This window comes from Amphiura filiformis, chromosome 19 (genome assembly GCF_039555335.1).
Source record: "Amphiura filiformis chromosome 19, Afil_fr2py, whole genome shotgun sequence".
NCBI lineage: Eukaryota > Metazoa > Echinodermata > Ophiuroidea > Amphilepidida > Amphiuridae > Amphiura > Amphiura filiformis.
The window spans coordinates 40,260,173-40,548,530 of record NC_092646.1 but is presented as its reverse complement, the minus strand read 5'-3'; the positions used below and the strand labels follow the sequence as shown (position 1 = coordinate 40,548,530).

The following is a 288,358-nucleotide window of genomic DNA, read 5'->3' as shown; positions in this document are numbered from 1 at the left end:
GATCAGCTGTTCTTGTAATGCAGATATTTGTTTATCTATTCCAATGATAATGCTCTCATAGCGTTCTTGATCATGTTGGCTTAAAGAAAGTGAACGTTTCATTTCTGTTTTTCAACTTCCCATTGCTGATGTCTGGCTTTCATTAACTGTTCTATGTCTGTGCGTAGTTTGTGAAGGCCTACCTTGAAACCAGATGAGGACTCCGAGTCTTGCTTCTTGATTTGGATTTGACATGCAGCCACCTCCTTTGTCAGTTCCTTGTTTTCCTTGGACAAACGAGAACACTCTTGCTTTGACAAATCAAGGTTACCTTGTAATATTTGGACTTAAGTTGTCTCATGTATGCTGATGATCTAATCATTTTATCTGAAAGTGCAAATGGCCTTCAACATGCCCTTGATAAATTGCACAATTATTGCAGAAAGTGGAAACTGTTAGTTAACATTGACAAATCAAATGTCATGATATTCAATAAAGGTGGTCATGTGTTGAAAGGTTGTAAATTTAATTATGGTAATTGTAACATCAACATAACTAATGAATATTGCTATTTGGGTATCATTTTTGTACCATCTGGTTCATTTACAAAAGCAATGATTAGACTTAAAGACAAAGCAATGAAAGCATATTATAAAATTAGGGATAATTTTGTAAGTGACTCCTACAAATGTAGCATGAAATTATTTCAGACCCTCATCCAACCAATCCTTAGCTATGGATGTGAGGTTTGGGCACCATATTTGTTAAACAAACTGAACGACTCAAACTTTCTTACAACATGTGACAAACTTCCAAGTGAATCTATTCACATTAAGGTTTGCAAAATTATACTCGGAGTTCATAAAAAATCCACTAACAATGCAGTAAGAGGCGAATTAGGTAGTTTTCCACTGCTCACAACTATGCTTTCTTTATCTGTAAAATACTGGTGGAAGCTAAACGAAAAATGTATGAATGGTAATGATTCTCTTGTAATTCAAGCACTTGTAGATAACAGAAAGTTAGTGTGTACTAATAATTTCACATGGTAAAAAAAAAAAAAAAATATATTTAGCCTTATCAATAGGATTGACATTTGGGATAAACCAAATACGATCACCGCTTCCAATTTTAATGAAATTATTGTATCTAAACTTCAAATCGTCTATAACAATCTTTGGGTTAATCATATTAATAATTTTAGTCCTAAACTCAGAACATATTGTACATTCAAAAATTCTTTCAGTACAGAAAATTATGTTATTATCGCTAAAAAGATCTTCCAGGGCTGCATTCTGTAAATTAAGAATAAGCGCACATAATCTCATGATCGAAAAGGGCGTCACTTCTCTCCAAAAATTAATCCAGAGAATAGAATTTGTACACTTTGTAATTTAAATAAGGTGGAGGATGAATTTCATTTTGTAATGATATGTCCTTTCTATACCAACCCTCGCCAAGATTTATTATCTACAATACATGAAATGTATGATATAGATGGTATGGTAGACACTGACATTTTCAAACTTATAATGAGTGCAAGTGATTTTGACAGTATTACTCAATAACCAAATTCGTCAAATCAGCTTTTGATTCACGAACGAACATGGACTTATAGATAATAACAAAGTTCCCATTTGGGCTTAGAGCAGCGACCCCTGTCATATTTTCATTCTATAGGCTCAATGTAACATGGACTTGAGCGCCACTATTAATATGGTCTATTATTATTAAGACTAATTTATATTTCTTCTATAATTGTAAATATTTGTACTTGTAACTTTAATATTGCAATTTCAATTGTAAATATTTGTATTTGTAAATATTAACTATACCAGTTTGTTTGGTGAATGTTAATAATAAAATATATATATATATATTGTTCAATTGACTGGAAATTGATCTATAAAAACATCATCTGTCCCAACGATTTTCGCACAAGATTGTCTGAATAGATCAAAAAGATGGCCTATTAAATATCATAAAAATGACCATATCTCCATAACGCGTTGTTCAATTTTCATAATTTTCATAAACAATAAACCATATTATTATGGTAGACCGCGAATTACGTCACTCTTGTTATCCTTCATATAACTGAAATTGCGAATATGCGAATTGTTTTCTGATTCTGAGGTCTTGAGTTCGAGTCGCAGTGTCGAAGATTTGTGTTCCTTTTAAATTCGGCACTTTCCGCCTTTTTTAAAATACTTATAGTTATACATTTCATATGACACCCACGGTAGTGGAGTATAGGGATTTTTATATTTTTTGTCGCAGTTAAGAGCAGCATATATATAATTGGTGATCAGTAAAATGCGTATATTCTGGGGTTTTTGACATTTAAAATATATTTATATTCACAATAAATAACAATTTTGCTAATTAGGTAATGCATAATACCATTTTCTTATCATCACTGAAAAAATCATCGTTCAAGAGTTATGGCGATTTTATTGATATTAATAGATTATTTGTTCGCTTCCTTTAGACAATCCCGCGCGAAATGCTTGGGACAGTTTGTTTATTTCCCGCATCCCCGCTCCCCTTATTCAATGTTGAATGCTGAAAAATAGTAAGAAATGTCTGCTCCAGCATTGTTTCCAGAGGGAGGGGAGGGGAAGTAAGCAAGTACATAACATGAGCTATGAAACGTATCATGTACCATCATTATGCCAACGTTGGGCATGTTGGGCCAACGGACAAACTTGCGTTAGCAAAACGTCCACCTACCAACACTGTGCCAACATCCAGCAATACGTTGCGCCAACGTTGGGCCAAATATGCTTTGCTATCTGGGCAGTCGCCTCTTGATGGGTTTTTTGAGCAATCGTCACCATTGTATGATTGTGTGTTACATGTTCATGTGTAGAATGCGTTAACCTATTACCTGCTTAAGTATTCTTATAGAAGACATGCACTTTATGTTCCAACATTACACTGTACGTGATACAAAGTCAGGGCATTATGGATGTATCAACGGTGAATAATTATTTAATTATTTAACAACGTACAATAAACAAGATAACAAAATGAATGGTGTCAATTAGATTCCAGAATAATTATTTAATAACGTACAATAAACAGATAACACTATAATTAATGATGTCAATTGGATTCTATAGATTCCAGTTCTATATCATATGCTAGATGTGATTATTTTGTACAAACAGAGTCTGAATGTTGAATTTAGTCACTGATTCCCACTTTAGATGGATTCTTTGCACCTTTTTGACTCACCCTATAGATTGTACATAATTCATTTTTATGTACAAAATATCTTTCTGTTAAGTTCCTATTTTACTTCAAATTATGTAAATTTCTACCCAACCGATATATGTAACTATTTCTAACAGTGTAACAAGTACCAAGCATATGCTGCAAATATTGTCTATAGTCATATTATGGTGGAATGAGTTAAGGTTTTTTTGGAATCTGTAGCGTAATGCAGTTTTATTCATTCATTCATTCATTCATTCATCCATTCATTCATTCATTCATTCATTCATTCATTCATTCATTCATTCATTCATCTAGGGAATCCAGCGCCAAATCCCCTTAATTCTTTAAGCAATTCAAAATTATTTTGACCATTCTATAAAAAGAAATATGATATTACTCATTGTGAACAGCCTTGTCCCAGCACATCCCTTTTAAAGGAATTGTTATTGTGTATTCAATAAACACATAAAGCACCTGGTAAACAACACGTGCGTAATCTTTACAACAAGTCCATAGTTCAATTAAATGACCTTTATCTATACTTTCAAGTGTCAAACCAGTGTAAATCACTTTTATCTATTATAGAATATATGATATAAGGGCATGTATAAATACAAGATACTCTTTATAAATACTACGATCGAACTATCAGATCATGATGAACCAGCACAATATGCCTGCAGAGATCTGGTCAGATGAATATTACTGTTTTATGTAATTTACAAAATTCTGTGACACAACACGAACCAGTTGAAAGGTCTGCATTATAATAATTATAATAGGACAGCAAAATCATGTGCAAATGGTATGTATACACTGGATAAACATTTTAGTCGTGTTCACACGGTCGGACTAAAGTCCCTTATTACCGGTAATAAGTCACTAAATACCGGTTATAAGTTGCTTATTACTGTAACTCACTTATGTCCGACCGTGTGAGCATGACTTCTGATTTTTATTTAGTAATTCATCATCTTGTGGCAGTTATTGTGCTATAGTGAGTATTATCGGTAATAAGCGACTTATAACCGGTAATAGTGACTTATTACCAATATTATTAAAGTGACTTAAGTCTGACCATGTGAACACGACTTAAGTCGCTTTGATAACTGCAATTGTAGTTTTGTATAATAATAGCGTATGGTAATGTGAATGACAAATGTTAATCCATAAAGTCATGGATCAATGCTTGCTTGATAATGTAAACGACGACTGTATATCATGAATAGTAGGAAGCGTCATTTTGTCCATATGTGATGTAACAGAGTTCTTGGACTGGATCTATGCATTTTTGAATTTCAAAATGCAAACATAAGAAGACTATTTGAAGGCCCATTGAGTGATTTGCTCATCCAGACGATCGTAAACATGGTAAAAATCATCAAAATTCATATTTTGGTACTTTTGTCATTGTCATAGATGTGCTAACATAACCTGCTAGTGGTTCAGCCGAAATTTAACCGCTAACCGTGTATTTTAGACAAAATAAGGCATTTGACAGGAATCTGTAATTTATACTGACAGTATATAAATTAGCTTTTAGATTGAGCAGAGACGTAGCTTGCGACACCATCTCAGCGTCTTCATTCAGCGTAGTGATGTTGACAATCCTCTAGTCACACATTATAGTCTCGACAAGAACATATGTTCACCAACGAACCTGAACAAGAGGATGACGTTGAGGATGACGGTAGCACCAAAGTCACCAAATACTGCAAACCAACGCACCCCGACCAATACCTGAATTTTGACTCGAACCACCATCTGGAGCACAAAAGGTCAGTGGTTAGAACGCTTATGGACAGAGAGGACGAAGTAGTCACCACAGAAGAGTGCAAACACTAAACGAGCCATGTAAAATCTGCACTCACTCAAGGCAAACGGCTAAAGTCCTTGATATTCAAAACCCCCAACCCAAAGAAAAAAACATCGCACTGGCCAATATGAGAGAAAAATGAATGTCCCGCTGCCATACATCAAAGGACTTTCTCGGGGTCAACGCTTAACACAAACTGGTCAATACCATGAGATCTTTTTAGTACATCCGAAGGGAGAAACCCCCAAACCCAACAAATGTGGTGTAATCTGCAAAATCAGTTACCCCGATTGTGAGAACACTTATATTGGTGAGACAAGTAGATCCCGGGAGTAGATCTCTCGGCACCCGGATCAAAGAACACACTAGAATCCCCCCGAACAGCAGTCATTGACCGACCACAAAGCTGACCATAGACATGGTATCAGTATTGACGATGATTTATCAGTAAAAAGTATCGATTGACAGTATCGAATGCTTTCTTAAGATCTAAGAAAATTGCTTCAGTCACTTTACGAGTAGTTATCGGAAGAGAAGACCATATTTGGAACAGAAAGATCAGGGAAGCCGTAGAGATAAAGACGCAAAAACCCACGCTCAACAGGGACCGCGAATACGACCTGCTCGTAATCTAATGATCTGCTGACATTTGACCACCCATTGGGAGGTCATGTGACCCTGAATATAGACGCCGTGATGGTGTGCGCAAGCTACGTCGCTGCTTAATCAAGACTCTGAAACTTTTTAAGCTAATTATTTTGTTTTTTGGCAATGCATAACTGATCAGGTGGACCTGATCCGATTAACTGTTCAAGACATTATATAAAGTGGAAGTAAACAAAGTAAACATAATCAATAATATAAATTCTAATTATCTTACAGGTTTGCTCCACAATATCAGCACTATGGGATGTGTAACCATGTTAACCATTCAGTAAGATGAGGTACTACCAATAAGCTGGGCACCATGGGATGTGTAAGCAGTCAGCAGGATGACGTACCACCAATAAGCCTACTAAATCAAGATGTCTTGTTGTATATTTTCTCATATCTCAATGTCAGGGATAGGTGCAGATTAGCACGGTAAATATTAAGCACATAAAGACACCCCTTCCAAATAAAGACACACCCCACCCACCCCATCGTGTGCCCACACCCCCATGACATGACTCGGTCTGATTTTATGACTCGTTGCAATGGGATTTAAAAAAGAAGTTTGTGGAAATTAATAATTAGCCTACCTATTTTGGTTTCATTTTATACTCTCACGAAATACGCATCGCGCAATAATATCCGAATGCGATGTAAGGATGATAGGAATACTCGTTAAGTGACTTGTAAAGTGACTGAAGCAATTTTCTTAGATCTGAAGAAAGCATTCGATACTGTCAATCACAAACTTTTTCGCCTTCTTTATATATAATTTTTGTTAACTCATTGCCATAATTGGTTAAATGTGAGTGTGTATTAAATGTATGTTGATGATGCAAGCTCTTCAGACCCGGTGACTTTACAGGCTGAACTGAAAAGAAACCGGGATATGATTGCTGATTGGTTAAACTCTATCCAACTAACTTTGAGATTAAGAAGACTAATCTAATGCTTATGGGTATTATGCAACAGTTAATTTAAGAACATTTCTCTCACTAATAGAAATGATAACATAGAAATTGTTGACTTGATTCAAATTTAGGCGTTGTTTTTTGCCGAGTTTTTTTGGCTCAAACTTGGTGTGAACATGATAGATTATATATCATCTAGTGTATCAAAACGCTTTGGTTAGTGTTCACAGTAAATGTGTTTGCAAAAGCACTAGTCTTTTCTCATTTTGACTATTGCAGTCCTGTTTGGTCTAATTTCACTGATAATAACCATCACAAAATGTTCAGATTCTGCAAAATGAATTTGCTCGTGTACTCCTCCATGCTGACATGACATCAGAAACACAACAGATGTGTTGAAAATGCCTACACCAAAGACTCCATCGCAGAGCGATGACCGATTGGTATTTAACCAATAAGGTAGAGCGCTTTTCTTAATGCCGCAAAATGCGCTCTACCTCATTGGGTAAAAACCAATCGCTATTGTTCAGCGATGCAGTATTAATTCAGCTTTAAATTAACCTTTTTCACAAACTATTTATGTTCCTTTTGCAGCGTTTGTCGCAGATGGCAGCGACTGACGGCGGAATGCAGCACCATTTGGGCGACTCTTGACATCCTTCCGTACGAGGTTAATCTGGCTAAAAACTGGGCTGTGATACATCCTAGATTTACATCAGCTCTGAAATCCCTCCGTCTCGGGGCAAACCAGTACAAAACTATCAACTGTGGTATTACCAAAGATGTTATGCTGCATATAAGAAGAACGTGTCCTAAGCTTGAAGAACTTGAAATCCACGGAGCACTACTGGATAGTATCGATGCATCGGACTTGCCATTAAGCTTAAAAAGACTTGTAATATTCAAATGTAGTATAAGAAACGAGCTATGGTTTTCAGAAGCAATACACTCTGGTGGATTACTAAAATTGGAACATGTTGATTTTGATTTTAGCTTGTACCGTCCAAAAGAAAACTCCAATCAAATTGCTCGGGAATTGGTGATGTGTGCTACAAATGTCAAATCACTGTCTTTGAGAAATCTTGCCATCGGTGACTTACAGTTATGCGAATTACCGATGACATTACATGAGCTTTCACTCGTGCAATGTACTGTACCTCGCCGTTGGTTCGATAGTAGTGTTGCTAATTCTAAACACATTCCTCCATTGAATAAACTTACCGTAGATATCATGAGACACAACTCATGGACGACACTATGCAGTATTGGCTGTATCTCAGGTTTGGTCGAGTTACAAATATTTGGAGCTGATTTGCGAGCGCTCGACTCGGCTAATCTACCACCCTGCTTGCAGAAGCTGATATTACGCCAAGTTTGGTTGCCGCGAAGGTGGTTCCACGCTTCTGCTATCGCTGGGAATCTTCACCAACTGAAATATCTTGAGCTTACAAAATTACGATCGTTCTCGCAAAAGTGCGCTACAGATTTTCGCGCCTTTCCTAATTTGAAACAGTTACACGTGTGCAAATCCTACATAGATGATACTGGTATGGCGTATGCTGTTGGACACATGGTTTGTCTTGAGAAACTTACCATAATAAACAGCTGCATCACGGATGTTTCTTTAGCGCTATTTGGTCAATATTTATCCCAGTTGAAGCATCTTAGACTGCGCCAATGTGGACTCATTACCGATATTGGTGTGCAATGTGTGGAAGACTTGAAAGATACCATGAAGTTGTTGGAGATCTATGAATGCCAGCAAATCACAGCGGAAGGAGTCATTAAGTTGGCGTCTAATCTTAAGGGGTCGCTTCAATATATGAATGTTACTGCTGATATATTAGGTATTGAGTATTGTGATTCGTTATGGACAAATTATAAGATTCATTTGCACGTTACGAATCCTTCGAAACCTTCAAGATAAAGAGGGAATACCGTAAACGTTCGCCTAATGGCGCACCTGGGCTCATTTGCCTTGGGGTAAATTTCATGTGCAAATATAGAGCCCCCTCCTCCGAAATCCCAACAAGAATTAAGGTTCTGTGCCCTTATTTGCTGGTGGGAATTTTACGTGTGGGCACTTTTAGGTTGTGCCTAAAATTCCACTTGTGTCAAGGGAGCACATTGCGCCATTAGGCGAACGTTTACGGTATAACATCTACGTAATAAGAGGGGCATTTCGCGATGTCAATGCAGAAAGCAGAATGTACAGAGGCAACTACATATGAAAAGGTTCATCAATGAAGAAATGTTTAGTATTTCGCTTTAAGGGGGTACTACACCCCTGGCCAATTTTGTGCCTAGTTTTGCATTTTTCTCAAAAATTATAGTGCTTTGGTGACAAGTAAGATATGTATAAATATAGGGCAAGGACTACAACTACTGCACTGAAAATTCAGCAACTCAAGGCAAGTAGTTATTGATTTATTGATCAAATACTGGTTTTCCCTCATTTTTGACTGTAACTGCACAACTGTTGTCTATGCTGAAATAAAATTTCCAGTGCAGTAGTTGTAGTCCTTGCCCCTATAATATACATATCTTACTTATCACAAATGCGCTATAGTTTTTGAGAAAAATGCAAAACTAGGCACAAAATTGGCCAGGGGTGTAGTACGAAATACTAAACATATTACCTTCTGTCATTCAAATTGGTATGTTCCACAAAGTCCTAATATCAAATTGCCCAGAGCAAATATCGCCGTCGTGATAACACATTTTTTCAATGACTTTAACAAGTAAGTTAAAATCTGTGAAAGTACCAACACCATTACACTAATGTTTCCGAGTGATTTGGTGTTTATATGCGTTGGTGTTATAAGTCGGCGGTGTATTTACCAAACTTTAATCACATTCATGTAAGACTATTTAATATAATATGTTTGTGTGCAATAAACTAAACATTGCAATTCATTTGGTAGTTTCTTATGATTCTTTATTCATGTTATTGGTTCATTGCATAAAGTTCTGATAAAAAAATGTTAAAACACATAGCATGTAATACACCATTACGATATTATAGATAAATACGAGTTACATGGGCCACTGTGTCATGGGTAACTCATCTACATCTTCAATACGAAAGGTCAACATTTTCATATGATGGCTTTTCATCCCAACTACATAAAATACATATCATTAGATTGATAAAGTTTACTTCGAGGACTGTTAAATGTCCAAAATATCAATTTTTAATAATTTGCCATGGAATTTGTATTATGTCTCGAATTTCCAAAAATCCGAATTATTTGATACTGGAATTATTTGATACCGGCATTATTTGATACCGGGATTATTTGATACCGGAATTATTTGATACCGGAATTATTTGATACCGGAATTATTTGATATCGGAATTATTTGATACTGGAATGCAATTTATTTGGTGCGTCTCATGTGATCCACAAAAAATACTAGCAAAGCTGGGTGACCAAGACCTTAATACATTTGTACAATATTTTCCTACCGATTTTATTATATATAATAACGTTACTTATTAATTGCACTAATTTATCCAGATTAAAGATATATAACCCTCTGACAAAGTTACAAATCCTGAAGGATAAATACCACTAATTATCTACTACACGGTTTTCAATGGGGAAATGGCTAATATGGGGCGGACATTTCTCATATTCAGAACTCTCACAGTTAAACGCCACCAATAGCCAATAGCAGGTGAAACTAGTGTATCCACTTCGCACTCGTAAATTGTTGGAATTAAGATATATATCTTTTGGATTAAACCACACATAAATTGGATTTTAAAATACCCGTTTCATCACATTGTGACCTGTTGTATTTTTTTCTGAATACAAAATCTAACAAGTATATAAACAATAAAATATAAATATATAAATATACAAATAATGGAAAGACATTATAATAAAATTCCTTAGATGATAAAAAATACGACTCAATGCGCGGATTTAGGGTTTCTCTATCGGAAGTCAATTTGTGCCAAAATTCCTTCCCACAATACAATATGCGTATTGCATGCCATCAAACAACCGTACAAGAGTTACACTGCTGCCCAGCTACTTCAGTGGTGCTCTAGAGTACCTATGTGGGTACTCTAGAATACATATATCGGAATCACATTATACAGTATACTCACTGGTATACACTGGATTGGTACTGCTCTGGTATTCTAGAGTAGCCACAAAGCCCAGGGGCACTCCAACTTTGGAGGTGACGCGTATGTAGGGCTGTTAAGACCCCCCCTTTTCAGCATCGCTGTCACCCAAAGACCCCGTATTTTTTTACGAACACATATGCTCTGTCACCCGAAGACCCCCTATTTTCCATTTGATCTGTCACCCAAAGACCCTTTCAAGTTCAATTTGAACGATTTCGAGGTTTCTGTGGCGCTGTTTCGGTTCTCACCCAAAGATTCCATTTAAAAAAAAGGTCATGTTCTCACCCAATGACCCCATATTTTTTACATTTTGCTCTCACCGAATGCCAAAAATCAGGCTCTCACCCAATGACCCCATATTTTTTACATTTTGCTCTCACCGAATGCCCCTTAGTGCGAAAGTGCCAGCCCTACACCTATATCCGTTTCAAATTGAAGTGCCCCCGGGCCACAAAGTAGCTGGGCAGCAGTGTAACTCTAAGGTTGGCAGCAATAGGAATGTGGTATATGGTGTTTTACAAAGCTCTCAGTTTGAAGACGGCCACCACACACCATAAGGAATAAGAAGACCATCTGATCATTAAAAGAAGGCTATATTTGAACACCGTTTGAAATGGTCTGCATGTCGTCATATATAGAGTTGATATTTATGAAACTCAATAATTTAGAGCACCGTTATATTAAACGCACCGCATGGTACCGTTGCAACATCTTCAGAAGCGTAAAATTGTTTTTTATTTTTACAACATGTATACTTTTTGGATTCTCTCCAAGAAACTCAATATTGCACTTTAAGCTCCACTTCCTGATGTACAATAGGTATTCCGTGTTAGAAGTTCCAAACTGCTTTCTCAATGTGTGGTGGTTTAATCTGGGCCTATCCAATAAAGCCCCGGGAATAATCTGCAGAATATTATCAACTTCATTATTCCATCAGTTACCGATTATTCCAGGTGTACATCTATACATCGGAAATAATGCAAAGCACACTTTATGAAGGGTTAACTTTATATGAAACAAAATGTATATTCTGCATAGATACCACATTCAGAATATTCCGTACATTTACAGGATGGTTAGATAACCCCATATTCGGCTGAGTCCTGGAATGCCGCCAGCTCACTTAGTTTTCTTTTGAGTGTCGATGGGTCATGTCCCCACATTTCACTAATCTGAAACAAGATATGATAAACAAGAAATATAAGGGATGAAATCAAAACTCGACCGCCTGGTTCCGCCCGGTTTATATTGTTCAGAGAACCAGACGGAACCAGCGGTCAACCGCCGGTCGAGTTTTGATTTCGTACCTAAGGTAAGGCATAACATCTATTTTGGTCCTATAGCGCTATTGGTGCCCGAAGAGGTATCGATGGCACTTATTATCGTACCCTGAACATTTGTACAATGCATTCGTTTTATATTTAAATGAAACACAATAACACTATGCAACTGTTAATTATTATGCTTGTTACAATTCATTACATCTCCAGGGAGTGACGTTTTTAAGAGTCATCGGTACCTAACCGGGTACCGATAGTTCTATAGGACCAAATTGATGTGGTGCCTAATAAAATACACAAGTTGATTACTTTTGAAAGAGTAGTAAACGATTGTGATTTCACATGGTTCGCTGTCCATGCAGGCTTTCGTTGCGTCGGGATTAGTTCTGACTTGTTCAGGATAAAACATGTTGAGAGTTCTTCAAGTAAACTGTTCATATCTAAAGAGTATCATAGTGGTCTCCCAATGCTCTATTTTATACAAGTAGATTGATTTTCGGCTAAAAATTCTACATTTTCACCGAATTATCTCCTCAATAAAGAAAAGACTATTTCAACCTAACTAACAAGTAAAAGGTCAGTAGCCCTTGGAATAATTTAACAAGAGCGAAATGAAGATCCTTGATTTTACTGTACAAACCCATGGTGTGCCTCACCAACCCCCTCTATATGGTCATCTTTGACCCCAGGTAAGGTGCTGGGGTAAAAATTACTAAAATGAGCGCAAAGGATGGATCTACGATTAGCTTAGGTCGTTTGGGCGCAAACGTGTGCGGATTTTTATGACGGATAAAAAATCTTAGCCCCCCTTCGTAGTTCTTGGGTTAAAGTAAACATACCTTTTTACCGCTTCTGTAAAAATGCCACGAAGGTATACCATACAAACCGGCCTGGTCAGCCAATGGCTACAAAGATTAAATTAAAAAGCATTTTATGACTTATCGTCGTGGCACTTCTTTAATTGTACTTTTTCAGAGCCAAATGAATATTTAGGATCCCTGCGCTGCAACTAATAATAATCTATGAAAAGTTCGTTCACTATGATTATTTGAAATGCCTAATGTGCGTATAAATACACACTGTATCAAAATGGTTGGAACTGACGACCTTGTTTAGGCTAAATATTTTGAAATATTTGAAATGATAGTAGCTTTATCTTCTCTAAGAATTTAAGCTCATGAAGATATCACATTCCGTTCAAAAGTTACATGCTTTTAAAGGAAGTGAGATATTGATTGAGAGCACCGATGTAATAAATATTTTGAGCAGTGAACCTGTTCAGCTCAACGGACTGCAACATCTATTCATCTGTTGTGTCCGATTTGAGCGCTGACATAACATCTGTTTGACCTCGCAAGAAAACCTCATTGAACCCACCTCGATCTCAGTCAGTGTTGCCGATGCCTTCTAAGCAATGAAAGCACAAATGTGTGGCGAATCAACAATCGACCTCCCAATCCGCGCCAAATGTTTTCTAGTTTAAAAAATATTACGTTTAGCAAACGGAGGAACACTTTAATGATAACCCATCCAATACCGGGATGTATGTTGCTTCATCAACTCGTAAAGAAAACATGCTTTCAAACTATGTCCAAAACCGGGATCTAAAGTTTAAAAGTCACGTGAAGCCGTGGTAAACGATCGTATGCTATAACTAACACAATTCAACGGCTTATTAAGGTGGTACTACAAATTTATCAAGGACTGTAGAATCACCTTAACCAAAGTGTTGGCAATACTGTACCCTATTGTCAATGATTCGTATAGCTTCTGTTCGTGACCGATCAGGATCACAGTTGTTAAAATATCTAACACTCCAATACATTAACACGTTAGTTTTTAGAAAGACGAACAGAGATTGAATAATGAATACGTCTTCATCAGGCAGATAAAATGATAGAATAAATAATAACCCCGGGGGTCACTCCCATTTTGGCCTGTACACCATCCGCGATAATCAACTTTTGAAAAGCATCATAAACAAGGATTTAACCCTTGGCTAAAACGACACCCTAAACAGGGATTTCATTCCTAACATCAAATTTCATACCCTAAATTTCATTTCCGCGTATTTAGAAATTGCAATTTTGCTACCCTTTTTTCCAATTTTTCATGTTTTTGACACCCTAAACGCGATACGCGCGTATCGTGCCTACCCACGAAAAACGACCCTTTTTACGCGTTTTCATTATCGCGGATGGTGTACAGGCCACAATGGGAGTGACCCCCCCCCCCGGGATAATAACCCATACCAACCTCTACATTAAAGTCTAAACTGTAGCTTAGCCTGAATTCGATTACATTTCAAGTCCCATTACGTGGAAAATGCACCGTTTTGGCATGTTCTGTCTCGAAACTGACGCCAAGATTTTAAAATTGCACCTCTAAAATCATAACTATCCCAAGAATGTTTTTAAATAAAAATAAATAAATAAATAAATAAATAAATAAATAAATAAATAAATAAATAAATAAATAAATAAATAAATAAATAAATAAATAAATTAATTAATATAATAAATAAATAAATAAATAAATAAATAGATAAATAAATAAATAAATAAATAAATAAATAAATTAATTAATTAATATAATAAATAAATAAATAAATAAATAAATAAATAAATAAATAAATAAATAAATAAATAAATAAATAAATAAATTAAAAAGAATCGGTTAATACTTACCGGTGAATCCGTCACATCCACTTTAAGGAACGTTAACGCTGCGTAAATACTTCTTGATGTGTGGCTCTGTAAAAAGCATTTGATTTCATCGATTAGGTTGAAAATTGACTGGCAACAAATTACGTCGTACTTAATTTATCGTTTGATAGGTGAAGTACTTCTAGTGCCTATTTCTATTTATCGTTATGTATTCTCCTCCCGTGCGTTATATTCGTGAACTACACTTCATAGCCCAAATTATATAAACCTGCACGCTACACTATGCATTATCTGGCACCTGCACGCTAAACAATACATTTCGGATAATGGGGGAATCGGTGGGAGTAGTAAGTATATACTCAAATACTAGAAATACTACTTTCACATAACTAATAATTTGTGACCGTTCACGGCGAATGAGCCGTAAATTCCTCCCCCGGTCAATTTTGTTTTATTTCGTGTTTAAAAAATAAACATCATAAACTTTAAAATGGTATATCATTTGACTTCAAACGATATCCAGAAGCGGGGTTATGGTTTGTTAAACTTTGCTTTTTACGTTTTAACATGTGTCTCTTTTTCCACATTGCTGGCAATAAATATCAAACAGTCATAATTGGCGGTCATTTCAAATCATCCCCAAGTCAACGAGGTATAAGAAAGTTCTCTCATTGTTAATTGTTGGTTATGCATACCTGTACAAAATACAATGCCTGGTAACCCACCACTTGAACAGGATTTAGCAAAAGCAAACAAAGACCAGAGCTATTAAAAGTTCTATAGCCATCTAAGGTAGAAGCTTATTATCCACTTCCAACAATAGGATTATTGATTAGTTTTTGAATATCAAAATGAGACAGATGTCGGGCCAGCTTAAGTTACCGATGAATACGACCTTGGTACACATTTTACACCGTAACTCAGAATACAATTTAGGGAATTTACGGCTCATTTGTGCTGCCGGGTCACATTTCTCTGTTCGATATACTTTTTTGATGGTATATATATTATATACCATCAAAAAAGTACGAATATATATTCTGTGGTGTTAATAGTTTTAATATACTATAGTATATGACGCATAATGTACTCGTGCAAATGCATTCGTCAAGATAATCGCACTTGCCATGGAGTTATTACATTTAACTCCATGGCGCGTGCGACTATCTTGACTAATGCATAGCACTCGGTTCATTATCCTTATCATAACCTCATTTTAGAATTTTTATTTATTTCTTAATTATCATCATCTTACCACGTATGCAAGTAAACCAACCACGCATTTTAAACACCATCTAGCACCATACATAACTACTACTAATTCATTATCAGCAATGTAGGAATCCAAATCAGCCTGCAAAATGTAGAGAATGAACAATAATGAGAAAAAAGACTTGGTTGAAGGTTAAAAAAAATTATGAAGGTAACAAGAAAGAAGAAGAAGAAGAAAGAAAAAAGAAAGAAAATGTAAGAAGGACTGGAATTTTAAAGAAAAAAAAGACCGAAAGGAACAATGACATATAGAATTGAATATAGATTTGTAGATAAATTTTATTCATTAATGAATTAATAAATAAATTGCTTAAAAAAGTAAATTGTATTCTAAGTTAACCTATATTTTTCCTCATGCATGTAAAAGAATAAAGGCATAAAGGAATTTGGAAAATTAAAATATGAGAGCAGAAAGCTGCATTTCAGGATTTATTGCTGTAAATTAAATTTCCTTAACGATAATGGCAATTTCCTTAGGTGAATATTGACACTGAAAATTGACATTGTATCAATTTATAATATTGACAAGTATTAAGATCCTCTGCGCAAAATACTCTTATCCAAACACTTTGATGTGTTGATGTGATTGAATGCCTTGTTTTATAACATTAAATAAATAAATAAATAAATAAATAAATAAATAAATAATAAATAAATAAATAAATAAATAAATAAATAAATAAATAAATAAATAAATAAATAAATAAATAAATAAATAAATAAATAAATACCAGTAGCACTTGTGGAACGAAAGTTGTAACTCTTGAGTTTCATGCTAATGCAATCATCAGACAACTCCAGATGATTGTCTGATTATCGCATTGTCTGATTATCGCATTTAGCGTGAAACTCAGAGTAACAAACTCAGTTCCACAAGTTCTATTCATAGTGTTCTTAGCTCTGCTGTAATGCATCGTTCACTCTACACGTATATTGTCATCTTTCTCCAAGTAACTAAAAAAAAAAAAAAAAAAAATAAATAAATAAATAAATAAATAAATAATCAAAAATATTAAAAAATACATAAATTCATAATGCGTGCGACATATACGACCAGGGATGCAAATTGTGCGGGAGCGGGGAGCACCGCTCCTAGGAAATGAGTGTCAAAATTGAGGAAATAATACCATGGGAAGAACAAAGAAAGAGAGGAAAAAGGAGGGAGAGAAGAAAATAAAAGAGGAGAGGAAGGGGGAAAAGAGGAAAGAAAAAAAGAAGAGGAGTGCGGTACAAGATAATACAGGAGGGTTGTGAGGCAGTGAAGCTACTGAATGGAAGAGAGAAAATCTTGAAAGACACTGGTTGCGCAAACTTTGCAGGAATTCACATTATTGTTCAAAAAATAAGAGCAAAAGAGAGGAAGGTGTTGGTGTTAGAATATGGAAATGGGATATGCGGCAATTTACAATTCATCACCATAAAAGGTATGATGTAATTTAACAGGAAATAAAAGAAGTTGGTTGAAGGCAGGTGGAAACAGGGCACATATCTGAGGAAATTTACAGAGAGGCGGCGATCATATCGGAGGAAATTTATAGAGTGGCAGCAATGAGGATTTTATGGGAAGTGGAACAAAAGTCATGAAGGAATTCAGTGTATAAATACTAATGCCACTGAGAAGAGGACAAATTGGAAAATATTGACGAAATTTAAAAAGAAGAACCATAAAGCACTGAACAAGTTGTGCTCCCTCTGGCAAAAAATGAAAGAGGAAATGGGAGTAAAGGAAAATAAAAGGAGAAAGGAGCCTTTGTCCCACCAAAATTGACCCCAAACTAGTGTTAAATACCATATTTTTGCGCGCTAGCTTGCACATTGTCCTCGTAAAGCCATTTTTGGAAACTCGAAGACTTACCATAGAGCTATTTTATGCATGGTATGATTGAGGAAATCTTGAGCTTAAAAACCTTGCTCCTGAGGAAGAAATCACAATTTGCTACCCTGTATACGACAGTGAGCCCCTAATAAAACACCTGCTAATTAGTACAGTATTCTAATCGGTAGAGTTCAATGCGTTTATTAAAATGTAAATATACTATGTGGCTTTATGTATATAAAAATGTTTCAATTTAAAGCAAAATAATTGCATGACTAATGCATCCAGGTCAGCAACGCATACACTAATAATAAAATTAATAGTAACAAATAATAATAATAATAATAATAATAATAATAATAATAATAATAATAATACTAATAATAATACTAATACTAATACTAATAATAATAATAATAATAATAATAATAATAATAATAATAATAATAATAAATACTACTAGTAGTAGAAGTACTAGTAATAGTATTCCCACATGCATTGCTGTAAGTTCTTATGGCTATGCACCATGTATACTGCAATTTTGAATGCAACCATAAAATCGTATTGGTATTTAAAAATATTTCCATTTTGCTTACCTTACTGTATACCTGTATCACACCAGTTCCGTCGTCTAATGCAGTCGCCATTCCATTTATTAAATGGTTGAAATTCAGGTTTTTTGCGTATTGGCCATGATCATAATATTCTGTCACTGACATTTTTACTAGATCGGTCAACTACATGTTATTTTATTACAGCAAATATATACATGACATTGTATTAAAGCAGTGTGGCTGTGTTTACGTTTTACGGATAATAGTCAGTGACTGTCTTTTACGCTTCATCATTGACACGGAACGAATTAGCCCTTTATCTGCGTTTGTTTTGAAACAAGAAATGTTTCTTTGTAATATCGTTCAAGTTCAAGTTCAAGGTCAATTTTTTTTCTGAATCACAACAATATAATAATATAAATTACAGATATGCTTGCAGAAATTAACAGATTAATAATATATCAATAATAAATAATAAAATATATTGCTAATACCGCAGGGTGATACCAGAAATAACAGTAATTAAAGAGCAGTGATCTTGTTGAAGGGTTTAAGCAGAGCATAGCTTTTTATTACCTAATATTACCTAATAACATAATTATTATATGTTAGTAAATTAATAATCAAGCACGAATCACGTGGTTTTGTTTAAAACAAACTCAATGACGTAATGGTTATTTGTGCTCAATTGTCGTCAGCCTTCATTGTATTACTGGGACGTCATTGCACTCGACAATTTCGGCGCCCGGGAATTTTGAATATCGCGTGTTGAGAGCCGGCTGTGTTTATTCGTTTTTATGGCCAATATGAGTTTGTTTCAAATACAACCACATGATTCGTGCTTGATAATTGTTTTTCTAACATATAAGGCATAATGTTGTGATTGCCGGAGTCATCCTTAAAATGCTAGAATGATATGCATTCATTTACTTTAAAAGATTGACATTTTTAAGGGTTCTAACTTGTCCATTTTTAACTACATCTATTTAGAATTCGAGATGATCAAGAAATTCATCTAATTAATTACCGTCTTGCAGCCTCACAACATACACTTCCAGTTAATGTACACCACTGGAATGGAAAAATGACGCTACGTGAAGACTTATTCGGTACGTCCCTGGAAATTTAACAAATTGCAAGCCTCGCGTTTAAAATCACTCACTACACTGTTATAAATAATTTTAAAAAGTTTAAATAACGCTGTTTAAGGGGCGAACTATACAACAGTTTTTTAAGCACAATATTCTCCGTCGCAGTGTGACGTCAAAATCAATCGCTGCCAGGAAAACCAAACTGGTTAATGACATCTGTGTTCGGAACCACAATCAAAATGATCACAATGACGGATGACCCAGTGACCCAGTAACTATGACGGATTTACTGCAACATAACACACTTATAGAATCACATAATTTCAACATAAAAGAAATGCTAGAGGATCTAATGAAATTTATTTAAGATTGACACATTTTCAACGATGCAATAAACCCAGCAAACACATAAATGTTCTTAAAACGTTTAATCAAAATGTTTTAATTATAGGTTAAAGACAAGTATTACTTGTTGGGAGAGAAATTGGACAAAATAATGCACGCGCGCTGATGTTGATGCGTCTAATGCACGAGCCCCGGGAGTGCATTAGACGCATCAACATCAGCGCAAGTGCATTATTTTGTCTAATTTCTCGAGCAACAAGTAATACGCGTTTATTAACCTATTTCATACACGAGAAGAAAGAAAAATGCGCGATTTTTCTGTTTTTATAACGAATTATTACTAAATATGTTGGAAAATAGAAAGAAATATAAATGCATCAACCCGCCCGAAAAATGAATCAATCCTACGCGATGAACGCGCGCGAAACACTGCGCGTAGTACGCGGAGTGCACAATATACACAATCAATGCATGTTTTGTATTTTTCTAACGCTTGCTCTGATTGGTTCTCGCTATCAAAGAGTGTATGAATAACAGTTAAATGTCGGGTTATTTATAAAGATCATGAATACGTTTTTAAAACGTTATTGTAAAATATTTTTAGGGGCAAACATGTTTGCATAATATTTTGTCATTTATAACATTCCGTTAAAATCTTTAGTATCACGTTTTCAAAAATGTTTTATGAATGTTATTAAAACGTCCTTATACCCTTTATATAACCCGACATTTAAACCTTTTCTGTAAAACCTTTGCTAGGGAAACACTGTAGTTGTCAATGCCCGTGAAGCATCAATTTCAAGTAAACAATCAGGGCATGGTTTGGTGATGAAGTCCGAATGGAGTCCGTCTTGCTGGCTTGGTAACAAATCTCCACCGGCCCTGCGGGGCTGGCGACAACTCTCTTATAGTCCGAAGGTTCCCCAGTCCGACGGTAATTTACCATTCGCTAGTCCGAATTCTGAAAAGGGTTCGCTAGTCCGAATATCGGGTCTCTAGTCCGAGGGTTCGCTATTCCGAATAACAAATAAGGTTCTCTAGTCCGAATATAGAATAAGGCTCGCTAACCCCAACCCTAACCCTAACCCTTACTCTATATTCGGACTAGAGAACCTTCGGATTAGCGAAGTTATTTTGGTTTTTAGACCTTCGGACTATCGACCCTTCGGACTAGAGAGAACTTGAAGTCTTCGGTTGCACTCTTGTTGAAGTGAAATTTGTAGTTGTTAAAGTGAAGTGAAATTATTCTATATCAGTGTCAATGGGATTGTTGTTAAAAAAGTTTACTGAATCTGTGCGTAATAAGGGGCAACTTACTGGATTTTGTCCTGTGCCACGGTGCTTTGAATATTTCCTACAGTCCAGATATCAAAAGCTTTATTTTGTACTCCAAACTTAGAAATATGTCTTGGTGTATCAAACTTAGTGAAATAAAAACAACTGATGTTGAAAACCTGCCGAAAAGCCTTTCTGTAGCGAGTGCTTGCGATAACGTATATCACTGAATTTGTGGCAGAATTAATGTACATCAGAACACGACTAATTTGAATCAGCCCAGGTATTGTGTCGCTATTATACGCAAAACCGTCCACGTATCCAGACAACATTTGCAGGACGGACAACGTCTCAAAAGGAGCGAGACAAAGAAAGAAAACAATTCCCGTGATCACCAACATGATAGCCACTTGATTGCGAATGTTCTTTCGAAATATCGCACTTGTTTGAACAGGGTTTCGTTTTGGATTGAGTTCTCTAACTATTCGAATGTAAAGTATGGTGTTTATTAGTAAAGATATGAAGAAAGGTAGAGTTTGAATGCCATTAACGATATTCGCAGCTGCACTTGAAGTAGCAGTACATAAGCCGACCTCCTTAGGGAACTTGCAATACGTTTCATTTTCAGGCCATAACACACAGACTGTGACATATTTGCTTCTTCCTGGAATCGTGATACAAGAACAGATGACTCCAGCCATCCACGCTATTATGACATTGCGAATGGGTCTGCTCTTGTGTCTCAATGCTATCCTGTACTTAATTGGATAGCATACTGCAAGATATCGTTCATATGAGACGAAGGTCACGAGAAAGATGCATGAAAAATAAGTAACGTCAATGATGAAATATACAAGCACGCATCCTGTAGATGATCCAAGGATTGTTTGATCTCGTACAACTGGAGAAACGCGGTAACGAAGCACCTTTTCTCCGACTCCTACAAGAAGGAAAACAATATCAGCCACAGCAATGGAGGCAAGGTAGGTATTTGTTATAGTTCTCATCCAAGGAACACGGATTATGACGAACAAGAAGGCAACGTTGCTGATGATGCCAAACAATAGAATAAAAGGAAGAAGGACTGTGATTACTGTTTGGTCAATCATGTTGTACTCCATTGAAGATACGTGTGCATCAGTGCTGACATTGATAGTAAATGTTTCATCACACTCTCTGTATTCCATTTTGAGAAGTTGACGATACTAAAATAGACTCACAATATACCTTTAGTTAGGTGTGGTACGCTTAAATCTGTACTCGTTCTAGACACATCGTCGAAGTTGTTTCTTGAAACTTTTGTATCTTAATGATCATAGTTTATAGCTTATTTATAGCGTCTTAAACGGAGAAGGAAAATGATTCAACCATATCTATTCAACATGTGCAAAGAAGTCGAGAAAGTTACATGTAATGATTATAACCGAACCCAATGTTAAATATTCATATCACCATCTGGTATTAAATGAGTTCAGATAATTACCGTTTGCTTTTACGGATTGCCAGTCACGTGGTTATGACGTGCTTTGGTCATGCAGTTAGTGTTGCGAAATAAATGATAGATGATCAGTTTTAGATGAGCGAAATATTCTCATTAATTTGGACTTCACTGCCAGAGTTTCATTGAACATGTTGATCAGCGAATAGCGTAATACGTGATGTTCGGTGATTAATTGGGTTAATATGAGATGGCAAACATGAAGCAACAGTACTGTTTAAGATCTGATCATTGTTTGAGTACGTAATGACGTAATGAGGATGACTTATTAAAATAGGACGATTTTCTAAAGTAAATCGTATGATGTTCCCCTCAATAAATAGAGAGTGTTGTTTTGTGGCTGGACACGTCCTACCGTGCTTGCCTTGTGGCTGCATCCATCTGACGATTGGTGAGTAATTCTGTACTAATTATGGCATTCCGACATTATTTTTATGTTTAATAGTTCGATTTGCAGTTCCATCCTGAGTTGTTGAGCCAAGATATTTGAAGCTCCCCACGTGTTCTATATTCTTCATCGATTAAGAATGTTATGTTCTTCAGCTTGATCCCTCCAACTACTTTTTGACATTCAGTTGAAGATTCACATTCTAGCCTGTATCACTTTGTTGGTGCGTGGTCGTAAGTTATTCCAGTTGAAATCCATACACACCCTATTGAAGACACGATCTTAATCTCCCACACCGTCACAGCGAGTGTGAATTTCAAATGGGGTTACCAAAATGGTTGACTCCATTTGAAATTCACACTCCATGTGTGGAATATTAAGAGCTATTAAGGTTATGCCCTATTATGGATATAGTGGGTGTATGAATAGCAACAGGAATAGCCCAATGGTCTCATGATTCAGTCGTCTACATACTATAGGTAACTAAAAGGTAAGGTGATAACAATGCACGTCCTGTCTTGCTGCTTTTCCAATACCAAACCCATCAGATTCCAGCGTACTGTAGCTACTGTCAGTACAATCAGATGCTTAGCATGCGTAGGGAATCCCATTTACAAGAAAGTGGAAACGAGCTATATATCTGGCAACAGAGTCAAAGGCTTTCCAGTAGTCGATAAACAGTATGAAGGCGTGTTGGTCTATAGCTTTAACTTTCGCAAGAAGTATTTGGGTGCACACAAGCATGTCTCTTGGATCTCCTGCGTTTTGTTAGTTTGTATGCTGCTTGGTCCTCTGCATGGTTAGGGATGAAATTAAAACTTGACTGGCGGTTGACCGCCGGTTCTGTCCGGTTGCTATTGTTCTAAACAAAGGCAACCGGACGGAACCACCGGTCGAGTTTTGATTTCATCCCTTACTGTTCTTCATCCTGACAACTAATACCATCTGGTGTGACTAGTCAGTACTATTATAATTCTGTAATTAGAGCATTACTTGCGATCGTCAAACTTGAAAAACACTACAAAGCTGGATTTTCCATTCATCCGACCAGTGACAGCTTTCATCAGACACACGCAGATCTGTGTATGATAACATGATGTTGTGCCATCTATCCCCGTGATTCCCCTTCACTTTACTTTTTTAAAACGTTTTCAATTTCAGAAAGTCGAGTACCGTACGTAATCATGGTGATGTACTTGGATGTAGTTTTCGTAGATCATATTCAATCAAACAGGTTAACTAAATTGCCAACCCGGACTTCGTGATCCTTTGACATTCCTCTTCTATAAAACCAGACTGTCTTCATGGTCTTGTCTTTCCCGTTGTTTCCTTTGGTTATTTTTTACTTGACCTTTTCTCAGTTTGCTTTTCTCTTTTCCTCAGTTTCAACACCTCCCTACTTATATATGTTTTAAAAATGTTTCTGACAAGGGATATTTTGGCATTAACAGCATGAAACTGTCATCTTGTGGTGATTGGTGACATATTTGCACACAGTCATAGCCAGTGGCGTAGCGTGGGGCATCATATGGGCTTGGGGGTTGGCACACTCTGTTTTTCGGCAATGGGATTTTCTAAATTTTGTAATTGATTGGGGGGAACATGTCCCCATGACACTACGCCTATAGCTGTTTACTGGGCCATGGTCTGGTAATAGGGATATGCGCAGGCCAGGGCGCAGCAGAGCATTACACTTGGAGCTGTGGACCTTTTTCGGACCTCACTTAAAGACCCCCTTTTTCGGTGTCACTGAAAGACCCTTAGATTCGAACTGCTATCCGCACATCCCTGTCACTTCCAAAGTCGAGTGCCCCCCCCCCCACCCCCCGTAGATGACCAAACACAAATACTGACATCTGAATTGTATGTTAAAATATGTATAATTTATTTTGATATTGACCATCAATAATACAATGTATAATGTAGCAGCAGTATTTACATTCATGTAATATTGACAGGCTCTTACTCGTGTGCACACAATAATGTGCGATTTCTATATAATAGATTTTTACTTGTTTTCCACATGTTTAGTTTTCTCTATCGAATATATGAAGAGCTTTGTTACAAAACCCCTTACATCCACTTGCCCAATTTTGAGAACACGTCAAAAAATCATCACAAAAATCACTGATATAAGGGGTTTTCAACAAAAGCTGTATTTGGCTGGATGCTCATCATACCCAAGCATCTCGCCAAAAACTGCTTTTGTTGTAAAACCCCATTATATATCAGTGATTTTTTTGGTATTTGATGTGTTCTAAAAAATTGGGCAAGGGGACTATAAGGGTTTTGCAACTTCATATCCCCTTTCAATTCCAGCTGAACAAATGAGGTAAAACAAAGAAATTTACTTTTTCATTCCATACCCCATAATTATCATCAAATGTGTGTATCAGCCCACCGATCGTCATTAAGTGGAGCTTCACCCAGGCATAAATAAGACATAACTAAAGATGAATAGTGATATACGCCAGAGTTCATAATTTTATCATTGATTCATACAAGAATGAGACCACTAATATTTTGATCGGTGAACCATGTACATGGGTAATAAAAACCTTAGTACTTCAGGTTTAGTCTTACAGGTAAATTATGTAATACTTGCTTGGCTAAGCTCGAACACTCGGAACGCTATTGGCTCTGCAATGCGATAAACACACACAAACATAGTGCAGTACAGAAGAAAGCATGCACACAGCTTACTTTACGTTCACGCTTAGTACGCTACATAGACGCAACAGGTATGTTTGAGTTTGGCCAAGAATTACTTAATATACCTGTAGTACACCATTGGGCATTACAATATTGCAAAAAGGGGAGGCAATCCCACGAGCAAATCACATATTATTGCTTTAAATACTCCTGGTGACAGACTACACCCAGTTCCTAATTAATAATCATACATTCTGCTTTGGCAGAAGAAACCAATCTCAATCATATTTCAAAATTTTGTTAATATTTGGGGAAACTCAGAAAAGTCATAAAATTCTGAGGTGCCATCCTTTTTGGGCTTTTCAAGGTCACATCCCGTATGGAAGATTTGACCGTAATCAGAGATACTATAATAATGAGATAAGACACTCTCTACAAACTGCCTATACCATGCTATACCGCAGCTGAAGACAGGCAATTCGCATAGCGTAAATCGCATGCCAAGTCTTACTACTGAGCGTGTAATGAGAAGATACCATAGAGTCCTACATAGAGGTCTGGGGAAGAGGCGGTCCGAATTGACCTACCTTGACCTATAATTAATTAGAGAATCACATTTTTTGTACCGCTCACAAAACAAAGAGTATAAGTCCGCCCACCGCTGTCAATCATTCTGATGAACAAATAAACAAGCTCTGGCAATGACGTAATCCTAATTATAAATGAGAGAATCACATTGTACATGTACTGTCTGCTGTACTAGATGTCTTCCAACAAGTGCCGGAGTGTCGCGGTCCTCCCTTCATCTGTCACACAAGGAGTGTGAATTTCAAATGGGGTTACATGTCTGCCATATGGGGGTGTGTGAATTTCAAATGGAATAACCCAATGGTGGACAAAATCTCAATACCCAAATTAAAGTGGACATACATTAAGCCATTTCTAATTTCTCGAAGCTTGGCTCGTGGTCAGGATTCCTAAGCCAGCAGGCTAGCGCTACCAATGTGGATCAATTTTATTGATTTATCTTTCTAGGTGATGTACGATGCAAAGTTATATGGACTGGCATATAGGACTAATTTGGCTTAAGCCTTATGGCCTATAAGCCTGATCACTATAATATTTTTCACCCTGATGTGGCACTGATGTCAATGACGTGTTGAGGCAGCTGTTTAGCTTGCGAGTCTATGCGTCGTCAGCACTTTGAGTGTCTGCTAGCTAAATGAAGCTGCATCTAATGAAATGCGCACTGAAGTCACTGCCACAACAGGGTAAAAATGGTATAGCCATGCTTCCAAGAAACTGGCCCTAAGTGACTTACAACAGCATACCTGCCAACAAGTCTTAAAACTATTAATTGGGAGTGCTTGCTGAAGAAACTTAGGATGGCTCCAACACGCACCCACCCATCGACCAACAACCAGGGCACAATCAGCGGTTTAACAATGTTCTATTGTTTCAAACAATAGAACACTATTAGAAACTGTAGAAATGTTGCCAGTTCTGCCAGCCCTACCAACGCACAAGGTTGTAGCCACGTTGTGATGTGTTGTGTTACTATAGGGAAAAAATATATATAATTCTCGATCATGAGAGCCAATTAGAGTATGCACAGATATTTGAGTCGAGCGTACAATGCAAAGACCACACGCTTACGGTGCAGACACAGCTTTTGAAAATTGACCAATCAGGTCAAGGTTCGGTCATGTAGGTCGTGCGATCGTGTTATTCCAAACAGTATGCTAACGCAAAAGGTACATACTCTCATGATCAAGAACTAAATATTTTGCCTAAAAGGAAGGGTGCCAGGTGTAGACCAGCAGTTGGGTTTTGAAGCCACACCTTATTATTTGATTGACATTTTTATGTCCTTGCATATTTCCAGCATTCTGGAGAGTCACTGTGTTATACGAAACCAGAAAACAGCTCAGTCCTGGTTTTTCTGGATGATTAGCAGGTATGAGATGCTACGGAATTGGACATAATTATTGTATCTTTAAAACATGCATCTCATTTCGCAATAATGCAACTTGCACTAAGAGTGTGATTTCGCATAAATCACCATACGATTGAAATCCACACTACCCCTGTGGAAGATTTTGGAATTATATTCCAAAGGAGGAGTATGTTTTTCAAATGTAATTGGGCAGTGTTATTCATTTTGAAACCCATACTCCCCCTGTATTATGTCTTTACATATCTTCCACAACTGGAGTGAGTATTTCAAATCGAAGTTACTCAAATGTCTATTCTATTCATTAAACTCATACTCCCTCTGTGGAAGACTTTAGCTAAATTTTCCACAGGGGTAGTGTGGATTTTAAATGGAATAGCCTATTGCCAGTTGCAAGCAAGTATGCCCGGGATACAAGGATTTCAGCAATAACACACTTGATTACAGTGATCACAGGATAACAATAATTTAAAACTTTGTCACCTTTTGTCCAATGGATCAGAGACTGGCGCATTTCTACTCTCAGATGATAGAAGATTCAATTGAAAGTGACATGTATTTGAAACTAAATGAAATATGGAAACATTTGAGTACACTTAAGAGCAGGAAGTCCCATCCACAAAGGGGCTATTCCAATTGAAATCCACACTACCCCTGTGGAAGATTTTTGAAATATCTTCCACAAGGGGAGTATGTTTTACAAAAGAGTTAATCATTTTGAAACCCATATTCCCTCTGTATTATGGCTTTACCTATCTTCCACAACTGGAGTATTTCAAATTGAAGTTACCCAAATGTCTATTCTATTCAAAACTTATACTACCACTGAGGAAGACTTTAGCTAAAATGGAATGGCCCAATGCCACTGAAAAATCGGAACACCACAGATGCCATATCACAAATGAAGTATTTCAATATGGTGAGCCTGACAGAAGGTTGCAATAATGTCCTAGTTTAATACATCCTGATCACTACTCACTTACAAACTATTGATCCACTGCCATCTTGCTCCCAAAACAAGGTTCTCCATGCAAACCCATGTGCAAAAGTACATTTTTGTGTGTCATGCTTTTCTCGAAAAGTTTTGCGCACAACATCAATTGATTTTATAAAGCGTACGCCGTACACGCTCATGGAAGTGTGCGTATGAAACAAAACATTTATAAAATAAAACCTTGTTTTCAGGTGACAATTCAAGGAGTCAATTTACAAATCAACGATGCAGCAGTTTTTTCATGTGCATCCTGATGAGAGCCTTGTGATCTTGGTATCGGATGAAAGTCTTTGTCTGTTATCATTCAAAAGTTCCTGTAATTAGGAAAGAAAACACATTAAGGTAAGGTAGGTTGTATGATATCAAAGCTCACAAGTAAAAGTAGTGCCATCGTCGACATGCCTTATGTTGACATAATGTTGACATTGGCATGTATCCCACATGTCGACAGCAAAAAAAAATTCTAATAAAAAAAAAAAAATTCTTTTCTTTTTGTAAAAAAAAAATTGGCTTTTTTTTTTTTTTTTTTTGAGTAACAGTATTTCTCTGGTTTCCAACCTTGAATAACAAGTCATTTTGGGCCTATAACTTGCTTTTCTGGCCAAAAATATTTTTTGAAAATTAAAAAAAAAAATGTTTATGTCGACACATGCACTGTCGACGTCGGTATACGAATTGTATCGACATTAAAAAACGGTGCCGACGACAGCACTAAGTAAAAGTGACATCTATTTTTCTTCGCGTTTAGGCTAGATTCCTCTGTATACCTCTGCAATCGGTCTGTATTATTTTGTCAACAGAGGGAGACGTTACTGATTCTTTATCAGTCAAAAGTTTACACTTGGATTCAGAGTTAGATGCAAGACATTTTTTACGCGTAGCATTATCAGCTTGCACTACTTGATAATTGATTACATTTGCACACTTCACTGTATAAGTCTATGGCATAAAATTGCTACACATTTCCAAAATTGTGCAGCAAAGTGATCAAAATTGAGTAGCATTTTGCTCTGCAATACCGGCTATATGGCCAACGCTGCTTGGATTCTAGTCACAAGTTCAGGGGCAAAAGCTGATACATGCCATTGCTGTCTTGTATTATTTGCCTCAATCAAAAAAATCTTCAATGGGTACCAAAATCAAAGACATCAGACATTTTTTAGTGAAAATCCAGAGGAATGGTTGCAACTACCGTACCCTCCTTTGTTAGATTATGTTAAAATAAAATGTCTCAGTTGGACAAGTGTTAAAGCACATGATGACCAGCAGTTGGTAGGTCATCAAAAGTCACCTCATAGGTCAGTTTTAGCCTCTAGCAATATCATTACAGCTATTCCATTTGAAATCCATACACCCCTATGACAGACTTGCCCTTATGCTGGTTTCATACTTTCCTGCCGCTTGCACTTTCCCTGTAAATTGCCACTCTGAAGATGATTTTACTTCACTGCGCAGTCCCACCAGAAATGCTAGCGGTGACCAGCGGCAAGCCGATATATTGATCACTCCACCACTTTGCCGCCGTGGCAGCCCCGCTGGGAGTTGAACTCAAGTAAACTTGGAGCAGTGCCCCTCTCACGTTTGAGAACAAAATACCATTTTGGAGCAGTGCTTTCAGAGGATTTCAGAGTCATGTCGCTGTCGCTCAGCGGTGTGCTGCTCCATTTGTAGACAAGTGCAACTTGTGGCATGATGAAGCGTCACACCGCTCAGCTGCAAGCGGCAGAAAGTATAAAACCAGTATTAATCTTTCACACATGGAGTAGTATGTATTTCAAATTGAATTACCTGAATGGGTGACTCCCATTTCAAGTCTCCACCCAGAATGTGGTCATGTCTTCAATAGACTGTGGTTTCAAATGGAATAGGCCAATGTATGTGCCCTCAACTGACTATGTCCATGTCAGGTATCCTAAACCACTCCAAAAATGGTGGCAGATGCTGAAGATTATTTTATAGTTTAAAAAAATAAAACCATATGATATTATCATACCTTCTAAAAATGCATAGGCATCCATTGCATCTACTGAGGAATCTGAAAAGAAGAAAAGAGATAAGAGAGGAAATTATGTATCTATTTCAGATCAATTGAAGCCATTGTGATTTGATCCACACCCTTATTTGATTTAAATCGGATTTTTTGATTTGAATCAATTTTTTTGATTTTTTTTATCCCAAGAACTGCTATACCCCATGATAAAGTCTAAAGAGATCAGTGGAATGCTAGACATATGGTCGAATCCAACCAAAAGTGTCCACGGGCCAAAAATAAAAGTCCGAAATAAAAATGTCTCCACAATTTTTTCCTTTTGCCCATTGATTGATGACATATTGGCCTTATAGGAACCAAAAGTGCCATTACTAATCTTGAAAAATAAATCCAGGGCGTGTGATAGTAAATGTGATATCAAAACCCAATGTTACCTACGAATACCACTAGGATGCTTTCACTATCGCAATACTACAGAACTTAAAACAAATGGAATATTCACATTAACGCCTTTTTCGTGTAATGTAGACCACAGGGTGTCAGGAAAATGCTAGCTCAGCCAGAAAATATTTGTTTTTATTTTTTATAATGCGATCAATATGATCTTAGTCAATTTATGCTAGTTTATTTTTGAAAATGAAGTTTAGGTCAGTTTCTGTATTTTATTTATCAAATGAGTATGAATCAATTTACACATTGTATAAGAACGAGTAGGATATATGTTTCAAGAATATTAGGAATTATACGCATACACCTAACACTTTATACAATGAAAAGGTGAAGAAACCCGGGTATTCGTAGGTAACATGAGCGATTTAACAATATCTATATTGAGTTTAGAGGTTTAAATTTTGCTATTATGGTAATGAATTAATAAAATGGTAGTTTTAGATCTCTTTCAGATGGTGCGTCCAAATGAATAAATGCTATTACCTTAGATCAAAATTTTTTGATGCTTTTAGCAAGATTTTGACCACTTCATTTTGATATACAAGTAGTTAATCAGCAATTTTACATAATAAATAATTGTTGAATGAATCCATATATGGGTAATAATAGTGTCCTGGGGTACCGCTTAAAGTTTTTGACAATTAATTTCCATTGGTAGGGACACTTCATTACACATGTCATGTATTATGCTGTATTCGTAAGTAACATTTCAGTATTTGTAGGTAAGAATTAGACTTTTGGTGGATATCGCAATCAAAACTTCATTTTATAAAGCACTTTGGATGTATTATTTTTCTTTATAATGCGTTTATTGATACTTTAGACCCTATCATGTATTAATAATGTCGGTTCACAGCGGTTGAAAGAGGATTGAAGTAAGAAACAAAGGCACTAAAGTGACTTTAATTTGTAATTGCACACAAATCGCTTAAAACCGTTATTGCAGACTTGTGAAGTCTATCTTGGAGTCAGTTACGTCTTGTGGCCTTTCGTTTGAGGGCAACTACAATTAGCTTTATACCAGGGTCCATCACTGTGTTGTCTAGATCATGAAACAATGAGAACAGTCGTTTTTTCCATGGTATTCGTAGGTAACCTTAGCGAAAACGTCAAAAGTTACCTTCGAATAAATCAATTTGTACACAAATTACTCAGAAACCAGAAGGTCGGTAAACATTTAAAATGAAGCACACATGACAGTTGACAAATCCAAGTATTTATCCCTTCTAATCTTCTTTGAATCTGATTTTTCTTTCAAATGAGCAGACCGTCGTCTATTTCAGTACATATTTTTCAACAATTAAGCCGTATTCACTTTTGCATGGTGGGCATGTATGTGAATTCGCAACTTTCATTGACATATGATTTGATAGCAAACACACAGGCCTTCGTTATGTACCAATATGGGCATTGGCATGAATGGCGGTGTTTTACAATACTGTCATGATGTCAAATTGTATTCGTAGGTAACATTCGGTTACCGAAATTTACCTACGAATACTTGCTTTTATTGTTGACATCTCAGAAATATTTAAGCGCAGGCTATTGAAACTTGGTAGAAATAAAGAGTATATTACCCTGCTCCTGTTGCTTAACTATTGTTTACTATTCTCTCACTTTGTGGAAATGACACAGCTTTTAACATGTATTCGGAGGTAATGCATATTTTTACCAAACCTACCTTTGTGCCATTTAGAATTTCTGGCAGCTAAACACAATAATAAAGATGTCCGAATGCAATGCATTTCAGTATTGGACATATCAAAGCTTGTATTAATTGCGCATTTATTAGTGATTTCCATTTTTAAAGATATATCTAGTGCTATGAAAAATTGTATTCGTAGGTAATGTAAAAAATACCACTCAAAAAATTATCACAAAAAATTCATAATTATGTACAAATATGTGAAAAATTGAACAGGCAATCTTTGAATACACACCTTTCAGAAAATCAATTTAGATTCAATCCAATGACTTCTTTTCGTAACTGATTTAGATGTTTTTAAAAATACTTTAAGAAATATTTTGAAAAAATGGGTAAAAATAGCATGTTTTGGGGTCTCTGTGTCTAAGTTTTTCACAGAAGGGGTCTTATTATATATGGGTGAGCGTATGATCAAGCGAATAAACACAATACAAAAGCGAATGCCAATTGATTAATACTGTTAAGTTATGGCCCTGAACATGCCGTGTACACTTTTCGTTGGATTCGACCATATGCACAATCCTATCAGGTATTTACAAAAAATCAAAACATGTTTCCAGATGTGAAAATTTCAAGGAAAAAATTTGGTAAAATCATGGGATAAAACCTGTTGAATTCTGCACCTTGAAAATGATTTTTTAGCAATAGATAAAATGACATCATAGAGGTATTTAATTGTATCCAAAAGGTGTAGAAACATTACAAATGAAGTAAAACAGGCAATTCAAGATAGAAATTAACTTAAATTGATCAAAAAGCGGTAAAAACTGAAAAAGTTGATTTAAATCAGTGATTTTTTTAAAAAGATCATTTGATTTAAATCGTGCCAACCCTGCCATGGAAGGAGTGGTTAGAAGTTAATCTGCAGATATATATGGTGAATCCAACGAAAAGTGTACACGGCATGTTCAGGGCCATAACTTAAAAGTATTAATCAATTGGCATTCATTTTTGTATTGTGTTTATTCGCCTTGATCATACGCTTGGCGCCATATATAATAAGACCCCTTCTGTGAAAAACTTAGACACAGAGACCCCAAAACATGCTATTTTTACCTATTTTTTCAAAATATTTCTTAAAGTATTTTTTAAAAGCGTCTAAATCAGTTATGAAAAGAAGTCATTGGATTGAATCTAAATTGATTTCCTGAAAGGCGTGTATTCAAAGATTGCCTGTTCAATTTTTCACACATTTGTACATAATTATGAATTTTTTGTGATCATTTTTTGAGTGGTATTTTTTTACATTACCTACGAATACAATTTTTCATAGCACTATATATATCTTTAAAAAATGGAAATAACTAATAAATGCGCAATTGATACAAGCTTTGATATGTCCAATACTGAAATGCATTGCATTCGGGCATCTTTATTATTGTGTTTAGCTGCCAGAAATTCTAAATGGCACAAAGGTAGGTTTGGTAAAAAATATGCATTACCTCCGAATACATGTTAAAAGCTGTGTCATTTCCACAAAGTGAGAGAATAGTAAACAATAGTTAAGCAATAGGTGCAGGGTAATACACTCTTTATTTCTACCAAGTTTCAATAGCCTGCGTTTAAATATTTCTGAGATGTCAACAATAAAAGCAAGTATTCAGTAGGTAAATTTCGGTAACCGAATGTTACCTATTTGAATACAATTTGACATCATGACAGTATTGTGAAACACCGCCATTCACGCCAATGCCCATATTGGTACATAACGAAGGCCTGTATGTTTGCTATCAAATCATATGTCAATGAAAGTTGCGAATTCACATACATGCCCACCATGCAAAACTGACTACGGCTTAATTGTTGAAAAATATGTACTGAAATAGGCGACGGTCTGCTCATTTGAAAGAAAAATCAGATTCAAAGAAGATTAGAAGGGATAAATACTTGGATTTGTCAACTGTCATGTGTGCTTCATTTTAAATGTTTACCGACCTTCTGGTGTCTGAGTAATTTGTGTCCAAATTGATTTATTCGAAGGTAACTTTTGACGTTTTCGCTAAGGTTACCTACGAATACCATGGAAAAAACGACTGTTCTCATTGTCTCATGATCTAGACAACATAATGATGGACCCTGGTATAAAGCTAATTGTAGTTGCCCTCAAACGAAAGGCCACAAGACGTAACTGACTCCAAGATGGACTTCACAAGTCTGCAATAACGGTTTTAAGCGAGTTGTGTGCAATTAAGCAAATTAAAGTCACTTTAGTGCCTTTGTTTCTTACTTCAATACTCTTTCAACCGCTGTGAACCGACATTATTAATACATGATAGGGTCTAAAGTATCAATAAGCGCACATAGAGAAAATGATACATTCAAAGTGCTTTATAAAATGAAGTTTTGATTGGGATATCCACCAAAAGTCTAATTCTTACCTACAAATACTGAAATGTTACTTACGAATACAGCATAATACATGACATGTGTAATGAAGTGTCGCTACCAAGGGAAATTAATTGTCAAAAACTTTAAGCGGTACCCCAGGACACTATTATTACCCATATACGGATTCATTCAACAATTATTTATTATGTAAAATTGCTGATTAACTACTTGTATATCAAAATGAAGTGGTCAAAATCTTGCTAAAAGCATCAAAAATTTTGATCTAAGGTAATACCATTTATTCATTTGGACGTACCATCTGAAAGAGATCTAAAACTACCATTTTATTAATTCATTACCATAATAGCAAACTTTAAACCTCTAAACTCAATATAGAAATTGTTAAATCGCTCATGTTACCTACGAATACCCGGATTTGTTCAAATTATCATAGTATAAAGCGTTAGGTGTATGCTTATAATTCCTAATATTCTTGAAAACATATATCCTACTCGTTCTTATACAATGTGTAAATTGATTCATACTCATTTGATAAATAAAATACAGAAACTGCCCTAAACTTCATTTTCAAAAATAAACTAGCATAAATTGACTAAGATCATATTGATCGCGTTATAAAAACAAAAACAAATATTTTCTGGTTGAGCTAGCATTTTTCTGACACCCTGTGGTCTACATTACACGAAAAAAAGCGTTAATGGGAATATTCCATTTGTTTTAGGTTGATTAGTATTGCGATAGTGAAAGCATCCTAGTGGTATTCGTAGGTAACATTGGGTTTTGATGTCACATTTACTATCACACGTCCTGGATTTATTTTTCAAGATTAGTAATGGCACTTTTGGTTCCTATAAGGCCAATATGTCATCAATCAATGGGCAAAAGGAAAAAATTGTGGAGACATTTTTATTTCTGACTTTTATTTTTGGCCCGTGGACACTTTTGGTTGGATTCGACCATATGCTGCCTATTAAATACTTTTTGGGGATGTACATCACATTGTGTACCCAGGTAATTCACAGGCAGGTACAATGTATCTCGGGCGGGATCCCGGGTATCTGTGGTTATGGATCAAATTAAAGTTGAGTGGTTTTGTATATTGACCCTAAATTATAATTGTGAGTAGCAATGGTATTTTTAATAGTGAAAATATAAAATGTTTTATGTAAATAATAGCTTGTAAAGATATTGTTTAACATTGTTTGATCTTTTCAGTTATCCCAGGAAATGAACTCTGGCCTCTTGGAAATGGATTTTCTGGCTATAGGGACCACCTCATTGGTGCCATTGAAATTTTCACACAAACTTACAGAACTAAAGCAAGGCTTGTAAACATATTTTTAAAATATTAATGACCCTCAGGTTAAGTGAATTCAGGCTAGTGCTGTCATTGAAATGGGTTTTTTCTGGTCGACATGTTGGTAAAATTTCTACATGTCAACATGAAAGTACGCCCATGACTTGGTGAAGAATGTCAATGAAATTGAATATAATAAATTGCATATATACCACAAAAAATACCACAGTAAATGCATATTCTAAGCATTACCTTTAATGCATGACATAAGCTTAAGTACAATACAAGCTCGTGAAGCTACTTAATGTAAGTCATCATGGATATTTTAAAGATTTGTAGTTAATTTTAACACTCATAAACAATATCGATAAATGTTGTAATCCAAATGTTACGTTGACATCAGCAACTTTTTCTGATGTCGACAACATAATTGCATGTCAATGACAGCACTACTTAATACTTTTGCAGATCAGTACCCCAACATGAACCGGGGACCTCATAAACCAGAAGTGATCTAACCACCGAGCCAAACTTACCAACATCCTGTCTCTTGATTGTTTTCCTTTTATTTCTAGAAGTGTAAGCATAGGCTGACTTGGCAAAGTGTTCTAAGAATAATTCCTGTCAACAAAACACAAAGATACACAACATAATTAAAATCATGGTAGTGGGTGCACAACCCCTGTTCCTTTCTTATTCGGGCGAGGATGACAATTTTTTCATCCTTGTCTGTCAGACTTGTAGTACCCGTACCCGTACTCGTACCCGTACTCAAGTCCCAATTTCCGTACCCATACCCATGGCTCCGTACCCGTACTCACACCTTATTTTGGCTTCAGACCCGTACCCGTGGCTTCGGACCCGTACCCGTACTCATGGACTGGGACCCGTACCCATACTCATGGCCCGGGACCGTACCCGTACGGGTACCATACAGTACATGGCTAAATGCATGCAGGAAAGTGATATTCACAAGCTAGATCCACTCTCACTTCCCACTCCTTAATCCCACTGCACTGTGAGTCCTACATGTATGATCATAATCAAAACAAATCTAGGTTACTTGGGATGTGAGCCAGTGCCCTAAATTTTAGCCTAAAAGGTAAATATGGCCCTGGCTACACAAAATGTGTATGCTACATACAGTGTAGATACCTACATTGTGACAGCCTCCAGCCTGATGTGCACACTTTATGCCACCCATATACATAAGAATTACATGTCGCATTCACACTCTGACTGATACAGAAAAAAAGCAGCAAACTGGAAAAACATTTCAAGAAATTGCTTTTTGTGGTGAATTTCAAGTTATCGTGTTCATAGCTTTTATTCATGATTTTAATATTCCCCATCCAAATACACTCCCCTACATGAACACAACATGAAGAACTACATGATAATGTGACTGGTGTGAGTAGTGAACACTTTCTGCCATGTACTTGGGATCACAGATTCTGTGTTGGAATAGTGCATCTGAGCGGGCATCTGAGTCACATGAATATAGAGAGTTCCTTTACCTGTAAACACTGAGAAATTTATGATTTATAGGAGCTTTATAGGCAAAGTATTAATAAATCTTGGATATAATTATCCTGATGTACATAATTAATGATAATGATTATATAAAAGCTAATTGGATAATCTGGTATGTGTCAGGGATGTGTACATGTGTATGAAAGGCTCCACTTATTTGGAAAATTGACAATTAATTAAAAGTCTACCAATTTTGGATCAAATTTGAGATGCAATTGATGTTTTGAAATAAATAATAACTTGAATGCTATATCACTGCTAAATGTATGTTGAAATTAGTATTGCGCAGTGTGTGTGTCCATACAAAGACATAGTTTTTTCATTTGCATGAAATTTGCATCCCAAAATATGCCACCTTTAAGCTAGATTCACTAAGACCATCAATATTAGATCTCTTTTTGTAGTTGATTAATTCCGAAAAGTCAGTTCTGCAACTTTCTGTAAATAAGAATACTTCTTAGCAAATAAAAATGTCTCAGCGACTCAAGGCACACATATCAACTTAAAATGTATGTTGTATGATTATGACGTAATAAATTTCTCTTATAGTTTTGCTGCGGAATGTAGTTTTATTCATTTGTTGTGGCATAAATGACATCAAAGGGTGTATTTACAGCAAGGTATTGCTAACAAATTAATGTTTACACCAATAACAATTTGCTTTGTTTTATACCCATACCCATAATAGGACCGTACAAGTACCCGTACCCATGGCCCATACCCGTACCCATACTGGGTCTCGTACCTGTTCTCGAGTCCCAATTTCCGTACCCGTAACTGCATATTTGCTGTGTGGGACCAGACCGTCGTCAGAGTGCAACACTATCGTAAGTGCAGTAGAATGTAATAGCTGCCTTTTGTAAAACACCTATTGTTTGCAGCACAATCCCCTCATCATGTTCATTGTAAAGTGTGGCTGTTCTGTATATTTTCCTGATGGCCACAAAGCTAACCCCAAGATATCACCTTAACATATAGTTGGGTGTTTTTTCTACTGTTATTGGTTGAAAAGTAAGTTATTTTATTGAAATGTTGCAAATGGCAGCTATTGCATTCTACTGCACTTACGATAGTGTTGCACTCTGCCGACGAACATAAGGTCAATAAATAGACTGTATAATATGGTGTAGCTGCAAACAGTTTAGGGTATGGTACAGTGTACCAGCTTATTTGATGCAGCTTGTTGTTCTGAGTAATTTGACACCAATTTCATTGAAATCGGCCAGAAATTGAGACAGTGCCGGCCAAATAACAACACACAAGGGGGAGGGGCAGATTTGTACTTTATTTTCTAGTTTTAAGGGAATTTTATCACATTATAATGCATTTTTGGTATCTGGTCGTGCATCATGAAGTGGGGTATAGGAAAAGGTGGAGGATCTCAAGATAGGCATGATCACATTTTTAACATGTGAGGGCAGGCTTCATTAAGCTTCTTGTGATCCAAGATCATGTCTTAACTGTGTAATCCAATATTTTAGGAAAATGAAGAAAATTTGGATTTTGACCCTCAAAACTCCAATCTGCATGAATTTGAGAAAAACTGCATTTGAATAATATTTGATACTATCAAGTACATGTAGTGAAAGCCACATTTCATGAAACATTAGCGCATTTTTGTAAAATGGCCCTCTTTCAAAAATTTAGCCATAAAATACATACAGTAGGCCTACACACATGGTAAGACATATAGGAAGCCATTAATAATGCTGGACACAAAATTTGGGACATTCAGGCGAGCATACTTTTCCTCATAACATACTTTTTGTAGCCAATTGTAGGCCTACATATACATGATTGACCCCTCATTTTTTAAGTTAAATGATTCTCTTTTTAATGAAAGCAATTTTAGGCCATTTTAGGCGGTATTTTCAATTCGCTTAAGGGTACCATTAATGTTGAAGTGACAGAAAGGCGTTGATACAGTGAAATACATTGTAGCTGGAAGACTACAAGTCCTGTGTAAACTTGAACGTCTCAGGACCCTTTTACATGTATAACATACGTAAATTCATCTCTAATAAATGCCCCTTACGAAAAAATTAGGTAAACCAGGTGAAAAATAAGCGCCCACCCAAAATGACTTTGTTAAGGGTTGTTTTACAATCAGGGTACATTTGGGCTGAGCACCATATTGTGCCCTGTTTCAAATATTAGATTAACTTATGATTAAAAGTTGCCATGCCTAATTATTGGCCCCTATTAGTTCCACCTACAGCCACAAAGAAACTGTTTGAAATGCTTAGCAAATGATGAAAATATACATTTCTGTATGATTTTGGGACAAAATAGCCGTCTCATTTGACCTTTGTGAACTTTGCAAATGATATATCACTGCCAGCAATAACATAAAAACATATTTTGACAGTTCAGAAGTAATGTTTGAAACATGATTGTTCAAAATTGAGAACCATGTAAGATTGCGACTGTTTCATTAATTATACCATTTCTTCAAATTTATGTTGAAAATTCGTCAAAAAATGTCCTCTCCGAATACAAGCTCGTTATCCATAGTTAAAATTGACCCAAGACTAAAATTATATTTTCTTGAAAAACACTTATATATATCCTACAAACTCATAATAAACACTTAGTCCACTTACAATTAGTTTCCATGTATCACATGTTTGAAAGTAGGACGTCAGGTATCCGACAAAATGTGTCCTCTCCGAAAAATTGGGTATAAATAAAAAAAAAAAAAAAAAACATGTTTCTGGCATAACTTGAAACTCTGAACACTTGACGCCTAAAATTTTTACAGATTTCCTATTTGACCCATCCACAACACAAAAACAAATAAATTGAGGAAAAACTAGACACTTCATTTTTCACCCCCAGTGAGACAATCTGTGTACCCTGATTGTAAAACAACCCTTAAGCGCCCTGGGCGCTTATTGGAATGAATACGGTAATTCTTAGTTTACTGTTAATCGCCCGCGTCCAAAATTGAAAATTGCAAAATATTTAATTATTTTATTTTAATTTTTAATTTTCTCCTTTAAAATAACTTTTAATTACTTTTACTTGCTACTTTCTATGAATCATATAAAAATGATGAATACACAAACAGCATAACTGCGCCTTATACTACAATGTATGTGTCAAAGTAAGCATTGATAAAATTAATTAAATGCCGACTCCCATCAAAACGGGTTGGTAATTGGTTGTGATAACTATTATACTAAATAGATAATTAATAATTAAAAGTCACCTCGTCCTATTTTTAAAATCTTGAACAGTAAACTGTTCATGTTTTTTTTTTTTTTTTTTAAGGAGGAGAGAAGGTGAAGAAAAAGTCACTTGGTACCCCGGGATTCGAACCGGGACCCCTCGCATGCAACGCACACGATCACCGACATGTAGCTGCCGAGGTTTGGCTGCCCCGGGCAGCAATTCCCTGGGTATTTTATGACTTTGGCTGATTGCGTCATCAAGTCACATGGAATGCATGCACGCAGAGTGGTTTTAATAGTGAGCTTTAGTGAGACCTAGCTGGGTTAGGGTTAAATTTCAAAATTTTATGAACATACTCAAGAGGGGTACTGAGCTAGTTTTGGTCTCATTTTGTTGCTATCTACATGTAGCTCAAATTGTGGAAAGAAAGAACTTCACACTTTATTTACTTCTTGAGATATTGCAATTCAAACAACGTGAAGTCAGGGGTGGAGGATCCTACGGTTGAGGATCCTACAGTTGAGGCATGTGTTAAAGTATAGGAAATGTTGATCTTCAGCACGTCACAAATATACATTTTTACTGTAACTTCATATTAATCCCAGCAATTGAGTAGTCCGAATAATCAGACCCAGAACAAAATATGAATTTCTGACATGATCGTGTTCTGGGTCTGAACTGTTTCCATTCAAAATCTTGATGCCAAATTGGACAAAAGAAGCACATGGTCCTACTTCACAGTTTTAATCCCCTATTCATGTTGCGCGAATCACTCTATTGTGGACCATCCTTTTGATACTTGAGTATTTGGACAAGCGGAACAGTTTTGACAGGCCTTTTGTCTACCTCTCTGTTTGTAAACAAACGAGGAGGTCGAAATTGTCCTCCGCTGCGAATACGAAAGCAGCGTAAAGCTGCGTAATAGTACCGCGGTACGGCAGTAGTATTGAGATGGATGTACCATGGCATGTGTGAATGTAGTCTGGAGCTTATTTGTTTTTTTAAGAACATCAAGAATCCATAAAATAAACAGGCACAGAGCTACAATTCAAAACACAAACAAACTTGTCCCATTGGCACACTGTACAACTCTAAGAATAAAGGAGCTGTGGTAGCTGATGTGAATTATATTATGCCAAACAACCACAGAAGCTAGCCAGATCAAGCAGCTTAAATAGCGCCCCTCATTAAAATGACATCACATCATCACATGACATTCCATGCACCTCTGCATTGGCTCAATGCATACAAAATTTTCAAAACTGAAGACATGCAAGTTTCATTCTTCTAGAACTCGAGTTTAAAAAAAATTAAACTGGGGGTCCACGTATTTTGAATCTAGTAGATGAAAGTTTATTGTAAATGCCTGTGTGGGAATTTGTGCTGCCTAGTCCCAGGGTTGCCAAAAGATTTCAGCCTGAATCGCGGGTCAAATAATCGAAAAGACGCCCAATTTTTCTCTTTACCATTGGTTTCTATGGGACATGAAACTATCGGAAGTCGCTGGAGCCAATGTTGAAAAATCGCCCAATTTTTTTTCTTTTTTTTTGGTTTCTATCAGAGAAGATGTAATAAAGAGGAGGGTCAACGGAATTATATCCTTGAGATAATCCCGTAGGTAATCCTGTCGCATCTATTCATAGTCCTTTATTCTCAAGTAGTTAGACATCCACTTGAAATATCCTATGATGTTATGTGTGTGACCTCCCATGGTTGACCAATTTTCACTTCAGAATTGAAAATATTTCCCATGTTTCTATAAAGAATTTGTTAAAAAGTATGAAACGTGTGTGTTAAGGACCTGCTGCTTGGATGGGATACCACATGTGGGTAATACAAGAAAGAAATCGAGTGCTGTAAAATTTCCCCCAAATCCACGTTTTTTTGTAAATAAATTTCTAAAGAAGAAATTTTTAGGATTTTTTAGAGAGGTGATGATTGTTGATCATTTCTATTTTATTATTTTATATATTTTCCTGTCATTTCCTGCCAACCTAATAAAGTTATTCTGATAATTGATAACATTCTTTATCTTAAATAATAGAGTCTGAAAGTGGTAACAAGTAGCAAAAATTATAATTTGCCATAGAACTTCAGTCATATTTTATCTGAAATATGACTAGATGACAGGGTCTGCATGCATGCTGTGTATAGCATGATGACATGCACACACTGACCTATCCCTAAAAGCAGTTAGGTGCAACTTGTGTATCACACCCATCCTGGGTTCAAACCCTATTGTGGTATTCTATTGTTAAAAGCAGCTAAATAGGGTGATTCATCATTTACTTTGAGTGTAACGGTCTCACACATATTTTGTTTGAGGATAGCTTTCAACCTCCTCTTTATTACATCTTCTCTGGTTTCTATGGGACAGGAAATTGTCAAAAGTCGCAGGAAAAATCTTCAAAAGTCGCCCAATTGGGCTACCAAATCGCGGGTTTGGCAACCCTGCCTAGTCCCATATGCATCTTCATGTTGCCCGGAAGCAATATGCGCAAGGATTTTCCCCCTAAATTTTCAGATCCCATGCATGTGATTGGTCAGTTCTGTGCATGTGATGGGTGCATGCATTCAGTGCCAAACTAATTTGCATACCTTATAGTTGTGTTAGTAGTTTGTATATGTGCAAAAGGTCCCGCCAAAAAGGGAATTTTGGCTCTGGCCCCACATGGCCTAGTTTCGAGATACTCTAGCTAAAATACAGGTTTACATTTACTATCTTACATTATCTTGCTGTATTTCAGCTAGAGCTCCAAACGACAAGCTTCCGGGTTTTTTGGAGAACAATACTGTTACGTAAGATGAAGAAGAAACCCGCCTCGAGCCCGCCCTACTCATTATTTCATTGTACTTATTGCAATTTGCCTCCACACATTACGTAATCAACACAAAGCTTAAGTTTTGTGAGGATTAGTGAGTGGATAAGAAATTGACAGCGGAGGATACGAAGGACACGCCGATTGCTACTTGTCAATCATGAATTGCCGCAACGTTTTAATATTTTACTGCATGGCATTCCGCAAGCATCAAGACAAATTATGCCGTATTTTTCCCAAGATCATCTCATATGAAGTAAGCTGAATGCGATCTGTACTTTTGTAACATTCCGATTGCTTTTGATCACCTATTATCGGCGAATTTGCTTGAAAACACGTGAGTTCATGTTGTGTAAACATAATTAGCATAGATACAAATGAAATTACGATGCAATACAATGCAATCTGTAGGTATCCTAGGTGAATTCAAATTTGCCATCAAATTGCATCGTTTTATATATCAAATTAAAGCCCTTGAGTAAACTAAGCCAAAACTGAAAACCTTTTTTTCATAGTACTTTCCGTAGCAAAGTTACATCTTGTCAAAGATTGACTTTCATCAAAAAGATTCAGCTAGCAAAATTCCCCAAAACGGCATTTCGGGGGTGTTTCTAGATCTTAGTCTCATGGCGATGGCAGCTTTTTTAATGGAACTGCTATCAAAATCCTCTAAAATTCCATGTGCGACTTGATTATCACCATAAAAATCATATATTTGGGTCAAGTGAAGTATAGAAAACATATTTATGTAGGTTTCCTTCACCCACCTATTCTCGAAAAAATTCAAATTTCTATGTAAATATGCATTGTGTTGGGGCCCGGTCTCGCGTAATTAAGCTGACTAGTAAATGTGTTAACTAAGGTTTGCCTAGGTTACCTACAATCTGAATGCGCAGCAGATCTATAGAAATAACGTTGCCCGGTTTTATGCAGAATTTAGACACTGTCTGACATGGCCCATCGCTATATCTGGTTCCATACAGCAATACGCAGTATTGCTGTCTGGTAAGCAGGTACGAATTGAGACGTTGTGAATTGAGACGTCGGAGCCGGTCAAACACAGAGGACTAGCCTACATCCCGTATCCTACTATCACTCAAACAAGCAAATCTCTTCACGAATTCACTCACCTTGCGATCCTACATCATCAGTTGAAACAAACATCTAAGTTTCCAAAAACAACTTTGTCATTCCTCAAAACTACAAGTAACTTCATTAATAAAAATTGAAATCATACTATTACCCGTTATTGAAAATTTTGTTCGATTTATGTGAACCAAAAGAACGCATACGAGTCGAGTTCAGTTTACCAAAATGGTAGCTCCTGCCTCCTGGTCACCTCAGATATGACGTCAGTATCAAGCTGCTTATTAAGCGGTGGATCGGATTGGTTGAAATCAACGCCACGCTTTTTGACCTTACAGGGTCAGAGATATGCATGTATGAAAACAGCGATGCGGATATAGTATCATCACCGAGAACTGAGAATTGCGACATTTTCGATGTTTGTACCGGGGAATTTCAGACACGGAGACTCCGCGGAGATTTCGAAAAATTCGCCCAAAGGTAACCAAAGGGTTGGGGATCGCATTTTTAACTATCACTAAATGTTTCGGAATTGAGGTCGGCTAAAAAGTAGACAGTTTCGGGGACTGTAATTGGTGTAGATGTCACATTTTGAACAGTGAGCGATAAGTGACCAATTTCATGCTCAGCACAAGTGACTATCTTTACACAGGGTAGCCCATCGCCCAGTGATATTTTGTTTTAAAATTCGATACTGTGTCTGTGTGTACCCTGGACCAGATAGGCTCAGGAGCCTCAGACCTTCGTACGGAGAAGGTCAGTGGAAATCGTAGTGACGGAGGTGTGAGTACCTCGCCGGCTAGTGTTATAAAACAATGTTATTTTTTTAGGCTTAAATTTTAAGCTTACCGTTGCTCTTGAGATTAAAACTACGGACTCTTGGCTTGCTAATGTCACATCAGGGTCTGTCTTCATGATTGTCTTTATTCTAGTCATTGGAAACTTTGTTATACGGTTTGGTTTATCGCCAGATCCTGCTTCATTTGTCCCATTCTGGGTCATTTCTTGTTCTGTTTCAATCTCGCGCGGTTCTGTGTTGTTTTCAGCCATTTTGTTTTCCTTTTTTCTGAGCATTGTCCCGTGTATAATTTTGGCTCTTTTAGTTTTCCACAGAATATGAGGATTGTCGGTAACCAGCCAAATCTTAATTGATTGAAAGTGAAATTAGCAGAGCTGCATATGTAATCGATACTAGTAATAGACAGCACAATTGGGTGTTATTGGGTGTATTATTTAAGGGCGCACACCACCAATTAAGCGTCCCATTGAAACACATTATTTTTCTTAACCGCGATTTAAGGGGCCCGGGGTAAGGGGCTGTGCAATAATGAGCCCTGGGTCCTGGGGAGGGTAAAATTGTGTGTGGGGGTGTGTGAGGGTGTGTGGGGGGGGGGGGGGGAAATTTTGACGAGCCAAATGGCCGGGGGGGCAAGCATTTTTGGTAAGCCGAGAGGGGGCAACTCAGGCAAGCGATTTTTGGCACACATTCATCTGCGCCTTTTAAATAAAACGCTCTAAAAGGCTTATGAAAACAGTACGGAAACGCTTAAATATGCAGATTTTCCTGCTCGCTGCGCTCGCAACATGTAGGCCTACCTAGACCATTTGTAATTGTCCATGCCAGAGAGATCCAGGCAATATGACAAAATCTGGGAACGTAACATGAAGGTTGGCCAAATCGGTTCATACTTTGTAAGATTGATGTACTGGATGACATATTTTCACATGCCAGACTAGACCCACCTGACCCCCCTGGGTAGGGAGATATGGGTACCCCCTAATTTGGGGCTTTTGACACAGGTAAATTGCTGTGAAAACAGTTGAAAAATGGCAAAGTTTATGAAATTATTTTTCTATCAGCAACTTCTCGATTGGATTTTATTTTGAAATATTTGTCAAGAGTAGGCCTATAGTTGTTTTTTTGTAATACTAGCGGTCACCCGTCTTTCGCGGTTCGTAAATAAATGTAATTTCACAAATGCATCACCACCCTCCGAGTTATTATTGCGAACAAATTGACCAACTCCCTAATTTATTACCGATTGATCACTTGTTCCATTTAATTCATTTTAATCCGCACTTCTTCTTTGTTGCCCCCCCGTGTCCTCCCGTTCTTTCCACTGTTCTCCTTTAGCTCACATCCCTCTTCTCACTCTTATCCGCTCTGCCTCTTATATGTCCCGAGTCATGGTTTTAGTACTTCTTCCTAGTCAACTGCTAAAAAATTAGTGAAACATATAATGTACAATTTTTAAGTCAGTATAAGTAGGCCTACAAGTAGGTCCTCTGCGGTTATTAGTTTTTATTTTTGCCATATTCGCAAAGTTTGATTGCCACCCGTGCATCGCGGATTGTTTACCCAATGTCGCCAACCCATGGCACCCATGCACTCTCATCACTCATTTTGACTTTCCCGTGTTTATTAATCCCACTTGCTTTAGAAGCAGCGTGCTGATACGCGATGTCGCAAGATGACGCGAACTAAATGATACGCGTTTTTCTTGTTTGACGCGGCGTGTTGATACGCGAAGACGCAAGATTTTTTTGTTTGACGCGATGTAGTTGTTAGGCGGACATAGTAACTGATGCTCACTATTTTGAGGTCCCTGGATATTTTTAAAGGTATTTTTGCTCATTTTTAGACTTTAATCACTAAGGTTTTTAAAAATGAGGTGAATATGCAGCGTAACTCGGTGAATGATTAGGTTTGCAAAAGTGAAATTTGCAGTTGCATCGGCTCAGATGTCGGCTGCTCATTGGGTATATGTTCTGCCGACGAGGTCGGCCCGACTTCGATTCGACCACCGGCCGACGTAAGGCCGTGTAAATTAATATTTTGGTTCTCGTCCCTCCCTCCTCAATTTCTGGGATTTGTCAGATTTTTTTTTTTTTATAGATTTATTTTTTAAGACTTTGGAATGATTTATGAAATCTTCATACATATAAATAAGTTTATTAGAGAACAAGCATCACTTCCAAGTCTTTTTGTGGTACTCTAGGGGGGGTATCCCTCAGAATCTCAAATTTAAAAAAAAAAAAGGGCCTCATCGTTTCCTCGAGCACTGTTGGAGAAGACCGAAAACTACTGACAATGCTAATTTTACATTGGAAAAAAAACACAAAAAAAAACACACCTCCCTCCCTCATCAATTCATGAAAATCCTCTGGACGAGAACCAAAACATTAATTTTATACGGCCTAATGCCGACTGCTTAAAAGCCGGTGCCGACCCTAACCCGATGAGATGAAAAATCATGAAAAAAAAATCAAAAATATTATTTAGTAGCGTATACGCTGCTTACACCGAGTCTTGCACTTAACTACTCTATTTTACAACGAACACAAATTTCCTAGCTTAATTCAGTTAGCAGCCTGGACAACCGATTCTTTAGAAATGCTTAGTCGCGCTGAAAGTCGATCGATACATGTTAAAATCAGCACAATTCAGAGATACACCTTTTTGCTATGAAATTAATTTTCTCGGTCAAATATAAAGCAATTTTTTTTTCTTCAGTAATGTCAGTTAAAAACTTGGTGCTTGGATATACATTTTTTTACAAATCCTGGTGTTAAAATTAAGCATCAAATTGTGTCTTTTAGTGTGATATTTTTGATTTTTATAGGCCTTCAGTTCGCCCGCGAGCTTTTTACGGAATTCATTTTTTAGCGTCTCAAACTAATATAATTTGCTAAAGAAAGATATTTCCCACCTCTGTAAAGCACATCGTGTGGGTCTATATATTATAGTTTTGTTAGAATTTCCGTTTTTATTTTACCCTTTTTCCCTTCATACTTCGAAAATGTCTAACTCAGTACTTTTATCTCGAGAGCAACCAGCACAAATAGTCGATATTTCCTTTGTTGTTTATCCAGGTCAATTTTCCATTGAAAGCAAATTGCCCGACCAGCGATTTGGTAGCCCAAATCCCCAATTGAGTGTTCTGGTTAAACATGATCAGTAGGAGCGCTATAGGCCTGGGAATTTCTTTGCTATATTGAAGTTCTAGCAACACTGTAGCCATGCCGGTATTCCTATTAAACCCAGGGATATCGATCCACAATGCTAGTATTAGCCTTAGATTTCACTCGTTGATTTTGAAAAATGGTCAGCCGGCAGTTAAAATGGTGAAATGAAAACGCAAATTCTGACAAAACTATGATATATCGCTCACGGTGATGTGCGTTAGAAAGTTGGGGAAAATCCTTCATTAGCGAACTATCTTACTTTGAAAAGCTAAAAGGTTGATCCAAAAAAGGCTCGCGGACAGAGTTTAAGCCTATCAAAATCGAAAATCTTACACTAAATGACTAAATTTCACGCCTAAGTTTAACACTAGAATTTGAAAAAAATACAGTATCAAGCACTACAATTTTTCCTGACATTTACTGAAAAAATGAAAATGATTGCTTTTCATTTGGCCGAGAAAATTAATTTTACATCGAAAAGGTATAACTAAAAATTTAACTCATTTCAACACCAAATTCGATCGTTTGTATTGCCTCATTAAATGACTGAGTGAGCCTTGCCAAACAAAAGAATCGGTTGTCCAGGCTGCTAACTGAATTTACACAAGTCACTTGCCTTAATGGACCTACCGGGACTCGAACCAGGGACCTTCGGTTTATAAACCTGGCGCTCTACCGACTGAGCTACCGGGTTTTCTATATTTGATGAAGTGTTTTAAGTTAATATCTATATAAATAAAAGGAAGTCGCTAAATCTTGTCCAGAAGCAGGCTCCGAGATGCTCATGATGCAGTCATGTCTACAGTAGAATTCATCTCGACCTTTGCAGGACTTAACCCCATTAAAAGCTATTAAACCAAGATAACACTCATTGAAACAGCTCAACTGATTAAATCGGATCTTCTCTGGTTGTGCACAAGTGACTGTTTTCATGTGCGATATCGCAATAAAGCTTCAGTTGGGTAACCGATTATAAAGGAAACGAAAGGAAACAATGTTATGTGTGGCTTTGTTCACGAAATCAGACAATGGCGTGCTTTTTGTAAACCAGCATTCTGGAAAATGAGCAACATAATGATTTTTGACTTAACACGGTTTGGAAATAATTTCTTCATATTTTTGGTGTTATCTGTCGTTTACATGTCCTTCCTAAAACACAAAAGTACGACCCTCTCCAAACACCTAAATTAGCTAAAAATTTAGGACATGTTACAAAACTATACTGTCTAGAATTTTAGAAGAGTACTTTTAATATTGGCCGGTTATTTTTCACACAGCGACGTTAACTAGGCAATGTACTATTGCCTATAACATTAACTAAAACACCAAAGTACGAATATTTTTAAACATCTAAATTAGCTAAAATTTAGGACATGTTAAAAACTATATTTTCTAGAACTTTAGAAGAGTACTTTTAATATTGGCCGGTTATTTTCACACAGCGACGTTAACTAGTCATATCCCCATACTGTTAACGTAGGGCTATTTGTAAAGGTCACGCGTCATGGGAAAGAGCACTGTGTATTGTGTATAGGAAAACGGACAGTAACTGCAGTATGTTTCATTTTCAGCTTTGATTTATTCGTACATTGATCGGGTACATATTGCCATTAAACCATCTGAAGTTCATTTTTGCAAAACTATTCAATCACTATGGAAATAACAAAAAAAATGGTCGGTTGCTAGGCCGTTGAGGTCAATAACCTTACGGGTCAGGTCATGGCAAAAACGCGTCAATTACAAGCGTTGTCCAACACGCGCGCTTAGTAGCGAGTCACATGTCGGTTTCTAGACACTTGAGGTCAATAACCTTACGGGTCAGGTCATGACAACGCGTCAAATCAGTGCAGCGGTTAGTGGCGAGTCACGCAACTGGACATGCACTGCGTCTACCACATCGCGTTTACATCACTCAAATGCTGCGCGCGGTGTCTTATTAACTTAAACTATAGGGCACTTTAATGAATTGAGAATAAAAATTTGTTAGAATTTAGGTATTTTTGGAATAAATTAGTGTCAACAGCAAGCGGTGTTATTTGTATACGGAACCATGATTTCACGGAACCATGATGTTGGCTTACCGCGTGTAGGCCTATACGCGTGACTACTAGGACCTACTCTGAGACAGTGGTGAATGCAGGAATTTGGGAAAAGGAGGGGGGAACTAAGTACCATTCACCGATCACTAGGCCTACTATAACATCAGCATCATTGTGTTGTGCGCCGCATGGGGTTGCCTGAGGGAGGTGTGTCCCCTCAGAATTAGTTTTTAAACTTGGTCAAAGTAAAGGAATAAATTTGAGCAATTTCGTGGACCATTTTTACACAGTTATTACGCGATGTGAATGTACAGTGCCCGTCGCATTTTTTAACATGAAAGGGGCGAGGGCTTGGTGTGCCCCTGCCTGCATCCGCCACATACATGATGGGAGATCGTTGATCATGATCAAAATGCGATATAGTGTAGGCCTATTTCTTCCATAAGCATGTAAAAATGAAAAGCAAATCAAAGGGGTTTTATTTTTTCAAACAAAAATAGGAACCTCGAAAGGGGGCACAGGTGCCCATGGCCATGCTTGGAGTTTCCAAATATTATTGTGTTGCAAATGCCATATTTTGTCAAAAACACCAACAACCGTATTTTCAAAATATTTTAGTAAACAAGCTGTATTTATGCCTACAGGGGTCAGATGCCCCCCTCATCAACAAATAAGGACAACGTTTCAGGGGAAATGGTAAAATGTATAGTCAACATGTTAAAATGTAGCGCTCTATTAAATTTGTCTTGAACTGTTTCAAAAGAAACAGAGTAAAACCGTGACAGGTCTGGATATTCAGAACTTTAATAATTCTGACAGAAGCTAACATGATGAATAATGATCCACAGCAAGATATTGGGGCCTAACATGTCTATAATCTCCTCCGTTTACCACGTTTACTAATCACTCCCGTTTAGTTACCGCTCCCGATTACTAACCGCTCCCGTTTACTCAACTAGCGGGGACCCGCGCGAAGCGCGGGTCTCCCGCTAGTAAGCAATATTTTGATGGCTAAACCTGCTAAAGTGTATTATTTAAAGGATATTGATCAAATTTACTGTAAATATTGATAACATTTACTAAATTTGTTGATTTGTTTTCTTTATAAAGTAATATACATGTAAAAATAAAAAATTGGTCAATGGATGGATTAACACATGGCCCAACATCAAAGATTTGATGAATTTCACCGACCTCAACCCGACGTCGCCCCAAAGTCAGCGGGCCGACATTCACTTAGTGACGTAGGGCCGCAACCCGACGTCGCAGGCCGACGTTCACTTAGTGACGTAGGGCCGATGTCCGCCCGACTACTTCAGCAGGACCCCGACCCCTTGCCGACTTCGCCAACCCCCGGCGCCAACCAGCCGCCTACGTCGGGCCGACGGCGTCGTGTTTACAGGGCATTTTCTGTACATCTGTAAGGGGTACGGGACTCAAACTCTGTGACAATAAACTTGATGACTAGGGGAATATTTTGGAACATTTTGCAGGGGTCAGGTCAAAGGTTATCTGGGGTCAAATCTTATCATTTCTTTTTCTGGACATCTGTAAGGGGTGTGGGGCTGAAACTCAGTGACAACAAACATTTTGCACAGGTCAGGTCAAAGGTCATACAGAGATCAAATTTTTGAAATGTATTTTTTGGACATCTGTCTGGAATGTAATTGATAGGCCTACATTTACATGCGAGATATACCCGGGAGATATACAGGTTGTATTAAAACGATTGGTACCAATCCGTATTTTGTTTATTAAAAAGCAAACTTCTTTGAACATCATGATATCAGACATGTTATGTTATTTGTTCCTGAGAATAAAATAACCTAGATAACTTGCACAGTCATAAAATGACCATTGAATGCTTCCGCATGCATCTTTGAACTGGAAATCCCGGGGGAGGCACTCCCTATCTGAAATGGCAGGGATGTGCCTCGGCCATATTAAAAGTATATAGGGGGCATTCAGGTCAAATGTACAACTTACAAAAATATGGGGTCATTCAGTACACAACCTGAATAAAAATGGGGTCATTCGGTATGAAGCTTTGAAAAAAAGGATGGTCATTGGGGTAAAAAAAAGTAAAATGGGAGTCATTGAGTACAGGATTGCCAAAAGAGTATCATTAAATACACATAAATAAGTGCCAAACTGCGTAACAACTTGGCCACCTTGGAAATGTGAAAAATCTCATTATTTCTGGAGGAGAACACAAATACCACCTAAATTTGGGAATTAAAAGGAGGGTCATTGGGTATAGCAGGAAATAGGAAAAGGGGGTCATTGAGTACATGATTTTTTTTAAAGGGGGTCATTGGGTAATAGGTAGGACCATAACACAAAAAGGGGGTCATTGGGTACAAGCCGGTTTGAAAAAGGGGGTCGATAGGCACATGATGCATATCTGTCATGGAAGTGCCCCCGGGCTGGAAATAATATGCAATAAACTGCAAGACATCATAAATACTTGAGAAGTAAAACATGTTTGATGTATATGATTTAATCAAAGTATCTATTCTGGCTGGAATACTTAGATTGTGCTTGAAATATTTGAGGTATAAAACTGTATACTTTTCAATAAAATATATTGGGTAAGTTGGGATGAGTTGTTCTATATAATTATTATCATGACTATCAGGATCAGAAATATCAATGGACGATTGAGAGTAAAATCCAAGAATCTTGTCTTTTTTGCAATGTCCAACAAAAAGTAACAGATTTCCATTTGAGATACCCAAAATTAATATTGCGAGTATCCTGCTTTGTTTTTTTCTTTAGTGGTTACTTTAAAACTTGTTTTAAAATAGCAACAATGCCACGATAATTGTCTTTCAAACACCAGTATGAGGTAACATTTTGTTTTCTTACATCATATTATATATATAGGCTGATTGTGAAATTTGTAAACAAAGCAAATAAGTGCACAGCCAATATATGTTGTGACAATTTGTAGATGGCTTAGGGGATCTAAAATGAGCGTTTATTGTGTTTCGACAGTATTTTTTGTGGGACATGAGAGCACCTCAGACCTATCGAATTACATTCTGAATACGAAGCATGTCTTTCTGATATCAAATAATTTTCATTTTTGAAATTCACGATATAATACAAATTTTATGACAAATTATTAAAATTTGATATTTTTCAAATTTTGATATATAACAGTCCTCGAAGTAAATTATATAAATCTAATGACATATTCTTAAAGTGTATGTAGCAGGGAGGAAAAGCCGACGGTCAATTGAAAATTTTGACCTTTCATATTGAAGATATGGATTTTTTTCCCAAAAAGACCTAATTTTTTTTTTTGTGTTTTGGGGAAAAAATCCATATCTTCAATACGAAAGGTCAAAATTTTCAATTGATCGTCGGCTTTTCATCCCACCTACATACACTTTAAGTATAAATCATCAGATTTATAAAGTTTACTTCAAGTACTGTTAAATATCAAAAATATCAATTTTAATGATTTGCCATAAAATGTGTATTAAATTGCGAATTTCAAAAAATCAAAATTATTTGATATCAGAATGACATTCTTCGTATTCAGAATGCAATTCGATATGTCTGATGTGCTCTAATGTCCCACAATAAATACTGTCCAAACGTTCATACCCCAGCCCTTAAAGGAATGTAACTTAATTGCACTTTCAGCTCCAAACAAGATCTTTAGATGTCAAGTCAACTCGAAAATAATGTTGACACTTGTTGCTGAAGCAAATGAACCTCAAGATCTACATAAGAATATTCATTCTTATGATACTATTCTTGCATAAGATTCTGGCATACATCATGTTCATTCGATTTTAGTATACGTGCAACATGGCATAATGCATGGAAGACATACGCTACCTTTCAGCTTCATGATTATTTAATCAAATGAGATATAAAATCTACACCCTTAAAAATGGATGAATTTTTCCTGAATTTAAGCCAATTTTGTATTCTCATTTTTCAAGTGGTTGAAGTTATTTAAGGGATCTAAAATGAGCGTTTATTGCGTTTCGACAGTATTTTTTGTGGCACATGAGAGCACCTCAGACCTATCGAATTGTATTCTGAATACGAAGCATGTCTTTCTGATATCAAATAATTTTCATTTTTGAAAATCACAATATAATACAAATTTTATGACAAATTATAAAAATTTGATATTTTTCGAATTTTTGATATATAACAGTCCTCGAAGTAAATTATATAAATCTAATGATATATTCTTAAAGTGTATGTAGCAGGGAGGAAAAGCCGACGGTCAATTGAAAATTTTGACCTTTCATATTGAAGATATGGATTTTTTCCTAAAAAGACCTAATTTTTTGGGTGTTTTGGGAAAAAAAATCCATATCTTCAATACGAAAGGTCAAAATTTTCAATTGATCGTCGGCTTTTCAACCCACCTACATACACTTTAAGTATAAATCATCAGATTTATAAAGTTTACTTCAAGTACTGTTAAATATCAAAAATATCAATTTTAATGATTTGCCATAAAATGTGTATTAAATTGCGAATTTCAAAATTCAAAATTATTTGATATCAGAATGACATTCTTCGTATTCAGAATGCAATTCGATATGTCTGATGTGCTCTGATGTCCCAAAATAAATACTGTCCAAACGTTCATACCCCAGCCCTTAAGTAAATTAAGTATTTGTAGAAAACATCTACCCCGGGCATTACAGGGAACAATTGACATACAACCAACCCCTATCATTTGGCTCTAGGGGGTGTCTAAACATACCCCCCTCAAAATGTCTTTAAAAATTGAATTTTTAGTTGATGAATTCAAATGCAAATACCGTAATGATAAACCCGTCTAGAAGCATATATCAAAGAAACGCCCTCAATAAAATTAGTTGCTTTTTGCATTTGGAGTTTGAGCAACTACAATTATACTGGCACCACCGTGTACTGGCAATATCGCCTAAATAAATGTGGGTGGTAAATAATGTTCTTCAACGGGAAAGTGTGATTTTGTGTGCTGGCGAACACTCAGTCACACCCTTGGGTTGTATGAAGACAATAGGTGCCTCTCACTCAAGTGGGCGCTTTCACATGACATTCATTTGATCACTTATTGACAGTAGCCTGCCTGGTAAAGCGTTAATACGCTGTCAGGTATAGTTACCAATTTAATGGCGGAACTTTTTTGTCTTGAACAAAAGACACCTCTCGATGAATAGCTTGGCGGTAAATCAAATCGGCCGGCATTGAAGAGTCTCAAAACATAAAGCATAATACATTCGTCTAGAGGCGCGAGATATCATTGAACTGACTTGAGTAGTCCAACTAAGATCGCTTTCTAAGGTGATACCAAGAAGTTTCATATTCTGAGTGACATCTAAAACAGATCCATTGAGAGTCAAAGGATTGAAGGAATTGCTCTCTTTTCAAAAAAACTGACGTGCATAATATGACTTTTGGAAGGTTTTGGTAGCATGTCATTTTGGTAGAAACACTGACCTAACCCATCAAGATCTCTTTGCTGTTGTGAACAAACACCTGTCAGCATTTACAACTTCACCAAACGTCAGGTCGTTAACATATTTCCATTTCAGAGGGGCTTCGGATGCAGCATCATTGACCATGGCGGAAAAAAAAATTGGACCAAATTTAGTGCCCTGAGGCACTCCCCCCGAAATAGATTGACATGCTGATGACATGCGTTTGATTTTAACAGTCTGGGTGCGATTACACAAAAAGCTACTAAATGACAGGAATAATACTTGGGCGAATACCTATAATTATATCAATTAGCTTCTGAACAGCAATGATGCAGTCATGTCTACAGTAGAATTCACCGCGACCTTTGCAGGACTTAAACCCCATTAAAAGCTATTAAACCAAGATAACACTCATTGAAAACAGCTCAACTGATTAAATCAGATCTTCTGTGGTTATGCACATGTGTCTGTTTTATATGTGCGGTATCGCAATGAGCTGGTATTTATAGCTTCAGTTGGGTAACCGATTATAAAGGAAACGCAAGGAAACAATGGTATGCGGACCTTTGTTCACGAAATGAGACAATGGCAAAAAACACCAAAGTACGAATGTTTCCAAACATCTAAATTAGCTAAAAATTTAGGACATGTTACAAAACTATATTTTCTAGAATTTTAGAAGAGTACTTTTAATATTGGCCGGTTATTTTTCACACAGCGACGTTAACTAGGCAATGAACTATTACCTATAACATACACTAAAACACCAAAGTACGCATATTTCCAAACATCTAAATTAGCTAAAAATTTAGGACACGTTACAAAACTATATTTTCTAGAATTTTAGAAGAGATCTTTTAATATCGGCCAGTTATTTTTCACTCAGCGACGTTAACTAGGCAAATCCCCATACTTCTAACGTACGCTATATTGTAGAGGTCACGCGTCAATGGTAAGAGCACTGTGTATTGTGTATAGGAAAACGGACAGTAACTGCAGTATGAAAGGCTTTAGTACACTCATAAATCTATTTCGTCATTCGTCCCGTTGCCATATGGGGGACTGCTCTATAATCCGAAGGTTCTATAATCCGAAGGTTCGCTAGTCCGAAGGTTCGCTAGTCCGAACACGTGTTCATAGCATTCGTTAGTCCGAATTTTAAAAGAGGTTCTCTAGTCCGAAAAAAAATTGAAAAGAGGTTCTTTATTCCGACGGTTCTTTATTTCGAAGGTTCTATAGTCCGAATTTAAAAACGGTTCTCTAGTCCGAATATGAAAATAGTCTCTATAGTCCGAATTTAAAAAGGGTTCTATAGTCCGAATATAGAAATAGGCTCTATAGTCCGAATTCTAAAAGGGTTTTTAGTCCGAATATAGAAATAGGCTCTATAATCCGAATTCAAAAAAGGGTTCTCTAGTCCGAAATTGTAAAACGGTTCTATAGTCCGAAACGAATACCGTGTTCTTTAGTCCGAATCAGTAAAAAGGTTCTATAGTCCGAATTTTTAAAACTGCGCCCTTTAGCTAGATAATACTAAAGCAGAGTCTATGGCAAACGGGATGACGCTACTGCTGTTAAAAGGGCGCACACCACCAAATCACGATGTAATGTAGATGGATTCCGGTAAAAACAAAAATCTTTTTAGAGATATTTTGGCCTTTCTGTGGAAAAAAGAGAGGCATGTTATAGCTTAAAAAAATTTGTAAGACCTACACATGAACTTGAATCGCCAAAAAGTTGCATAACACAATTTTTGAATAAAGTAGGCCCTCGGATTGAAAAATGGCCAGAAGCGGGTTTTCAGGGTAGAGAACGGGTCGAAAATGATGATCATTTAATCACAAGACTACCAGTACATTGAAACATTTTATACCCCGGGCACGCCCCCCCCCCCCACAATCGCAAGATAAAACTATACTTTAACTATTCTGTAAACTAATTTGTTTAAATGACTAAAATTTGTTTAAATGAAACAGCCGCAGCATTTTACATGGCGGGATGGCGCTATGAAAATTTGAACTCGACAATGCCCGAATACATCGTAGAGTATTGCTAGTATATAATATTATAATGGAATGAAAAACGGATAAAAATGAAGAAAATATCACCACAATAAAGGTGAACGTCAATGTATGCTACGAAAAATATCCAGAGAAACCAACCATGTTGAACTTCAGCGGATTGGTATTTAACAATTGATGATTTGACACTGAAACAAATGATTGAAATAAAATTCGGACTATAGAACCCGTTTACCAATTCGGACTAAAGAACACGGTATCCGTTTCGGACTATAGAACCGTTTTGCAATTTCGGACTAGAGAGCCTTTTTTCAAATTCGGATTAGAGAACCTATTTCTATATTCGGACTAGAGAACCTTTTTTAAATTCGGACTATAGAGCCTATTTTCATATTCGGACTAGAGAACCGTTTTAAAATTCGGATTAAAGAACCTCTTTTAATATTCGGATTAGGGAACCATTTTTAAAATTCGGACTATAGAACCTTCGAAATAAAGAACCGTCGGAATAAAGAACCTTCGTAATAAAGAACCGTCGGATTAAAGAACCTTCGGACTAAAGAACCGTCGGAATAAAGAACCGTCGGACTATAGAGCTTCCACCGCCATATGAAGCCGACGATGTCGCAGATATTATCGGGCAACACTGACGAAACCTCGGTACTAGATTCAGAGAATGTGCATGCATACGAGGGGAGGTCAAAAAGTTCGTAGAACTCGGTATGCTACTTTGTCACACGGTATTGAATTTGGTCTCATTAGAAGGCATGTTCCTTCAAAACATTACTGCGAAGATATTATATTTTTTCATCACTGTATGTGGGCAGGACACTCTTCAGAGGAAGCCTACTTCCATGAATTCACAGGTACTACCAGAAGAGAAGTATGGAAATTTCTCCGGACGGCGGTGAAAACTCAAATAAAATTTAACAATGTACAGTTACTGTAAATGGTAATGAAGTCAAGAATGGAATGAGCGTCATTGAAGATCATCCACGGTCCACTTGCTGACGTCACCACTAATGATATACGTGCTGGTACAGATAACGAATAAAAAGCCAAATAAGAAAGATGCGATAGCCACATAATATGACAACTCTGATGAATGTGTTGACATATTTCTTTTTGTACAAATCCAATAAAAATGAAGATGTTAAACTCACATTTTAGTGACGTTTCACCACTACACTAGTGGTTTCATCAGACTGGCAACTCATCACATCTGACTGCTTCCTTTTATAGGCAACAGGAACCGCTATAGAGGGCGTGATGAGTTTGTCAAAGATGTTGTTGAGTGAGTAGGCCCCCTCGTCCTTGTTTAGAGTGTCTTTTCCTTTTCGGCGAATCCAGATGGCTTCTTTCAGCCATCTGGTGGTCTTAATCAGCTTCTCTATCGATGACTTTTGAGTCCTCCCAATTGATGGTATGGTTTGTTGAGGCAACGTGATCGGTGATAGCTGACTTGTGAATGTCTGTAATTGATGACTTGCGGCTGGCTCGTGTGTAGGGCTTAGTTTCAAATTTCTCCACCTCTTTTTGGTGTTCTTTGAGGCGAACACCGAAAGGACGGCCGGTTTCTCCGATGTAAGTGCCAGCACAGTCCCCGCAGGGATTTCATAGATCGCCTCTGCTTTTTGTTGGGGAGGAGTTTGTCCTTCGGGTGAACAAGCATACTGCGGATGGTACGGTGGGGTTTCATAGCAGTAGAAAAACCATGTTTTTTGAAAACTCTAGAAACTCGCTCAGATAGTCCCTCTATATAGGGAACTACCACCATGCCTTTCGACTTTTCACTGTCATCGTTATTCTTTGAGTTAGACTTTGTTTTTGGAGTGGCTCTATTTTGTTTGACTTTTTTAATTGACCAATCTGGGTAACCGCAGCCAGATAACGCTTCGCGGATATTGGACTCCTCTATCTGTCTGTCCACTTTCTCAGTGACTAACGCCTCACTCCTGTCAAGTAGGGTTCTGACGACACCTAATTTTTGATGGAGGGGGTGGTGGGAGGAGAACTGAAGGTACTGATCAGTGTGCGTTTTCTTCCTGTATATACTGAGTTTCACTGACCCGTCAGGTTTTCTTGTGATCAGAGTGTCAAGGAAGGAATAGAACCATCTTGCTCTTGCTCATAAGTAAATTTGACGCTGCCGGTAGGATCAATGGTGTTTAAATGATCAGTTAGATTGTCAACTTGTCCTTTGCGTATGATCTCTAACACGTCATCGACGTATCTCTTCCAGAGACGTGGGCGACAGCTTTCCGGGGCTGTAGAGATAGCTTTCTGCTCAAGCCACTCCATGAAGATATTGCAAGCAAGGGGGCTGAGGGGGCTACCCATGGCCATGCCGAAACATTGTCGATAAATTTGACCTGAATAGCTGAAGTACGCAACCGTAGCGAGACAAAATTTAGTAAGTTCTATTATGTCATCAGTAGTGAGGAGAGTTCTATTTTGAGATCTTTGTCCTCGTTAAGTCTTTCTTTGAGTATGTGAAGGGTGAGATCAATGGGGGTACTGGTAAAAAGCGCCACCACATCATGTGAATTAAGGATCTCATCATCCTCCAGGGGGCCTACTCACTCAACAACATCTTTGACCAACTCATCACGCCCTCTATAGCGGTTCCTGTTGCCTATAAAAGGAAGCAGTCAGATGTGATGAGTTGCCAGTCTGATGAAACCACTAGTGTAGTGGTGAAACGTCACTAAAATGTGAGTTTAACATCTTCATTTTTATTGGATTTGTACAAAAAGAAATATGTCAACAGTGAAATCTAACAATCCAAATGAACTTGTTCAAAGATCTGATGAATGTGTTTTCAACATTAATCCATTAACATTGGGCATTCTTGGGTTGGGTGTCTTCTAGATGGGGTCCCAGAATCTTAAATTGACACCAATTGACATATTCAGGTCCACACCTTCTATACACTTAGTTTAATCTATATGTGGCTAAAGGTGATAAGACATAAATTAATCACTGGAATTACGATTGCATTTAGTGGAAGCACCTGGATCTCCCACCCCTAAGCAGGTCATCACTCGGTCACCATAGTGCAAGGTCTTCATCGCCGTTTCCGAGATGACTTGCCAAATGACAGTACAATCATAGGCATATATCATATGCAATTTTGATAGCAAAATTGAGGCAAGCCATCATTTGAAGAATGTTGATGGTAGGAATGTGACTGTTCTTGGAATGTGTCCTGTACGCTATTCTTAGTTTGTCAAGCTGCCATTCACGGCAGACGGGTCAGTTAATTAAAGTAACCATGTTGTGGTTCAGGCATGGCCTCCAGTTAGTGAAACCTATATTATTTTAAGTCCTACCTTCATAATCATCAGGTTTGCTGTGATCAATTATGACGGTGAGCCTACTGAAGAGTGGCTTAAGGAGCTATCGGAAGACTTCCATTTTGTTGACATAGAAGGTTTCAAGAAAAATTGCGACGGGTGCCTTAAGGTTTGTAGTGTCCATGCTCAATGAGAATTTGGCTAATACTCTTTCAAGTACCTTGTCCTACTTATTGACCGCCCCTAGTACCGTAGTTTACATAAAATGAGGATACACTGGGAAATGTAATGCTTTTAAATATACATGTGTTCAACTTCGTCTATTTATACATCTCCTGGTTAAGTTTAATTATTATTTGGTGCTTCTTTTGGAACCGTGTTTTATTTCATAGTGGCCCGTTCAGAGTTTGATTTATAACGAACCGACAACAAGCACTATATGAGCAGATGACTCATCTGTTCGGCGAGGAGGGCACTAAATTGTTGTTTACATCGTTGGGCGCAGACGATGGTGGACTACATTATTCACTGTGGCAACAGCCAATATCGTAAACAAAACAGACAATATGACGGCAACACTGCCTGGACATTGGACGCCCCGTGCTGAGTTGTGTTTTTAGCTCTATTGGCCCCGTTACAGAAAAAAAATGCACAAAATATATTTCTCAGTGAATGTATAAATTTTCACATAAAATTAATATTTTGGATTCAAAATAAATGTGAAGAAAAAAAAAAATTATAGCCGGGAGTGAGCGGGACTCGATCTCGGGACCCTATGCACCGCAGGCGAGACCCGTTACCATTAGACCAAGCGAACCGTAATACACAATGGGGGAAGTTTTAGGTATATATCATAAACATACCGTGCGTTATTCATACAAAACATTCAAAAACAGTACTTACAATGAGGTTCACTGGCGAACCTCAACGGATTTAGACTGATAAAATAGTGCTTAATAACATACGTACAGTTTTGGAATAATTTGAGACATTTTTGTGTTTACGTGTAAAACCAATGACAACGTCAAAATTCAGCCAATCTTGGCCGGCCCCCCCTGGTTGGGCGAAGCGGAAAACTGGAAACGTGGCAAAATATTTTTTTCACTGTGTTCGAAGTTGATTGGCTAGGTAACTGTGGCGATTATCTCGCCGAGACTTGGTGGTACCCGGGGGGGGGGGGCACTTCAATATGAAATGGATATAGGTGTAGGGCTGGCACTTTCGCAGTAAGGGGCATTAGTGAGAGCACTGTAAAAAATATGGGGTCATTGGGTGAGAGCATGATTTTTGGCATTCGGTTAGACCAAAATGTAAAAAAAAAATATGGGGGCATTGGGTGAGAACATGACTTTTGGAATCTTTGGGTGAGAGCCGAAACAGCGTCAAAAAACCTCGAAAATCGAAATTTTATTTCAAAAAGGCTTCAATTTTACCAAAAACGGTAACAAAATTAATGATTAATGAAAGTTGCTGTTCAAATTGAAAAATAAGGGTCTTTGGGTGACAGATCAAATGGAAAAATAAGGGGTCTTCGGGTGACAGAACATGTGTTCGTAAAAAATATGGGGTCTTTGGGTGAGAGCGACGCTGAAAAAGGGGGTCTTAACAGTTCTACATACGCGTCACCTCCAAAGTGGGAGTGCCCCTCGGGGGTGGTACATATTAACAAATGCAGTACAAGTAGGCCCTACAATAGGCGCAAGTTACGTTTATGATAATCTGCATAGCCTATAATTAATTAGGACTCATTTACTTGAATTAAAACAAGCTCAATAATATCTATGGGCTTAAAACGAACAATGTTTTAAGGTTAAATCCCGGGTTAAATACCACTAATTAATATGTATTACACGGGTTTCAATGGGATATGGCTAATTTCGGGTGGATTTTCTCATATTCAGAACTCTCACAGTTAAATGCCACTAATATCAGATGAAACTATTTGATTTAGATGCCATATGATCAAAAACTCAACATTGACCTGAGACTTTTCTTGTTTTAATGCACTAAACCGTATAGACACCTTAAAATGGCATTGCGCCCTCGAAGTTGCTTACAATACCGTATGGTAGGGCGAATATCAAAACTGAAGCCGTGCGTATGAATTTAGATACATAACAAAAAAAATGTCATATAATGAGAGAAAATGTACCATTTTGAAGATTCAAAAGTCTAAAAAGTACTTTTGGCTGTACAACTTGATCAATTTCAGCGATTTTAATGCAGTCTTTTCAGATGCCATATGCAAACAAATAGTTACTCGTCGTATTTCCATGTATCGCCCAGGCCTATTAGTGGTATGTAACCTTAAATGTGTTATCAGTATAACCCAGAGGGCTGTAAATGCTTTTCTACTGAGAAACGAGGGCCAATACGTGTGCCAAATGTGAGCCCTTAAAGTTGTCAATCAGTTAGCATTGTAGCTCTTGTGTTCCAGTTATTTTAACATTTGAGGCCATTTAAGTTTTGTGTCATGTCATTTATGTATGATTGATTAACGACATTATTTGCATATTTTACCTGTCACTCTGCAGCTTAATGCTTTAAGCGTAACAACCGATCAAATTCGAACTTGCTTTGGTGATAGGGTATGATGGCCTCATGTGCTATGTAGTTTATATGTCAGGTTTTTACACATTAATGAATATTAGGGACATTATTTTCATATTTACCTAAAATGCCATTACTTCACATGCACTCTGAAGCTTATGATACATGTAGGCCCCCTAGTATGCAGTTACCAATGAACATCTCACTTAGTTGTATAATACTTTGTTTCGTGTTATTTTACGAATATTAATGATTTAATTAGCATATTATTTGCATTTACAAACCTTTGTTATTTACAAACCTCGGGGTGCCACGTCACCTTTAATAAAAACCGCGTAATTCATATTACGGACTATGGGGCCCTTGTAGTTCTGGCGCTACATGTAGCGTTGTATTATGTGTGAGGAAGAAAAATAATTATAAACTAGGCGGAAGCCCGTATTTGGCTGTTCTCGGCTGGGTGCGATTACCTGGCTGATGGTGACTGTTACCCACCAAGTATCATGTTACCCATCCGACAGTTTGTACTAATTTGACCTCAGATGACCCCTGGTGACCCCTAAATGACCTTCCCAAAAATCTGGCTCTAAATGGTGAATGTACCCACTAAGTTTCATGCCCATCCAACGGTTTTTACTAATATGACCTCATATGACCCCTGGTGACCCCAAAATGACCTTCCAAAAATGTGGCTCTAAATGTTTACTGTACGCACCAAGTTTCATGTCCATACGACAGTTTTTACTAATTTGACCTCAGCTGACCCCTGTATGACCTTGGACAACCCCAAAATGACCTAAAAATTGGCTTTAAATGTTGATCGTACCCACCAAGTATCATGTTCACGCAACAGTTTTAGTATTTTGACCTCAGATGACCCCTGGGTAACCTTGGATGACCCCAAAATTACCTTTCAAAAATTTGAATCTAAACGTTTAATTAACCCACCAAGTTTCATGCTCATACGACATTTTTTAGTAATTTGACCTCATATGACCCCTGGGTGACCCCGACTGACCCCAAAATGACATTCCAAAATTTTGTTCTAAATGTTCACTGTATCCACCAAGTTTCATGTCTATACAACAATTGTTACTAATTTGACCTCAGGTGACCCCGGATGACCTTCCAAAATTTGACTCTAAATCTTGACTGTACCCACCAAGTTTCATGCCCATATGACAGTTTTTGCTAATTTGACCTCAGATGACCCTGGATGACCTCGGATGACCTTGACCCACTAACCAAAACAAACTTGTTCTGTCTGGGGTCAAGATGCATCCACCCACCAAGTTTCAGGAAACAGAGTCACAGACAGAGGCACAGAGTCACAGATGCACAGAGTCACAGACTACCAGTAGGCCTATTATTATATAGGTAATAATAAATAATAATATGATCCCTCAAGAGAATAACAATATACACTACATTTTCAATGCGTGTATGATAATGAAAATAAATAAATAAATAAATAAATAAATAAATAAATAAATAAATAAATAAATAAATAAATAAATAAATAATAAATAATAAATCGCTATACTACATGGAGGCCTACATGGTTTTAGTGAAATTCCTCTCAGCCAACGCTTACATGCTATCGCTAAAAAAGACCACACGTTTAAATCGTCCCATTTGTTTTAACGATCGTTATTAGGGACCGTTCACAAACACTTGTAAGGGGGGAGGGGGGCTGATGCAAAAAAAAAAAAAATTATCGCGAAAATTTTTCGGGGCCCCCTTTACAGACCTCGAAAATTTCAGGGCCCCCTTTTTTGACATGAAAATTATGGGTCAACCCCATAGAAAAGCATATAAACTCAATTTTTCCATTTTTTCAGCCCCCCCTAGGAGGGTCAAAAATTTCCAGCCCCCCCTTTTGCATCAGCCCCCTTACAAGTGTTTGTGAACGGTCCCTTATCTTGTTGTTTAGTTGTATCGACAGTAATTTAATGAATATTGTATGAAATCTGGTACTGTCGTGTAACGGTTACAATCTTGGTTAAAACAGATTTAATTATTTCTATCTTGAATAATTTAGTATAATAAATCAATTATAGTAATTTGGTGAAGTGAATATCGTTATATTGTTTTAACTACTGGTATACGTATAAACACAAAATATAAACAGAAAGTAAAGAAAACATAAAATTCAAGCCCATTTAAAATCTCTATATTTTAGATCCATACGGCCAATTCTACGAAGTGGCTTTAATAGTTTTTTAACTATTCTTTGGTGCATGATTTGTTTATTACACTATTATTACTTCTGTATGCATGCAATTAAAATTCAAAGAGATATCGTGGTTTTACTTTATGCTTTTACATGTAGCTCAAATCCTTAAAATCGCGTTTCCAACCCAATCAATATAATTTTTCTAGACCCTCATTTTCAATTCTCATAATTGTCCTCATAATACAATGAAAAACAAAAGAACTATATTTACATATCCTAATAAAACAAAGTCAAACATAACGATGACTTTTTTAGATGCTTATTTTCAATTCTAATAATTTTCCTCATAATACAATTAAAAACAAAAGAAATATATTTACAGATCCTAATAAACAAAACCTTTTTCTAGATGCTTATTTTCAATTCTCATAATTTTTCTCATAATACAATGAAAAACAAAAGAAATATTTTTTATTCTTTTTTAATTATTCTTATGTTTGACTTTGCTTTATTAGGATATGTAAATATATTTCTTTTGTTTTTCATTGTATTATTAGGAAAATTGTGAGAATTAAAAATAATCATCTAGAAAGAAGTTATTCGTATGTTTGACTTTGTTTTATAAGGGGTTTGTAAATCTAAAGTCTCATAATTTTCCTCATAATACAATGAACAACAAAAGAAATATATTTACAGATCCTAATAAAACAAAGTCAAACATAAGAATGATTTTTTTCTAGATGCTTATTTTCCATTCTCATAATTTTCCTCATAATACAATAAAAAAAGAAAAGAAATATATTTACAGATCCTAATAAAACAAAGTCAAACATAAGAATGACTTTTTTTTCTAGATACTTACTTTCAATTCTCATAATTTTCCTCATAATACAATGAAAAACAAAAGAAATGGATTTTTACAGATCCTAATAAAACAAAGTCAAACATAAGAATGATTTTTTTCTAGATGCTTATTTTCAATTCTCATAATTTTCCTCATAATATAATGAAAAACAAAAGAAATTTATTTACAGATCCTAATAAAACAAAGTCAAACATAAGAATGATTTTTTTCTAGATGCTTATTTTCAATTCTCATAATTTTCCTCATAATACAATGAAAAACAAAAGAAATATATTTACAGATCCTAATAAAACAAAGTCAAACATAAGAATGACTTTTTTCTAGATGCTTATTTTCAATTCTCATAATTTTCCTCATAATATAATGAAAAACAAAAGAAATATATTTACAGATCCTAATAAAACAAAGTCAAACATAAGAATGACTTTTTTCTAGATGCTTATTTTCAATTCTCATAATTTTCCTCATAATACAATGAAAAACAAAAGAAATATATTTACAGATCCTAATAAAACAAAGTCAAACATAAGAATGATTTTTTTCTAGATGCTTATTTTCCATTCTCATAATTTTCCTCATAATACAATAAAAAAACAAAAGAGATGGATTTACAGATCCTAATAAAACAAAGTCAAACATAAGAATGACTGTTTTCTAGATGCTTATTTTCAATTCTCATAATTTTCCTCATAATACAATAAAAAACAAAAGAAATGGATTTACAGATCCTAATAAAACAAGTCAAACATAAGAATGATTTTTTTCTAGATGCTTATTTTCCATTCTCATAATTTTCCTCATAATACAATAAAAAAGAAAAAGAAATATATTTACAGATCCTATAAAACAAAGTCAAATATAAGAATGATTTTTTCTAGATGCTTACTTTCAATTCTCATAATTTTCCTCATAATAAAATGAAAAACAAAAGAAATATATTTACATATTCTAATAAAACAAAGTCAAACGTAAGAATGATTTTTTTCTAGATGCTTATTTTCCATTCTCATAATTTTCCTCATAATATAATAAAAAAAGAAAAGAAATATATTTACAGATCCTAATAAAACAAAGTCAAACATAAGAATGATTTTTTCTAGATGCTTATTTTCCATTCTCATAATTTTCCTCATAATACAATAAAAAAACAAAAGAGATGGATTTACAGATCCTAATAAAACAAAGTCAAACATAAGAATGACTGTTTTCTAGATGCTTATTTTCAATTCTCATAATTTTCCTCATAATACAATAAAAAACAAAAGAAATGGATTTACAGATCCTAATAAAACAAAGTCAAACATAAGAATGATTTTTTTCTAGATGCTTATTTTCCATTCTCATAATTTTCCTCATAATACAATAAAAAAAGAAAAGAAATATATTTACAGATCCTATAAAACAAAGTCAAATATAAGAATGATTTTTTCTAGATGCTTACTTTCAATTCTCATAATTTTCCTCATAATAAAATGAAAAACAAAAGAAATATATTTACATATTCTAATAAAACAAAGTCAAACATAAGAATGATTTTTTCTAGATGCTTATTTTCAATTCTCATAATTTTCCTCATAATACAATAAAAAAAGAAAAGAAATATATTTACAGATCCTAATAAAACAAAGTCAAACATAAGAATGATTTTTTCTAGATGCTTATTTTCCATTCTCATAATTTTCCTCATAATACAATAAAAAAAGAAAAGAAATATATTTACAGATCCTAATAAAACAAAGTCAAACATAAGAATAATTTTTTCTAGATGCTTATTTTCCATTCTCATAATTTTCCTCATAATACAATAAAAAACAAAAGAAATGGATTTACAGATCCTAATAAAACAACGTCAAACATAAGAATGACTTTTTTCTAGATGCTTATTTTCAATTCTCATAATTTTCCTCATAATACAATAAAAAAAGAAAAGAAATATATTTACAGATCCTAATAAAACAACGTCAAACATAAGAATGACTTTTTTCTAGATGCTTATTTTCAATTCTCATAATTTTACTTAACAGGCTACTTTTGTGGATAAGCAGTTTACAACAGCTCACTTTTTAACGCTATAATATTTCTGTGTTGCAGTATCCCCATGTGGTGATCCTCTTTATCCATATTGTATATTGTCCATTTGTTAATGTTATCTGTGTTAACCATTTTGCATGTTTTATTTTTACAGCTTTTTTGCCATAATTATTATTTACACTGTATACTATATTCACCATGTCTAACCCAACATCTTTATTTCAGCAACTCAGGAAGACCAAACAGAAAGCCATGCGTTATTCTTTTCATCAAGATAACTACAGATTTTATTCCCACTCTCGCATTATTCCTGCAGGCCTACACCAGCACTGTGCACTCTCTCTGGTCTTCTACAGCAGAAGTGGAATCAACTGCTATATGGTACATCTATCTGTCTCATCAATATCCTAACTGAACATTGTGCTGCTTCGCTTGGCAGTTTCTCTGATGAAATCACCGAACTCGAAGATGACCTGCGATAATGTTGTACAGAGGCCCAATGGGAACAGTATAATAATGAGATACATTCATGTTTGTCCACACAGAAAGCCGAACGTCTTGATCGCAGAAACAGGAAGATCCGTGGCAGCTTGGAGAAACGTCAACAGCACAACAGAAGACGGCTTAGGCGTCCTGCAAGTACTAACCATGATAACGAAACCTTCCCTCACAGTCGTTAATTTATCATCATCCTCTCTTTCCTCCGCTGAATTGGATCTTCTCTCCAAGGGCCTCAAGTTCTGTCCCACCCCTCCAGAGGTCAACCAGGTAGAACTCAGTCAGGATCTCACTCAATACTATCGTCGCATACGTCTACGGGAGTTTTTCCTTGATGAGCCAGCATCTGAACCTGAGCCTTTTAGCAAGAAAAGCAGTTGGGTCCCTCCAAAGAACAGGGTTCCAGCCATGGAGACATACGTGCAGGTTGTTAGTTCCCAAGTTAATACTTCTGCTAATTCTCCCCACAGGACACATGACAACTTACCCCGTGAGGAACGCCAGGCTCTCAAGTCTCTTAGAACCAGGACTGACATCATCATCAAGCCTGCTGATAAAGGATCTGCTGTGGTCGTCATGGATCGCCAAAAGTATATCGATGAGACCATGAATCAATCGTACTAACTATGCTCTTGTTAATTCTGATCCTACTGACTCTTTCTCTCAACAGATAAAGACCACCCTGGATGACATGCATGCTCGTGATGAATTACCTGACAAAGCCCATGCATTTCTTTCTCCTATAGATTCTAAAGCTGCTCGATTTTATCTCCTCCCAAGATCCACAAGCCTGTGAATCCTGGTCGACCCATTGTATCCGGTAATGGTTCCCCACTGAGAACATATCCCTCTATGTTGATCACTTCATTAAACCCCTTGTTTCTCAGGCTCCGTCATACACGACACCCCGGACTTTCTCAGGAAGCTTGAAGCTATCAAGGACCAGATCCCCAGCACTGCCATCATTGGCACTTGTGATGTGTCATCCTTGTATACTAACATCCCACTCAGTGAAGCAATTTCAGCTACCTGTGAAGTGCTGTCTAGAAGTAGCCACACCAGTCCCCCCATAGATGATCTGAAGACTCTCATGAATCATGTACTAACTAAGAACAATTTCACCTTTATGGGAGATCACTATTTACAGGTATTTGGGACATCAATGGGGACCCGCATGGCTCCGTCGTTCGCCTGCCTCTTCATGTCTAGGCTTGAAGAGCAGATGTTCGATGCTGCCCCTTGTCGCCCATGTATTTGGTGGAGGTACATTGATGATGTGTTTTTCATCTGGACCAGGGAAGAAGACAGCCTTCACACCTTCCTTGACCATGTCAATTCTTTCCACAGAACAATTAAATTCACGTCTGAACTTTCTCACCACCAGGTCAACTTCTTGGATGTCACCATCAGAAAGGAGAATGACTCCTTGTCACAGATCTATACACCAAGCCCACAGACAGTCACCAGTATCTACACTCTTCCAGTTGCCATCCCCAACATTGTAAAAGTGGTATAACATACAGTCAAGCTCTCCGCCTACGCCGCATTTGTACTAATCATTCTGACTTCTCACAGCATGCCAGGGGCTTCAATAAGAACCTTACATCTAGGGGACACAGCGCACTCAAAGTGTAGCAGGTCATCAACAAGGCTAAACCTCTTCCCAGGTCAGATGTACTGAAGTATAAGCCCAGAAGCCAGGACACCAATACCAGAGTCCCTCTTGTGGTCACTTTTCATCCTAACCTCCCTCCTCTCCGCAGCATCACTAATGACAATCACCATATACTTCAAACCTCAGATCGGCTACAACAAGCAGTTCCCGATAGCCCCATCCTGGCCTACAGACGTCCTCGCAATCTTAGAGATCTTCTTGTGAGAGCTGAAGTCCACCCTCTTTCTGATACTATTCCTTCCACACAACAGGGTACTTTCACATGTGATTCCAACAGGTGTGTTGTCTGCAAGGACCATATCCAAGAAGGGGATTCTGTCGCCAGTAATTCCAACAATTCCTCCCACAGGATCAGGGGCAACATCACCTGCACCACATCTAATGTAGTATATATCATTTCTTGCAGAGTTTGTGGTATACAGTATGTGGGAGAAACTAAGACTGCACTTAAGACGCGGTTTTATGGACACAGGTCCACGGTCAACACCAAGAAGCTTGACACCCTTGTTGGTAATCACTTCCCCAACCACTCCATCTCCGACATGATCCTACAGGGCATTGAGTCTTTAGGTAACCGCCCGGACACCGTCCGTGCCAGCAGGGAGAAATTCTCATCCAGCCACACGGTCTCAACATCTCAGAGGACTAACTAATTCATCATCATAATATTTTGCCCCCCCATTTTTTCCCAATTATTTTTAATATATTTTGCCTCCACTTTATTATTTTAGTTTTTATTTCCTATTTACATCTATCATTTTGTAATATGTTCATGTAGCTGCCATTCATTTTCACATTTCTATTCAGCCCATTGTCTTCATTCATTTCCTTATCCCTCTTACTTCCATTCATGACATCCTACTTCCTGCCCCAATTGATATTTCCCAATAAACACTTATGTCTTCTATTGTCTTGCTAATTTCCTTTTCCTTTATGTCCATGTCCCTATATAAACATGCATGTTTGTGTGTTGTCTTGTCACTCTGCCTTTGATAAAGATCCTGCTCGGATCGAAAGCTCAGGCCCCTAAAACTTTTAAATTTTACTTAACAGGCTATTTTTGCGGATAAGCAGTTTACAACAGCTCACTTTTTAACGCTATTTATGAGCTACTTAGAATATGCAGAATAAATGCACAGATTTGGTCAATCGAGTTCAGTGAAGAGTCCGTGGGGCAAAAGACGACTCTTTCCAAGAATATTTGAAGAAAAATAAATATTAAACATTAAGCATGTTAACTATTATTAAATAGAGAAGAATTATCTCTATTATTGAATAGATTTGCACGTGAATTAGTACAAAATGACTGATGCAGTTTGCAAAAAAATGCACAAGTTTAAAAAATGCTTCTTCATTGCATATATCAAATCAAATGTTGTTGATTTCTTAAAATTTCGTATGAGAGAGAATTCCATCTTTAATTCAGCATCGAAGTGGTTACGTAATTCTCTTGGTTACCGGATCACGCTACTTTGGTATGCCTTCGAGTGCCATATACTTTATGTGGTGATCATTTCGATCGTGGTTCATTACTCTAGCGCGTGATCCCGTTGACATAGTAACATTACGTAACTTCGATATTGAATTGCAGTATATAAAATAAGAAAGCAGCATGCTAGCCCGGCCCCCTAACTCAACACAAAAGTTGACAACCATGAGAGTTTATCCCAAATTGCGCGGAAAAGGGGTAATTTTTTACCAGTAGTAAGGACCGCGAAATTAGGGGTATTTAATTTGCACTGTCCGTGAAATTTGACAGTGAAATCAGCAAAATAGGGGTATTTAATTTGCACTGTCCGCGAAATTTGGATAAAAGGGGTACTTGAGAAAATCCAGAACTTTTATGTCAATATTTAGTGTAATTGATAAGGGGTGTTTGAAATTCTAATTATTAAAAAGGGGTGTTTGAAATTCTAGCATACTGCAGTTACTGTCCGTTTTCCTATACACAATACACAGTGCTCTCACCATTGACGCGTGACCTCTACAAACAGTGCATGTTATAGGTATATGGGCATTGCCTAGTTAACATCACTGTGTGAAAAATTAACCGGCCAATATTTAAAGTATTCTCCAAACTTCTAGCAAATATATTTCTCTAACATGACCTAAAATTACAGCTAGGTTAGATGTTCAGAAGGGTCGCACTTTCGTAGAATATGAGTGAGGGCAAAGCATAGCTAGCTCATAGCTATAGCCAACTCCCGTGTTAATTAAATGGAGATTTGACCGAAAATATTGAGCTATATTGGTAACGGACCGCTCCGTTCTGAAGGATGAAACAAAAAAAACGGTACAAGCTACATTTAAAGTATTCTATGAAATTCTAGAAAATATAATTTTGTAACATGTCCTAAATTTTAGCTAATTTAGGTGTTTGGAGAGGGTCGCACTTTTGTGTTTTAGGAAGGATATGTAAACGACAGATAACACCAAAAATATGAAGAAATTATTTCCAAACCGTGTTAAGTCAACAATCATTATGTTGCTCATTTTCAAGAATGCTGGTTAACAAAAAGCAGGCCATTGTCTCATTTCGTGAACAAAGGACCACATACCATTGTTTCCTTTCGTTTCCTTTATAATCGGTTACCCAACTGAAGCTATATAATACCAGCTTTATTGCGATATCGCACATGTAATACAGACACATGTGCACAACCAGAGAAGATCCGATTTAATCAGTTGAGCTGTTTCAATGAGTGTTATCTTGGTTTAATAGCTTTTAATGGGGTTTAAGTCCTGCAAAGGTCGAGATGAATTCTACTGTAGACATGACCGCATCATGGTCATTGAAAACCACAAAAAGGGGTTGTTTTTGGCCAATTTTGTCCTCGATTTTGCATGAAAAGGGGGTAAATTTGATGAAAATCATTGCAAAGGGGCCATTCAAAGATTTGGTAACTCTCATGGTTGTCAACTTTTGTGTTGAGTTGGGGGGCGTCTCGCACCGTACCGATGAACCTCCGAAACGCTTTAAACTTGTCCATGCAGTATGTATTTTAAGTAGCTTTAAATGAATCGTTGGAATTATAGGAGCCTGGCATAAACGGTGAATGTTGAAATTAATTTCCAAATTTAACGACGTGTAATGAAAACAATAAGATACAAAGCAATCGTACCCTTCTTTTATCCAAATCTCATTATCATTACCATTTTAGTTTCTCATAAACAAGACGAGAATATTTTATCAACTAATTAAGTAAATTTGTTTTTGCAATCGTTAGTATCAACAAAGCCAATACAAAACGTGATTAAGCCTTAATGAGGAATATATGCATACAACTATTAATGAAATTTTACTAAAAGAGTGGTACAATACGGTATTGTTCTTGTATTGTGTTTAGTAAACGTTAAAATAATAATTTGTGGGAACCATATGCCCAAATTCTGTATAATTTTATCATTATCGTGAATATAGTATAACCATGATAACTGGTATATTTTGCTTGATAATATGTGATGCGATCAAGCAAAATCAGTCGGAACTCGGAAATATTAAATTTTCAGTTTCTTATAGGTTAGTAAAAGGCATTTTACAAAGCTGCATTATGCAGAAAACCCCATTGAAATTGAACAACCAGTTCCAAAGATATGAGCAATTAGATAGTTTCCAAAACAAAAGGAAACAAAGCGAAATATTTTCTTTGTATGGCTATATCTCGAAATCAATATTTCTGAGTTCTGACTGAATTTGCTTGATCGCATCACATATAGCAAAACACAACTTGCAAGATAGAAAACAATTCAGGAGTCCAAAGGTATCCTTAAATATTTTCGATATTTTATGATTACCTATTTAGTACTCTGTGTGTTGCTTTTATGCAGAAACAAACATCACCAAAGGCAATTTTGATGAAAAATGCACAAAATGTATACTTTTAACAAGGAACATGTCACGAGTGAAGAAAATATTGCCAAATAGAAATCAGTATCACAGCACTTCTATAGTTGCCCGGGATAGTTGCATGATGTTAAGTATGTATGAAACAACTATTGAGTGACTATTTATGTTATTTTCAAATTTAAATATTTTAATATGGAAAAACAGTGTCATGATCGACGGAATTTTATAAATACACACGAAGACGAACCCGGTGAAAAACAAAATTGTTTAACCTTTAAATATTACATTCAGAGACCACGTTATGCGTCGTTTATTTACATCAAAAATATACGCAGCATCAGAATATTGCGATTGTAATGGAAAGATAATATGAGTGCATCACTTGCGAACGAAAATAGAAAACTGATGCAGTAATTTCAGGATGAACAATGGCGATGTTAAGGCTTGTGTAAAGCTACTACAAGTGGGTATACAGGGTTAAAAAAACCCAGATTTTTGCTATTTTGATCAAAACACATGTGTATTAATGATTTGCCAAACAGAAACTAACAGAATAATACCTAAAAGTCCCGGGGGGTTCACTCCCATTGTTGCCTGTACACCATCCGCGATAATGAAAACGCGTAAAAAGGGTCGTTTTTCGTGGGTAGGCACGATACGCGCGTATCGCGTTTAGGGTGTCAAAAACATGAAAAATTGGAAAAAAGGTAGCAAAATTGCAATTGCTAAATACGCGGAAATGAAATTTAGGGTATGAAATTTGATGTTAGGAATGAAATCCCTGTTTAGGGTGTCGTTTTAGCCAATGGTTAAATCCTTGTTTAGGGTGCTTTTCGAAAGTTGATTATCGCGGATGGTGTACAGGCCACAATGGGAGTGACCCCCCCCCCCCCGGGCTAAAAGTATAATTTTTTAATCATTTGTCACAAACACGATTTTCCTCAAGTTACAATGTTTGTACTGGGGAGTGCCTGTTGTCAAGTCGATGACAGACACGCCGAACAACCTTGAATACAGAATTGTGATGATACATTCCGTCGGGCATTCCGTACAGAGGGCATTCAATACGGGGATGGATAAACGGCGAGTTATGAGGCGGAGAGTTATGGGGGAGTTACAGTAAGGCCAGGTGGCGAGTTACAGTAAGACCAGGTGACGAGTTACAGTAAGGCCAGGTGGCGAGTTACAGTAAGATTCCAGCACCCTCTTTTTATGGCCTTACTGTATAAACCCTCCCATAACTCGCCGCCTCATAAGTCACCGACTTACCGCATACCCTTCAATACGACGTGACGTCTCTCGTGACAGAGCCATCATCATTCAAATAAAAGTCTGGCCTCCATAAGGGACGCACCATTAGACTTCAAGGGTGAGGGTTTGAAGTTTATAAAAAACACCTTTCCCCACCTAACTGTTTATATAAATGCATGAAATTTAAAAATACTTGCCCTGACCCCAACTTCTTACCCCCAGGCCAATGGTGCGTCCCTAAGGTAACAATAAAACAGATAATAGGCATGAAGCTATCATATTCGCGAAGGCGCAATAGATTACGTAACGCATTGTTCCTTTGTGCCGATTTGATTTTCCGACAAGCTATTCATCGAGAGGGGTGAAAAGAGGAGAAGGGGGAGGGGAGGAAGACAAAAAGAAAAAGAAAGAAAATACACATTATAATGTTTTTAAGGTTTAAAATATGGCACGTTTTTCTGTCATTATATTGTTACTTCTATACCCAATATGTTGAAGTTATGTACATAGATTCATATTTCAAAATTGCTACCTAACAATCGGTGGCCGAGCGGTCTGCCGCATCGAACCATACACTGATGTTTATTTCAATAGCCATGCTAGTGGCGTGGTTCGAGCCTCACCTCTGCCAAGTGTAATTTTTGAAAATTGCATTTTAGGGAAATGGGGCTAGGCGAATTTATGTATGGCGTAGTGAAGAGTGACCGTCATTCAATGATGCCAAAACTTTTGTGCGTTGCGTAATTAAAACACCAAGTCAGATGTATTTCACACCTGCCAAACAAAGTCACCCAATCTCGATAACTGGACGTTGAGTACAGTCTCATGAATATTGATTGGCAACATTTTCCAATATGTCAGCGCTCAAATTGGACACAATAGACAATAAACCCTACAGTGCTTTGGTGATAGGTATGAATGGTCGTGGAATCGATCTAGAGACCTGTCTCTCTGTCATCTTAAGCTACAGGGTGTCCCAGAATGATCCATGCCGGGAAAGTTGATTTTTTTGGGTGTGAATAGCATTGTTATTGTTTTGAATTCTAAATAATACATACTCGTATATTTAGCTTTCTTAGGAATTTAAGATTTTAAAAATCAAATGATATTGCGTAAAAATAAAAAGTTTTTACAAAATAACCTATTTTGAAAATATGTAAAATTGATAACCGTTCAGCACAAAGTTATTTGGACAAAGTTTGCAGCTATTTTTATTATCTATCGATTACTTATGATGTTACGAATCAATCCTTTCATGCATGCTGTCGTTTTATCTTTTCTGTTTCGGGAGCTCTATTGTTCAGAAACGAAAACGCAGTTAAGGGATTAAGTGAGATGGTGTGTAAGTTGACTTCATTGTTGCGTTTGGGGCATCATGCTTCTCATTTCAAGATGTAATAATAGGTGCTGTCAATCACACTTATGTTTGTCAATAAAGGTGGGATAAGTCAATTATATGCAACACTGGCGCTTCAAGTGGGCAATCTTACTTATGTCTCTCATTTAACTAGGCAGGATAGGCCTATATCAGGTCCAAACGCAAATTTGATGTCATTATGGTCTATTACTGTGACATTTAAAAAAGGACATCTGCCTCTTCTCCTCTCGCTTTCTTCTCTTTCTAGTCTGTCTGTCTCTCCCCTCCAACTCTCACATGTGCCATCTTTTGAATTATGTGGATATCTGAATTATATTGGATGTTGTATTTTCTTTACCCTTCTCCCCCTCGTACTGTTTTAGCAGTAGGCCTATGATCAACGTGGAAAAATTAAAATAAACGGAATAAACTTCTCCCTGCTCTACTCGCCCTCCTCTCTTCTCTCGATCTCCTCCTCCCTCTCTCTCTCCTCTCCTCTCCTCTCTCCTCTCCTCTCTCTCTCTCCTCTCCTCTCCTCTCCTCTCCTCTCCTCTCCTCTCCTCTCTCTCTCTCTCTCCTCCACCCGATCATCTCTCTCCTCTCCTCTACCCGATCATCTCCTCGTCTCATCATCCCCACTCTCTCAAACAATATACATAAAGGTTATTAATTATTTTTAACTGTTGTGATTTGGTAGTTCACAGCATCTTACGAATGGTAGTGAGATTTGGCAAAAACTGCGTTGCTCAATTCATAGCGAGCGTGTAGAAGAATTAAAATATCACATATATACTTTTATAGGTGCTGCGGTTCTTGAGTTACGTTGCAAAGAGGTCTGAAACAACAACACTTTTGTAAAACGTACATAACTCATTAACAACAATAAATTAAGCAAGTTTGCAAAGTATACGATTTGTAAAATGAACTTTTGCAAAGTATCAAGGTGCTAATTTTCAATAATATATTGATCTAGATAATAAAAATCGATTTTACGTTGCTTCGACCAACAATACCTCGTCTACCCTTAAAATAGATTTAAGTCTGAAGCAATTAACAGATCACCAATTCCAATGAAAGAAATCCTGTTTCACTTCAACGCACTTCTCTTGTGTTCCATATTACCAAAATTTAAGGTGTATTTGGGATGAAAATAATTCCCCGTTTCATCTCCTCATAATCATAATGACCGATTTTTGCGCGATTGCACCGACAAGTTTTTGGCAACGTAATTCTTGGCAACACTGATCATTATTGATTAATGTATATATATATTAATGTATATTTCTACGCTGGGCTATTTTCGCGAGCAACTCCCGCCTAGGCCGAATTACCTATACACCCAACGCAAGTCAATTGAAGCCGTACAATTTATCGCGAATTTACGACCGTAAAATTTAGACACTTTTTTTGTCTAGATTAGCATCAACCCTCTCATCTCACGTTTTCATGTCAGAAACCGAAACCGAAACAGAAGTTATCTTCGTTTAACTTTTCTGTAGTCAACAAAAGACTAGAATAAAAGGATTGTTCACACGTACCATGCTAAGACTTCAAAATAACAATGAGATCCGAAACCGAAACCTGAAACCGAAACCGAAACAGAAAAGATAAAACGACGGTTATTGTAAAAAGTTTGTCCAATGCATATGCTGTGCGTATTGTTCCCGGGTATTGTCAATGCAGTCAAGCAAACAGGTATTATATTTTAAAAAGGCCGCTATAGTATATTCACAGGGATGTCTTGAATGGCCAATCATATGGGACATAATCAAATTGCAGTGACTGCTTCCTTTGTTACCACATGTCAGTCATCTTGTGATTATTGGACCATGTAAACCTGCAAAAAACGAGACAAACTGAAAGCCCTATGCATGGTCAAATATGAGGTTGATTTCGACAGAAACCCTACCCATACACAGGCGTCAACATGGGGGGGGTGATTGTATGGACCATCCCCCCTTGCAAAATATTGGGGATTTATCCCCCGGATCTATACGCCTATGCACTTTAGGGACCTGTCACTCCATCGCTCTCCTTCTCCCTCCCTCTCCCCTTTCCCCTCTTCCTTTATTCTTCTTTTTTTTTTCCTCTTTTCCCTATAATCTCGATCGCCCACCCGCTTCTCTTCTTTTCACCCCTCGACCCGCCTTCACTACCTCAATTGTCCCTACTGGCTTTTAAAATGGATATTAGTGATATTAAGGGATCTAAAATGAGCGTTTATTGCGTTTCGACAGTATTTTTTGTGGGACATGAGACCACCTCAGACCTATCGAATTGCATTCTGAATACGAAGCATGTCTTTCTGATATCAAATAATTTTCATTTTTGAAAATCACAATATAATACAAATTTTATGACAAATTATAAAAATTTGATATTTTTCAAATTTTGATATACAGGGTGTCCCAGAAAAATTACCGGGCAAATGAATTTGGACGTAAGTCGAAAAATAGACATCAAAATCCAAAAATCTAAACATCAGCGTGTAGCCAATCTTATTCTGCATCTTATACGCCAATTTGACTGGAATCGGTTGACTGATCGCGAAGAAATGAGCGATTACATAACGCATGTATCAATTCACTTCATTCCAAGTTTGAAAGAAAGATCATTCAACACAATGCGTGCGCACTAGTGGTTAAACTATCAATGGGCTTCATATTTTGTTCTATGAAATCCTTTTCGTTCTTTTTAAACAACCTGTTTCTTGCAAAACATTTAATTAGGTTTTGTTCAAATTTGAAAACCTGCACGGTTATGAAAATGAAAGCTTGCATGTAAGATGATGCTCAGTATTTGTAAATATCTTTTTTCGTTAATGTTGATAAAAATATTGCATAAAGAATTACTACATAAAGAATTCCAGCTGGCTTAAAAATTTCTCACACACATTAATGTTTTCGGAATATTTCCAAGGAATTGTAATGCAAAGTTTAAATCTTTTAAAACTTTAACATTAATGTTGCGTGGTATCAAAATCACACGTAAAGCTGTTAGCACTTGATCATGGTCAGTTTTGGCTCAAATGTTCTTTGTAAAGTATATTTGCATAACCTGCAGAATTAAAGTTGGAGAGCTTCCAATTGCAGAAATCACAGTTTTCTCGGACAAACTGTTATTCATCTTCAGTGAAAGTATGAATGACATGACACCGAGGGGTTTTAATAGATAATGTGGACTAAATTTAATAAGATACACAAACTTTAGGAAGTGGTGAGCGAGTATAAAAATAGCGCCTGTTTATCAAACTTGGAATGAACTGCATTGATGCACGCTTTATGCAATCGTTCATTTCTTCGGAACCTGTCAACCGAATCAAATAAAATTTTCGTATGTGATGTACAACAAAATAGGCTATGCGCTACATTTTAAATTTTTTGATTCTGATGTCTATTTCTCGACTTACGTTCAATTTTATTCACTCGGTAATTTTTTCTGGGACACCCTGTATAACAGTCCTCGAAGTAAATTATATAAATCTAATGACATATTCTTAAAGTGTATGTAGCAGGGAGGAAAAGCCGACGGTCAATTGAAAATTGTGACCTTTCATATTGAAGATATGGATTTTTTCCCAAAAGACCTATTTTTTTTGGTGTTTTGGGAAAAAAATCCATATCTTCAATACGAAAGGTCAAAATTTTCAATTGATCGTCGGCTTTTCATCCCACCTACATACACTTTAAGTATAAATCATCAGATTTATAAAGTTTACTTCAAGTACTGTTAAATATCAAAATATCAATTTTTAATGATTTGCCATAAAATGTGTATTAAATTGCGAATTTCAAAAATCAAAATTATTTGATATCAGAATGACATTCTTCGTATTCAGAATGCTGATTTACTCTAATGTCCCACAATAAATACTGTCCAAACGTTCATACCCCAGCCCTTAAGAAACCCATTTGACTTTTTTGAACAGGCTTATAACCATGATAACAGCCTACGCCTACTGCGAAGGAGTTTTTATGGAAAGTGACACAGATAGACCTATATACATGTACATAGCAGCCATGGCACGGTGTTACGGGTAATCGATCAGCAACTCTATTGAATTGATTTAAATGAGGCGCCTAAAAGGTGGGTGGTAAATAATTGTACTTCGACGGTAAAGTGTGATTTTGTGTGCTGGGGAACACTGTTGAATGAACACAATAGGTACCTCTCACTCAAGTGGGCGCTTTCACATGACATACTTTTGATCACTTATTGACAGTAGCCTTCCTGATAAAGCAATAATACGCTGTCAGGTTAGTTACCGATTTAATGGCGGAATTCTGTTGTCCTGAACAAAAGGTACCTTTCGATGAATAGCTTGGCGGAAATTGAAATCGGCACAAAGTTACAATGCGAATACCGTATGTAATCTATTGCGGCTCCGCGAATATGATAGCTCCGTGGGTAAGGCAACTCCCTCATCGTGCTTACGATATGACAGAAGAACACAGATACGAAAAAAGGAAAAGAAAGAAATTTAAACAAAAAAGAAAAGAAAATTGATCTGAATAAAATAATTCTGCTCCAACAATCCCCAACATGATATACCATTTCCTAACAAAACTAACCGAAACGGTAACCTGAGCTTTATTCCCTTTTATTTGAAACGAATCCTCTTAAATCCCATGCAGTACGATTTTACACATCCCCCACGGCAATAAATATACTTTACATTTTCCAATCTTTCTTTGCTTACTATGCTATAAATGTTACATTGTTGTTTTTAAGAATGAGAAATTATCTAAACTGTTACATTTCAGCACATCACATCAAAGATCCCATTGGGCGCCCCATTCCTTTTTAAAGGAATTTTTATTTATTTAAAATCACTGATGTGCCTGTAATTAATTTAGTTGGGCGTGGAAAATTGGTATAGCGACGAATCCTGGGCTCTGGTACGTAAGTGGACTCTGAACACTCCAAAGGCTTATAGTATAACTAATAGAGTTATTTCCTCGGAGTGTTACAAATTCTGACACCGCCCTGCAAACAACACGTTACCAAGCAGCACATCTGAAGTATTCGCCTGCTGAACGGCAAATCGGATCTTTTTCGCATTCCTGTCGACGTTGAAGTGAAAGCGTATTATTAGCATGGTAAGTGATACAAGATAACTGATTTTTTAAGCAAGGCGATCTTTTTTATTCCCTGTGTTTGGAACTGGTGGAGGGAGAAAAAACATACACAAAGAACCACCAGTTCCCAACGATCATGAACAATTACATTTATATATATTTACAATCACGTTAATTTTTATACTTTTAATATTATAATCAATACTTATTAAAGCAACAGTTACAGAGTGAGACAACATAGACAAAGACTTAAGACGGTCTGTATGAATTCAATGTTATGCCATTTGGCATCCATAATGCTCCGGCAATCTTCCAGCGAGCGATGCAAGAAGTATTGCGTGGGTTAAATTGGAAATTTGTATTCTGTTACTTAGACGATGTGATTATCTTTAGTAGAAGTTTTGAAGACCATTCAGGTTGAATACATGTACTACTATCTGTATAAATGGGCATAAATGGGGACATAAACATGGAACATGCTGGTGATAATACAGTCAACATTATGCTGGCTGATTACATGAATATGTGTAGCATGAAAAATAAATGGGAGTAGTAAATTCAGGAAAAACAAAAGTAAAAAAGCAAAATGAATAATACTAAAGTGATATTCACTCTCCTGAGATATCAAATGAAAATTTTTCAAAGTGTATTCCCAATTTACCATCTTTTTCCTGCATAACTGATTTCTTTGTTCTACATTGTATGATTGCAATTTGAGTTGAAATAAATTCTTTATCGCCTATCGATGGCCTGATATGAATTTCTTCAGCATTTTAATAGGCTGATTATTCATACCATTTTTTTTTCAATTTTGTATCAATTCCAACCATTTTGGTCATATTTTCAATTCCTCATCGATGACAAATCGTAAGAGAATAGTGTTTGATCGCCGCAACCACCTTTCAATTACTTTTCTAGAAAAAACATACAAATATTTGTCCTCGAACCGACTGCATTTTTTAAACGTAACAGGATTTTGCATGCAGGTCCATTTCTTGGCATTTTTTGTATTATGTGTACTTTTTTGAGGGTCCATTCCAAATTGTGTGTAGGCCTATATATTGTTTGGCATTTAGAGCACAGCTGAAATATTGATTCCTTCAGAACAGTTATATTTTTTTAAAAAAAGAAGAAAAAAGAACAAAACCGACCGGACAAAACTAATTTTGTTGACATGTTACGCCCAGCAAACGGTTGTTATGACTATATGGTAATATTTTCTACAAAAATTATGTAAAATAATCAGTTTGTAAGAGTACTATATCATCACCATTTCCAACCTTAAACTTGGGAGCTCCACCAGTAACAACGATTCAACGAAAGAGCACTAGCAATTCCATTATTTGGGCAAAAAAAGAGTTTATGATTAAAGTTTCAGATGCTTATGCCGTGAATTCACTTTGATCTCTCGTGCCTTTACCGGAAAAAAAAAATCTGTTGCTACCACTTTATTCCGTTTATAACCCTTGAACACCTTGTTTGTTTGTGTGAATACTTTTCTTACCTACTTTCTTACTTATTAATTTATAGATGGGCGTTTTTAAAACGCGTAATGCTGTATTGCTTTGCATTGCGTTTGCTTTGACAAACGGACAAAATAACCGTGGAAATAGCGGAAGTAACAGCGGAAGTAGCAGCGGAAGTAGCAGCGGAAATAGCGGGGGAAATAGCGGTCACGGTAAGAATAAGCTACGGGCTTTCTTAGTGTATTTTTGCGTCATTTCACCAAAACTCAAATGTTGAGATAAAAACGGGTTGAATTTTTTTTTCAGATTCAAATGATTAATTCAATTACGAATTGTGCTTCTAGGTGCTTAAGGGATGGGGTATGAACGTTTGGACGGTATTTATTGTGGGACATTAGAGCACATCAGACATATCGAATTGCATTCTAAATACGAAGAATGTCTTTCTGATATCAAATAATTTTGATTTTTTTTAAAATTCGCAATGTAATACACATTTTATGGCAAAGGATTAAAAATTGATATTTTTTATATTTAACAGTACTCGAAGTAAACTTTATAAATCTGATGATTTATACTTCAAGTGTATGTAGGTGGGATGAAAAGCCGACGATCAATTGAAACTTTTTACCTTTCGTATTGAAGATATGGATTTTTTTCCCAAAACACCCCAAAAAATTAGGTCGTTTTGGGAAAAAAATCCATATCTTCAATATGAAAGGTCAAAATTTTCAATTGATCGTCGGCTTTTCCTCCCAGCTACAAACACTTTAAGAATATATCATTAGTATTTTATGAAATTTACTTCGAGGACTGTTATATATCAAAAATGTGAAAAATATCAAATTTTGATAATTTGTCATAAAATTTGTATTATATCGTGAATTTCAAAAAAAGAAAATTATTTGATATCAGAAAGACATTCTTCGTACTATTCAGAATGCAATTCGATATGTCTGATGTGCTCTCATGTAAATGTCCCACAAAAAATGTTGCTCAGAACGCTCATTCCAGATCCCTTAACAAATGTAAATAATTTTCACTGTGTAATACTACTATACTATCTACATTGGAGGCACACATGCGCACAATGTAATTGTATCATTGTACGTTTATCAATTAATGTAAGTTGTTGTTTCAGCCTTCTCTACAACATAACTCAAGAACCACAGGACATACACAAGTATATCTGTGATAGTTCTATTTTTCTACACACTCGCTATGAAATGAAATGATCAATGCATTGTTTTGCCAAAGCTCACTACCATTCGCAAGGTGCTGTGAACTACCGAACCGCAACAGTTTAAAATATTTGCTAACTTTAATTGTACGTTTATCAATTATAATTGATTTCCAGATATCCAGGTCCCGACTGAAGGGCCCGCTGATGGCATGGATGGGGTGAGTAATGTATTGCAAATATCACTAAATACCACGGGAAATCTTGTTGTACTTTGGAAATATGAGCTCCGCTAAAAATAGTAATGAATAAAAATAAAAAGGAACTTTAAAACACACACACACACACACACCCCCCCCCACCCCCCCCCACACAAAACGGGTTGAAAAATGATTTTCAGATTTAAATCTGCACTATGTTTTAAGCATGTTAAGTGATATGACTTCAAGTGATTTCACTTGAGGTGGTCGCATATTATAGCCAAAATAAATGTTGTTTCATGACTTCCATGTTGTTTTAGACGTGCAGGCTAGCTTATTGACGTATTTATGTCGTACACATGTACATCTACCAACCTTAAAAATGTTTATGTTACGCCAATCAAACAATTTTTTGTACGGCCTTATGGCAAGCCGTGTGTAAAGGGGATCCCTTCATAAAAAAAACCCCAATATAATTCCTCTTGTGTTTGTTTGTTTGTTTGTGTGTGTGTGTGTTTATTTAAACGGTCGCTCCGTGTGGAGACACGCTTGGGTCATGATGGGACCAGGTTGTCAGCTTTATTTGTCCCAATATTTGTGAATGCCGTTGTCACGCTCCGCTAAGATATAAGATATGTTTAAGCATGTTAAGTATCTCCCCTATAATATAAGATTTTTACATAATGTCTACTCCTCTACCAACATTATAATTATAGCTTTATTATACTAGAGCAGTTTGTTTATGCAGGAATGCAGACTATAGTTTGTTATTTTCCAAACAAGATATCTTGTTCCTTTACCAGTCTTATTTTGGACTTCTTTCAGCCGTCCGCCTTGTTGGTGGTAGCAGTTCAAATGAAGGCAGAGTTGAAGTATACCACAATGGACAGTGGGGCACAGTATGTGATGACAAGTTGGGCTATGATTTTTATGATTATTATGAAGAATATCATGTATTTGATCAACGTGGTGATTTTCAATTTGAGACTGAGGGTGTCAATTTCGCAACGGTAGTTTGCCGTCAACTTGGATTTCAAAGTGGTGGTGTTGTCAAGATACGGTCTCACTTTGGACATGGAAATGACCCCATATGGTTAGACCAGGTACTCTGTTCAGGATTGGAAGAGAGATTAGATGAATGCAGCCATAACGGATGGGGAGTACCATATGATTGTAATTATCATTACGAAGATGCAGGGGTGATTTGCAACATATAGGTAAGTAGGGCCAGTGGCGTAACTAGGGTTGGTAGCGCCCGGGGCAAGAAACAAAATTGGCGCCCCTACCCCCCCGAGAATATCTTAGACCCGGATCTTAGACGCGGGCAATGGCGTAGCTAGGGGCTAAGGACACATAATACCCCCACCCCTCATTTTGAAACAAATGCAAGATCACCGTCAGCTATCGCATGGCACTTGAGCCCACTGAGAGATCAGTGCTTGAGCCCCCTGGTCCTACGTCTTGGTCCTAACAGCAGCACGATCACGATTTACGAAAAGTCCGGTCTCCACTTCGTGTATACAATGGTATATGGGCAATACATCCGCGGGTACTCATGTACGTCGACAAGCTTTAAAACACCCCTTTTGCATCTCATTTCGCGAAGGAAAAGCACCCTTTGTTAGCCGATTTCGCCGGTTGTTTGCCTTTCAACAATGTCCCTTTTTAGGTTATAACACGAACGAACGATATAAATTCAAAGATACCCTTTTAGGCCCTTCACAATTGACTCTTAATTTCCTGTTTCATGGTTGAAAACAAGGGATGAGGCGACTTTTAATTATTAATTATCTATTATTTTCTTTATTTTAAAACAAGTGGTTGCATCCTACACCAACCTATTTTGACTAGGAACATGCATTTAATTATTTCCACAGTGACATGTGGTTATTGTTTTGTTCTATCCATCCAATATAATAATGTTTTGATTGATATTGGGGAGTATTTTTGGTTTGTCTCCATTGTTTTTTGTGTTAGAGGGCCATTGGCATATTTTTAATGTGGATATCGATCGGCGCTTTATTAGTTTTAAATATAACATAATAGTATTGTTATATATTTAAATTTCAGGGGAAGAGTGACGTGTCACGGTAGAACCACCAACTAGTCCGACCTATTTTTTCTTAGTTACTAGTCTATACTCAGATTATCTCCAATGGCGCAAGAAACACGAATCGCGTAAATCTATTGACCGCGCCGCCTTTCGGGCGGCGTGGTTCTCGAGAAATCGGAGTCTGAGTACATAATCTGGTTTAAACTAAGAAAAAACAGGTCCTCCTATCCTCGAGACTACTCGTCGGACTACCACGGACATCTTACGCTGAAGCTACAGCGCACTTGAAGTTTTATCATTAAAGCCATATTATAACATTTTCAAACAAAATAGATTAGCATTTCTTTGCCATAAAATGTTAGCTTTTACTATCAGATATATCCCCTTTTATTTTTGAGCCGAACAACTACAGCAAAGCAAAGAAAATTGGAATTTACTACCAGCGCACATGTCCCCAATACGTACCACTCCTTCGGTCATGTTGTGGTACGACCCTTTGTTGTGTATATCACCGTCCCGCACGCCGTGTACGTACTGTGTGTTATGAACATCGTGTATGCGTTCGACTAATAATTCCATCGTAATAAAAGCGCCGGTTCCGGCGTTTTATTTAAAATGTCGGATTTTGACAAAACTATAGCACCTAGAGTCTTGATTTTTGCAGGGTATATTGGTTTAATAAAGTACAATTTAATCGTGTAAAATGAGCAATTTTAAAAATTCAGTGAGAGCGTCTTCCTCAGCAAATGTTATAATATGGCTTTAAGTCTTGAAGTAAAATAAATAATTATTAAAGTCTTCTACACTGACCGTAAGTATTGAAACATCCTCAAAATAGAGGTTTTCGGTTAAAAATGGGAAGTGGTGGCCGAAAGAAAACTACAGGGGAAGGACTGCAGAACTGCAAAATACTATATACGAGACTGAAAGTCTAAAAATGCAATGATAAGGTCATAATATGATTCTCGCGAAAAGAATGTCTTTAATCACGTCAGGAACAATAAGAGCATGTACATGACGTCATTAATATAAATTGATACTTTTTTTGGCGTTTGAAGGGGAGTTCACAAAGCACTAATAGTCTATAGATTTGGTTTTTTTGTTGCAGCCTATTTTTAGCTATTTTTTGTTGTAGTCAGGTTTCCTATAAGCTCCTATAATAGCAGAAGACGATCTTCAATCTTTGTCAGTCTCGTAATCTTTGTGTTAGACTCATACCCCTGCTCATGCCTTCTTTCCTTATAGTTTTCTTCGGATAACAACTTCTGTGTGACTTTCTGCCGTCACCCAAAACTACATACCATATTAACAAGGGAAACCTTTGAGTGTTTTCCTCCTCCGAAGGAAACTCATACGCCTGTGGGGGTATGACGCCCTTTATTTGTAGGCTATATATTGTCTCCATATTGAGTGCAAACACCGCAAGGTGATGCTCCGCTCCGACACGCCCCAACAGAAAACTTCTATTTTGGTGACGTTAATACGGCCAGAGTGTTTATTAAAGGTAAAAAGTTTATTAATAGTAAAAAGGATACGAGTGTTTAAGAAGTAAAAAGCTTGTTATTAGTAAAAAGCATTTAATATACAGGGCGTATCTCAAAAAATGTTATAATTCCAGCTGAACGCAATGAACTGCCTATGGCTCAACGTATGAAAATTGTACCAGGGAAAATTGGGCATGTCCCAGCAAATTTGCTTTGACTCAAATATTTTTTGAGATACACCCTGTAATAATAATAACTGGATATGGTAAAGGTTATATAAGGGGCTGTGCAATAATTATGAGCCATGGACGGAGGGTAAAATGGGGGGGGACATTTTTGGCGAGCTGAAGGGGAGGGGGCAAGCGATTTTTGGCGAGCCGTTCGGAATTTTATATGAAGATATATGGGGTTCATAAATATTGCACAGCCCCTAAATTTGCCATTTTTGTCACTTACGATGCGGGGAGCAATCAGTACTACGATGTATTTATGACTGTGTCACTCTCAGGGCGTTTAGTCCTGTCATGTCACCCTATCAGGCCCCGTATGTTAAAGTCGGTGCGCTATATAATATTGTGCGATCAGATCAATCACCACTGTTTTGTATTATTTTTTAATTCCCATTATAGCATTAGCATGTTTTTTCTATTGTCATCAGCACGTGTTGTCATTGGCTAAATAGACGAGATTCGGACAAGCCGTCTTTTCTCAATAGCAAATTACAATTTACTTGCTTTACTGATAGACCTATTTGGAAGGTAGGCCTACCGTAGGTTACAACCCGTGCATATGAAGATATATGACACATAATGTTCACTTTCAATGTATTACTGACTGCTCCCCGGTACATGTTATTGGTGAAGGGTATATCTAGTCCAGTTACAAAGTGTAAGGGTTTTATGTTTATGTCGTGTGGTTTTTTTTTGTGATTAAGGCTTGGAACTAAGTTATAACTCTGCGGAACACCCGGCGGAAGAAATTGAAACACCAAAAAGAACAACAACAACAAAAACCTTGGTGGCAAAATGACCGTGCTCCGAAAAGAGTTATGTCTTTCATGTTGTTCAAGACCACACCAAATTATTTCTCCGGTCAAAGCGATTCAGAAAAAGCATAGTTAACCATATTAACGAGGGAAACCTTTGAGTGTTTTCCTCCTCCGAAGGAAACTCATACCCCTGTGGGGTATGACGCCCTTTATCTGTAGGCTATAATATTGTCTCAATATTGAGTGCAAACACCGCAAGGTCATGCTCCGCTCCGACACGCCCCAACAGAAAACTTCTATTTTGGTGACGTTAATACGGCCAGAGTGTTTATTAAAGGTAAAAAGTTCATTAATACTAAAAAGGATATGAGTGTTTAAGAAGTAAAAAGCTTATTATTAGTAAAAAGTATTTAATATACAGGGCGTATCTCAAAAAATGTTATAATTCCAACTGAACGCAATGAACTGCCTATGGCTCAACGTATGAAAATTGTACCAGGGAAAATTGGGCATATCCCAGCAAATTTGCTTTGACTCAAATTTTTTTGAGATACACCCTGTAATAATAATAACTGGATATGGGTAAAAGGTTATTATAAGGGGCTGTGCAATAATTATGAGCCCTGGACGGAGGGTAAAATGGGGGGGCATTTTTGGCGAGCCGAAAGGGGGGGGGGGCAAGCGATTTTTGGCGAGCCGTTCGTAATTTTATATGAAGATATAATTATGGGGCTCATAAATATTGCACAGTCCCTAAATTTGCAATTTTTGTCACTTACGATGCGGGGAGCAATCAGTACTACGATGTATTTATGACTGTGTCACTCTCAGGGCGTTTAGTCCTGTCATGTCACCCTATCAGACCCCGTATGTTTACTGTTAAAGTCGGTGCGCTATATAATATTGTGCGATCAGATCAATCACCACTGTTTTTTTATTAATTTTTAACTCCCATTATAGCATTAGCATGTTTGTTCTATTGTCATATCAGCACGTGTTGTCATTGGCTAAATAGACGAGATTCGGACAAGCCGTCTTTTCGCAATAGCAAATTACAATTTACTTGCTTTAAGGTAGGAAGGCCTACCGTAGGTTACAACCCGTGCATATGAAGATATATGACACATAATGTTCACTTTCAATGTATTACTGACTGCTCCCCGGTACATGTTATTGGTGAAGGGTATATCTAGTCCAGTTACAAAGTGTAAGGGTTTTATGTTTATGTCGTGTTTTTTTTGTGATTAAGGCTTGGAACCAAGTTATAACTCTGCGGAAGACCCGGCGGAAGACACCAAACACCAAAAAGAACCATATTTTTTCTGATCAAATCATATTTTTTCTGATCATAGAAATTACAATGGTATTGTAATCCCAGCAAGCACAAAAACGTTTTAAAAAGTTTTAAATAAGTTATATTTTGGCTTTTGGTTTAGGTAAAAACGTTTTAATAACATTAAAATGTCGGGTTATATAAAGGTCATGATAACGTTTTAAAACGTTTTGTATGAAAACACACTACAACAATATTTTTAAATGTTTTCAAAAATGTTATTGTAAACTATTTTTACAAACATTTTTGCCAAATATTGTGTCAATACTTAAATAACATTATGTTAAAATGTTTGAACCCAGCAATCACAGAAATGTTCTTAAAATGTTTTTTTCAAAACCTTTTAATAACATTTAAATGTTTTGTACCAAGTTTTCAAGAATGTTTTTGGAATGTTATTAAAACGTTTTTATACCCTTTATATAACCCGACATTTAAACGTTTTCTGTAAAACATTTTTGTTTGATGAGCAGTAGATTATCAAAAATGTTTTTAAGGTTATGAAAACGTTTTATACTCTTAATATACCCTTTATATAACCCGACATTTAAACGTTTTCTGACAACCTTTTATAACCTTTTGCGAATGATGTCGAAAACGTTTTGTGTTTGCTGGGAATATATATAACAAGGTGGATTTGTACCACCAAGTTTAACTGGACCTTAATCACAAAAACCTCACGGGATTCTCCGTGTTTCTTGATAATAATACCATCATGTTCAATGCCACAAAACTTTCCGTATAATGACAATGAATATGAATAGATTTTCGTCCGTATGTAAATGAGGTGACACGTGACGCATAGGCCTTAAGTATACACGTGTCGTCTACCAAACAGTCGGTACACAGCCAGGGTACACAACTGTCGTTCCATGGCTGCTGTATGCGCGCGCATCCTGTTTTGTTGAGGACAAGTGCATTTCATACTGCAGTTACTGTCCGTTTTCCTATACATAATACACAGTGCTCTTTCCCATTGACGCGTGACCTCTACAAATAGCCTACGTTAAAAGAATGGGGATATGCCTAGTTAACGTCGCTGTGTGAAAAATAACCGGCCAATATTAAAAGTACTCTTCTAAAGTTCTAGAAAATATAGTTTTGTAACATGTCCTAAATTTTTAGCTAATTTAGATGTTTGGAAATATTCGTACTTTGGTGTTTTAGTTAATGTTATAGGTAATAGTACATTGCCTAGTTAACGTCGCTGTGTGAAAAATAACCGGCCAATATTAAAAGTACTCTTCTAAAATTCTAGACAATATAGTTTTGTAACATGTCCTAGATTTTTAGCTAATTTAGATGTTTGGAAATATTCGTACTTTGGTGTTTTAGGAATGATATGTAAACGACAGATAACACCAAAAAATATGAAGAAATTATTTCCAAACCGTGTTAAGTCTGCAAACCACCATGTTTCTCATTTTCAAGAACGCTGGTTAACAATAAGCAGAGTTTTGTGTTATTTCGTAAACAAAAGCCCACACAGAATTGTTCTCTAGCGCTCGCTTTATAATCGTTCACCCAACTGAAACTATAATCCCAGCCATTGCTCCATTGTACGTGTAAAAGCAGAAACATAATGATGTGTGTATTTAACCAGAGAAGATATGATTTAATCAGTTGAGCTGCTTTCAATGAGTGTTATCTTGGTTTAATAGCTTTTAATGGGGTTTAAGTCCTGCAAAGGTCGAATTGAATTCTACTGTAGACATGACTGCATCATGTAAACTCGCGCCGAATCAGACAATAATAAGGGCTCTTGAACATGAAGTGATCACCAGCCTGCCATGCAGGTTCGTAAGGTCCGGTTCATAATAAGCAATACACGGATTTAAGGTTTCTCTACCGGAAGTCAATTTGTACCGAAATTCCTTCCCACAATGCAATAAGCGTTTTGCATAACAATAGATACAGTTCGGAGGTTAATCAATATTCTTTGTTATGCAATACGCATATTGCATTGTGGGAAGGAATTTCGCACAAATTGACTTCCAGTAGAGAAACCCTAAATCCGCGTATTTGATCCTTAGTTGCTCAATTGTTTTTGTGCCTGGCACAAACATAGGCCGATTGCAGAAACATTTGTTGGGACTCCTTACGGAATTTGTGTAAGCATATGGTACTCATCACTGCAATAATCTCAGGGGTGCCCGGCCCGTGCAGTTTCCGAAGTTAGGAAATCCCAATATTCACGCAATGGTCATATCTGATCTGTTCTTGAGGCCTAGTTGAGACCCTCGATCCGTTCTTTAGACTCTCTCAGAGCCGTTCTTCCGTTCTTTAAACCATCTGTTCGAAAATCGACTCGCACATCTCTCCCTATTTTTAAACACAGTACTCTCGGGGGATAGACCATACTTTTGTTTATAAATATTGCTGGCATCTCAACTATATACATGCCTCGCGTATGCGTGCGATTCCTGTAGTCTATGTGACCATTCAGAGCCACGTAAACCGGTGCGTACAGACGAAAATCTAATCATTTTAAACCCCAATTTAATTGACCTTTTCGGTAAATCCCATAAGCCTTTGCGAGTCCACCTGAGAACTCGTCATTTTGCGTCACGCCGCTCTGCGCCGATGCGCACATCGTTTATCGAACATCGTTACTGCGCATAGCAAGTCGGCGTGACGTAAAATGACGAGTTCTCAGGTGTACTCGCAAAGGGTTATGGGATTTACCGAAAAGGTCAATTGTTCGTCACGCATTATGAATAATAGACGAAGCTTCCACTCTGCTTCAGTCTTCATTGGTAAGAATGAGAGGTTCTTGTAGAATTAAAACTGTGAACATGAAACCATCATGCGTCCGGAGCCTGTTTATTTATATTGTGTGCAGTTTATTACAGCTCTTAGAGAAAAGACCCGGGAAAAAAGACAAAACGATACCCACTTCTGCGTAACATTAGACACAGATGTTGTTTTTCCATATTGGGTGCCCAATTATGAGTAACATCAGTTACCAATTTGATTCTCCAATATCTGAGTGCCGCGTGCCCAGTTCTCTTTAAAATCAGGGCCAGATGTTGTAAGGATCATTCCTGTTGAAATTGAGCTCGATTAGACCAATTTTGAAATTTACCTTTGACCCGTAAACTTTAACCTTTGGGTTATAAATAGTTTAAACATGCTTAGGATGTCGTAAGGATCATTCCTGTTGAATTTGAGCTCGATTGGACCAATTTTAAAATTTGACCTTTGACCCTTAACTTTGACCGTTGGGTCATTAATGTTTTTAGCATGTTTAGAATCCCCCGTAAGGATCATTCCTGTTGAATTTGTACTCGATGGACTAATTTTGAATTTGACCTTTGACCCCTAAACTTTGACCTTTGGGGTCATTAATGTTTGTAACATATTTAGAATGTCGTAAGGATCATTCCTGCTGAATTTGAGCTCGATTTGACCAATTTTAAAATTTGACCTTTGACCGCTAAACTTTGACCTGTACATCATTTGATGTGGAAATAAAGACTTATCACACTGCACACAGGTAATCGTGGAAGTAACACATATTTTTGATGAGTGATAACTAGAGATAATGCTTGTACCGGAGCTGTGATACAGTTATTTAAGGCGACTCCGGATTTCTAACTTTCATGTCATAGAGGTTACTTAGAGGTTAATAACTACGCATCGGTTATTTGGAGGGCATTGTGAAAAATCTAAACATTTAGCCTTTGGAACCGAGGGATATTCCGAGGTCCAAAGCAAAATGTTTAGATTTTTCACAATGCCCGACATATAACCGATGCAAAGTTATTAACCTCATTCATAACCGTCACTTTGATCTTTTATCTTTACAAAATAACACAAAATTTTCCTCAAAGGTTTGTAAAAATAAACAATTTTTACATCTTCCCTTTCCCAAAATCGATTAGGCTAAAACAAAACGACCAATAACAAAAGTGCGTATCAGAATCTGTGCAAATATGGTAGCGCGCAATCCAAATATGGCAGCCAGCTCGCGCGCAGTTCGTTGGACGCATAATACGGCGCACGCAGAAGTCAATTGTGTGCGACATTGGAACAATTACGCATTTTGCGGTCAATTGTGAGATATTAATGACCTCGATTTGCGTTCGCCATTTCACAAATAATAAAATATGATTGGATCGCACGCATCGCGTTTATTAATGAGGTTATGAATAGCATATAATATACATGCTGTGAAGTTATTTAGAACTGATTTGTTTAACATTCAATATCACAAAGCATGACAACAAGTAATTTAAAGATGATGATAATATGTTTTGGATATGCCAAATTACTTGTTGGAGATATTTTGGAAGATTCAAATAATTCTCCCAAATTTTCATATGCATGTTGAAGATTTTCTTTTATATAAAAATGATTGTTTTAAGGAAACATCATTTACTCCGGATTTTGGACCCGGCGGAGCACCGATTGAATCTGGGAGCAATGTGTATGGGCACCGGTGAGGGTAATGCACGATCATGGCTGATCTCGTTCCATGTTCGTATCCTCCCGCATGCTCTTGCATGTCGTTGTCTGGCCCTTTTGGTGATCCCCGGTCCGAGTAGGCGTAACCCAGCAAACACAAAAACGTTTTAAAAACGTTTTAAGTAAGTTATATTTTGGCCTTTGGTTTAGATAAAACGTTTTAATAACATTAAAATGTCGGGTTATATAAAGGTCATGATAACGTTTTAAAACGTTTTGTATGAAAACACACTACAACAATATTTTTAAATGTTTTCAAAACCTGTTATTGTAAACTATTTTTGCAAACATTTTTGCCAAATATTTTGTCAATACTTAAATAACTAAATAACAGTATGTTAAAATATTTAAATCCAGCAAACACAGAAATGTTCTTAAAATGTTTTTTTCAAAACATTTTAATAACGTTTAAATGTCGGGTTATATAAAGGTCATGAAAACGTTTTTAAAACGTTATTGCAAATATTTTGGGCAAACATTTTTCGCAAAATATTTTTGCAACCCCAAAATAACATTCTGTTTAGAATGTTTTGTATCAAGTGTTCAAGAATGTTTTTGGAATGATATTAAAACGTTTTTATACCCTCTATATAACCCGACATTTAAACGTTTTCTGTAAAAGATGTTTGTTTGCTGAGCAGTAGGTTATCAAAAAATGCTTTTTCAGGTTATGAAAACGTTTTATACTCTTAATATACCCTTTGTATAACCCGACATTTAAACGTTTTTTTGACAACCTTTTATAACCTTTTGCGAATGATGTCGAAAACGTTTTGTGTTTGCTGGGAAGTGATCGATCCTTCCTGAGTCAGAACGATTCAGTTGCGTGTGATTTGATCATTTCGGGTCACGTGATATCAGGGTATATAAACTGGTGCGCCGATCATTCTTGGCTCTTCCGTACCCTGCGACTGTCGAGGCAGGTTGGTCAAGACATACCTCTCTCTCTCTCTCTCTCTCTCTCTCTCTCTCTCTCTGCATCAATAACCACTACTACCGCTCCCAGCCGATCACTTGGATCAGCCCAGAACCCTAATAAATGATGAGAAAAATTACATATATCCGAGTCCTTCGTCTGACTCATCAGTGTGACTAGTGTTCATAAGACTGTGCGGATTGGCCGCACGCCCACGCCATATCACCAAGTTGCCTTAGACGCTCGCTACCAGATAGATTCCGCCACATTGGTGCCAGCTGCGGGATTGATCTGTCATGATGAACTCGGAAGCTCCGGAAATCCGGCGCACAGTAACCGGTTCCGCCACAATAATTTTGTCCACTAATTTAAATATGATTCAGGCTATATTGTAGCTTCGACTTTAAAGTTTTTCTCAGATAGATTCATTTTATCTCAGATAAACTATGTTTACCAAGTGCAAAACTTAGTTTAGCTAAGATATTAGGGGCTGTGCAATAATTATGAGCCCTGGGGGAGGGTAAAATGGGGGGGGGGGGAAGACATTTTTGCGAGCCGAAGGGGGGGGGGGCGGGCAAGCCAAGAGGGGGGCAAGCGATTTTTGGCACACATTCATGGGGCACCTTTTAAATAAAACCCTCTAAAAAGGCTTAGGAAACAGTACGGAAACGCTTAAATATGCAAATTTTTCTGCTCGCTGCGCTCGCAACATGTATCTAGACCATTTAAGGTTTGTAAATTGGGATCCCAAAAATTTGGCATGCACCAGGGGGCAAAGATTTTTTGGCAGGCCGAGAGGGGGGGGGGCAAGCGAATTTTGGCGGGCCGAGAGGGGTGGGGCGATTTTTGGCGAACCGTTTTCAGGGGGGCTCATAATTATTGCACAGCCCCTTACTGAGTTTAGTCTAATAACGCTACATCATACACACACCATTGGAAGGCAGCTGGACAAGCTCAGAAACCTAATGTGGTGAGACGTCGTGGATATCTTCGGAATTGAGCAACAGACACTAGTATAGGGATTTTGACTTTGACTCTTTTTCTAGCCCCCTTCCCTGTAGGCTATTAAGATCTGTTCGCGGCTTCGAACTAGATAAACGACAGTAGCAAATCAATTTCATTGCTTACAACAACATGGTCAGGGTGAATGTGAAACCCCGTATAATGACCAATAGTCATACCCCAAACATCTATTATGGTAATCCCTGGAATATGTCCTAGCATCTTTCTCATTAGCTGGTCGCATTCCCAAGCATACCAATTGCTCAGTGAGGCTATTCTTTTGGATCTAGTATTAGCCGATTTGATGAATATCCTCGTCCCAGGATATCTTTTTTGTAAACGAATGATTGCATTTTTGATGCTTAACAAACGATCTTGATAAAATTCCAGTGTGGTTGTTGTAAAATGCGCCCAAATGGTAAGCACAATGATCACACCAGGTCCTCCAGTTTTCAAAGCGTCAAGTCTGTTTGCTATGTAGTCAAAATCTGATGCCTTAGTAGGCTTACCACGAACAGGAAAACCATGGAATGTAAAGGCTAATGATATGTTGTATTCTGCCGAGTATCCAATCTTAGTACCACCGAGTTGCGTAATACAGGACCCATTCCACAGACTATCCGTTATAAACTCAAACCATTGTCGGACTGTTGAATCACCGAAGAAAAGTATAGTTTTGTTTTGTAAAATTTGAATTATTTTGTTCTTTTCAAATTTTGATTTTTTACACTGCAAAGATACCCATATATTTTTGTAATATAATCCCGATGTGGGGTTTGGCGAGAACATATCCCCACGCTCAGAGTTACACATTAGCAGATTCTTGGTGAACTCACAAGTTGAAAATGGTCCGGAAAGAGAGCTGTTTTGGTCGATATTAACAACATTTATAACGCGAGGTTTGATGTTTTTTATATAGTTAAACCCTTTGGATGCACTGAAATACAACTTTGAATCATCGTACAATTTTTCTCTTTCTGTGTCTCCTCGATGGTAATCATACGCAGAACATGGCATATTTGGTGGTTTAATGCAATACCATGGCGCACCGGTGAAAGGGTCTGTGAAGTTGCACAAATGGCGCGTTTTACCAAGTTTGATATTTGTGTTAGTAAGATTCATCCAAGGAGTTATGTGACATGGTACTGTTGTAGTGACATTGCGGAGTTCGAATGTTCCATTATAGCAAAATCTAGCAGGAACTTTCTGTCTCCATTGCCTCAAATAATTGATTTCTTGTCGAGTTCTAATAACAGCTACAACGGGGGTCACCTCCCCAATCCATCTGAGGGTAAATCGAGCAATGTAGGTCCCATTACCCACATCAGTAATGTTACCTTCTTGAGTTTGACTTGCATTCAAGGAATCTGTTTTTATCCACGTCCACAAGTAATCACCTCCAGAGTTTAATGTCCTGTTCTTGCAATCTCTTGCCGTAATTATCAACTCTATTGTATCGCATAGCAGATAAACTGGTTTAGGATCTTTGATAAATGCATCGAAATACTTTGGACAGGCTGGTACTAAGTTGTTCATTTCAATGTATTGAGAAGAAGGATGTTTGGACTCTTCGAGTTCAACGGAACGACCATTTAATAACCAACTTGGCCAGGATATATTTGAACTCGTAAGTCCTTCAATCATTGGCAGTTGATCGACACTAGTGCACTCCGTAGTTGGTGTTCTCATAGTGTTGGATGGTGGCAGTTTGGGCTCAACGGCTCGATCCTTTGATAAACTTGGCAAGGATTTACCGCTTGTATTCATACTCCTAAGTCCGTATTGATCGACATAAGTTCTCTTCGTGGTTGATCCATTAATATTTTTTGATGGTGTATGCTTGGAATCCTTAAGATCAACGGCACGGCTATTGGATACCAAACGAGACAAAGATTTATTTATACTCGTAATTCCGTCACTCATTGCTAGTGTATGGGCATTAGTGCACTTTATACATGTTGTATATGCTGACGTCGTTGATCCTCTGATATTCTTGGGTGGTGGATAAGATAATTTTATAGTAATTGTTTTTGCTCTGAATACACACATTGGTATAGAGATGATGATACCACATATCAATAACAATTTCCGACGAGAAATTCTTCGAACTGCTGATTCTTCTTTTGTTTTCATATTGGCCTGAAAGATATAACGTGATATGAGGTTCAAGTAATTGACCTTTTCGGTAAATCCCATAAGCCTTTGCGAGTACACCTAAGAACTCGTCATTTGACGTCACGCCGATCTGTGCCAATGCGCACATCGTTTATCGAACATCGTCACTGCGCATTTCAAGTCGGCGTGACGTCAAATGACGAGTTCGAAAAGGTCAATAACAACAACGGTCATGACAACCAACTTTTAGCATTTCACCACTGACCCAGCAAACATAAAATGTTTTCGACATCATTCGCAAAAGGTTATAAAAGGTTGTCAGAAACTGTTTAAATGTCGGGTTATATAAAGGGTATATAAAGGGTATAAAACTTTTCATAACATTAAAAAACATTTTTTTAATAACCTACTGCAAATATTTTAACATAATGTCATTTAAGTGTTGACAAAATATTTGGCAAAAAATAGCTTACAATAACGTTTTGAAAACATTTCAAACAAACGTTTTCATGACCTTTATATAACCCGACATTTAATGTTATTAAAACGTTTTACCTAAACCAAAACCCAAAATATAACTTTTAAAACGTTTTTAAAACGTTTTTGTGTTTGCTGGGGAATTATAGCCATTTCACGTTTTTAACGTTAATATTACGTTTCACGTTTGTTTAAAAAACGTTTCACTATTTCGTTTAAAAAACGTAAAAGTGTGGAGTTTTGATTACGTTTAAATAACGTTCGCATGAAACGTTTCAAAAACGTAATATCATAACGTTTTTCTTACCTTCATAAACCGTGACACTTTTGGTTTAGAAAACGTTTCAAAATAACGTTTTCATAACGTAAAAGTGTGGAGTTTTTGAACCATTTAAATAACGATTCCACAGAATCATACGACTGTAAAACTTCTCGATCTCTTGTTTAGTGTAAGGCATGAAACCGTTAAGAAATGCATTCACCATGATGAATTCAAGATTCACATCATGAGATCAGCATATCCCAAAGGCTCCGTGCTCTTTATATACTTCTCACTGCTGCGTCGGTTCTTCTTGCCGGCAGGAATGATTCGGATAACCAAAATATGAAAGTTATAGCTTTATAGCCGTTGTTTAGTTTCTTCTAACTGGCTGCAGTATCAAACATCCTGGTTTGATATTTATATAGTGCGACCGCGTATATTAATAAACTATATATATATAATCTAATCCTGCACATTATGGCACCCCATTGAATCTAATGTTACCTGAAGAAATACAGTTATAAGCAATTGATTAGACGAAGGTCCAGTTTAAAAAAGTAACAAACTATCCTATAGACGAATCCAACGAGTTAAATCATGGTCAGGATTTGGTCGGCCATTTTCGGGTACCCGCTAGCACCAACCTGGTGTTTTGAGCGCCCCATTGTGCAAATAAAAGCCGCCTAATACCTAGAGAAGATACAAGGACGAGGAGGGTTAATAGAATAATATATACAATAGAGATAATTCCGCAGGTAATCCCGACGCATCTATTCATACATAGTCCCTTTGTTCGCAAGTACATCCATTTAGCGTTTTGTATGGTGTATGAGACCATGCTAGGTGTTAGGTGGCTTTTATTTGCACAATGGGGCGCTCAAAACACCAGGTTGGTGCTAGCAGGGACCCGAAAATGGCCGACCAAATCCTGACCCTGACTTGGCTCGTTGGATTCGTCTATACAAGGCGAAAAGATTCCAACAAGCGCAACAAAGAGACAGACAACACAGTTTCAAGTTTTTATTTCAGTTTTTTTCTTCTCTGTACTTTTCATAACTCTCAAATTATATGTCAGTTCTTTTCTTTCAGTTTTCTTTTGTTCCTATTGTTTTAAATTAAAGGCGCGCATAAATTAACCATTCACCACTCTCAAACTAGATGTCTAGTCAGTGGATTTTTGAATAGGTCATTTTGTCACTTTTAAAACGGGACATTCGTCTAATCAAATACTTGTAACTTTGCTTCTTGAAGTCACATTGGTTTCAATTGGGTTTCATAATGTGCGGGATTAGATAGTGCATGTATTAAACAAATACATTTACCTCAATATGATTTAGTTTTAAAATAGGGATTTTCCCAAGTGTTAGACTTTTTTGGCGTAGTATATTATGTCCGTCTGGCGTGCTATATGGTACACTACACCAGGTACAAAAAGAAACTCGTCAGTTATATTCATCCTTGCTGTTCAATAACTTGATAATTTTAAATTATTCTGAAACATACATTTTGTTAATTGGACTTTGCTTTCTCATTTGACACCCTGCTCGTGAAAAACGAACAAGAGTTGACCAAGATGTGCGTCTCCAAAGCCTCAAACGCCAAAATCAAAAGTTGCATTTTCAACGATTATCAATGGGATCCGGAACGTATCGTTGTATTGCACACAAGAGCTCACAAGCACCACGGGCCAATCAATAAAGCACACAGTGTAACAGGCACAATTAAATCGTTAAAATTGCAACTTTTCATTTTGGGGTTTGAGAGTTTGGAGGAGCATATATTGGTCAATTCTTGCTCAATAGCTCTCAATGTTCACGAACAGTGTGTCAAATGAGAAAGAAAAGTCCAATTAACAAAATGTATATTTCAGAATAATCCAAAATTATCAAGTTATTGAACAGCAAGGACGTGTTTCTTTTTGTGCCTGGTGTATATTTTACCACATGCTGGCTTTGATACAACTTCTCATCTCAAACCTTTATGTACTCTGCTGTATTGTAGTCAAGACAAGTTGTGCTTTAGCAAACACGTTTTATTCAAGACAGCAAACAACCAAATCAATACAAAAGAGTTCAAACTGCAGTACATGTACTTACATAGGAAGAAGGTAAAAGCACTTGTTTTGGCAATGTTAAGGTACGAAATACCGTATTTCACTAGTAGCCGGCTGAAATAATGAAAGTTTGAAAATAATGAATAATGAAAAAGTCACCTATAATATCTTGAAAAATAAATGTAACGGGAAACTTGGAATTTACATGCAGTGGCCTTTAATACTAGAACATGAATAGGGGATTAAAATACTGTGAAGTAGGACCATGTGCTTCTTTTGTCCAATTGCCATAAGATTTCGAATGGAAACAGTTCAGACCCAGAACACGATCATGTCAGAAATTAATATTTTGTTCTGGGTCTGATTATTCGGACTAATAGACGAGTAGGAAAATGGCGTGCGCGTACCATATGCTTATAGTCCTGGTCTGGATGTTATAGAGTGTTGTGCTTTGACGCAGTTGCTTTGATACTGCTGTTTTGAATTGGATGGGGTCTACCGGGGGTCTGTGAACGGGGTTTGTGATACTTGATACGTCCGGTGGAAGATTTTTCTTTAACAGTTCTCGGTACGGATGCAAATTTGAATGAATCAATGCGGGTCACGTTCAAGATATTCAATGAATAATGATGATGAGCTTGCTCCTCTTGTAGTCGTCTGGGTCGGATGCGTTAGTTTTGGACTGGCAGCGCCATATGCCACCCATGACTTTTGAAGAATGCATTAAGGTTCTCAGAAAACAATACTAAAAATGATTATTATTAATTTGATTAATGCAAACATACCTGTGGTAGTAGAAAAAAGGTGTAAATATGTTAGTTGAATGATGTCTTACACTTACCTAGTAATAAACAAAGCTTAGGGTAAAATGTTGGAGACCACTCAGACACGACGGGGTCAAATGAACGTATACCAGCTAGCTTCAAGGCAAAATTCCCGGGCGAAATTATGGAGACAACGCAGACACGACGCGATAAAATTAACGTATACTAGCAAGCTTCAACATGTTCAAGGCGAAATTCCCGGGGCGAAATTATTTAGAGAACGCAGACACGACGCAATAAAATGAACGTATACTACAAATACTACAAAGCTTTAAGGCAAAATTCACGGGGCGAAATTATGGAGACAACTCAGAGGCGACAAGATAATACTCACAAGCTTCAAGGCAAACTAGACACTTTAAGTCCGATCCGGTCCGACTGCCTGATCAGGAAGTACTGCCGAATCAGGCAGTATGTTGCCGAGTCAGGCAGTATGGTATCCACAATGCAATGCTCTATTTCAAATAGAGCATATTTTAATATACCGTTATTTCTTGGTTTAGAGTAAAGAAGTAGGTAAAATATATAAAATTATCAATGAATGTACAATTAGTGGTAATTTTTCATCAATTTTAGTTAAAATAAAGTTAATTTGCATATTTAAATCAATTTTTTTTTAAAACCGTTAGAAATTGTTTTGTTATTTAAATTATTTTTCTCCCGGTGGAATTTTTTTTCGCCCGGTGAAAAATTTTCAATTTACATGTAGCTCATGTGTGTCAAAGTAAAATTTCCCCCGATCTTTTATAAAATCACCATGAACAATTTAGTCCTTAGTCTGTCGAATTCGGAAGGGTTACCAAAGCCTGTGTTGCATAACTCGGCAACATGCTGCCTGATTCGGCAATACTTCCTGATCAGGCAGTCGGACCGGAGAGAAGAACACTTCACCAGTCCTGTACAATGATTTTATATAGTCGATTATATATTATCGAGTAGCGCTCATGGAGGCAGCCATTAGCAGACCACCTATTGTCAGATGACTGGATGATTTTCAGCTGCACACACAAATGAATAGGAGAATTTTGAAAATGAATCAACACTTTTTGATAAACCACTTACGGCAAAAATTCTGAGCACTGGGTGATTCTAAGTTTCACTTACAATGCACAAACTAATATTTGTAAAATATTTGTCGAGAGATCGAAAGAATTTTCTGTAATATTGTTTTTAATTAGCACAAAATACAATTTTCTAAGCAGCAAAATGGCCACAGTTCCTATCTTGCCATTGAAAACTACAGGAAGACCACCCGCAGAGCTTCAAGCCACATGCCAGACAACCTGGCTCCAACTGCAAATGGCTGCGCATCATTGTACAGGACTGTTCACTGAGATCTTTGCATGGATGAAAAGTTTTGCAAAAGTTTGAGAGTCCCCTGAATTGACAAATTTGTCCCAAGTCCCCCCCCCCCCCAAATTTCAGGACCACTCTGCTATATTATTTATCTAACTGACCAGACAAAATCTTACAAAAAGACTCAGTAGTTTTATTTATTTTATCAATTTAAGGAGGGGGGGGGGATTTCAATTAATCGAGGCCTATTTTTACTAGTAGTTTAGTAGTACAGGGTGTATCAGAATGATTGGTACCCATCAATATCTAGTGAGTATGGACAAGACTGCCCCATCAAAATGCAGTATAACATCCACCTTATTTGTAGTTTTATGTAATAAAAGGTCATAAAACTTATTGGTAGTCATTTCAAGAGGATACGACAAAGCTGATGGGTACCAATCATTTTGATACACCCTGTATGGTAATTTATTTGACTTTTTCTCAAAGTGGTCACAGGGTCGTCGCTAGAGGGGGGTATGGGGGTGTGACCCCCCCCCCCCCTACACAATTTTGTCGGCAAAATTTGACTGCTGTAGGCAAAACCATGTGACTGTCGGCAAATGTAGTCAAAGGTATGTGTGATTGTCGGCAAATTGTGAGAGCCATGTAAAAGATTAATGTGTTACGAAATTGTGTTGTTGTAACGTAATAGACCTACTGTGAATGGTATAGTAGTTACTAGTTTAAAAATTATTTGAAATTTTTTTTTGATAACGCTGACGAAACTTCGGCCAGGTACAAGTAACTTGGTGAAGTGGTCGCCATAGATAGCTGGTCGGGGAATGTTTTACAGGACAGGCAAGTGTAGCCAACAATCGGAACTGACTGTAACGAGGACTTTTATCATGGGTTATCTGCCCCACCATTACCAGATGAGCCACGGGGAGAGCGGAATTGAGCGCAATGAGTTTGAAGCCCTAAGTTGTGTTGTAAGTCTTGACACATTGCCAAAATTCATTAATATTAACGAACTAATTATGCAAATGAGATTCAAAACATAACAAAAAATTATACTTGACATGCTTAATTGATAGAAAAAGATATAAAGAACATATCCTAAAAAGTAGAAGTGAATACAATGAGTAGTTTTTAAATTTAAATTGAGAGTTACCACCTCTATAGTGTGGACGTACAGGCCGTCATCCACGTCACGACCAATACCATTCTATCAATACACACTGAATCGAAATGCGTGACCTAAAACTATGAAAATTGATGATACATTCAAACCCATTGTGATGCTGATAACAATACGCTACTTCTGTTGAAAGTTTCATGGTGATAGAATTGCACCACCCAAATCATCATTATGTTCTTCTGCCAAATCGTCACCCTGCTACGATAATAAGCCCAATCGCCATTCTAACTTCCGGTTTTTGAGAGCAGTTTTGGGACACTTTGACCTCTGACATATCGGGAAAATTGACGTAATTATTATTAATTTTCTTATTATTGTCATAATTTTGATCATTAAAAGTACCAAATAATTAATTTATAAAATACTTATATTTTTCATATTTGTTTTAAATATTGTAAAACATTTTAGATTATATTTTGTACGTACAAAAAACCCAATATTTCTGAATGTTCTGAAAGGTCAAAGGACAAAGTGTCCTAAAACTGCAAAAACTGTCCTACAATGCATTGCAAACGTCCAATGCCGATTGGGCTTATTGCCTAATTAATTTTTTGTATTTTGAGAACAAGTAAAAAAATGGTTCAAGCATTATTTAAACATATTTATTCACAAATCTTTGCACAAGAATAAATGATAATGATACAAATTAAAAGGAATAATCAGTAATGAATAGAGTGATTACGTAACTGATACACACCATATTTTCTACTTGTTCTCAAAAAATGACTTATCGTAGCAGGGTGACTAAATTCTTTCAAAAGCAATGAGAATTGGACAAAACTATGAGAATTGAAAAGTTCTCATTTCTATGAAACTTTCAACCCTGTGGGCATGCTTCTCATCCAAATGAATGAGAAATACTAATTAACGTGTAAACCACCTGTCACATTGTTTTAAACGAGAACAATGTAACACGATAATTAGTATAGCATGTCCCGATGAGTTCTATTGTATGTGTTCTTCACCGAATAAGTTATTAGGAATAAAACACTTGGCCTAACCATGCTTTTATATTCCCAACAAAAGAATCAAGCCCCCATCAAGTAATGTATAATCCAAAAACCATCGAACAAATTCTTTGTTTTACAGTGTAATGTTTTATTTATATCTAGAATTATATTTATAAGGGATAAATTTACTTCTTAAAATAAAATCACGTTATTAGTCCATTAGTGTTCCTACACCAGAGTGATTACTATTCCACGTTTACGCGTTTTCTTTTCGCTGAAAGAATTGACAAAATACTAGAAACTATTATCATTATTATTTTATGCATTTGTTTACAATTTTATTATTAGAATATATACAGGGTGGGCCATTAAAAAGTTCACACTTTTTCGATGGCTTATTTCTCAGAAATGAAAACACATATTGAAATAAGTTGAACATATTTGTAAACCTCTATGTCTGGACTGTCATTGCTGAAAAGGGCATTAACATCCATGGTCTAATTACAAAATGGCGACCATTTAAAGCAGAGAAGTCAAAAACCACTTTGCACACACGTAAGACTATAGACAATGATCATGCATACATGTATTAAGTTTTTAGGCTTAAGCAAGTGCGTGTATGAGTTGTTTACTGTTTGAAAATCATTCACCTGTGAAATTGACAAAGTGGTCACAGGGTCGTCGCTAGAGGGGGGTATGGGGGTGTGACCCCCCCTACACAATTTTGTCGGCAAAATTTGACTGCTGTCGGCAAAACCATGTGACTGTCGGCAAATGTAGTCAAAGGTATGTGTGATTGTCGGCAAATTGTGAGAGCCATGTAAAAGATTAATGTGTTACGAAATTGTGTTGTTGTAACGTAATAGACCTACTGTGAATGGTATAGTAGTTACTAGTTAAAAAAAAATTTATTTGAAAATTTTTTTTGATAACGCTGACGAAACTTCGGCCAGGTACAAGTAACTTGGTGAAGTGGTCGCCATAGATAGCTGGTCGGGGAATGTTTTACAGGACAGGCAAGTGTAGCCAACAATCGGAACTGACTGTAACGAGGACTTTTATCATGGGTTATCTGCCCCACCATTACCAGATGAGCCACGGGGAGAGCGGAATTGAGCGCAATGAGTTTGAAGCCCTAAGTTGTGTTGTAAGTCTTGACACATTGCCAAAATTCATTAATATTAACGAACTAATTATGCAAATGAGATTCAAAACATAACAAAAAATTATACTTGACATGCTTAATTGATAGAAAAAGATATAAAGAACATATCCTAAAAAGTAGAAGTGAATACAATGAGTAGTTTTTAAATTTAAATTGAGAGTTACCACCTCTATAGTGTGGACGTACAGGTCACGACCAATACCATTCTATTGACACAAAAGGCTGATTGGACATGCTCATTTACATAACAAATACGCTAGTTTTGGAGGGAACTTCAAATTTAAAATGCCTTGCGTGCGTTCTTGTCATTCATGTTAGAGATACCTGTGTAAGTACTTTGAGGTGATTCTTGCTGTTCAAAATGCGGCAGTTTACAAAGGAGGAACGAATTTTCATAGAGGAAATTTCAAGAACCGGAAAGAGAAGGAGAGACATTCCTGACACCTATTTATAAATTTATCTTGTTATATCTCTATATAAGATTTATGTTATAGTGCAATAACCATCATGGAGACTCGGGTATAAAATTATGCACAACATCTAGAATGCGACTGCAAACAAACGTTAACTGCGCAGATTATTTAAAGCTACTGTTACATATTCTGTTCAACTGGAAGGCTACATATTCTGTTTGAAAAAGAAATATTTATTTAAATATGGTTAATTTACAAGAGAAATATTGACAGAACTTTCATGCGTACTGTTATTTTTCTTCCTTTGTTCCTAATCCATTGTGGTGTGAACCAGCGACCACCATATATCGCGTGTCTCATCCGCTCCATTTGACTTACGTGTGTGCAAAGTGGTTTTTGACCCCCTTGTTTCAAATGGCCGCCATTTTGTAATTAGACCATGGATGTTAATGCCCTTTTCAGCAATGACAGTCCAGACATAGAGGTTTACAAATATGTTCAACTTATTTCAATATGTGTCTGCACTTTTGAGAAATAAGCCATCAAAAAAAGTGTGAACTTTTTAATGGCCCACCCTGTATAACAAGACATCAACGCGCTCAACAGGATCGTTTGTTTGTTTATTCTTTAATTGGCAAAAATAGACAGTACAAAAAAATCAACAATAATGATAATAAATACATGTAATAATTGTAATAATAATTCCTCAGCTACATAGCAAAATATTTATGTCTTCGATGGGAGTACCGATATCAGCTTTTGCTTACGAATGTAATGTATATATTTCAAGGATACAAATTTGGACATGCAGGGCGTGAACACATATTCTCAAGTAGCTAAATTGGGCAACATGACAGCAAAAGGTTGTAAGAAAACGTTTAAAATAAATGTCGGGTTATATAAAGGGTACATTAATGGTATAAAACGTTTTCATAACATTAAACAACATGTGTTGGTAATTTACTGCACAGCAAACACAAATGTTTTACAGAAAACATTTAAATGTCGGGTTATATAAAGGGTACTAAAATGTTTTAATAACATTCCAAAAACTTTTTTGAAAACTTGGTACAAATCATTCTGAACAGAATTCAGAATGTTATTTCGGGGTTGAAAAAATATTTTGCAAACAATGTTTGCCCAAAATATGTACAATAACGTTTTTAAAATGTTTTCACGACCTTTTAAACCCGACATTTAAATGTTATTAAAAGGTTTGGTAAAAAACATTTTAAGAACATTTCTGTGTTTGCTGGGTGCAAATATTTTAACATAATGTTATAAGTGTTGACAAAATATTTGGCCAAAAATGTTTGCAAAAATAGTTTACATTGACATTTCGAAAACATTTTAAAAATATTGTTGTAGTGTGTTTTCATACAAAACGTTTTAAAACGATTTTATGACCTTTATATAACCCGACATTTTAATGTTATTAAAACGTTTTTACCTAAACCAAAACCCAAAATATAACTTATTTAAAATGTTTTAAAACGTTTTTGTGTTTGCTGGGTTGTTTAGGATTTTCAAAAGAAGTGCCTGCATGTGCAATCATGACTCTTTCAAAATAGCCCGCCAAAGTCATGCAAGGTACTGAGGTCGTGCATTGAATTGGTTTGAATGAGGAATACTACGGGAACCAGCGCCTTTTGTTAGAAGTCACACATGAGTAACGTGGATAACCTCTATTGCTTTTTAATAAATCGCTTGAATTCACAGTATTATACATACCTTTATGACACATTATGTCACGAATTTCAACATTGCCAATATCTGTGCATTTACTGTATCCTTCGAATAAATAGATAAGTAACTTTTGATTATCTGTGTCGTATTCATCAAAAAGAAGCAGACGCGAGCTGTCATAAACTATCTCTTCACCGACGCCATCAGCATCTTCATTTAATGAAACCAAAGGAGTAAGAGCTTCACAAAGAAGATCCACGGCCTCTTTCAAAGACGCCGATATACAGGTTTTAATCCACTTCGAACCATTGAGTAAAATTTCTGGCTTTCCTGAAAATACATGACCCCTCCAGTCTAAATGAGCGTGTGGGTTATAATTAAATCTTACGCGTTGTATGCTACTTTGGTTTATAAGCCGGGCATCTGAAAAATCATGACACAAAATGGCAATAGTTAACATTACGTTAAACTTCCGTTAAAATTTTGGGCCCAGATCACAATAGTTGCTGTTTTATCATGGATTGAGAGCTTCTAGCTGCTTCTTGCGTCATATGAGACAAGGGGTCGTCATATAAATGACGTGTGTATAAGGAAAAGAATTACTAGCCAGCTAGCTGAGTTACTTAAGCAACTTTCTACCAAAGTGGTTTTGTCAGCTTCTCTGTCGATAACTTCTGATACAGATGATTCGCGGCTAGCGCTTGTGTTACTACGGCAATGGTTTTGTTTTAAATTTCTCCACCTCTTTTTGGTGTTCTTTGAGACGAACGCCGAAGGGACGTCCGGTTTACCCAATGTAGGCACCGGAAATAGTGATGGACTAATGACTTTACAGTCTTGTCCTTAAATAATAATATAATCCGTCCGTATTAAGGAAAGATGTGTCTATAGCATTAAAGTTGTACGTGCCTTAATCCTAGCAAACACAAAACGTTACAGAAAAGGGTATTAATAACGGTATCAAACGCTTTAGTAACATATAAAAACATTTTTGAAAACTTGGTGAAAAACATTCAAACAAAGTTATGCGTCAACAAAATATTTTGCATAAATGTTTATATGCCAAAAATTTATAATAGCATTTAAATAATAACTTATTAATTATTGTTGTTGTAGGGTTTTTTTTTATAAGAATCGTTTAAAAAAATGTTAAGGAAAATTAAGTTCAGTAGTTTCTAAAATGAACTTACCGCCATCGCTTTCCCCCTGCTTCCAGCAGCAGCTAATAATGATCAGAACACATACGCGGTTTAGAAAATACATCATTCAAGAGAACGAAATTTCATAGGTTACCTCAATGCTTACTTGCACCAAATTGTGAAATGAAGTTGCTGACGCGACTAATGATGGTAATATAGAAGATAAAGCGATACTCCGGCAGAGATATTTTGGGAAACTAATAGTTGTTTGTTTAAAAGAACAATAATTATTTCATTTCGAGCGTGAAGATCAACCTTTTTACAGATTAGTGCAAATGGCTTATTCTGCAATGCCCGGCATAGTATTGTGAAATTATTTTCACTCGATTAATTTTACTATTAATACCTATCTATATAAGTTGTTAGTATCTTGTTAGTATCATCCAAGAGTATTAAAAACCGTGGTTTTTAAACTTTTAAAAAATGAACATTTAAGGACATTTAATAAAGGAAATAAAGATGATGAACATGCAATTTAAGCAATTTGAGTAATATTGCAACAGTCAGGGGTTAGCACCCTACTCTTTTCGAAACTGGCTGCGAGAAACATGTACAGGTGTAGCTCTCTGCTCTGTACATGGGACCGACGGCTTAACGTCCCCTCTGAAGGACGGAGTACTTTCATGATTCATTTACCCAATTCTAAATAAACCATGGGGAAGGCAAAAGTCTCGAATTTAATCTACAGAGGTCAATTAATTTCTGACATTTTCCCCCCAAGTCATTATCATAGCAAATCCCTTCCGCCGGGAATTGAACCCGGGACCTCTTGCACTAAAGCCAAGTACCCTAACCATTAGACCACGCTCTCTCTAAACAATCAGGTCGGTCATTACTTTAAAGGAAACAAACAGCTAGGTATACTTTACGCCGAAACATTAAAAAAAAAAATCATGACAATATCCGATTTTGTTTATCTTTTCCCTACAGATAGCAGCATAATAGGCTTACCTGGGCACTTGGCTATGTGGCGGGATTTACAAATGTTGTGGCGATATGGTGGATATTTATCATCATCAATTCTGCGCAAGGGCTCTTCATTTTCTTGTTGTTTGGAATGAATAGTCGTATTTAATAGATCATTGCTTCTCAAGTGGAAAATGTTAGACAAAAATAGCAATACTAGGCGCGTTCAGACCTGAATTACTCGAGTTAATTTTTTTACAACCCGTGATAAACTACCACAAATATTTTCGACTCGACTGATTGTTCATACGTAGGTTACCCCGACCTTTTAGCACGACACGCCGACGTGAATTTACCTCGACCATTTTGTACCCAGGGATAATATCCGGAAGTTACGTTGAACCTGCTGGGCTAAACCGAGCGGGTTCTAAAAAATCAATCCGCTGCATATTATACTCGTCGCTCGCCAGACATAGTGGTGTAGCAGCCATTTTTGACAAAACGAGATAAGATCAGTTTCGTAATCTATATATGTATAAAGCTCTACATTCCGACAAATGTTCAAGACATACATGTCATTAATTAATTAAGTATTATCACTAATTAGGTTTGGCGTATGTCACTCAATGGAATTATTGTGTACAACATTCCCCTTGTTTTGGACGACATAGTGGCGTATCAGTGACATACACCACTATGTCGCAAATAAGTGACATACACCACTATTTTGGTATATCGCGGCTGTGTGGCCAATATGGATAGAAATTTAACTATTATTCGTATCACGTGTCGTATGTCAATTTTGAATGGTGAATAATTTTTAAAAAAATTTGACATACTGGCGTATAAGTTTAATGACTAAGTACAATTAATTGGTGAATGACAGCAATGTATTTTATACATTAAATGTAACTTAAATATTATATTTTCATATCCATTCAAGAAAAGGGGACATTTTAATCGAGGCAATGTATGACAAACAGTTAAAAGTTGCAAAAACTTCAGATGTAACTCAAAATGGCCATTTTCGTGATACGCCACTATGTCTTGTGAGCGAGGTACTAATTAGCTGCCGGAATTAGCTCATGATATGCACCGTACCACTTTGTAGAGCTCTAAATGATTTGACGCCGGTTTGCTATCTCTAAGGACCAATATCTCTAAGGTTCGCTATCTCTAAGGTTCGCTATCTCTAAGGTTCGCTATCTCTAAGGTTCGCTATCACTAATTACAAAAAAGGTCCACTAGACCTAAGGTTCGATATCACTAATTTGAAATAAGGTTCAGTATTTCTAAGGTTCGATATCACTAATTTTAAATAAGGTTCGCTATCACTAATTTTAAATAAGGCCCGCTATCACTAATTTATTGAAGGTTCGCTATATATAAGGTTCGCTATCACTAATTTAAAATAAGATCCGCTATTTCTAATTTGAACAAGCCCGGTATTCCTAAGGTTCGTTATCTCTAATTTGAAATAAGCCCCCCCTATCTCTAAGGTTCGCTATCTCAGAGTCTAAGATTCGTTATCTCTAGGTTCGATATCACTAATTTTAAATAAGGTTCGCTATCGCGAGCCTTATTTAAAATTAGTGATATCGAACCTTCTAGCGAACCTTATTCTGAATTACTGATATCGAACCTTAGAAGTAGCGGACCTTTTTAGGTATAGCGAATCCTTTTCTCTATAGCGGGATTCTCATCTCCATAGACTTTACACATTAGTGATCATGGTGATAGCGAACCTTAGAGATGGCGAACCTTAGAGATAGCGGTCTTTAGAGATAGAGGGATGTTGCGAATGATTTTATGCTTTACAAACTTTAAAATAAACATTCCAAACATGTTTTTATAACTTTGATATTCCAAAATGTGAATGCGATCGGATAAACATTTGGATCAATATGCAATCTTAAAATTCACAAAATATGAACGGTAAAATGGGTTTGTACATAAATACCACGAAAAGTTATACGGATGGATGTAAAACAAACCAGGGGTATATACTTGGGAGTATTGTGTTCACACCCTATATCCATACATATATCCTTAAAATATGTACATTTTAATACATTCATAACCAAAAGCTGACATCCAAGACATAAATATTTTGCTCTATAGCTGAGGAATTATTATTACAATTATTATATACTAGTATTTATTATCAATATTGTCGATTTTTGTTTTGTCGATTTTGCCAAATAAAGATTGCGCACGTAGATGTTTTGTTATATAAATTCTAAAAATAAAATGGTAACAAATGCATAAAACATTACAACGAAGATAGTTTACATGTTTTTTTGTTTTGTTTTTTTTTTTGTCAAATCTTTTAACGAAAAGTAAACATTGGATAACAACCACTCTGGTGTAGGCACACTAATGGACTAATAACGTGATTTTATTTTAAGAAGTAAATTTATCCCTTATAATTCTATATATAAATAAAACAATACGCTATAAAACAAAGAAATTGTTCGATGGTTTTTGGATTATACGGTACACGATAGGGTGTGGGGGCGGGGATAAATTGCAAATCATAGAAATCAGCAGTAACACGCAAGTTATGATTATAATCATTTGATTTTGCAGCATCCTGTTGTTAAAACCATACGAGACTATCAGATCTTCCCGTATTTTCATCTGAATAATGGTTAATAAGACACACCTTATAAACCAGAGAAATAGACAAAATGTGACGTGTCATGTCAAAAGGAGACACTTTTGGGCAGGATAGTAAATGGAGAAATAACCAAAAATCTGCCTGGGGTGATTTTTTCACAGTTTGGGTTTGTTGCGAATTTGTGATGTTATTAATGTTAAAAATATTGTCTGATAGTTTCAGACCGGAATATAACTGGCATTTTGTATTTTTTGAGACATTTTTCAAGGTAATTCCTACTCTCAACATTGTCAATTATATTTTAAAGGCCGATATCTCAATTCCCATTTTCATAATACCATAACTTACAAACTCAATATCTTCGCTTAGGAATGTCCGATTTCATTGGGAAAAATGGCATTGTGGAGCAAAATATCTCTAAGCCTATATTAAAGATATGTAAAAACCTCAAAATCGATAACCTGCCCAAAAGTGTCTCCTTTTGACATGACACGTCACAAATAAGCAGGATCTGAGGGTAGCTATATGCCCAGACCATTCCTAGAATAGGCACATTCCTGCCGTTGATGAGTGAACATCGATACAAAATTAGAAAAAAAAGCGAGGAGAACAAGAAGGGTATCACGTGATTATAAAAAACGAAAGGCGTGATATCCATCACTCCATCCAGCAGGAAAGTGCCAAGTATAGCAATGGTCTATAGACAGTATTCAGTACCGAGAGAAATTATAGTTGCTCTATTCCCCCTCCAACATGTATGTACTATTTGTATATTATAAAGCAAATCATGGCACATCATTCAAATAATCATTCGATTTTATTATTATTGTTGTTTATTTTTTTGTATTGTCGATTTTACCAACTTAGAATAAACATACAAACAAACGAGTCCGTCAGGGTCTCTATTGCGTTTTGCATACAGGGTGTCTCTGAAAGAACTATACCGTCAGAAAACTTATTTTTTGAATATTTGAATGCTACAACGTAAGAGAACGGAATGACAAATATTTTGAATTTCAATAAATTGACAAACGCGTTCTTGAATTATACCAATAATTGAAGCCACACCTTATTTTGAATCAATTCAGTGCTTGATACCTCAGGTGCAGATCAGTGACTGCTGTATTTTATCCGTTGTGACGGAAATAAAATGACATATCGTCGTAAAAGTCATATATTTCAAGATGAAGCAGTAAATTTTCAAAATTCAAAAAATATATCCGAAATTTGTCTTAATCTTTCTATAAAATTGCATAAATTATTCAATCTTGTTTGGTTCAGGAATCAAAATATAAAAAAAATTACAATATCCGGCAGTATAATTCTTTCTGAGTCATCCTGTACAGTACGGCAATTTTTACTAATAGACTTACACCGTGAATCTATTCTACCAAGCAATTTATCCCTGAACAGTTACAGATATAAATAAAACAATACATTATAAAAGAAAGAAAGGGTTTTCCGTTTTTACCATGAAAGTATAAGCCCAATCGCCATTCTAACTTCCGGTTTTTGAGAGCAGTTTTGGGACACTTTGACCTCTGACATATCGGGAAAATTTACGTAATTATTATTAATTTTCTTATTATTGTCACAATTTTGATCATTAAAAATACCAAATAATTATTTTATAAAACACTAATATTTTTTATATTTATTTTAAATATTGTAAAACATTTTAGATTATATTTTGTACAAAAACCCAATATTTCTGAATTTTCTGAAAGGTCAAAGGACAAAGTGTCCCAAAACTGCAAAAACTGCATTGCAAACTTCCAATGCCGATTGGGCTTATTCCAAGACTTTTTCCATAATGTAGACGCGCCCCCTGACCAGCATTCCATGTTTATTGTAAATGAGATGCAACGTACAGACCGCAATGGAATTGTGGTACCAGTTATGTTCCTATTTATGTATCTTAAACAAAGATAAACATGTAAAAATTAAAACCAGCAATACCCTTTAGCTCTAATTTAAGACCTCATTTGTTGAAATCGGTTGATTAATAAAGACACGGTGATCAAAAACCCAAGGAAAGAACGAAATCAAAGGTGCTTTAATTTTCTAATCAATGAAAAACACGACGCTAGTTCTCTTGTTCGAGTCACCGTGTCTTTGGGTCACCGTGTCTTATTTGTTTCAACGAAATGAGGTTTTAAATCCAAGCGAAAAGATTCAACTATTCACTGGTACATGGTTCTAATCATTATCTGTCTTTGTTTAGGATATACAAGTGTGAAAATAACTAGCTATAACTGGTACCTTAAAAGCTCTATAGCTTATTGGCTATAGCTTTACTGAAATAAATCTTTTATAAAGGCATTAATGTACAAATCTGAATTCTTACGCTCGAGATGGCTCATCAACACAACTAGCTATTACTTTAGTATTAGTCCCCAAAATAGCTCATTTGTGCCAGCAGTTTCAATTCACAATTTGGTGTAACTAGGCATAGAATTATAAAATGTCGTTCTCTTAAACCATCATGTATTTATTGAAGCTTCTGTGGATTTTAATCATTATTAGCTATTGCTGGAAACAGGGGGAATGCTTTGCACCAAACGATGGGGGTAAGTTCACTTACTTGGTATATGGTATACTTGGTTGGTTTTGGTTCTCGATGGGATGACTTGCACTTTATTGCTTAAAGGATATCATTACATTATCAGAAACGAAGCTATCTGGCAATCCAACTTTTATCCACTCTGTAATGTTGGGATCCACGCTGAAGATGTGTATTCCATGGCGGAGTTGGTGAGAGGCTTATATTTAATACACTAGAGGAAGTTTTGAATGAGAAAACGGACATTTTGGTGAAAAACGGCCAAAATGGAAAGAATTTAAATTTCTAATTCTTTTGGATGAGAAACTTCGTGGTGTGTATGTGAATCATTATTGTCTTATTAAAACTGGTGAGAATTAGTAATCCCCGGGAGTAATCCCCGCTGAGCTCAAAACAAACATTATTATTTTCTCATCGAAAAGAATGAGAAAATTTAAATTCTTTCCATTTTGGTCGTTTCTCACCAAAATGTCCGCTTTATCATCCAAAACCTCGTCTAGTGTAAGCACAGATTACTACCATTCGCAATCAGTCAAAGCCCCCCGTGTTTTGTATGCTGTGAATTCTTGCATATTCATGAGGGCCGATTGTTCGATCGTGCGTGTCTAACAATCACGCCAGCGTTGCGTGTCTTTGCGTTTACGCGAGACCGTAAAAATACGGGATACGTGTTTCGCCTGTCGCATTGGGCTATTCCCGAAAATAATTGCACACCCCCTATTCAACCTGTCTTAAAAAATTGTGCGAGTGAAAAGCCATGGTTTCTGCAGCAAAATCAAAAGAGAGATTGCGATTTCCAAACGTAGGTATCGGACGGACGTAGATCTATTCAAAAGCACTCTCCTGTATCGAAGCGAGTTTTGAAAAAATTCCACGTGCAAAATCAACGTAGATACATTGTTGAAAATGCACAAAATTTGTCCATTTCACAATATATTAAAGACAGTCAATGATAATGAATATACGAAGAAAAGTCTAATTATTGTTATGATCCTTTTGTTTGTAACAAACTGCATTATAATAAAGGTACAGGGTAGGGCCCTAGGTGTGTACATACCGGGTCTGATAATCTTTTTATATATATTTAGTTTTTGGGCTGCTAGTCTTTGCACTCATTATGGAAGGAGGAGAAGGAAAAGCAACCTACGAATCGCAAATGCAGGCATAAATAATATTGAATGGCCTCTTGCACGCACGGGCATAACCTTTTCATTATTATTTTACCCACCGCATCTTTGAACCTTGCAAAAATTAAATTAAAGCAAAAAAAACACCCAAAAAAACTAACAAAAAAACCCCCAAAATAGCAGGGGGCCTTGACAGCTTAAATCCGCCTCTGGTATTAACGTACGTAAAAACGTATGATCTACATCTACGTTTGGAAAATCGCAATCTCTCTAATGATTATCAATTCGCTCTTGTAAAATTATTCCAAGAGCTACTGACTTTTTACTTGTTAATTTGATTCAAATAGTCATTTGCTTTTATATTTAGAAGCAAATTTGTTGAAAGTCGCAATTTTCGTAGAGTTTTGTAGAAAATTTATTTTGCCTATTCTTTTGTACATAACCCAAAATACCCAAATTTGCATGGGCGACCTCACATTATGACGTTATAGCTACATTATGCGAGGAATGTTTGTACTTATTTTAATATCACTGGATAGAAGAGACCCATAGCTATACTTGGTACCGAATATAAGGATATATAATTATGATGTTTATAAAAAAAAAACCCTTTCCTTCGTAGTCTTTGTTACAAAATATGGCTCAGTAGTTCTAGGGTTAAATCTGATAAATACTTTTTCACAGTATCTTCGATGTGTTCTGTCGGGGGCAAGTGCGTTACCGTACTGTAACGCTATGTAACACCGATGTCTTTTTTCGGCTAAAACTTCCTCCTGCAAGTAGACTCCATTCAAAGAGCAGCGGTACCTCCATGATAATCTGATGCGGCGCACAAAGCTGCACAAAATATTTCTCTGCATTGAATTCAAGCAACCACACTTTTGACCATGCACAGGTGAATTCGCCCGTTACAGGGTGCCAATAGAATAAAGTCTCATGATATACTTAAGTGTCATATACGAGACTGCGAACATCTTGGCAGCAGTAGACTGTATGTAGTTTACATAAAATGAGAATAGCGCCGGTCCTATGATGGAGCCTTGAGGAACTCAGCTAGTAACTCTCTTCCATGTCGACACACCATTTATAGGACGACTTTGTCTCCTATGACTCAAGAAGCTCTCGATCCATGATAAAACATTGCCACTATTTGGCTCTGGAGAAAGTGGTTCAACTTATTAATTGAAGTAATGTTAACAAATGCCTACTTTGTATCATGTATTTTTCAGATGCCCGGCTTATCAATCAAACCAGCATACGACGCGTAAGATTTACCCCACCAGCTCATTTAGCACGGAGGGGTCATGTCTTTTCAGGAAGCCCAGAAGTTTTACTCAATGGTTCGAAGTGGATTAAAACCTGTATATCGGCGTCTTTGAAAGAGACTCTGGATATTCTTTGTGAAGCTCTTACTCCTTTGGTTGCATTAAATGAAGATGCTGATGGCGTTAGTGAAGAAATAGTTTACGAAAGCTCACGTTTGCTTCTTCTAGATGAATACGTCATAGATAATGAACAGTTACTTAGTTATTTATTCGAAGGATATAGTGAATGCAAAGATATTGAAAATGCTGAAAGTCTTGACATAATTTGTCATAAAGGTAATCTACCAAAAAACGTAAGAAGGGTACGTACTCACAGTAGCAATCCAGATGAATAATTACTGTTACATTAATATTATATCACAGCAAACTGCAGCAACATGGAACATTTTGTAATTATATCTAAAACCAAAGGCGTAATGTTGATGATGCTAGTTTTGACGACTTCAAGGTTCGGTAACACTAGAGGAAGTTTTTAATGAGAAAACGGACATTTTGGTGAGAAACGGCCAAAATGGAAAGAACTTAAATTTTCTCGTTCTTTTGCGATTTCAAGCGTTTAATTAAGGCGAATTTTGAGATTATTTGCTATAACAGAAATGGTCATTAATATATTTTCATACACTCTTACTTAGATAGCGATAACCAATCAGAGCAAGCGTTAGAAAAATGGAAGCCATGCATTTATTGTGTCTAAATGCACGGGCGCGCACTTCGCGTACTACGCGCAGTACTTTCGGGCGCATTTTCGTTATAAAAAGCTTAAATATAGCAACAATTATGGATTTTTTTCTCGTGTATGAAATAGGTTAAAGCAATATTATAACATTATCATACAAAATAGATTCGCATTTCTTTGACATAAAATGTTAGTTTTTATTGTCAGATATATCCCCTTTTATTTTTGAGCCGAACAACTACGGCAAAGCAAAGAAAATTTGAATTTACTACCAGCGCGTATGTCGCCAATACGTACCACTCCTTCGGTCATGTTGTGGTACGACCCTTTGTTGTGTAGATCACCGTGCCCCCCGCCGCGTAACGTACTGTCATGACTGTGTGTTATAAATACCGTGTATGCGTTCGACTAATAATTCCATCGTAATAATAAGACGCCGGTTCCGGCGCTTTATTCAAAATCTCGGATTTTCACAAAACTACAGCACCTAGAGTCTTGATTTTGCAGGGTATATTGGTTTAATAAAGTACAATATAATCGTGTAAAAAATGAATTTAAAAAAATCAGTGAGGGCGTCCTCAATAGCAAATGTTATAATATGGCTTTAATAAATGCGTATCACTTCTTTATCGAGAAATTGTTACAAATTAATGCACTTGAACTGAGATGTTGATGCGTCTAATGCACTCCTCCCTTCGGGGCTCGTGCATTAACATCTCAGTACGCTTGCATTATTTTGTACATTTTAACTCCCAACAAGAAAAACGCATTCATTAACCAATAAATAACGAGTAAAATAATTTCTTGATGGCGATGGGGCTGTATGAGCCGATTGGGGAGGGAAGCAAGTTTTGGCAAGCCGAGAAGGGGAGGCGAATTTTAGTACACATTCATGGGGCGCCGTTTAAATAAAACGTTCTAAAAGGCTTATTACAGAAACGCTGTGCAAATTTTTATACTCGCTGCGCTCGCAATATATATCTTGACCATTTAAGGTTTGCCCAAAATGCGCCATGCGCAAGGAAGAGATGGGGCAAATATTTCTTTGCAGGCCGAGAGGGGGATGGCAAGCGATTTTTAGCAGACCGAGAGGGGGGCAAACATTTTTGGCACGCCGTTTTGAAATTACCACCTGGGGGCTCATAATTATTTTGGGTTTTGGTTTAGGTAAAAACTTTTTAATAACATTAAAATGTCGGATTATATAAAGGTCATAATTATTTATTATTATTATTGTTATTGTCATTGTTGTTGTTGTTCCATGCAGAATCTTTGGTGACAGGCGGAATAAATGTTCGTTTGTTAGAAGTCGAGCACAGTTGCAGTGGTCATTGTGATGAAGGACCCCACAACTATAAATTTAGCACTCCGTCATACCGATGTTATTGCGATCCTATGTGTACATTATATTGGGACTGCTGTTTTGACTATGAAACTGTTTGCTCTCCAAATCAATCTTTGACGATAGGTGATACTATCATTCAACAGGAAGTTAGAGATTTTCATTTATCGTCATGTTCCAAACTTTTTAGGTTAGATCGATCTATTGTCATGGTAACTAAATGTTCCCCATCTTGGAAAAATAAAGTTGTCAAAGAAAAATGTGAATTAATCGATAATGAGACCTTGTCATCAAGTTGGCCAATGATTGACGTAATGAGTAGCCTATTGTTTCAGAATATTTATTGCGCTGTTTGCAATATGGTTGATCTCTCTGAAATTGTGCTTGTGCGCATGAATGAAACAAGAATAGAAAAAGAAGAGTTGCCAATCACCGGGCCAATCACAAGACGCTTGCTATCATCAGGCAATGTTGGAGGCAATGTTATTGTTACTGTTACCGTACACGTAAATCACGAATTAAGGTTTTGTAATTCCTTAGCCCAGGCCCGTACGCAGGGGGGGTGCGGGGGGTGCGACCGCACCTCCCCAAATTGGCAAAAGTACACAAAAAGTCCCAAAATTTCATAATTTGCGAGCGTAGCGAGCCAAAAAATCAGGTTTTTTTACAGTTTTTTAGTCAAAAAAGGTCCAAATTTGGGGAAGAAAGTCCACTTTTCACAAAATCGCCCCCCCCCCTTTGAAAAAAAGTCCACTTTTTCAAAATCAGCACCCCCCCAAAAAGAATCCTGCGTACGGGCCTGCCTTAGCCCGTAGTCAATGTCCTCAGGATTATCAGAACATGTCGATAAAATCAGCATGTAATAGCTACCAGGCTTACCTTTTTTGTACAAATGACAAGAACCGACTCTACACCGATGATGTGTTCCGAAGTAAAGATTTGTTATCACCGGAAAATGTGCTCTATCACAATCCGCATTGTGCAATATGTAATAAGAAAATTAACGGCGTACCATTTTGTGAAAATGACCGTCACCTCGATCGGAAACCTAATAGTCTCAATACCCCGTCATATGAAACTATCTGGAATTTCAGGCCCTTAATTGCAATTCTGGGTAAAAACCACATGTGCCTGCTAACGGTCAAAATTTTTTTATTGCATGAGGTGAAAGGGGTTTGGTAGTTGGTTACAAAAAGTCACATCAAAAATTCCTCCGGAGCTTGTTGCCATAGCAACGGCATATTTTATGATTTTGGCGATTTTTGCTTATTTTGGGGTGAAAATAAAGGAAAATATGTACTTTTCTGAATTGCTCCTGACTTTAAATTTGAGGTCACGTTAAAAAAACAACCTTACCACCATAAAGTACTATCTTTGTGCTTTCCCCAGATACAAAAAATATTTCAATAATATTTCCCTATGTGCAATTTTAGGGCTGGGCAACATTGCCAATTTAGCACTTTTGAAAAAATGTAATTTTTACCCTATCTTTGAAGTCTAAAAACTAATTTTGCTTGAGCACCGAGAATTATTTCCTCTTTGTTGGTACTTGGGCAGACATTGCCCCTTCCAAATTTGGTAAAAAATCTCTGGGGCTATTTGACCTGTAAAGCCAGTGTTGCCAGAAAGTTTGATAATTTTCAAAAAATGCATTTGTCAAAATAATGCATTTTCTACATATTTACTCATGTAACCTTTAATACCACAAACTTAATTGAAATATTTGCACACTTTGCACACATGATTAGACACACACTGCAACGTAAGCAACACTTTGAGGCTGGGGACAAGTCCTGTCCTGCAAAAACCGGTATTGCCAGAAAATCTTCCTTTATTAATCCAAATTTCCAATTTGTGCGTTTTACAAGTATTTATTCGGTTAATTTTATACTATCAATATTAGTTGAATAGAATGTGCATTCAAACATCATCTGATACAATACAGGTTCAGACACATGGGGGAGCTTTTCGACAGGTGGCATAGTAAGCTTTAGGCTTAGGGGACCTTGAGGATACTCAGCCTAGTTTTGACCAAAAATAGTCATTTTTGCATGGAAATTTTTTTAAATGACATAATTATATGCATCTTGAAAAGTGTATCAGCTTACTAAGATGGATGTTCGGATCAAAAAGTAAATCACAACATTTTTCTGTGACCTGTGTTTTTTGACCTTGACCTCTTGGAATTCATAAGTAGGCCTAAAATGTAGGATTTTAATGATTTTGGTCATTTTGGGCAAAAATGGGACCTTTTTTTTACCACCATCTCAAACAGGTTTTGAAACTTAGGCAATGATGGTGTTACCAGATTATATGACAATTAATTTACCCATACCGTAACTTTTGAGTTCGTCAAAATATGCGTGCATTTGTTTAGAAATATCTCTCTCTCTGGGTTAGATGGTGCAGGATTGCGCTGCTGTGGTCTTCACAAGAGTACGCCATCCACTTCTATCAAAAGCCAAACGTGTTGCACCATACATTCCGTGTGATGAAACGTTCTTCACATCATTTTGTCCCGGGGGGGGGGGGGTTCTTCGAAATAAATTTTACGGGGATGTGCCACCCAGACTTTCGGATGCTGACTTTCTCTATACCTACTATTTGCTGTTTTTGCCACCCATCTGTATACCAATTTGTTGCCAAAAACACCCAAAAAGCACCCAAATGTGCCCTAATTGGGCGCTTTTAGGGGCACTTTTTCACAAATGCGCCCAATTGGGTGCATTGGTATCCACTGAAAACCCACCCATCGATATACAAAATTGCTGAAAAGGTACCCCAGAACCGTGGCACATCCCCGTATACCTTCAACCAGGGGGAGAACCCCTCCGGGCATTTTGTCCAAGATGTTGATGGACGTCCCCTTCCACGATGGCCTTCCACAGCTCCCTGAAGAATATGCTTCTCAACTCCACCATCCTTTCTTGCAATGTGGCCAAAGTAGCGCAATTTCCTCTCAATGATGTACTTTCTGATGTTTAAGTCTGTGCCAATCTTATTCAGGACCCAGAGATTTGTCTTCTTGTCTTTCCAAGATACTCCCAACAGCCTCCTATAGCACCACATCTCAAATGCATCTATCTTCTTCCTGTCATTCTTTGTCATTGCCCAGGATTCGCACCCGTATGTAGCAATTGAGAAGACTGTTGCACGGAGTACCCGTATCTTGAGGTTGATTGATAAACCACGACTCTTCCAGATCTTTGACATACTCTGAGTTGTTGTCCTTGCCATAGCTAATCTTCTTTTGATCTCAGATGTGCTATCACCTTTGTTGTCTATCATTGAACCCAGGTATTCAAATTGTTTAACCTCCTCAATCTTTTGACCATCTATCACAAAGTCCTCTCCAGTTCCATTTCTATCAATAACCATTACTTTAGTCTTCTTGGCATTTAGCAGAAGGCCTTTCTCCTCACTGACTTCCTTGGTACATTTCAAAAGGGCCAGCAGTTCCTCTCTACTGCTGCATATTAGGGTGGTATCATCAGCATAGCGTAGATTTGTGATACTGCTACCGCCAAATTTGACTCCACCATTAAACCCGTCCAAAGCTTCTCTCATGATAGAAATATAGCCTGGTAAAATGAATGATACGAACAATAATATAAACTTCAAACTCCCATGCGGGCAATTGGCATCAATATTGACGTTTGCATTATTTGACACCCTCATTGAAATTCTCCCCTAAATTAAGACATCCTTTTATTGTTCCAATGCCATCAATTTCTACTTCTACGTTTATACTGGAACAGGACCTGTTGACGGGATACTTGTCCAGGGTGGAAAGGTAACATCACTGTCTTCACATGGAAGCAACCAGTTTACAATGCAAGTAAAAATCCAACTGGTGATGAAGCTAGTGGGTCATGATGTGCTGTTGCAATTAAACCACTCCCTATTTTCAACCCTAGTTTCTAACACAATCCTCAAGATAATTTTCTATCCGTTTGTGTATCAACCCCTCCTTCCAAAAAAAAAAAAAAAAAGAGGAAAGGAGAGAAGAGAAGAGAAAGGGGGAAGGGGAAAAAGAGAAAAGAAAAGGGAGGACAAGCGATTAATTTTACAGACATTTCTGACAGTGAAGTTAACATCCAGTAAAAATTCTTCTGAAAAATTGTAAAATTACGTAACAAATACAATAAAGCCCGGGCAATAAAGTATATTTTCTTATACACTTGTGTATTTCTTTAGAAAATTTCACCGGAAAAATAGAGGCAATGTTGCTGCCGGAAATGACCGTAAAATTACTGCATGTATTTTTTACAATGGATGTTTTTGTGATAATTTCTTCAGATTTGTTCAGTAAATTTTGTAAGTTTGTGAGTATTGATAGGCATGTTGTTAGTATAAAGCAGTGGTTTAAATCAGAGAATACACTTGAAACTGTTATTCGTTGATACGAGTTCACTCGGCCATGCCTTTTCGATTCGTAATCAAGAATCAGCAGTTTCGAGTATACCCATTAACAGGATTATCATCAAGCCAAAAAAATTGTTTTATTGGCATAACATTTTAAGCTATTAGGAGAATTCAAAGAGAAGACAGTTTCCATGGAAACGGCCATTTACATCCATTTTTTTAAACTAATTTTACTGGGAAATTAGCTCTATTTTATAGATATTTGCTTTAAAATGAGCATTAATAGCTGTTGCCATGGAAACTGCATACTCGTTGAATTCTCTCAATAGCCTAAACAGAAGCCCTATTTATCAATAAACTTAAGTGTAATTTAAACTTTTGTAACGCAAAAAATTGCTAAAATGATTTTAAAAGGGTCAATTTTGGCCCAAAATGACCAAAATCATTAAAACCTGCATTTTGGGCCTACTTATAATTCCAAGAGGTCATAGGTCAAAAACCATAGGCCACAGAAAAATGTTGTGATTTACTTTTTTGATCCAAACATATATCTTAGTAAGATGATACACTTTCCAAGATTATGTCGTTTTTCAAAAAATTTCCCATGTACAAATTACTATTTTTGGTAAAAACTAGGCTTAGTATCCTCAAGGTCGCCTAAGCCTAAGGTGTACTAAGGCACCTGTCGAGAAACTTGCCCATGTGTCTGAACCTGTATTGTACCAGATGATGTTTAAATGCACATTCTATTCAACTAACATTGATAGTATAAAATTAACCGAATAAATAATTGTAAAACGCACAAATTGGAAATTTGGATAAATAAAGTAAGATTTTCTGGCAATACCGGTTTTTGCAAGACAGGACTTGTCCTCAGCATCAAAGTGTTGCTTACGTTGCAGTGTGTGTCTAATCATGTGTGCAAAGTGTGCAAATATTTCAATTAAGTTGGTGGTATTAAAGGTTATAAACATGAGTAAATATGTAGAAAATGCATTATTTCGAAAAATGCATTTTTTGAAAATTATCAAACTTTCTGGCAACACTGGCTTTACAGGTCAAATAGCCCCAGAAATGTTTTACCAAATTTAGAAGGGGCAATGTCTGCCCAAGTACCAACAAAGAGGAAATAATTCTCGGTGCTCAAGCAAAATTAGTTTTTAGACTTCAAAGATAGGGTAAAAATTGCATTTTTTCAAAAGTGCTAAATTGGCAATGTTGCCCAACCCTAAAATTGCATATAGGGAAATATTATTGAAATATTTTTTGCATCTGGGGAAAGCACAAAGATAGTACTTTATGGTGGTAAGGTTGTTTTTTAATGTGACCTCAAATTTAAAGTCAGGAGCAATTCAGAAAAGTACATATTTTCCTATATTTTCACCCCAAAATAAGCAAAAATCGCCAAAATCATAAAATCTGCCGTTGCTATGGCAACAAGCTCCGGAGGAATTTTTGATGTGACTTTTTGTAACCTACTACCAAACCCCTTTCACCTCATGCAATAAAAAAATTTTGACCGTTAGCAGGCACATGTGGTTTTTACCCAGAATTGCAATTAAGCAAGAATGTATTTAATCAAGTAAAATATATGGGTACTGAAAGGGAAATATATGATTCTGTGAGCAAAACTTGCCGTTCTATAACTTGTTTAGAAGGCTTTACCAGGGATGGAGAGAAATGTGTTCCGAAGTTTGAAATGCCTTGGCTTCTACAGGGAGGATTCTTTGATCATACCTTCACTGAGATTCTACACGAAGCAACAGAAACAGATCAAAAATGCTTTCTAGATCGTCTTCTTGAAAACCGGTCAAATGCTTCCCATCAGGGATCTGAATCAACTTCTCCTGGTTTCAATTTTGGATTTAATTTTGTGCATACGGGTAGTACTGAACAATGATGGCAGAAATTATGGAATCGCTTTAGTTCCAGATTTGGAGAATAATTCTTATTTGTCAAAGGTGATCGAAGTTGTTGATGAAATGTTGCTATCATCGCACAACCAAATATGCAATCTGCAAAAAGTAGATATCGTATCTCTCCTTGAAAATAAAGGTGATCAAAGCAGGCGCAATTGTTCTGAATGGTATCAAACGAGTCCGGGCAACGTTACTCTCGTTAACACAACAATCAAAGAAACAGCATATCGCGTAGATGGTGAACTTGTCATTCCTTACTTTGTCATATATTCATCTGCATACACATTTGAAACAGACACACGCCGATTTATTAAAGAAAGTGTATTATTATTTTGTGGGGCGCCAATTTCTATTCTGAGTTGTGCACTATTTACTTTAAACGCAGGTGACTTCAAGATACTCCGTAAAAGTAATAACAAAACAATGTTGTTTTATGGAGATAAATCGTATCATTCTGATGATTTTGTTTTACTGAAAGATGGTAGAGCTCAAATTTACAATCAGAAAAATAACACCTCGTCAGATAGCTCAAACGACAACGAAGAACAGGGATTTCAGTCACTGTTAGAATTTGTTAAAGATGTTGCTAATACAATTGGGTCTGCTTTGTCATCCCTAGGATTTTTCTTGACATTTGCTGTCCATTGCATATTATCTGAATTGAGAAATGCTCATGGTCGTGGAATCATGTCGCTCTCTATATCGATGTTTCTGGCTCAAATTATGTCCGAGTTATCCGCTAGGTTAGATATTCCGCGACACGTATGCATATCTTTAGCTGTGTTTACTCATTATTTTTGGTTGTCTGCATTCATCTGGATGTCCATAATTGCAGGTAATTTGTTCAATATTTTTGTTATCGATCCATTAAGCAAAGTAGGAGACAACTTCAACTTGTTGAATGTTGTTGGTCATTCACTGTTTGGTTGGGGTATACCACTTGTCATTGTTTCCATCACTATGATATGTCATTTCACAAGTGTACCATTAGCATATGCTGCTGACAACACCTGTTGGATATCTGGTGGACAAGGATTGGCTAACCTGTTTGCATTTGGAATACCTGTTTCAATTTGTCTGATCATTAATGTTGTTTTCTTTGTGATCACCGTGGTGTCTTTGTACAAGGCAAGACTGAAATCAAGAGAGCTTCAAAGCAATGTTTCAGCTGATGACTGGGAGCAGGTGACTATTTGTGCTAAGGTTAGTTTTCTGTTATAATTTCCAGATAAGATCCAGATTTAAATGTTGAAACCGGGGCTTGGAAGCCTTAGTCAATGTATCTTAGGCACCACAACATATTTCGTCCTGTAGCACTATCGTTTAGGAGCTGTACAATAACTATGAGCCCCGGGGAGGGTGAAATTGGGGTCAAGATTTTTTGGCAGGCCGAGAGGGGGCAAGAGCCATATTTTTCGCAGTTCGAGAGGGACCGGGGGTAAGCAAATATTGTTGGCACACATTTACGGGGCACCTTTTAAATAACACACTCAAAAATGCTTAGGAAAACACTGCATAAACCGTCGGCTGTATTCCATAGTGGCGTATAGTGGGGCGCGCGCCGCGAATAAACAACTTTTCGAGAAAATCGGGTTTGAAGAAATGTCAATTTAAAATCGAGTTGTGTAAATCAGACATTCATTATATTTTGTAAATGATGTGAAATTTCTGTAGTAAACTAAATAGATTTTATATTTATATATTTTTCAAAAGAAATAAATACATAATATTGCTGGCAAACTGAAAACAAAAAGCACAATACTATACGTCACTATGGAAAACACGCAAAACGCAATACCCTGACCTAACGTTAACCTTACGCCACCTCGGTCGCCGTGTAATCCCTATGGCGTTACTTTTCGTCGACTTGTATTCCATAGTGGCGTATAGGTACGATACGTCACTATGACATGTAGAGAGGTGTACGCCACTATGACATACAATGTTTTTCATTTTTGCCGATATTTCATAATTATAAAATGTGTATAAAAAGTGGCGTATGGTCGATACGCCACTATGGAATACACAAAATTTCACTTTGTAACTATACGCCACATTTAATTAATTAATTACTAATTAATTAGCTAATTTTGACTAATGAGACTTAGAAAAATGAAAGAGAACATCATTAAAAACATATGTGCCAATTTTCGAAAAAAATGACCAAAAATCACTATACGCCACTATGGAATACAGCCGACGTTAACGTCAAATGTGCAAAAGTTCCTGCCTAGCTACGCTCGCATCATATATCTAGACCATTTAAAAAAAAAAAAATTTAAAGTTTGCAAATTGGGAACCCAAAAATTTGGCATGTGGAAAGGGGGAAAAGAATCTTAGACAGGCCTAGAGGGGCGGGGGAAGCAATTTTTGGCAAGCGTAGGGAGGAAGCAATTTTTCCCACCCGGGCTCATAATTATTGCACAGCCCCTTAGGTACCGATGATTCTTTCTATCGTATCCTGTCGATGTAATAATTGTATCAAGCTTGTTAACATAGTGTTATTTTTTTTTTTCATTTAAATGAAAAACGAAAGCACTGAGCAAATGTTCAGGGTACGATATATAGAAAGAGCCATTGGTACGTACTATCGGTGTGGTGACATCCCGCTATCTCTAAGGTCCGCTATCTCTAAGGTTCGCTATCTCTAAGGTTCGCTATCACTAACGTGTAAAGTCTATGGAGACAGAATCCCGCTATCTCTAATAGAGAAAAAGGTTCGCTATACCTAAAAAAGGTCCGCTACTTCTAAGGTTCGATATCACTAATTTAAAATAAGGTTCGCTAGTTCTAAGGTTCGATATCACTAATTTTAAATAAGGTTCGCTATCACTAATTTAAAATAAGGTTCGCTATCACTAATTTTGAATAAGGTCCGCTATCACTAATTTATTGAAGGTTCGCTATCTCTAAGGTTCGTTATCACTAATTCCAATAAAGGTTCGCTATACCTAAGGTTCGCTATCACTAATTTTAAATAAGGTTCGCTATCCCTAATTAATTAAGGTTCGCTATCTCTAAGGTTCGTTATCACTAATTTCGATTAGGGTTCGCTATACCTAAGGTTCGTTATCACTAATTTTAAATAAGGTCCGCTATCTCTAATTTTAAAAAGGTCCGCTATCTCTAATGTTAAAAAGGTCCGCTATCTCTAATTTAAAAAAGGTCCGCTATCTCTAATTTCAAATAAGGTCCGCTATCTCTAATTTTAAATAAGGTCCGCTATCTCTAATTTCAAATAAGGTCCGCTATCTCTAATTTCAAATAAGGTCCGCTATCTCTAATTTTAAATAGCGCCCGCTATTCCTAATTTTATATAAAGCCCACTATACATCTCTAATTTTCAATAAAGTTCGCTCTTTCGAATTTAAATTAGCCCACTATCTCTGACTTAAAAGTTATTTTAAATAAAGCGGGAATAGCGCCCTCGAGTTGAATAGTTTATACGGGTGAAAATATACACATAAAGTACACGAACTCTTTAAAAAAAAAAGCCGTTTCTTAAACACACTAAAACTAAATTACAAGATAAAGTAGTCAATAGATAGAGAATTTTGTCATGCATATTTTCATGGCCTGCTACTATAAACTTGATGTGGGAGTTACCACCTGTTGATGGAAGCAGGAGGCTGCGGTCTTCGGATGGCTAGTAAAGCTGCCAATCTGAAGCCTGATGTGTTATTGATGTAACTGCTTTATGGTAGGATGTTCCAAATGACACTGACCCCAAAGTGACCCCTTTTGTTGGGAAAAAATCCTTGTTTTCCTTTCCATCACATGTTGTTTGGAAGATATAGACCCCCTGTTCTGATTTTGATGATATCAATGATATATTTAAAGATGGAAGTAACTCGACGTATGGCCTAAAAATGCGACGACCCTATTTAGCACCTAAAGTCTGTGGAAAGTGTTTTTGGGTGGTATGTACCATTTAAGGAGCATTTCCATGCGTTTTCGTGTCTTTATCTATTTAAAATGCACGTGAAAAATGAGGACATCCACAAGCGCGTGCATGGACGCCACCAGGTTTTTCGCTGTACGTGCGTTTGCCGGGAATAGGCCTACATTCATTTCCAATTTAATAACAGCTCCGATTTTGGAAGGAGCTAGAAACCTTTTAATATGAGTAAATAAGGGTTTAAAAATATAGAAAACAATGTTTATTGGTGTTTAAATTACAATGAGACTTTTCAATGTTATTGTTAGCTGTTTTAACTATTTTTTTTTGTAATTTAAACTCAAGTTTTGGCCTTCAATTTTGATTAAATTGCATAAAAATTAAGTTTTTTTAAATAATTCATATAGGTTTCTAGTTTGCTCTATCTATACCAATGTTTAGTGTGTTCCAAATTATTACTAATAATCAAAGTTGAATTTATATTAAAAATGTAATTTCAAATAGTCAATCATCACATTTGCTTATTGGACAAAACGGGTTAAATCCGATGCTGGATGGGTGGGATAGGCCTGTTTGTGTTTCAATTTTTGATGATAGTACTTTTATTCCTAACATCTATTGATATCTTCATGAAAATTGCAAATCAGCAACTATAATGCATTGAATTCGCCAGCGTGTCTAAAGTATATATAAAAGAAAAATAGAAAATAACCCAAAAATTAATGATTGTGAAGCAGTTTCCGGCAAAAGTTTATCACGCCTATAGTCCCAACTTTGCATAAAATCGTGTTTAACAGCTCTTGTGAATGTGATCTCTATAAATTTGAAAATAAAATGCGAAAATTTGAGCAATGTTTACGATTATGTGCGCATGAACATACGAGTTCAAAACGTGGTTAGCAGTCAGATGTAGGGTCTAAATACGGGAAAATCTGTCGCTAATTTTCTTAAAAAGTAGGCCTAAACCTAAAAATGTGGTGTCATTTTCAGATATGCGGAATTTTGTTCTGATTTATGATATCAACAATATTATTATAAAGTTGGAGGTAACTCGACTAATGTCCTAAAACGCGACCCCTATTTAGCACGCAGATTTAGGGAAAAAGTCTGAAATTAATTGGCAACTTCTGTAGATTAAATTCAGACTTCCGCTCTCCCCGTGGTTCATTTAGAATTGGGTAAATGAATCATGAAAGTACTCCGTCCTTCGGAGGGGACGTTAAGCCGTCAGTCCCGTGTGCAGAGAGCCATACCTGTATATGTATTTCGCAACCAGTTTTGAAAAGAGTAGGTGTTAACCCCTGACTGTTCCCAACCCGTCCTGGTGTTCAAATGGAACCCAATGGAAATAAGCTTCAATTCGCTACTTGCACGGTTCCGCCATTATGCACTATGTGCGGGGAGAGCCTCGAACTGGCAGCATACATGAAAGGAAGAATTATGTAACCTTACACAGAACGTTATGACTAGTTCAATTCCCATTCATGTATGCTGCCAGTTCGAGGCTCTCCCCGCACATAGTGCATAATGGCGGAACCGTGCAAGTAGCGAATAGAGGCTTTCTTGGGTTATCCAGGGTCCGGGTCCAGGGTTGTCAAAAACCCGAACAAATCAAATAAAAAAATTAGCATATATTATCGTAGAGGGCAGTACACAGCCCACTGTTTTTTGCCAGGCTTATTGACAATAATCGTATGGTATTGCATATCGTATGGATTTCCCATCTCTTTTCCCTCCTCTCCCTATCTCCCCTCTCTTTTCCCCATCTCTTTTTTCTCTCTCTCTCTCTCTCCTTTTTCCCTTCGCTAGGGGGCGGGGGCCCAAATAGCGCTAGGGGCGCAGGGTCTGAGGGGGCGGGGGCCCAAATAGGCAATTTTTGTCAGGGGGGGCAATTACCTGCATAGACAATAGTGGATAAACAAGTCGCCGATCTCGTTTTTGTCACCCGGTACTTTATGTTTAACACAATTATTTTATAGGCCTACAATTAGCCTATAACAGAAAAAACTTGTGCCAAAATGGTCCACCAAATGACTTTAATTAGGTCTTCATTTTGGAAAGGTTTCTCACTTCTTAGGGGGACACAACATACATGTATATCCCCAACACCTGAGCGCAACGCGATGGGCTATCAATTGTAGGCCTATACGGTGAACTGATTCAAATCTCAAGTTCTGGGTTGTTCGGACCGGACCAGTATAGGCCTACGTACTAGCGATCTTGCAAACTTTATCATCTTTATTAAAATAAAATTACGGATCATAGCGAACCTTACAGTAAATTAGAAATAACGGGTCCTATTTTAAATTAGATGGGCCTTATAGCGGGCCTTATTTTTAATTAGAGATAGCGGGCTTTATTTTAAAATAGCGAATTTTATTTTCAATTACAGATATGAAGCGGGCTTTATACAAAATTAGAGTTAGCGAACCCTATTTGGAATTAGAGACAACGAACCTTATTTGAAATTAGTGATAGCGAACCTTATTTAAATTTAGAGATAGCGAACCTTATTTAAAATTAGAGATAGCGAACCTTATTTAAAATTAGATATAGCGAACCTTATTTAAAATTAGAGATAGCGAACCTTATTATAAATTAGAGATAGCGAACCTTGTTTGAAATTAGAGATAGCGAACCTTAGAGATAGCGAACCTTAGAGATAGCGAACCTTAGAGATAGCGGACCTTATTTGAAATTAGAGATAGCGAACCTTAGGGATACCGGGATTGTTAAAATTAGAGATAGCGGACCTTATTTTAAATTAGTGATAGCGAACCTTAGAGATAGCGAACCTTCAATAAATTAGTGATAGCGGACCTTTTTCAAAATTAGAGATAGCGAACCTTATTTAAAATTAGTGATAACGAACCTTAGGTATAGCGAACCCTAATCGAAATTAGTGATAACGAACCTTAGAGATAGCGGACCTTTTTCGTAATTAGTGATAACGAACCTTAGAGATAGCGAACCTTAGAGATAGCGAACCTTAGAGATAGCGAACCGTATGCTAGAGGACGAAATGGATGTTGTGCGTTACATGTACACGGGCGATAAACGTATAATAGAGGAGAACGTAAAAAAATGAAGCTGTATCTCGAGAGTTATAATAAAAGACAGAGATAAAAAGACTGGTTCACAACCGTGATTGGTTTCAGACCTGCGCAGTAGGCTACGGCATTTCTGTCTAGAATTTCAGACGCGAACTAGTCTTTTTATCTCTATCTTTTTTCATAGACTAATTCTTGAGTTATGTAAATTGTTCACTCCGACGACGTATCTATGGCATCGGCAAAATTGTGCCGAGAACACATTTAAGGACATCCCATATGTTTATTCATTTTTTAAAGAGAGCCTTTACATATTAAGTAAAGTAACTATCAGGCCAGTCATTTGTTAGAAAAGGACAAACAGCCAGGCCAATTTCGCCAAAATATTTTTAAAATCGTGAGAGTAACAGATTTTGTTTATTTTTTCCCCGCAGATCAGCAGCGTAATAGGCTTTACTTGGGCACTAGGCTACGTGGCGGGATTTACGAATGTTGAGGCGATATGGTGGATATTTATCATCATCAATTCTGCACAAGGGGTCTTCATTTTCTTGGCGTTTGGAATGAATAGTCGTGTTAGATCTTTGCTTCTGGAAATATTCGGGGGGAAATGACAGTATCACTCGTATATATAATCACAACACACAAAAAGGTCCCCGCAACCCGTCATAAATCTGAAGCTGCTTTTGTTTTGAAGATTTGATTGATACAATTATCGTTTGCAGTATCTTGTTAGTTCTAAGTTGATACCACGTTTGCTACCAAAAGCTCTACTGTGAATTGACGAAGATTGATACCAGTTTTTGAAATTTGGTGCATTTGTAAAGTTGCAAATTAAAAGGGGCACGCACAGCTGTAGGAGTGAATTGCAGATCGTGACCGTGACATAGCCCTAAACGACCGCTAGGTAAAATATATCGCATCATCCCCGCATCTTTTAACAATCCATGCGAGCTCATGCGTTTCAAATTAACAATTGAATAAACCGGGCACTTGAGCTTGTCGCGGGCAAGAGAGCTTGGTCATGCCTAGAATTCCAACTGCGCGATCGTTTTGAGTTGCAACTTTTGAAAATGTACCAAACGATCTTTGCCAAATTTAAAGCTTTTGGTAGCAAACGCGGTATCAAATAATTCAAACTGTCAAGATGCTGCGCACGACCGTGTCCATTAAATTGTCATAACATGAGCAGGTTATTATTATGTTTTGGTGAATCCAAGTGTGTGAAAATATTGGATCCAACTCATAACAATGATAAAATCGGATTGCTTACGCCCAATTATTGGTCTCGCTATGAGTTTTAAAATATTGGACTCGACTATGTCTCGTCGAATATTTTAAAACTCATAGCTCGACCAATAAAGGGCTCAATCAATCCAATTTTTAATCAATGTCGGGTTATGTAAGAGGTTACTTTTTGTGTTGTGTATATTATACATCGGTAGACAATAATATTTAACATTTATTTCACGAAGAGCAGAATTAAAAGATCTTCAGACATAGTAAACGCGAGTAAGGTTGATCTCAAGAAGATGCTAATGTAAAACCGTCGACATTGAAAATATAACTGTAACACGTCACTGAACAAGAAATGAAAAACTTACGACATACATACAGACTGTAACAATGAAAATTATACAATTGCAATTTCGCTTTTTATAAAAACAAAAGATATCATGGCAACAGCGTTATGCAGTAGAATCAGTAACATCTTGGCTAACAGAAAAACTTACTCAGTTGGTTTCTTTACCAGTTAAGGCTCAAACGCTCAATTAACTAAATGTTTTTTCTTACGGAGCTACAGCTGTTGAACAAAGGTTGTTCAGCGATTGTACAACAATATCGCATTGATTGATTGGTTATTCAGGCGTTTCATTGAAGGATGAATTTCACTTCACGCTTGCGTATTCAGCCTGGACAGACCTGTAAATTTTCAAGATCTCAACAGAAAGAGGTTATGCTTTTTTTTTAAGAATGTTTTTTCCCAATTTGGAGTTTGTTGGGTAAGTTAATCTAAATTTTCTCTTGGTCTGATAAGTAGGCTTAAGGGTAGGTCTTTAGCCTGTAATTAGTACAGACAGGACAGACCGGTACGGTACATTTTCTAGATCTCAACAGAAGAGGTTTTCAGTGGTTTTCGTCTTTTAAGAACGCTTTTTCTCAATTTCGAGTTTGTCGGGTAAGCTAATCTAACCTTCCCCTCGGTCCGGTACGTAGGCCTAAGGATAGGCTTTTAGCACGTATCACGTAAGTCAGCACAACACTGTCCGGAGCTGCTGCGGCAAGGCGTCATACCCCATATGAATGTTGTTTTGTGTGTATTCATTATGTTTAGGGAAACAGCGGCAGCGCGTATGAAAATATTTTATTCGCGTTTAAGCGCAGCGAATTTAGCGAATAAATCGTCCAGAAAACCAGTTGGGCCACTTGACAATTGACATGTTGTATTAATATTTCTTTGTTACAACCTATTTATAATTCTATTAAAAAAAAGTAGGTAATGGTGAATCCAACGGACGAGGACACAACACACATCAAGGATCAATAAATGATACAAGAGGATACCTTGAATAAGAACAACAGGAAAGAAAAAAAGCAAGGTACACCAACTTGATGTGGGGAAACAAGTAAAATGCAGACATTTTTCTATAGTTAAAAAAATACACAACACACATTTGTGTATGTTATTTGTTTGTCTTTAATGCACCATTGGTGATAATTTTAAATTGCATAATCTATAACGCAAAATCCCTATTGTGGTACATGTACAAAAATACCTCTGAATGCTTAAAACGAAAGTTGTTAATAACCGTAATCTGTATGCCTTCCAGGAGTCAGTAATTTGGATACCGTTTTTTTTATTGCATCTCTAAACGTAATGATGAAAAGTATATAAAAGAATACATTTTGAGAAAGCAAATGACCCAAAGGAATCCCAACTATTGTAACAGAGTGCTGCAAAAAAAAGCAGTTTGATTTTACTTTACTACCTCGAGGAAGGCATACATACTATATTTCTACAAGTAGTCTGTATTCAAAAATGGATACACAAAATATATGACCGAACTTACTGAATCAGAAAATGGTGTCACTAAAAGTCTGTATTCTGTGACTGATAAAATAATACAGTGGAAACCCGTTAATTATACAAGCTCTGATAATACAAAAAACCTGATAAGACAAGCTTGATTTTCAGGTCCCTGGCACTGAATCCCTATATATGTGATGGATAAGACAAAATCCTGATAAGACAAACTAAATTTTGTGGCCCCACAAACTGTAGCAATGTGTTAAGTATAGTGTAACAAAACTCATGTACAATTCAAATTCTATTGCATTTAAATATAAAAAGGCCTACAGGCATTTGCACTGCAGCATGTCCCTTATAATGCATCTTTGAAAATAAAAGTCTGGATACAGGCTATATGAAAATGATAAGAACCACATCACTGCCATATCAAAATGCAACATAAGATCCACCAAATTTGTAAATAGTTGTTATAAAACTATAATATGTTCAATTCATGAAGATCCAATGTTGCACTTGAAAGAACATCAAAACTTTGATTCAAGAATTAGATAAATGCATCAGTTATTTTTGTAAAACATAAATACTTTGCTTAATTTTGCAAGTTAATGTTTTCAATTTTAAATTTGTACAAATATCATTCTGGAGGGGATGCCAAACCTGATAGCTCATGATAGAGTAGGCTGCATTTTCAATAACATATTCTCACATTAAGGAGGCCAAATGAAGGGGGAAGGGAGGAGGCAGACTTCCACCTCTTCCCCACACTGCTAAATTACTGCGCCTGGAATGTTTTGATATACATACATGTATGGAATGGATAGTGTAAATGGTTCTTGTTATGTCAAACTGTGACTTAGGTTTTATTGTGACCTAACATGACCTACAACTTGAAACACTATTGTAAGTCACCACAGTGTACTAATATTTAATATTGAAACAAAATTTGATCCAAATGGTTTAAAGTTTTAACCATTACCTATAAAATGAAAGACATCAACATACCTTAGCATGATTCGCAAGACATTCGGTGGTACAAAAATTCAACATTATTCCGATTGTCACAACGTATCTACTGTTACAATCATACACTTCATTATTAATAAAGTTTTTCACAATACATTCTGTGGTTCACCTCAAGTTCGGTAGTGACATCAATTCTTTTTCGAGGTTGCGCTGCCGGCAAGCCGTCATTGTACATGTGCGTATATGGTATGTGCGATTTACTTTATTCAATACTGCGACCAGCGAAATACACTACATCAATATAGAACTTGAGGTGAACCAATGTATACATGTAGTTGAATATAGGTACACTATTGTGTGGCTTTTTATATTTAGAGTGTCATTATTCATCTAAATTTATTTCGAACATAATAATAGTTCTTGATACCTTTTCCCCAGACATTACCAATCCTGCCGCTTGCTGCTGACGCTTCATCATGCCGCTTGCACTTGTCTGCAAGCGGAGTGGCACACCTCTGCGGGCAGCGGCATGACTCTGAAAGCCACTATAGCCGCTCAGCACCGCTCCAAAATCATATTTTGTTCTCCAACGTCAGAGCGGGACCGCTGACTTGAATTCAACTCCCAGCGATGCTGCCGCTTGGGCAAAGCGGTGGAGTGATCGATATATCGGCTTGCCGCTGGTCACCGCTAGCATTTCTGGTGCGACTGCACAGTGAAGCAAAATCACCTTCAGAGCGGTAAAGCGGCAAACGGCAGGAAAGTATGAAACCAGCTAAAGAGTCCTTCATGCACAAAAGCAAAATACTCACTAGGATCCACACCAAGCTCATCCATCAGTGCACAGTTCTTTAACCCCAATACATTTGCACATTCATTGAATGACCTTTGACAATTTGAGTACAAAAACTCGTACTCTGCAACTTGAGGTCAAATTTTGCAATTGGGATGAGGCCATCTTGGTCCGTGTGACCATGTTAAATTCATAAAGACACAATGGTACTGTCATTTTGGCCAATCAAGCCACTTACGAATGTTTCTCATACATTACATACATATATCCTTAAAATATTATATACATTACATTTATAACCAAAAGGTCAAATCAGTACCCCCATCCAAAGCATAGAAATGTCAACCTTGTGGCAAAGAAATAATGCTGCCTCATGATTACATTATTATAACCGATATTATTGCTGCCTTATGTCACTATTGATAATTACCTATTCGTTGATTGCATTATGATGTCGCCATTATTTGTTCAAACTTTTAATAATATTAGATTTCAAACAATATACCCATGGCCATTACCTATATGTTCAAAATGACCACCTGCTCTCCAGATACAAATATGAATGATGTTCCTTAGTGGGCACAAAATTTGCCATCAAAGACTAAATAAATAATATGTTTAAAGAATTGATGGCATTTTTGGAATAAATTGTACGAACAGACCTTCCAACATTTCTATGGCCACACGTTACCCACAATGCAGAGGGTTGACGAGATTCGCACACGGGTGGGATTGAACATTTACTAACTGGAACCCAAAATGGACTATTCCGGTTGAAAATCACAGACCCTCCTTTGGATGACATGACCTTAGTCTTCCACAAAGGGGGTGTGAATTTCAAATGGAGTCACCCATTCAACTAACCACATTTGAAATTCACACTCCCTCTTTGGATTCATACCAAATATACCAGCAAGTTCAGACTAATTTCAATGCAGCATAATTACAATGTGCTTCATATTCTCTTTAATTAAAAGCCCCCTCTAATTAATGCCCCGCCAATTTTTTAAACCAAACTTTTCCATAAATTCTGTCAAAATACCAAGCAGTACCCGTAATTTTCGAAGATGCCATCTTCGATTTCATGATATCCATGTGTGTGGCCATTGTTTACATTATTTGTAGAAATTCCTTATTGTCTGTAGACCACTGCAGCATCGCCAGATGCTACTAGCGATGTTTTCAAAGGGAATTTCCGCTGTAAAAAAGACCTCTAGTTAATGTTTCCCCCTTTTGGAAAATGCAACGCCTGGGGGGCTTTATTTAGGGAGAATAAGGTATAGCTATCTGTGATTAATTGTTAATAGTCTTTGATAATTATTTTCACACTTTACACATAATTTTATAAAAAAAGGCACTTTATAAAAGAAGTCATAGTCATATCTGTATAAAGAGACCTTGCACCACCCATATTCCACTTTGTATCACAGAAGAAGAGGATACGACCCAAGGCTTGCATATTTATCTCAAATTTGACATCAATTGCTTGCTAATTCCGTTATAAGTTCCTTCAGTTTTTTCGCATCTGCACCTGAGAATGTTTTTATCTGCAATGACAAATTGACATAGGAGTAGAAACAGTTACAATTAAAGAAACTATACATGTCTAAAAAGCGCACAATTTGGGCAAATTTTGGTGTTTTCTTTTCTTTAAGGGGGTACTACACCCCTGTGGTAAATTTGTGACTATTTTTGCATTTTTCTCAAAAAATAATAATACACTGGTAATAAAAAAGTATGTATATTATTGGGGCAAGGAATCCACTGAAATTTCAGTGACTCAAGACAAGCGGTTCAGTATATCTGAGGGGGTATCAAAAGTTTTAGAAATGCCCAGAAGTGAAAGAGCTATATCAATGAAATTTTGTCAGTGCAATCACTTATGTACATTATGGTCCAAAAATGGTCTCATAGCTATGTTTACTTTTTTTACAGGTGGCACTAGATGCCAATAACCCGCTGCCCCAGTTACTGCGCATAAACTGCAAGATTGGGAAAATTGAGGCAAGCAGCATTATTAAGATCCTGCTTTTAAAGGGTTGCAGTGCCTAGAAAATTGATGATGAAATGAAAGTTATCTTCGTGGTGATTGTGATATGTCTCTGTCACTCTTTGGAAAAGGAATTTTATTTCATCACAGATTTTCTGGGCACTGTAACCCTTAAAATGGAACTTAATCATACTACATGCCTCAATTTTCTCCATTTTGCTGGTTATGCGGTAACATAGGCAGGTAGTGACATCTAGCTCCTGTAAAAAAAAGTAAACATACTTATGAGACCATTTTTGCACCATAGTGTACATAAGGACCAGTGATTGCACTGACAAAATTTCATTGATATAGCTCTTTTACTTCTGTGCGATTTCTAAAACTTGTTGATACCCCCTCGTATGATAGGAAACGAGGTACATGCTAGCGGTACCTTATTTTTTTATCATAAATAACAAACCACTTGTCTTGGGTCACTGAAATTCCAGTGTAGTAATTGGATTCCTTGCCCCTATAATATACATAACTTTTGTTACCACCGTGTTATTAGTTTTTGAGAAAAATGCAAAAATAGACACAAATTTATCGAGGGTTGTAGTATCCCCTTAAAAAGAATGTTATACTATGGGTTGCAAAAACAACTCAAACAACAAAATGTATGTGGGAAGTCAACATTGGAATGTGTGCGTGGCTTATCCTGTACAAAAATTTTGAAGAGCCCCCTGGGTCTCCCCCCTCCTGCTTGAAATCTTGGTTCCGCCTCTGGAGGAGCCCCATGAAACTTTGCTGACAGGGCTCTTTACATTAAAGGAACACTCCGGCAATCACAACATTATGATTTATTTAGAAAAACAATTATCAAGCAAAAATCACATGGTTTTATTTCAAACAAACTCATATCAATGACCATAAAAACTAATAAAAACAGCCGGCTCTCAACATGTGATATTCAAAGATCCTGCGCCAAAATTGTCTAAGGCAATGACGTCATGGTTATTTGTGCTTAATTGTCATGAGCCTTCATTGTGTTACTGGAACACAGGCAGTTTCGGTGCCTGGGAAATTTGAATATTGTGTGGTGAGAGATGGTTGTTTTTATTTGTTTTTAAGGTCAATATGAGTTTGTTTTGAATAAAACCACACAATTCGTGCTTGATAATTATTTTTCTAACATATAAGGTATAATGTTGTGATTGCCGGAGACTTCATTTGAATCCACCTAATCTTTGTACAAGAACAAATGATGAGACAAATTAAAAGGAATAATCAGAAATGAATGATTAGGCTACAAAAATGTTGTCTCAAAAGCCGCTGCACGTTTTTCATAGCGTGTCCATGTCAGTTGAAACAGCATTTTTGTCCATAAAATCATGAAATTCTGAGACAAATTTGAAAGAAAAGTTACTTGATTCGATACTCGCATTGTTTAGCTATAAAACAATTGATATTTGCACTTCAATTGTGCACGGTGGCCTAGCGTAACGGGCACTGACTCATAATCAAAAGGTTGCGGGTTCGAGCCCCGGTGATGCCATTGTGTTGAGCCCTTATCCCGTTTACTCCTCTCCACCCAGGTGTTTAAATGGGTACCGGCATTCTTAAATGCTGGGAAGGTAACAGACTCGCTGTAGAGGAGGTATAGCGATCCCCCTATAGCAACATTACATGGAGGAGTCTGGCCCAATTGCCAATGAAAGAGAGATGGGCACTCTGATCAGTTCATACAGGATCGTCTCCTTTACCTTTACTTTATTGTGTAAATCAATCACAATTTTATTCTGTGTAGGCCCTACTTTTGAACACTCAAAAATTGACATCTTTTATAAAAAAATCTTTAAAAAAATAACAATCTTAAAAAAAACACCTCATTCCGCATTTGTTTTTGAAACTGCCATGGGCTTTGAGACTAACAATTTTTTAGCCTTAGGGGATTACATAATCGATGTATGCTTGAATAAAAAGAGCTTTGGCTAACTCTTTCCATTACCATCAAGCTATATGGAACGATCTTCCTCCATCCCTCCATTGCAGCTCTGTCAGTAGAAGCATTTTGCCACAGACTTGCTAGCATCCAGCTTGCCAATGCTATTTTTACTCACACAAAGCACTGTACAATAAAACTTTCTTCACATTTCATCACTAACACTTTTGTTCACCTCGCCATGTTAATATTCAAGGTGCAGCAATACTCAACTGTCAGGGATGCACTGTATTTTAATGAAAATGAAGTTTCTTGAAATTTCCCTTCAGGACCGAGGAGCTAACAGCTGACTGGGTCAAAAGTTTGGAAAGTTTTTTCAAGCATCTGTATCTCAAATTATTTGTGACATATTCCTATCGTTTTGCGTATCAATGGACAATACTCCCCTTTATAATGACACTCCATTTGAAACAATAACATTTTCACGGCTGAGTACACGCCTTGTGAATGTAGTGGGGTCTCAAAAAGAATTTGCCAAATTGACCATTATTCTGTGCAGCAAGCTGCATCTATAACTTCACAATCTGGGACCTAATGCAATCGTCCAAGATGACACCGCTCGCCCCACATAGCCACGGTAGTCAACGACTACCTCCAGAATATGAGAGTAGAGCCAAAATTGCCTGCCATCAAGCCAGACCCGGGGGCCAGACCTCAACCCGATTGAACACTTGTGGGACCAGCTTGATCGTGCTGTGCGTGCCAGAGAAGCCCATATGCAACCACATTGAATGACCTACGACGAATCCTTGTTGAAGAATGGAATTCCATCACACAGTAACGTGTAACCAGGTCGGTGGGCAGCATGAGGAGAAGGTGCCTGACTATTGTGGCTGACTGTGGGTTTTCCATTCGCTAAGTGAGGTTAGCGTTGTTTAAGCACAGAGACATGGTCAATTTGGCAAATTCTGTTTGAGACCCCACTACATTCATAAGGCGTGTATTCAGCCATGAAAAATGTTATTGTTTCAAATGGGATGTCATTGTAAAGGGGAGTATTGTAGCTATCCAGTGATATGCAACACGATATGAACATGTCACAAATAATTGGAGATACAGATGCTTGAAAAAACTTTCCAAACTTTTGTTGAGGAGTTTAGTTGTGGTTTATCACTACATGTAGGTTGGCCAGGGTACTGCTCCTATACAATGTCCCTGAATGATGCTTCAGTCAAAATCTTGGAAAGTGTCTTTTAAATTTCACTTACCTTTTCACCTTTCCTGAAGAAATTAAACGTAGGCATGCAGCTGATATTGTTTTCCTCAGCAATTTCCTACAAAGGAAAGAAAGCAGATTGTTAAGTGCAAATTATCAGTAAGTGTTGAGTGATGTGAGTTTTGCTCAAAAACGTAGTACACCTCTTCAAATTAGCTTCTTCTGGACTGAATAGGCTAAAATGTGTTTGGACTTATATGGATCTTTCTGGACTAAAATTGGCCAAAAGTTTCTGGACTTTAGGTAATTTTAAAATAACTACCCTAACTTATGGTAGAAGATGTGTTTTTAAGGACGACCCTTGCTTTGGGCCTAAGCAAGGATCGTCCTTAAAAAACACATCTTCTAGTACATGAAATGAGTGTTTGAGACCCTAATCACAAATCCATGGTTGGCTTTTCAAAACCACCACAAATCTGTGTTTTTTTTTCATGCAGATACAACTTGTATACACACGTGCCCCCCCCCCATTTTGATGAACATTAAGGCCTTTTCAATTCACACTGAGAAAAACAAGTTCGCAAACAAACAAACCACTGAAAATGGTAAAATGATTCAACAGAAAAAAAAGTTTGTTGAACTTGCTCTTTATCTATCGTGTTTTGACAATTGACATACAATACAAATATGTATGGTAATAAATGCCTAAAGCAAACATTCTTAACAAAACATGTGCAACCATGCTTGAAAAATTGAAGATGTCATGGTTTATATTTGTGACAAGGAATTATGAAATACTTTTAATCACATGAGAACTACCTGCCGATTGGCCAAAAAGAACTTTTCATTATCAATTGGACCAATCAGCAACATAGTTAGAATAATTTCACCATGCAAAAAAATTGGGGTGAATTATTTGCAAAGCTCCATTCTGATTGGTGATTAAAGTGAAGATTATCATGTAATTGACCAATCAGAGGCAATGTTAGATCGGCAGGTAGTGCTCAGGGGGTTAATATGCTCACAAATATTTTTCTCTGCATGAATACACTTACATGAAAATGTAGGTCATCCTTATGCAAACATGTCATGCCACAAATTAAAATTTGGGTTCTCTCTCAACTGTGAACATTTTTGCCACAAAAATATTGCAATAATAGTCTTGGATGGCAATTAATGGCCCATGTCAGCATGATTCAGCCAAATCTGTTGCATTTTTATCTCTGTTGAAATCACTCTGGCCTATCTTTGAATATACAATTCAGGGTTTCTGGATTTAAATTGTCATTACATATTCTGTAGGCACTACATGTATGACAGTCGTGTTCACTAACTGGCTTCAACATACAATGTACTTAAGAATAAATTAAGAAATGCAAGTTACAAAACACGGAATTGTCAAATGACAGTGTGGGCCACTCAAGTTTCATGCGTGACCAGAAAATCATGAAAAAGGGTTTCTTTTCAGAGAATGGACATGAATCGTGTTTAGGGGATCAAAATCTCAGGCCTGTTTTTCTAGGAAAAAGGATTGTTTTTCAACTTCTATAGTTGATGCCTTCAGAGGTCATTTAAAGCCATATTATAACATTTGCCGAGGAGAACGCCCTCAACAAAATTTTACATTCAGGTTTTTACACGATTGTAATGTACTTTAGTAAACAAAGACTTTAGGTGCTGTAGTTTTGTCAAAATCTGAGATTTTGAATAAACAGCTGGAACCGTCATTTTATTATTACGATAGAAATATTAGTCGAACGCGTATGCGATGTTCATAACACATACCACGTACACGGCGTGCGGGACACACACACACATACGTCACCGGATCGTACCGTATTACAACCGCCGGAGTAACACATAATAGCGCTAGTAGTAAATTCCAATTTTCTTTGCTTTACCTCACTTGTTCGGCTCAAAATTAAAAGGGGATATATCTGACAGTAAAAGCTAACATTTTATGGAAAATAAATACAAATCTATTTTTAAAGAAATGTTATAATATGGCTTTAAGTGATCATGCTAATCACAAAGCGTGTTTCCTCTACTCTAACAGGATTTCCTTACATCGGAACCATTACACAAACATTATAAATATTAACAGAAAATGATCAAATGAAAGTAGTTACAATTTGGCAGATTCCCAAAATAAACAGGAGGAATGTCAAGTATTTGTCTGCGACATCACAATTCCTGCTACCTACATCCATGGTTAAATCACAATACAACTTTATGATTAGGATTGAAATTTACTGACGTACGTAGAAATCAAACAAGTCATAAGTAAACAAATGCTAGATCACTATAGCTGCCATGGCTGCCATTTCAATTGTTATACCGTTCCGCTTGGTTTATTGCATCTCTATATAGCAGATTTCCAAATAATATTATATTTTCTGGACAAATGTTTTTAATTATATTTTCAGTAGCCTATATGGCCGTTCACAAATACTTGTATCGGGGGAGCTGCTGCTGCAAAAATAAAAATTCACACATTTTTTTCAGCCTCCCCCTTTCGGATCTAAAATTATTTTCAGCTCCCCACCCCCCCCACCCCCTTTGGCCATGAAGAATGTAAGTCAAGTCATGGACTGTAAAAATAAAACCCATAGAAAATAGTATACACTCATAATTATTCTACAAGAAAAATTGAGGTGATTTTTAAAGGCCCCTGCAGAGGGATACAAATTTTCAGGGAGCCCTTCCCCCTTTTTTTTTTTTGCATCAGGTTACCCTTTAAAGTGACTGTGAATGATCTCATATTAAAGTGAGGGTTTTGAACAAAACTACTCTTGACAGTCTTAAAACCTGTTAAGTGCCTATTTTGTAAAATTCTATTTCTTCTGGAAATGATACAATATGGGGGGGGGGAGGGCAATGTCACTTACCTCAAACTCATCTACATTTACTTTAACAAATATGCAGTTAGGAAATTCTGTAGCCATTTCCTGAAATGAGAAAAAAATATACAAATGTAAGAAATTAATAGCCTGTGGTTTAGCTGTAAACTGAAATTATCGGCTAGCCCGGCCCCCCAACTCAACACAAAAGTTGACAACCATGAGAGTTATGCAGTTACCAAATCTTTCAAAGACCCCCTTTGCAATGATTTTTCATCAAATTTACCCCACTTTTTCATGCAAAATCAAGGACAAAATTTGGCCAAAAACAACACCTTTTTTGTACTTTTAATTTAATGGCCAGAATTTCAAACACCCCTTTTCAATGATTAGAATTTCAAACACCCCTTATCAATTTTCTCAAGTACCCCTTTTATCCAAATTTTGCGGACAGTGCAAATTAAATACCCCTATTTTGCTGATTTCAGTGTCAAATTTCATTGGCAGTTCTAATTAAATACCCCTATTTTGCCAATTTTGTGGTCCGGGGGGTCGGCTAGTCACTCAAATTCATATTGTACACATGTGGTGACCAGAAAAACACAAAATAAGGGTTATTTTCAGAGAATGAATATGAATCGGATTCGCGTTTCTCTTTATTATGAAAAATAAATTTTTCTAATGGAGTAAAGCTATCATTACCAAAAAGATTGCATTTAAAAAAAAAGATTTGATTGAATCACCAGGGTTTGACCGTACCCATGGATGAGATTAGAGTTTAAATGATTCAGATCTTCAATCATTTCTGAAATGTGCAATTTTGAATTGATCATCTTACACAGGCATAAGAAATTAACTTACTTTTATCAAAAATGGTATAAACTTAAAAATTTGATAATTGATTTCAATTGTGCAACCCTACCAGGTGGGGGTAATAACACTGACCCTCTATGCATTCATCATATAAACTGTTTTCACTGTCAACTGAGGGATAGGAGCAAGGGAGGAAAGGGACGGACAGGGAAAAAGTTCCAATCAAGGGAAGGCTCTTGCTGCCATTTCTTACCAGAAATTTTGGTCCAATCATTTTGCATGGTCCACACCACTCAGCATAGAAGTCTACTATAATCAATTTATCGCTGCTTTTGATCATGTCCCTGTATTTATCCTGGCGAAAGAAAAAATTATAAAAACATAAAAAATACTGTGTGCATGCCACCTTGTTTTGATCAGATCAAACATGCAAAGTCGGCAATGATGAAAATGAAATTCAGCCATGCGTGGCAGTGGCTGTTGAAATTTGAAGTACAGTTTTTGTCAGAGAAGAATGACAGTCAAGAATGGCAGTTGTTTACATTTTGAGAGCGTGCAGAGTATAAACATGGAAGTGGAGTCAGGTGGATGTCAGTTCATAAGAGCAATGTCGGGGATTATAGATCACAATTTTTCAATCGATGGGGAGAGATGAGGTCCCACCAGGTCCGACCGAGTCTCCTACACAGGTTACGCTCCCTGTGGAGGGGCGGAACCAAACTGGCTGATGTGGAGACTAAGCCAGTTTATGCGTCGGTCTGATACTCGTCTATCCTCGTCTTTGACCATGCGCAGGTCTGGCTGGTCAGGAAGATATTTAATATCCTGAATTTATAATATGCCTACCAGTTCCACCGTATAACCGATTTGCTAGAGAACATTTGTTACCATGTTTAATAAATTCGTATAATAAAATGTGGCCAAATGTATATTTGTGTACATAGTGTGTGGATCCACTCCACTCTTATACGGACTTGGCTACTAAGCCTGTCGGGAAGGATATGGCGGTATGCTGACCTGGGTCAATATGTTCTGGGCAGATGAGGTCCCACCAATTGCCTACGACCTTGTGTGCGATCATGTGTGACAGGCAATTCCCGATAATAATAGAGGTTCCCTGGTGGAGTTCTGATTGGCTGAATTAATCGTCTCACAACCCGATTATTATGTGTCCAAATGTTGGACGATGCGCCCTTGAAGGACACACAAAGAGCCGCGTATGTCGCTCATTAACAGGGCCGACGCTCTCGTCATTCTTCCCCGAGTGTAGTGGATGTGGATTCGCCAGGGCTACTATCATGGCAATAATGACACGAAGATGGGATGATGAGCTCATGAGCTAGACTGCAGAACTCAGTCCTCATACTATAGTCAGTCATTTATCTTCTGGTCGTTATATGACTATCATTTGAGGACTGAGTTCTTACATCTTCTGAGGAGCAATTTCAGACAATAGCTTGGGATTAGTAGGGCAGAGGTTATCTATTGGATCCTTTCATGACCACTGAAGCATAGTCAAGTCTGCCAAGGACACTCAGTATGAATTGAAAGACCATGTCACAGGGTTCGATTTAACTGGTGTCGTGGAGCAAAATCAGACCTTCGTTTTTGAGGAGTTCAATTGCACCAGAGCTCCTACAGCTCTCCTTTTAATCCCTACATGTTTTAATACAGATATTTAATAAAGATTGAGCTCCTTGTTGAGCACCTTTTAATAGTAAACCCAGGAGAGTGATTAACAGAGCTCCCGCAACTTTCAAAAATGAAGGCCTGCAAAATGCTCCCCCATTTTGGACAACTTTTGGACAAAATTTCAGCTTGTACAATGTAGCAATTATTTAGGCCTACAATTGATGTAAACATAGATATATACATGTATGTTTTATTTTAAGAACATCGCCTATAAGGTTTTTGCTAAAAATTGCTACGTAAATCGAACCCTGCATGTCACTCTCGACAAAAGAATGCATATGCATGTCAAAGGTCATACGACACCAATTTGGTGTTTGTTATGTCTGCTCATGAGCTGGGAAAATATCCCCAAATCACATGCTGGTTTAGAAATGTTCTCTGTATTCCTAAACCATGACTTTGGGATGATTTGAGGTGACCTGCACTTGAGGTGAGTCTGGTATTATAAAAAAGAGACACATACATGTAGCAGTTGACAAGTGCATCCTTTTGATATGGATGTATACGTGCATACCTCAAATTGAGTATTGTCGCACTGGCTTAACGTGCACAGTTTTTTTTTTTTACCTGTGCACGATTCTGGAACCTAGGATTGATTGCAGATGTCAGAACCAGGGATGGTCCCCATTCTCTTTTCGAATAGCTTGGACACTTAACGTGCACAGGGTTTGACTCTTCCTGTACACGGGACCAATGGCTTTACGTGACTTCCGAATCACGGACGAAGCACATACACTACATGTACCTATATCTGCATGTGCCAAGCAGTGTATGGGGGCGAGAGGAAATTCTTCAATTAAATTCTGAAATTAAATAACTGAACGATTCCCGACCATAGGAAGCCCAAGGCTCGAACCCTTGTTGATCATATGTGACACGATCAAGGGAAATGAGTCGGATGTCGCTAATATTGATTTTGAGATATTGGCAAAGGAAGTATTAAAATTCTTTTGTTTTATATTGTTTTCAGCGATTGATAAATTGACGTAACTTCACAAAGAAAAGTCATATCAACATGGGGTTTTTCAGTTTCTGAAAGCTCTAAATGTCCTCTTTAGAAACACATATAAAGCTCATTTTCGACCAGGGCCGACATGTGACTCATTCCCCTTGATCATGTCACATATCTCCCGGCAGCGCAACGCCTTAACCACTCGGCCATCTCGCCCACCTGCGTAAATTGTTAAGTGTATATTTCCCATTGACATCCAAAATGGCGTAAGCTAGTCCTAGTATAGACTCATAGACTAGTATGGCATATAGGACTGGCAAGCGAGTCTAATCGCCCCCCCCCTTAAAAGTCCACTTTTTCAAAATCAGCACCCCCCAAATGAAATCCTGCGTACAGGCCTGTCAGTGTCATGACTCATGAGTATTGAAACATCATTAACATGGTTCATACAGGTTCAAAACCAGGGGCCTATTTCACTAACGTCTTGCGATCATCGCTAAGACCCAAATTGATCGCTAAACCACAAATCCGTCGCAATTTAGCGAGCGATTTTACAAATTGGTTTCACTAACACTTTGCGATGATATTTTGTCCTCGCAAAGTTTGAAATAGCGATGGATTGTTTGTGATGACTACTTTGTAGTCGTTGGGTAATCGCAAAGGTAGGTAAATTGATCGCTAAGTGTATCACATGTTAAATTTCGCGCCATTTTATTTTTTAGCTTTTGTTTACAATCCGTTATCTTGCTCTAAGTCGGAGGATTTTTTCGTTTTAATGGCGGCTCATCTACTTTATATTAACAATGCAAGGGCTTTACGGAGGGAGAAGGTTTTCAGGGACAGAACGAATCCATTGGATAGTTATCATGACAAGAAAATGCACAAATATTATCGATTTACACGACGGGGTGTTATGCATGTCATCGATTTGCTAGAGCCACAGCTTCGACCCGCAACATCCAGGAGTCACTCCATTGATGCAACAACGCAGATCTTCGCCCTGAGGTTTTATGCCACAGGGTGCTTCTACACCACCACATCTGAACATCATGGAGTGTCCGAGGCGAAAGTGCTTGCAGGATTGTTCATCGGGTTACCAACGCGTAATCATCAACATCAAAGATGAACATGTCCAGTGGCCGACAACAGCAGCAGAAATAGGGCAGAAACAGTGGGACTTCTACACCCTTTGCGGTTTCCCAGGCGTCATCGGAGCAGTTGACGGCACTCATGTCTCTCTCGACAGTTGCCCGTATGGACCAAACGAACATGTATATGTAAACCGGCATGGCGCCCACAGCATCAATGTTCAGTTGGTTTGTGATGCTAACTACAAGATCCTGAATGTAATCTCCAGATGGCCGGGATCCACCCACGATTCCCGCAGCCTGCAGAATAGCGCCATTTGGGAGATGATGGAGAGAGGTCGTCTAGAAGGGTGTCTCCTGGGAGACTCTGGGTATCCACAACGCAGGTGGTTGATGACACCAGTGAGGACTCCAATCAACGATGGCCAGCGAGCATATAATGAGTAAGAACAATTTTAATGCTTTGAATATAAATAGGGCCTACTAATTAGGCTATCATGGCTATAGGCCTACCGTAGGCCTACCCAGCAAACATTAAACTGATTTCAACATCATTCGCAAAAGGTTAGAAAAGGTTGCCGGAAACTGTTTAAATGTCGGGTTATAGGCCTATGCCTATAAAAAGTATATATAAAACGCTTACATAACATTAAAAACATTTTGATTAACTTAATAAAACATTCAAACAGAGGCCTAATGTTATATTAATATGATGACAAAATATTTGGTAAAAATGTTTGCAAAAATACTTACAATAATATTTTTGAAATCATCTTCATATTGTTGCAGTGAGGTTTCGTACAAAACGTTTTATAACGTTTTCATGACCTTTATAATAACCCGACATTTAATGTTATTAAAATGCTTTTACCAAAATCAAAACCCAAAAGGTAACCTGTTTAAAATGTTTTAAAAACGTTTTGTGTTTGCTGGGTAGTCCTACTAATTAATAAATAGCTTATTCAAATAATAGTTTCGACAATTTATGCGTGCAGGACTTACGTCATTTGGTAGGCCTATAATTATAGTAGGCCTAATAGGACCCATAGGTATTATCCCGGGTATTTATATTAAACATGTTGCAGGAAAACGATCACCAAATTATGATAATCACGGTTCACTGCAGCATCATGGCATGCAGGCCTAAAATATTCGCAGTGAAATCAATAGGTCTATATAAAACCATATAGGCCTACTGTTAGTTCATCTTTGTACGTTCACGTAGGGCCTACCTAGGGGCACCCCACCCAATAGTAATAACTTTATGTTATGTTAAGTATTTGTCATACTGACTGGCATCTAGATTCCATAAAGAAATCCGCTCCCTGTCATTCTGATCGTGGCCTCGTGTCGCCCCTCGCTCCAGTATTCCAACATCGCCGACGCCCTCTTGAGACTTTTCCACAATCTCAAAACTTTCATCCAATGAACGAGATTGAAGCAAAGTCTAATTAAAATAACTTTTGGCTTTACACTTGACACAAGAGGGCATAATACGCGATTCTGGAAATAATGCCCCGCTATTTCTGTTCAAGTTTTTATATAATAATTAGTGATTATTATTATTATTTTTATAATTATTATTATTATTATTATTAGTGTTATTATTATTATTATTATTATGATTATAAGTATGATTATTATTATTATTATGATTTTAAGTATGATTATTATTATTATTATGATTATTAATGATGATGATGATGATTATAATTATTATTATGATTATCATTATTATTATGATTATGATTATTAGTGATCATTATTATTATTAGTGATTATTATTATTAGTGATCATTATTATCATGTTGATGATGATTAGACCACATAAAATTAAAAATTCGCTTCACGCCCCCACGCTTTTTGAAAATTGAGGGAGTGGGTTTTTGTTGTTGCCAATTGGCATTGATATGAAACATTTAAGTAAAGATTGACATTGTTATATCCTGAGTATCAAAGTATTAAGGGATCTAAAATGAGCGTTTATCGGGTTTCGACAGTATTTTTTGTGGGACATGAGAGCACCTCAGACCTATCGAATTGCATTCTGAATACGAAGCATGTCTTTCTGATATCAAATAATTTTCATTTTTGAAAATCACAATATAATACAAATTTTATGACAAATTATAAAAATTTGATATTTTTCAAATTTTGATATATAACAGTCCTCAAGTAAATTATATAAATCTAATGATATATTCTTAAAGTGTATGTAGCAGGAAAGCCGACGGTCAATTGAAAATTTTGACCTTTCATATTGAAGATATGGATTTTTTCCCAAAAGACCAATTTTTTTTTGGTGTTTTGGGAAAAAAAATCCATATCTTCAATACAAAAGGTCAAAATTTTCAATTGATCGTCGGCTTTTCATCCCACCTACATACACTTTAAGTATAAATCATCAGATTTACAAAGTTTACTTCAAGTACTGTTAAATATCAAAAATATCAATTTTTAATGATTTGCCATAAATGTGTATTAAATTGCTAATTTCAAAAATCAAAATATTTGATATCAGAATGACATTCTTCAGATTCAGAATGCAATTCGATATGTCTGATGTGCTCTAATGTCCCAAAATAAATACTGTCCAAACGCTCATACCCCAGTTGTGATTTAAAGTGAGGAGAGTTGAGGACATGGAAGTATGGAATTAAATTTTTTGTATATATGGCTAAGCAGTATAATAATGATAATAATAATTTTGGTGGACCCTCAAGTACCCTAGTTCCCCAAGTACTCTAGGATCCCCAAATTTTTCGGGTAAAATTCTTAATTTTCCTTTAAAATTCACAATTTTCAGTAAAATCATTATTTTCAGGTAAAATTTATGATTTTCAAGTAAAATTCATAATTTTCATGTAGAATTAATGATTTTCAGGTAAAATACATAATTTTCAGGTAAAATTCATAATTTTCAGGTAAAATTCATAATTTTCAGGTAAAATTCATAATTTTCAGGTAAAATTCATAACTTTCAGGTAAAATTCATAACTTCCAGGTAAAATTAAAAATTTCAGGTAAAAATATGAATTTTTGGGGAAAATTAGGCCTATAAATTTTCAGGTAATTTTAATTAATAATTTTGATGGACCCCAAGTACCCTAGTGACCCAAGTACTCTAGGATCCCCAAAATTTGCAGGTAAAATTCATAATTTTCATTTAAAATTCAACATTTTCAGCAAAATTCAAAATTTTCAGCAAAATTCACAATTTTCAGGTAAAATTCATAATTTTCAAGTCAAATTCATAATTTTCAGTTACAATGATATATATTTTCAGGTAAAATTATGCATTTTTGGGAAAAAATTATGAATTTTCCAGTAAATTCAAATTCAAAGGGGATGGAGCACTCATTAACAATCCTTGTCCCTTCACTAGTCCAAATTTCATGGCAATTTCAAATGCAAACTCTGCCATTAGCAGTTGTGGGAGCCAAGGGGGTACCCTAATATGCCTTTTTGCCAAAATTGCCTGAACAATAATAGTACCAAGGAGGAAGGTACCTTTGCAAGGACTAGGTTATGGGGTATTTATAAAAATGGTACTATGGTACTATTTCGGTCCCCGAATTACTATGTCGGGGCCCCGAGTTACTAAGTCAGACCCTGAGGTAGTTTTTTTCTTCCATGTCACTTTGGGGCTCTGTAAATCTCTCACCCAAAGATCTAATTTTAAACATTTTTCTCTCATCAAATGCCCTTAAGTTTAAGCTTGTCACCTATATAAGTGCTTCCCTGCCATGTAGCCTATGGGATAAAAATCCAATTTATGAATGGTAAACAAAGCGGTGTGTATTGGCTTATCAATATTCAAAAGTAAGATCATCTGTAATAACCATTCCATTGAAATGCAACACAAAATTAAAGCTCAATTAACTACAGCAACATGTTATTTACTATTATTTATTGCACTAACTGACATTCAAAATGAAAAGTAATATTTCAGTCAATTGTCAATATTATTATGATTATCATAATATCATTAAAATCATTCCCTATTCATACATATATGGCACTTGAGTAACTTGAATGTACTTTCAATTTACAATGTTAAAACATTTCAAATTTATTGAAATAAATAAACATATCACCATAAAAACATACTGATATATATGGCACTTGAGTAACTTGGAATGTATTTACAATTTACAATTTCAAATTTATTGGAATAAATAAACATAGCACCATTAAAAGTTTTAATAAAACATTGATATATAAGGCACTTGAGTAACATGTATTTTCAATTTACAATGTTAAAACATTTCAAATTTATTGGAATAGATGAACATATTGATATAGATAAAGATATTGATATATAATTATCATGGCACTTGAGTAACTTGAATGTATTTTTAATTTACAATGTTAAAACACTTTAAATATATTGGAATAAGACCATTAAAATATAATATCAAAGACACACCTATATATAATTTTACAATATGCTCTGCAAATTTCCATTCAAAGTGTGTGGGCACTTGTTAGCATTCTGCAGTGAGGCTTTGAAATTACAATTTTAAAATCTTGGCAATGTTGCGGCTCAAAGAAGTCAATTGACATTTGATTTCATCGGAATGCAGTGTGATAAATGCAATAGATGCTCTATATTTGTGCTCATTTGTAAATATCAATATGATCACAGATTTATGTATCATTCTATATGTGACATGATCTGGTCCATGGGGCCCAAAGGCAACAAATTTGAAATTGAGATAAAGGCAAAAATATGGAGTAAAAAACAATAAAATACATAAGAAAATAAACATTACAAAACTTTGTAACTTTAAAATAAAGTATGTTAGACCTTTGGTGTTTTCAGAATATGATAGCGACTCAATTTTCAAAATTGCTTCCTTTGGCCCCCATGGAGCAGATCATGTCACATATGGCCTATTCAGAGTCCTGACTCTTAGGGCAGATTTCTCGAAACATGGCTATTCTATTGGTCAGGCTTCCTAAGCCAACAGGCTTAAGCCCAATTAGGCCTTTATTCCAGTGCTTGGAATTTCACATTATACATCACCAAGAAAGATAAATCGGTGGAATGGATCCACAGTAGTAGAGCTAGCTTGCTGGCTTAGGAAGCGTGAATGTTACCCAACTAGCAAAGAGATGATGCATTAAAAGCCCCAATATATACTGTCTATTTTTTCTGTCTGTTCGTTAAAGCCATGATTTCTCTGTGATACGGAAAAACTCACGGAATTCGGGGTTTGCTCACGGAAATTTGAAAATGCCACAAAATAGTGAAAAACTGTGTAAAATGTCTAACTTTTGTGTTGATTTGCAAAAGAAAACAAAGAAAAGTGATAATTTAGCAGTATTCAACCATTAAACAATCCATTCTAGCATTAATTCTAGGCCTACGATGCAAGATTCTGACCGATACAGCTCTTATAATTGAATTAACAACATTTTTAATTATATAAGACAAATTACACTTTTAAAACATGCTTGTATTCACTTTTCAGTGCTTTATAATGTAACACGGAAAATCACAGAATCGTCCGATTTGTAACACAGAATTTAAATTTTGTAACACAGAAAAATCATGGCTTTAGTGTTCGTGTTTTGTGTTCATGTTTTGCCTACTTGCAAAAAAAAACACCCGAAGCTTTCACTTTTATTACATGTGTACAGTATATTCTAGAGTGCCTCACCCCTTAGGGGACGTGTCTTGTCTACAATGGAAATCATAGAAAGCAAAATAATACTTACTCAATTTGGTACACTCACCGGAGCGCTTTCACTGAGTCAACCGGCATCTTCAGAGGATGTTATTTATCTTATAAGATTGTTGTTGATAGTGATGCAGTACTAGGACACCTCCGATGACGCCACAGATGTTGTACCAAATTGAGTAGCGTAGAAACTGTATTATTTTGCTTTCAATTTATGTTTACCGCTACGTATGAATATGCATCGTTAATGAAAATCATAGTTTTTTTTTTGGATGTGCTTTCAAATGTAGACAAAATACCTTGTATTAACTAAAATTGTTTTCTACATTTTTGTGCACAGTGCCCATCGCCATGGACGAGTTGTCATAGAGCAGACCAATGGACAACTGAAGATGAAGTTTCCATGCCTGAGAAAGGGTTGCGCATTGCGCCAGAACGTGCATGTAATGTTATTGTAGCCTGTGTGGTGCTATTTAATATCTCGAAGACAATCAGCGACCCATACCTTGGGAGACAGCACCAATTGTGGAAGTTGAAATTCGGAGTATGAGGGTCCAGCCAACATCCCAGGAAACATTGCCAGGCAACGTGTTACGGATCTTATCCACCCACAATGAATAGGAACAATAATAAAATCTCAATGTCCAAGTTTGGTACATCTTATTCTCCATAGATTCATACATAAAGGTATATGAAATTTCCAAATTCTTAGTCAAAGAGAAAAAAGTACATAGCCTCTTTTTGAATCATTGCGCATAGCACTGCTTTGTTTGCCTCTATATTACATCTGATATTCAACAACTCTTCCTATACTTTTGTATACGAGCCAACCATTGTTAATTCGTGATGAATCCACACTTTTACAGTAAGCGTAATGATGATGATGATGATGATAGGAATCTGTGTGCGTATCATGCTTACAAGTTGAATTAAGTATTTTGGAAGTATCGGATAAAGATTGCCGTTTTATTCAGTTTTATTGCTGATATCAACAGAAATAACCAATCTTTTTGTAAGGCTGACTGTAAATGATTAACTGACATTCCTCATGATTATCATGTGAATTATACGATCTTTAGCTTGTTTTCGTTGTTGAAAGGGATTCAATCATGTTTTACCATTGTTCATCACCGATTAACAGCTCGCGTCTGGCGCATCTGCATTGTTTATTTTGCTTGGGCGGACACGCACGCATCGTTGTTAATCGGTGATGAACAACGGTGAAACATGATTGAATCTCTAAATTTACTTGGATTCAAAGATTACTTTGATTGGTATATCCATAATGTCAGCAAGCCATTATGAATATGAAAAAGTATAATTTACATACAAAACAATGTCAGAATGCTGTAAATCAGAGAAGTAGAGTAAGATATATTGATATCAAGGAATCAAAGAGATAATATTCTAAGAGTACTGATAAGCTTGAATGTTACAAAGGTTTGCAAAACACATGTTTTTGGCACAACATGTTATATGCAGATTTTAAGCTGTGCTCATAGCGCAAGAATGTGGAGGTACACTCTTTTACTCCATGAGTGATACGCAAACACATCAGACTATGTCACAGAATTAGAGAAGGACTCCCTATACTGCCACGCATAATCGCCTCTGTCAGCTATGGGGCTAAAATTGGGGGTATTCTGGTCTTTGCCAAACGGTGCGCGGAGACAAACAAAATCAATTCTGCGCCTCATCCATCCTTAGCGCCTTGGAATCGCGTGCAGGTCGCATCAAGTGCGTCTCTCAATTTCGCCCATGATCCATGTCGCTCTTGCATGACAATGATTACCTCGAGCATTCCGAGGGAAAACGAATACCCCAATTCTTGCTCCATTACCTGTATCAAGATGGTGGTGGTCGAGTCCCTGTTCTAGACTCCTTCTCTAATTCTGTGGACTACAGTTTGTCCTCATAGAAGTACAAACCAAATCTGTGGCATCAGGGGTCAATGCTTCGCGTCACACGCACTACATGTTAAAAACGCACAGCGAAAAGAGCATGGTGCGGTCGGCAAGTACAAATCTTGCAGGAGTTAGCGTTAGCCAAAGAAGCATTTACACACACATTACACTGAAATAATTAGAGAATAAAGGTATTGTTTTTACGCATGTTATATGAGACGATAGATGCACGACAGCGGCTAAAAACAATACCTATATTCTCATTCTTAAACACTTCAATTCAAATAAATATATTAATCAGAAGTATACCAAATTATAATCAAATTAAATCCTATATTTCACAAGGAATTACCTAGATTGCAAGAATATTCAAGTGTTTAAGTATAAAATTTATTTTGTACAGGAAGCCTGTTGAGCATGATGCAACCCTGAAAAGCTTATGCCATAACAATCAGCTATTTATTTTCAATCAACTACAGACTGCTCTTAAGGGCCTGGGTCTACTGCTCAGTCTGCATTTGATTGAAAAGATCAATGGCTGTTTCTTGCGGCAACAGCTTCTTCAGGGTGGCATCAATGCTCAGCAAAGCCCCAGGATACCCTCCTGAACCTCTAGCTTCCTCTTCTCAACTTCTTGAATTTCCCTGTTCATCTCTAATAAGGTGACCCCTCGTCTTTCTTCTTTGAAATGTTCTTCTGCTTCTTCTTCTTCTTCTTTTTTCTTCTCCACTTCTAGATACTGTGATGACTGTGACTGCAAGTAAGAAAAGTATATTGCATGGTATGATTATATCAGTGCTGTTGTCAACATCTGTATTTTAATTTAATTATTCTAAATGAAAAATCATCTTGACAACAGCACAAATTATTACACATACGTGATATGATCAAGGTGAATGAGTCACATGTCGGCAGTTTTCAGTTTTTACATCATGTTCAGGCAGTTTATAAATGCAACATTTTGATGCAAGCCCCATCAAAATTGGACATCTGGTTACCAAGTTATGAGCAATTTACCAATGGCTGAAAACAATATAAAACAAAAGAATTTGAACACTGTTTTTGCTAATATCTCAAAAACAATATTAGCGACATCCGACTCATTCCTCTTGATCATGTCATATATAATCAGTAATCACAACATCATCTTTTATAGGAGTGTAAACAGAGTGTGCATAAGTTGTGTATGGCTTTTTCCTGTGGTTCTTCATTATATGAGTAAACAATTTCAATGTATTTACCATGTAAACTGTAAAATAATGGTATTAAAGGTTTTGATCACTAAAATGATCAGTTATATGAAGAAATTGGTTAGCCTATTAATAACTTTTAATTGTCCATGTGCTTTACCTTTGTCACAAACTTGAATTTATAGAATAGAATATCAAAGGAACATATTGCTGTATTAAATAAGGGAGCATGTTACATAATCAAAAATTGTGACACATGGCAAAAAATGACTAGTAACCACAGGATTTAAACCAGAGGACTCCCAATTTGCCGATTGCACGGTCACCTTCAAACAAGGCTCTACCTGCAAAGTGTGTGTTGCGTGTACCCATGCCTCATGGGAAAACAGTGGCATGATCGAAGGGAATTTTATTGTGCCTATGCCTGTCAAACACCCATTTTAATTTCAACATACCCTTTGCAAAAAGTGTTTGGGCACATTGCTAAAAAAGTGAGAGAAACTAAAATGCACTTTATGCGCATGCGTTTGCAGGGAAAACCTTGTTTTGGAAGCCAGATGGTGGATGATCCGCGCAAAGGGCAAATACCGCCACATAAAATAGAGCGGTCAATTATGGGGAAAAATTGAGAGTAGGCTTATTTGCGTCCTTGCTGACCATATGCGTAAACAAACAAAATGCGCCGTGCAATGAAGCGTATAACTAGTATTGCACACAAGCACCGATTGATTTCGGATGAATTTCGAGCAAAACACAAACCAAATTTGCCCCATGCATGTATCAAGATGGCAGTTGAGTCCTGGTTCTATGGATTTAATTCTGTGCTAGAAACTCACCTCAACTTCTGTCGAATCATACTTCACTACTCTTACTCTCTTCCGACTAGTTGTTGGGCCTGGTTTATCCACATGTAGCTCATGTACCTGTGAAGTGCATAGTATGTTTATTTATTAGTATGTTTTTTCTCTACAGTATTTCTCTGCCAGTCGTGCATACAAAAAAAATCCAAATAATGAGATCAAAGTTGCCCATTCACAGTCTTCAACATTTCCTTCCTATTTTTTCGTTTAGATAAATTTTCAAATATCCAATGCATCAAAATTAACTGCTAAGTGCTAACCAATTTCAATTCCAATTCACAGCATTTAAATTCAATTCATATATAATTACCAACACTGATACATTTTATCGGGCATTTGACAAAAAGCAGTTCAGGGAGAATGTTTATGTAACTGACAAGTGAAATGGCATAATTGATTATGTTGTATGTGTATGCATTTTCGATTCAATCACATTGAATTGAAATGAATGGATAAAACAATTTGATTCAATGCACTGAGTTGAAAAACATTTCAATTTAATTAATTGAATTCAAATGAAAAATGGCCAAAATCAAATTTAATTCAATTCCTATTCTAATGCATTAAAATAACACTACTGAAGGGTCGGTGTTTCAAAACTGCATCCAAGAAATAAAGTTTTATCCTTCTTTCCTTCCCACTTGCCAAAAAAGTAACTGGGGCCTTTGGGATGATTGTTTAAGGATCCATTTAGAGCAAGGATTAAGCCTCATCTAGTTCTCATATGTCAGTTCTCATATGTCAGAACGGCACCGCTCCCGAGTTGACTTGAATTCAACTCCCAGCGATGCTGCCGCTTGAGCAAAGTGGTCGAGTGATCAATATATAGGCTTGCCGCTGGTCACAGCTAGCGTTTCTGGTGCGACTACGCAGTGAAGCAAAATCATCTTCAAAGTGGCCAAAGCGGCAGGAATGAATGACATCAGCATAAGACAAACAGCTCTGGACTGAGGATTTGATATATCTTCCATATGGGACTATATTCATTTATTTGCCAATCATCTGAAAACCACAAATAAACCAAGTCCATGAAACTAATTAAAGCTATTAAAAAGACAAACAGGGAAGTGCATGTTAAACTTACATTGTCAATGTCTTGATCTTCAGGCAGAGTCTGATGGTAAAATAAATAAAGAGGATTGGTAAAGATGCATAGATAAATAAATAATATGATAACTTTTTTACTTTCAGTTGGCTCAATCGGTAAGGTGCTACTAGACTATGTGGTGAGTGTTTTATAGAGGGTTTGAGCCTCTGCAGTGTCTATTTCTGTACTCATGGAGAATTGAGTGGGTATAGGGTGTTGGTCTGACATGCCGCTAGTCTGACATGCTGCTAGTCCAAATTTGAAACCAAATGCGCTAGTCCGCAACTAAAAATCCCTGCACTAGTCCGAATCTGTAAAACAAACCTTTAGTCCGACCCCGGTCCCCGCACTCCGTGCATCTGCGGGTATTCATGCTCGTCGAAAAATTCGCGAAATAAGGGGTGTTTTCAGATGAAGAAACGCGATTCATGAAACACAAGAAAAAGGGTGTTTTTTCAAACTATGTTCGCGAAAAAAAAAAAAAAAAGGGTAGGCCTATTTTCATCAAAATGTCGCATTTAGCCATAGGCGGTATTAATAGCCTTCAAAAACATATTTTGAAGGCCTATGATTTAGCCATGGGCCTGTGAGCAAACCCTACGTGTTTCTGCCAGAAAAGGGTATATTAGAAATATCGTTCGCGTTTGAGCGAAAATAGGGGTATTGTTGAAGGGCAAATAATTCGCGATATCACTAAAAAAAGGGGTGTATTTCCCCTGAAAACTTCGCGAAATGATATGCAAAAGGGGGTGTTTTTAAAGTTCACCGACAAGCATGAATACCGCGGATGCACTGATTATGGGACCGGGTCCGACCGAGCTAGTCCGAATCAAAAACACTGCGCTGGTCCGAAACTGAAAACCGTTGCTCCAGTCCGAATCTAAAAAATACCGCACTAGTCCGAATCTGATAAACACTGCACTAGTACTAATTTAGCAAACACTGCGCAGTGTTTTTCAAATTCAGACAAACGTAATGATTTTTAAATTTAGACTACCGCAGAATTTTTCAGATCTGAGCTGTGGTTTTCAGATTCAAACAAACTGTGTGTCGGACTGTTGCAGTGGTTTTCATTTTCGAATTAGCGCATGCTTTTTTTTAGACTAGGGCAGTGTTTTTCATTTTCAGACTGACGCACCCCTAAGTATAGGGGACTTTGTGAAAATCGGACTAGCGGCGTGTTACTGCAGATTTTCACAGATTACCTGTACAAATCTCAGGGTGGGATCTGATCCTGGCTGCGATGTTTATTATCAAAATACTGTTGAGCTTCTGTGCCCAACCCCTATTACTTTTGATGACCAACTTGGATCACTGTTGACTCAACTGGTCTAACCGTAACAACACATGCTCTGAACTGATTAAACCATTACTGCATAACACAACTGAATGTCTCCTGTGTATTATTTCAAGCCTATAGCCTTCACAATACACATATTGGCTGAAAAGGGTACTCCCCAGAATAATATTAAATAAATTATAAGGTGTGTCTTAACTCAACTGTCTTTGCTGTATGGAAAATGTGAATTAATTTGTAAATTGTTAACCTCATATGAAGGTCAATTGTTTTCGACTTCATATAAATAATTTACCTGTATTTGTGGTATGGTTTCACATGTGCCTGCGGGTACAACACCCTCTGTCACCTCATCAGGCAAAGCGTTTAATACTGCCTCCAGTCCCTTATGCTCCGTCGGCTGCTTCCCCCCTCCTAAAATAAAAAAAACCATTTATTGAATAAATGACTAGCTTATATGGAGACAAGAGATTCATAATTGACCGTTAAATATACGATTGAACATATTCAAAATGATAGGAGTAATGGAAACTATTTTGTTTGTGGTTTTACAATGTAAACAAGTGTTGAAGTGGATATTCTGAATCTCATCGTGATCTAATGTTGTAAATGTTCCAAAACATTGATGGCTGTCATTTGTCTTTTGGAAGCAGAGAACCCAAATATATAAGTGAATAGAGTAACCTCTCTGATGACCAAACAATTTCATGATCCCTATTCCACATACACATTCCACATACACATGTATTTCTACTGGCCCTTTGATACTAAAAAACAGAATCTATCAAACCGTTCCATCACATCTGTTTCTTCGTAATTACCATGGCAACACACTACCCCTATATTTTATTTTGATCGAAGTCTACGGTAGTGCCCTAGACTGTTATTTCTTTTTAACAAGTAGAAATATCGTAAATACAATCAGCTAAATTGAAATGGATTAAAATGTTTTTCAAATTTCCAAGTATTTTTGGCTTTGGCCTTATACTAATACTATACACTGTTTTTTGTTTAATTTTTTTTTTTTTTTTTTTTTTACATTTGCTTCTAATCTGTTTCTTTTTTATTTCTTCGCTTTATACTCCACATCTGCCCACTTCTTTCTCACCACCTCCCACGTCCTGCTGTACCCTGCTGACCCTAACACCTCTGATATCGCCTTCCAAGCTTTCCTCTTCTTCACTTCCCCCCCCGCACCCCCTGCACTCCCAAATAACTCCCCCGTCTTGTCCTTCACACACGCCGCCAATATCAGCACCTCCTCCTCTTCCCATTTTGGCTGTGTCTCTGGAAAAAAAAAAATTTGGTTGGATATGTGAGTGATACATGGTATAGTTTGGAATCTAATATTTTTAACAACACTGAGTGTACCCGGAACATAATAGAAGAGTACTCACAACTGTGCCGGGTCGTATGCGGGGGAAACACTCGTCTGTTCTAGCGATTTACCCGGGGAATACACGTTTCTCGATAATTTAGTTTTGGGCTCGTGAAATACAGGTGATCGCCATTTGGTTCATTTCCTATCAAAATAGGAGCACCGATTCACATGGTTTTATTTTTCAGACAGTGGCAGACAAGCAGACAACACAGCCAGGGTTGCCATAGTAGGCCTACGATTTTTCTGTATTTCGTACGGAAATGGTCAAGAATACGGGAGTACGGATAATGAATTTTTGTCCTAAAGTATGTTTTTCAAAAAGTTCGATACGCATTAAAAATATTAAAGGCTCTTCAGAGATTTTTACTGCTCGTATTTGGCGAAATACAGACCTACAATGTACAGACAATTTAAGTACCGTAGTGTTAAAAATATTTTCATCATCAACGATAGACGCAATGCGGTGCGAAGAACTATGGCGATCGGCAAGTTGATGATGTTCTTGCTCGACGCAATCAGGAGATTGATAGCCTGTCCCGGCCCCTTAGGGCCAGGGAGTATGTGGGGACTTCGAACATGGTGCCCGGGGCTAGGGGTGGGGACTTGGCCAGGATGTACCCGGGATGTACACAGAAATAGTGCCCCGCCCTGCGGGGACTAAGCCGGGACTGTAACATGATTGTAACAGTTTCCAAAATTACATCCCCGGGTAGGTCCCCACCCCTGGGGACAGGGACTGCAATTGATTTGTGCATAAGTATAAGTATACAGTGTTATTTACATGTTTATTTATAGTCCGAATAATCAGACCCAGAACAAAATTATAATTTCTGACATGATCCTGTACTGGGTCTGAACTGTTTCCATATGAAATCTTGATGGCAAATTGGACAATAGAAGCACATGGTTCTACGTGACAGCTTTTTAATCCCTATTCATGTTACGTGAATCACGCTATTGTGGACCATCCTTCTGATACTTGAGTGTTTGGACAAGCGGAACGGTCTTTTATCTACCTCTCTGTTTGTAAACAAACCAGGAGGTCGAAATCGTCCTCCTCGCCGAATACGGAAGTCAGCGTAATAGTACGGCACTGGTTTATTTACAGACTACATTCTGATACGAAAGGACACTAGCTACAAATGCGAGGGCATCAGTGAGCAAATTCATAGCTATTGTTTCTCGAGCAAGTCCTATCCTTTAACATAATACTGACATTTATACTGGGGCCCAAATACATGCATCATGCTGCGCTAAATATTTAGGTCTGTTTTGCAAAAGAAGTTTCTCCCTTCTTCATCGGCCCATAAAATATGTCATATAAACTCAACACCTACATCATGTCTAATATGTAGCTTTAAACTTTAAGCTTTCCATACGCTGTTGTAGAAACTTCACTGCATTTTTTGTTTTCTTGTAAAAGCAATTATTTCAGGAGCACTTTTTTTTTTCGTTATATTTCAAGTAGAAAGTTGTCGAGAGAAGGGAGGTCAGAGCCTTCAAGTCAAAGGTCAAATTAGTCAACACATGGTGGCGTGTTCACAAATTTACACCTTGGGATGTGCCAGAGCAGCATCGACATGATTTTGATTTTGATAATGTCATAATGCATGAATGTAATCAAGATTACTGAGTTACAGTTACTGGAACTAATTCATGCATTGGATTGCGTGTAAAACTGTATTGACACGATGATTGCCACTTGGACATACATGAATTAAGCTCACACTACAAGAAACTACTTAATTTAACCTTTGCAAACGAATTCCCTAGTTCCACCCCTTTCGTGCCTGCTTTTTACAATAAAAACAAATACTTTAAAGCTTCATTTCCTACCTTGTTTTGCTTTATTTCGCTGCCGGTTACCGCAATAACCTCCGGTTGACTGTCCGCCATCTTGGTTTGTTGTTAGCGATAGGCTCGTTCATCAAAATTTTTTGTCATCGCAATCGCAAAACTTCGCGATGACTTTTGTGAAAGGTAAAATTCATCGCTATCGCCGCCGCGATGGATATTTAGCGATGAACGGCTTTAGCGATGATCGCCAAATTTTACGTTAGTGAAATAGGCCCCAGACATAGACCTTAAGGTACTAATTTCGAGGAGCATAAGTAAAACAAACACCAAATTGGTGTCATATGACCTTTGACATGCATGCAGTCTTTTGTCGAGAGTTGACATGGTCTTTCAATTTGTGCCGAGTGTCCTTGGCAGACTTGACTATGCTTCAGTGGTCATGAAAGGATTCAATAGATAACCTCTGCCCCACTAATCCCCAGCTATTGTCTGAAATTGCTCCTCGGAAGATATATCATAACAACTCAGTCCTCAAATGATAGTCATATAACGACCAAAAGATAAATGACTGACTATCATTGAGGACTGAGTTTCGCAGTCTAGTTCAAAACACTTGCATGCCATGATGACAGCCGCGGATCCAGAGCTAGAAAAAAATACGGGGCGCAAAATACATGAGATTTCTAGAGGGGACGTACCATATAGCCGCGAAGCGGGCATCGCGTCGCGCTTGCGCGACGCAGGGGGGGTGTCGGCACCAGAACGAAATTCAAATTTGGCGATATTTTTTTTTTTTTTTTTAATCTGCAAGAAATATTTGGTACATAAACATTATGTAGCCAGAGGTATCCAGTGGTGTAAAAATCTCAACTTTTTTGGGAAAAGTGGGGGGATGAGGCTGTGGATCATGAAATGCCCCTTTAAAACAATATAGTTATAGGCCTAAAGTGTAAAAGCAAAAATGGCCAGTTGTTTACGCATACGTAGGGGTATCTGAGGGGGAAATTTTGCAAAATGAATACTCAATTAGGCGCAATTTAACCATTCTCTTCTCTTTTTCACACCTTTCTCTTCTCTTTTTCTCCTTAATTCTCTCCTTTCCCCTTTTCTCGTTTTTACGGGGGGCCCCAAGCCCCATCTTTCCTACTTTTGCTATTTTTACGGGGGGCGCGCGCCCCCTCCGCCCCCCCTCCCTCTGGATCCGCACCTGAACATATCAATGATATCATGAACAAACTTCAATTATTTTTTACTTTTAGATTAGTCATGTGCCATGTGGTTGATTGAATTCACTAGTCATGCTAGCTAGTCATGGCTCAGAGTCACTCATGCTAGTTGAAATTGAATTGATGATAATTTCTTTATTTTACAACACGCTATTCCAAAACTTACACTAGCACCATCATCGTCTTCTTTTAGATGGTAGATGTTTTTACTCTCGCCTTCTGCTTGGAATTTAGCCATTCTGTATTTTTGGTGGTGTTTTCTTCCGTATTTGCTGAATACCACCTGCTACCACTGGACGCCGCTGTTCTGTTATGTAAGCTTAGCTTGAGTATTGAAGCAGGATTGCCACTAAATTTCCGGGCAAATTTCAGCCACAATCGCGAGTCAAATCGTCAAAAAGTCGCCCAATTTTTCATTTCACCAATTTAATTCCTGTGGAACAGGTAAATATAAGAAGTTACGGAAGCTGTTGTCCACAAAGTTGCTAAATGTTTTCCTTATTATTGGATATTATAGGACAGGAAGTCCTCAGGAAAAAGTCAAAAGTCTCCGAAAATATTAAAAGTCGCCCAATTGGGCTAACTACTCTCAAGAATAGCAACCCTCCCAAACCGAATGGAATGCAAACAATTCAATCAATATTATTGGTAATTTTGGGCGTAAAATTGGGTGGAAGGGGCGGCGTTTTCAGGTGGTGTTTAAGGGCGTAAACCACCAAATAACTTCTCCATTGAAAAGCACGTAAAAATCAACTTTTTTAAGCAGCGTTTTCTACCAGGCGTGACAATATTTTTCACTTGTTAACGTCATCCCTGTATTAATTAAGGACTGAAATTTCATTTAAGCTTCTATTATGGGGAACTTTACAGATTCAGTTTTTTATTCAGTTATATCTGTTTTTATTTGAAGTGTTGAAGCGACGCCAAAACCAGGCGGCGAGTGGCATGATCGCCCGCATGATCGAGCCGGCAACTTGTGAAACCGCCCGGCCGTATGGCATTTTCCATATACTGGTTAGTTTTGTGGGGTTCATTATCGAACCCCAACGGTTTTAGCTTGTATTTATATTATTTATTAACATAGACCTATTTGTTTGTGATATTTCAAGCGTTTTGAAATTTCAAAATAATCACATTCAATTACACGGTTGACGATGGAAATTTACTGAATTTAGAGAATGCACAGCGACCACCACCTGGTCAAAACTAGCATAGCCTAAAACCTTTTCCGATAGCAATGCAATACTTCATCACTAGTACACATAGGCCTACCGGTATCTGCAGTAGGCGCGTAAGAAATGCATAGGCCCTACACATATATGGTCGAATCCAACGAAAAGTGTACACGGCATGTTCAGGGCTATAACTTAAAAGTATTAATCAATTGGCATTCGTTTTTGTATTGTGTTTATTCGCTTTGATCATACGCTTCAAGCGCCATATATAATAAGACCCCTTCTGTGAAAAACTTAGACACAGAGACCCCAAAACATGCTATTTTTACCCATTTTTTCAAAATATTTCTTAAGGTATTTTTAAAAACATGTAAATCAGTTATGAAAAGAAGTCATTGGATTGAATCTAAATTGATTTCCTGAAAGGTGTGTATTCAAAGATTGCCTGTTCAATGTTTCACATATTTGTACATAATTATGAATTTTTTGTGATAATTTTTTGAGTGGTATTTTTTTACATTACCTACGAATACAATTTTTCATAGCACTAGATATATCTTTAAAAAATGGAAATCACTAATAAATGCTAATTGATACAAGCTTTGATATGTCCAATACTGAAATGCATTGCATTCGGACATCTTTATTATTGTGTTTAGCTGCCAGAAATTCTAAATGGCACAAAGGTAGGTTTGGTAAAAATATGCATTACCTCCGAATACATGTTAAAAGCTGGGTCATTTCCACAAATTGAGAGAATAGTAAACAATAGTTAAGCAATAGGTGCAGGGTAATACACTCTTTATTTCTACCAAGTTTCAATAGCCCGCGTTTAAACATTTCTGAGATGTCAACAATAAAAGCAAGTATTCAGAGGTAAATTTCGTAACCGAATGTTACCTACGAATACAATTTGACATCATGACAGTATTGTGAAACACCGCCATTCATGCCAATGCCCATATTGGTACATAACGAAGGCCTGTATGTTTGCTATCAAATCATATGTCAATGAAAGTTGCGAATTCACATACATGCCCACAATGCAAAACTGAATACGGCTTAATTGTTGAAAAATATGTACTGAAATAGACGACGGTCTGCTCATTTGAAAGAAAAATCAGATTCAAAGAAGATTAGAAGGGATATATACTTGGATTTGTCAACTGTCATGTGTGCTTCATTTTGAATGTTTACCGACCTTCTGGTTTCTGAGTAATTTGTGTCCAAATTGATTTATTTGAAGGTAACTTTTGACGTTTTCGCTAAGGTTACCTACGAATACCATGGAAAAACGACTGTTCTCATTGTCTCATGATCTAGACAACACAGTGATGGACCCTGGTATAAAGCTAATTGTAGTTGCCCTCAAACGAAAGGCCACAAGAGGCGTGACTGACTCCAAGATGGACTTCACAAGTCTGCAATAACGGTTTTAAGCGATTTGTGTGCAATTAACAAATTAAAGTCACTTTAGTGCCTTTGTTTCTTACTTCAATCCTCTTTCAACCGCTGTGAACCGACATTATTAATACATGATAGGGTCTAAAGTATCAATAAACGCACATAAAGAAAATAATACATTCAAAGTGCTTTGCGATATCCACCAAAAGTCTAATTCTTACCTACAAATACTGAAATGTTACTTACGAATACAGCATAATACATGACATGTGTAATGAAGTGTCCCTACCAATGGAAATTGATTGTCAAAAACTTTAAGCGGTACCCCAGGACACTATTATTACCCATATACGGATTCATTCAACAATTATTTATTATGTAAAATTGCTGATTAACTACTTGTATATCAAAATGAAGTGGTCAAAATCTTGCTAAAAGCATCAAAAATGTTTTGATCTAAGGTAATAGCATTTATTCATTTGGATGTACCATCTGAAAGAGATCTAAAAACTACCATTTTATTAATTCATTACCATAATAGCAAAATTTAAACCTCTAAACTCAATATAGATATTGTTAAATCGCTCATGTTACCTACGAATACCCGGGGTTATTCACCTTTTCATTGTATAAAGCGTTAGGTGTATGCGTATAATTCCTAATATTCTTGAAAACATATATCCTACTCGTTCTTATACAATGTGTAAATTGATCCATACTCATTTGATAAATAAAATACAGAAACTGACCTAAACTTCATTTTCAAAAATAAACTAGCATAAATTGACTAAGATCATATTGATCGCGTTATAAAAATAAAAACAAATATTTTCTGGTTGAGCTAGCATTTTCCTGACACCCTGTGGTCTACATTACACCTAAAAAGCGTTAATGGGAATATTCCATTTGTTTTAGGTTGATTAGTATTGCGATAGTGAAAGCATCCTAGTGGAATTCGTAGGTATCATTGGGTTTTGATATCACATTTACTATCACACGTCCTGGATTTATTTTTCAAGATTAGTAATGGCACTTTTGGTTCCTTTAAGGCCAATATGTCATCAATCAATGGGCAAAAGGAAAAAATTGTGGAGACATTTTTATTTCGGACTTTTATTTTTGGCCCGTGGACACTTTTGGTTGGATTCGACCATATACAGGGTTCAAAAGAAATAACTCCCCCCCCCTAAAATTACAAAACATCAGTCTTTGCATAACTTGACATTTATTTTGTTGATTTGAAAAATTCAAAAAGCTGTGAATAGAGGAATCGTTTTGCAACCCTCCCAAAGTTGTTTCATTTGCAAAAACAATACTTTTGGTCAAAAATAATCACATTTTCTAAAAATGATGCTTTCAAAAAAAGTTGCACTTTACCACATTATGTACAAAACGTTCTCAATATTAATGTTAAGGTTGATTCAATTCTTGTTTTTTATTCCTTCACCTTTCTGTCTCTGATCCTTCGAGGCTCAGGCACCCATGCAACCATCATTCAGTGCAGATTTGTTGAGCTTAATTTTGGCGTAAAATGAGATTTTCTTTGATGTTTTTAATCAGAAGTTGTTTCAAAATGATAAAATCACTAAGAAGGAGAAATGAGCTCTCCACGCATAAAGTTGACCAAAAGGGTGAACATTTTACCTGTATTGGGTCAGTTGATCGCATCTTGCATTTTGATTTAAAATGATGGCTTTCTTGGATAAAGGTGTAAGTGCAGGCCTAGACTATAGTATTATACCAGTATTATTCCGAAAATTTAATAAATGATCACAAGTCACAACAAACAACCGTTAGCTATAAGCTGCTATATAGCTTCATCAATAGGCCTACACAGATCTGCAGTACATGTAGGCCCTATAAGCGATGCGCTGCTTCATCAATATCTGTAAGCAATGCACTACTATGATACATAAACCTAGCTAGAGTTGATAGCAATGCAATACTTTATCAATACACATCTGCATTGCAGTGAGTAGATGTAAGCAAGTGCACTACTTCATCGATACATAGGTCTACAGTATAGTAGATAGCAATGCAATGATACTTATAAATCACAGGCCTATCTGAGCCTTATCTGCAGTAGACGTAACAAATGCACTAGGCTATATACCCATCTGCAGTAGACGTAATCAATGCACATGCACTTCAACATCAATAGGCCTACACATATCTTCACTGAGTAAAGCAACGCACAACTCCATCAATACACATATCTCCAGTAGACATAATGCACTACTTCATCAATACACATCTACAGTAGCTACAGTCTGTCCACTCAGAAGTACAAAGTAAATGAAAAGGGGTATAATCCTTCTTGTCTTCCATGAGCAACCGCGTCATATCGGGTATAATCTTCCTTCCAGGAGCAACCACTGTGTATGATTGACGGCTATTCCATTGCTCGTAATAGGGTAGTGTATTTAGCGGGGCAGTGCTGGGTGCACGCGCGGTTGCACGATGTACTTGGCATGTGGTTGTTGGTGTAGGGGTGTGGGGGTGTGTGTGTTGGGGAGGGGGGTGTTGTCTGAGATGTTAGGGATTATTTAATAATAGTTTTTAATATTGGAAGAACGTTTTAAACTTTAATTTAAGGCATCATATAGGGGCCTACAATGTTATACTATTCTAGATTTTCAATTAGTAACAAAATAATAAAATAGCATTTAAAATTATATTAATAGGCCTATTTAAACTATACAGGAGAGGGTTGTGTTTGGTGGCCATGGGAGTTCAAATATGTTATTTAGGTGGTCACTTTTAGTGTCTAATCTGTAAAATTTTTGAGATTTTGTTCATTTGAGGGCTGAAAAAAATAACCAAATTTTCATGAAATTGAGGGCCATCAAGAAACCAAAATGCACCCCGATTCTGTCGCACATCCCCGTAGTAGGCATTGTAGGGGCAAACTTGCTTTGCTCCCCTGGTTAGCAGAAGCTTGGTACTAAATAATACAATCTTCGATGACTCGGAACCAACAACAAAAAGTGACACAAATCATCACAAATCCAAGGATACACTTTAGCTGAAACGTATCTTGATGATGTTTATTATCTTCACTTGCTATTCTTCTTCTTGTTCTTGTCACAAATACTAATTATGTTGGTTTAGGTAAAGATTAATTGTGTCTTTACCGAGAGCTTCTACACTACAATACATCAAAACCAAGATGACAGCCTCCAGTGCCAAATTCGGCACCAATTTACATGTGATTGATGGGCTGCAGGCTATGTTTAGCTTATACTTCAAGGGCGCCATCACATAAACAAACATGCCATAGGAATGCAATGATTAAGGATGCACAACACTTAAACAAACTTTGATTTTGGTAAATGGCATCAACATTCGGCGCCTAATTGTCTGCTACCAGCAACAATTACTTCTTAAAACATAGTGTTGGTGTGCCATTTACTGACAAAACTGAACCTTTTACAAGAGGTGCCTTTGTGACCCCTTAAACTTCAAAACATCAAACTTGACTGATTTTGAAACATGAATAAAGTTTATGAAATCAAAAACCTTTATCTGATTCACTTGTGTGATAAAAAACTTGTATCAATGCTATGATTCAAAACAAAAAAACATTTCAAAAATTTCAAGTGATTTGATCCAAAAGAAAAAATAAACTGAGTTTTGGACATTTCAAAGTGATTTTAACTTCACATGAAAGAATTATTTAGCTTCATTTTACAAGATAGATGATGCTGCACTCAAGAGATAACTGCCCATGCCAACCAAAATTACTTGAAACAAAACCAAACAAAAGCCCACACAACAGGCAAATGTTGGTGAGATTGGAAAAGCCAACTGAACACATGGGAGATACTATTCAAGTGCAACATGATCACAACATATCAACATGAACACAATAATGTTTAGTTTGTAACTAAAAATGCAGTCTGTTGCTGTCCTTTAGATGAGAGTACATAACTCCTTGCATGCGAATATCTTGTTTGGTACACCTTGTAAATGAGAATACAACTTGATATAATATGACTGCCTGTGCACAACCATAGCAGCCATGAGAAAACACAACTTGATATAATATGACTGCCTGTGCACAACCATAGCAGCCATGGCCCAAATTTGCAAATTCAGTCAATCCAGGTTATAGTCAAAACACCAGATGCTGATAGGATGCATTTACTTGCAAAGTACATGTAGATAGGAATACACAATTACAAACTTGAGTGAAATTATTTCAGACCTCGATCATGCATACCCTTTGATAAATAGCAGAGCAATAATTTCAAGAGAAACCAAATTTGAGCATTATCGAGATTCCAAAATACACGCAGAGAACATTACTTTCAAATGTGTATCCCAAATATGGATTACATGTAGATCACTGTACACAACCAACAAATTGTGCACACATTTGAAGCAGTAGAATACGATGTAGAATCTTGCAAATTAAAACTCCATGGGCCTGTGGTGTACCAAACTTTAAACAAACTTGCTAATGATGCACACTGGTTCCATCGGTACAAATTGCATGCATAGGATTCTTCTTTACAAAATCAAATTCACAGATGTGGTGATGTAGGTGTCAAACATGTTCATTCTTGATCTTGACGATGAGTTGTATACTGAATCTGGCAACTTCACACTAAACGCAGACACGCCGCTGTAGAGATTTAATCACCAGTCTTCACATCTGTAGTACAGATAGGTTCATCCGTCATCACATCTGGTAGATCTCATGATGAATTTGACAGTTTGCATCAGTTGTTCCAAAGTGAAAGCAAGGTGTCAGCTTGCCTTTCATGGCAATTTAACGTAAACTGATGTTTAGTCTTATTTTATATATCAGCTGATCCGTAGCTTAGCCTCCAGACTAAGTGGCAATTTAGCTTAGCTGATACCTTTTGGTTATAACGGTTTCAGTGACTTGTTGTTATAACACTATTAATTCTTTAGTTCTTTACAAGTCCAGGCGTTTCACTGGTTTCAATGTTCGTCGTGGTCTTGCTTCTGGAGTACCTGACACTGATACAGTTTCATTGTTGGTAGCACTGGACGTAGTTTTAGGCTTGGTACTTGGGTTACCCAGTGCTGGTACTGGTGGATGAGCTGAAGTAGAATCTTTCTTCACTCCTATATCTTGATCTGGGACTTCTGATTCCAACAGCAAACACAGTTTATCAATGGGTCTGGTGAGAATGCTTGTCCTAGTTTTCACTCGCACACGTCGAACCAGTCCATCACTTGCTGGGAGAGTTTCAATCACCCTTCCTAGCGGCCAGACGTTTCTGGGTGTAGATTCATTTACAACCATGACGACATCTCCCACCTTGGCATTTCGCTGTGGGTGAATCCACTTTTGTCTTTGTTGTAACTGAGGAAGGTATTCTTTGATCCATCTGCGCCAAAACAGGTCTGCCAGATACTGGACTTGCCTCCACCGACGCTTGGCATACTGACTCAGCTTTCCTGCAGTGGCTGGTGGTAAGATCATGTCACTCTTTAGTTGAAGAAGGTGATTTGGTGTAAGTGGCTCTAAATCAGATACTTCTCCAGGAACATTGGTGAGTGGTCGGCTGTTAACTATGGCTTCTATCTCACACAGTAATGTATGAAGAGAGTCATCTGTTAGTATTTGTTCCTTTATAACAGAGCACATCACTTTCCTGATTGTTCGATTTGACGCTCCCAGATGCCTCCATGGTGACTTCCTGCTGGTGGATTAAAGGTCCACTCAATCTCTCTTTGCAGAAGGTAGTCATGGATTCTGTCTTGATTCCAAGCGGCAATTTCTCGGCGTAACTCTCTTTCTGCCCCTATCAAATTGGTGCCATTGTCAGAGCGGATCTGTTTCACTTGGCCTCTTCTGGACACTAATCGTCAGATGACATTTACGCAGGCATCGGTATCCAAAGACGCTGCCATTTCAATGTGTATGGCTTTGGATGCAAGGCAGACGAACACTACACCATATCGCTTGACTTGACTACGGCCTTGTTTAACTTCTAGTGGACCGAAATAGTCCATTCCAACTCTTGAAAATGGTGGCTCTCCTGGAGTGACTCTGTCTTTGGGAAGATCACTCATCATCTGCTGTTGTACTTTTGCATTCCTCTTTCTGCAGGTGATGCAACTGTTGATAACCTTTCTAGCTGCTGCATTAGCATTTGGTATCCAGTACTTCTTATGCAGGTGAGCCAACATGTGGTTTCTGCCCCCATGTCCAGTTGCTTCATGAACGTCATGTAAAATCAACTTTGCAATGTGGGACTTCTTTGGTATGATTGATGGAAATTTTGTCTTTTCAGGTAGAGCTGACTTAGCCAGTCGACCACCTACTCTGATTACTCCATCTTCTATAAATGGATTAAGTCTGTAGAGAGGACTTGCTTTCTTAATCTTGCTAACTTGTCGCAAGTCGCCTTCTGGCTGACTGTCATTATTTCTCAATTGCAGCTCTTTTAGTGTCTTAATTTCTTCTGGATATTCCTTGGTTTGGACATATACTATTACAGCTCTTTCTGCTTCTTGCATGTCAGCAACATTAAGCAAATCTGTAATGTTGCCATGCTCTTCATTCTCATCATTCTTTTTACCATCATCATCTCCATTATCAACTCTATCATCAACTCTATCATCATCTCTATCATGACAGATCTTACGGAGATATTTCTTGACTCTGAGGATCCATGCAACACAACGACAAAGTTGATACCATGAGGAGAATCGTAAGTAGTTTCTCCATTGTATCTGTTGCTTCTTCTGTCAACGCTGTGTTGACTACTAATTTCTTTTTAACCTCTGGATCATCAGCTAGCTCTTCAGCGCTGTTTCCAATGGTAGTCTTTGGCCACTGGTTTTCTGCTTTGTGTAAGAAGTCTGGACCATCAGTCCACCTTCTATTCTTGAGGAAGCAATCAACGGCTAAGCCCCTTGAGCAGTCGTCTGCAGGGTTTGAGCTGGTTCCTACATACTTCCATTGGTGTGGCTGGGAGCCATCTCTAATCAGTGCGACTCGATTAGCCACAAAGGTGTGGAATCTGGCGGTGTCATTGTTAATATACTTGATCACGGTCTGACTATCAGTCCAGAAGTATGTGCTTTCGACCTTCAACTGTAGTTCCTTTTGCAACATGTTGTTGACCTTTACTGCCATTGCAGCTGCAGTTAACTCTAGGCGAGGTATAGTTATGATCTTCAAAGGAGCAACTCTTGCCTTGGCTGTCAGGAGAGTAAGATGCACTTGACCACTCTCATTAACAGAATCGTAAGTAACTCACTGAACCATACCCTTCTGACTTGCATCACAGAAGTGGTGCATCTGGACTTCACTTTCTTCAAAGTCCTTGGGCTTGAAACATCTTTCGATGGTGAAATCTGACAGTTTCGGTACTTCATCAAGCCATCTTTCCCAACGGGTCAGTAGCTCGCTAGGAATAGACTCATCCCAACCAAGCTGCAGCTTGCTTAAGTTCTGCAATATTTGTTTTGCTGGCAGGATTGCTGGAGCAACAAATCCTAGCGGGTCATAGATGGAGCCTACAGTTGCTCGGATGCCTCTTCTGGTAGGAGGTCTTTCTTTTACTATAATATGGAAGCCGAACCTGTCGGTTTGTGGTGACCATAGCAACCCCAGCACCTTTTCTGATGGTAACTCTTCATTCTTCAAATCTAGTGTCTTTGTAGTCTCAGCTCTATCGTCTTCAGGAACTGACTGCAACACTTCTCTTGAGTTACTCAACCACTTGGTCAACTTGAAACCACCATCCTTACACAAATTGGTGAGATCACTGACGAGTTGAATAGCTTTGCTTTCACTTTCGATAGATTTGAGGTAGTCATCGACATAGAAGTTGGACAGCACCGTGTTGCATACTTCTTCGCTGTATTTCTCCTTACCATCATCAGCGGTCTTTCTCAGTGCGAAATTCAAGCACATGAAGGTGACGGTTGCGCGCCGAACAAGTGCACATTCATCCTATATTCCTTCAGAGGCAGACTCAGGTCACCGTGAGGGCCACCATAGAAATCTTACTAAGTCTCTGTCTGATTCTGGTACACACACTTGATGGTACATTGCTTTTATATCTGCTACAACTCCAACAGGGTGCTCTCTAAACCTCGTCAACACACCTACCAAGTTGCTTGTCAAGTCGGGTCCTTTTAGTAATTGTGAGTTTAAAGACTGGCCCATGTACTTCGCCGCACAATCAAATACAACTCGTAGCTTGCCCTTGGTGGGGTGAAACACCCCATGGTGGGGGACGTACCACACCTTGCCATCCTTTCTATTGCATGCATCTTTGGGCACTTCTTCTGCATAATCATTTTTTAAACATATCATTCATGAATGCAGTGTATTGGTCGTTGAAAACCGAGTCCCTTTCTAACTTCCTCTTCAGATGGCATGCTCGCAATTCGGCTTGATGTATATTGTTCGGCAATTTCATGTCATCATCTTTGAGCGGAAACCTACTTGGTAGTGCCCATCTACATACTTGATTGATGCTTCTACTTTGTTTAGGAATTGTCCTTCACTCACGCTTCTCTCTGGTTTATCGTCAATGATTCGCTCATTGAACTCAGCATTGTAGAGTTTCTCTAATTGCTGGTCAATAGTGTCATGTGCCTTAATTCTGTGGATGACTGATGTCCTTTTGTGTTCTTTATTTTGACACCATACACTGTCCATCCGAGTCTAGTTTGGCAGGCTTAAAGGTCCTTCACCTTGGCTATTTACTACATGTATTGGCTCAAATGCTTTAGGTACATTATTTCCTATGAGGAGACCAATATGGCATTGAGATTCATCATTTAATCTTCCTAGCTTAACTTCTTCCATATAAGGAATTGCATCAATATCATCCTGGTTGATGATGTCAGCCAAGTCACCAGGGATCTTATCTTGTGTGTATGCCTTTGGAAGAGAGATGATATTATTTCTGTTCATGTCAGAAACTTCTAAATCTTGGATGATTTCACTGTCCACTATGATATCATCTGTTATGGTTTCAATTTCCAACTTGGTTTTCTTGCCCTTAACATGTAGTTCCCTTTGCAGCCTTTCAGAAAAGAATACAGCATCACTGCCGTTGTCAAGGTAGGCGTAAGTTTCTACAGACATTCTGGAAACTCTTGAGTAGACTATGACTGGTATTATTGTGGGATATGATTCACTTGATTTAACTCCGGCGCCTGTAAGCCCACATGTCTGATTAGCAACTTCATCAGACTTCTGTGTCTCTTCCTGTTTCACATGTAGCACTGTTGGATGGCGCTTTTTACATGTCTTGCAGGTAAGCTTGTATTTGCAGATTTTACTGTAATGTGTTGCTTTCTTTAGGCAGCCAAAACAAACTCCCAACTCTCTTAGATACTGCAACCGGTCATTTATAGGCTTTTCCTTCAATTTGTTACACATTTCCAAAGTGTGATCTTTACCCTTGCAATATGTACACGGCTTGTCGGCTCCTGGGCTACTTGACGCACACATTTGGCCTGGCTCCTGGACTATATGACATTACATTTGGTCTGGCTCCTGGACTATTTGATGTCACACTTGCCGACACAGCTTCTGTGTTTGTTGCTAGATTTCTTCTAGCTTTATAAGTCTGATAGTTTGGGTTTTTTACCCTTTCTTCCTTCTTAGTACTATCTTCCTTCTCCGTCACACTTCTACCGTAGGCAGCATTAGTTGCGATTCTAGCCTGTTTTTCTAAGAAGGAGGTGAAGTCTTCAAATGTTACCACTTTGTTTCTTTCTTCTTCTACATAATCTACTTGTCTCCTCCATCTGTCTCTCATACTATATGGTAACTTCATCATCAACATTCTAATGTTTGCTGTACTTTGCAACTCATTAGTATAGCCCAGGCTGGTCATGGTATTTTTGCATTCTAACAAAAATAATGACAAATCTTGTAGCCCTGAACTATCACCTTTCACATTCGGCCACTGCCTCATCTTTGCTAAGTAAGCCTCTGCAATCTTGTGCTTATTACCATATTTCCTTTCCAGCAACCTTTTGCTTCCAGGTAACCAACCTCATCATCCATGTGAATACAACTTTTCACCAAACTGTTGGCTTCACCTCTTGTGTACTGTTCAAGATAGTACAGACGGTCTCTATTGCTTTTGCTCTTATTTTCGATTATGAATTCAAGGCTCTTATAAAAGTAATATACAGAAGCGGGTCTCCGTAAATGCCTGAAGGTGCGTTTTGGTAGACTTGCTTGTTTATGTTGCTCTACCAGCAGCCTTGTCAAGTTGTCTTGGTTATGTGCCAAATTTTCTATGTTACTGGTCATGCCGGTATCTTCTTCTTTAACTTCTGTTGGCTCGCTTGTTACATGTTGCCGTGGCAACATGACTTGTTTTTTCTTCACATCAGGCTCTGGTGACAAAGTTACTCTATGACCGTACATTACTGATGAAGGCCCTTCATGTTCATACTGTTCACTGTACTGTTCTTGACCATACTGTTCATCAATATTTTCATATTTAGTGGCAGACAAATAATGTGGGGGTATTCTGTCCCCTGTACTCTCTGATTCCTCAGGTGCTGCTGCAGGAAACAAGACTTCACTTGGTGGTGGAAAGTTGACTTGCATAACTTGACTGGTTGTTAACCTGCTTCTTGGTTGAACTTGTTGACCTAAATCAGTATGTACTTTACCATCAGTAGTCATGCCCACTGCTGGCTGCTCTTTTGCAGGTCCCAACTCCACATGTGTGTATTTTGGTCTTGCCCTGGATTTAGACCTACAGCACCAATTGTATCATGTTTAGCTAGGAACTTGCCATCAATTTCTTGACCTTCTCTAGTGTTGTGGTTCAACCACTGCCTCACTGATGTGTTTGTATCTGGTTGAGCTTCTGTGAGGTCATCAAGCACCGATTTTGGTCTACTTCTTAAGCTCTGGGATTTATGTTCATAATCCTCCAATACATCTATTTTGGCTTGCTCTATGTTTATTTCAGTCTTCATTTCCAACCACTCTCTTTGTTGTTGCAAGTCCCTTGCCCTGGCTTGGATATTAAATTCCTCACTTTCTAGAGCTTGTTTTTCCTTCAATGCTTTGGCACGACATTCTAGCTCTACCTTTCGAGTTGCAGCTTGCAATAAAGCATATTCTGTACTTTTAGATAATGCATCACTTTTATAAGATCTTCTGCTTCTTAATTCGAACCGCTTTTATGACTCGACATGATGTTTTCGATAGTACCGAAACGAATTAATTAATCTAAACGACGCCGATGCAAGCAACGAAGCGCAAATATTTTTCTAAAGTGAACAACGGTTCACTAATTTATGTGAGAAACTATACGTAGGACCTGTGTAAAGTGTGCTTTGTGAGGCTACATGTGTCAAAACCTAAAATAAATACGAATGTCAGTATACACGAAACTTCGCTTGAATGCAGGCCCTACGTTGCTTACCGACGGTGGGAGAAAGCTCGATCCACTCGTTTATCGTGCACCGACAGGCGGGAGTAAGCTCTTTGCGCCCGCTTATTGATAACAAAATACCACAAAACTCTTTTTAGGTAGAAGTCCTGAGTCAGTGTTGTATGATTCTATGAGTTATTCCTGCATGCACTAGCTGTGCAACTGCAAGATTACTAATGTCAGTATTAGAGGCGCATATGCAGGCACTTTACTACCAAACTTTATTTGAATTGTCGTAGTTTACTCGCTGGAGTAAACTTGTTACCCCTTAATTAGATATTTATTAAAATACCACAAAGCTATTTTTCAGTAGTAGTCCCGTGTCAGTTTGTGCTTTTGTTGTCGTAGTTTACTCGTGGGAGTGTTAGAAATGTACATACAGGCAGCTACTACTGATATCTTTATTTTGATTTCTACGATTCGGATTCATAGGCCTCAATAACTTCTTTGAAGTTCTAATCCTTAAGCTTCTACCAAATGTGCATTTATCTACATGCACACCCATTAATATTTGCTATATTCAGTGACGTCTGACATGACTGGAGGCTGTGGTGACTGTCTGTGCCAATGCAATGTTTATGTTTACACTGCTGACACGACCTTAAGCTTTTAGCTATTTTTAGGTAAGCTTACAAACAGACGCTCAACTGAACCTTTATTTGGTAACTATTTACCAACTATAGCATCTTCATACAGATAATTAATCTTTACAAATGTAGGGGCAAACTTGCTTTGCTCCCCTGGTTAGCAGAAGCTTGGTACTAAATAATACAATCTTCGATGACTCGGAACCAACAACAAAAAGTGACACAAATCATCACAAATCCAAGGATACACTTTAGCTGAAACGTATCTTGATGATGTTTATTATCTTCACTTGCTATTCTTCTTCTTGTTCTTGTCACAAATACTAATTATGTTGGTTTAGGTAAAGATTAATTGTGTCTTTACCGAGAGCTTCTACACTACAATACATCAAAAACCAAGATGACAGCCTCCAGTGCCAAATTCGGCACCAATTTACATGTGATTGATGGGCTGCAGGCTATGTTTAGCTTATACTTCAAGGGCGCTCATCACATAAACAAACATGCCATAGGAATGCAATGATTAAGGATGCACAACACTTAAACAAACTTTGATTTTGGTAAATGGCATCAACAGGCATACCCTCCTTTCCACCCCCCCCCCCTCCGTTGCCCTAAACTATACGTGTATAATGTAACCGCCACGAGTATTTACCTGTAGGCAAGCTCACCCCTACAGTCGAAATAGTTCTAGCCCAGATAGCTTTTAACTCACGCCTATTAGGCCGTGTAAAATTAATATTTTGGTTCTCGTCCCCTCCCTCCTCAATTTCTGGGGTTTGTCAGATTTTTTTTTTTTTTAGATTTTTCAATTTTTTAGACTTTGGAATGATTTATGAAATCTTCATACATATAAATAAGTTTATTAGAGAACAAGCATCACTTCCAAGTCTTTTGTGGTACTCTAGGGGTTTATCCTCAGAATCTCACATTTGAAAAAAAAAAAGGGCCTCATCTTTTCCTCGAGCACTGTTGGAGAAGACCGAAAACTACTGACAATGCTAATTTTACATTGAAAAAAAAAAAAAAAAAAACACCTGCTCCCTCATCAATTCATGAAAATCCTCTGGACGAGAACCAAAACATTAATTTTATACGGCCTTAATAACGTACTTTCATCAAGCGATGGCGCTATAAGGTTTACCACGGAAGCTGTTTGGTTTACCCAGGCTAGCGACACTCCGGCACTTATTGGAAGACACGAAGTACAGCAGACAGGTACATGTACAATGTGATTTTCTCATTTATAATTAGGATTACGTCATTGCCAGAATGCCAGAGCTTGTTTCATTTGTTCATTAGAATGATTGACAGCGGTGGGCGGACTTATACTCTAAAAATGTGATTCTCTAATAAATTATAGGTCACTAGGTCAATTCGGACCGTCTCTTCCTCAGATCTCTATGTAGGACTCTATGGTATCTTCTCATTACACGTTCGTAGTAAGACTTGGTCGGCGACGACGCCTGTCTTCAACCGCTGTATAGCACGGTATAGGCAGTTTGCAGAGAGTGTCGCTTCTCTATCTTTATTTTCTCTGGTTTACCGTGGAAGAAGATTATACCCTATATGAAGTAAAATAGACCTCGGAAACGGGAGGTATGAGAATAATTATTTCAGCGCAATGCTTCTTAAGTTGGCGCGCCAACTGCTGCGCGATTTGTACTTGCCGAGCGCATCACGCTTTTTACGTGTTGCGTCGCGTTCGCGTGTGACGCAAAGCATCGTCTCCCGATGCCACAAATTTGGTTTGTACTTCTATGTGGACAGACTATAGCAACCACTTCATCAATAGGCCTACACGAATCCACAGTGTGGGACACCCCGGGGGGACACCTTAAACTTGTTGGCACGATTTGATAAACCGTCACACACACACACCTACCGTGACAATTTCCAGGTGTAATAGCGCCATCTATCCCATTCTCTATCCCACCCAATTCTACGGTAATTTACGCCCAAAATGTCGATTATGTTTGGTTTGGCGATTCGGTTTTGTTGATGTTGACATTCAGCATCTCGCGACTCGCATCTGTCATGCTGATGCTGTGATCGAGTGAGGAGCAAAACTGTCGAAAACCTCAGGAAAGAAAATGGGTAAACTCAAAGCAGAAGGCGACAACAAAAACATCTACACTCTTGTAGAAGGGGATGATGTAAGTATGATTATTATGCTCTCTCTTTTGTAAGAAAATTCGACAATACTCGGTCGCGGGCCGGGGTCAAAACAGAAACTGGCCGAGATTTTTTCAGTTTTATACATTACTTACATTCATGCATTGCATGTATCCAGATTCTCATTCACGGATACCATCGCGGCAGATTACCTTAGCGGCTACACCTGGTGTAACCCTGAAGCTACAAAAGGAGTACACCCATCGAATGTGTGTCATCAGCCATCAGATCAACAAACCATCCCTTGGCCCATTCGGGCATATGGACATGGTGTACTACTTCAGAAATTCAAATGCACTTCGCCTACACGCAATTTCGCCTACACGCCATTTCGCCTACTACGTGCCATCTCGCTCCCTAGCTATTGCGGCAATGCAACGCAATGCCAATGGCATTGTGGATGTACCGGGTATACGATCGATGCACACAGGATGTGTGTGTGTATTCAGACCGTACATGTACTATCAATGATGTATTCTTTAAATCGCCCCCATTGAATGGACCAGAATATAGTAACCACGTCCTGTTGTAGTCTTGAGAAGGAATGCTGGACGGTTCGCACCCTTTCAATTTCGGACCCGTGCACTTTCGCCCTTCTTTCTATTTTTCGCACCTGCACTTTCGCCTCCCTTTTATACCGCTGGTATTGTGCTGCTGTCAAGCTGTTGATTGATGCACGATCGATTGCTTGAACTCCGGCGATGCGGCGTAGTATGTTTATAGTACTGGGCGTCGGGCATGCACTTATTAAGTCATGATAAACCGGGAAGGATGGAAAGAAAGGATATTTTAAAACAAAATAGAGGAACGATTTTTTTCTCAGAATATATTACAGGCCAGATATTTTAGCAGCAGGCTTACCCAAAATAATGAAATAATTAGAATTCAGTGATAAAAATAGTAATAATAATAAAAAGGAATAATAATAAATTTATATTTAATTATTAATTATAATATGTATCAAAACAGGGAAAATGTGTTCCAACTGACGACCAAAGGATGGATCCAAAAGGATACAAGTGTCAACAAGCAATGGATAAAATTTAAAAACAATGAAAGTATGACACAACATCCAATGGGGAGTAACACAAAACATAATGAGTATAAACAAAGTTAATTTAATAATATAATATGATGATAATTAATAATATGATAATAATAATAATAATAACAACAATGATAAGGCCAAGTAAAAATAAAACATGTTTCACGTCCGGTTTTCGAAAAAAGGAGGAAGAGGGGCTTTTTATTTTCTATTTTTATCGCAAAATTGGTGTAAATACCCATACTTAGAGCTGTTTTAGCGCATAATCCGTGTATACAATAATGCCTGGAAAAAGGAGGAGGCCCTTTTTATTTGTTGTTCTGAGAGTTACACCCCTCTAATGATCACAAACCCTTCCTAAAATGTTTCTTGTATCTTAACAAGGCTATAGAAAGCATCCCAACTTCTTAGATATATTTTTTGAAAAGTTATAACTGAATTTCAAAAAATAAAAATTTATTTGAGAAAACCTCAAAAAAGGAAGCGGGAGGGGACGTGAAACATGTTTATTTTTTTATTTGGCCTAATAATATAAACAAAGTTAATTTAAAAATATAATATGATGATAATAATAATATGATAATAATAATAATATTAATAATAACAATGATAATAAGGGGCTGTGCAATAATTATTTCCCGATTTCTGAACGGCCCGCCAAAAATCGCTCGCCCCCCCCCCCCCCGGCCTGCCAAAAATCGCTTGCCCTCCCCTCGGCCCGCCAAAAAATCTCCCCCCCCCTTACACATGCCAAATTTTTGGGATCCCAATTTTCAATTTGCATATTAAAGCGTTTCCGTACTGTTTTCCTAAGCATTTTTAGAGCGTTTTATTTAAAAGGCGCCACATGAATGTGTGCCAAAAATCACTTGGCCCCCCCTTCTCGGCTGGCCAAAAATTGCTTGCCTCCCCTTTCGCTCACAACAATTTCTTGCCCCCAATTTTACCCTCCCCAGAGCTCAAAATTATTGCACAGCCCTTATAATAACAATGATGATAATAATAATAACAGTAATAATAACAATAATAGTTATAATAATAAATTGAATATAGCGTTGCTGTGTTTAGTTGCAATTCATAATATTTGTAGCTAAGTTCCAAAATAATTACTTTAATGTGTAAGTGTAAGAAAGAAAAAAAAACTAAATACAAAGAAATTAAGATGAACTGAACAAACTTTTAATTGATAGAAATAAATTATTATGTGCAGCAACATCCAAAAACAAGACATGTTTCAAAAGACAAAGCAGCTTTCTTGATAAAAAGAAAAAAAAAAAAAGGCACTATGAAAAAAGAAAGTCTTCCCCTTTACACGATCTTCTTTATTAATATCTAAGAAATAGATGCTATTACATTATTGACATCTTCGAGTTCAAACATCCTGCCTTAAAATTGTCGGCATAAAGTATTTAGCGGATTAAGATACCACGTAAGATATGCAATGGTGTTAATAAAGCATCGTCATAATGAGTCTGTGATTGACAGGCCGGTAAACAAAATGAACCATGAACATATAAATGTCAATCAGTTACAATGCAGAATTGATAGCATTTTTCCACAAAAATTGTTTATTTACTTATGTTATTTATTAAAACCATATTTATACAGGGTTACCCTTCATTACAGGGGCCCTGTGTCATGAAAACAATATAGGCCGACATAACAATTTGTAGAATTATACATGGGCCCTATATATGTAAGAATTTTTTAAAAACATAAACATCAAAAAATCATACATCAAATATATCAAAATTCATTAAAAGTATTTACATTTCTTTGTTTTATACAATTTACGTAACACTTGTAGAAATATATATTAAATTAATTAAGAACACAGACAAAATACATCATTCATTAAAAGACATAAAAGTTAAAACATTTGGTTCATTATTTACATTTCTCATTAAAACGAACAGAAAACTTTCCTGATTAATAATAATTTATATTTGGCAAAGAATATGGATGCAATTGTAATATTTCTCAATGTGCAATCGTAACATATTGTTCGTAAATAAATATCTTTCTATGCATGTATTTCTTGACAAGTTTATACCGGCACGCGGCCGCGGCGCCCGGGGGCTTGTCAAGCAATCGATCGTACGTCACTTAGGTCACTAGGCATATGGCACTTTTGCGTGTCTGTTTACGGTACCATTGATTGAACCTACACCATACCCGGCGCTTTCCCGTAAGTCATTATTTACATAATGGGTTGAAGAAGTCACACCTCATGTACACAGTCACGCGGCAGTGTACGGTGGCCCGGAGACTTGTCAAGCAATCGATCCGGTACGGGTATGTTCTGGGACGAATATACATTGTATGCGTGCTACTGCCTAGTCACCGTAGGCTAGTACCATTGCATTGATTGAACCCATGTCACGCCCGGCGCTTTCGCGTACTAGTGGCAGCTAATACTCGCGGTGAAGAAAGGTGGCGAAAGTCAGCACAGCATTATCGCAAAGCTGCTGTCAGGCGTTTGTTTTGCTTGTGCGCATTTGTCTTTGAGAAATTTGCTAAATATTTTTTTCCCATTAGTTTCATGTCAAATAAAAGAAGATCAATTCGGCAACATAAAGATGGGATAAAATTATGAATTATAAGCCATCACATTTTTGGCCATATCAATATTAGGCCCTATATAAATTTTATAGGCTTTAAATAATTTAACACTAAAATATATAGCTATTAATAAAGTACTAATAAGGTAACATAATAATAATAATAATAATAATAATAAATAGGCCTAAAATAAAATAAAATAAAATAGAAATAAAATAAAATAGGCCTAAGTAAAATAAAATAATAAATCAAAAACATAATGAATACCAATCTTCAGTGTTGTAATAATATAAGCCTATTAAATTCAATCGAACCGGAGAGTCCATCAACATCCCGGGTAAACATACTATTTGCTTTAACACGCTGGACTCAGTACCGGTACTGCAAACACAGACAATCAACACTAAACAGTCAACCAATACTATACACATACAACACCCCACTGTACCGCCGGGAGTTGAAGCGATCGATCGTGCATCATCAATCAACAGCAGCATCAGCAGCACATTACCCGCGGTTTAAAAAGGGGGCGAAAGTGCACGGGTGCGAAATTGAAAGGGGGCGAAAGTGCACGGGTCCGAAATTGAAAGGGTGCGAACCGTCCTGTTTCCTTGAGAATAACCTGGTGTCGATAGGTGATGATTGTTTTTAATGATGGTGCTGTGGTGATTTGAAGTTGAGAAGTATAGTTGTATTTCCCCCTCACCTAATTTAGCTATAGCGGCAATTAGAATAGTAGCTCAGTATTGTGTGTCCGAAATAAAGGAAAGTATAGTGCATCAAAATTAGGCCTACGTTTACGGTACCGTTTTTTAATAGTCTTTTGGACTTTTGCATGTTTTGGGTAATTTGTAATATTCGTCTTTATTTCGTAATGTTTTTTTAGTGTTTGGCTTTGTTGTTGTTCTTGGTTCTTGCTATAATTTGTTATGTTGTTTCATGTTTATTTGTTTTTCTTCGTTTGGATTTATTAGAGCTTTTTCTGAGTGGGTTTTTGGTTATATTTTCAATTTAGTTTTTTCCTTTAATTAGTGTATTGTTGTTTCAATGCTTTTCTTTGTTTGGTGAATAATTTCTTTGTTTGGGGTAGGCCTATGGCTTTTTGCTTGTTTTTGTTACGTTTCTAGTTCTATTTTGGCTCGGTTTGGTTTGGTTATCCTTTTCTTTATTTCGTAATGTTTTGTAGCCTACTATATGGTCATTTTCACGGTAAAGGGTGTAACTTTGGATTTTTAACATTTTAATCCGTAGTGTTCTAATAAAGCCACAGAATTCCATGATTTTTGGCCACATAAATCATCTAGTTAGCAGCTACCTTGGGTAGCATAATCAGCTTTGGGAGTTACTGCGTTCAGTTTTAGCAGGCTTAAATGTACTTAATATTGCCATTTTGAAAAACTATAAAAAACAGTAACATTTTTGTAAAACCCTGTGTTTTCTTCAGTTAGTTCATGGATAATTTTTCTTATCCTGAAAGTACAGTCATATGTTCAGTAAACACTGACACATTAGATTTAATTGTGAACAGCCCTGTATTTTTGAGAACCGGACTTCGATATTTGTCGCTTCGAGGCTTCATTTTCCGTTAACAATTGTTAACAAACTTTGTGGGTGTAGCTTTGGTTCATAATTCTTGGTTATTTCTTCACTTCTTCTTGATTCATAACAGTTGTTATCTTAACTTGAAATGGGTAACAAAATTAGTCGATTTGCAAGCTTTTAAAATTTTTATAAAATCTTGACTTCAAAGAGCCGTTTTTCCGTTAACTTTTTGAAGCCTCCAAACAAACTGTTCAGCAAGCTTGTGCAAATATAAATAAAAGAGCTCATCCAATCTATTTATCAAAATGTAGCAAAGTAGATCCTCAAGTCACATGTTTTTAAATCGTGGAGATATATATCACCGTTTGAAAATGGGACCCAATACAAACTTTCCGTTAACAGGGCTATTTCATTATAAATGACACGTTCACAAAAATGGCTTTTATCATATCTGGTTGATATAATTAGGGTGATAATGCAGTGTTATTAACTTAATTCTAAGTATGCCACAAACTACAAGCTACATGAGCATTTTACAGAATTCTGTCTATTTTTGTATAAAAAATTGCCAAAAGGTACATTTTAACCCAATTTTGGAGTCCCATTTCATTTTGCCCATGTATTCTGAATAAATTCTTTGAAAAATTAGGTACATTCTATGGCAATGTGCTTGTTGCAATGAAAATATGATATGTGTGGAACATCATGCAAGTTGAATGGTGAAAATTGGTGCAAAAATGTTAAAATTCAGAGATTCTTGCAAAATTGGCATTTTATGTTAAATAAAAAATGAGTGTCCTCTCCAATTCATGCCTCCATTTTTGTTAACATTAAAGAGGAAATATAAACCCTTACCCTACCTGTATAATCTGTGTTATATTACCAATTGATGGGACAGGGCACTGATTGAGGAATTCATTTATTTTACATACAGTAGACCACTTGTTCTTGATACCACAGTTCCGCGTTAAAAATTTGTCCTCTCCAGAACTGAAGTTAATTACTAATTGTTGAAATAAGAAGGATTATATCATAGAATGTGAAATTTGTAGAGGAAGAGTGGTCTTCCTTCTACCAAGGTGGCACATGATTTGGTATTTGTTGCATTTTTGCAAGCCTGTATCCACGATTCTGTTTGCAATTTAACAAATGTCCTCTCCAGCACAATTATGTCATTTCCATGAATTGGTAAACAAACTAAAAAATAAAAATTTCAAAGAGCCAAACCCACAAGAAATTTTTGCATTTTATTGCAAATTATGCTTACAAACCACTTTAGTGTTCAAATTATTGTCCAGTTGTTGAGAACACATATGATATTATTCTGCATTGAACTTCGGTTAGCTAAAAATTGCAATATTCCTAATTTAACCAGAATATTAACCCTGTTTGTAGTGGATTTTAAATGCTGGGGATCTTTTATGCAATAATATTGATGCAATAATATTGATGCAGCTATTTCTAAAGTTAAAGTATGCTTTATTATGTGTTAAAAAATGTGTCCTATCCAGAACAAATGACACAGGAGGGTCTTTTATTTTAGGTTTTCCATGACTAGTACAACAGATTGACTTAGAATACTCACTTATGCATCAGTGTAGCTATTGGGCAGGACAAAATGACTATTTCATGAATTTTTCATGTGAAGATAAAGTTTATCCTTAAAATATGTAGTAATTTTGCACCATTTATCTGGATTAGTATCAATTTACTAATTGTTTTATATTGAAACTGGCATATTTAAGACACTGAAGTGTAAAGGAACATACAACAATTATTACAGACTAAATATGAATAAGTATGAACCCAATGTTGGTTACATATACTCTTTCAAAGTTGTGTATTAAATTGTTTAAAAAATGTCCCCTCCAGACGGCAGCTATGTTTTACACAGCAAAAATTCAATTTAATTTTTTAATGGTTCCTGAGGGTTTGACGCTCTAATATTTTGAGAATTATTGACACACCATCTGAACTTTGAAATGATAATGAATTTGCATGAAATAAATGAGTTTGAATTTTGACCCCTTTTGGGACTCAATGTTGTCATTTATAATGAAATAGCCCAACAATTGAAGCCTCCGAAACAAATGAAGCCTCCGAAACAACAATAAGATTAATTATCATCTATGCATATCTAAATTAGTGTGTTTCATACTGATATCTGCATTGTAATTATTACTTGATATGTGCAGAATGTCATAAATTAAAAAAAAATTTGACATTATGGTCTCCCTTATTATGTACATGAATAAGGGGGGTTGTGATACAAAAAAAAATAGAATTGTCTCTAAAAAATAATTTTGGTACATATTAGCACCAACAACTCACATGTAAAATATGAGCGTGCACAGCGCCCTCGTTCAGCTTTAAAAAATTCTTGAAATTTCAGCCTCTCTGAGCCTTACTTGCAAATGGTAATCTTTGGAGGTGCATAACATAAATGCGCCATCATCATCCCAACCTGCATTTTGCGTTTTTTTAAAGTACCAAATGGTTACATTACAAAAACCAAGAAAAAAAATTGGGATCTTGATGGCGCATAAAATCAGCAAATCCAATGATTTGATGAAAAGCGCCCTCATGCAAACTTTAAAGCATCATAACGGGCTGCGCCATCAAGATCCCAAGTCGGAACAAGTTTGAAATTAAAGACCTCCATGGCAAGTTTCATTTTTCAGCAAAAAATTTTTGGGATTTCATTGGCGCACCGAGTTAACAGAGGTCAAAGGTCAAAATTTCCTATTTTCGCACATATTTGCAAGCCTATATTATTGCGCGCCAACATCACCTGACTCTCTGAATAGCATTTCATCAAAGAAGAGGTAATTCTCTACAAGAACTGAAAAAATTAGCTTGGGATCTCTTGATCTTCATATTTTTCTGATTTTTTGAAAATTTTGACCTCTTTTTCCCACTCGCTGCACAATGTGGGCTTTTTACTGCATCACAAAAAGATGCGCCACCAAGATCCCAATTTTATTTTTCATCGTCTAGCTTCTTTGGCGACCAGTAGACAAAAAACAAGCAACAGCTAATTGGGATCATGTGGGCGCACTAATATAAAAGAGGTCAAAGGTCAAGCTTTGTGCCAAAGTGATGCATATTTGCCTATGTGCAGCACAAAAGTGGAACTTTGACCATAATAAAATGTGCGCCAACAAGATCCCATCTTACTTTTTGGATGATTGGATAAAGGGGCTTATGTATAACTAATAACAAGTAAAAAAAGTGGGATCATGTGGGCGCACTAATTCAATAGAGGTCAAAGTTCATACTTTGTGCCGAATTGGCATTATTTTGCCTATGTGCAGCACAAAAATGGAACTTTGACCCGCAATAAAAATGTGCGCCAACAAGATCCCATCTTACTTTTTGGATGATTGGATAAAGGGGCTTATGTATAACTAATAACAAGTAAAAAAAAGTGGGATCATGTGGGCGCACTAATTCAATAGAGGTCAAAGTTCATATTTTGTGCCGAATTTTTTTTCAATGGGGATCACCAGACATGTCTCATAGAAACTTGTGTGAGTGCATTTCAGATGATGCTGATTCCATCATGGTAGTTGTTGAGAGTAAAAAAAAATTTTGTCAAAATACTTTTGTGCTGCACATAGGCAAAGTAATGCCAATTCGGCACAAAGTATGAACTTTGACCTCTATTGAATTAGTGTGCCCACATGATCCCACTTTTTTTTACTTGTTATCAGTTATACATAAGCCCCTTTATCCAATCACCCAAAAAGTAAGATGGGATCTTGTTGGCACACATTTTTATATCGGGCCAAAGTTCCCCTTTCGTGCTGCACATAGGCAGATATGCATCACTTTGGCACAAAGCTTGACCTTTGACCTCTTTTATATTAGTGCGCCCACATGATCCCAATTAGCTGTTGCTTGTTTTTTGTCTACTGGTCGCCAAAGAAGCTAGACGATGAAAAATAAAATTGGGATCTTGTTGGCGCATCTTTTTGTGATGCAGTAAAAAGCCCACGTTGTGTAGCGAGTGGAAAAAGAGGTCAAATTGACCTCCAAAATGAGGCTAAGTCCATTTTCAAAAAATCAGAAAAATATGAAGATCAAGAGATCCCAAGCTAATTTTTTCAGTTCTTGCAGAGAATTAACTCTTCTTTGATGAAATGCTATTCGGAGAGTCAGGTGACGTTGGCGCGCAATAATACAGGCGTGCAAATATGTGCGAAAATATGAAATTTTGACCTTTGACCTCTGTTAACTCGGTGCGCCAATGAAATCCCAAAAAAATTTTGCTGAAAAATGAAACTTGCCATGGAGGTCTTTAATTTCAAACTTGTTCGGACTTGGGATCTTGATGGCGCAGCCCGTTATGATGCTTTGAAGTTTGCATGAGGCGCTTTTTCATCAAATCATTGATTTGCTGATTTTGTGCGCCATCAAGATCCCAATTTTTTTTCTTGGTTTTTGTAATGTAACCATTTGGTACTTTAAAAAAATGCAAAATGCAGGTTGGGATGATGATGGCGCACAATATTATGCACCTCCAAAGTTTACCATTTGCAAGTAAGGCTCAGAGAGGCCGAAATTTCAAGAATTTTTTCAAGCTGAACGAGGGTGCTGTGCACGCTCATATTTTACATGTGAGTTGTTGGTGCTAATAATTACCAAAATTATTTTTAGAGACAATTCTATTTTTTTTTGTATCGCAAATCCGTACATAATAAGGGAGACTGCCTGATACCCATAAAAGCCTGTTTCGGAGGCTTCACATGCAAAAAACACCATACTTAACAAATGGGTGAAAAAATTAACATGGGATAAATCTACAATATCTGCCACATAGAATCATTGATTCAATACACACAAGAAAATAACAGCTTAGATGATCCCAACACTGTTGTTTTCAAAAAACTACTTCTGCAATGTTTAACAATTGTTAACATGAAGCCTCGAAACAAAAAAAATGACTTGCTGTGATAATTTAATTTTTGTCACAACTGAAATTCAATACTTAGAAGCAAAGCATGAAAATTGGTAATTGTGATATTTCTTACCTATTTTTGTATGTCAACTTGTAGTAGTTAGCCAAATATTTTACTTTTATGATCACCTGTGTTGTTAACTGAAGCCTCCGAAACACAAATTGCTTGAATTGCCAATTCTAAAAATAACTCCAATTTCTGTGAAACTTGGCTGGGAGGTTCCTTTCATCAAGTAGTATTTGTACATGAAGTAAGACATTCAAATTATTTTAGGAACCCAATTAAAACTTAAAAATATGTTTAAGGTTTGGAAATTTCCATTGTAAATGACACTTGATGTTAAAAATTTTCAAAACTGCAATTACAAACATAGCAAAACATGGTATAAAATTTAACTTTAACTATTAAAAGGAGGGATTTACACTATACATGATGGCGGCGCCATGGAAAATGATATTTTCGTGGGAAATACAACAAAATTAAGGTTCGTTCATACTACCACCGCATATTAGCGATGCGTTGCTTTGCGATGCCGATATATCGATTACTTTTGCCGCAACTCAACGCAACTCGTCGCATTTCCAGGTTAAAATGTATTTAACTTTATTGCAATATCGCAATGCAGTAGATGCGGTGTGACAAGCACCGCATCGCAAAGCAACGCATCGCAAATGCGGTGGTAGTATAAACGGACCTTTACACCTGTAAGTGCATGAATTAGTGAAATTCTACCATAATTAGGCAATGAAATGGATGGGAGTTGAGTCATAATAGGTTTTGTCCATTCAATTTAGCGATTGTGACTGATGACTGATGCAAGTTTTAAGCTAAAATCGCCAAAGATCACTACAAAATCTGGCAGATAAGCTTAAAATCTTGAAAATGGTGGAAAAAGAAAATAGATTCTGCAAATAGAGGATAGATTCTGCAAATAATGTTGCGATTTACCGCGTTTTCCGAAGTGACCAGTGTTGGAGGACTCGGGACTCGGACTCGGACTCGAGTCCGGACTCGAGTCCTTTTTCAAGGACTCGGACTTGGACTCGAAAGCCAAGGACTCGGACTCGGACTCGGACTCGGACCCCAAGGACTCGGGGACTCGGCTTCGAGTCCTACTCCAGTCCGGCAAAATAGGGTCTTTTTAGGTCTTTTATTTTCGTTCATTGTAAACGTCTTCTTATGCTTGATCAATGATCACATCACATGATTAATTTAAGCAATTTTGCATGCAAATAAATTCAGTTTGTAAATAAAAGTACAACCAAAAAGCAAGATTGCTTTCAGTTATATCTTTAATTGGTTAAATGGATTTTAATCATATTCGTTTGTTTTGACATGACTGCTTTATTAGTGCAAGTCTAGAATGTACATGAATAATAAATACCCTGGGGCACTCAAGTTAAATTTTGGGTTTGCTGCGCCGAACTTTGGGAACTAAGAACTGATTTGGGGGCAAAATAGGGGCTTGATGAACTGAAATTTCAACATTTTGTGGAGGTCTGTGAACTAAAATTGGGCCAAATTATATAGCCTTTAAGCTAACAAATTCAAAATGTTTCCAATTTGATCTAAAGAGCTATATACAATTTTCAGGCTCAATAAACTGGAGCATGATGCAAATGCGGGTCTAAGGAACTGCCGGAGAACCTGCAAAAGGGACCCTTGACCGCCGCACATACCCGTACCACCTTTACATGTGAGTGACCCCCCACCGTCCCCGGTGGGCATAGGCCTACAGCCAGATCCAACACCCCTTCGTTTAACACCTGTTTGGTAGTGACGTCATATTTTGATTGTTATATTGCATCTTTTGCCTCTTTAAAACACAAGCCTAAAAAGTTACTGTGAGTCTGTGATTATACTCTGTTTCCAAGGTATGCTACCTAAGGGGCTGAGCAAAAATTATGAGCATTCCATTGGGGGGAGGTAAAATTGAGGGTACAAATTTTTTGGCCGATAGAAAGGGACGGTGGAAGCAATTTTTGGCTAATCGAGAGGGGGGAACAAGCTATTTTGGGCACATATGGGGCACCTTTCAAATAAAACGCTCTAAAAGGTTTAGATAACAGTACGAAAACGCTTACATATGCAATTTTCCCTGCTCGCTCCGCTCACAACATATATCTAAACCATTTAACAGGCATAAGAATGATCATCCATGAAAAAACCTGAAATGTTTAAAAAAAACTGAAAAAGCGCGTGAAATGAGGCTAAAAAGGCAAAAAACGGGCTAAAATTAAAGAAAAGTGTGGAAATTGGGACCACAAAAATGCTGGAATTCTCATGCCTTATCAAGGTTTATAAATTGGGATCCCCCCAAAAATGGCATGTGCAAAGGGAGTGCAAAGATTTTTGGCAGGCCGGGAGGGGGGGAGCAAGTGATTTTTGGCAGGCCGAGAGGGATAAACATTTTTTGCAATTTCACCCCTCCCTGGGCTCCGCATAATTATTGCACAGCCCCAAAACAATACCTGACTAGCACAAATGTATTTACATGAATATAATATAGAACTAAAATTCTGGTTAAGTATAGGCCTACGTTGATAAAGTATTGGTGAAAACCCCGGGCTTGAATTTGATACATAAGGACTCGGACTCGGACTCGGACTCGAACATTGAGGACTCGGACTCGGACTCGGACATCAGAAATTGACAGGGACTCGGACTCGGACTTGGACTCGGACACCAAGGACTCGGACTCGGACTCGGACTCGGATGATGAGGACTCGACTACAACACTGGAAGTGACATGGGGGCTTTTATAGTTTGAACCATGTGATTACCGACGAAGTACAAAACAAGCATAATTGGACGGGAAAGAGAAAAAATGATTATAATGGGTGTACTGAAATGACATGTGAAAGACTAAGCTAAAACTAAAAGACCTACACATTTACAGCTGCAAGTTTTACGTTTCTCTACGCAACATGTATATAGATGGTCGTCTCATGATGGAAGGGTCTTTTGATGACCAATGCTCAAAGTCTATTCGGGCCTTCCCGGAGTCCTTCTTTCTTAAATTTATTTTCCCCAGATTTGGAAGATGTAGGTTGTTTGGCTTTATATACGGGTATGATTCATGATTTCTGTAATGAGGTGCAGTGTTTACTCAGAGGCCGTATGTCTCAATTTTGGCCCAGTCAAAATTATTTTTGGCGCACACAAATTTGCAATGCTGTATTACAATTACTCAATTTGAGGAATTACTAAGCCAAAATTGGGCCAATTTGGGAAGAAAATGTTTCATTTGGCGCACCCAATTTCCAGAGAGAGTAAACACTGATGAGGTGTCACCAGGTTTGCAAGAGATAATAATACCAAATATAAAGACCATGAAATTCACCACATCACGACCAAGCTCACATTGGGTGCCCATTCCTTTTTTAAAGGAATTTTTATTAACTCATTGCTAGCTTTTGTCAGGGTCAGGGTGTCAGGGATATTTGTCTTTGTCAATATTATACAGGTTTATACACATGGGTTATTAGTACAAGAGCCAATAAACATTCAATTAACTATAGATAATGGACTTAGTTTTGTGCAATGTAGTTATATCAGGCCACGACAAATTTTTTTTTAGCTTGCCCGATCGGGCAGGCAATATCCAAAAATTGGTTGCCCGAAATTGCCCGAAATTAACCCATATTCCCGGCAACAATTGTCGACAAAGTCACATACCGTACTCAACTACTCATCATGCAGTGCAGTGCATAGTACCGTAAGTGTGCCGAATTTGGCAGTTTCATTCTTACGGAAATCCAATACTTTTCTCAGTTAAGTTGATAAATAAATGAGTATTCATGAAATGCATAAAAATGAACATTTCATTCAATTATTTCACTGTTTGTTTCTTACATGTGGAAAATAATGTGTATTTTATGTGAAATTTTGTCAGTAAAGTCCCCGGGGGCACTTCCATGACAGATATGCATCATGTGCCTCGGGGAAAAAGCGTCTTGACATCGAAAGTGTTCGGACACGATTCGGACACTTTTGATGTCAAACAATATTCGGGAAAAGCGTCTTGACATCAAAAGTGTTAGGAAACCGATTTGGACACTTTTGATGTCCAAACATTTTCCGGAAAAAGCGTCTTGACATCAAAAGTGTTCGAAGCCGATTTGGACACATTTGATGTCCAAACGATTTTCAGGAAAAAAAGCGTCTTGACATCAAAAGTGTTCGGACACCGATTCCGGACACTTATGATGTCCAAACGATTTTCGGGAAAAAAGCGTCTTCACATCAAAAGTGTTCGAAACCGATTTGGACACTTTTGATGTCCAAACGATTTTCGGGAAAAAAGCGTCTTGACATCAAAAGTGTTCGGAAATTTATGATTGGAATCAGTGGCAATGGAAGCATTGAAATTTAGGGGTTGGGGGACTAGTATATTTTGTTCTGGTTTTACCAGAACTTGGGGGGCAAAATAAAATTTCGTGGGCACAGTTGACAAAAAAATTGCACTTGCAAAACATATAGGCCTACCGGTTTTGTTTTTTACATGTAGAAGTCTTTAAAAGAGACTATATTTGAGCATTTCATGTATTTGAGCTTCCAAAAAAAGGCATTATTGGTATGATGTGTGCGCGTAGCGTGCACAAATTTTGATGCCCATGATGGGGATGAAAATGCCTTTATTGTGACAATGTGCACACAGCGCATAAGCGTTTTGTATTTTAAACTATTTTGGCCCATGATCGGGGTGATTTTTGGTGGAAAAGAGGCTCCTTGCCCCTTTTCTTTTCCTTTGCCCTCCAGATTTTATCTTTCATTTTTTGTCAGGGGAACATTTTCTTTCATCTTTGTCACTCATGGGGGTACTTTCCCCCCTGGCTATACGCTACTGCCGAAATGGTGTGTTTTGCTATTTGATGGGCTAGTTCGCGAGATCGCGCAGCGCAAAATTGTGCAATTTTACCCTATTTGGGCCCAAAACACAGTGCTTTTCGATGTGCTAAAAAAGTTGCATAGGGCAATTTTTTTTTTCTCCTAGGATTTTGAGGGGGATGTCCCCCATGGAAAAATTAGGGGGTGGAAACGTGTACCCCGGTTCTCCAAGCTTCCTCCACCTATGATTGTAATGCAACATGCTTTAGTTGTATATTTTAGTGATAATAAATTAATAATCTGTACTGCACGAAACATTACTGTAAAAATTGTTAACACTAAAGAAGAGTAAAGATATTGCAGCTTTTTAGTGATTTAAAGAGCAGACCAGAAGGAACTGACACAAGCCTCAAAATTAAGTTATTGACACTTCATACTTATATATCTTTGACTATTGAATGACTTGTCAAAATACATAAAAATACCCTTATCTGGAATGAATTTTTGTACTGGTATTACTTGAACATTTGCGCGCATAGCGCGCGAAAATTTTCAGGCTATTTTATATTTTAACTATTGTTGCTAAAGTTTTACACCCCCTCTCCGTGCCCAAAAACTTTTTAACCCCCCTGTTCATACACCCAAAACTTTTTTAACCCCCCCTATTCAGAACTCCTAAAATGTTATGACCCCCTACATATTTTCCAGCCCCCCCAACCAAAGTATTTATGAACACTCCCTTAGTAGAGTTACAGTTTGTTTACTACTGAACACCACTTTTTCTGTTCTTTGACCTTGGCGCATGAAATTTTAAAATGAGGCGTGAAAATGGCTCAAAATTAGAAAATTCGACCTTTGACCTCAATTTTCTTCTTGTGCCAACAAGCACCCATCAATTTTGCATTTGCATTTGATTCTAAATAATTAGTTTAACGATTTCAGCTTATTTTTTACATGGGTGCTTGGCGCAATGAAAAGCCACAGAAAACAGCACAAAGGCGCTTTTCACTAACATTTTAAACTTGATTATTACAACGCGCCAATCAATGGTAACCTAACCATTTTTTGTGTCAATGTAATGATACCCATAGAAGCATTCAAAAACTTTTCTTTTCACTGGGCCAACGTTGGCGCACAATTTTCTAGTGGCTGCTAATTGATAAACCATTTAAGGATGTTTATGGGGCCAAAATTTCAATATTGTTTTTCGGACAAACAAAATGAGTGAGGAAACTAAAATTTTGGGGGTAGTTTCTGGGACTGATGTTGCATCATCCTATTTTTTAAAAGAAAATCCATGATGCACTTGAATCACAAAGTCCCAATTCGGTCCCATTCTTACTGACAATGGCTGTTAAATAAATGACCAGGAATCGGCCCGGGATCATTAAAATGTCAACAGATTTCAAAATACAGATGACAGTAAACTTACACTAGGACCGTCCTCTTCTTCTTTAAAATGATAGATGTTTTTACTCTCGCCTTCTGCTTGGAATTTAGCCATTTTGTATTTATTGGTGGGGTTGTCAATGTCTTCCGTATTTGCTGAGTACCAGTGAACGCCAGATGATGATGAAAGCTTACCTTGAGAAAACTATTAAAGCAGGATTGCCACCAAATTTGTGGGCAAATTTCGTCCACAATCGTGAGTCAAATCGCCGAAAAGTCTTTCCTGTGGAACAGGAAAATTCCGGAAGTTGCAGAAGCTTTTATTATTATTAAACACATTTATAAAGCGCATAAACGTAAAAAACATCTCAATGCGCTAAGCAAAATGACAAAATCAACAAACAAAGAGTACTCATTACATTGCAAAATAAATAATGTGGGAAAAACATGACATAAGTTAAACAAGGAAAGCAATTCTGTACAGGTGGGTTTTTAGCTGTGATTTGAATTGAGCAAGAGTGGGTGATTTGCGGATCTGTTCCGGGAGGGCGTTCCACAGTATTGGGGCGGCAACAGCAAAAGCCCGTTCGCCATAGGTCTTTGTTCGGGAACGGACAATTTGCAGATGGTCATTGATCCGAGAAATTCGGAAAGCAAAAGTTTCTCACAACATCAACAAGATCAGAAAGTTACAAAAACTTGAACCAGGTAAATGGCACAGGAGATTCAGTAACCTTGCCAACATGAATAAGGTCGAGAACACTATTCATGTCCCCAACATTGATCCTACAAATTATGTAGCGGTTGCCAATGAAATTAATATCCACTTAGCCAGTTTCTCTCAGTCTCAAACACCACTCAAGCTGGATGATCTTCCTGCATACTTGCCCAGTAAAGATCCACCCCCTATCATTCAACCCTGGGATATTTATGGTGATCTTAAGAAATTATCAGCTTCAAAAGCAGGAGGTCCGGATAATGTTCCACCAAGAGTTCTGAAAGAATTTGCCTATGAACTCAGTAGGCCTGTTGCAGATATTATCAATTCTTCTCTCAGGCAAGGTAAAGTACCCTCTCAGTGGAAGGAAGCTAATGTAGTGCCTATTCCAAAGCAACCCCCCCTTCCATTGACAAACTTAGGCCAATTTCTCTTACAGCTGGTCTTGCCAAGGGAATGTCAACCACCCACTGCCTCATTGATGTTTACCATCATATGGTTTCTGGAGCTGAAAAGGCTGGTAATGTTAGCACTCTTGTCCTTACGGACTATACCAAAGCCTTCGACATGATAGACCACAGAATTGCTGTCATCAATTTGTTGAAGATGGGCGTCTCCCCTGCAATTGTGGAGTGGGTGATTGACTTCCTTTCCTCCCGTAAACAAAGGGTTAAGTACAAGCAAACCTTTTCTGAATGGGTTACTCTCTCTGGAGGTGTTCCACAAGGTACCAACATGGGACCTATTACCTTTCTTGCCATGATCAACTATGCATTGAATGATGTCCAGCATACAAACAGAGTCTGGAAATACGTTGATGACCTGACAATAGGTGAAAATCGGGCATATATAGTGATGATAGAGCAATCCAAGAGAATCTTGATGCCCTGAATGAGTGGTCTAAGAGCAATAAATTGAAGTTGAACCCTTCAAAATGTCAGGCCATGCAAGTTTATTTTGGTAAGAAGGCTACCCCACATGTTGATCTGTCCATTGATGATCATAAATTAGCTGTTGTTGAGAAGGTTAAACTCCTGGGTGTTATGATCCAAAACAATTTATGTTGGGATGAACAAGTTGATTCAATGTATGCGAAGGCCAATCGTAAACTCTTCATGCTCCGTAAACTGAAGGAAGCATCTCTCTCACCCGAGGAGTTGTTATTGGTGTACAAGGGGTACATCCGCCCTGTTTTAGAGTATGCCGCTCCACTTTGGCATTCTGGTCTTACTCATAATCAGGTGGCCCAGCTTGAGAAAATTCAGAGACGTGTTTGCAAATACATCCTTGGTAGAAAGTATACTACCTATGCAGATTCCTTAGCTACCCTTGAACTTCATTCGTTGTCTGAGAGGAGACAAAACATCTGCAAGGAATTTGCCCTGAAAGCAAGCACGTCTGTGAGGTTCTCACACTGGTTTCCACCTAGTAAGTATCACTCCCACATGACTCTTAGAAGACAACCAAAATTTGACTCTTTTAGATGTAGGACCAACAGATTTCAAAATAGTCCCCTACCATTTCTCACCAACATCCTAAAAGCAATGTAATTTGCTTTTATTGCCAGTCATTTTTTTGATATTGTTCCAAATCCAGTCAAGTGCAATTATAATGTGTTCTTATTTATTTGTACGTTTTTTAATGTTTGAGTGTTTTAAATATAAATGTATGTATTTTTCATAATGCTATTTTTAATGTAAATGTCATGCAATTCAGCCGTTGGCTGCTATGTGATTTATAATAAAATATACAATAATATAATTGGGGCACACATTACCTGATCTAAGGCCACGAGGTGGAATATAAAGACTGATCAATTCAGACAAGTATGGAGGGGCAATACCGTGGAACGCCTTGTATGTGAGGAGGAGGATTTTGAATTGGATTCTTTCCTCAATTGGGAGCCAGTGAAGTTGGTCGCGGAGAATGGGGGTTATGTGATCCCGCTTTTTGGTAAGAGAAATTAGGCGAGCGGCCATGTTTTGGATTCTTTGAAGTTTGTTTATGTCTTTCTGTGGGAGACCATGGAGGAGAGAATTGCAATGATCTAGCCTGCTGATGACAAAAGCCTGGATGAGTTTGTGAGTGGAGTCCGGGTCAAGGTATTTGCGCAGCTTCCCAATCTTGCTCAATGCAAATGTTCTCTTTTGTCCACAAAGTTGCCATTGTTCCTGCGTTCGGGACTATTTCGGCAATAACATACTATGATATAGGTGACCAAAATAGCCCCGATAATAATATACAAATAGTGACTGCTACAATAATGTATGAGGGGCATGGTTAAAATTATAGGCCCAAGGTGATCTCAAACCATGCTATGGCCCGAGATGCAAATAGCATGGATTTTAAGATCACCGCGGGCCTATAATTTTAACCATGTCTCGAATAAAGCAGTCAATATTTGTTTTATACAAATGGATGTACGTGGATGTTTATGATTGCACAGTTTGATTGTGATGCATGTGACTGGTCAATAGTTAATTTCCATTACCGGTCAATAGTTAATTTCCATGACCGGTCAATACAAAAATGTAGTTCATTTTGATGAAATTCTCTCAAATACAGGGCATAGTTAAAACAATGCCCCCACTTTTAACCAATCAGATGGCAGGAATCTATATGAGGTATATATATAAATAAAAGTCACAGTTGGTAAATTCCCATGTCTTTGTGGTTTATCCACAGAATTACTTACTCTGTGGGTTTATCAAACTAGAAACTCAGAAAAAGTGTTCCCAAAGATTTCCAATGACATGTAAATCCATGTATAAATGTTTAAAATAGCCCCTCAAATATCAGTATTTTTCAGGTGGCCGAAATATTAGCCCCATTTTTGGCTTCCTTAAATGGAAATCAGTGAACTACATTGTAAGACCTTAAAAGGTGAATGTTGATCAAATCATTTTAGTTTTATGCTATACAGCAAATTACGTCTGGTCTGTCTGATTATCGCGTAAACCCGGGGGGGGGGGGGGACTCAAGGTTGGTTTTGGTAGGGACGTGCCACTGAGATTTTAGAAGTAGACCCATAAATATACCAATTTTTCAAGAAATTTGGACCCATTGATATACCAAAAGTCAAAATTTTCGGCCGAATTTACCCAAAATTGTCTTAGTTTTTACAAATTTTCCCAAAATCTTTGAAAATTTTGGCTAGATTAAGGAAAAATTGGGCTGTTTTCCGAAAAAATTGAGAAAATTTTGAGAAAAGGACCCATTCATATACCAAAATAGGCTTTGAAAAAGGGGTCATTGATATACCACAGGCTGAAAATGCTACCCATGTTTGCGGCACGTCCCCGTATGGTCATTTGTACTGAGTACCCCCCTGGGGCGTAAACACACATTGCTATGCTGGCCAGCGAATGAGTTGCCGATGTGATGATGACGTGATTCAATTAGCCAATCGGATCCCCACTTCCGTATACGCCATAAACTGCGCCAAATTGGCAGACCGCTGAAGTTACTGCAGGTGCTGATAACTATAGTAACCCGGTATAGTAGTTAGGGGAAAAAGTTCACTTTGGTGACCACTCTCTGGCTAGTAAGGTTTGACGATTGATTCGACTTCTATGGACCATTTAGAAAAAAAATAGCCACAATGTCCCTCGCGAAAATCCCGGCATTTTTCGCTAGAGGCCAAAATCCAAAATGGCCGCCACCACCATTTTGAAAATTTAAGTTTTGAACCAGAGCACCTATAATCATGCACAAAGACACTTTTTCGGATATGTCAGTACAAGGATTCCGATTCTGACATTAGTTTGACATTACGGCATCATTTTCACCCAGAAATCCAAGATGGTGGCTGGCACCATCTTGAAAAATTTAGTTTAGAACAAGAGGACCTTAAATCGTGTACAAAGACACTTTTTTGGATAAGTCGACCACAAGGATTTCAAATTTGACATTACTTTGACATTCACGAACTCATATTTACCCAGAAATCCAAGATGGTGGCGCATGGCGCCGCCATCTTGAAAAAAATAAGTTTTGAACCAAATTACCTAAAATCGTGTACAAACAAACTTGCTCCGGTAAGGCGACCCCAAGAAATCCGAATCTGACATTAATTTGACGTTACAAAATAATTTTTGCCCAGAAATCCAAGATGGGCCCCATTTGGTAGAGCGTAAGTGTGATTTTTGAATGAAAGCAGAAGCATAAATGTGTCATTTCCGCCTTATCTGGGGTTCATGTCCCTTATATGGGGTTTAAACTGCCTTATCTTGGGTTTACATCCCTTATCTAGGGATAAGGCGACTTACCTGTGGTTTAGACGGCCTTATCCTGGGTTTACGTTCCTTACCTGTGGCTAAGATGCCTTAACCTTAGCACATCGCAGTCTAAACCCAGATAAGGCATCTGAACCCCAGATAATCGCCGTAACCCCAGATAAGGGCGTGAACCGCCGATAAAGCAGTCCAACCCCCAAACAAGGCGCTTTAACCCTAAATGAGGAACATAAACCTAAGATAAGGCATCTAAACCCCACAAAAGGTGCCCAAACTCTAGATAATGGTCGTTAACCCCAGATAAGGTCGTTAACCTCAGATAAGACATCTAAACCCAAGATAAGGCGCCTTCACCCCAGATCAGAGCCGTAAACTCAGATATGACAGTTTAAACCCCCGATAAGGCGCCGTAACCCCAGATAAGGGACGTACACCTCAGATAAACCAGTCCCAACCCCAAATAAGGCGCCTTAACCATAAATAAGGAACATAAACCTAATATAAGAGAAGTAAAACCCAGGCGGCGCCTTATCTGGGGTTTAAACTGCCATATCTGAGTTCGTCTCTTATCTGGGGTTAGGCGCCTTATCTTGGGCTTAGATGCCTTATCTGGGGCTAACAACCCTTATCTAGAGTTAAGGCACCTTATGTGGGGTTTAAATGTCTTTTCTGGGATTTAAGTTCCTTATCTAGGGAGCCTTATTTAAGGCTACGCTTATCTGGGGTTGTGATTATCTGGGGTTTAATGCCTTTTCTGGGATTTAGACTGCGATTCCTTATTTAGCCACAGGTAAGAACGTAAACCCATTAAGGCCGCCTAAACCATTTGGGGTTTCCAAGATAAGGGATATCCAAGATAAGGGTTGTCATATAAGATCATGAACCCCAGATAAGGCGGAAATGACACACTTATGCTTCTGCTCTCATTCAAAATCACATTTACGCTTCTACCAAATGGGGGCCATCTTGGGTTTGGGCAAAAATTATTTTGTAACGTCAAATTAATGTCAGATTCGGATCTCTTGGGGCATCTTGTCTTTGTACACGATTTTAGGTAATCTGGTTCAAAACTTATTTTTTTCAAGACATACGGCATAGGCCACCATCTTGGATTTCTGGTAAAAGCCAGAATGTCAAAGTAATGTCAAATTTGAAATCCTTGTGGTCGACTTATCCAAAAAAAGTGTCTTTGTAAACAAGGTCCTCTTGTTCAAAATAAATTTTTCAAGATGGTGCCGCCACCATCTTGGATTTCTGGGTGAAAATGATGCCAGAATGTCAAAACTAATCAGAATCGAAATCCCCATATCCGAAAAAGTGTCTTTGTGCACGATTATAGGTGCTCTGGCTCCAAACTTAAATTTTCAAAATGGTGGTGGCGGCCATTTTGGATTTTGGCCTCTAGCTTAAAAATGCCGGGATTTTCGAGGGACATGGTGGCTATTTTTTTCTAAATGGTCCATAGAAGTCGAATCAATCGTCAAACCTTACTAGCCAGAGAGTGGTCACCAAAGTGAACTTTTTCCCCTAACTATAGTAACAGATAAATAAGGTATGCTACCATGGCATTCAGACTTAATAGTCTATACTTATGTCTATACTACATGGTGGGCAAAATAAAATACATGTTCCAAAAATCACCGGTCACCAGACTGTGTAGCTAGCATTGTTTGTAAAGTAATTGGGCCAAACTTTGAAAAAATAAAACTTGCATGATATCCAAATCGTTTTCTTTTCAGAGCAGGTTGAAAAGAGAAATCTTGTCTCATCAGGAGTGTTACATCTGAATTCAACTTGATTTTTTTTCATGCACCAAGGTGGCAATATTCATATGGTACTTTTTATTTTATTAGTGTAGGAACTCAAAAACAATAAAAATATTTGCCATTGCTTGAACATGTTTGCTACAGCTATCTAAATAGTCAATATCAGGATACACAGAAATAAAATTGACATTAGTTCAAAATTCTGAAGAAATAGTCTGTAGGTGTTCTTTTAGCTCTGAAAATATATTCCTGAAGCCAAACTGTTGCAATCGTGATTTAAAAACCAGACTTTGGTGGCCGACATTTTAATGCGGCAACAGCCAATATCGTAAACAAAACAAACAATATGACGGCAACACTGCCTGGACGTGGGACGCAATTATTTTTCCCCGATCCGAGGTGTGTTTTTAGCTCTATTGGCCCTGTTACAGAAAAAAAGTGCACAAAATATATTTCCTAGTGCAATTTATACATTTTCACATGAAAATAAATGATTTTGGATTCAAAATGAATGTGAAGAAAAAATATTACCTGCGCTGGGGTGGGAATTGAACTCTGTGTGGGTGGCAGGAAAGCCTGCAGACCACTACACCACGTAAAGCTGTTGCATACATATGGGTGAATTTTTAAGTATTGTATCATAACATAGTGCGCGTTATTCATACAAAAAATTCAAAAAACAGTACTTGCAATGAGGTTCACTGTCGAACCTCAACGGATTTAGACTGATAAAATATTGCTTGATAACATGCATACACTTTTGGAATTATTTGAGACATTTTTGTGTTTACGTGTATGACGACGTCAAAATTCAGTCAATCTTGGCTGGCCCCTCCTGGTAAAAACCTTCATATTCAAGAAATATGTACATAAAAACAAGGTTTTGAAGATTTTCACAAAATGTTACCCTCCTGACAATTAATTGTAAGTAATTTTAGGCTCAACAATAAAATTGAACTACGGTAATGTAATTCAATTTTTTGCCCCTTTTTGAGATGGCCATAGATAGTGTCACCAAAAAATTACAAATTACTACTTTAGAAAATGTGATTTGCAAATATTTGAGGCTATACAGGAGTGTAAATATACATGTACAAAAAAAAAGTTGGGCGCAAAAAATAAATTTGAATGTAAGTCACCTAAATTCAAAAAAAATTTCAAAGACTGTTTTAGAAAATGGAGTTTATAAATATTTGAGGTGATACAGGTACTATACAGTGTCAGCTATATGTAGGTCAGGTGTTTTACACAATAGCACTACTTTGATGGCTCTTTACATCAATTGGAAAAACTGTGTGATGCTAAAAACTTCAACACAGTTTTTGTGCATCATATTGCAAATACAAACTTAAAAAGAAAATAAATTAAGACGTTTCTTTTGACAAATAAAAACTTTTGTTCCCGATTTTCACACATTTTTAGGTGTTTTAATGAATTTTTTTTCCCCAAAATTTTGTTTCCCCAAAATTTTGTTTCCATGTGAAAACTTGTGCATGACTAATTTTAGTTCAGTGTCTAATTAATACTAAAAACTCAAATAATTACATATTTGCATAATTTTGTCAAAACAACAAAGAATGACATGGAACTTAAAATTGTGTTATATTTCTGAAGATTTTAGACTATTTTGGTCAATAAACCAGTTGAAAAAATATTTAGTAACATTAGGCGACGAAAAAAATAAATCCTGTTCTATGGGCGGTCGGGCCTTTTTTTTTGTTTGTTTTTGGAAATGACCCAAAAAATAACCAAAATCTGTAAACAATTTGCAATTTGAGAAAATACAAAAAAAAAAAATTGTTCCCGAAATTTGGTCGGCATTCATTTGTACAGGAATTTTTTTTCCCAATTTGTTCAAAATCTGGGTCGGTTGGGCCCGTAGAACAGGGTTTTCTTTTTTCGTCGCCTGACTGATGTAATTTTTTTATGTTTTCTTGAATTTAGATATCTTGTGCTTACAATAAGACAATTACTTCTTTGAACACTGTTTGTAATTTTGACCCTTTTGTCACACTTTTCCATTATTTCTGATTATACCCATGCAATTTGATCTGATGTGCTCTGAAGTCCCACAAAAAATACTGTGCAAACATTGCTATCCAATTCCTTTCAGTAGTAGAAATTAGCTACATGAATTTTAATGGGGCTTCAGCTTTGTCAATACTGCTGTTTTCTAAATTTGTTTTTTGCCAGATTTTTCATGACAATTGGCATGACTTATTCTTCACTTTTAGGCAATTTATTTAAAAACAATTTTAATTTGGTGACACTTATGCTGGAATCCATTGCAACCTGTGACGTTGTCAACAAAAAATATTCCCTTCCATGCTCATTATCATTCTATTTTTTTATTTTGCTGAAAATCAGACATCCTGTGCCTTTTTAAATTATACTACATTACGTACATTGTAAGATGACATGAATTGCAAATACTTGTACAAAACAATGCATTTATTCATTGAAACTTGATTTTTGTTTTTTGACTCATTTGGCAAATTATACAGTAAATAACACAAACCCCATGTGGACAAGAAAACAAGATAAAAACGAGATCCGCTGAGCTCTGGGGAAAATAAGGCAAAAAAGAGCACTGTCACGAAAATGTCTCAAGCTTCAGGAAAGCTCAGTCATCATGTTTTAAATAGTCCTCCTTACGCAGGTTTCACTATCATGTTCAAGTACGTCGGTATACTCAGTGCTAGAACAATGATACAGCAAAATTGACCATACTTGACGATGTAACGATGATGGTAATTTGCATAATGGTTTATTTGTTGTTGCATGAATTCCAATCAATCATGCTCAATTTGCAGTCACTGTTGAATAAGGGATTCAGAGCAGTGTTGCCAGATAGAAGGCACCATATCCTCCTTTATTGGGCTACTTATGAGCCCTGAATGGGGGGGGGGGGGGTTTTTTGGCCAACCAAAAGAGAAGGGGGCAAGCAGTTTTTGGCAAGCAGAGAGGGGGAGAAGCGATTTTTGATTTAAAATTGATATTTTTGATATTTTTAACAGTACTCGAAGTAAACTTTATAAATCTGATGATTTATACTTAAAGTGTATGTAGGTGGGATGAAAAGCCGACGAACAATTGAAAATTTTGACCTTTCGTATTGAAGATATGGATTTTTTTCCCCAAAAGACCTAATTTTTTTTGGTGTTCAATCTTCAATACGAAAGGTCAAAATTTTCAATTGATCATCGGCTTTTCATCCCACCTACATACACTTTAAGTATAAATCATCAGATTTATAAAGTTTACTTTGAGTACTATTAAAAATATCAATTTTAAATCATTTGCCATAAAATGTGTATTACATTGCAAATTAAAAAAAAAAAAATCAAAATTATTTGATATCAGAAGGACATTCTTCGTATTCAGAATGCAATTCGATATGTCTGATGTGCTCTAATGTCCCACAATAAATACTGTCCAAGCGTTTGTACCTCATCCCTTAATGAAGCAATTTATTTGTCAATTTCAGGCATTGAGTTTTGCAATGTGACAGGTGTGCTGTAAATCGCACGCCTGGATAACCCGAGGTGTGCTTTTAGGTGTGCTGCAAATCGCACACCTAAATAAACCAAGGTGTGCTTTTTTCAACACTGGTGTATGACTTTGATTTCATTTTCAGCTAAAACTTAGCAATTGTGACAACATACATGTACTTTTTAAATGGCCATGGTAAAAGCTCTGGGGTAATGAATGGTGTATACTGCATAGATGTCCCTGGACTTTGGACTTATTGCTAGTGTCATTTGTAATTTTTTTTTTTTTAATTATTTTTTTTTTTTGGATTTAGAATGTCCTTAGAATGTCCCTGGAACTTAAGAATGTCCCTGAAATTTTTAAAATTAATTAAAAAAAAAAATTACAAAAAGATTTAAAAATTATAAATTCTTGTTTAAAATAGGCAAATTTGTAAATTATGTTCACATAATAATCTATGAATGATTTTAAAATGCATTTGTTTTGCATGCTTCTTTACTTCATAAATAGGTTGTAATGTGAACATCAATTATAAATTTGCCTATTTTGAACATGAATTTATAATTTTTTAAATCTTTGTAATTTTTTTTCAAGTTTTAAAAAAAATTAAAAATATTTCAGGGACATTTTTAAGTTCCAGGGATATTCTAAATAAAAATAAAAAACTTTATTTTTTATTTTTTTTAGGTGTGCTAAAAATCGCACCTCGGCGTATTTTCAGGCGTGCGGGCGTGTCACTCGCACGCCTTTTAAAACTCAATCCCTGCAATTTCATTGGTACAGTATTTAAAAATTCATTACTGGTACAATTTTTACAAACAAATTTAAATGATGTCTTCAGATTGGAAGACAAGGAACCAAATTTGTTGCCACAGTAGCTTTTAATCACCCAAATACATATTGAATGAATGAAGATTGTGAAAGAGTCTAAAGTTATGGAGAAATTTGTTTTGATTCTCAGTTATTATTTGCATTATGCACAACTTTACCAAAGCTGAATTGTTTTGGATATATGCTTGTAATGCCTTGTATGCTTATTGATATGTTGTTTTTGTAGGACAAAAGAGTAATTTTTAATTTAATTAATGTGAGCGATGAATACGACCTTCGTACACATTTTACACCGTAACTCGGAATACAATTTAGGGAATTTACGGCTCGTTTGTGCTGCCGGGTCACATATAGCAGTATACTTTATGTTTTGAGGGTTGAGAACCAGAGAGCCTTCACTCACAAGAAAATCTTTGTGAAACTTTTGTGAGTTACGGCTTCCTGGTTCTGAACCCTCGATTTATACAGCAGGGTTAAACGCATTTGGCTCAAAATATGCTAAGGTGTCATATTATAGCCATATATTTTGACATCTTTTTTTAAAAATAATAATTATAGAAATGGAATATTTTATAATTTTTTTTAATCTTTTGTAATTTTTTTTTTTCAAGTTTAAAAAAAAATTAAAAATATTTCAGGGACATTTTTAAGTTCCAGGGACATTCTAAATAAAAATAAAAAACTTTATTTTTTATTTTTTTTTAGGTGTCTAAAAATCGCACCCTCGGCGTATTTTCAGGCGTGCGGCGCGTGTCACTCGCACGCCTTAAAACTCAATCCCTGCAATTTCATTGGTACAGTATTTAAAAATTCATTACTGGTACAATTTTTACAAACAAATTTAAATGATGTCTTCAGATTGGAAGACAAGGAACCAAATTTGTTGCCACAGTAGCTTTTAATCACCCAAATACATATTGAATGAATGAAGATTGTGAAAGAGTCTAAAGTTATGGAGAAATTTGTTTTGATTCTCAGTTATTATTTGCATTATGCACAACTTTACCAAAGCTGAATTGTTTTGGATATATGCTTGTAATGCCTTGTATGCTTATTGATATGTTGTTTTTGTAGGACAAAAGAGTAATTTTTAATTTAATTAATGTCTTTTTATTTCAATGAAATACCTACAGTTTTTATGGGGCCAAGATACTAGTAATAAGTGAGGTTTTTCATTTTTACCCTATTATTTTGGCTTTGAAAATAACCAGAAACCTTATTATTTCATATTTGGCAAAGAATTTCACATAATTAAAATTTGACCAAAATTGTACATTAGTGTATGTATTTAAAAAATTATGGCTTTAAAAAAAATTCAGAGGCAATGTTGTTCCTTCTGATTTTAAAGAATAATCTTCAGGAATAAACTGATAAATTTTTGCAATGCATTTGATTTTAAGCAGAAATCACTGGTACTAAAGCACTGTACTGATTTTAAATTTTAATGCATCTACATTACAGGATGCTGCTTGAGTAATGATAGATCAATTGCTATGCAATTATAGCAAGTCTACCCTGCATCCATATTGGATTTTGTTGCCATGGTGATCCAATCAAGCGAAATGACAGTCAAGGTGACACTGGTTGACATCCACCATCAATGCTTGCTCAGATTGCATTGCACTGACAGAACAGACAGACACTGAAAAGTGATATATATGTGACCGTCCACGGCGAATGAGCCGTAAATTCCTCCCGGTCAATTTTTTTTTATTTCGTGTTTCAAAATAAACATCATAAACTTAAAAATGGTATATCATTTGACTTCAAGCGATATCCAGAAGCGGGGTTATGGTTTGTTAAACTTTGCTCCTTCAACAACATCATAGCTTTTTTCGTTTCTACGTGTGTCTCTTTTTCCACATTGCTAACAATAAATATCAAACAGTCATAATTGGCGGTCATTTCAAATCATCCCCAAGTCAACGAGGTTTAAGAAGGTTCTCATTGTTAATTGTTGGTTATGCATACCTATACAAAATACAATGCCTGGTAACCCACCACTTGAAAAGGATTTAGCAAAAGCAAACAAAGACCAGGGCTATTAAAAGTTCTATAGCCATCTAAGGTAGAAGCTTATTATCCACTTCAATAATAGGATTATTGATTGGTGTTGTGACTATCAAAATAAGACAGATGTCGCGCCAGTGAGCGATGAATACGACCTTCGTACACATTTTACACGTAACTTTCGGAATACAATTTAGGGAATTTACTGGCTCGTTTGTGCTGCGGGTCACATATAGCAGTATACTTTATGTTTTGAGGGTTGAGAACCAGAGAGCCTTCACTCACAAGAAAATCTTTGTGAAACTTTTGTGAGTTACGGCTTCCTGGTTCTGAACCCTCGATTTATACAGCAGGGTTAAACGCATTTACATTGATCTCTAGAGAACAAAAGCTTTAAGCGCTATAAAAAATAGCAATAACAAAAAGCGAAATTAATACAATATTGTAGCAGAAAGATACCTAATCAATTTGGGAACAGTTGACAATATTTTTTTAAATGTTTGTTTTAATGCTGGAGGAGATATCAATAACATTTGATGGGAAATTATATTAATTTTATTTTAGATATTATTCTTTTTAATTTTTAATTTTTTTGTAAAAGTTTTTTGCAATTTTAACTGTTCAGAACTGTTTGCAGTTTACAGCAGCTATGTCTAAACTGATCAAGCATATGGGCACAAATATGTTCACAGGCTTTTAAATTTTGTATGTGAAAAATCGTAAAAATGAAAAAGGTAGCAAAAATATTCTGCTAGATACAACATTACACTCTTACTTGATTGTGTTAATGGGTTGCCATAATAATTGCTCGTTTCCAAGCTTACGTGAATGGGTCTGGTGGTTATTAAAACGCTCATTAATAAAATAGCTTTTGCAGTTATTAAGTATGTGTATATATCACTCACAGGAAAATCAATTTGATTACAATTGTACTATTTTTAGCAGAGCTCTAAACGTGAAATACAATTTTTATAATTGTAAATATTTTATTACAATTGTACTATTTTTAGCGGAGCTCTGAAAGTGAAATACAATAATTGTAAATAAATGTTTTATTTCCATTTTCGAAATATGCCTTTATTATTATACACGAGTGACAATCACTTCTTCCCCCTTCCCGAACCCCATACAAATATGAACAGCTGAAATATGTTATTGAAATGATTGTTTCTTAATATAATTGTTGGGATTCAATGTAGCTATTGTATAGAGTCAACAAGAATTTTTTAAGCAAAAAAATGTTAGGCTTCAATATATTGTAGATATAGAATCAACAAGAATTTTTTTAAGCAAAAAAAAAGTGACATAAGAAGTGTCACAAAATGTGAACCTTTTTGTCGGATATGTGAAACAATAGAGGCCTTGCATGTGACGTATCATCCCGTAAATATGGCGGACTACTCAAATGCATTCAACAAAAGCATGATTGCAATTTACCGTGGCAGTTCTCTCACACACATAACCCTGCACTACGATCAAATAGGTTGATGACAACATTTGATTGAATGGACTGCACTCTGCCATAACTACGGTGAAGGACACCGGTTCAAATCCTTTGTTTGGAGCCAATCAATAAAATGATGCAGGGCCTCTATACATAGAGCTCATTTTGGCTTTTCCATTTGAAATCCATACACCCCCTATGGAAGACATGACCTTCATATTTCCCTTACAGAGTGTGTAGATTTCAAATGGAGTCACCCATTTGTGTAATCCATTTGAAATTCACACTCCCTGTGTGGAAGATTAAGGTCATGTCGAGTGTTTGATTTACTTTGAAACATTTGTATCAAATAAAGTGAAAACATTATTTAAGTGATTCCGATTGTCTTAAGCAGCGTTCGAAATTTTGATTGTCCGTTCGCCCGGGACAACTAAAAAAGTCGCCGGACAACCAAAAATACTGATTCGGTTGTCCGCCAGACAACCATAAATCTGTAGCCAAAACTCACCTTTGTATGTGTATCTTTTAGCTGATGGTACTATTTAAAATGTGAAACTATTTTTGAATAAAATAAACGTGAATTTCAAAACCACACCAGTATTAATTCAATGTTGTTGTCGAATGTGATATACAGTTTATCTCTTGTCTGTGGCTTGTGTTGCATTTTCGTGTTTTCAGTTTCTCATCGGCGGCATCTCCTGCAGGGGTAGAATATTAACATATCACATAAGTACATTGTATAACCATGGAGGTATATAAATAAATGGAGAATGATCGCCAGAATTCTAATCTCTTAAGTGGAGATTATCCTATTACCTCTATTCAATGAGTCACCAAACTTGAATGACTAGCCACTTCAGCCAAGCTATTGATCTCCACGATGGTTATGAGACTCTACCATGGTTCATTGATCGTCACTCCCAAAATTTCCTCATAGGAATTGACCTACATTGACCCGTGCGGAAGGCTTGTAAAAGAGACTGTATAATGGCGTCAGCTAGTCAATTAGCTGTTCAAAGTCGCCAGTTTTGATAGCTTATAGTTTCAATGTATGATTGTGCGAAAACCCGATGAAATTTGGATGTTCTGTTCTCAAGTTATGAAACTGTTTTCTACACTAGTTGTGCCGTAACTTGACAAATATACTTAGTTTTCATGTTCATATATTAAGCTTTTAAGGGGTCTGAGGAGTTCAAATATAGTGCAAATGAAAGCAAAACGTTTTTACCTTCCGATTGTGAAAAAAAATTATGTTGGGCCAATTTGGGCCAATTGAGTTAAGAGCGAGTAAAATTTACCGGAAGTACTTAGGAATTCAGCTAAAATATTTTCATCATCATTAAACTTCTCATTTTATAATAAATAATTATCAGTATTTAGGCCTAAATGATTATTAATATTATTAGGGTCCATCATTTTCTTTGGAGGGGGGTTCCAAATAGGCCTATACCGGGGGGGTCATAACTTTTGGAAAGATTTAATTTTTCAAGAATCATGACCAAAATGTAGGGGGTCACAATATGACCACAGATATAGGCCTACAGATAGGGTGTTTATTTTATTCAAAAAGACTGATTTCAATGTAATTTTTGGCGAAAATGACATTTTGATATCAAATTTTCTGAAACATGAGCACTTTCAATAAACATTATAAGAAACTGCATTTAGCACCCCATTGAAATAAATGACCAGTGAAACAGACTTAACAATGTAATCAGCTTAGCATAATCAATATCCCCTGAAATTGCCTATTCAACAATAATTGGTCATAACCAACGTAGTACAAAAGATGCTTGGCTAGATCATTCTCCATTTATTTATATACCTCCATGGTATAACTACGTACCTATACACGAATCCGACGGGAGCTGTTTCTACTCCTCAACCGTGGGTGGCGCTGTTCGTCCGCCATTGCCGGGGCCATTTCGGCGCTTGATTCAAGTTCACGTGCACGCTGTATGTTCACTTTTCATCTGTTTTAAGCTATTTTAATCCCAATTTAAATCAGGTTAATACTACAATTTTTTTATGATTAGGTCTACCTTATTTTGAGGAGCTGTGGTCGGAACATTTTTGAGCATTTAGACCTACAATTATATTGATGCTCAACTTTAGGCCTGGTATGCTAGGCCTTGGGCCTGACTAGTCATTTATGTTTGGTTGGTAGGCCTACTCGGCATTGACACGGGTAGCCGACCCTAGCATAACTCGCCGGCTCTCACAACCGATATTGGCATGTTGGTAGTGTTATTTTAGACAAGGTTTAACTTCAAGTCAGGGATCTAGAGGTGGAATTCATTCATGATTTATCAATAAACGATCGAAGCATATACTCGGGCACATGGGCCTACAATAAAAAAAAAAACGTAACACGCTTTTGTGAGAACAAAAGCAGGGTTCGTATGGGTCATGGAATTTTGCTTTTCATTTTCCAGGCCTCATGCAAAGTCATCCATGGAATTCAGAAAATCTCTTGAAAGTCATGGAATTTGACAATTTGCTCCCAAAAAAAAGTTTCTCTGATTAATAATATTATTTTAAACCAAAAATGGTAATTAAATTAGCTTTTGCATTTAATACCCTTTTCCGTGTTTTTAAAATCCATTCCGATTGTTAGGCCTACTTTCTAAATCGGAAAGTAAAATCAACGATTTACCGGCCAGCACCTGCTGGGTAAATTATGCACAGAAATTATGCCACTTGCCCACTATTCCGCCTCTGAAGGTATATATTTAGTTAACTATTTAGCTATTTTGGTGCAAAATAATAGGCCTACAAGATGATTTCCGACATCGTTTTCGTTCCGACTTTCGGATCATGCATGAATGCACATTAATTTTTTTATTTAATAGGCCTATAGGCCCTACCTAAAAGATGATTTCCGAAATAATACTCCTAACTGCTATACACATGCTATGTTTTCTGAAGGTATAGGGCCTATGGGCAATTCCGTATGAGGGAGAGCAAATTCTAAATGGTGAAAATAGTTAATATCTCCAAAAACACTGGTGCCACAATATTACAAATTTGGTATAAAGTGATAGAGTAGAACAATATCTTTAATTTGATGCGTATTGCAGTTATATTGAAATATGTTTAGGCCTACTAGGCCTACTCAGTACTGATTTTTTCAAAAGACATGATTTTCTGCCCAAAATTTTGTTTTTGAAAATGTAAACATACATGTTACATTCCGTTACCGTGGAATTGCCCATTTAGTAAAACTAAATTTATTTAGCTCTATAATAGGCATACAAGATGATTTCCGACATCGTTTTTTCTTTCCGATTTCGGATCATGCATGCACATTATTATTTTTCTTATTTAATAGACCTATAGAATGATCTCTGATATAGTTAACGTCCGACTTTCAGATGGTTCATGCACATTCACATTCATATTTCAGTATTAACTATCTAACTACTACACGTAGGCTCCTACATGCTTTGTTGTCTGAAGGTATTTAGTTAACTATTTAGCTCTATTGGTGCAAAAATAATAGGCCTAAGATGATTTCCGACATCGTTTTCGTTTCGACTTTCAGATCATGCACGCACTTTGGTTTTTTTATTTAACATGTATAGACCTACAAGATGATTTCCGAAATAATTTGTGACATGATCAAGGGGAATGAGTCGGATGTCGCTAATATTGTTTTTGAGATATTGGCAAAAACAATGTTCAAATTCTTTTGTTTTATCATTGTTTTTTTAGCCATTGATAAATTGCTCATAACTTCGGTAACCAGGCGTCCGATTTTGATGGAGTTTGCATCAAAATGTAGCATTAATTTGTAAACAGCTAGAAAATGATGCAAAAAACTTCTAACTGAAAATTGCCGACAAGTGACTCGTCCCCCCTGATGATGTCACATTTACTTCATCAGACTTTCAGATGGTTCATGCACATACTTTTTATTAATTATCTAACCCGGCTATCTAACTGCTACACATACTTTGTCGTCTGAAGGTATTTAGTTAGCTCTATATTGGTGCAAAGTAATAGGACTACAAGATAATTTCCGGCATTAATATTAACCATGCATAGACAACTGGTATACATGTACATATCCAGTAGAGTTTTCTAATTAACATTAGCACTAGGTTTTTTTTTTTGTTTTTTTTTTGTTGTTGTTGTTGTTGAAAACATGCCCTAACAAAACCCGATGTTAGGCCTAAAGCTTCCGGTGGGTGGTCCACCTAAATCAATGAATTGTTAGTATTATGCATAAAGCCAGTGCAAAAGTTTTAAAAATGCTTCGTGCATAGTTGAATATGGGAAAGCGGAAAAATGAAAATGGAGCTTCTTTGAAAATTGTTTTGAAAAAATAAATGCCAATTGCTATTGTCATTTTTTCAATGTGAAGGTGGTTGAATTAAAGCATATTTTGAAAGTAGAGTGTCCCTTGGCATGGTTAGGGTTTTGAAGTACACAAATAGTACAATTGTATGAAAATGGTTGGTACATTATATACCAGAGAAAGTCATGGAATTCTTTAATTAAAGTCATGGGAAGTCATGGATTTTTTTTGCTCATGAAGTGTAAGAACCCTGCAAAGATTTGTGCCGTCCGGACTTTTTCAAAAATCAGTGAGGGAGTCCCTTATTATTTGTTATTTATATGTTGTTTTTACCATCCATTTCTGTGTAAAATTGCAATTGCAAAGGCTTTGGCAACACATCATAAAAACGGGGAGGCCCGTAATATTTTTTGTTATTTCCCCAAAGCCCTAGGCATACCCCTAGCTTGAAGAGAGTGTTTGCAATAGGGCCTACATGTTTATAAATGGTAAGCAAGAACTTCTAAACATGTCTTTTCATTGCAACAATTTTAGAAACAAAGAAAGGGACCAAAGAAGAAAAAATAACAAAAATATTTGAAAATCTTCAAAAAATCAAGGGGCGTTATTTATTTTCAATTGGCCTCATCGGTAGGTAGGCCTACCGCTTGCATCGTACTTTCAATTCGTCGCCGAAGAAAATATTTTCTTGTTCTTTTGTCGCTTCTTAATTAAAAGCATTCATCATTTGCATTTTTTTAAGTTTAAAACTCTACTTCTGATATTTTGCGATATTTTATACTACTTAAAAGTTAAAACTATTTTCAATACACAAGTAGGCCTATCCGGTTCTTTAAACCAGAGCTATAAAGCGACCGATGCTTTTTAACACTTTTCATACGGATGAAATAAGCTTTTGTTTTAATACAATATTTAGGCCTACGCTACGGCGAAAAAAGATGCATAAATTCACTTTTTTGACAAGTAAATTACCTTGAAATTATAGTTTTGGCCAGTCTCGAACATCATCTGCCTAAGCATCCTTGGCAATTTGATGATGGTGACAGTGAAGTGAACTTAGAGAAGCATATCCAAAGTATTGTTGTTGTTTGCCTATGCTATGCTGCACAAATGGCCCCCGTAATGGCCCCCCGTAATGGCGGCGATGTAAGAGGGCGTCCTTTCGAGAGTGCGCGGTCGGATTCGTCTATAGGTAGGGATAACCATCAAAATTTCATGTTGACCCTATTGCTACAAAATATTGTTTTCTGAGTAGAACTAATCAACAGAAGTATTTTGGTGGTTAAATGGTCAAAATCGGTCAAAAACTTTTTGAATTATGAATTATCAAAGTTTCCCATTCTGACCGGTCATTGAAGCGAAATAAAATGACAAGGTCCAAAAATAGCAGTTGGGAGCAAAATTGGCATAAGCCTATATTTACCTTTATATATTTCTTTATTTTAACATATTTGCAAACATGAAACAAGCATATTGTGAAAGTATCAAAGGGTTTCTTATGAAATGGCACTTAACTAGTCACTGGCATAACTTATTTTTTCAAACCAAGGCATTGAAATCATGCATTTAGAGGACATTTGCCAAAAATCATCCAAGATAGCCGATATGGCACAAAATCAAAAAGTAGGTGAACTTTTTTTTTCACAACCAAGAATTTCAATGTTATTGGGTTTAATATGACCAATTAGTAGGTGTATGTAAACAAAATCTTAAGTTTTGAAGGTCATTGACTCATTCACAACAATAGAGATTATCCTCATCATGCTCATGTGTATTCCTGTAGTATTCCTCATTCAAACCAAAGTAGCACTCAATACAATTATGAGTATCTTTGTTCAAACCAATTCAATGCTTGACCTCGAAGTTACCTGCATGACTATCGCGGGCTATTTTGAAACAGTTATGGTTGCACATTCAGGTACTTCTTTTGAAAGTCCTAAACAAGGTATAGCCAGCAGCAAGTTGTAGATGTTATAGGCCTAAATATAAGAAAGCGTTTAGGGTTAAGATCAGGTGAACAATACATCGAATGAGCACGAAACTTCACATTTATGTTCAGAAAGGTGTCTTCTTAACATGATATGAAAGGAATATAAAAATTCCAAAGGGAAGCTGGTGATTTAATTTGTAACTCGAGATCTACTTGTTCAATTTTTAACCTTTTTACAGAGGGTATGATAGAGGTATTACTGGCAACTCTGCCAAATTACAGCTCAGTAGGCTACGTTTTTCACCTGATCTTACTGATTTGAATATTTTGTGCCATTCTTGAGCAGTGCTAAACTCAGCCACTGGCAATTAAAGCGCACTGTGGCGATGGACCAATTTTGACTCGCACTTACAGAAAAACAAAATAAGTTATGTTGCTGTAATTTGCAAGATAGTTACAAAATATAATTGGCAGTAACTTCCCAAATTTTACAGAAAAATATTGAAAAATAAAAGAATGAGATCAATTTAGAAATGTATGTGCAAGCAGTGCACAGTTGAGCTCCCTGCATGTCTATGGGAGTGTTCTAATCAAGTTGATGGTTCATTGGTCATCCCTACTATAGGCCTACACTGATATTCAAGTATAATATACAAGTTTGCATTATTAATATTATTAATAGCAAAAACTTGTTCCAAGTACGGACAACCAACAACTTAGATGGACAACCAGAAATTGCTATCCAATTCCTTTCAGTAGTAGTAGAAATTAGCTACGGTACATGAATTTTAATGGGGCTTCAGCTTTGTCAATACTGCTGTTTTCTAACTTTGTTTTTTTGACAGATTTCTCTTGACAATTGGCATGACTTATTCTTCACTTTTAAGCAATTTATAAACAATTTTAATTTGGTGACACTTGTGCTGGAATCCTTGAATGCAACCTCACGCTACGACGTTGTCAACAAAAAATATTCCCTTCCATGCTCATTATCATTCTATTTTTTTATTTTGCTGAATATCAGACATCTTGTGCCTTTTTAAATTATACTACATTACGTACATTGTAAGATGACATGAATTGCAAATACTTGTACAAAACAATGCATTTATTCATTGAAACTTGATTTTTGTTTCTTGACTCATTTGGCAAATTATACAGTAAATAACACAAACCCCATGTGGACAAGAAAACAAGATGAAAACAAGATCCGCTGAGCTCTGGGGAAAATAAGACAAAAAAGAGCACTGTCACGAAAATGTCTCAAGCTGCCAGGAAAGCTCAGTCATCATCATGTTTTAAATAGTCCTCCTTACATGCAGGTTTCACTATCATGTTCAAGTACGTCGGTATACTCAGTGCTAGAACAATGATACAGCAAAATTGACCATACTTGACGATGTAGCGATGATGGTAATTTGCATAATGGTTTATTTGTTGTTGCATGAATTCCAATCAATCATGCTCAATTTGCAGTCACTGAATTGAATAAGGGATTCAGAGCAGTGTTGCCAGATAGAAGACAACATATCCTCCTTTATTGGGCTACTTATGAGCCCTGAAATTGGAAGCCGAGAGGGAAGAAGCAATTTTTACACACATTAATGGGGTGCTAAATAAAACACTCTAAAAAGGCTTAATAATAGGAAAACAGTACAAAAATGCTTAAACATATATCTAGTGGGGGCAAAGACTTCTTGGCAGGCCGAGAGAGGGGGGGGGGCAAGAAATTTAGTGAGGGCTGAGGGAGCAGGGTCAGAAATCCGCAACCAAGCGCGAGACTCCTTCTGGCTTCTCACAGTGGAATTTTGCAAGTATCCATGGATTCTCGCCATTTAACTTTGTAAGATAAATTGAAATATTTACGAGAATCCATTTAGATTCTTGCAATTTTGTTGACAAGAATCTTTGCGAGAATGGATTCTCGGATTCTCGCCGAATTTCTGACCCTGAGGGAGGGGAGTGATTTTTGGCAGGCAGGTTAAAAACTGAAGTTGAGTGCCCCAAACATAGCATACCGGTAGGCCTACAAACAGCTTGGCGCTCCTCCCACATGACTGATGCACGCCTTTGTGAATTTACGCAGGCTTAAGTGGTGCAGTCACAAAAACAGAATAATTCTTTCCTATTATGAGCTGATTAAGATCCTATTTTTAAATAATTTTTTTTTTAAAGGATCTTTGATAGTACCCAAATTTGAGGCTTTTGGGTGCCTTAGACTAGCAATTGGGCTTCTTGAGCACTACCCACAGCCTCCTTTTTGTCTGAATATTATGGCAACCCTGAATCATTTAACAGCACTCAACTCACTGTATTAAAGGGCAATAATGAATATTATGATAGTTTTAATGAAGCAATTTATTTGTCAATTTCATTGGTATTTTAAAATTCATTACTGGTACCATATTTACAAAAATATAAATGATGTATTCAGGTTGAAAGACGGAACCAAATTTGTTGCCACATTAGCTTTTAATCAACCAATTACATATTGAATGAATGAAGATTGTGAAAGAGTCTAAATCCATAGAGAAATTTGTTTTAATTCTTATTTCTTTACTTTGCATTATGCACAACTTTACAATATTTTTTTAATGAATTTGGATAATTTTTTTCAAACCTGATTTTTTGGTATTTGCTTGTTGTAATGCCTTGTATGCTTAATCATGCTTACATGTAATTAGAATTGGTTTGATGTGTTTGTTGTTTTTGGAGGACAAGCGAGTAATTTTAAAATTTAATCAATGTCTTTTTTTTCTCGATAAAATACCCACAGTTTTTATGGGGCCAAGATAATAAGTGAGGTTTTTCATTTTTACCCTATTATTTTGGCTTTGAAAATAACCAGAAACCTTCCTGACAGTTGCACATTACTATTTCATAAATATTTGGCAAAGAATTTCACAAAATTAAAATTTGACCAAAATTGTATGGTTTTTTTTAAATTATGGCTTTAAAAAAATTCAGAGGCAATGTTGTTCCTTCTGATTTTAAAGAATCTTCAGGAATAATAAACTGATAAATTTTTGCAATGCATTTGATTTTAAGCGGATATCACCTGTACTAAATCACTGATTTTAAATTTTAATGCATCTACATTATTACAGGATGCTGCTTGAGTAATGATAGATCAATTGCTATGCAATTATAGCAAGTCTACCCTGCCTGCATCCATATTGGATTTTGTTGCCATGGTGATCCAATCAAGCGAAATGACAGTCAAGGTGACACTGGTTCAGTTGACATCTACCATTAATGCTTGCTCAGATTGTGCATTGCACTGACAGAACAGACACTGACACTGAAAAGCGGGATATAAAGCGGTATACTTTAATACATTATGTTTTAAGGATTGAGAGAACCTTAACCAGAAAGCCTTCACTCACAAGGAAATCTTTGTGAAACCTTTGTGAGTTAAGGCTTCCTGGTTCTGAACCCTCGATGTATACAGCAAGGTTAAACGCATATACATTGATCTCTAGAGAACAAAAGCTTTAAGCGCTATAAAAAATAGCAATAACAAAAAGCGAAATTAATACAATATTTTAGCAGAAAGATAGGGCCTACCTAATCAATTTGGGAACAGTTGACAATATTTTTTAAATGTTTTTTTTTTTACATTTTTTTTGTAATGCTGGCATTGAATGAGATAACAATAACATTTGATGGGGAATTATATTAATTTTATTTAAAATTATTCTTAATTGATTTTAATTTTGAAGTTTTTTGCCATTTGAACTGTTCAAAACTGTTTGCAGTTTTTAAAAGCAGCTATGCCTAAACTGATAAAGCATATGGACACAAATATGTTCACAGGCTTTTAAATTTTTGTTTGTGAAAAAAAGCGTAAAAATGAAAAAGGTAGCAAAAATATTCTGCTAGATACAACATTACACTCTTACTTGATTGTGTTAATGGGTTGCCATAATAATTGCTCGTTTCCAAGCTTACTTGAATGGGTCTGGTGGTTATTAAAACGCTCATTAATAAAATAGCTTTTGCGGTTATTAAGTATGTGTACATATCACTCACAGGGAAATCAATTTGATTACAATTTGACTATTTTTAGCAGAGCTCTGAAAGTGAAATACACTTTATAATTGTAAATATTTTATTACAATTGTACTATTTTTAGCAGAGATCTGAAAGTGAACACAATAATTGTAAATAAATGTTTTATTTCCATTTTCCAAATATGCCCTTATTATTATACACGAGTGGCAATTACTTCTGCCCCCTTCCTGAACCCCATACAAATGTATGAACAGCTGAAATATGTTATTGAAATGATTTTTCTTAATATTATTTTTGGGATTCAATATAGCTATTGTATAGAGTCAACAAGAATTTTTTAAGCAAAAAAAATGTTGGGCTTCATTATATTGTATATAATCAACAAGAATTTTTTAAGCAAAAAAAAAAGTGACATAAGAAGTGTCACAAAATGTGAACCTTTTTGTCGGATATGTGAAACAATATCCCAGCAAACACAAAAACGTTTTAAAAACGTTTGTAATAAGTTACATTTTGGCTTTTGGTTTACATAAAAGCGTTTTAATAACATTAAAATGTCGGGTTATATAAAGGTCATGAAAACGTTTTAAAACGTTTTGTATGAATACACTCTACAACAATATTTTAAAATTTGTTCAAAATGTTATTGTAACCTATTTTTGCAAACATTTTTTGCCAAATATTTTATCAACACTTATATAAGCAAATCAGCAAACACAGAAATGTTCTTAAAATGTTTTTTTCAAAACATGTTAATAACATTTAAATGTCCGGTTATATAAAGGTCATGAAAACGTTATTAAAACGTTATTGCAAATATTTGGGGCAAACATTTTTCGCAAAATATTTTTTCAACCCCAAAATAACATTCTGTTTCTAAAGAATGTTTTGTATCAAGTTTTCAAAAATGTTTTAGGAATGTTTTTAACGAATTTTTTTTTAGAAACGTTTTATACCCTTTATATTACGCGATATTTAAATGTTTTCTCTAAAACATTTTTTGTTTGCTGAGCAGTAGATTATCAAAAAATGATTTTTAATGTTATGAAAACGTTTTATACCCTTAATATACCCTTTATATAACCTGACATTTAAACGTTTTCTGACAACCTTTTATAACCTTTTGCGAATGATGTCGAAAACGTTTTGTGTTTGCTGGGATATAGAGCTCATTTTGGCCTTTCCATATGAAATCCATACACCCCCTATGGAAGACACAACCTTCATATCTCCCTTACAGAGTGTAGATTTCAAATGGAATCACCATTTGTGCAATCCATTTGAAATTCACACTCCCTGTGTGGAACTTGAGATTAAGGTCATGTCGAGTGTTCGATTTACTTTGAAAAATTTGTGTATCAAATTTGAGTGAAAACATTATTTAGGCGATTCAGATGTTCTTAAGATATTAGCATATAATGTATATCCTCGAATAGTCACCCCCGGGGGCGTTGCATTTTCCAAAAGGGGCGTGTTTATTAGAGGTCATTTGTAGGACAATAATTCCCATTAAAAATATTAGGTAAACTTAAAACTCGCACTGAAATGACAAACTATGAACTTAGGAACGATGACTTCCGGTTCACTTCCGGGTTTACTTTCAGACTTTTGTCATCATATGTGCACCTTGGTAAGCGTGCTACACAAGATATCATTTCTGAAACATCTTGGTGGAAAAAATGGTGGGGGCATTTAATTTTAGGGGGGGGGAGACTATTTGAGGATATACAGTAAGGTATGTTTATATTGTAAATTATTGCTATACAAACTTAAATTTGTGTAGCAGGTTGTCCAAAATGGGCGAGCATTTTGCTCTGCTATACCAGGTAAATTGACTGAGCTGCATGTCTTGCACTGTGGAAGCTGTCATGTTAAAAATCTTAATTTTTTTCTTGCGTTTTTTATTCGTAAAAGTTGGCCAATGTCGCTTCGCCCAATTGTTCTTTATTAACCACGATGTTGAGCAATCTTTAGCTATTAGCCACTTCAGTAATACTGTAGCCTTTCATACGTAACTCATTGACCCGATTACGCTCAGCTTGTTTATACCTTTTTTGCCGGCCATTGTTTACATAAAAGCCTTTCCCTTTAAATCCCTACAACACGCAGTATTTACTTCCTGTATCACAATTCACTAAAATCGCTGTAAAATCTGAAAAACTTAACCAATTTTCATGAATCAACTTGCACTGTGGAGGCTGACACCTTGTCTATCGACAAAGTAATTGCCCCTAGTCTGCTGCCTTCACGTATAATGCCAGAGTATAACTGAACATAATGGGAGGTAGGCCATGTTTGAACGCACCACCCTTTATATGCTCACTCTCCTTACATGTAATCTAGGTGACGGTATAATACTATGACATCGCCATCAAAGCTTTTCCACATTTTGCAATATGTCATAAATTAATCATCTACATGTAAATGGGCTTGCTCTAAATTCAAATTTAAGTGACATTGGGAGTTCCAGACAGATATATTGATTGCTATTGAATGTTCATTTTGCTGGAATGAATTAATTCACTACACTGGTTCAAATGAAGGAAAAAAAATATTTCAGACAGATGCAGATGAATGAAAAATGTTTCAATAATGAAATTGTTGTTTGTTTTGTCCTTAACTTTGCTATTTAAAGTCGGGGAGGGGGTGTTTCTCTAGTTTGGTGTTGATAGGGGTGTGCTACTGAGAATTTGAAAGTGGATCCATTTACGGTAGAAATTTAGATCCATCTAATGATCTATATACCAAAATTCCAAATTTTGGGCTAACTTAAAAACACAAATTGCCCTAGTTTTCACACCTTAGGGATATTTCAAAAAATTGGCTATTGTGAGGCAAAATTAGGCTTTGTTCTGGGGGAAAAATTATGAAAAAAGGACCCATCCATACATTGTATCAAAATTGACCTAGAACGGTGAAAATGCTACCCATGTTTGCGGCATGTTGTTGACGTATGGTCATTTGTACTGAATCCCCCCCCAAAAGCTTTGCCTTTAAGAGTAGACAAAATCTGAAATTCAGAATAAAGGTACGCTTTTACAGTATTGTATTTGTACATGTTTTTACTTACACATGAAATATTATCGCTCATATGAAATCGGAAACGATAGCTTATCCTATAATGGCCAGGCATGAGATGTTGTCATCAAAGTGACCTATTTATGATAATCACTATGGACCACAATGGCCTCATCCCAATGCCATAGTTCAATAACCTCAATTAAACAATCATAGAGCAAAATTTGACCTCAAGTTGCGGAGTATGAGTTTGTGTACCCAAATTTCCAAAGGTCATTCAATGAATGTGTTACTGTATTGGGGTTAAAGAAATGTGCCCTGTTAGATGAGCATTTATGTGGATCCTAGTGAATGTTGATAATATGGCAGAGCGGGTAGACAAAATATTTTATTCAGAAAACTCTCACTTTCCAATATTGCACGGAAATAGTGATTCAAATTCAGGGATAGTTTCCTTGCAGATTGTGCATTTCGGGCATTGTGCATGTGGTGGTTTCAGGCCCGTATGCAGGGGGTGCGGTCGCACCCCCAAAATGTGCAAAAGTATACAAAAAGTCCCAAAATATGACAATTTATGGCGTGAAGCGAAAGTCAAAAATCGGGTCTTTACGCTTTTTGGCCAAAAAGGTCCCAATTTTGTAGGAAAAGTCCACTTTTTACAAAATTGCCCCCCCCCTCTTGGAAAAAGTCCACTTTTTCAAAATCAGCACCCCCCCCCCAAAAAAAATCCTGTGTATGGGCCTGGGTGGTTTTTCAGGCAAATTCTTGCAATTGGATCACTGATGTGATTCACAGCTAGGTCTTGACTAATTAGGTACGGTGTTTTTACATTAAGGGCCACTTATGTCCCTCTTCCAATCTAGATAAGTGCATATTCAGTTTCAGATAAAGTAGGCAAATAATTGATCAAATAATTTAAAATATAAGTTGTGTAAACACATTTTTAAATGTGTTTACACAACTTATATTTTCAAAAGGACTTTCAGAGATCTGCTAGTTGAGGACCACCAAACAGACTTTGATATATTTCAGCATACACTGTACATCCCCTCCAAATTTGAGAGTATATATTAAGGGATCTAAAATGAGCGTTTATTGCTTTTCGACAGTATTTTTTTTTTTTTTTTTTATCACCTCAGACCTATCGAATTGCATTCTGAATACGAAGCATGTCTTTCTGATATCAAATAATTTTCATTTTTTGAAAATCACAATGTAATACAAATTTTATGACAAATTATAAAAATTTGATATTTTTCAAATTTTTGATATATAACAGTCCTCGAAGTAAATTATATAAATCTAATGATATATTCTTAAAGTGTATGTAGCAGGGAGGAAAAGCCGATGGTCAATTGAAAATTTTGACCTTTCATATTGAAGATATAGATTTTTTCCCCAAAAAGACCTAATTTTTTTTGGTGTTTTGGGGAAAAAAATCCATATCTTCAATACGAAAGGTCAAAATTTTCAATTGACCGTCGGCTTTTCATCCCACCTACATACACTTTAAGTATAAATCATCAGATTTATAAAGTTTACTCCAAGTACTGTTAAATATCAAAAATATTGATTTTTAATGATTTGCCATAAAATGTGTATTAAATTGCGAATTTCAAAAAATCAAAAATATTTGATATCAGAATGACATTCTTCGTATTCAGAATGCAATTCGATATGTCTGATGTGCTCTAGTGTCCTAAAATAAATACTGTCCAAACGTTCATACCCCAGCCCTTAAGGGGGCTGGCATTTTCTTCAGAAGGGGGGTGGTGTCACAAATTTACAAAAAGTCAGCATCAATAAAGTTGTGACCCCCCTATTTCGGCAACAAAATTTTATGACCCCCCTCCCCCCTTAACAGGCTAAAATTGTATTGAAATCAGTCTTTTGAATAAAATAAACACACTATCTGTTGTCATCTTGTGACTCCCTACATTTTGGTCATCAACAATTTTATGACCCCCTCCCTATTTTTCTTTTCAAAAATATATGACCCCGCAGTATATTTGAGACCCCCCCCCCTCCGAAGAAAATGTCAGCCCCTAAGTTTGTACTTTTTAGGCAAGGCAAATAATTTCAAAATGTATGTTATGATTGTAATTATATGATTGTCCTTTTGACTAAACCAAGGTGGCAGGAATAATTCCATGACATACAACTTTTTTGCCCTCACAGCATTTAATATTTGTTCAATTTGTTTTCGTTTTTCCACAGGAAGAATATAGGAACATGGTTAAAACCAGTGATAAATTAATTATAGTAGACTTCTTTGCTGAGTGGTGTGGACCATGTAAAATGATTGGACCAAAATTTAAGGTAAGATGATTGCTCATTAATCCCCTGAGCACTACCTGCCGATCTAACATGGCCTCTGATTGGTCAATTACATGATATCTTCACTTTAATCACCAATCAGAATGGAGCTTTGCAAATAAAGTCACCCCAATTTGTTTGTGTGGTGAAATTCTAACAATGTTGCTGATTGGTCCAATTGATAATGAAAACTCCTTTTGGGCCAATCAGCAGGTAGTTCTCATGGGGTTAACCCTAATGCTCCAAGTGCTTTTTGGTGACTGGAATGGAAAGAAAGAAGGAATAAAGAGAGAGACAACTGACAAAGAAGTTGTTTGCTATGTTTGGGATTCGAACCCAAGACCCCTCGTGTGCCAAGCACTATTGGCGACTGGTAGCCACAGGTGTTTTGCTGGCCGGCTCAACAAAACTGTGTATATGTTGTCACTCAGGTCTCGCGTCATTCGCCCCCCCACATAGCCGAGGTCATTCTCGAAGGATCATGGACCAGAACATGTCACATTTGGGCAAAGTTGAGCCTGATGACATATGACCCCTCAGAATACAATCAATGATCCCATTAATATTTCAAATGAAGAAACAGGCCTAGCCGTGCAATCAGTTTGAAAATATAGCTTTTTGAATATGCACAAAAATACAGATATGGTCATTTTTACGGTAAAGAGTGTAACTTTGGATTTTTAACATTTTAATCCGTAGTGTTCTAATAAAGCCACAGAATTCCATGATTTTTGGCCACATAAGTCATCTACTTAGCAGCTACCTTGGGTAGCATAATCAGCTGTGGGAGTTACTGCGTTCAGTTTTAGCAGGCTTAAATGTACTTAATATTGCCATTTTGAAAAACTATAAAAAACAGTAACATTTTGTAAAACCCTGTGTTTTCTTCAGTTAGTTCATGGATAATTTTTCTTATCCTGAAAGTACAGTCATATGTTCAGTAAACACTGCCACATTAGATTTAATTGTGAACAGCCCTGTATTTTTGAGAACCGGACTTCGATATTTGTCGCTTCGAGGCTTCATTTTCCGTTAACAATTGTTAACAAACTTTGTGGGTGTTGCGTGGGTTCATCATTCTTGGGTATTTCTTCCCTTCTTCTTGATTCATGACAGTTGTTATCTTAACTTGAAATGGGTAACAAAAATTAGTCGATTTGCAAGCTTTTAAAATTTTTATAAAATCTTGACTTCAAAGATCCGTTTTTCCGTTAACTTTTTTGAAGCCTCCGAAACAAACTGTTCAGCAAGCTTGTGCAAATATAAATAAAAGAGCTCATCAAATCTATTTATCAAAATGTAGCAAAGTAGATCCTCAAGTCACATGTTTTTAAATCGTGGAGATATATATCACCGTTTGAAAATGGGACCCAATACAAACTTTCCGTTAACAATTGAAGCCTCCAAAACAAATGAAGCCTCCAAACAACAATAAGATTAATTATCATCTATGCATATCTAAATTGGTGTGTTTCATACTGATATCTGCATTGTAATTATTACTTGATATGTGCAGAATGTCATAAATTTAAAAAAAAATTGACATTATGGTTTGAAATGTTTGAAAAATATACTGATATCCAAAAAAGCCTGTTTCGGAGGCTTCACATGCAAAAACACCATACTTAACAAATGGGTGAAAAAATTAACATGTGATAAATCTACAATATCTGCCGCATAGAATCATTGATTCAATATACACAAGAAAATAACAGCTTTATAGATGATCCCAACACTGATGTTTTCAAAAAAAACTACTTCTGCAATGTTTAACAATTGTTAACATGAAGCCTCCGAAACAAAAAAAATGACTTGCTGTGATAATTTAATTTTTGTCACAACTGAAATTCAATACTTAGAAGCAAAGCATGAAAATTGGTAATTGTGATATTTTTTAATTTTTTATGTCAACTTGTAGTGGTTATTTTACTTTTATGATCACCTGTGTTGTTAACTGAAGCCTCCGAAACACAAATCGCTTGAATTGCCAATTCTAAAAAATAACTCCAATTTCTGCGAAACTTGGCTGGGCGGTTCCTTTCATCAAGTAGTATTTGTACATGAAGTTAGACATTCAAATTATTTTAGGAACCCAATTAAAACTTAAAAAATATGTTTAAGGTTTGGAAATTTCCATTGTAAATGACACTTGATGTTAAAAATTTTCAAAACTGCAATTACAAACATAGCAAAACATGGTATAAAATTTAACTTATATCTGTTGACTTACTTTGGAATGGGATTTCACATGTATTCCAGCTTTCATGTCATAATTTTCTGAGGTTATGTAAAATACATTTTTTCTTAGATTTTAACCAAAATGTTATGGAAATGTCAAATTTTTATTAGAAATCAAAAGGTTTAAGCCTTGAAACATTATTTTACTGGAATTTAAGTTGCTTCTATGCATGATTTCAGTAAACAGAAACATATTTAAGTGGTTTGAAATTTTGACCCAAAAAATCAAAAGTTACACCCTTTACTGTGAAAATGACCATATATGATAAAAGAACTTTATTTCGCTAGCAATTTAATTTTGATAATTTGGCTAGCGCCTTCAATCGTTAAATTAAGGGGTATAGTCCATACAAGATCCCGTCCAACAATTTTTCTTAAACTTCGTACCAATTAACTTTCATCGATATACTTCGAATATCTAAAATAAAAAAGAGGGGTCACCGAGTTCGTTTTTGAGAAATAACCATTTTAAAAAGGCTGTTTTGGGGGAAAATTAGTACAGGCGTCTATGGAAAAATGGAAAATTTAGACACATTTTCGATTATAACAAAAAAACTACCCCAACAATTTTGCCGATTTTTTGATATAATATGCGCACTGATAGGATGTTTCATTAAAGCTAATAAAAATGGGGGTCACCGAGTTACTTTTTTCACAATTTGAGCAGAAATGGCATATTTTTTGGTTCAAAATACCAGTGCGATATCATAGCGCGTCACTCGCGAAAACTTGTCGCAGCTCATACGCGCTTTTATAAATTGTCCGCGTATGCAGGTGATATCGCAAACACCTGCAATATGACAGTGGGGTGATTTTCTTCGGTTTTATTAACCCTTTTGATTCCAAAGTATCCATTAAGTTATATAGTTTCACTCAATATTAGGTTCTTCAAAAATCAAAGCCAGCAAACAAAATGAGATATTTTACATGAATCTGTCATTTCAAATTGAATTTAATTTGAACTTTGTCAATACTGCCGTTTTTTCTCGTTGTTTTGCATATAGCAAAAATACTTGTAGGCCTACCTATGACAACTTTAATGACTTATCCTTCACTTCTATGCAATTTATAAACAATGTTAATTTTTTGCAGGCTATCACTGAATAGGCCTTTAATTATTAACTTAAATATTAGCGGATCCCGTTATTTATCATGTTTAGAATGATAATTCATATTAATATTACTCAAATATCATCTCATTTTAGGCATGTACCCAGCAAACACAAAACATTTTCGACATCATTCGCAAAGGTTAGAAAAGGTTGCAAACGTTTAAATGTCGGGTTATTTAAAGGGTTATAAAGGGTATAAAACGTTTTCAAAACACTCAAAAACGTTATACTGCAAACATTCTAACACTGAAATAACATTATGTTATTTTAGTATTGACAAAATATGTGGCAAACTATTTGCAAAACATGTTTTTACAATAACACTTTGAAAACACTTTAGAAATATTATTGCAGTGTGTTTTCATACAAAACGTATTAAAACGTTTTCATAGCCTTTATATAATCCGACATTTAATTTACTTAAATCAAAACCCAAATGTTTAAAACGTTGTAACGGTTTTTTTCAAGTTGTGTTTGCTGGGACAACTTGGTTCGATCTACTTATCATTCTCGTTTTATCATTAAGTTATAAAGTCAGTTGCACGCGAAGTAAGTCAGATGTGAAAATAGACATTTTATAAAAAAATTAAATTGACTTCATGTGATATATATTTCAAATTATAAAATTTTACCTTAAAATATTATTGAAATAATTTCATTATATTAATAATCAGTAAAATAAGAAACTACTTTATAATAAATAAGTTATATAATACTAGTTAATAAGACAAATAAAAAAGGCCGTTTGATATCACCCCTTTTATATATTTTTTCGTAGGCCTACTGTGCCTGTTTAAACAAAACAAAATATAGATCTAATTTTATTTATATATTTATTTACGTATTATTGATTTCCTCTTACCCAACCTTTACCAAAATTGAGTTAAATTGTGTTACATTACATTATGAAGTTACACTTTATAGGTAACCAAATGAGAGATGTGTAACACTAATACCATTTAATTACATCATAATTTTCTTTTCCATGAAATAATAAATTTTTGGATTTCTGAAATGGGCTTGCCCTAGTCTAATTAGGCCTAGGTCTATATATTTTGTTATCTTGGTTATTATTTTATCTTTCTTTTCCCTCATTATTTAATTTTGTCTTCCTTCTTTCTTACCTTTCCTTCTTCTGTCTTTGTTTTGTTTTCGTTTCCTTTCTTCTTTTCATTCTTTCTCACTTCTTTCTGTGATCTGTCGTTGTTATTTATTTGATTGATTACATTAATTTTTTCAGTTTCCTTTATTGTTAAATTTTCTGTTATTTCACTGTCTTTCTTTGTTTATCTTCCTTTTATTCCTTCGATTTTCTTTCTTTCTTCCTTTTATTAGTTTTCTTTCTTTTTTTTCTTTCTTTTTTCTTTCTTTCTTTCTTTCTTTCTTTCATTCTTTCCTTCTTTCTTTCTTTCACTCCTGAATTTTTTTTCTTTATTTATTTCTTTAGTTATTTCTTTCCTTCTTTTATTCTTTGTAACTTATCTTTCTTTCTTTTACAAAAATCATTGGTAAATGGCGATGAAAACACGGTACTCTCGCGAAGCTGAACTTCTTACCAGCGCCTGGCGCACACTCCACGCAGTTTTTAGTTTGTGTGCGCTGCGTGGCGGCAAGAACTCTTGCGGACAAGATTTCACAGAAATTTCAGTTAAAAACGTTTGCGTACTAGACGCATGGATTATACCCCTTAAATTGCCGCTAAATAGTTCATTTATAATGGTGTTACAATAGCAAGAGGATACAAATTCGTGAATTTAAATTGCCATAAAAAGATGAGCTCTTGCCAATTCGCCAAATTAAGTTGCCGTGAAATTTAAGTGTTTTACAGTATGCATCAATATTGCACTCATGGAGTAAGTGAGCTGGTTCTGATATCTAACTATAATTCAAACACTGACACTACTGTAAAAGTCAATATTTTCGCGATTTTGAAGATTTTGTCAATTGCGCGAGAATTAAATTTCGCGGTTTTGATATTGATACAATAGAAACCTAATGCAAAAGGTTATTTTCGCGATTTTTTTGTCCACTCGCGAAATTTGCGAAAATAAAAACCTCGCAAAAATTTCCACTTTCACAGTATGCTTTGAGATGTTCATTATGTTGAAAGTGCTCAGAGCAATATTAACATTTCCATAAACAAATCATTTGAGTGTTAATTTTAGCTCTCAGATATGGATCCTTTTAGTTAATTTTTAGCCAAACAAATGAGGTAAAAACTGCTATGTCATTGCAGCGACTATATCAGTCTGTTGATTGGCTCAATTATGATATTGAAGACAGCGAGATATTAAAGCCATAATAAGATCGGGGGGCACTCAACTTAAATTTTGGTAGGGGCGTGCGGCACGGAGCGCCGAACTTAGGGAACTAAGAACTGATTTTCGGGCAAAATAGGTTCTTAAAGAACTGAAATTAGGGTCAAATTATAGGCTGTTGATCTGAAAATTTCTAAATTATTTCCAAATTTGAGCTTGAAGAGCTACAATTGTCAGAGTTTGAGGCACAAAGAACTGGAGCAGATCCAAATGTGGGGTTTAAGGAACTGCCGGAGAGCCTGAAAAAGGGACCCTTGACCGCCGCACATACCCGTACCACCTTAACATGTGAGTGCCCCCCGGAATAAGATCTACTAATATTTTGATTTAAAAATTTCTTGAAAAATTGGTATATTGACGGGTCCGCTTTAAAATTCTCAGTGGAACACCCTTACCAAAACCAAACTTGAGTACCCCCAAGCAATTCAGCACCTTTAAAGGCTTCGATTTTTGCAGGGTAGTTCATAAAATAACATCATATGGAAAGGTTTGTATAAAAAACCATTTATGCACAGTTTCCACCTCGATACACCTGCGCACACATTTAACCAAGCAGTGAATTGTCTCTACACAGTCTTTGATTACACTACACGGTTGAGTTCATAGCATCGTAAGAGCTGTGTGAGCTTCTAGCTGGAAAATAGGCCTTTGTGATTGGTTTTTGTCAAAACCTCAAGTGTTCCCTTCATCCATCAGAAATTTTTTTATATTGAACGAAAACTAACACTTCCCCCTAAAAACACTTTTTCTCATTAGGTCAACAAATAACACAATTCAATGTTTATTTTTATAGCACTTGAGGCGAATTTGGTAAATCTGTTGAAAACAAGTAAACGACCTTTCCAGCACAATTTTTGACCAAAATGTAGGTTTTAAAAGTCAAAACCTCAAGTGTTCCTTCCAATATTTTTCAAATTTTATGTCATTAAATGAAAGAGCACACTTATATTGTCCATATATTAGCCTCATTAGAATTAGCAATGGCTGGTTCTCTTTAAATTGCAAATCCTGTGCAAAAACTTACTATTTTCGCCTGTTTTGTAATACGGTTGTAAATTCAATGAACTATGGCTTTGAATGCAAATCTTGTGCAAAAAGTTACTATTTTCGCCTGTTTTGTAACACGGTTGTAAATTCAATGAACTATGACTTTGCTAAAGAGCGCTTACAAATTGATATGTTACAATTGTATAACAGTTGGAATTTGAAAAACAATTGAGGGCATCCATGTCAGCAAATGTAAATTATTAAAACAAATGCGGTAACCGATTTGAACACAAGATTGAGGCTGAAATCCCAGGGGTACTTCTGGTGATCCAAACTTGATTCAGATTGTTGCTAGGGGTGTAAATTCACGGTTATTTGTCTAACCGTTTAAACGGACCACAATCCAGTCGGTTAACCATGTAAACGTAAAAAAAATTTAATAAAAAAAGTCAATTTTTTTCTTCTTTTATGTTTAAGGGATCTGGAATGAGCGTTTATTGCGTTTCGACAGTATTTTTTGTGGGACATGAGAGCACCTCAGACCTATCGAATTGCATTCTGAATACGAAGCATGTCTTTCTAATATCAAATAATTTTCATTTTTGAAAATCACAATATAATACAAATTTTATGACAAATTATAAAAATTTGATATTTTCAAATTTTGATAAATTATGTAACAGTCCTCGAAGTAAATTATATAAATCTAATGACATATTCTTAAAGTGTATGTAGCTGGGAGGAAAAGCCGACGGTCAATTGAAAATTTTGACCTTTCATATTGAAGATATGGATTTTTTCCCAAAAGACCTATTTTTTTTTTGGTGTTTTGGGAAAAAAATCCATATCTTCAATACTGAAAAGGTCAAAATTTTCAATTGATCGTCGGCTTTTCATCCCACCTACATACACTTTTAGTATAAATCATCAGATTTATAAAGTTTACTTCGAGTACTGTTAAATATCAAAAATATCAATTTTCAATGATTTGCCATAAAATGTGTATTAAATTGCGAATTTCAAAAAATCAAAATTATTTGATATCAGATGGACATTATTCGTATTCAGAATGCAATTCGATATGTCTGATGTGCTCTAATGTCCCACAATAAATACTGTCCAAACGTTCATACCCCAGCCCTTAAACGGTTAGCGATTTTTCTAAACTGATAGTGCATTTAACGGGCGGTTACACATGAAACGTTTAAATGTAGACACCCTTATATACTGCTGAAACATGTACATACTGGTATTGATGAAGTAGCTATCTACTTCTGATACTGGTATTGATGAAGTAGCTATCTACTGCTGATACTGGTATTGATGAAGTAGCTATATACTACTGATACATAGGCCTACTGGTATTGATGAAGTAGCTATATCTACTGCTGATACTGGTATTGATGAAGTAGCTATCTACTGTACTGCTGATGTTTAAACTGTGTTTAAACGGTTAGCGATTTTTCTAAACTGATAGTGCATTTAACGGGCAGTTACACATGAAACGTTTAAATGTAGACACCCTTATATACTGCTGATACATGTACATACTGGTATTGATGAAGTAGCTATCTACTTCTGATACTGGTATTGATGAAGTAGCTATCTACTGCTGATACTGGTATAGATGAAGTAGCTATCTACCTTCGATACTGGTATTGATGAAGTAGCTATCTACTGCTGATACTGGTATAGATGAAGTACGGTAGCTATCTACCTTCGATACTGGTATTGATGAAGTAGCTATCTACTGCCAATACTGGTATTGATTGATCCAAACTTGATTGTTGCATTTCAAATCATGCGCAGATATGAAGGTATGAGACCGGCTGGGATACTGGGAAATATGTTTGACGTGATTTGGTACATATACAAAACTATCACTTAATTGTGACTTGCCAATAATGTAAAATAACAATGTCCAGTTTAAGACATAACCACAGGTTTAATATATAAAGAGCCATCTATGGGGTTATACAAGCGCATTAATATTAATTCCATAACCATCCACATATTTCTCTTTTATATATTTTTTTTCCATTTCAGGACATGGCCTCGGACTTTCCTAACTGCATATTTGTTAAAGTAGATGTAGATGAGTTTGAGGTGAGTGAGTACCATTATAGCAGACTTGGGGTGATTCCCGGGAGGCAATTGCATCATTACATCATGTAGAATACATGCATGCATGTGCAGTGCATTATATCATGTAGTATTTTGTAGTACCCCCGCATAGTACCTGGCATGTAAGGGTTAATTTACTAATTTGAATTTTTAAGAGATTTTAGATTATATTTATTTATTCACTAGAATTTTATACAAGTATTAGTTCACCTGTTAATGCATATTGATATTTGCTTAAAAGGGCATTTCGTGATCCACAGCCTCATCCCCCACTTTTCTCAAAAAAGTTGAGATTTTTATATCACTGGAAACCTCTGGCTACATAATGTTTATGTACAAAATATTTCTTGCAGATAAAAATTCGTTTAGCAAAGATATCGTGAAATTTGAATTTCGTTCTGGTGCACCGAACGAAATTACAACGCATTGTCTATGGAGCAGTGTAATACACATAATCATGCATAACTCATGAACGCATAAAATCGGAATCATCTGAAATTTTGGGAATAGGTTTTTTTCGTGGATATCTAATGAAAAATGATATAAATACTCCTTTAAGTGGGAGGAATCTAATTTGAAATTTTCAGTTCATGACACCTGAATCATTTTGAAAATATTTCAAATAAAAATGAAATGTAAATGAATGAATAAAGCAATTAGTTTTAAACAAATAAAGTACCAGAAATAAACAATATAAACGGTTGTGCTAAATAAAGCCAATTTTATTTAGCACTTATTGCCATGGCAACATAATGCTTCTGTGCCTTTCCAATTAGAGGTTTTAAAAGTAAATATCACAAAGTGAGAACCTGACCTGTATTACACATGACTGTGTGCTTTTCCAGTTAAAATCCCCCCCCTATGGAAGACTTGACCTGAATCTGCCACACAGGGAGTGTGAATTTTAAATGGCATCGCCCATTTAGATCATCACATTTAAAATGCGCACTCCCTGTGTGACAGATTAAGGTCATTATCTTCCATCAGGGTTGTATAATGAATTTGAATATCAGGCCCAAGGCATGATGGCATGACTTTGCACATTTAATATTATAATTAAAATAATCATAATGCTACTTGAAAGGTTAAGAAAAATAATATACTGGTCACTATAGGCAACAAAAAACAAAAACAAGCCTATTCTGGTGGCTGATGCAGTGGCATAGGCAAGGGGGGCAGCTGCCCCTGTGAGAAGTCTTGCCCCCCCATACACTGTGGGATGCCTTGTAATTTTTTTTGTCTATTTTTGACTATTTTCATCAAAATTTGCGCCCCCCCCCCCCACGAAAAAGTCCTGGCTATGCCACTGGGCTGGCGAACTTGCCACATACCTGGTGTCTAATAAACTCCTGGTCGGTCAGGATTTTTATAAACACAATTCTAGAAGAGGCAAAATGACCCCGTAAAGTCACTGAAAGCTTGAAGAAATCCGCTGAAAATTACTAGAAGATAATCCACACAAAATTAGAGCCATGCACAAGTGAACTGGTGAAAAGGGGTCTCTGAAAGTAGCTGGTCTAGACATTTTTACAGGACAGTGTAGCCAACAAACAATCTGGTGTATCGAGACTGACTATAACAAGGTCTTTTGTTATGGATCATCACCCCTTACCTTTTCCAGATGAACCACAGAGAGTGGTTTTGATTTTTTGGGGGGTCCTGCTGAGATTTGAACACAGGACCTCTGACATCAAAGCTGCTCCTCCTTTTCTTTGATAATCTATGGTAAAACTCAACATTGTCAACTGATACAATGTATTTTTTATTGTTTTTATTTAATTTCCAATGTAGGACATTGCTGAGGAACAAGGAATCAACTGCATGCCTACATTTGTTTTCTTCAGGAAAGGTGAAAAGGTTAGTAAAATTTAAGACACTTGAGGCCAAATAACAAAACAATAAAACATTTAAATTTTAGCATCAATATATAGGGACCGATCTTTATGTACCCTATACTTTATCTCTACTCCCATTCCAGAAAAATACAGCACTATATCCAGCCTCAGTGGCAGTTGAGATTGGATTAAGCACTTCCTTTCTCTTGACCCAAAGGCTGACAGTAAAATTGTTAACTTGATTGTTGGGAGTGACCTTTTTTTTCCTTTCTTTATCATCTTTCTGTTGATTTTAACAGTTTCCCTCGTTGGAAGGGGCTTCAAATTTAGAGCTTTTACTCAAATCACTGGCATACAGACACACAATAAAAGATCTGCATAGATGTGTGTGCAAAGCCTCCCCCAACTCAACACAAAAGTTGGTAACAATGACCAAATAGTGCGGAAAAGGGGTATTTTTTTTACCAGTAGAGAGGACTGCAAAATTGGCAAAAATGGAGTATTTAATTTGCACTGGCCGCAAAATTTGACTGTGAAATAAGCAAAATAGGGGTATTTAATTTGCACTGTTCGAGAAATTTGGATAAAAGGGGCATTCGGGAAAATACAGTAATTTTATGTCAATATTTTAAAAGTGTCATTGAAAAGGGGTTTTTGAAATTCTAGTTATTGGAAAGGGGCGTTTGAAATTCAAGTTATTACAAACCACAAAAAAAAGTTGTTTTTGGACAAATTTTGTCTTTGATTTTGCATAAACTAGGAGGTAAATTTGATGAAAAAAAATTGCAAAGGGGGTCTCTGAAAGATTTGGTAACTCTCATGGTTATCAACTTTTGTGTTGAGTTTGGGGTGAAAAGCAGCTGCCTCAATATATTGACCATGGCCATTTATTACGACCATTAGGGCGCCCTCAATTTAAAGCTATTTTTAAAAGGCTTACTGATATTAGCTGTACCTACAATCTAAGTACAATAACATTTAAACCTAGATTTTACACTTACTGTGTGCCATACATACTCATGACACTACTGATATAGGTACAGCTGAGCTTACGTGATATCAGTAGGTCTTAATTTGAGGACCCTATAGGTGACCCGATAGACGGTAAATGGCTGTGTGATATCACCGACTTGCCAAGGCCGAAAATGGTGTAGTGGTAGTTATTAATTGCTTTGGATTTTTAACTGGCAACACGAAAAATGGTGTAGTGGTATACCGTAGAATTCCGTCTACAAGCATATATGCCTGTAAACGAGGTTTTTTTTTGACGAAAGGCAAATATCCTCCCCCAAAACATGACAATAGATTATTTTTACAATAACACATGTTTGTACCAGTGCCTGTATCAGTATATAGTTGTTCACACTCCAAATAATGTTAGTGTGGGAGCGTCTGCCTCTCATCTCTTTCATAAAAAAAAACCCTCGTTTAGAGGCATATGCTTGTACATATAGACGGAATTCTATGGTATGTGTAGTTGTTGTTTGTTTGATTTTTAACGGGTCTTTCCCATCTTCAATTTTTCATTACAGATTGAAGTATTTTCAGGTGCCAACGACAAAAAACTGAAGGAGAAGATAAAGGAATTAGCCAGCAAGTGATGTATGTCAACCTTGAGATCAATATACCTTGGGTCTGAAGACCAGCGTAATTATAGTCCGACGTCTTTGGGACATTTTTTCTCTGCGACTGGTGCATCAGCGGCAAAACTAAGCTAATCACTTGAGTGGAAAATCTCGGCCGAAATCTGACAATTGCAGTAGTGAACTGAACATGTGATATCTGTGACAACAGAAAATGTCCGGAAAAATGTCGGACTATATACTGGTCTAGCTTTACCTTACTCGAGAAGTCTAGCTTTGAATGTGCTCACCGATAGCTTCACATTTGAGGCTAGAGTCCAAAGCTATCAAAATCTAGTAATTATAACCAACAGCCAATCACAACAGGTGATCACATCAAAAATGTTGTTGAAATTGCACTTCAACTCCATTTAGACTGTTGATATTAGGCAACCTCTGTTCTGTAAAACAAAGTTGCTCATCAAAATTACTATCCACCCAATTAAACATCAACAGAATATTTAACATGCATTGCAAAGAAAATGTCAATGTTGATCTGATCTACCGAAAAATGATAGCTTAGGTTTCTAGCCTCAAAGGCATAACTGTTGTGTACAATTTGAAGCTGGAGTTCTCGAGTAAGCTTCATCTTCTTCTTCTGTTACACAAAGTGGAATATGGGTGGTGCGATGTTTTCTTTTGTACATAGACATGACTGTGACTCCTTTTATATGTGTAAAGTGTGAAATAATGATCAAAGACTATTAATAATTTAGTCATAGGTAGCTAATAAGTAGATAGGAATTCATAATAAGTTATAAGACTTCTACGAGTACGCCATTCATTATCACAGTACCGGTGCAGCCGGTCCCTATGTAAGTGGATGAGCTTTCGTCAGATGTATCTCTGACTTCATCAGTCCTGATAGTCGGAGACACATCTGACGAAAGCTGAACCACTCACACAGGGACCTACAGGAGTGATGAAGTCAGAGACACATCTGACAAAAGCTGAACCACTCACAGGGACCTACAGGAGTGATGAAGTCAGACACACATCTGACAAAAGCTGAACCACTCACAGGGACCTACAGGAGTGATGAAGTCAGAGACATATCTGACGAAAGCTGAACCACTCACACAGGGACCTACAGGAGTGATGAAGTCAGAGAGACATCTCAGTGACGAAAGCTCGCAACCATTCGCACAGGGACCTGCAGCTCTAGGACTATGAAGTCAGAGACACATCTGATGTGAATGCGGCTACTAACACAGGGATGGGCTACACCAGCACTGTGATAAACAACAGCGTAAATCTATAGAAATACAGTAACTTATATGGGTGGCTAGTTGGCAAATTGTAAATGTGCTGTATTGAAATTAGTTTTGACTTGCCGGTTCATTTGACATGATGCTATCAAACCAAAATGAGTTGAGAGCTGCTAAAATTGCAGACTTCTTACAAGACATAAAGTATTCATCAGTGTCTGTGGTGTTACTGTCACTCAGTTGTTACAGAGCGGACATTTTAAGTACGGGCACAGGCACTAGTTAGTGTCTTAGGCTGCGATCACATAGAAGTATACGGTATTCGCTATATGATATACGCTCATTCGACCAGGCCGCGAACTCATCCTGATCGAATGAGTGTATATCATATAGTGAATACCGTATATTTCTATGTGATTGCAGCCTTAGTGAGTTATTTACTTATCTGTTTGAAAAACATCTCATGTGCAATTTTTATGAAATAATTTAAGTGTTTTTTAGTTGGGCCTTTTGTAAAAAGGTGTTTTATGTGTACATAAAGTCTATGGAAATACTGGCTGTTATATTAGCAGTGGCAAGTTTCTGGTAACCAGTAAACCTGATATAATTATGGGCAAGAAGTTAATTGGAAAAAAAAAGATTTGCTCAAAAAATGTAAATGTCAGAATAGAATCTGTGTGTCTAATTCATCAAAATGACCACACACAAAAGTCGTTAAATGATATTTAATTTTCATGATTATGCGAAAACAAATTCATCTTGATTTTGACATCATTTTAATCAGTGCCCACTCTGCCAGTGTTCATTTGCTTGAGGATTAAATGATACAATCTGCAATTATAGCTGCCTTGACAAAATACTGCACCATAGAACCAGTTCAATATTTAAACATATTGGGCACAGTTTGTCCACTCTGAAGTACAAAGTGACAACGCGCGCATATGCAGCGCGTAAACAGTGCGCAGTGCCTCGTCTCTGCTGCAGGTATGCGTGCCTTCAAAGTAGGCAAAATGTGTGCGTCCGCGTCAGTACTTTGTGCTTCAGAGTAGACTGACTGTACATGCATTGATTTGTATCTCGTATTCAGTAAAAGATGACAACATCAGAAGGCAATCAATGAATAGGTCATTATCAATATTGACTTAGGGCAGCTATAATTTCAGTTCCAGCACTTTAATCATGAGGCAGCATTATTTCTTTGCCACAAGGGTGACATTACCTCACCTATAGAGCAAAATATTCATGTTTGAATGGTGGTACCAATGTCAGCCTTTTAGTTATAGGATGCATCAGAGAAGATGTATAAGTAAGAGGGTTAACAGAATTATATACTAGAGTCTAGAGATAATCCCCTTTGAGGACATGATGTACAGAGGTGAAGCTAGCACACTACATACTTCATGGGTCAGGTGCTAACCTAGTGCAGTATTGTGCTTTAGTCCATGAAGGACTTTTATGCCAGGGTCCCGATATCGATTGATTGGTAATATAAAGTGCAGGGAAGTAAAGGTCTACAAGAAGAAGCAGCATTATGGTCAAAACAAAATGACACATGTATGAAAGCCATTACATGTATATATAGTGTATATTAAACTACATGTAGAATAATGTACTGTGAAAAATTATATTGTGAGAAAAGTGTATGATTGTAACAGTAAACAATAATTAATGATGACAATCTGTAGATATATTCGTCTCAGTGACAATCAAATAACATTGAGTATTTGTACCACAGAATGTCTTAATGCTAAGATATGTTAGAAGTATTTGGTTTAGGTAAGGGAATTAAGAAGTTGAAACAACTTTTATATCAGTATTGAATACCAGTACAGAGTACACCATAGTGACTTACAAAGGTAATAGCCAGGGTTTCAAGTTCTAGGTCATGTTATGTCACAACGCAGTATGACATGGCAATTAAGAGCCAGTTACTCTTTCCATACATTCCAGAACATTCCAGGCACACCACAGCGGTTTAAATGTGTAAGTGAGAATTCTATTTAAAAATGTAAATCATGGTAGAAGCCTATTCAAGACATTTTCCCACTCCCTCCTGGAAGATTTTTGTTAAAATTTGAAATAGGGGCATTTCTAAGAGCAGAACCATTAATTTCTAATGATTAAATTTAATTTTAACAATAATTGCTCAGAGGCATTTCTGAGAATGGAACCTTTAATTTCTGATGAGTCTGAAAAGAGTTGCTCACATGTAGTTAAAAAATTAATAATAATTCCCCATTATGGTGCATAAGTAAATTTTGTACAAAACAAACTGGTACACATATGTATTAATTTGTAATTAAATCAAAAACTGAAATAAAATGTGCAACTCGCTATACTACGTTGCATCTGGAAATAACAGACTTCTTCAGGCATCTGTCCGATTGTGACTTAATTGTAATGTATTATGCTCAGCGCAATACAACCTCTGAGCCTCATCTCCAATTTTGTCGAAAATTTAATTTTGGTACCCACATTTATAGAAAAAGTAGGCTTTCCAGTGATACCAGAAGACTTCTGTCCATTTCTGACCCTAATAAAGCCACAGAGTACATGTAGTGAGAAATATAAAGTATAGCCTAAAATTATCTCCAACATGCCCAATTCGCTAGTGCTACAGACTGGGACATGTGTGTATGGATAAAGCCCAATGTATAGTTTGTATTGTAGTTTTTTTGGATTTAATTGAGCTTCATCATTATGTGTCTTTGTGTTCCCTCAGGGCTATGTATAAAATGATTTGCACTGGCTGGGCTACCTTGATAAAACATAACTTTTAAAAGCATTAAAAAAAGGAATTAAACACATTTTATTGCAAGTGTAGTGTCATTGCATACAGCATTACAAAGCTGATATTATCTGAGACTGAAACAAAAAGAATGAGTTCGCGGCACTGTCAATCAAACTCCCCATGACCCTTGATTGGTTAGTAGCGTGTAAAAGGAAGTTACATTCATATGGTGCTTCATCGATAAAAAGGAATCACAGAAAATGGTGACAAAATTACAGTTCTTTTGAGGCCAGTCGAGAGTGCAGATCCGTCGGAAGACGCTTTTCAATATGGAATAAATGCTAACCTCATCGTGACATCATCCAAGCAGCAAAGTTCATTTCACATTGAAAAAGCGTTATCCGACGGATCTGCAGTTGACCATTCTGTTTACAAGGCAAATAGCAAGTTTTCTAGGCATTGTTGACATGGTGCCTTCTGGAAAAATCCAAACATTTTGCCTTTCTAGAATATCCTGATGCCCTGAGGAATATTACGAGGTCCATAGCAAGATATATGTGATGCGATCAAGCAAAATCAGTTGGAACTCGGAAATATTACATTTTCATATAGGATAGTAAAAAACGTTTACAAAGCTGCATTCCAGTTCTAAAGATGTGAGCAATTATAGGCTTTCCGAAACAAGAGGAATCAAAAGGAAATATTTCCTGATTGGTTATATCTCAAAATCAATATTTCTGAGTTCCGACTGATTTTGCTTGATCGGATCATTTCGATTTTTCACAATACCAGCGTACATAACTGATGCAAAGTTATTAATCAAACATCATAATAACATCACTATTGAGCCAAATCTAAACAGGCTAAAATGGACATTACAGCAGTAAAGTAAGAAATCATACCGTGCACAAAATAATATGGTATTGGTTACCTCAAGTTTGGTAGTGACGTACATGCATTGGTAGTGCGTGCAAATTTAAATGGGCAAAGCATATGTGACACGATCAAGGGAAATGAGTCGGATGTCGCTAATATTGATTTTGAGATATTGGCAAAGAAAGTGTTAAAATTCTTTTGTTTTATAGTGTTTTCAGCTATTGATAAATTGACTTAACTTCACAAAGAAAAGTCGTATCAAATGGGGTTTTCAGTATCTGAAAGCACTAAATGTCCTCTTTAGAAACATGTGTAAAACTCATTTTTGACCAGGGCTATATGTGACTCATTCCCCTTGATCATGTCACATATATGTGCGCATACAAGGGCGGTTTGTTGGTATGCTTGCAATGCAACCGCTCAATGCAACCGCAAAAAGACTTTGATGTCACTACCAAACTTGAAGCGAACCAGTGCTAAAATAGTGTGAAATAGTACTGTTGTCATTGTCTCGCATATTCCCTCACTTGATGGATATCAATAACCTAAATGCCTATGTGTGTATTTCATGTAACGGGCAATTGGATTGGGATGCACATATGGTGTATGGTGTGATACGCGAAGGTTAAGTGTAGTATTCTAGTAATACCCATAGACCTTGTAAAATTTGAATACCAAAGAATTAGAATAGTGAATAAGTTTCGATCATTGTGTTTTCATGTGCGTTTAATTATGTGTCCATGTAGGAATAATTTTAGCACTAATTGTTTTTTTGGAAAAACATTAAAATGTGTTCTTGTACATCATGCACTTTGAGTATTGTACAGGATGTCTCTAATGAAAATATGCCAAGTGGTTTGGAGGACATAACTTGGAAATTGGAATGAAATTTATACCATACAGATAATGTACACTTCGGGCTTTAAAAATATACATGAAATTGTACATGTATTTCATGCTTGCTAGTGTGTGAGCCAGGGGTTGGATTGTATCGGGGGAGTGGACAAAGCTGCACTTTTAGCATACATATATGTAGGTAGTTGACATCATGGGTTACACAAAAATGCCTGATAGCAATTGAACCGGAGTATATGCTTTTAGCAGGAAAATGTCAGAAAATGTATAGTTTGACCTATCTGGGACGAACCGGTCAAAAGTCACATTTTTGGTTATATAGGGGTCAAAAACATAAAAGTGCTCTGATTTTGCCAAAAGAAGTAATGCAGCCCCCCCCCCCGACTGGAAAAATCCCATATGAGTGGTCAGGTTCATACACTATGATGTCGTCTTCATGGGCTATAAGCAAAAATCCAGTGGGTCTATTTTATTGACACACCCTGTATATGAAATTCATAACAATTAATGAACACTGATGGTGCATTAAAGACAAAATAATAATAATAAAAAAAATTACACAAATTGGTATTGTGAATTATTACTAGCATTGTTCTCTCATATATATTGCCCTATTTGTATACTGCTCCAAAAAAGTATCATTACACTTGGAAAAATAATCGCGATTTCAAAATTGAACCATAGTGGGGTTAATTTGTTTTTTTTAAATAGATGTACATGTACCATCTAATTTGGCACATTATGACACCCCATTGAATCCAATGTGACTTCAAGAAGCAAAGTTACAAGCATTTGATAAGACGAAGGTCCAATTTTAAAAGTGACAAACCGGCCTATTCAAAACTCCATGGACTATAGACATCTGGTTTGAGAGTGATAAATGGCTAATTTGTTGTTAGCTGTAAATAGCACGACTCATAACATGATGAATTGATATCTTGTTCTCACAGTTCTGCGCTAAGTGCATTTTGCATTAAATGTGTGAGTGATGCACGCTTATGTGAATTTAAGCAAGGGCAAGTTGCTAGTTCCATTAATGATATCATTTGCCACTTGCCAGAGACGTTTGAAATGGGCTGGGCATATCTTCAGGATACCTCAACATCGGCTTCCCCATCAAGCCTACATAAATGACCAACATATAGTCCACCAATCAGATGGAAGGACCAAATTCAGTGAGACCTGGCAATGATCCACACAGGAAGCAGTCACAAGCAGAGGATATTGGAGGCTTACTCGGCAGACGGCAAGCACTGTTTGCAGAGCACCCTTTTTAAAGGGGGCCACTTGGAAATTTGGAAAATCCTTAAAAGGGTGGGGGTTTAAACTTTGTTGGTAAAAAAGGGTGGATTGATATAAAGGGTGGGAGTAAAATAAAAAGGGTGGGGTGTCAACTTACAATATATTTTCATTGAATGATAAAATCATCCTAGTTTCCAAGAATAATTGCCAAACCAGCAAACCATATCGCAAGATAAGATTCCATTTGATGCATGTTTACATCCACTAGGCTGACATATTATAAATAACCATTGTCACAAGCGCCGCATGTGGTACGTGCTCTCTTTGCTTTGCATACACCCGTAATGTTAGCAAGTTACGGGGACTTGAACAGGGGCATGACATTGGCTACAGCTTTCTGAGGGACTTCAGTGTGTACAAATGGTGGATCAAGCATTAAGTGGTGGGGTCCTGACTTTGTACATAAGGATGCCACAAACAAAAAGGGTGGGGGTCTGACCCCTCTGCCAACAGTGGCAAGGGGATACACAACGTCCTGTGCAACTAAACTAAGTCAAGTAAGTTGGGACTAAATACTGATGTCAGTGTGCCACTTGGTTTAATTGCCAAATAATGTTTAATGTTTGCCACTTGTAGGTTGAACAAAGTATACAAGTTATTTTGAGGCCTGCTATCAATCACGTTTAGTGAAACTTGTGAAGCCTTCATTGTTTCAAAATTCACATTTGAAAGAAGCTACTTTATATGAAAACATAAATTGTCTTGAAGTGTGAAGTCCTTGACATTACAAAATGAATACTTGAAAGGCTTCTCTTTTAAGAGCTCTTAAGTGTGACGTGAATACGTTCATGTGCTTTCAAGCTCCTTGCCCCTGTAAACCCTTTGTTACAAAATTTACATGTTAAAGGTTTCTCTTTAGTATGGATACGTTCATGTATCTTCAACTGGCTTGCCCTGTAAACCCTTTGTTACAAAATTTACATTTGTAAGGTTTCTCTTTAGTATGAGTTCGTTCATGGTATTTCAAGTGACTTGACTGTGTAAACCCTTTGTTACAAAATGAACATTTGAATGACTTCTCTTTAGTATGAATTCGTTCATGGTATTTCAAGTGATGTGACAATGAAAAGCCTTTGCCACAAAAAGTACATTTGAAAGGCTTCTCTTTAGTATGAATTCGTTCATGGTATTTCAAGTGACTTGACTGTGTAAACCCTTTGTTACAAAATGAACATTTGAATGACTTCTCTTTAGTATGGATACGTTCATGTGCTTTCAAGTTACATGACTGTGTGAAGCCTTTGTTACAAAATGTACATTTGAAAGGCTTCTCTTTGCTTTGAATACGCTCATGTCTTTTCAAGCTCCTTGTCTCTGTAAACCCTTTGTTACTAAATTTACATTTGTAAGGCTTCTCTTTAGTATGAATTCGTTCATGGTATTTCAAGCTACCTGACTGTGTGAAGACTTCGTTACAAAATGTACATTTGTAAGGCTTCTCTTTAGTATGGATACGTTCATGTGTCTTTAAGTGATGCGGCAATGAAAAGCCTTTGCCACAAAAATTACATTTGAATGGCTTCTCTTTAGTATGTATACGTTCATGTCTTTTCAAGCTGTTTGTCTCTGTAAACCCTTTGTTACAAAATTTACATTTGAAAGGCTTCTCTCCAGTATGAATACGTTCATGTATTTTCAAGTCACATGAGTCTCTAAAGTCTTTGTTACAAAATGAACATTTAAAAGGCTTCTCTGTATTGTGAATACGCCTGTGTCTTTTCAAACTACTTCCTTGAGTGAATCCAGTGTTACAAAATGTACATTTAAAAGGCTTCTCTTTAGTATGAGTAAGTTCGTGGTATTTCAAGCTTTGTGAAAATGAAAATCCCTTGCCGCAAAATTTACATTTGTAAGGTTTCTCTCCAGTGTGAATACGTTCGTGGTATTTCAAGGTACTTGCCACTGTAAACCCTTTCTTGCAAAATGTACATTTGAATGGCTTCTCTTTAGTGTGGATACGTTCATGTCTCTTCAAGTTACCTGAATGTGTGAAGCATTTGTTACAAAATCTACATTTGAAAGGCTTCACGTTAGTGTGAATACGTGTGTGCATTGTTAAATTACCTTTCTGACCGAAGCCTTTATTACAAATTTCACATTTAAAAGGTTTCTCTTTGGTATGAATACGTTCATGTTTTTTCAAGTGACTTGGGCATGAGAAGACTTTGTTACAAAATTTACATTTCAAAGAGGCTACAACTTCCTTACAACTGGAAATTGAAACAGGTTTACGCTGTGGGGAACATGACACATGATCCTTTCCACCGATCCGATCCTGTAAGTGTGTGTCAACAAAGTTCTTCAGCTTAGAACTTTCTTTCATGTTTGTTGAGGATTGCTTCCCATCTTGGCATTTCCTCTTGACCTGTGTGGATTGTGGAATGGAATTAGGTTCACTCTGGAGAGAACGAGAAACATGATCCTTTCCACTGATTTGATCGTTTAATTGTGTGGCACAAACGTTCTTCAGCTTAGAACTGTCTTTTGTGTTTGTTGAGATTTTCTTTCCATCTTGGCATTTCCTCTTGACCTGTGTGGATTGTTCATACCTACACATCATTGCTGCTCTGTCTTCGTTCCTCTGCCTTGCCTCCCTCTTTCTTTGAAGCAACATTTTTCTACGAAGTATGCTTCTTCTTGTCTTCCGTATCTTGGGAATAGGTACATATACCACTGTGCTCTTGTAGTCATACCAGTAAGGACGAATCCGCATTTCATGATGCCTTATATGGAACAAATATCTGAACACATCGTTGTAGAATCTCCTTCCACAGTATTGACATACGTGGGGCATGAGGTAGTCCCACTCTCGTGGACGTCTTTGAATTCTATTTGCCATTGTCTGTTATGTAATGGAAAATTGTGAAACATATGAAACGTTAGTAGTAGTACCAATAAAACTAACTTAGAAGTAATTATATGACTGTTTACTAAGTGTTGTGTGAAAATGAAAGATGTCCATGACTTTATGGGGTAATAAGCTCAAATGGAAGACAAAAACCTGCCTTTTCCAAAAGTCACAAAGTAGGCGTATGATTGTCACAAAAGTTGATTCATGGCTTGTTATTAATGAAAAACAAACACATGTGATTGAGTGCAGTTTAAAAATCCCCACCACATTTACTCTAACATGTGTGTAATCAATTCAATTCATTTAGCCATGCAAATGCCCTTCTTGGTTGAGAGCTCAGCACAGTGTAAGTTGGCCAGTCCAATTCCTTGCTCCAAAACACCTTGCAATTAACAAGCCTACTTTGTGACTTTTGGAAAAGGTAGTTTTTGTCTTCAATTTAGGCTCATTCAGCCATGAAGTCATGGACATCTTTAATTGTCACATATCACTTAGTCAAGAGTCATATAATAATTTCCAAGTTAGATTTATTGGTACAAAATTTTACGACCAAATATGTTGAGAGGGGGATTTCTTGTGATGTGTTTATATAAATAATCAGTTTTTGAGTTCCTATAGCAATAAACTATTAAAATAAAAAGTAATATATGAATATTGCCACCTTGGTGTAAAAAAAAATCATGTTGAATTCTGGTGTAATGTTCACTCCTGACCACTTTTTAACTAACTTTTACATAATCTTTGGAGATTTTCAAATATTTTGTTATTTGTCTTATTTGTTCCTAAGTTACATGTACCTTTGTTTTTAAAATTGTAATGAAAAGACATTTCTTGGTTTATCATAAATGGTACGGTACTGCGTCATAAACTGGGGTACATGTATGTGTTAATACATCAATAAACGTGGAATGTTTCAAAAAAGTTACCTACAGATCTCATTTGTGGTTCATCCTCCTGAGCATTTGCGACACTTTCTTTTATGAAAATCGGTAAAAAATGAGAATGTGTGTGTGTGCAAGAAAAATCACAAAGCATCAAATTCAACATCCCCGACCGACAGAATTTTGCCCAGAATTGGCAGTGATTGGAGTTATCGGAATTGCAATTATTTGGAGTTCCTTACCGAATTCAATACTGACTAATACTTTCAAGGACTATATTTCACTACACTACACCAGCATCTATGGGGGAGGAAGGTAACCTGATATATACCAGTATTTGGGAAATAAATCGAATTCTTTAAAACTTACGTATAACAATTTTAACATTAAATGTTGTCTCTTTCAAACATCGAATGCAAAAAGAAGACGTAAATGTTCCTTGTAAATTTATGAGGCAAAACCCCCAAAATCACTATTACTATTCGCCGAGGAGTTCGACACTAGTCTAGGCTAGGGGTTGTGTCTGTGCGTAGCGCACTGGCGCTTTTTTAAAAACAGGTAATGCACAAATCAATTGCAGTCCCGGCCCCCATAGGGGCCGGGGATAGCGGGGACCTACCCGGGGATGTAATTTTGGAAAAAGGCTGTTACAAACATGTTACAGTCCCGGCTTAGTCCCCACAGGGCGGAGCACTATTTCCATGTACATCCCGGGTACAACCCCGGCCAAGTCCCCGCGAGTGTTTCCCCCGCATACGACCCGGCGCAATTGTGAGTACTCTTCTATTACATCCCGGGTACACTCCCGGGGTAGATCCTGGCCTGTTTGATGAGAGGCATTACATCCATGTACACGCCCCCGCTACGTCCCCGCACTGCGGGGACACATTGAGCTGTTACATCCCCGGCCAAGTCCCCGCTCGGACCCCGCTATTGCCAGGCCCCTGGCCGGGACTACAATTGATTTGTGCATAAGCTTACAGTCAATGCCCCGGACAATGCATGACTGTGACACATAGAACCAGAACCAGCCTAACACTATGAAAAAATGTGCCAATTTGAACTGACTACTGCCAGATAATTCTTTAAAGATATCACTCAGTAAATAAAACTACACAAACCTCGATTCCAGGAAACACGATCGCGTGTAAGTTACTAGTAACTGTAATCGATTTCCAACTCGATCAACTTCGATCGCTGCCGGCTGGCGGCTCTGTGCAACAACTGTGCGGTACTTTTAGAATTTCAGCATATGGTTTTAGCCAGCTCGACCAAACTTGAGCTCGTCCCTTTTTGTTTCGCACTCTCTAGACATAGTAATCCTACACACCATAAAAACAATTTTAATATATATGGTCAATTCCAGCGAAAGCGGGACAAAATTCTCTCTATGTTAACTTTCCACTTTAAAATGTCATTAATAAAGGAAATCACGTTATTGATGGAGCATATCATGTCACGTCCAATGTGCTCTCTTTGTGCATATAGGCCTTTACTATCAAGTCATACCAGGGGACAAGTTATGATGGCTTAAATGAATTGGCGTTACCCACGAATTCAAAGATAAAGCACCATATATGTCATTGAATGTCCTTCAATCAAAATGTAATTATTACCGTTAGAAAGACGTTTGCATGATCTCTCATCAAATGTAAAACGATTTAATTCCACCAAAGTTTGTGGACTCTAGAGGCCATTAAGTCAATTTGGCTAATAATTTTGTTACCCGCGTATCAAAAATAAAATGATCGTTCTGAAAAATGTTAAGTGAATATGCCATAAATGACTATATCATGAAACGAAGTTTCGTTCTATAATTCTGAGGTCCAAGTGATTATTTTATGCAAATACGTTTTACCCATAAAATCAAATTTGACGTTACCCACGTATCAACTGTTACCCACGAGTCCAGCAAATATAATTGCCATAACTTAAATTAACATTTAATGACTGTGTGGACACTGAATTTAGTTTGACAAGCGCTTAAAATTGTAAATCGTAAAAATACGTTCACCGCTTTAAAAAAGAATCTACGACGGTTTAAACTTTTGTTACCCACGAATCCCGAATAGATGCTAACCTTGAAAAACAAGGAGATTGTTTATTTTAAGTTTAAATCAGCACATATTCAAGCCATGGGTATGCTATAATTTTTACAGTACTTACAGTTTATGCACCTAAGAAACGCAAACCCCAAACGGTACCGGTACTATAGTACTTATAGCTTTACCCACGAATTCGGCGTTACCCACGAATCCAAGGATTTACTCATAAATTATATATTTCTTATGCATCTTAACATTTTGAAAACATGCGAAATAGGTTCCAAAACAGTTTAATAGCGTCCTCTTGAAGGTATACTGAAGCTGTATCATGAAGTTTTGATTGATTATCCTAAATTACCATTTTTTGGGTAAATGCAATTGGTTAGAGAAACGGGAATCATTGAAACACAATGGAGGAATAACCGCATGATGGTTTCCAACCTTCTGTAATATTTTCTATTTTGCTGCTTACCAATACATACCTTCAAATATGTGTTACCCACGAGCATTTTGGTTACCCACGAATCCCTACTTAAATTATAGTTAACAATGTATTGATAGTGTTTTAGTTCATAGGAACTGTCAAACACGAGTTAATAGAATATTGCTGCATGAAAATATGGAATGATTTACTAAAATAATAATATAAAACTGTTTGCTCTGTCTATTTGAATTTAGCAAAACTTGTCCGACGGCGAACCCGCTGAAAACCTACTAATTGACGCGATTCCAAATACAGCGCGCCACCTACGATCATGCCTGGCTGATCTACTTCGCGCAGAGCATCATGGGTAAAAGTCGACATCCATGACGCGTCGACGATGAACCATCGACCAAGGAAACGGAAACGAGTGTTGCTATCGATTACTCAACCACTTTTGTTTATTTACGTTGATGATGATCAGCTGTTGATTCAACCCTCCGACGATTTTTTTTTTTTTTTTTTGCCTCCTTTTTAAAGTTAATTTCGACAGTCATGGTTTAGGCCTACCTCTGTGAATGTTCAGAGTGTTAGGCCTATTCCCACACAAAATAATGGGCATCAATTAAACCCTTGTTTTCAAACTTTTCCGAACTTTCCGAGGCGCTTGGGAAAATACTTTAGGCTCTCGTTTACAAGAAAAGAAAACACTTTCAGGTCTTTAAGCTTTGTTGTAAGTAGGCCTATAATAGACTTGATTAAAAAAATATGATTGGGGATAGGCCTACTTAGACCCTCATGCATATATCCTTTAAAAAAACCCAATTTTTAAACCTTGTTTGTTTTAAGTAAAGTAGGCCTAATTCTCAATATTAAGAATAACGAAATATTCAATACATATTTTAACAGCATGGACAGCGTAATGCATTTTTTTTTTAATACGATTAAAACGTTTTCGAATTTCAAATGTACTCTATTCCTATTCAACCAACTACGGTTAAAACTCGATGTCAAAAATGTTGATGTCTCTGATCGACAATCTAGGCCTATAAACTCGATGTCAAAATGTCAATTTTCGAGTTTGGGTAGGCCTCTAATAGCAAATGCTTTTGATGCAAAACAATTTCAAACAGGAAATTTAATCTAAAACGCAACTCATGCCTTTTTTATTTCTTGTTTGGATAACTTTTCCCATAATTATTACCATGCGTGATACATGATTAAGATAAAAGCTTTTGGTTTTCATAAATGTTTTGAACGCTTGTCTTATTTTTATTTTTATTATTTTTTTCCTAACCTAGGCCTATAGATGTTTTACATTTATAACCTTTTTACAAACTTGACTAGATATGAATTAATTGTTTTAAAGCATTTTTCGTGTGACGTTTTGAAACGCTCTTTGTAGCATGATGTAGGCCTACTGTATGATCACGAAAGGTCGTAAATTTAGAAGCCATTTCCTTCTATATAGCCCTATAAACAAAACACTTTGGCCCCAATGTATAATGTCGGGAGAAAATATATACTTGCACTAAACAAATAAACCTGTTAATTTTAAAATAAACTCTCGTGATGCAATTCTGTCAACAAAATTACATAGGCTTATGAACCGGGGGCTGGGGGCTCAGCCCCCTCAATAAATTTGGTGCGGGGGCTCGAATAATAGGCCTACCCTTCTGTATGAATAGGCACATTTTCATTTAGGCCTTTAATGGCCTCCAAACTACATTGTTAAGCATGTTAAGTTATCTTGTTTTTGTCAAAAACATCAACTGCAAATTATCCCTTATTGTACAGTATATCCTTCACCGTGTGTGTGTGGGTGTGGGGGGGTTCCTGGTTCGCCCCTTCAGTCTCAAATGAAGCAGGCCTAAACAATGCGTTCACCGCTCCAATAAAGTCCATCCCCAGATTTGACCTCTTTACTTTGTAGGTTGAGTCCTTGATCCATGGGCCTGATCCATTATTTAATATGCAAGAAATGTCGACCCTCCGAATTTAAACCTTTTTCAATTTTCATTTAGAGTAAATTTCCTTGGGTTATGAATTATTAAAGGGGAAAGATGAAATAAAGATGGCATGACATGCAAGAAAGCGGAAGTATAAATAAAATATGAAAAAGAAACATGAATTAATATTAAAATCGGGCATGACAATTATCAAATTTAAACCTTAATTGTGACACGATCTGGTTCATGGGGGCCAAAGGAGGCATTTTTGAAAATTGTGTAACCATTATACATACAATAGGCTATCATTTTAAACCGAAAACACCAAAGGTCTAGCATACTTGGTTCTAAAGTTATGAAGTTTTTTCATGCATATTTTCTTGATATGCCTTAAAATAATGATCTTTTAAAATTCATGTACTCTTTTGCAGTTTGAAACTTTCTTCATCTTTATTATAATGCTAGAACTATATGAGGTATTGTTGAACTTATGCATTAAAGTCTCAAATTGAAATATTAACAAAAAATAAATGTTATTTTTATGCGGTAGGCTATGCCTACAAAGTGTTTTTATTGCGATCGTAATTCTTTTAATGTTTGATAGTAATATAATTTAAAATAAAAATTTAGGCTGAAAATAAAATAAGGACAAATCAAACCATTACAATAATAACAAAAACAGCAAACCAATGTGATGCATGTTTATAAGTAATGAGACATTAAGAATCTTTTTAAAATTTACTTGAATTTCTTTGCCGTAGGCCTATCCCGCGCAGCGGGCCGCTATAAGCGCCTTCGTGCAAAAAAAACCCCCACCATTTTTAGAAAATGTAGGCCGATTACAAAAACGCAACACCTATAGTATGGATTTTCTTAAGTATGCTGGTGTTATATTATTATCGTATTGAACAAACAATAAATTCAGAAAGAATTAAAACAATTTATTCTAATAACCAAAATAAAACCTATGCGTTTTCCATTAAAAAAAGGACAGGCCTAGGCCTACTTCGCATTGACTAGGCTCGCGCGTATCGGGCTGAAAAGCATCGTAAAGTTTAAAAACAAAAAAGGGCGGTTTTAGAAAATGGGATAACAAAAAGTTAACACCTAGTATCAACATCAAGTTTGCGGGTTTTAGAAAAAGACATCTGTGAATATCAAACTGCAATATTTCACTTCAACACAGAAAATCTCAAAAAATTTCAAAAGGTACTACAAAACATTGTGTTTTTAGAGTAATCACAAACATGGTCAGCTATGGTTGATGAAAAAGGATGTCGACCCCAGACACGGGAAATGCCAATTTTCACTGCCGTCGTTGGTGGCGCGCTGTATTTGGAATCGCGAGAATTGAATTTAGCAACTTCATTATTCTCAAAATTTTTATACCCAAAATGCCATAATGATCCATTCTAAATATTCCATGTAGTTTGTATTTTGATTAAAATTCATTTTAGTGCCATTGCAGCCTGAATTATTGACATACGGAAAAGTCTTTTTAATTTTTATTTAAACAAAAATAATAGGAATTGCTATTTTCCAGACGCTGTTACCCACGAATCCATCCGAGATCCTCATCCTGCGACGAGATACAAAATCTAACTTTATATTTATATGAAGCATTTATTCTAATCTTTCGAAATAATACAGTAATGTTAAATGACAGCCACTTTGGAAAGAGTTCGAAGAATTGACACCATCTTAACTGTACACCTGGTTCTTTCTTAAAATTTGTAATAACCAAAATATTTCTTTGTAGATATATGTAATAAAATTCTATTTTGCGTTCAAAGTCTTCACCGATTTCTAGTGTATATGAGTCACACATAAAATATTGAAAGATATTAAAGAAAGTGAAATTTTATGGCGTACAACAGGTGAAAAAGGCTTGAATTCGTGGGTAACATGCATATGCGCATTTAACACTTTATTTGGTCTAGCAAGAAAAGTTATTTTTCAATCCGATGGCACTTCCACCTGATGATTCACTAGATATGATCGTCTCATTTGATAAGTCTAGAATTGAAAAGGAAAACATTTTCAAAATGGCCCCCAGAGAGAATTTTGTCCCGCTTTGGCTGGAATTGACCATATAGGCCTACATTATTACATTGCTGTTCTTTTGGTAAGGCAAAACAAAAATGATTGGCCTCAAATTAAAAGAGTAGGGTAAATAAGGATTTTATTATATATTTATTTATGTGCGTTTCTGTTTCCGAACAGGCTCGGCCCCGCACACCGACATCGCCCGGTTATTCCCGGGATTACATTATACAGCCAGAGACACTGAAAATTTGAATACCATGGATCGATACACGTGAATGTGCTATGCACGATTGATATTCAGATAAGTCTTTGGATACCGGAATAGCAAATGATGAATATCTCCCGTAAATCAGTCCAAGAGAGTGCCAAATATGGATCAGGAGTATTACATAATAATACCCTGCTTTGACAATAGCTGCACTAGGTTAATCGTATAATCTCCTTATGTGGTTAGCATGGCTGGGCCAGGAAATCCACAAGGTCAGCCAATGTATGTACATGTATTCGGTACATGTGCCATATCTTTTACAATGGGTGATAAATTTCTGGTTTGTTTTATTTCAAAACGCAACAGTCGATATTCTAAAGCTTGGTCCAAATCCAAGAGAAGAACCAACTCTAGTAATTTATGTGGTTTCAAATTATATCGGGTGTTGCCTTTTTGATAGAAATGGTGTTTGTTGATGTGCACAGTTTCCCATTAGATCATAACATGCTGTTGTACATCCAAGGTCAAAGGTCTTTTAATCCATATTTGGCGTTCTTCTGGGACTGTAAATGATTTCGTATAAAGAAACCAGATTTGGTTCCTTGCACTTGAACATTATGTTCAACGGATATTATCGTCGTTAGCTCGCCCCTTGAGAAAGAAGTGAGCGTCTTGCTCAAAAACTGACAGATATATTCTGATTTTCTGATGTGAGCGCTCACTCACATGTCGTATACACACAGAGGTCACACACACCCCGTCACATGGCGTATACAAGCTCACTTACACACAGAAAAGCTCAGAGAAGTCAATTACCGAGCTATTGTCAGTAGCCTTAGTTGGGATGTCCCTCGGCTAGCGGGCTTAGGCCCAACTAAAAGATGGTGATACACTTTATGAAACGGTCACCACCTAAAACAAAAAAAGTAAGTAACCACCTTAAATAATTCAAAAACGGGCAATTGTGTTACAAATCTGTAAAATGCGTTGGAAGCAGAATTTATTTCTGCACATTTTGACACCTCATTTGTAGCAATTGACTATATGATGACGTCACAACGTTCATTTAAATCAATGTAACCCAAGATTTGAAAGTTGCAGTAAATGGAAGGAATTTTTGTATTGCATGTAAGTGCAACTTTCAAATCTGGACCTCACTACATTAAATTGACCGGTGTTTTATTGTTTTCTGGGCTATCGTATCAAAATGAGGTGTCCACATGCGCAGAAATAAATTCTCCTTCCAACGCATTTTACAGATTTGTAATACAATAGTCCCTTCTTGAATAATTACCATTATTTAAAGGGGGGGGGGTAGTTACTTTTTTTGAGATGTTTACTTTAGGCCTATTCCATTTATATTTCTCTTTTTTTCTTCCCTCAAAAAACAATTATGTCAATTCCTTAATGCCTATATTTATGGCTACATTATCATTGACTGCAGAAATTGGTTCTTAGGGTGACAAAATTAAATTTTTATTAAATGCATAGGTTATTATTATTACTTGTTTATATTAGTGGTGCAAATGTTGCCAGAAAACGTTTAAAATAATGTCGGGTAAGGCTACCATAATTATAATAGGGCCTAAAGGGTATAAAACGTTTTAGTCATAACAGTGACATTCAAAACAGTTTTTAAAAATCTTACTGCAAAATATTCCAACAAGTGCTGACAAAATAGTTCTTTGACAACATTAGGGACCGTTCACAAACACTTGTGGGGGGGGGGCTGATGCAAAAAAGGGACCCATAAAAGTTTTGACCCTCCTAAGGGGAGCCTGAAAAAATGACAATCTTCCAGGGAAAATTGAATTTATATATGCTTTTCTATGGGGTTGACCCATAATTTTCATATCAAAAAGGTTCAAGTTATGGTATGTGTAAATATTACAACTACGCAAAAAAAAAATCAGGTTTAAAAAAAATCAACCAATTTCATATTATAATATTGTACATTATGGCTTTAATATTTAAAACAAAGTGTTTGTGTTGTCCTTTTGAAAAATCACGCAGACCTATGCAAAATATTGCTCAATTTTTAAAATTGAGTCATACCATTCTTAGATAGTCATACACGTAACGTACGGCAAAGCAAAGGCAAAGAACTAGCCGAAAAAATCTCTTGGAAAATACTGAAAATAAGCTGGAAAAGTAGTGAAATCTAACAAAATGAGATACCAGTTAATTTGCAATTTAAATCCAACATTACTTTTAGTCAACAAAATAAAACCAATATTTTTTGGAATACGGGTAAAATAATAAACACTTCATTTATTTATTTGTTATTTTCTTTATTTGTTTGCCATGCATCGTATTTCGTAGTAATTCATTCATAACAAGAAATGTCTTTAAAAAAGACAACGCAGTGATTAAAGGAAACATGATGGATTTGCCTCGGTTCCGGAGCCACTGATTTAAAAGTAACAGGTTTTAAAGCCCATTCGGCGATTTGCTCATTTGGACGATCGTATCGTGAGTCATCAAAATTCAGATTTTGGTACCTTTGCATTGTCATAGATGTGCTAACATAGTAATTCAGCTGAAAGCTATGTATTTAAGACAAAATTTCTTTGTACTTTCGCTGGGATCACTGAAAGCACTTAACTTAAGAGAAGTATAGAATAAATAATCTTTGAATGAAAACATGTCACATCTGAGACGAATAGTTATATTCGTCTCCGTTTAATGATTTTGTCACTGCAGGTTTGTCTTCAATGTTGTTAATGTTGTTAATTAATATTAATTGAAAGGTCAGCACAGCATTAACACTTAATGCCTAACAAAACTGAGATTTTGTATGAATTGAGTTAGATGCTGTAGGCCTATTTGACTTCACTTTAGTATATTCATATAAAGACAAGTAATTGAAATAACAGGTTGCTGGAATGTTTTGTAACAATGTGTGATATCTGGTTTAGGGCCCAAGCCGCCAAATTTGTAATTGAGATCAAGGCAAAAATATGGTGTAGGGGCATACTACAAATCATCAGAACTCTAGAACCAAGCATATTGAAGTATGGCGGTTGCCCGGTAGGGGTCACGCCCATTGTGGCATGTACACCATCCGCAATAAATAAAAACGCGTAAAACAGGTACTTTTTGTGGGTAGGCGCGATACGCGCGTTTCGTGTTTAGGGTGTAATAAACATGAAAAATTGGGGGAAAAGGTAGCAAAATTGCAATTGCTAATACGCGGAAATGAAATTTAGGGTATGAAATTTGATACAAGGAATCCCTGTTTAGGGTGTGAAACAGGCGCGTGTTACCTGTTTAGGGTGTCGTTTTTGCCAAGGGTTAAATCCTTGTTTAGGGTGCTTTCAAAAGTTGATTATCGCGGATGGTGTACAGGCGACAATAGGAGTGCCCCCCCTCCGGGAAATGAATTGTGAAAAATGCTTCCTTTGTTCTGCATGATCAGATTGTGACATATTTAATACGTAACTTCTGGAATTTCACAGACTTTGTATTGGGTTCAAAGGGTTGCTTTTAAATCAGTACTACACATAACTTAATTTCAATGGAATCACAAGAATGTGGTTTTTAGTTTTCTTTAAAACAGCATTTTTGGAGTTATGATAGGCCTACTTTTTATCTGAGTAACAGGTTTGTAAAATATTTGAAACTATAATAGGCCTACTAACCTAATACTAACAGTTCACATAGATGAACGCGCTTTATAAATCATGTGTGCACTGGTAATAGAAATAGGCGATGCACATACTAAGTACAGTAATAGATTTTTGTCAACTGAAAGCATACTGGCATAGTAGTCCAGTCAATCTAAACAAATTAGTGGTGTCACCCACCACTAATTGCAACAGAATTTTTTTTCACTTTTATACATTTTAGAGATGTCCCCTGAACATCATACCTAAAATATACTTGGTGGAAAGGTAATTTCTGGCGGGAAAAGGTCATACAGGGGTCAAATTTGAAAATTGCTTTAATCTTTTTAAAAACTATACCAAAGCATTCCTCTAGTCATAAGGATTCAGAAAAAGTATAGTTTGTCATATCTGTGATGTACCATTCTCAAGTTATAGGCGAAAAGGTCAAAGGTCAAATTTTGGGCTCCACGTGGGTCAATTTCGAAAAAATGCTCCGATCTCCTTAAAAATGGTCTCAATGTGTTCGTCCTTTAAAAACACTCCAAAATAAGAATAGTTTGCCATATCTTGGATGTTTCGTTACCTAGGTAGCAGGGTAAAAGAGGTCATTGACCATTGAACTCTATTGACCCCGACCTAGTTCTTGATCTCACGCATGTAATTAAACAACCTAAACAGTGCAAATATTTTTTTAATGAATTATGTTTGCAAGCCGAAGAATTTGAGACCATTTTGGTTAAAATCAGACAATTTTTAGTTTTTTGACCTCTGTTGACCCCAACATTTGACCTTTGACCTTTTGGTTATAACTCAAAAACCGTACATCACAGATATGGCAAACTATATTTTTTCTGAATCCTTATGACTAGAGGAATAATCTGGTATAGTTTTTAAAATGATTGGAGCGATTTTGAAATTTGACCCCTGTATGACCTTTTCCCGCCAAAACTACATTTCCACCAAGTATATTTTAGTATACTTTTTATATGCTGTTCAGGGGACATCTCTGACATTCATAGCAGTGAAAAAAATTCTGTTGCAATTAGTGGTGAGTCAAAACCCACTTTGACTGGACTATAGACCCTGTAAAGGTCTATAATTATGCTGAAAGCAGCATACAGAGAACGTACATGTCAAGTCCACTGTGTGAGAGAACATGCACAACTTACAAGGCCATGCGAATGTTTACCTTGGTGATGCTACAAGAAGCAATTAGTGCACTTGAGCTTGGGTTCATAAAAAATCTTGATAACAAACTCGCAGTATGCACTGACGTGCTGACCTGGTCAAGTCAATTCGCATGGTAACCTTCTATATTAACCCCACTACTCCTTTAACCCCATCACAAAATGTTACGCCAGCCGTTATTCGCTGGTTTCCGATTACATCACAGTGATCACACGTTGTGTATAAAACGAGAAAATAAGTTTACTTCAAACCCGGAACCATGCCGATAACTCGCAATAAACAACCGGAGACAAAGACTTTTTTCAATTCACGTGTCATCCATGCTGACCGTTTCACTTTATCTGAACGTTAACTAGTAATGTCCCGTTAAAGCAAAATATAGTCCCATGACAAACATTTCCTCATCATTCTTCATTATCTTCTTTGAATTGATTGTCAGCTTCAGTAGGGGAGAGCGGGGAGTGTTCGCCCTAGGGGCAGGTTCGCCCACCCCTTGTTTCGTGGCTATCTGGGAATTTGGTGGTGGCAAAATTAGGTGACATAGGTCATTATAAACTTCTCATATAAGCTACGCGACATATAGGGACGTGTCCATCGAACTGCAGCCAAAAAAAAAAAATTACACCAAAACGTAATTTTTTCTTGCATTCATAATGTTGTATTATCATTGATACATAAATACAGATGGTTTTAATGGAAATCTGTATTGGGAACATATGGGATTTGTCAAAGATTTAATGCAGTTATAAACTCCTTATTCGATTTGTATTTTGCATACCCTGAAGAAAATACAAAAATGTGCACAAGGGGCACGTTCGCCCTTTTTAGGATGGGGCATGTTTGCCCTATATCTTCCCCGGGCGGACTTACCCCAATCTGGAGGGCGGACCTGCCCCATCAGCGTATTATGCAAAATATTGATAATTATAACATTACACAAGGTAAAACTACTGAAAAGCATGTTTTTTAAAGTTATGTGGTATCAGTATTACTCATACCACCGTTTATGTCCTAATCCATAATCTCCCCGAAGTTGTAAACATGATACGTTTAAGCTCACTTTGGACCCCTACATTTTACCCTGACCCGACCCCTGCAACAAATTTAGTGACTCCACAGAAGAGAATGAATGCCCTGTATACTCTTGCTAAATGTTTGCATTGAATATGTTATTGTTATGCAATGTTTAAACCTTTTTTTTGTGATTAGGGTGAACTTACCCCACCATGTGGGCGAACCTGCCCCAATATGGGGCAAGTTCGCCACTTTGCACAACTTTTTTGTTTGCTCTATCCTGTTGCTATTGTAAGGCCTATAGTTCTGGGATTGTGGCTGTATATAGCCAAGACATAGGGCTTTCACATGGGCTAATCAGGCCATCCATAACCTTAAAATTGACATCGCTAGACTGGTCAGAAAAAAATAGGGCGAACACTCCCCGCTCTCCCCTAGACCTATACAACAATTGTATACGACAATAAAACAATTTAACATTTCCCACAATTATTATTACTTGACATGCATAATTTATTGCACGTGTCTGCAACTCCATGTGCCTGTCCACGTGACTTTGACCATTTCACGTTTACTGACCTCTATAGCTCCATGTCCCTCCGCATTAAAACCATAACAAATAGTCCCATGACATAAATTCGTCATAAATACACGGTTATTTTCGAAATTCTACTGTCACTTTCATTGACAACAATGAATACAACAGTAAAATAAAAATGTCAGCGAAAATTTTACTTGACATGCATTATTTCTCAATCTAAAACAAATCTCTTTTCGATGACGTCATATCTCTATCCCTACCTTTATCGTGAATTAAGTTATCCAACTTTAACTATGCCTTGCGCGAAGTAAATTGGCGGGGCTAAACTTTTCGAACAAATACAATACACTAGGACATATTATTACACGTAATACAATATTTGCCATTTGCGACATGCCTGGACATTGTGCAGATTTACAAAAACAAATGTTTCAACAGTTTAAATATATACGCATTATATCATCAAACGCAATCGTGCAACTTCATTTTACTGCAACTCTACTATCACTAAGTACGCCACAGCCTTATCAACGAACTTATGCATATGCAAATGAGCCCAATTCTATACAAAATTGACACCACGCATGCGTCTAGCTCAGTGAAGAGGCCAGAGAAAGTGTGTTTCTAAAAACAGTATATTAAAATGAATGTTTTTTTTCCAAATTATCGTACACAAACTCAACATATATACAACAACAATTTTACATAAGTCAATCTTGTTATACATAAAGCTACCAAACACAAAAACAATTTCCACAGTCACAATTATGTGTCAAATAATTATATTTTATCCCCAGCAAATTCCGTATTGTATCCGCCTGCGGAAAAAAAAGTTATTACATCCTTAAAAGGAGATACTACGACCACGATACTTTCATTTACCATGTTTACGTAACCACACAATAAAAAATTGGCTACTCTATTGGTTGTTATTTTGGCCATTAATTACTGTGTGTTCACTGAACTTTCACTGGATTCTTAATTGGAAATAAAAATGTGGTTATGGTTTTCACACATAACCAAAGGTTTAGTTCTAGACAAATATCAATTCAGTTAAATTTTGATTATAATAATGAAGCAATGGTACCATGTCTAATGAGATACCCTCATGTTCACAAGAGGTAAGAGGTCACCCAGCGCAGGAAGATATATCAGGCCTTGTGTTTCGATCCGGGCTGATTTAGGAGTGCTGTTCAAACATATCCCCTTCATTTTTTAAGGAGAGTATGGCCAAGCTGTTAAGGAGAGTGGTGGGTGAGTGAGGACAACCCAGATTCTAAAGGGTTTTTTTTTCAGTTATGAAAATATGCATGCCTCTGTGGACCTAGAATACAAAAAGTGTTATCTTGAATTGAGTAAAACCTATCAATAGATACATTTCAAGTATGTTTTACTTAGGTCAAGTAAAATAAATAGCATGTACATCGGCCCCACCCTCACCAATTTTTGGAGATTTTTAAATATTTTTGTTATTTTACTTATATGCTCCCATACTTTTGTTTCTAACATTAAGTAATGAACTGTAATGCAATGACATGTTAAGAAGTTCTTGGGTATCGTTTATAAACGCATTGCAAACACTCTCTTCAAGCTAGGGGTAGGGTTTTGGAGAAATAAGAAAACTATTAGAGGCCTCCCTGTTTTTATGATGCATTTTGAAATTGGAATTGCAATTTTATACAGAAATGAATAATAAAGAATAACATAATAACAAATAATAAGGGCCTCCCTCACCGACTTTTTAGAAAGTCTGGACGATATACAATGTACATGTTAGTTTTTTTTTTTTTAATTGGCCTTATACTTGAATAGTTATAATTTGCAATTAAAACTTCTGGGAAACTATTGGAAGAACTAATAAAAAACGGCTCACCTGATTGCAATTAATGGGAAGTGATTTATAAACTCACACCAAAAGCAATTAAGGCGAGCTATGGCCAAGCGACAGCTGCAGCTCTCCTCAAAACAAACGGCATGATATAAAAATGTTAATTTCTTAAAGTTACTTGACCGTGTGAAGTCCTTGTTACCAAATTAACATTTGAAAGGTTTCTCTTAAGTGTGAATGTACGTTCATATCTCTTCAAGTGACTTGGTCGTGTGAAGCCTTTGTTTCAAACTTTACATATGAAAGGTGTCTCTTCAGTATGAATACGTTCATGGTCCTTCAAGTGACGTGACAATGAAAAACCTTTGCCGCAAAATTTACATTTGTAAGGTTTCTCTTTAGTATGGATACGTTCATGTCTTTTCAAGCTGTTTGTCTCTGTAAACCCTTTGTTACAAAATGTACATTTGAATGGCTTCTCTCCAGTATGTATACGCTCATGTTGCTTCAGGTTACTTGACTGTGTGAAGCCTTTGTTACAAAATGCACATTTGAAAGGCTTCTCTTTAGTATGAATACGTTCATGTGCTTTCAAGTGATGCGACAGTGTGAAACCTTTGTTACAAACTGTACATTTAAAAGGCTTCTCTTTAGTATGAATACGTTCATGTATCTTCAAGTGACTTGACTGTGTAAACCTTTTGTTACAAACTGTACATTTGAAAGGATTCTCTTTAGTATGAATACGTTCATGTATCTTCAAGTGATGCGACAGTGTGAAACCTTTGTTACAAACTGTACATTTAAAAGGCTTCTCTTTAGTATGAATACGTTCATGTATCTTCAAGTGACTTGACTGTGTAAACCTTTTGTTACAAACTGTACATTTGAATGGCTTCTCTTTAGTATGGATACGTTCATGTACTTTCAAGCCACTTGACTGTATGAAACCTTTGTTACAAACTTTACATTTGAAAGGCAGCTCTTTAGTATGAATACGTTCATGTGCTTTCAAGTGATGCGACAGTGTGAAACCGTTGTTACAAACTGTACATTTGAAAGGCTTCTCTTTAGTATGAATACGTTCGTGTAACTTCAAGTTACTTGACTGTGAAAAGCCTTTGCCACAAAATTTACATTTGAAAGGCTTCTCTTTAGTATGGATACGTTCATGTCTCTTAAAGTGGCTTGAATGTCCGAAGCCTTTGTTACAAAATGCACATTTGTAAGGCTTTTCTCCAGTATGAATTCGTTCATGGTCCTTCAGGTGATGCGACAATGAAAAGCCTTTGCCACAAAATTAACATTTGAAAGGCTTCTCTTTAGTATGGATACGTTCATGTCTCTTCAAGTGGCTTGAATGTGCGAAGCATTTGTTACAAAATGTACATTTGAAAGGTTTCTCTTTAGTATGAATACGTTCATGGTTCTTCAAGTTATGTGACAATGAAAAGCCTTTGCCACAAAATTTACATTTGAAAGGCTTCTCTCCAGTATGATTACGTTCATGGTCCTTCAAGCTACTTGACCGTGTAAACCTTTTGTTACAAAATGTACATTTAAAAGGCTTCTCGTTAGTATGAATACGTTCATGTGCTTTCAAGTTACTTGACTGTGTGAAGACTTCGTTACAAAATGTACATTTGAAAGGCTTCTCTTTAGTATGTATACGTTCATGTGCTTTCAAGTGACTAGACTGTGTGAAGCATTTGTTGCAAAATGCACATTTGAAAGGCTTCTCTTTACTGTGAGTACGTTCATGTTTCTTCAAGTTACTTGCCTCTGTAAACCCTTTGTTACAAAATGTGCATTTGAATGGATTCTTATGGCAAGCCACATCATTCATAAATGCGAGTTTTGCCCGCTATACTGGTCGAGGAGCCCGCTATACTGGTCGAGGAGCACGCTATACTGGTCGAGGAGCACGCTATACTGGTCGAGCAGCACGCTATACTGGTCGAGCAGCACGCTATACTGGTCGAGTTTCACCACGCCGAACGGCGAGTTTCACAACGCCGAACGGCGAGTTTTCACCACGCCGAACGGCGAGTTTTTCTGACGTCGATCTAAAATATTCACGTAGTATAATAATAATAGGCCTACACGTAGTATAATAATGTTTAAAAACAATTTTGCAATATGAAGGCAATATCGTGTTTTACAACCCACTGTTTTTGGCTCCAAAGTTGGACTCACTAGCTTACAGAAAATTGGTCGCTCTATGAAAAATGACAGGCCCTACACATGTATAGGGTGGCCTATATCAGGTGTTGCCCTTTGAAAATGTGACTGAAGTTCTGTTTAATGTGTAAAAATGGAAAATAAATTGGAAATATCATATAAATGAAATTAAAGGAAAATTGTGCTGTGTTTTATTTTAAAGGTTCTGATCTCTTAGTTTCTTTTTCGTATTAGGCTTATAAATTAACGTAAAAATGTTCCCGCTCTTTTCTAGTTACCGGTATTCCTCTAAGTGTAGGCCTATATAACATCATATAATATCATCATATACATTTTTAATTCTTAATTGTGTGCATCCTCTCTGATATGGTCTAAATTCCTGTCATTGCTTGTCAGGAATGTGCTTTGAATTATTGAAGAAGGAAAACAAATTTTTTGAAAAGAAAAATAGACTCTTTTAATTTTTGGATTAAAAAAAATAGGCGTAATAGGCCTACATATAGGCCTATTATGGGTCGGCCCTGCACATTAGGATCGGTCGGTGGAGTAGGCCCTACAAGTAGCCTACAACCAAACATTTTTTGTGGTCTTTGAATGCGGCTTTCCTTGTAATGCTGCAGTACTATCCGGGGAAATAAAGTAGGAACATATGTGAGACTAAAACCCATTGAGACTAAAACCATGGGCGGCATATCCCCGTATACATATGAGTAATAACATTAATAAATAACCTGACTGATTGAATTTGCAACTAACATTGACTTAGGGGTTCATTCATAGGATTCGAGCATGATCGCTTAAACACTCGTATAAATCAACGATCATGCCCGAAATTCTATGAATGAACCCCGTTCATACAACATTCTGAACATTGTTCAAGTAGCAATACAAATAATACATGCGCGTGTAGGCCTACGCAAACTAGCAAATCGTGGATCGCGTTAATTGGGTTAAAACTCTGCGTGACGCAGCTTGTTTAAATGCCCTGTGTAGGCTTAACGGCTTAAGTCCAATCAGAAACGAGAGCAAGAGAACCCCGCTAAAACTTCCGGGCACATTGATTCATTTTATAACAGATATACCGAAAAAACTAGATAAAAGACCCACCCCCGAAAAAAGTTTACCAAAATTGTTTTTAAAGTATTTTAGATCGACGTCAGAAAAACTCGCCGTTCGGCGTTGTGAAACTCGCCGTTCGGCGTGGTGAAACTCGACCAGTATAGCGTGCTGCTCGACCAGTATAGCGTGCTGCTCGACCAGTATAGCGTGCTGCTCGACCAGTATAGCGTGCTCCTCGACCAGTATAGCGGGCTCCTCGACCAGTATAGCGGGCTCCTCGACCAGTATAGCGGGCAAAACTCGCATTTATGAACGATGTGGCTTGCCATAGATTCTCTTCAGTATGAATACGTTCATGGTTCTTCAAGTGATGTGAAACTGAAAAGCCGTTGCCACAAAGTTTACATTTGAAAGGCTTCTTTTTAGTGTGAATATATGTGTGTGTTGTTAAATGACTTCCCTGAGAGAAGCCTTTATTACAAATTTTACATTTAAAAGGTTTCTCTTTGGTGTGAGTATGTTCATGTACTTCCAATTTACTTGGGCGTGAGAAGACTTTGTTACAAAATTTACATTTCAAAGAGGTGGATGAGGCTACAACTTTCTTACAACTGGATATAGAAACAGGTTCACTCTGTGAGGAACATGACACATGATCCTTTCCACTGATCCGATCCTTTAATTCTGAGTTACTCTGTTTCTTCACCTTAGAAATATCGGCACTTCCTTTTGTTATTGTTGAGGTTTTCTTTCCATCTTGGCATTTCCTCTTGACCTGTGTGGATTGTGAAATGGAAACAGGTTCACTCTGGGGAGAACGTGAAACATGATCCTGTCCACTGATTTGATCGTTTAATTGTGTGTCATCAAAGTTCTTCAGCTTAGAACTCGCTTTTGTGTTCATTGAGGTTTTCCTCCCATCTTGGCATTTCCTCTTGACCTGTGTGGATTGTGAAATGGAAACAGGTTCACTCTGGGGAGAACGTGAAACATGATCCTTTCCACTGATTTGATCGTTTAATTGTCTGTCATATAAGTTTTTCAACTTAGAACTCTCTTTTGTGTTTGTTGAGGTTTTCTTTCCATCGTGGCATTTCCTGTTGACCTGTTTGGATTGTTCATACCTATACGTCATTGTTGCTTTGTCATCATTCCTCTGCCTCGCCTCCCTCTTTCTTTGTAGCAACATTTTTCTACGAAGTACGCTTCTTCTTGTCTTCCGTATCTTGGGAATAGGTACATATACCACTGTGCTCTTGTAGTCATACCAGTAAGGGCGAATCCGTAATTCATGATGCCTTATATGGAACAAATATCTGAATACATCGTTGTAGAATCTCCTTCCACAGTATTGACATACGTGGGGCATAAGGTAGTCCCACTCTCGTGGACGTCTTTGAACTCTTTTTGCCATTGTCTGTAATGTAATGGAAAATTGTGAAACATATGAGTTTTGAGTTCCTATTGCAATAAACTATTAAAATAAAAAGTAATATGTGACCGTACAGCACGAATGAGCCGTAAATTCCCTAAATTAGGTTACAGTGTAAACTGTGACTGCAAGTCGTATTCATCGGCATCTCTAGCTGGCGCGACATCTATCTCATTTTGATAGTCAAACACCAATCAATAATCCTATTGTTGAAGCAAATAATTAGCTTCTAACTTAGAAGGCAATATAATTTTTAATAGCTCTGGTTTTTGTTTGCTTTGGCTAAATCCTGTTCAAGTGGTGGGTTACCAGGCATTGTATTTTGTATAGGTATGTATAACCAACAATTAACAATGAGTGAACTTTCTTGAACCTCGTTGACTTGGGGATGATTTGATATGACTGCCAATTATGACTGTTTGATATTTATTGCCAGCAATGTGGAAAAAGAGACACACATAGAAACGAAAAAAAAAAACTACCATTTTGTTGAAGGAGCAAAGTTCAACAAACCATAACCCCGTCCCTGTGGAATGCTGACCGATGTGGTTTTTAAGTTGTTTGTTTTTGTATTTTCTGCACATTTTCCCCCATGAAAGTCACCTGGCCTCTCCTGCCTTTTCTCCCAACTACTTGGCTATGCCACTGTCCTGGCACGGCAACACACGCAAGTCTGTGTCATGCCAGAGCTATCTAATCATTATAAAGTTTACTTTCAGTCTGATATCTGTAACACACAATTTTTACTTTTATCACATTGTTTGTATATATTATACTACCTTTCTCAGAAATATGTCAAAAACATGTACCGTACCAATAATCAGCAATAGGCTTCATTTAATGCGGCCAGGGGCATAGCCAGGATTTATGGGGGTTGATTTTGAAAAAGTGGACGTGTTTTTTTCCCTAAAATTGTGGACTTTTTTGACCAAGAAAGTAAAAGAACCTGTTTTTTTTTTCCTCGATACGCTCGCAAAGTAAACCGTTTTGGCTTTCGGTGATTGGGGGGCGACCACCCCTCACCTAAGCCCCTAATAACGGTTTTCATTTTTAAATATTTTCCAAATTCCACACACCCCTATTCATATCATTTTTATTGTGCCTATTTAAATTTTTACGTACCGTAATTAATATAAGGCATATCATCATGATCATATACAATGCAAAAAACACACACACACCACGTTTCGGCTTAAGCTTCGCATATTAATAAACCTAGACTTTGCAAATACACTCAAATAATTATACTTTATTATTTAAGGGGGTAGGCCTACTACAGCCCTGCCCAATTTTGTGCCTATTTTTGCATTTTTCTCAAAAAATTATAGCCCATTGGTGACAAGTAAGGCATCTATATTATAGGGGCAAGGACTGTAACTATACTGCACTGGAAATTTTATTTCAGCACAGTCAACAGACAACAATTGTAGAGTTACAGTCAAAAATTTCGGATTTATATCTAGCCTTCATTTAAATGGCTTCATTAAATTGTGTACTTTCATTTTGAAAAATTTTCCAAATTCTCAGACAACCCCCTAATGTGTCGATAGCTACTAGCACTGTACCAACTGAATTTAAGCTTGCTCGTGTAAGACCCTTGTACAAAAAAAATAGTCGCTCTGAGGTTGGAAACTATAGGCCAGTGAGCATTTTATGTGTTACATCAAAATTATTGGAAAAAGCTGTGTATTCTCAGTTGGAGACCTATTTGAGAGAAAATAATATTTTGTATGGGTACCAATCGGGATTTCGGAGTTCATTTTCTACTGATACCTGCTTAATTCATCTCAACGACTATATCAGGAGTCAAATGTCCATAGGTAATTACACGGTTTAGTCTTAATTGATCTACAGAAGGCATTCGACACTGTTGACCATGTCATTCTATGCCAAAAACTTAGAGCCATGGGTGTATCTTCTGTTGACTGGTTTTCATCATACCTTAGTGACAGGAAGCAGATTGTCAATGTAAACGATGTTGACTCTAATCCCCTTGGTGTCTTGTGCGGTGTGCAAGGCAGCATTCTTGGGCCCCTTTTGTTTCTTTGCTATGTGAATGACATGGCCAGCAGTGTCGACTGCAAGCTTCTGCTCTACGCTGATGACAGCGCTCTTTTAGTGTCTGACAAAAATCCGGGGCACATTGCAGAGAGACTTGGTAAAGAGCTTGACTCCTGTAGACAGTGGCTTATAGACAGGGACAGGCGATTTGCGCGGAAAAAAATAGCAAATTGCGCGGAACTTTTTTTTTCAGTGCAAATCGCCTGTCCCTGCTTATAGACAACAAACTATCTTTACACCTTAGAAAGACGGATTCAGTGCATGCTATTTGGTACAAAAAAAAGACTCGGGAAAGTTAATTCATTTTCTGTTTCTTGTGGTGGTCAGAAAATAACATCCTCCAAGGTTGCAAAATATTTGGGAGTGACCCTTGATGAAACACTGAATGGGAGTCAATTGCTCAAGATATTATTAAAAAGGCGAGCGCACGGTTGAGGTTCTTGTATAGGCAAGCTGGTAATTTAAACTTAACCACTCGTAAGATACTTTGCAATGCCCTTATTATGTGTTATTATGATTATATATGCTCTTCATGGTATTCCTCTCTCTCACAACCGGCTGCAAACCATGCAAAATAAAGTTGTGCGGTTCATTTTAGATTTGGGACCTCATGCACACATTGGTCAGGCAGAGCGGAACAAAATTGGTTTGTTGTCTGTGCATGATAGGGTGATTTCAGTTGAAACTGAATCAAGTTTTAAAAATCTTCCATGAAAAAGCCCCGGTCTATCTAAGTGCCAATTTTACCCGTACAAAATCTTTGCATTATCTACGGTACCAGGGATAGCTCATACAATTTTGTTGTTCCCAGAAACCACGGTAATGTTAGTCACACCTTTTTTTATAGTGGCATCAAACATTGGAATTCTTTACCAAATTCCATCAAACAGATCACCAATTTGACCCAATTTAAAAAAACCGTCAAAAAACATCTGATGGATCAAGCCATAAGAACTGAGCAGAGATATTTCATCAGGTATTGATGGGGTTTGATCTTTTTCCTTTTGGTCGTAATTTATGTGCAATATATGGAATTTGGGTGTTATTTTTTTTTTATGTGCAATATTTTGGGTTTGGGAGTTATTTATTTATTTGGTTCTGTTGCCTGATCTGCTTGTTTCCCCCATTTCTTTTTCCTTTAAGGACCCCAATGGAAATAAGCCTCAATTTTATTGAGGCTTTTGGGCTATCCTTGGTACTCGTCTGGTGTTTACTCCATAATCCATACATTTTTGCTATATCTGGTTTTTCATGCAATTGACCACATCTTGTATGTATTTATACAAAGTATCTTTTTATCATATGTGCTGTAATATTTTTTATGTGAGTACTGAATAAATATGAATGAATGAATGCTCGCGCAAACATTTTGAAATTATATCATCCTCCCCCTATCAAAATACCCCCGCACCTCCCCTGCTCATGACAAGACAGGATTTCTCATTTCAACCCGCTCTGAAAAGAAAATGGTTTGGATACCACACAGGTTTTATATAATATTTTCCTATAGTTTGACCCAATTGTTGCTACTAAAAACAGACTGAAATAGATTATTACTGTCATCATTAGGCCAAGTAAAAATAAAACATGTTTCACATCCGGGGAGGAGGAGGGGGCTTTTTATTTTCTATTTTTTATCGCAAACTTGGTGTAAATACCCATACTTTGAGCTGTTTTAGCATATACAATACTGCCTGGAAAAAGGAGGCCTCTTTTTATTTGTTGTTCTGAGAGTTACACCCCCTCCAATGATCACAAAACCTTCCTAAAATGTTTCTTGTATCTTAAGGCTAATGAAAGTCAATTCCCAGTTTCCCGTTACATAATTTTTCATGACTGTGTAGGTGACCATTTCATTATTCATTATTCATTATTTTGCACCATTTCATTATTGCATCTGTTACAGGCATAAACCAATAGTTGCCCATGTATACATGTGATAAATCACAGTTTGTAGTTTACAGATGTAGTTTACAACCACATGAAGGTGATTGTACAACTTTTATCAAAAGTTTCACAATATTTTTTACGGGATGAGATCAGAGCAGATCAAAAAGTGCGGGACAGAGAATTGAGTAGGTATTCATTATTAATTCATTATTAGCCATATACCATGCTCCTACTGCAAAGAAAATCCCTGAAAATCAACAGAAAGAGATTTATGATATATTTAAAAACACAATTATTTATTTGTATATTAAAAAGTTTGTTAGAAATCAACATTTATTCAAAATAATGAAATATTTGGCCAGCAATTTGTTTTGAGCGGAGTAGGGTAACGGGAAACTTTGAATCGACTTTCATTAGCCTAACAAGGCTATAGAAAGCATCCCAACTTCCTAGACATATTTTTTGAAAAGTTATAACTGAATTTAAAAAAAAATATATATATATTTGAGGAAACCTCAAAAAAGGAAGCGGGAGGGGACATGAAACATGTTTATTTTTTTATTCTGCTTTACATGTGCTACACAATCTGGAGGTATTAAAGTGATTTTTGGTACATATTTCATTTTGCTCACCATGTAGTCTGCATGTGTTCATACATGTAAGAGTCTGTGTAATGAGGGTAAAATGGGGAGGGGCAAGACATTGTTGGACAGTCGAAAGGGGGAAACAATTTTGGCCAATATAATATCTGGTGCCGATTTGAAACACTTAATTTCAATATGTTAAAGAGAAAATAATGAGCTTTCACATACAGTACCAAAATCTGCATTTTGATGAGGTTAAGTGGGGGGATGTCGAGTCTGTCTTGAAATCAGATTGTGTCTTTCACAATTTGGTGATTGATTTGGTGAGGCTTGTGGATACACGTCTAGGCGTTGTGCTTGTGTGTAGCATACTACAAGGGGCTGTGCAATAATTATGAGCCCCGTGGGGTAAAATTTCCAAATGGCTCGCCAAAAATCGCTTTCCCCCGGGCCCCTTGCGCATGCCAAATTTTGGGGATAGCAATTTATAAACATTAAATGGTCTATCTACATGTTGCGAGCGCATCGAGCAGGAAATTTTGCATATTTAAGCGTTTCCGTACTGTTTTCCTAAGCATTTTTACTAGCGTTTTAAATATTTAAAAGACGCCCCATGAAAGTGTGCCAAAAATTGTGCTTGCCCCCCCCCCCCTTCCCGGCTTGCCAAAAATTTCTTGCCCCCCCTCCCCCATTTTTACCCTCCCCCTAGGGCTCATAATTATTGCACAGCCCCTAAATCACACTGCACTGCGCTTTTTTAGGTAAGCTTACAAATGTCACAATGACTGGTATATGGTACTATGTTCTGTCAGTCGCCCCCCCCACCCCAGCCTAACACTATGAAAATGTGCCAATTTGAACTGACTACTGCCAGATCATTCTTTTAGAGATATCATTCAGTAAATATAACAACACAAACCTCGATTCCTAAACAAGATACGTGTAAATTATTGTAATCGACTTCCAACATGTTCAACTCGATCGCTTTGTTGTTGCTGCCGGCTCTGTGCAACAACTGTGCGGTACTTTTAGAATTTCAGCATATGGTTTCAGCCAGCTCGACCAAACTTGAGCTCGTCCCTTTTCGTTTCACACTCTCTAGACATAGTAATCAAAAACACCACAAAACAATTTAATTATACATTATTACATTGCTGTTCTTTTGGTAAGGCAAAACAAAAATGATTGGCCTCAAATTAAAAGAGTAGGGTAAATAAAGATTTTATTATATATTTATTTACTAAAAGACATAAGGCGAGTGAAAGTCGATTCCGAGTTTATCGTCCCCCGCCCGCGTCACTTTTTGGTAACCAAAAACACCCGCGTCAAATTTTCAAAAATGCCAAAATAATTCATTATTTTCAAAGTATCAGTTTTTCACTAGTTTTAGCAATTGGAAACATATATTTTTGTTTATAAAACACATAAATTCATAACTTGGAAGCAAAACGAGGCCCTTTTCTAACTTTTCTAGTCCCTACCCATATAAAAACATGTTTATAAATAACATGTACGAGTGTGGCTTTAAATCAACACGCATTTTAGGTCAATAATGAAATCTGATGAAATAATGAAAAATGAAAAATGAAAAAGTCACCTCACCAACCTGGGAAAAAAAAGGGACGATAAACTCGGAATTAACTTTCATTGGCCTAAAGTTGTGTTTCTTCTTTCATTTATTTACTAAAAGATAGTGATACACTTTATGAAACGGTCACAAACTAAACATCTCAAAAAAGTAACTAACCCCCCTTAAATAATGACCATTATTCAAAATCGGACGATTGTGTTACAAATCTGTAAAATGCGTTGGAAGCAGGTTTCATTGCTGCATATTTTGACACCTCATTTGTAGCAATTGACTAAATAGTGACGTCACAGCGTTCATTTAAATCAATGCAACCGAAGAAAGTAAATTGTACCGGTATTATGGAAGGAAATCTGTGTAATAATATCTAAGTGTTTTTTGTATTGCATGTAAGTGCAACTTTCAAATCTGGACCTCACTACATTAAATTGACCGGTGTTTTATTGTTTTCTGGGCTATCGTATCAAAATGTGGTGTCCAAATGCGCAGAAATAAACTCTGCTTCCAACGCATTTTACAGATTTGTAATAAAATATTCCCTTTTTGAATATGGCCATTATTTAAGGGGGGGGGGGTAGTTCCTTTTTTTTTAGATGTTTACTTTAGGCTTATTCCATTTATATCTCATTTCTTTTCTTCTCTCAAAAACAATATAGTGTTAATTCCTTAAAGTCATAATGTACGATCTAATAGGCCTATATGAATTTATTAATTTTTTTCATACCTGTTTTTTTTGCATATTTGTAATGTTTACACATGTCACAACTTGCACCTAAATGGAATCAGCCAAATTTGTTGTGTTTGTAGGTAAACAGAGCAAAGTTCGGCATAAAGTCATAGGCCTAATTCAAGAAATTATGACTTCATGTCCGCCCATAGAACTGCGTGTTAAACGGCCAAAATAACAAGCAGTGTTTCTTTCACGTTACCTCGTTATTTCAGCTCAAAATGGACAGACAGAAACCATTCCCGATCATTAATTACTTAAGTATTATTTCAGGATTTTGAGTATAATTTTAATGACAAATTTAAAATTTGAAGGAAATCGTACATATTTACGCCTACAAGTTTGGCCCAATAACAAAGGCCTAACATAATTAGGCCTATCATTGAGTGCAGAAATTGGTTCTTGTGACAAAATTAAATACTAATTAATTAAAATGCACAGGTTATTATTATTATTAGTGGTGCAAATGTTGTCAGAAAACGTTTAAATGTCGGGTATTGAGGCTACCATGCCATATAATAGGGCCTAAAAAGGGTACCGGTAGCCCATAAAACGTTTCAGTCATAACAATGACATTCAAAATTACAGTTTGCAAGTGAAGTACAGTGCTGACAAAATAGTTCTTTGACAACATTAGGGACCGTTCACAATCACTTGTTGGGGGGGGGGCTGATGCAAAAAAGGGACCCATAAAAGTGTTGACCCTCCTAAGGAGGGCCCTGAAAAAAAGGATCATGAATTTTCCTGGGAAAATTGAGTTTATATGCTTTTTTATGGGGTTGATCCATAATTTTCATGTCAAAATGGGGCCCTGAAATTTTTTAGATCTGAAGGGGGTGGGCGAAATTTTTTGCGATGATTTGGTGTTTTTTTGCATCAGCCCCCCCTAACAAGTGTTTGTGAACGGTCGACCTCTTAATGCTGGACTTGTTGCAGTGTGTTTTCATACGTTTTAAAACGTTTTCATGACTTTCATAAAACCCAACATTTAATGTTATTAAAACGTTTTTACCGAAACCGAAAATATAATATTAATAGGCCCTATACATAAACGTTTTGCTTGCTGGACGCTAAAAGACTCAAAGGGCAGATTATGCAATATACTCTCGCATCATAATCATATAGCAGACAGGGGCCTACTGAGCTAGACCATTTTAAGGTTTGGAAATTGCCTAAATTTGGTATGTGCAAAGGAGGTGGACAGATATTTTTGGCAGTCCGCGGAGGGGGTGGAGGCGAAATTTTTTGGCAGGCTGACGTGCGACGTTTTCATGACTTTCATAAAACCCAACATTTAATGTTATTAAAACGTTTTTACCGAAACCGAAAATATAATATTAATAGGCCCTATATATAAACGTTTTGCTTGCTGGACGCTAAAAGACTCAAAGGGCAGATTATGCAATATACTCTCGCATCATAATCATATAGCAGACAGGGGCCTACTGAGCTAGACCATTTTAAGGTTTGGAAATTGCCTAAATTTGGTATGTGCAAAGGAGGTGGACAGATATTTTTGGCAGTCCGCGGAGGGGGTGGAGGCGACATTTTTTGGCAGGCTGACGTGCGACGGGAGCAAGAAATTTCAAACACGCCGTTTAGAAATTTCACTCCCTCCGGGCTCATAATTATTGTCATTTTATTTCACATGTGTACACTTATGTACACAGGGACAGTCAAATAATTTAAAATCAATTTTGTCAAAATTAATTTTAAATTTTCTTAAAGATTCAGAAAGTATGAAATGTTGTAGGACCTTTAAAATGGTGCCAATGTAAAAATCTGTTAAAGGAGGATTTCGTGATCATAGCATCCTCTTTTTATGACATTTTTCAGTACATATCCACGAAAAAGCCTATTCCCAAAATTTCAGTTGATTCCGATTTTGCGTTTGCGAGTTATGCATGATTATGTGTATTACACTGCTCCATAGACAATGCGTTGTAATTTCGTTCTGGTGCACCAGAACGAAATTCAAATTTCACGATATCTTTGCAAAACGAATTAATCTGCAAGAAATATTTTGTACATACATAAACATTATGTAGCCAGAGGTTTCCAGTGATATAAAAATCTCAACTTTTTTTGAGAAAAGTGGGGATGAGGCTATGGATCACGAAATGCCCCTTTAAGTGACGGATAGACGTCGATACAGTAAAATAGCTGGGGATTAGAAGTCCTGTGTAAACTTGCAATACATTTTCTGCATCAGAAAAGCTACTAGAACGTCTCGGGACTCTTTTATAACGTACATAAATTTGTCTCTAATAAACGCCTGTTAAGAAAAAATTAGGTAAACCTGGTAAAACATAAGCGCCCACCCCAAATGACTTTTGGCAAGCCGAGGGGGTGGGGGAAAACAATGGTTGGCAGGGTCGTAGCCAGCTTTCTTGGTCAGGGTGGGCAACATAAAATTTTTGGGGCACAGACGAAAAAATTGCAGTTGCATCATACAATACATAGAGACTTTATGTCTTCGAGCACCCCGAAAAGGGCATTATTGGGATGATGTGCGCGAGTAGCGTGAAAAAAATGGTATTTTACACAATTTTCGCCCATTATCCGGCTAAAAAAATGGCTTTATTGTTACAATGTGCGCGCGTAGCGCGTCAAAAATTTTATATTTTACACTATTTTGGCCCTGAATTTTGATCTTTTCCTTTGCCCTCCTGATTTTCTCTTTCATTTTTTGTCAGAGGGGCACTTTTTCTTTCATTTTTTTTGGAGTTCTTTTTTACCGAATTCAATACTAATACTTTCAAGGACTAGGTTATAATTCACTACACTACACCAGCATCTATGGCATAAAGCACCGCACCTGGGCATTTAAACACATGAACATATGTCACCAAGCGAGCTATTGATGGGCAGAAAACTTCGAACTCAACTCCCCATGCTACCCAGTAAACTGCTCCCAGCTGTACCACAGCCAATCAGTGAGAACGAAAGTAAATATCGTCAAAACCAAGAACTGAACTTTAATAAGCGACATCGGGCAAAGAACTTCCCACATTACACCCAGGTGATAATGTTTATCTTCGTGATAGAAAGCAAGATGGACAAGTTGTACAGCGTTCTCAAGAACCGCGTTCATATCTTGTCAAAACTTCTGATGGAACTGTGTTTCGTCGCAATAGAGCAGCAATTGTTTACACTGCTAAAGAGCAGCAAATGACTGAACTAAGTACTGGTGAAGAGTCAAATACACCAGTCACTCATAAAAATCAAAAGACTGTGACCAGTGATTGTCATCAAGAAGCTGCAGTTGTGGAGAACCCTGCCAGTCCAACACAATCAACACCACCAAGACTTCGCACAAGAAGTAGGGAGATTAAACCTCCAAGCAGATTTAACGGGTTAGGCCATTTTAAATCGACTTTCGAAAAGTTTTTTGATACATTCATTGATTTCTCAAAAAGTAAAAATCGCAGTTTAACAAATAACGGTTCAAATGAAAGCCATTATTGGGGGCTAATTGTTGTATCACTATGAAAGGCCTGACACCAATATAAACACTTATTTCGGTGACCCAAGTTCATGGTCATTTCTGCTCACGCACTTTTTACAGATGGCCTAGAATTTCATATTTCGGTTTCAGCGATTGCCCGAAAAAGGTGGTATGTTTTTGAAAAGCGTTTCCGCTTGGAATGTAGATAGTTGTTGTTGCTATTACTGTTCGCGATTTTAATTTATGCACTTTTTAGCCGACAATTTTCAATGCATTTTACATAATAGAAATGTCGCTGGCATAAATACCGATATTTTTAACAGTATCGTTTTTTTAAATCAAAATACCATCCAAAAGAGTTCGCAATACTTTTATGAAACCGTAGATACCAAATCGGACTGCAGGTGATGAACAGATTTTGAACTAGAATTAAAAGAACCAGCGTAGGCCTTCTCAAAATGTACTTTTTTAAAATATCGAGTTGTTTAATTTTGGACTGCTTTTTCCTTGTTTTTTATAACAAGAAAATGCTTTACATACCCCAAACTTCTCACATAGTCTTGGCTAAGTGTCCGTTACTGGTTGATATTATTAGAATTAAACGATTTTCATGATTAACTTACTTTTACCGCAATGTTTTCCCTCGCAATGTTCAAATATATCCCCAAAATGGCGTTGCTTTCTGTCTCACATTAATGACAAGGTTATCCCAAGATGTGTGAGAGTTTCTGACACTATATTCACGGGTATTCTATAGCTATTCAAACATATACAAATTTGGCTGGTTTGCGATAAGCTATACCATTTTCACCCTGATGTGGTAGACTGGATCCTTCAGTTTTTCAACAACTACGCACGGTCATCGGGTTGTGCTGTTGGTGAATAAGGCAAAGTGACGGATTGTGGGTAAATAAAAGACGCCGTCATTAGAGGCCAGAAGGATTCAGGCTATTGATATGGCAGTGACATCAGCACTGTATGAATTTCATTACACTCCCTAGCGTTCGATCAAAGCGCTGGTGTACACTCGCACGCGCTTAAAGACACCGCATAGATGCGCGAGCGAAACAGCTGCTTCAACGCGTTGACGTCACTGCCACATCGGGGTGAAAACTGGTATAGGTCAGGCTTCCTCAAATAGGTTTGTTGAAGCGCCACATGAAATAAAGACTGAAAAGCGCCACTCAATGGCTGCGAAGCAGCTTTCGCGGTGCTTTAGCACGGCCGGGGAGTCAGAGGGTGCCCCCTGTGAAGTTAACGTGTTTTTTTTTTTAAGTTGAGGTGCAAATGACGCCATTTGGTGCAATATTTTGCACTATTTTAGCCTGTCTTTACACGGAGAACATGGGAATTTATTTATTTATTTATTTATTTATTTATTTATTTTAAATCTAAACGGCGCCTCGCGCCACTCGGGAAGCCACGCTATTTGCGGACCCCTGCTATAGGTAATAGATGACCATGAAAACTTTCCGCATACCGAATATGGGTTTAGCCCATATTTAATTGCCTTTAGGCCCTATGATTTATTTTTAGAAAAGAAAGCCTAAGACTGGAGCCTAATCAATTGAGAAGGGAATGGATTTTGTCACAGTAATATCAAAATTAATATCGTCCATAACAAGAAGGAATGCATCACGATTTTTTGATATCCAGCTATAGTATTTTAATTGATTTACACTGAACATGAAGCTATAATATCTCTACTATATAGCTTCATGCATGGACATTTGCAGACCGACCTTCTCCATGTAGCGAGTACCACATTAGATTGTGTTTACAAGAAATATATAATAAGCGCCACTTCCACGAAATGTCCTATATGCCAGCAACTTTGATGATAATATATTATCTACAACATCACACCTGTTTTTCAAGAACTCTCTTTTATCTATTCACCTCAAAGAAAGGATTAGAATTATTATAATAGAATCCCTGACCTGATGCAACGCATTTCTAATGAGTTGCTGAGGGACTAGAAATCTTTTATGGTCGAATGAACCACGTATGACCACTACACAGGTCAATGGCCTTATTGTGTTCTGGCGGGTTATTTAAAAGCACGGTCCCTGAATTTTTCCAGACAAGGAACAATAGGAACAAATTGCCTGGCAATGGGGTCACATATAATCCCAGTCTATAGTGTGATCAGAACATTATAGGCAGGTAATCATTATAGTATAATCAGTACGAAAAGTCCAATGCGATTTTTAATGTATTTTTAAAAATTCAAAGAACCACTTTTTAGCGGGAATTTTTGCAAGTTACACAGCTGAAGTTGTAAAATGGTTGAAATACTACAATATTACGGCGTAAACAAGAATATGTTTGTTTGGTCTTTGTTCCTACAGCCACATCCCTTAAAGACTATGTTATGAATTAACTGTGGGCAGTTAAAAGACAGGAAGCTGAAAACAAACTTGACCAAATTTAGGTCCCAAATGTACAAAAATTGATGTTGACAATTGCATTTAAGTTTGCAAGTTATTGTGTTAAAGTTGTTTGAAAACTTTTCAATTTGCATGTTTTCCCAAATTAAGGTGCCAAAACATTTAAGAAAAATATAACTTGTCAGCATAAATCTGTCATTTAGAGAATATTTGGGAGAAATACATGTACACCACAACATATTTGGTGCCAACAGACAGACAAACATTTGAATGATTCAATAAATGCACCTGAAAGCATTACATACACAGACTTGGTCAGTCTGAACAAAACCAGCAAGCAAGACGATTACAAGATGGACAATGGACATGTATCTTCTTTAGCAAAAAACTATAGACTGGACAAAGATTTATTCATGTGTGCTGGCCACACTTGTTTCAATCTACAGGCACAAACTTGTTTGTTGATTTGAGAGTTGAAAGTTTCTAGTTTTCAAGTTTAAGTGTTAACTTTAAATTCCAAAATGTTGCCAAAAATTTGTTTGCAAAATTTGAACCTGGTGGGAGAGAAGGAATACATTGAAGGAAACTTGTGTACACTCCCCACAGGATTTGTGCCTAAAAGGGTTCTTGTTAAAAGTTGAACAAAAACAAGAAATGCCTCTAAAAGACAGTACAGTGCACAGGACACTTAAATTGAAAGAAACTCACAGCGAGTCATATTGCTAGCACAATATAGTTTAATGATTCTTCATGAGAACTGGACTCATTACAAAGTCTTAATCGACATGAGATAACGCTTGGTTATCTTAAAGGGAGGTGTAGTAA

General features: G+C 36.7%; 15 protein-coding genes and 1 pseudogene across 16 annotated transcripts; 3 read left to right on the top strand and 13 right to left on the bottom strand.

Annotated features, from left to right (window-relative positions):
• The first annotated feature begins 5,869 nt into the window (after positions 1 to 5,869).
• On the top strand, positions 5,870 to 8,803 carry LOC140140726 (uncharacterized). The gene is made up of 2 exons (XM_072162477.1): positions 5,870 to 6,100; positions 7,174 to 8,803. The coding sequence occupies exons 1-2, from the start codon at positions 5,985 to 5,987 to the stop codon at positions 8,504 to 8,506; spliced, it is 1,449 nt and encodes a 482-aa protein (XP_072018578.1). The 5' UTR covers positions 5,870 to 5,984; the 3' UTR covers positions 8,507 to 8,803.
• A 438-nt stretch (positions 8,804 to 9,241) lies between these two features.
• Positions 9,242 to 18,563, bottom strand: LOC140141302 (uncharacterized). Its single transcript, XM_072163126.1, has 5 exons — positions 18,351 to 18,563; positions 15,922 to 16,020; positions 14,688 to 14,753; positions 12,840 to 12,905; positions 9,242 to 11,892 (listed from the first exon to the last, which is right to left on the bottom strand). Exons 1-5 carry the CDS (start codon positions 18,471 to 18,473, stop codon positions 11,797 to 11,799), a joined length of 450 nt encoding a protein of 149 aa, XP_072019227.1. The 5' UTR covers positions 18,474 to 18,563; the 3' UTR covers positions 9,242 to 11,796.
• A 2,494-nt stretch (positions 18,564 to 21,057) lies between these two features.
• Positions 21,058 to 22,206, bottom strand: LOC140140594 (galanin receptor 2a-like). Its single transcript, XM_072162351.1, has one exon. It carries the CDS (start codon positions 22,204 to 22,206, stop codon positions 21,058 to 21,060), a length of 1,149 nt encoding a protein of 382 aa, XP_072018452.1.
• Positions 22,207 to 26,600: 4,394 nt separating this feature from the next.
• Positions 26,601 to 46,011, bottom strand: LOC140141301 (DNA polymerase epsilon subunit 4-like). Its single transcript, XM_072163125.1, has 4 exons — positions 45,758 to 46,011; positions 36,833 to 36,917; positions 30,499 to 30,540; positions 26,601 to 28,819 (listed from the first exon to the last, which is right to left on the bottom strand). The coding sequence occupies exons 1-4, from the start codon at positions 45,980 to 45,982 to the stop codon at positions 28,806 to 28,808; spliced, it is 366 nt and encodes a 121-aa protein (XP_072019226.1). The 5' UTR covers positions 45,983 to 46,011; the 3' UTR covers positions 26,601 to 28,805.
• Positions 46,012 to 98,155: 52,144 nt separating this feature from the next.
• Positions 98,156 to 99,865, bottom strand: LOC140140725 (NXPE family member 3-like). The gene has a single exon (XM_072162476.1). The coding sequence runs from the start codon at positions 99,856 to 99,858 to the stop codon at positions 98,179 to 98,181; it is 1,680 nt and encodes a 559-aa protein (XP_072018577.1). The 5' UTR covers positions 99,859 to 99,865; the 3' UTR covers positions 98,156 to 98,178.
• Positions 99,866 to 141,636: 41,771 nt separating this feature from the next.
• On the bottom strand, positions 141,637 to 169,552 carry LOC140141299 (thioredoxin-2-like). The gene is made up of 5 exons (XM_072163124.1): positions 169,397 to 169,552; positions 149,323 to 149,424; positions 148,305 to 148,364; positions 145,469 to 145,534; positions 141,637 to 141,836 (listed from the first exon to the last, which is right to left on the bottom strand). The coding sequence occupies exons 1-5, from the start codon at positions 169,466 to 169,468 to the stop codon at positions 141,768 to 141,770; spliced, it is 369 nt and encodes a 122-aa protein (XP_072019225.1). The 5' UTR covers positions 169,469 to 169,552; the 3' UTR covers positions 141,637 to 141,767.
• On the top strand, positions 152,371 to 159,205 carry LOC140141297 (putative nuclease HARBI1; annotated as a pseudogene).
• On the bottom strand, positions 160,899 to 165,347 carry LOC140141298 (uncharacterized). The gene is made up of 4 exons (XM_072163123.1): positions 165,122 to 165,347; positions 163,527 to 163,556; positions 162,419 to 162,505; positions 160,899 to 161,146 (listed from the first exon to the last, which is right to left on the bottom strand). The coding sequence occupies exons 1-4, from the start codon at positions 165,257 to 165,259 to the stop codon at positions 160,973 to 160,975; spliced, it is 429 nt and encodes a 142-aa protein (XP_072019224.1). The 5' UTR covers positions 165,260 to 165,347; the 3' UTR covers positions 160,899 to 160,972.
• An 8,101-nt stretch (positions 169,553 to 177,653) lies between the features above and the next one.
• On the bottom strand, positions 177,654 to 178,307 carry LOC140140593 (uncharacterized). Its single transcript, XM_072162349.1, has one exon. The coding sequence runs from the start codon at positions 178,305 to 178,307 to the stop codon at positions 177,654 to 177,656; it is 654 nt and encodes a 217-aa protein (XP_072018450.1).
• Positions 178,308 to 178,431: 124 nt separating this feature from the next.
• Positions 178,432 to 178,929, bottom strand: LOC140140592 (uncharacterized). Its single transcript, XM_072162348.1, has one exon. The coding sequence runs from the start codon at positions 178,927 to 178,929 to the stop codon at positions 178,432 to 178,434; it is 498 nt and encodes a 165-aa protein (XP_072018449.1).
• Positions 178,930 to 179,049: 120 nt separating this feature from the next.
• Positions 179,050 to 179,712, bottom strand: LOC140140591 (uncharacterized). The gene has a single exon (XM_072162347.1). It carries the CDS (start codon positions 179,710 to 179,712, stop codon positions 179,050 to 179,052), a length of 663 nt encoding a protein of 220 aa, XP_072018448.1.
• Positions 179,713 to 185,831: 6,119 nt separating this feature from the next.
• Positions 185,832 to 248,192, top strand: LOC140141296 (uncharacterized). Of its 2 annotated transcripts, XR_011857392.1 has the most exons (6): positions 185,832 to 185,963; positions 232,287 to 232,388; positions 241,087 to 241,146; positions 242,956 to 243,021; positions 244,532 to 246,123; positions 246,259 to 248,192. XR_011857392.1 is itself a non-coding variant. In XM_072163122.1 (5 exons), the coding sequence occupies exons 1-5, from the start codon at positions 185,901 to 185,903 to the stop codon at positions 244,598 to 244,600; spliced, it is 360 nt and encodes a 119-aa protein (XP_072019223.1). In that variant the 5' UTR covers positions 185,832 to 185,900; the 3' UTR covers positions 244,601 to 248,192. The 2 variants fall into 2 exon arrangements, 1 of the variants encoding a protein (XP_072019223.1); XM_072163122.1 differs by having other exon boundaries at positions 244,532 to 248,192.
• LOC140141625 (uncharacterized) lies at positions 202,728 to 208,370 on the bottom strand. Its single transcript, XM_072163536.1, has 3 exons — positions 208,356 to 208,370; positions 204,807 to 205,212; positions 202,728 to 202,974 (listed from the first exon to the last, which is right to left on the bottom strand). Exons 1-3 carry the CDS (start codon positions 208,368 to 208,370, stop codon positions 202,769 to 202,771), a joined length of 627 nt encoding a protein of 208 aa, XP_072019637.1. The 3' UTR covers positions 202,728 to 202,768.
• A 3,801-nt stretch (positions 248,193 to 251,993) lies between the features above and the next one.
• Positions 251,994 to 256,535, bottom strand: LOC140141295 (uncharacterized). The gene is made up of 2 exons (XM_072163121.1): positions 256,447 to 256,535; positions 251,994 to 254,435 (listed from the first exon to the last, which is right to left on the bottom strand). Exon 2 carries the CDS (start codon positions 254,430 to 254,432, stop codon positions 252,474 to 252,476), a length of 1,959 nt encoding a protein of 652 aa, XP_072019222.1. The 5' UTR covers positions 254,433 to 254,435; positions 256,447 to 256,535; the 3' UTR covers positions 251,994 to 252,473.
• An 11,733-nt stretch (positions 256,536 to 268,268) lies between these two features.
• On the bottom strand, positions 268,269 to 272,019 carry LOC140140589 (uncharacterized). Its single transcript, XM_072162346.1, is given in 1 exon segment — positions 268,269 to 272,019. A coding segment is annotated over 1 exon segment (1,560 nt). The 3' UTR covers positions 268,269 to 270,459.
• A 677-nt stretch (positions 272,020 to 272,696) lies between these two features.
• Positions 272,697 to 280,373, bottom strand: LOC140140588 (uncharacterized). Its single transcript, XM_072162345.1, has 3 exons — positions 280,300 to 280,373; positions 273,740 to 274,830; positions 272,697 to 272,757 (listed from the first exon to the last, which is right to left on the bottom strand). Exons 1-3 carry the CDS (start codon positions 280,348 to 280,350, stop codon positions 272,697 to 272,699), a joined length of 1,203 nt encoding a protein of 400 aa, XP_072018446.1. The 5' UTR covers positions 280,351 to 280,373.
• Between the last annotated feature and the right edge of the window lie 7,985 nt (positions 280,374 to 288,358).

Coding starts and splice junctions, on each gene's coding strand:
- LOC140140726 (XM_072162477.1), top strand. CDS start 5,985: ATGGGATGTGTAAGCAGTCAGCAGGATGACGTACCACCAATAAGCCTA. Junction 6,101..7,173: donor GATAGGTGCAGATTAGCACG/GTAAATATTAAG, acceptor TTCCTTTTGCAG/CGTTTGTCGCAGATGGCAGC.
- LOC140141302 (XM_072163126.1), bottom strand. CDS start 18,473: ATGTCAGTGACAGAATATTATGATCATGGCCAATACGCAAAAAACCTG. Junction 16,021..18,350: donor TGATACAGGTATACAGTAAG/GTAAGCAAAATG, acceptor TACATTTTGCAG/GCTGATTTGGATTCCTACAT. Junction 14,754..15,921: donor TTGGTTTACTTGCATACGTG/GTAAGATGATGA, acceptor TGCTTTTTACAG/AGCCACACATCAAGAAGTAT.
- LOC140140594 (XM_072162351.1), bottom strand. CDS start 22,206: ATGGAATACAGAGAGTGTGATGAAACATTTACTATCAATGTCAGCACT.
- LOC140141301 (XM_072163125.1), bottom strand. CDS start 45,982: ATGCTCAGAAAAAAGGAAAACAAAATGGCTGAAAACAACACAGAACCG. Junction 36,918..45,757: donor TTTTAATCTCAAGAGCAACG/GTAAGCTTAAAA, acceptor TTTTGTTGACAG/GAATTATTCTTAGAACACTT. Junction 30,541..36,832: donor AATCAAGAGACAGGATGTTG/GTAAGTTTGGCT, acceptor TCTTCTTTTCAG/ATTCCTCAGTAGATGCAATG.
- LOC140140725 (XM_072162476.1), bottom strand. CDS start 99,858: ATGAATACAAGCGGTAAATCCTTGCCAAGTTTATCAAAGGATCGAGCC.
- LOC140141298 (XM_072163123.1), bottom strand. CDS start 165,259: ATGGTTTTTTTTATTTTAGGAGGGGGGAAGCAGCCGACGGAGCATAAG. Junction 162,506..163,526: donor AAGATCAAGACATTGACAAT/GTAAGTTTAACA, acceptor TGCACTTCACAG/GTACATGAGCTACATGTGGA. Junction 161,147..162,418: donor ATGATTCGACAGAAGTTGAG/GTGAGTTTCTAG, acceptor TCTTACTTGCAG/TCACAGTCATCACAGTATCT.
- LOC140141299 (XM_072163124.1), bottom strand. CDS start 169,468: ATGGCTAAATTCCAAGCAGAAGGCGAGAGTAAAAACATCTACCATCTA. Junction 149,425..169,396: donor AAGACGATGATGGTGCTAGT/GTAAGTTTTGGA, acceptor TTCTTTCGCCAG/GATAAATACAGGGACATGAT. Junction 148,365..149,322: donor TGATTGGACCAAAATTTCTG/GTAAGAAATGGC, acceptor TTCTCATTTCAG/GAAATGGCTACAGAATTTCC.
- LOC140140593 (XM_072162349.1), bottom strand. CDS start 178,307: ATGCAAGAAGCAGAAAGAGCTGTAATAGTATATGTCCAAACCAAGGAA.
- LOC140140592 (XM_072162348.1), bottom strand. CDS start 178,929: ATGGCAGTAAAGGTCAACAACATGTTGCAAAAGGAACTACAGTTGAAG.
- LOC140140591 (XM_072162347.1), bottom strand. CDS start 179,712: ATGTGCTTGAATTTCGCACTGAGAAAGACCGCTGATGATGGTAAGGAG.
- LOC140141296 (XM_072163122.1), top strand. CDS start 185,901: ATGGGTAAACTCAAAGCAGAAGGCGACAACAAAAACATCTACACTCTT. Junction 241,147..242,955: donor TAGATGTAGATGAGTTTGAG/GTGAGTGAGTAC, acceptor TTTCCAATGTAG/GACATTGCTGAGGAACAAGG. Junction 243,022..244,531: donor TCTTCAGGAAAGGTGAAAAG/GTTAGTAAAATT, acceptor TTTTCATTACAG/ATTGAAGTATTTTCAGGTGC.
- LOC140141625 (XM_072163536.1), bottom strand. Junction 202,975..204,806: donor ACCTCGTGGCCTTAGATCAG/GTAATGTGTGCC, acceptor TGATGTTGTGAG/AAACTTTTGCTTTCCGAATT.
- LOC140141295 (XM_072163121.1), bottom strand. CDS start 254,432: ATGGCAAATAGAATTCAAAGACGTCCACGAGAGTGGGACTACCTCATG.
- LOC140140588 (XM_072162345.1), bottom strand. CDS start 280,350: ATGTTGGAAGTCGATTACAATAATTTACACGTATCTTGTTTAGGAATC. Junction 274,831..280,299: donor TATCTTGTTTAGGAATCGAG/GTTTGTGTTGTT, acceptor ATTACATTACAG/ACAATGGCAAAAAGAGTTCA. Junction 272,758..273,739: donor CATACTGAAGAGAATCTATG/GCAAGCCACATC, acceptor AATAATTCAAAG/CACATTCCTGACAAGCAATG.